The 239,057-nt window shown below is 38.8% G+C and overlaps 5 protein-coding genes and 1 pseudogene across 20 annotated transcripts; 2 read left to right on the forward strand and 4 right to left on the reverse strand.

The window, feature by feature from the left end:
* Window positions 1–634: 634 nt before the first annotated feature.
* On the reverse strand, window positions 635–4,920 carry LOC121953043 (oligodendrocyte-myelin glycoprotein-like). Of its 2 annotated transcripts, none has more exons than XM_088088832.1 (2): window positions 4,593–4,920; window positions 635–3,825 (listed from the first exon to the last, which is right to left on the reverse strand). In XM_088088832.1, the coding sequence occupies exons 1-2, from the start codon at window positions 4,598–4,600 to the stop codon at window positions 2,427–2,429; spliced, it is 1,407 nt and encodes a 468-aa protein (XP_087944958.1). In that variant the 5' UTR covers window positions 4,601–4,920; the 3' UTR covers window positions 635–2,426. The 2 variants fall into 2 exon arrangements, with proteins under 2 accessions (XP_087944958.1, XP_042355901.2); XM_042499967.2 differs by having other exon boundaries at window positions 635–3,828.
* A 2,413-nt stretch (window positions 4,921–7,333) lies between these two features.
* Window positions 7,334–9,916, reverse strand: LOC121952878 (uncharacterized). The gene is made up of 2 exons (XM_042499735.2): window positions 9,759–9,916; window positions 7,334–8,772 (listed from the first exon to the last, which is right to left on the reverse strand). Exon 2 carries the CDS (start codon window positions 8,762–8,764, stop codon window positions 7,958–7,960), a length of 807 nt encoding a protein of 268 aa, XP_042355669.2. The 5' UTR covers window positions 8,765–8,772; window positions 9,759–9,916; the 3' UTR covers window positions 7,334–7,957.
* Window positions 9,917–16,900: 6,984 nt separating this feature from the next.
* On the reverse strand, window positions 16,901–58,456 carry ksr1a (kinase suppressor of ras 1a). Of its 3 annotated transcripts, XM_042499010.2 has the most exons (21): window positions 57,891–58,456; window positions 43,462–43,602; window positions 33,857–34,004; window positions 33,283–33,772; window positions 31,242–31,423; window positions 30,875–30,944; window positions 30,638–30,721; window positions 29,987–30,048; window positions 29,794–29,903; window positions 29,136–29,304; window positions 28,793–28,834; window positions 28,425–28,473; window positions 27,920–27,983; window positions 25,989–26,276; window positions 25,712–25,908; window positions 25,517–25,613; window positions 24,081–24,214; window positions 23,527–23,658; window positions 23,256–23,391; window positions 21,784–21,917; window positions 16,901–18,565 (listed from the first exon to the last, which is right to left on the reverse strand). In XM_042499010.2, the coding sequence occupies exons 1-21, from the start codon at window positions 58,113–58,115 to the stop codon at window positions 18,559–18,561; spliced, it is 2,961 nt and encodes a 986-aa protein (XP_042354944.1). In that variant the 5' UTR covers window positions 58,116–58,456; the 3' UTR covers window positions 16,901–18,558. The 3 variants fall into 3 exon arrangements, with proteins under 3 accessions (XP_042354944.1, XP_042354945.1, XP_087944529.1); XM_042499011.2 differs by lacking the exon at window positions 28,793–28,834; XM_088088403.1 differs by lacking the exon at window positions 16,901–18,565 and having other exon boundaries at window positions 21,780–21,917.
* Window positions 58,457–69,459: 11,003 nt separating this feature from the next.
* Window positions 69,460–93,258, reverse strand: LOC121952704 (vascular endothelial zinc finger 1-like). The gene is made up of 5 exons (XM_042499512.2): window positions 93,120–93,258; window positions 78,023–78,774; window positions 74,568–74,637; window positions 74,301–74,463; window positions 69,460–71,891 (listed from the first exon to the last, which is right to left on the reverse strand). Exons 1-5 carry the CDS (start codon window positions 93,150–93,152, stop codon window positions 71,530–71,532), a joined length of 1,380 nt encoding a protein of 459 aa, XP_042355446.1. The 5' UTR covers window positions 93,153–93,258; the 3' UTR covers window positions 69,460–71,529.
* A 2,126-nt stretch (window positions 93,259–95,384) lies between these two features.
* Window positions 95,385–98,680, forward strand: LOC121952335 (gap junction delta-2 protein pseudogene; annotated as a pseudogene). Its single transcript, XR_015778897.1, has 2 exons — window positions 95,385–95,531; window positions 97,067–98,680. The product of XR_015778897.1 is annotated as a gap junction delta-2 protein pseudogene (transcript).
* A 1,594-nt stretch (window positions 98,681–100,274) lies between these two features.
* Window positions 100,275–200,964, forward strand: LOC121952334 (unconventional myosin-XVIIIa-like). Of its 12 annotated transcripts, XM_088088096.1 has the most exons (47): window positions 113,779–113,905; window positions 115,588–115,611; window positions 117,085–117,864; window positions 120,833–120,922; window positions 121,117–121,188; window positions 123,327–123,353; window positions 124,774–124,833; window positions 126,204–126,291; window positions 126,658–126,764; window positions 126,857–127,033; window positions 127,903–128,113; window positions 128,226–128,368; window positions 129,033–129,133; window positions 129,630–129,693; window positions 130,333–130,477; window positions 133,804–133,974; window positions 134,819–134,909; window positions 137,400–137,592; window positions 142,080–142,166; window positions 143,902–144,040; window positions 145,450–145,609; window positions 146,191–146,377; window positions 147,448–147,673; window positions 147,815–147,924; window positions 150,150–150,215; window positions 152,609–152,737; window positions 163,989–164,132; window positions 164,338–164,427; window positions 164,628–164,747; window positions 164,857–164,971; window positions 167,201–167,328; window positions 167,905–168,059; window positions 169,958–170,081; window positions 170,225–170,425; window positions 171,149–171,259; window positions 172,185–172,289; window positions 172,479–172,625; window positions 172,829–172,942; window positions 175,264–175,380; window positions 176,563–176,646; window positions 180,059–180,196; window positions 181,272–181,457; window positions 181,546–181,685; window positions 182,339–182,383; window positions 191,832–191,954; window positions 193,571–194,975; window positions 197,828–197,965. In XM_088088096.1, exons 3-46 carry the CDS (start codon window positions 117,196–117,198, stop codon window positions 194,958–194,960), a joined length of 7,290 nt encoding a protein of 2,429 aa, XP_087944222.1. In that variant the 5' UTR covers window positions 113,779–113,905; window positions 115,588–115,611; window positions 117,085–117,195; the 3' UTR covers window positions 194,961–194,975; window positions 197,828–197,965. The 12 variants fall into 12 exon arrangements, with proteins under 12 accessions (XP_087944216.1, XP_087944225.1, XP_087944217.1 ...); XM_088088090.1 differs by lacking the exons at window positions 113,779–113,905; window positions 115,588–115,611; window positions 117,085–117,864 and adding exons at window positions 100,275–100,364; window positions 101,856–102,921; XM_088088097.1 differs by lacking the exon at window positions 121,117–121,188.
* Window positions 200,965–239,057: the final 38,093 nt, after the last annotated feature.

The raw sequence follows: 239,057 nt of genomic DNA on the forward strand, positions 1-239,057 counted from the left end.
TGACACCTATGTCAAAGACCCATGGGAGATGCAGTTGTTGAATACTGTCCCAGGAGACGCTATCAGTGAAACAGCTTGAAATTAAAAATATCACTCTTGAGCGTAAAAAAACAATAGAGGCAAAACTCAAACACTCATCAAAAGGTGTAAATAACTCAGCAGTTTTATTTAACTTTACAGAAATCACCTTGGAGAAGTGATTCCCTGAAACTGTATTTTTCTCAAGTTTATCAAATGCAGCTTGCTGTGATGCACTTACTACTATTTGGGCACCTTTCGCTACCATATGCAAATGTATTTCTAAAATGTAAAGAGCCTTAGGCTGGCGCTGTTATCTACGCTTAATGCAATCGAGATCGGAATATCTTAACATTTCATATAAACAAGCTGAGAATGTCTGCGCTCTGTGGCAATATAGCGGTAGGTTAGCATTCCTGGAACGTTCAATCACCATGCAGATCATTTTCACGAGCGTCACTGAATCATGAAGGACACTTAAGTTTGAGATGTGATCAAAATACAGAAGCAGTACTCCAGCAGTCAGAGTTTGTTAAATATAGTGATGCAACACTGTGCGTTTGAGTCTTTGTTGTTCCCTGTTATGCGTGTGTCATAATGACCAGTTTCTGAGTGATATGTTTTGTTACTGTTTTATGAGGCAAGCAGGCAAGCATGAAGGACATCTATTAAAAAGGCAAAAGAGTCTAAATAAGCCAGTTTAAACTTTGAGTGTCATGCCTTTTTGAAAGCCATTACAATCAAATCAAATCAAAAGATATGACCACAATATCACCAAAGCAACATCAGCCAATATTTGTAGAAAAAGTGGGGAAAAAAGAATCACAATCATTTGTAGGTCATATGTGTACTGGACATCACTGAAAAGGGTAGACTGTACTTGCAGAGAGTACAGGCCACATTCAGTTACATAATAAACTGGTACCTGAATGTATAGTGCCATCGTGTGCATGGCTATATTCATTACAATGTTCTTTCTTCATTTGAGTGGAGGCTTGTAAAAAGTGTTATAAGAAAAGGTAATTTATTGTTGTTGTGTTCTGCCTAATTATTGTAAGAGTCCTACAAGAACAGCAGGAATTATGGGACTTGTCATAAAGCCTTTGTATTGTAATTGGCCATTTGCTGAGAAAGCTGGTAATATACCAACATGACAGTACTACAACAGTCAATAGTCTCGTGTGCTGTATTTGTTTGTGCTGTAATTTCATGTGCAGACTTAAAGGCATAGTACAGATCTTTTGAAATAGGGTTGCATGAGGTACTTATCCATAGTTAGTGTATTACATACGATAGATAGTGGTTGGCACCCTCCCAGGTTGGAGAAGCAGGCAGGAGTACTGCCACTGAAGTGAAGCAATGAACTGCTGTGGATGGGGGCCACAGCAAAACTTTGCTGAATCTAAACTAGCTCTTGAAAACACCTAAGTTACACAATAACTGAGGTCGCAGGTCAACTACAGCCGGACAATAAAAGCCACCTTTTGTCAATACGCTGCAGGGCAGCATCAGCTGAGAATGCAGCCAAACAGAATCAATTGCAGTTATGTTATCATTGTTTTCATATGCCTACAGGCAGCTGGACAGCACCTGCCATGGCAGCATGATACGTGAACCAGTGGCAACAGTTGATAACGACGCTGCATTATATGCCACTGGATGGTGCCAGGTTAAACAATACTGTCAACGACTTAATATAAGGAGCATGAAGGTCTCCATAGGACGGGTGGTTGATGGGTCTGACAAAGCCTGGACATTCACAAAGGAGGCTGGTGTTTGCTTCCCGTGCAAATGTGATGTTTTTGTTTATATATAACCATGTGCCTTTTTTGACATTTTTGGGGGGCATTTTTGCCTTTTTTGACAGGACAGAATGTAAGCCTGAAAGGGGGACATAGAGGAGATGACATGCAGCAAAGGGCCATGAGCTGGAAGCAAATTAAGGCCACTGCGGCAAGGACATTGCCTTTCTACATTAGTTGCCCTCTCTATCCACTGAGCAACTGGGCACCCCAAACATGTGCCCTTTTTACCTAAACCTAAGCATCCATGCCTTTGTATCCAAATCTTAACCATTTGTGCCAGCTAGTGCTATTGCTGACATCCTGCGATGGTCGCTATGTGCTTTTGTTGCCTAAACGTAACCAAGTGCTTTTGTCGTGCAGTCCCACCATGTGTTTTTATGGACATCACAGCATAGGCAGCAACACTCTGGAATGTCAACAGCAGACGCACAGGGATACCTACAGTGTAATATGTTGATGTGGAAGTCCATTAACTAATTGGAAATATGTGATGAATGGGATCAGAATGTGTTGGTACCTCATACAACCTCACTTCCAAAGATCCCAATTATCCCTTTAACACTGAGCACATATGTCAGTGTTTTTCATTTGTCTTTTTGTCTTTCATAGGACTTGTTGCAGAAAAAGAGACAGAAGTCCCAGATTGTGTAGGAAAGGGAACAAAGTGGAGGGAGCAAGAGTTGGACTGCTGTTGCCTATACCACCAGGAAGGGACTGATTCTTCCTCCTCACACTCCTGGTGCGAAGAGTGGTTGTTTTCTTTGTTTGGACGAAGGGGCTCTCTGTTGTAAAGAACCTATCTGTGGCCAGCGTCATGTCAGCCCTGATGGGTGTTTCGGTAATGAAGCTCGTTTCAGAAAAAGAGGAGGTGTCGGTGGTGCGGACTGAGTCTTCCTTTGTGCTGGAGATGACATGGAGATCAGTGTGAAGCATATGCTCTGTAGCATCTGGACTACCAGTCTCAGAGAGGTGTGTGCCTTTGCTTCTCTGTTGCGGGGTGGAGATGCTGATGGATGTGGTGGTGAAGAACTGATGCTCTGTGTTGAAGGTCTCTTTTGGGGTGCTTTGCAGAGCAGAAACAGACAAGTACCACCACCCAGTGACACTGGCCTCAGGAGGCATGGAGCTCAAGTCCTGGGCGCTCGCTGCCAAAGGGGGCAGGTTGTAGGAGGCAAAATGCCACCCTCCAGTCCTGCTGGGGCGCACCCCTCCACAGACAGGCTGGGTGTGGCAGGGGCAACCAAGGACACGTGCAGGTGTATTCTGACTCCAGGAGAGTAAGTAGGCGACGTCGTCATAAAGGTGACAGTCCCAAGGGTTGTCCCCAAGAGTGATGACTTTAAGAGATGTCATCTTGTCAAAAACTCCAAAGGGCAGTGTGGAGAAGCGATTTGCATGCAGATAGAGGTGTGTAAGTCGAAGGAGCCGGTCCAGAGATCCTGAAAGCACCTTCACAAGCAAATTGTGGGACAGGTCTATATGCTCCAGGTTGACTGGCAGGTTGGTAGGCAAAGTCCAGAAGTGATTGTGGCTCAGGTTGAGAGTGCACAGATTGATCAGCGTATTGTTGATAAAGATAGCCCGCTCCAGCTTGTTGTCGGAGAGGTCAAGCAGTCGCAGATTCCACTGGTGGATGGTGTCGTTCTTATCCAGCAGCTGGAGGCGGTTGGAGGCCGCGGAGAGCTGCCAGAGGGAACGAGGCAAGCCAGTGGGCAGGTGGCTCAGCCGGTTGTGGGACAAATCAAGGAAGCGGAGGTGGGTGTATGAGGTAAGCTGGCCGTCCAGGTTATGGAATCGGTTATGGGACAAATTGAGGGAGCGCATGTTGTGCTGCAGGCCATCGGGCAGCTGTCTCAGCCCCCTCCAGGAGCAGTCGACCTCCCTGTGGCTGCGGCTGCAGGAGCACATGGAGGGGCACACGGCTAGGACGTGCAACCCTAGCAACAACACGAGCAGGAGTTCCAGAAGGGCCTCATTAGGGGAGAGCTTCAGCGGCACATGCCTGCTGAAAGAAAAAAAATGGGAAGACAGGACAGGATAATGTTAGGGTTAGTCTCCAGCAGGAGCATTTGGATCTTGAATACAGGAAGCGCACTGTACATTTGCAGTCTGTAGAAGCATAACTGCAGAGGACTGAGCTGAATAAAACTTGTTTCATTTCTTTAAAGCTCCACCCTCTGCCAGAATCTCTTTCTCTCTCTCTCTCTCCCTCTCTCTCTCTCTCACACACACACACACATATATCTCTTAGGTGCATGCATACTGAACACTGCACATCACTGCATTGCTTGCAGATGCATTCACATCACATGCCAAACTGACTCTCCTAACTATGCAGATGGGATGCTGTAGCAGTGTCCTTTTAAGAAATGCTCATCTTGCATATATGCATTATCAGTAGCAGGTGGAAATGCATCCTTTTCTACAACTAACAAACATTTGATTTGATCTACAAGGGGATATTTCTACTCTATTCATCGCTAAGGATGAGAAATCCCCGTAGTCATTTTCCCTGGCATCGGTTTGCGTGTTCAGTCATCAGTAGTTGTCAGAGCAGTCAGTCCCATGCTCTCAGAGGAGGAGAACTAGCTCAATAGACGGGGTTGTATTAATGACTCCACAGAGAACTCATGCATCAGCTGGTGCAAAGGCAGGCAAAGACACAGCCGGGATCTCTACACTGCTGAAACTGCAGCACACTGTGTGTGAGCCGGGGTGTGGCAGAATGTGTGTATAAGAAAAGAGTCTATAAATGTGTACATAACTCACCTTCTCATCTTATCATTCCAGTCACTTTTCTCTGCTCCTCTTTGCCGTCCAGTTCCCTTCTTCCCCTCTCCTGCTTTCAAGCTCGGGACCAGCTGCTGCTCTGCTGATTTCTTTCTCCTCTCTCTCTGCCTGAATTCCCTTCACAGAATTTGACCCTTGCTCACTTGTCCGGTGCTGGGGTCTGTTTTTTTTCTTTTTTTTTTTTTGGGAGGTTGCCCTCACTTGGCTCGCAGCTTTGGTCCTTTTTGTTCTCTCTGAAGAGGCGAGAGTTTGATATTGCCTGTATGGATCTTTGGGGTAAGCGAGATCAGGCACTGCAGACTCTGGATTTACTCTGTGCAGTGGAAGTGAGCGAGGAGGGGTGGGGTGGTGATGATGGAGGGGGGGAAGTATTAGGAAGGGGGAGTAAGGAGGAGAAATGGAGCGCATAACGGAAAGGTCCCCTGCATACAAGGCTGCTACAAAGAAAACTCCTCAGTCCCTTATCTGGCGGCTTTCAGGATTTACCTCTGCATTTAAAGTGACAACTACTGTTGTTGTTAGATTAATTGGCTGATTCCACTGCTGTTTGTGCTCAAAATAAATTAGACTGTTATCAGTTATCACCCAAATCAATATTATCCCTCTCTAAAGCGTCCCTTTACAAAATAACACTGCGCTGTAATTGGTTGTTATTTTCCCTGTGTAAATTTAGACACTGTCACGAAAATCCTTCAAGATTTATTGCAGGGGACTCCAGTCCACTGCAGCTTCCCACCTGTCATCAGCAATACAGGCAACGCTCCATTCTGCACTGCATTGCTGTACTTCCACCACACATCATTACCTTGGGTTCTAAGGGACAGTGATACACATGGTGGTCCAGGTTTAAAGGTCCACTGTGTAGGATTTAAGGGGCTATATTGGCAGTGAAGGGATGTAGTATAATGTTGTCTTTAGTGTATAATCACTTGAAAATAAGAATAATCATGTTTTTATTACCTTAACTAATGAGCTGCTTATATCTACATAGGAAGAGAGCCCTAATCTATGGAGTATGCCATGTTGCACTGCCATGTTTCTACAGTAGCCCAGAACAGTCAAACCAAACACTGGCTCTAGATAGGGCCATTTATGTTTTCACATTGGCCATGGTGTTTGACAGACCCTTTGCAAGCCAAACAGCATTGCAAAAACGTACATTTTTTAACAAGAAGTTATCCAGTGTTTTGTTATATCAGTTTAAATCACCTGGTCCATTTATTTTGAAGAGGAAGAGACCTCTGTGAATAATTCAGCTCTTATTAAAAACCTCCTGAACATCTGGATCTCAAGTTATCAGAGAAAAAGGTGAACAGCAAGTGGTGGGCTTGTGACTGATCTCACTAGCTGAACAGCATCATAAAAATTTTTTATTAATCATGAAACTGCTCCATTAAGTGTTTTTACTGGTTTAAATTACTGCACCTTCTTGTTTTAGTGAGGAGGAGACCTCTGTGGATAATTCAGCTCCCAGTTAAAACCTCCTGAACAATAAACACTAAAGGAATTCTAACCAGGAGTAGTTTCAGTTAGTTGCAGTCTGCCATACTCACTGCTAGATGCCACTAAATCAGCTGAAACCATACACACCGTTCCTTTTAAATCGGAGAGGCCCAAGAACAGAGCTTTGGGGAACTCCACGTCACATCATTTTAGTACGTCAGATGTGTAATTATTTGACACAAAGTACCTGTAATTTAATGGGGTCCAAATCAGTTAAGCACTGTGTCAGAAACTCCAACCTAGTTTCCCAGTCTGTCTATTAATACATTGTGGCAGAACATGTTTAGATCTTAACTTAACTAACAAAAAACGTCCCACCTGCTCTGATTAGAGAGCGAGAGACAGATAATTAGACAGATAATTCTTTCACACTTGGCACATGGGAGAAGTTTTAGCTGATTGTAATCAGCAATTCTCACCGCTACATGCCACTAAATCTTTCTAACTGCGCCTTTATAATGTGACAAATTCAACAAAATAATGTTGCATCTGTAGATTCCTGATTTATGTAACCATAACAACTGAGAGTCATTGTTCTTTTGAATTCACTTGTCTTTGTTCAGTTGTCATAAACTAAACAAAGTACCTCTTTTGCAGGGTTTGTTGCTTCCTCACACCTCTACCCTATTTTCCTCTCTTGCCTGCCTGGTAGCTACCAGCTTGAGATTGAGTTTCCTGTCATTTCCCCCTGATGTGTGTTAACACATCACAGCACAGAAACAAAAATAAATAAATAAATAAATCTCTCTTTCTCCTGTTTTAATGTGTTATCAGGAAATATTCATGTTTTACTTCTACTGGCTTTTCTACATCCCATCTCTAAACTTGCACATCACCCAGAGCTACCACAGTGTTTCTCATTTACTTGCTATTAGAGTTGAAGCAGGGAGGGCTGTATTGAAAAGGGACAAACTATTCAGACTTTTAATGAAGGGTGCACATCCATCATGACGTCACGAGTAAGTAGATGAACAAATATCTGCACAAGACGACGGAAACAAGCGCATATTGGGGTTTTTGAAAAGGCTTTTTTGTTTGGCTTTGTCAGCTCTGGCTGAGGTGAAAGAGAGGGTTCTTTCGGAGTTGAGTGGCACTGCCCAGAGGAGGAGGCACATTCTGTGTTTGCTAATCAAGCAGACCTCTCTCTCTTGCACACACGCACACACACACAAACGCATAGTCACTAAATGAGAGATGCATAGTAATAACTTCAAAACTGAGGTTACAGGTGTTTTATTCCTCATTATAAATGTATGTACATCTCAAAAATTAAAAGTGTGTCAGACACAAATGGACATAAACAAATATGTATTATAATATTAATACATTTCAGTATTCAAAAAACACAAAAAATACAACATTTTCAACTGGAAATGCCCAGTTTGACAGATTTATGAACACATGCAGTTATTTAACTCTTTGAAACCTGGGCAATTTAACTTGATTTTTTTAAAACATAGAAAGAAGGCAATGAGCAAATTATGAAGAAATTACCCCTAAATTAGCAAGAAATTAGTAAAACGTACATGAAAAGTACCAAAAAATTAGCAAAAAAGAAAAAACTTTATATAATATGATAATGTAGTCTTCTGGAAATTGTTCCCCTGGCTTTTTTAAAAACAGTTTTCTTAATGTACTAAATTCTCTAAATTTTCTCAGGGTTTTAAGATTTAAATATTTGTCAATGGTGTCTGATGCAATGTTGTTCCAGGTTTCAACGGTTTAATTCACTGTAAAAATAAAAAGCTGCAGAAAAAATGTCCTTTATGTACCGCAAAGATTTGTAAAGCTATAGGGAAGTGGAGTCAGGTGCTCAGGAAACTCTGGTACACAACGAAACTCTATGCCACATCTTTTGGCTCCTCTGTGCCTGTAGAGGAGGAGGCTGCTTCAGCTTTAGCTGTCTGGGCATCTGCAGCCTCCTCTTGTGGCTTTGAGGAAGGTGCATTTCCTGTAACGGTCGCAGGTGTAGATGAAGCCTCCTCACTCCTTGCAGCATCTCCCTCCTCATTCTTGCCCCCCTCTATTGTTTGTTCGTCCTCGTTTACCTTCCCCCCTTCTTCCTTGTTGGTGCCGTTACCCACCTCCTCCACTGTTTGACTGATGTCTGCCATTAACACGGTGGTCTCTTTGGCTTCTGTCTCCGGCGTGCTTTTGTTCTTCTTGGCAGTTCCCATCCAGTAGTCGGGGTCGGCATCGCTGCTCAGCATCTTGATGCGTTTGTTCAACTGGCAAACCTTACACATCAGGAACAAACAACAAATCATCAGAATAACGCAGAGCAAGATCAGTCCACCGACCACCATGAACACCAGCAGATATTCCTTCTTGTAAAAGCTTAGCATGGTGATGGAAGTGGGGGTGGAAGTCGGGGTGGGCTGTGGGTGAGTTGGCGGTAAAATGCTTTGACTCTTGGAGGCTGTTGCAGGTGGCTGAGTGGTGGCTGCAGAAATGGCGTCGGCCACACTGGTGAGATCAGGTAGGGATGGTATTGGAGAAGAGTGAACAAAGGAGTCTGCATTTGAATCACTTTTGGGATTTGTAGTACTCAAAAAGACAGCAGCAGTCGATCCTGGGGCAGTTTGAGCTCCACACAAGAGTGCACCCAGTATTTCTATGCAGAACAACAGGAAGATGAGGCCATTCATGTTGGTATCTGAGCAGACAGAAGAGCAGTTTAGTGTAAAATAAGTTTTAGAATATGTATGTAATACAGGCAAGAGACTTAGGAAGAAGGCCAGACACAGTAGCACCTTAAGATAACCTTTTAGACAGCCATAATCAAACCAAAATGGTGTTTTAGCCTATTTCTAACGTATGTATAATATAATAATGATTAATACTACTACTACTACTACTACTACTACTACTACTACTACTACTACTACTACAAATAATAATAATAATATAATCAATAATATAATAATATAATCAACTCATAAATCAAGATACAATATTGTAGATTAAGCTACCCAGCAGTATTTGTGTTAAAATTAGCCACACATTTACCAACATTTAATTATGTGCTCACATATTATTGCATCCATAGTTTTGATCGATTGATATAATAAGATTCTTAAAACGGCCATTCTGCATAATGAATACTTTTACTTTCAGTAATTTAAGTAAAGTTTGATGCTTACACGTATGTACTTAGTAATAAAGTAGTAGTAACAGTAGTAGTAAAGTAATTTAAATGAGTTTTTCATTCTTCACACTTCATGCAACTTATCTTTTTACTTCCTAAATTTCTGATCCCGTTTTTAGCTTTGAATTTATTGGCTATGGTGCCTGCATTGTTTTGCTTGAAACATTTTTGACTGTAGGTGAATCATATTTCTCACATTGTGTGAGGACATATTTGTAAACATACAATAGTAATTGTACTGCAAGTTCCTGAAACTGATGTAAACTGATGCTCAACAGTTAGTTGTACTAAAGACTAAAGATGGACAAGGCTGGCTTTGAAATAATCAAAAATAGCAAAAATGTCACATTTTTCTCATTAAAATTTGGGACTTAACTATGCAATTACACTAACATTACATATAATATTTCTACTTCTTATAGTTTGCTCCAACTGTATCCTAAAAGTCAAAGGTTCCAAAATAAGACTCTGTATCAATCCAATCATACACTTACATTGATGGTGATCTTGATATAGTTCCAAGATGAATTAAGTTTTGTACAATTAAATATGTACACAAGTTAAAAAAAAAAGATGAGTTATGAGTACAGGAACGACTGATACTGTCAAATGGCAGTAATCCAAATAAGTGGCACACTCATCTGGCTGTCTTGTTCTTACTTCTCTATTTGGACTATAAAAAGGAAAGGAAGTGGTTTTGTGCTCTGTTCAGTGTTGTGTAGCTGGTCACGCAGAAATCTATGCGGTGGCGGACTTTAAAAAGTTGTAGGCAAGCTAAATGCTCACTGAGTAGCTCACTGCACTCAACGGTCAAATAGTCCTAACTCACTGACTGTGAACTATATATTTTTTCAGGTTATTGGTCACTTTTGGCTTAAGTTCTGAGCAGAAGTTATATTTCCAAACACAGCTCTCAATACAACCCACAATCTACAAGACACCAAAGTAAGAAACTGCATTTTTTAAACACAAGTAGTAAAGCTACAGTTTGCACTTTTTCTTTTTTTTTCTGCAGTGGTGACAGGTCCCTCTTTTTGGAAGCAGACATGCTGACAAGCCATTTCATTTCTTGCATAGTTAAAAATAATTTTGCCTTTTCACTTAGCCCCACATTCATTTACCCACCCCAGATTAAACTTTAAGTGACATAGCTAGAACAAATATGCATATGTCTGTGGTCTTCATCTACTTATTCTCATTCAAGCCACAATTTCTCAGAGATGAGTGTAATTATAGTTCATGTTTGATGTCATGTAGCAATATTACAAGGCCCTTTGACACCACAGCTTACACCAGATGTAGTGGAAAATGTTGCATGCACATAAAGGTCAGACCCAAACATGCCATGTTCAACATCTGCTCATGAAGCAAATGAAAATATATGATGAATTTGCATTGATTGAAAGTGTATTAAGTTCCCCTTCTTGTTTCCCTTTGGTACTGTAAATTTGTGTTTCCCGTGTGATTTGTGGTAATTTCTGCTGCAAGTTTGCACCTGCACATGTAACTCACACACAAGTGATATCCTTGATTCTGCAAGATGCCTCATCCCTGCAGATGACACTATAACAACACGCAAGAAAGGTGCGAACAAACTCAGAATATATCAGTCAACACACTCCATGCGCCAAAAGCATCTCTTGCAACAAGTTGAAATTCTGTTGCAATACACCACATTAATTCCTAATTTGCACCACAATGCCACTAAAAATCAACTCTCTGCATTGGAATTGGCCACATATGATCATGCAGTATATTGTTTTTATTTTTTTAAAGATTAAAATGTAGGTAAGTGGATGTTTTTAGTTGAAGGAGAAAACATTTTTTAATTTTTCCACTACTTGCTTCAAAATGAATCCACATAGATAATACAGAGTGTCAATTCAGCCTCTACCTGTGATGCTGGTTTAATGAGATTAAGCAGAAATCAGGCTAAATATGTTTGAGAGGAAATGAAAATGGAGGGGACGCAGGTGACTTCATCTTAAAAGCCCCACACATTCTTCCTCTGAGTAATGGAAAGTCCCATCTGTCAGTAACAACTATCACAGTATAGGCAAGTAGCATGGCGAGTATATTTGTAAAGCACTGTTTAAAAAGACGGCAATTTAAAGTGCTTTGCACACCAGGCGAAAAGATAATAAGCAAAGATGTAAAAACAATGTAAGGCAACACAAAAAGGCATGCATAAATGGGATTTCAAAAGGAGTAAAAAGACAAGACGGAAATAAGACAACATACAATAAGATAAATCAAACAGAAAAACAATTAGAGTGCAGTTCAAGATATTAACCCTTCTGAAACCTGAGGAATTTAGCTTGAGCCATAAGCTGACATTTTTCTAACTTTTTAAAAAAAATTATCTTCTAAAGTTACTCATTTCTCGCAATTTACGGATAATTAATTAATTAAATTGCTCATTGCTGATCTTTACTATCTCAAAAACACATGAACACAACGAAAATAGGACCTTCTGACATCACATGAATGCAGCACAAGACTGAAACTCTTCCACTGTCTGTGCTTCAGTGGATGTTATTAAAGATTTTAACAAGAGCTGTCTCGGTGCTGTGCTGTGGTTAAAATCCTGAATGGAAAAACAAGGATATTTGTTTATTGCCAAGAGGGTGTAAAGCTGCTGCTTAAAAAAATAAAAAAGCATTTCAATGATTTTGCTTAAAATTGTGAGGTCTGATATGGCCCATATTTGTTCAGTAGCAAGTTATCTAGATTATTCTTTTTTAAGAATAAGGTTTTACAGCTGATAGGGATCAAATTGTGTCAAGCCAACTGAACTGGGTTCCAGCAGGAACAAGGACATTACAGATCCTAGACTTCATATGGACGAACTGACAGCTTGTCTAATTTTCTGAATATTGTTGGTAAAGAATGAGGCAGATTCATACTTTGTAGAAAAAGTTTAGGACCAGTAATACAGGAGGGTTTGTCATCAATAGCAAATAAGGCAATTTTATTGCTTTGGCAATGATGCCAGTGAAGGACTGCCTCAGTTTAAAATGATACGTTTGAAGTCTCTATTTTTAGATGTCCTAATGCGCCTAGAGATTTGTTTTTCGCCACCTGTGTTCAGCTTTTCAACAGTCTCTTTTATCAACGTTACCAGTGTTTTATTTCTCCACGGTGCTATTTTTCTATCTGGAGATTACCTTTACCTTAGTGGGACAATGGCATCAATACCATTTGTGATTTTTAGAACTGAAGTCAAGAGCATGCCCCTTCTTGTGTATGGGATACATCACATTTTGTGTCAGTCCATAGTTATTCAGAATACAACAAAGCTCTTTAGTGCATTCCAGGAGGCTGTCACCTGAAATATTAAAATCATCAACAATATCTGTACAGTCACAGTCAATGCAGACAGCAGGTGAAGTTTGCATCAATTTCGGAGGCCTGAAGATGTGTTAGAATACAATTTACATGAGGAGCTCAACCAAGGAGCAGCATTAAAGAAGCTAACATCCATGTCAGCAAAGACAACTCTTAAGGCATTTGTGATATTGGGCTATATAAATAAAATGACCTTGGCTTGACATTTGCTTCTTGGCAGTCAAGAAAAAATTTCAAGACACAACAATCATAACTTAAAGCACATCAATAAAACAAAGACGCAGCAATAAAAGCAGAATAAAATTACACTTTAACAAAGCATAACAAAAAAAACAGTTAAAGAGCATCTTAAATAAAAGCTTCCGGAAAACAGTATCAGGATAATGTCAGGTTAACTGGACGAGAATAACCGTGAAGTGCATCGATTTTTCACGGAGCACCGTCCACTTTCCTCTGGGGCCCATGTTTAGCAATCTGACTGTTCACAATGGCATCGCAGTTGCCACGAGTCACAAAACTTTACAGGTGTGCATTTGAGATCCAATGGAAGGCCAAGTTTAGGGGGCCAGAAGAAGGAGGATGGGAAGTAGAGTAAAGGCCTGTCGATCCCCCACTTTACACTCCTGAATGACATTCTCTTTAAGGTGCAGATCGCTCTATCATGGCTGCAGTGATCTTATTGAAAGATGGTCTTTAGTTTTTTATTTGTTAGTAGTGAGGCTGGTGCAAATGATGTGGCAATGACTGGGAGGGGGTCAATTTAATGCTAGTGTTAACCAGCTCTTCCTTTTTATCCAGAGAATCCCAGAGTGAAGGACGAAGCAATTAGGAAAATGATCCATGAGCTGGTTGTCAGCATACTGACATTGAGGCTGTGATGTTTTGTCTTCGTCTCATGGAGGCTGCTGTGTGTCAGGGTGCATCGTCTCAGGTCTGGACTATGGGTGGAGGCCATCTGCCCCAAGAAGATGCCTGCGTCTCCAGAACAGATTGAAAGTTATCAATATAATTGATCTCTCTTAGGCCGCAGGTTTTGCTGAGCCATGGGTTGAGTCTGAGGAGTCTGCTGAACTTGTTGATCCTTCTGTTAACTATTGGCAGACACTCAATAATAAAAAAAAAAACTGGGCTTTCAGTTTCTCCAGACAATTAAACAGCCCAACAAAACCCTTTTTTAGCTGAAGACATAACTGCCCCCCCCCACACGAGTATTTCTTTGGATGAGTTCTTTCCCTGTTTGCTCCACGAACCTTTTTATTTGTCCATGTTTATCTGTAGTCATCTCCACTTGTGTCTCATCAAGACGGTTTAAACTTGTTTTCCAGTTCTGCCCACCTTTGGCTGTCCATCAGATGTCCAGGGTCGAAACTGGCTGAATAAATCTTGCCCTCTGTGGAAGTACGGTCTTGCATTCATCTTTAGGTTTTGCACCCAGCAGGTAGAAATCCCATTCACAGCTCATGGCTGATTAGATTTTAGTGAGTCTTCTTGGGAAAGTCAGGGTGTCATTTAGAAATCGCTGTCCATTTAAATCTTGTCAAGCTGAACCCTGATGAACTTAGTAGCCGTCAGAGGACGTTGGCAGAATTTCATGGAGTTTAGAGGACTTCTCCAGCTCGAAATATCCTCGTCTGGAGTGTTGCAATCTTCTGTAACAATTTATGACAGTCAGTGCACTTCATTGATTCTGATGAGCACAGAGAAAGAGTGCAGTCCAAGAGTGCAGGGCACAATTCTGTCAGACACTAAATTACTGTTTGGCTTGAGTTAACATTTGGGGTTGCAGAGCAGTTCAAAGGAGATCATCTCAACCCAGAGTTGTCATAAATCATCTTCTGAATGATTTATTTGCTAAAGGAGACCTCATTAAATGTGCTTAAGACATTGGTCCTGCCCGTCAGTTTTCCTCAGGTCCAAGATTCGGTAACAGCAAAAACAAACAAATCACGAATTGTCGTTTGCTTTGATTGCCATGCAGGGAAGAAAGGACATTCTGTGTCTCGTCTCCCAGTGAAGGAAACAGTCCCCCACCCCCCTCACCAAATACTGGCCATGTGATGCAGTACCAGTTGGAGTCAAAGAGCTTTTGCTTGCAGTGCATCATCAGCCAGGAAACAAGGTCCTTTCTTTTCTTTTGGATTTATACCAGCATACAGAAATCAATCCATCATTCCTATTAGTCAAAGCCACACATCAGATGCATCCGCACTCATAACAGGTTTCAAGGACCGAACGTAAGCAGTATTTATCATTTTACCGACAACTCCCAAGGCCTTATATTATAAACTTTTGATAGTCAAAAAGCTGCATAGGCACAATGTGGAAAAACAAGGCCTGCATTTTATTTATGAAGCTTACAAAAAAGCACTACCTTTGCCAACAGTCTATACTGCTCTGCTATAGATTGCAACTATAGATGAATGTGGATCAATAAAGTGTCCAAGCCAGATTTGGATTATGTTAATGCAAGCAGTCTTACTTAATGTTGTTTTTTTTATTTTTTTTTTTTAAAAACAGATAATACATTATTATACAGAGATGTCCTCTCTAAGTCACTTTTGTTCCATGAATTCTGGAGCAACTTCAGACATTTGAGCTGAAAAACTCACAGGTTCAAGTGGTTTCCAGGTTTAGCTCATCTTTAATAAGAGCTGATTCAGCTGTTCTAGTTAAAGAATGATTACCCTTTAACACCTGAACATTGCATAACACAAGCACAAAAGATCTGACAAAACTCAATGTAAAATGTGCACAGCTGTAATGAGAAGCAGCGGCACAGTTCACAACACAAAGACTGACGATGACTTTCTGTTGTCTCTTTATGCCACCTAGAGGCAAGATGAGATTTTGAACATTACACGGCTGCTACACGCTTATTCATGACCTTCAACTTAAATGAGATGCATTATCGACCTTGGAAAGTGTACTTTGATAAAACTTTCTTTCAGTTTTAATGTTTGCAGGACTATTAAGGACATGACACCCTAAGAGCCTGAAATGTGCACTCTTTTTCCGACGCGTTCCAGAGTGAAGCCTTTTCCCAAAACAACCATCAGTTTACTTTCAATCATCTACTCACACCACAAATGATTTTTTCTAACTGCACTGACGGATTTGTGAAATGTAGAGTAATCATTGTAAATAAATGTACATAATGTTCTATTTTTTTTCTTGCATGAAGCAAAATCAACTCATCAACACTGAATAAGCAAATAATTACAAACTGTTACGTTTGCATGTTTTTACGGTTTATGCTTGTTTATATTTTTAGAAAACTGAAATCTTAGGACTCACGATTCTTTTGTATAACTTGTTTTTGGGTGATTCTTGAACTATTTTCATTTTTGTTTACCTTTCATAAAAAGGAAAAAAACACATCCTACACATTTTTTTTGTTGGTCATGCTTTCTCATAGGAAATTAAATTCATTAAATGATTGATCAGTCATTTTTTTATTATGTAACAGTGGCCTTTTCTGTTTTTTTTTTTGTCCCAGAGCCAGAATTTGGACATTTAACCCTGCTTAATTGAAATATTTATCTTATATTTATTTCAAATACAAACAATACACAAATACCTATTTCAATGAAATGTATAATGTGTTGTAAGATATAGTATTTTATATTTTTTCTCATAAAAAGACAAGAGTTGGCATACTTGACCACAGTCAGTCATGTGAGAAGAGAGCACATGGCTGCAGCTAGCTCCATGGAGATAACTTAAAAAAAAGAAGAAACACAGGTAAATATTTTGTTAAATCAAGAATACGTTGATCAGCTGTTATTTCCAAACATCTCATATTTCCTTTGATGTGAAAATACTTAGAAAAACATTATTTATACATATATTTTAGATTTTGTGTATATTAAATGCTAAAATAAACATTATCAAGCTCACATAAAGACTTTTTGTTCCAAAAAAAAAATTGGAACAAAATGTCTTTTCAACAACAGTCATTTCTGTCACTTTGAATATGGTGATGCAAAAGACATGGTATTGGAAATGGTCTAAATTTTGCCTATACGAGAAAATAAAATGTTTCTCCAAATATGTGGTAAATTTTCTAAAAGTTTCCAAAACAAAATGGACCATAGTTGAAGAAAAAAGTTAATATACTGTATGCACCCAGTGCAGACAGTTAAAATCCAACAACTGTAGCCTGCATTTTCTATCTAGCAGTTATAAATCTCTTGGAAGTGAGACAGGAAAACTAAGTTATCTCAGGGTACATCAGTTATACTGCAGCCTCATACTGTCGGGAAGGCCATAAATAACTCTGTCCACTCTATTGTTACATGACAAGCCTCATTTTATTGTCTTTCATGGATGAAAACAGAAACTGCGTGTACAGAATGGTAGTCACATGCAATACAAAAATATGAATTTTTACAATAACATAAAAAAACATGTATTGGCCCGTTCTAAAAAATTGTACAGCTTTTATACAGGATTTTTTTTTTAATACATGAAAAAAATATAAATATATATACATCTGTAATAGCCATAGCAGTACCTATTCAAAAATGTTGTGATGTATTTTACATAGAAAAATGTTTGTACAAATATTAGAAGAATCATGTTCATTTGCTATACATTAAATAATGTATGTACAGTACATACCATTGGATTTGCAACACGACATTTACTTACGGTCAAAACCAACCCTACGTTTTCCAACACTCGCTCAGTCGCACGTGCACCCACACACGACACATAAATACAAGCACGCCAACTGAAGCCAGCAATCACAAACAGTATACACAAGCGCGCACGAGAGGTAATGTCTTAGGAAGATATAGGACACTTTTGCGCCAGGTTCCTGATTTTTATATATATATTTTTTTGCGCAGAGAATGAAATTTCTTGAAAGAAGGATCTTTCTAAATAACTCTTATAAGGTGCACTTTACAACTTCAATGGATGGATGTCATTAATAAAAAAGTCTTTTTTATCATAAATAGCCAGCATTATTCTATTCCCGTGTGGATTGTGAATGATGAAGGGAATAATTCACCTGTGTCTTTTCATTTTAGCTGCTGTTTAGCGTACGCAAGTCTTCATCAGTGCCCCAAATGCATCCAAATAACAGTGAAATTACCAGGTTATACTCCAAAAAAGACAACATACAAGTGAGCATATCACACTGTCCAAGCCTCTGAGACCCTCCTGCAGAAAATAAAACACTGCAAATATGACTATTCAAAACTAAATAACAACAAAATAAAAGTGATCATTTCTTTTCCTGTTGACAAAGTGCATAATTGTGTCTAGACATGAGCCGTCTCAGCACATGTCATCACACAACCGTTCAAAACTGAGAGAGAGGAGCAGAGAGGCAGTTGGTTTGAGAACATCACTCAGCCTGCAAATGTGTGTAAACCCCCTCAGGGGGGGAAAAACACAGATAAATGAAGTGGTCCATTTGGTAGTAGGGTCCATTTTATGTCCAGCAGTGTGTTTGTGTTTTAGAGAAAAAAAATAGCCATGTGGTCAGTCAGAGCCCCGGCGAGAACAACCACATCACAGCAGCACAAGAGAGCAGGGCCCGAGGACGGTGGCAGCCGTCAGCAGGGCACGGACCACACAGCACACCAGTCAGTCTCAGTACAGTTATTCACAAGCCTCAGAGTCCCGAAACGACATCACAGAACAAAACCAAAAGGAAGGCAAAGAGATACTGGGACGAAAAGGAGGGAAAGCATGAAGGACGACAGCTGTGTCCCCCTCCCCTCCCCTCCCACCACACCTCGCTCCACCGATCCTCTCTTCCCCCAGCAAGAAAACCCCAACGGTTAGACATGGAAGATCAGACTGTGGATTAGTGGAAGCAGTGTCTGTTTCAGGCAGAGGCAATGCTTTTGATCAATCCTGTAAGAGTTAAGGATACAGGAGCATGCAAGGCAGACCCAGGCTTTGTTTTGCATTGCTTAAGTCTCAGAGTGACTGCTACAACCTAGATTAGAAGAGAGGAAAAGGAAAAGAGAGAAAAGAGCAAAGGAAAACACAGACGTTAGACGGTTAGTGAAAGTTGGAACAGCTGTACAGTGAAGAAAGCTTAATTTGAAAAGCAGCAAGATATTACATAAACGTAGATTAGTTCAAGGTCCCATAATCTGCTCATATTCAGGTTCATACTTATATTTTGGGTTTTGACTACAACGTGTTTGCATGTTTTAAAGGGATAGTTCAGGATTTTCATTGTGGGGCTGTATGAAATACACATATCTATAGTCAGTGTATTACATACAGTAGCTGGCTGTTGGCACGCTCCCAGTTTGTAGAAACAAACAGGGTATGCACCCCACAGGTCAGTATTACCAAAGGAAAAAGGCAGAGACAGATGGGGCACACACTGTTCAGCAGTTGATATCAAAAAGTATTTTATCAATTTTAGTAGAGGCTATATTTAGAGTGTTTTCACTGCTTTATCTTGCCGTCACACAGCCTTTTCCTTTGGCACTACATTTCTCATCTGCCGCTGGTCAGCTGTTTGGGTCAGAAAGTGCTGTTAGCAGCTCCTACACAATCTGATGAAAACAACACTTAATATTGAAATCAATCTCAATACATCATCCACTGAGACTGATATTGTGTTGTTTAGCTAGCTTTTTAAAGAGGCTAAAACATGTTTGATATAAACCCCTCCATACAGCATGATAATGCTGAGTTGTGAGTTGTGAGTTGTGGGCCCCCCCCCGTCTATTTCTGCAAACCAGGAGTGCGCCAACCGCCAGCTACTCTATGTAATTCACTGACTATACGTAAGTATCTCATACAGCACCACTTCAAAAATCCCAAACTATCCCTTTAATGTTCAAAGACAAAAACAATTTATTTTTCTCATTCTGCCTGAATATAGCTGTATTCACTCTCTGTCTGAAATGGTTTGTTTTAGCGCCTGTCTCTTTAAGACCCCTCTCCCAAAAGAGCTCAGCTGGCTTTGATAGGTCAGTATTTCTGTGCCTTTTACATCTGAACTTTCCGTGTCTCTGCACCGTCACTGAAGCTGGGAAATGACTGTCACAGCACTGTAGCTGTATTTTCTAACATTATACCATAAAGTTGTGACATCACAACGTAACAGAAATCCTGACAGCTCATTTTAATACAGTTTCTGAACTACCGTCTGCATTTCTATGTGGACTGACTAAGAAATCAAACTTTTTACAATATGGGACTTTAAAGGACACTTGCCACATAAACACAGGTCAGGCTGTGTGAGTTTAATCAAAAAACCTTTTTAAGATTCATCATTTTATGACCAAGCAGACCTCTTATAGTCATTTCTGACATTTCCTTTAAAAAGGAAACTCACTTACATATCTCCCATCATCCTAAACAAAACTGGCATTAAACCAAGTCCTTCAAAATAAAAAGGTTGCTTGTCATATTGAATCAAACCGAAAAAGGGTTGTGAAAAGGCTAAATACGAATAAGAAGCCGAAACAAGCAGGAAACATGGTTTAAAAGCGAAGCTATAATCAAGTTGTGGAAATGTGTAGATGGCATGGCAGCACAAAGTGGAAAAGCTGGCTTGGGTAAAACCAGGATGAAATTCATAATGGTGCAGAAATGTACAGCATTACCACAAATATATGTAGATGACAACATGTGCAAAAAAAATACGTTTTAAAGGTCTTTTTTCTCAGATTTTTATGGTTGTGACTTTTTAGGCCCCAAAATTCTCCCATCTCTTGTTTTTCTATATATTAAACTCTGTTTTACTTGGTTGTTACAAAACCCTGGTTACTCTCATATTAAGATCATGATATGACACAAAATGTTTCATATTTTTGGCTTAATTTTCATGCACACTAATATTCCACTATTATTCCAAATTTGACAAGATTCTAAATTTGATATGGGTCATGTAAACAACATATTCCGTTCCAATAATCCCAAGTACACCCTTTTCTAATGTTGCATTTTGCTATGAAGACGTGGGATATGCTGATATTCTTTAGGTTTAATTGCACACTGCAGTAAAAACCCCAAATGAAACCCCAAAAACCCCAAATGAGATGCACGTAGCATCTTGCCTGCATTGGATGCTTTGTGCACAAACCAACTCGCCAACAGTTTGCAAGGCTGGGGTAGAACTGCATGCCCAAAAGAGAAGCCCACATTTCTGGGCGGAAGGATAAACACATCTACTTTTAAATATCATGAAAGACTGGATATCGACAGGTTTTTAGACATGCAGAAATATTGCAACACCAAACTTTTCAACAAGGTGGTTGAAGGAAGGAAAGACGGAGTTTGTGTTAGCATGGTTGAAAAAGTCCACAAGTGGTGGAAAACATAAAAAAAAAAAAAAAAAACAACTCTATATTTTTGTGTGAAAACAACATGTTGGGGCATGGCAAAATTAAAGTATGCATGGCTGCATGAAAACACGAATATTTGCCTCCATTAGCCAAGTAGACAGCTTGCCTTTTTCAGAATAAGAGCAAAGAAACTGAATATTTAGCATACGTAAACGCAGACAGAGGGACAAAATAAATGATTTAACTAACGATCATACAGTTAACCTCTTCCATCTGCTGTTTCTTACAAAATTACAGTTGTTTCACACACTCACACACACAGAACACACACACACACGCACACACACACACGAGGACAAAAATTAAAACAAATGCAATTCAACTTAATATCTGTTTGGATCCATCTTAGAAGTCTTTACTTCTGATCCTTTTTTCTTTTAAAAATGCGCCATTTCCATCATGGGAAAACTGTCAAGAGTTTTGACGATTAATAAATTAAACTTCACAATTTACATAAAACAAAAACCACAAACTTCATATTTCATTAGAGAGCAAGCTACAGCAGAGCTGAGAGGAACTGTGCTGTGGTGCAGAGACAGAGCAGATTTGGGTCATGTACGATGACGAACAGAAATGATAAAATACTTCAAACCCATTAATGTTATTTTAAAATATATTAAACAAATTTACATGTAGAAATCTTGCCTATAAACAAGACTATGTAACCCCAACCCTAACGCCTGAAGGCTGCAGGCTCAATTTGTGTTGTCAGAGACTAACAGGATCGTCACTGACAAGCCATTGTACCATAAGGAACCAGATGATGAGAACTTAAGGATTTTTTTTTTTGTTTGTTTTTACACTTCCAGTGTTTTGACATCGTCCTTCATTTCTGGATACCTACTCTGCAGACTTCCAGAAGTGTCCGGGGTGAGAGAGCCTGCGGTTGAGTTTGGGCAGCTTCTCCAGCATGTCGGCCAGCTGGGTGAAGGTCGGCCTCTCTCTCAGGTCGTACGCCCAGCAGGCGGACAGGATCTCCTGAGATGACAAACCACTCTGAGTCAAACTGCAAAGCTGAGACCTCACTGGCATTTGTACTACGAATGATGACTGAGCTAAAAAAGGTACAAATCATCTTCATATCTAGGGCATGGTTGAAGTGGGGGATATGGCCATAAAAATATATAACAATATTTCAGGGTATTTTGCAGTAACAATATTCTTAATAATATTAAAAAACACAAATATACGTGATATTATTAATTATAGGAACATAAAATCGCAACAACATAAGTATTATGGTTTTATTTGTCAATATAAAATGTTTGCCTTCAAATATTCTGTAAAAACAAAAAAATAGTATCTCATTTTTTTACTTTGTGAACAACAGTAACTCAGAGGGAGAGTCACATTGTCTATGAAATATAAATAATATGAAAAAAATAATCAACCACAAATTACACATCTAAAGACTTGCCAAATATGTGTAAGTACCCTTGAATCAATAATCACTTCATGGATAGTGTTTGTCAGTCAGTGCTGACCATCACACCCAGCCGCACACACACAGGCCTGGGTTTATTTTGACAGGCCGACTTTAATGACTAATGCAAAATTCATATATATGTAGTGTTTTTGCCAGGACACGACCATCAGCTACGTTTACATTACAACAGGCTAGTAACAAATTACCTGCCGTCCCCGATTCCCACATGCTCACAGAGGAAAGGAGAGGGAAAGAGACGTGCTGCTGGCAGAGGAGCTGCTGACTGAGTTTACTCAGAGGTGAAGGTGAACAATCACCTTCCAGAAATCCCTCATACATGGGAGCAGCCACATATAAGGGGCTTCCATTATTGCTCTCATAACACCCTTATGTTGCTTTCATTTGAAAATATTAATGATAGCTAGTGCAGTGGTTGCAATAGAAATAAACCTGCTAATGTTTTGATGTTGCATAACATCGCGAGAGAAGTCACATAACATCACTCAACGTAAACGCAGTCATCTTGCAATTGTGTTATAAAAATTTAAAAACTATCACTTAAGTTTTGCAAAAATTTGTAATCAAACCTGCTGACTGATTCTACACTACCAAATGCACTCAGAACGTAACTCTTCCACCGCAGAGCCAGTAGTAATTTCGCTTTCAGCCACGTTTTTTGTTGCTGTGTGACAGTCTGACGTTATTCCATCAACAAGTCAAAACTGCTGTCATCCCGATATGTATTTTACTTATTATATTAAAAATTACAGTGGTATTATTGTATGATATGATATAGAACACCCCTAGTGTACAGATGATAATTTGCCACTATTATAGAATCACAACAAACATGGATTTTTCTGACATATTGCGCCTGTTGTTCAACTCACAGTGACCTCCTTGCCGAGGCTGATCTCCGCCAACACCTTCTTGATGCCCTCTCCACTCCCCACCTGCCAGATGGTCGCTTCCACATGCTGGTTGGTGATTGGCCAGTCCCTTGCTTGAAGCTCATACCAAATAGTGCTTAAATGGGGAACGTATAAGTAGGATTATTCTGTCAATGTTAAACTTTCTTAGTAAAATGAGCTTTTCAGTCAGAAACACGTACAGAACATTAGGACTCTACAACTTCAGTTAATACAAAGATGCAGAACTTACCCGAAGGCGTACACATCAGCTGCAGTGGAAAAAGGAAGGCGGTCCTCATTGTTACCTGGACTCATCCTGCGCACAATCTCTGGTGCGAGATAACAAATCCAACCATGCGGAAGTTTTAGTTTGTTCTCACGCCTGGAAAAAAAACCCCAAAAAAAACAAAGGTACACGTTTGTCAGTAACAAATCAAATGGAGTGGAAAATCTGATGCATTAACTAGAGTGGAAAATGCATTAACTAAATGTAGTCCATCTCCAAACTCCTGTGCACACAAGCTACTCATGAAACCATACACAATGGGAGGACAAAATTATCAATCTGTGTGTGCAAAAAAAACAAAACAAGAGTATGCTGGAAAGTATTTTACAATCAGGAGACTTCACTCTTTGCAAAAAAATAAAAAACAATCCTGTCTGACAGGGGAGATGCCTGCAGGACTGGAGCCACTGTGGACTTTAGCAATTATTACAAATCACTGGCCCTCCCCAGGTAATAGCAGTGCGGTGTGCGAATAGCACTTTGGCTGTTTTCAAAGCCTCTCAAGTGGCGTCTCTTACCTCCCCTCCTGAACAACTCCAGAGATGCCAAACAGCCCAAAGTCTGTGATTATGACTTTATTGGTGTCATGGAAAACGTTCTTTGACTTCAAGTCTTTGTGAACAATGCCTTTAGCATGCAGATAGCCCATTCCCTGCATCGGAAGACAAAGTGACAGTTATGGACTATTGGGAGTCTTTTTGCTGTAGCACTGGCTGTTCATGCACATAAACACTTTGACAGAATGGAACATATTCCAAAATATAAAGATATTTAATAAACAATGCCATATTTAACAGCTTTGGTTTTTTTAAATACAGATTTCTTGTTTCTTATAATAAAGATATTTCTCGGCATGTAACTTCAGGGTTATCACTTCTAAGTGCTTATAGGGGATCGACAATATTTTTCATCTTAGACCTGATATTTCCATGTTTTTATGTCTAAATGACTCATGGGAACAACTATTTTCAATTTCAGTAAATCAAACTGGGTCAGCCACCCTCTTTAGAAATTAACAAATTGCCTAATGGGTAAATGCATGTGTATGTATTTATGTATGTGTGTTTATGTTTAGATGTATGTAAATGTATTTAATGTTCATAAATGTGCGCAGTATCCAACCTATCTGTCACATGCCAATATTTTTTTTTCTTCTGTTTTTTTTGCATTTTGTTCCTTTACTTTATATTTCTTCCAGTTTTTTAATTAATTTAGTTTTTTTAGGAATATGTATATCAAACTTATTTTTGTTATGAATTGGAAACTAAAGTGATTGTTTTTGCAACCAACAGGTTCCGATTGTTATGCGAGCCCTGCAAGATTATGGACAGAACCATACATTTTTCCTGCTCTTTTCGCTTGTTGAAGTTTGTTTTATGTTGGAGTCTCGCTGAGGCAGAAATCTCACTCTGAAATCTCAATGAGTTTTTAAAATTTTCAAAATGAGCTTAATATCTAGCCATGACAGATATTAGAGTAAGATATGGTTTCTGTGATCCAACACAACAAATTATTAGCTGTGCTGTGCTGAAGAATGTTTCCCTGTCATTATGTGTTTCCGCCTTCCTAAACCTTTGCCAAACCTTTAGCCCTAACCTGAACCTCCGAGGGGGGTGATATGCATTAACCAAGAGAAAACACAATTCAGCGGGACTACATTCGTTTGTCTAATATTGTCAGAAACTCATAATAGAAATCCAACGCTGTTAGTGACAAAAACAAGCACATGGATGTAAATTGACAGTAATTACACTTCAGCCTGTGTTGCTACCGCCGGCTGCAGCCCTTTCTTTTGCTACTGGATCGGTTTCAAAAAATTGTTAGTTATGAGTCACTTGGACGTGAAAACATGGGAAAATAGGATCCAGGATAAAAAAACAAAGAAACAAAAAAACAGTCTTCCTGTTCAAATCATTACAAATGCATAAATGAACAGATGTAAAAAGAAAATTACCTTTACAATCTCTTGAGCAATTTGTCTGGTCTTATTGATATCCAACGTGTTTTTAGTGTCTCGAACAACTGAGTACAGTGTCCTCCCTTTACAGAAACTGTGGGCAGAGAGAAGAAAAGATTGAATTAAAGATAAAAAAAAAACGTGTTTTGTTTAAAATCATTTCAGAGGTGGGTTTGATATGTCTGCTTTCACCTGGTGATGATGGCTAGGTGGGGTGGAGCCATGCAGGCCCCCATGAAGAGGACCACATTCTCATGTCTGGTCTGTCTGTAGTTCATCACCTCCTTTTTAAAGAGCTTCAGGTGGTCCTGATTGTTCCCGTCGATCTCGAGAAGTCGGATAGCGACCTCGCCGTGCCATCGACCCTTGTGCACTTTGCCCCAGCGGCCCTAAAAGAACAAACATCTTCAGCAGAGTGCTTTTGTGGAATATGCCACAAACTATTCATTTTTTAGATTCGATTCCTCACCTTTCCTATGAGTTCTCCGAGGTCCAGCTGCTCGAAAGGGATGTCCCACTCCTGCAGGTACACGCTGGTCTGACTGGCCTTGCGGGAGATGGGGCCCTTCCACTGGTTTCCTCGAGAGGTGGGCAGGTCGTCCAGCTCGTCGCACTCGCCATCTGAGCCCACGTTCATCCGGATTTCCTCCCCGTCATCCTCATCTTCCCCTTCATTCTCATCCTCATCCTCCTCTTCCTCATTATCATCCTCCACGTCAGGGTCTTCATCTTCAACCTCAATTTCCTCCTCTCCTTCCTGCAAGAGTGTGGTGACGGATTTACTAATCCACTCCGAAAAAAAGGAAAAGACATAAAATCTACACAAAGCAGTTAGATGTGCATGTCTGCATCTCCTTATTGCATGTTTATATATTTAGTCTAATGGAGGATGAGTCAATATATTTGGTAAATGTGAGCCAGTAGTGACTTGTGAGGACTGTTTTTCCTTTGTCTACAGCTTTGTGTTGCAGTCCCAGTTGAATAATAGTGATATTTCCATTTCAGTACAACTCTCCTGGTTTAATTAATAACACCACAGCATGGTCATCATCACAGCCAAACAAGTTCACCTGGTTCTCACAAATAAATGTCAAAAGAGCCACTGCTTTTTGTTAATGTCGGGGCCATTCATACTGAAATTATTTACAACAAACCTGCAATCTGGGTAATTTTATGAAATGAAAAATTGTTATCGTTATATCACTATTAAATTACCTGATGTGCCTGAATTAATATAAAAGATATATTGCTCCATGTCCGATACAGTCTGAGAAATAAGCTTGACACACGATATATTTATATATATGTGTGTGTGTGTGTGTGTGTGAAAATTAAAAGGCAAAACAAAACAAAAATAAAATAAAATAAAATAAAATAAAATACAAATAAAATAAAATAAAATAAAATAAAATAAAATAAAATAAAATAAAATAAAATAAAATAAAATAAAATAAAATAAAATAATTATACAGCACATGGTTAACTCTGGAAATAGGTTGCAGACAGGCCAGAGGTGGGAAAAAAATGACTGCAAAAACAGGCTGCATACTCACTGGAAATGCAGAGTGGACACTATTATCTGTATCTGTTTAACCAGCTACATTACATGTTGTATACAAGAGGTAAAGTTGAAACTGGAGGTGGGTGGGGCCTTACCAGAAGGTGTTATTGAAGAAGTTGCTTTATTTATTATTTATTCAGAATTATATTTACAGAACAATCTTAAGAACAATCTGTGATTGAACACAGCTATATAAAGGAGGATTTTCCCTTACCACGAGTGCGGATAATGAAACATTCTACACTTTCTATACTTGTACTCATCAAAAGTACATTATTTGTAATGTATTCATTTAATCTGAGTATTTGGCTCAACTCTAATACACACTAACCTAAAAAAAAGCAAAAGATCTTAAGAAAGCACTGGCATATTTCATATTGAAAGACATGATGCCAATTCAAATAGCTGAAATGTCTAGATTATCACAAATAAGAATATTTACTCAAAAAAGATGGCTGTCTTATCAATAGTGCAATATGTAAGGAGCAGTGATTCCAGTTTGTTTTAGTGCCATTTTAAGATTCTGAAGCAAATTTTAATGATTAACAGGAGTATATCACGAAGAGCAATCATTTTGGCGAGGATAACTGTGACATTAAATTTTCATATTGCACCATTCCCAGTCCGAGTCATCTCAGTCTTTTAATCCATATACTTATTTAATTTCTTTTGCCCTCCCTGCGCTGCTTTGGCTGGAAAACCATCCAATCAACCATCATCAATCGTCAAAAATAGAATAGAATTCAGAGATATGACTCTGGACAACATTATACTAACAGTTAAACCTGGACTAAAGTGTGTTTTTTCTTGACTGCATGTGCATCATGTTGCAACATTACCTCTTCATCTTCGTCTTCTACCAGCTCAGCATGGATGTCATCCGCTGACGGCTCGATCTCACTGCTACGATACAGAGAATACAAAATGGAAAGATTACTCAAAAAACCCTGTGAAAATATAAGATAATTCCTTCAAAATTAGACAAAACATGTAGAAAAAAAGTTAAAAAACAAAACACAAAAACCAAACAATAAAATGACCTGAAAAGTGCCCAAAATAGTAATTCTGCTAAAATATTTAAATACATAATTCCGATCATTTTAAATTTATAAATGTAAATGTATAAATATGTTGGGTTTATTTTACAGTTCCCTAGATTTCTTATTTTCATTTGTCAAATCTAGCCTACTAATTCCCTGCAGTTTGCAGAACATTTCTTGCCAAAATGCTCAATGCCTTTTTCCCCATATTTTCAAAAAAGGAAAAAAAAAAAAAAAAGGAAGGAAATCATTTTGCTCCAGGTTCAAAGGCTTAAAACAATGAACGGACATATAAATGTCTTACACAGAGTCTTGGAGGACATCAGGGTGTAAATGAGCAGGACTGGAGACATCTGTAGAGAAAAATAAGATGTTTTAGAAAGAAATACGAGGATAAAAAAAAATTCCTTCATGTTTCCCCTGCTTTTCCTTTAGGAAAGCTTCTTGGGCCACCACATACAGAACATGACTGCTCATGCAATCACCCACTACCACCAGCAGATGGTGTCAGAAGACCATTAGGAGTCAACATGCAAGCTAAAGACAATAACTGTTCCAACCATTGAAGAAAACATGCAGAGGATGGAGAGAACTACGGGGAATCTAAGGTTCAAAGAGTGGAGCGATGGGAGAACAGCAATGCAGCATGACACTCTGGGACCGTCAACTCACCGGGGAAGATAAACTGCTGTCTATGCTGAAAGTAACAGGCAGCTTTTGTAGAAAAAAAAAAGAGAGAGGGAAAGACCGACAAGCATGGCAGGGAGGGAGAAACCTGGTTAGAAAAGCTTTAATAATGACAGATATTGTAAAAAAATTTTAGTGTTAATGTAATTTAGGAGAGAGAAGGGAAGAAGAGAGCCCATTAAATAATGTTAAACTGGTCAGGGGAAAAAATCCAGTAACAAATCCAGTGGACAAATCCAATGCTAGCATGCACAGTAAGTACAGTTATGTGTTTCTGTTTATTATTTTTTTGCTGGTGTTTCTGCATCAAGGCACAAGTGAGGCTAACCTGGGAAGTTGAAGCGGCTGTCCCGGTGGCCTTTGGGCGAGGGATTGGGTGGTGGGGTGGCGCTGGGGGGGTTGCTCTGCTGGAAGGGTGCAGGCGAAGAAGGTGTGGATGAGGTGGTGGAGGACGGATTGCTGCTGGAATCCAGTTGGTTCAGCACTGGAGGATGATCCTGTTGGGGCAGAGACGGATGCAAACTAATCAGAGTCCATATTACAGCTTCCAAACTTAATTTGACTGGGATTTGACACTGTGCGATTCCAAGGAAAATCTGCTGGTTTTGCTCGGCGGAGAGAGCTTTATGAATCTTTACGGTGTTTTGAAAGGGCAGATGGCGAGAAGACTGAAAAGCAAATGGCAAAATCAGTTGCACAATCACATGTCTTTTCTCTCCAAAACAAACACAAGCAGAATTGGATCAGACAGAGATCATCTGTGCAACAGGAACCGATGGGGATTATGGCAAATGTGGTCTTAATTTTCATTTATAAAAATGCTTAAGTGCCAGAGACAAAACTCTGCATTCCAACACTGTGGCCTCACTGATTTACATACTTTCTGTCAGGGTGTCTTAATTTGTAATTTCACGATGATTCAGTACTGTTTTAAAGGTCTACATAAAGTGACACTGTGTTCTGTACTGCAGAACTCCTTATTTTACCTTTTTTGTAATGGCCTTTGGTAGTGTGCCAAACTGCGGTGCTTCTGGCGGCCGGTCCACAGGGTTGTTTATATCAGATGGAACAGACTCAGTCCTCCGGATTTTGGCGACTAGGAGAGAAATTGGAAATGTCAAAATGTATGTGCACAACATATAGTGTCCATCAACCCCCTGAGGATAAAAGAAAACTTACTTGGTAGAAAGGAGATTCTGCAGGATGGGGCTTCCTTTGTGCATTTGTTGTGGCACTTTAACCTGCACAGAAAGATGGCAGAATATCTGTACATGATTCCTCTTCAAGTCCAGCTCCACAAACTCCGAGAGCCCGACCGATATTGAATTTTTTAGGCCAATGCTGATAACGAGGTTGGGGAGTAAAAAATTTCGATATTGATATATTGGCTGATGTTATCTATGCATGCAATTATGCAATGCAATTATATGGTTATCAACTACTTGTGACAAAGTGATGTAATGAAGGCAGTAATGATTTGACAATAAACTTTCATTATAAAAAATGTTTCAGCGCACTGAAACAGTAAATTTCATTGGGAATTTGATCATTCTAAATCGCTCTAAGCATCTTTTCTGCGTCATATTCTGCTCAAGATAAACTTAACATACCTGCATGTTGGATAACATATAAGCCAATAACGATACATCTGTGATGGGCAAATATCGGCCAATAATATCAGCTGACTGATACATCTGTTGGGCTCTACCATGGACTGAATCCTGAAAGAGCTCCTGTGTTTCCTTCTAACATGCTGCTGTTCTACTGTCTCAGTCAGTAACAGAAAACAGTTGAGTGAATGACCCTTAAAACAGAAAGTGCTTAACTTACCGACAGTGTTTGCATTTCACCCCAAACATCATGTTCTTCTGGCACACCTGACACGTCTGGGACAGCCAGGATTTGGTTGAAAACCTACAGAAACACAAGAAATGCTGTTAAACCTACAGTGTTATATTACTGTTTTTTGTTTTTTTAGTTGATGAATAACAAATCTAGCCTGTTAGCTTTAATATGACATATGGACAGAATACATCGTATGTGAAGCTAGATGACATAAGGACGCACCTGTGTGTGACTGCGAGGCCGATGTCCCTCCTCACTGCTTGTGGGGAGCTACGATGCACTGCTACATTATCTATCCAGGCAGAGAAAGACGCAAAGACAGAAATACCAAGAGGAGGGTTAGGTTATGTAGAGAAAGAGTAGTATCCAATGTTTAGACCGCCGTCAGCAGACCTAAACATTAGATTTTAAAAAATGTGGGGTTTATCATTAAAACATCATCAAACCACAATTCAGCAAACTATGCTTATTTAGCCCAGACATCTTTTTTTGACAGGTCACATTGAATAAACAACTACTGTATTTCTGACATATCAAACGTGCGAATTCAGCAAAATAAAAAAATGCACACACAATGTGCATGACTCACTCTTAATGGTGCTGTGCTCCTCCATGAGGGTGGGCGTGCCGGGCAGGGTGTAAGATGCTGTGGTGGCAGCTGGGTGGACTCCGGGGGTGCGTGCAGACAGGACGGGGTAACGAGAAGGCGAGTCCTCACATCCATTCCCGTTAACTTGCATATTCAGTAACAACTTATTCTTTTTAACACACCTGGAGAGAAGGGAACAAAGAAATTGGAGCATCAGTGGGTTCGGTTTACCGTCAAAAACAAGACTGGATGCTACAGCAGGTTGTTCAGCAAAGCTGGGACAGCAGACTGTACGGGACAGGTTATGTAAGGGCTAGAGAGAAGCACGTTGGTGTACCTAAATAGCACTGGCACGGGATAGACAGGGTGACATCCTTAACACCCAGACCGAAGTCACAAGGACTGAAGCAGCCAGCACACACGAGCACGTGAGTAATCCCGGTTAAAAAAAAAATCTGTTTGTCTCATATTTTTTCTTTTCAATCAGCAATCAGACCTGATTGTTGTAATAAAGCGTACTGTGTACAAAGCCAGGATAAACTAGCAGGATTGTCTGTGTGTGCGTTAGATGCACTGGATCTATGTCAGCCGTATTTACTCCTGCATTTACGCTGTTTTTTTCCCACTAAAGCTTTCCATAAACAGACAGGATATTATGGATAAACATGTGGCCTGTTTGTGTATGTGCATCCAATCACAATAGAGAGAGAGATGAGTGGGGGAGAGAGAGCGAGAGAGAGAGAGAGAGAGAGAGAGAGAGAGAGAGAGAGAGAGAGAGAGAGATTGTGCTTCTTGCCACCTCTGAGCATTAGTCCTAGGAAATACTTCCTGTTTTGACATGAGTCATAATCTCTGGGAATCTGTGCAGGGATTAGCTCCACTCAAACAGCCAGAGCAAAGGAGCAACAGGCAGGATGTGGAGGGATGTAGAAGTGAGAGAAAGTGTGTGTGAGTGTGTCTGCTTCTGTCCTGACACAGTGTTAAGACTGAGGTGAGAACGAGACGCTGGGCTGATGTGTTCAGGACGACTGCAGCAGTAGCTGTTCTCATCAGTGGGTGATAAGAAGCACGAGGCTACACCAGTAACCCAATTACTGTAATACCACCATGATCACGCTTGTTTAAGTAGGCTACAGCACCCACTGCTGCTGACTTTTCAGCAAAACCTGTTCCCTCCATTTACCCACTGTGTTGACATTTTACTAGTTTTCAAAGTTTACAGTCCTCGAGGATTGTTTGGCTATACATATGAAGTCACCTCTGGATAACTTTTGTCATGTTTACAGTTTTGGCTTATAGGCTTGGGCAGTATCTATTTTTTCATACATTTCTGACAATTCACCAGGGTGTATCATATATGACAGTGTTTTCTATTAAAGAAAAAGAGGGAAGAATTACCCTCAACCACCAAATTCTAATCAGTTCATTCTTGAGTCCGAGTGAAGGTTTGTGCAGAATTTGAGTAATTTGTTTGAATACTTATGGTCCATAGAATAACAAAGAGACAGGAAATAGGATACTTACTATATGACACTTGTTGCCACTACAGGTGGCAGACTGGCACTTGAATAAAATTATGTGGCTAATCAACTGCTTCTGTAGTTTTAAGAGGTCATCTCAAAATAAAGTTAAATGTGGCATTTTTTTTTTAGGACTCCACATCTAATTATATTTGATTGATTAGCTTGGAGACCTATGAGGCATTTTCTTTTCACTAATCCTGTAATGTTGTCCCCGTCACTCACAGTTGCCATCTTTCTCAGCTCAGCTCTGTTCCACCAGCAGGAGACTGACCTCTGGTGGCATGAGCCCTGTACTACAATACATCGCCTTAATAATATTACAGCATCTCCGTATCAGTTCAGTAGAAAAAGAAGCGTCTGTGTTTTTGACGGTATTGATACTCATAACTTGAGCATTTCTAAATACCCCAGAATACCATTATGCCACCCAAGCCTACTGGCTAACATAGTGTATGAAGTCATTTTATCAAAAGTCAAGACAAATCAAAAGCATTCAATAAGGCTTTCTGAGCACCTACTTGTTGGTGGGTGGGTCCTCGATGCGGTTACCCAGCTGCGACTCGTGGCTTTTGCTGCGCGTCAGGGTGATGTTGGGAAGGAGGTGCAGCACTTTGCGGGACGGAGGCGGAGGGGTGCAGGGGGGCTTCAGCCGGTGACGCCTCTTTGAGGGTGGAGTTATGGGTGGGGTAGAGGTGTGTCCGTGGAGCCGAGCTGTGCGAGCTAAGGATATTGGGAATGGATCTGTGAGAGGGCTTTCAATGTGGCCATATGATGCTAGCGCCTCGGGCGTGGGCGCCGCTGACACTGAGCCTGAGCGGGGATGAGGGAAGGTAGCGCAGGGGGTGGATGGGGTGGACTGGATGGCGGATGGGCGGGCGAGAGGTGAAGGACTGTGAGGGCGGAGTGGATTCCCAAGGCTGGTTAGCTGGTCTGCAGTCAGTAGAGAGCCGCTGTCCCTTCTTGTGGGCTCGGACAGCCAGGGGCTGCTGTCTTCCCTTAGTTCACCTCCTAGATGAGCAAAGAAAACACCATCAGCAGAAAGACAAAAAAAAAGAACACAATGTGTGTCGCTCCTATGGAGTAAACACATACCTGATTCAGTGGCACTCTTCAGACAGGAGAGGGCAGCACTGAGCCTAGCACATTCTTCTGAACTGGAGCCTAGTCTTCGCATTGTGTCCCTCACCTGAGCACCTGTCATCTGCAGTAAGGCATCCAGGGACAACTTTGCTTCCACTGCCTGCAGACAAGCAATAACAAGGAAAAAAAACAGAGCATGATCAATAACTTTACAAGAATGAGCACAAACAAGCAAAATGCTGTAAATGAAGCTCTGCAACAAGAAAACAATCTGCTGGTGTACCACTGAGGGGAAAACAGTTATAGTGTATACATAATAATCAAGCTATTGGTGATTATTCGTCTTTTGCCGACTACTGCTGCCATTATTATTAGTCATAGCTCCACTATTATAATACACATTACTATTATTGCCTTCTATATAAACTACAATATTTGCATGCAATATACATGCTATCATAAACTACACTCAATATTTATGTCTTTTACTATTGTTATATGTGATGTTATTGTTACTGTTATTGTTGCTGTGCCCCCCCATCTGCCCATTGTGGAAGAGGGATTCCTCCTCAGTCACTCTTTCTGGGGTTCCTGACATTTTTTTTTTTCCAACATTTGAAGGGTTTTTTGAGGGGAGTCTTTCCATAGTTGCTGCCAGGGTACAAGGACAGAGGGATGTCATATGCTGTAAAGCCCTCTGAAGCAAAGTGTGATTTGTTATAACGGGCTGTATAAATAAAACTGAATTGAACTGAATTGAATCATTTGTTAAATCACAAGAAACAAGTTGCATATTAGCTTCCCCCATAGGGATGTGTGATATGATAAAATCTGTTGTCTGGTGAAAAAAAAATCTTTTCATATTGTGCTTTATCATTTATTTTGTTCACATCATCTGATAATACTTTGTGTCTGTCCAAATGGCTGAGGTCTACACAAAGCACTGCACCGAAACAAACAAACATGGAGGAGCTGGAAAGGGATACTGAACTTTATTGTAAAAGTACTTTGACTTTATACTTTAGTTTAACATTTTAACAGTATTTTTTTCATCTCTATTTTAACAGTGGTTAATAAAACTTTATTTTATGGCAGCAGCTACCTAATTTTGAACTCTAGTTTATTTAATAATTTTGTATTTTTTTGTAGTTTCCATAAGTTTAGAGGAGATTTCAAAATATCGAAATAAATATTATATATCTTATTATATATATATCTTGAAATAGCCTAAAGATATCGTGATATTATTCTAAAGCTATATCGCACAGCCGTATTCTCCTCTATCTGAAACTTAAAACGATTAATGTGGACATAATAAAACTGATGATATTTGTGTCTCAGAAAAAAAAGCAAAGATACTCTGCTTGTTTATATAATATCAGTAAAAACTGTTGTAAGTCTTCTAGCAGTGCAGTGGTCTCAACACCATGATGGCCGGCAGCAGGCTGAAAGTCAGCATTAAAAAGGGCAGCATGTTAGAGTATTAAATAGGTCACGCAACCTCTGACTTGCACTGTTCCTGGAAATCGGTGGTAATCCTGTATGTTTGGGGCATTTATCATTCTGCTTCTTTCACTTATCTGGTTGTGCAGATTATTCAGCACTACAGACGTGGTTTCGTGTCTGTATCAGCAGATAGGAGTCAAAACTTCAGACAGGACCTGCTTCCAAAATCTGCAGTGGTCAAGGCCAACTTGTTTGTGCTCAGTTTTGAACTTGCAGCTGAATTCAGACAAATTTGTGTCAGAGCTTCAAAGACATTTTAGTAAGTCTGTGCAATAGTTATTATACTGCTGTTATGAGTCTTAGTTAGTGATCACTGTACAGAGGTGAGGGAAACTTTGACAGCATCTGACAGGAAGACAACAGACATCAAACAACACAACATTGCGCAAGTAGAGGATTATATTAGTAAGGAAAATCAGAGTAGGAGGCAGACTGAGTAACACTGGCAGCCCACAAATTAAGAAAAGAACACTCAGACATAATACATAAAGTTGCTCAGACTGAGTGCACTGTAGCCTGGTTTGATCTGCAATCACATTTTCCTCCAAACTTAGAAAATACAGAAAAAATGTGACAACCTACAATAAACAACTTGTTATTTTTATACTAGACATTATACTGTGAATCAACTATTTTATCACACAGTGAAAAGACAGAAAAATGCAACACTACTGAGACAGAAACAGGGCAATGGATCAGTTTTTTTTTTTTAAACTAGCAGACAGCAAAACTGCTCAAAATCAACAATGAGATTAAATAAATAAAACAAGCCTTGGCTCTTGTTAACTAGACACCATATCAACAGATTCATGGTGGAAAATTACATTTAAAACAACTTAAACTTGTGTATCTGTACTTACACATAAAAGTTAATTTTCAGTGGCAGATTTTGAATATTACATTATGCATGCATGCTGCAGTAGTTAAATGAACAGTAATGTTAACTGTACCTTTAATTTTACATTGCTGGACCACCACTTCGTTAAACAGTAGTTTGAACACTTGCTAATATCCTGTGCATGTAAGAGCAGTTCTTAAAGGAGTACTTCAACCTCAAATGACCATTTGTTTATCAATTGCTTACCCAGTGTGAGTGATTTATGTACAAATGGTCATATGGGGAGTATAGTGCTCCATTAAGTTAGTTCCACATACTCCCATCTCTCTTTTGTCTCATTTTCATCGATTATGCAGCATAAATCACGAAAATAGTTGAACAGAATCTCTCTTTTGTCTCATTTCCATGGATTATACAGCATAAATCACTAAATAGTTGAACAGAATAGAAGGGAATAGCTGAGGACAAAGGGGTCAACGATAGAGACTAAAGCTGTATGGAGACAAACATTACTGATACTGAGAAAGTGGGCAATATGACAGCACAAACTGTTTGTGGATCACAGAAAGAAATGGGAGATAGTCCAGTAACTTTAGGATGTTTTTCTGTCATGGGAAGTACGCAATCGCTTATCAGTCAGGTTAAACCCTTGCTCTGAGAGGGCAAACACTGATCAAAAAACTAGGGCAACCTCCCACACTCATGTGTACACTGTAAGCAAAAAGGAAGCACACAGACACAGACACAGACATACACAAACACACACACACACACACACACACACACACACACACACACACACACACACACACACACACACACACACACACACACACACACACACACACACACACACACACACACACACACACACAGACGCACAAACACATAAGGGTGAGTGATGTGATATTCAGAAGTGGCTGTGGGCCCTCGGCTCCCCTCCCACCTACTCACTCATAATAACATTACAATTTTAGCACCATGAACAGCACAGCTTGCATACATGATTGCTGTACCGCAGCATCCTTGATACAGTATTACTGATCAGAATTGCCTGTATGTGTACACAGAAATTACCTTCACGTGGTTATTGAGTCTACACATTAAGTGGGTTTGAGTTTATACTGGCCGCTAACTGGTTGGCATTTTAGAATTCTATAATGGTCGTGCACATAGACATTAAACTGAAAATGAATGCACTTCTAAAAAATGTCATACAAACAGAGAAATGAACCAGGCTAAAATGTACATCAAAACCTTATTTTAGTCAAATTTGTCAATGTAAAGAGGACCTATCATGCTCATTTTTTTAGGTTCTTACTTGTATTTTGGGCTTACTGGAACATGTTCACATGTTTTAATGTAAAAAAAAAAAAAAAAATTATTTTCCTCACACTGTCTGTGCTGAAACACCTGTGTATACCCTCTGTCTGAATCACTTTGCTTTAGCACCTGTCTCTTTAAAACCACTCCTGAAAAAGCCCAGTCTTCTCCGATTGGTCAGTATTTCCTGGTCTTCCGAATCTGTACTCTTGATGTTAGTGGAGAAATGAACATTGGCAACTGAGAGTGTGTGTTGTCCTGATGTACATGTAGCGGTATACTGTATTTGCAGCTGGGGAATGACTATGACAGAGTAGGACGTACGGCAGCATTTTCTACTGTTTAAGAATCACCATTAAAAGCCTATAAACCAAAGTCTTTACAACTGGAAATGTTCCAGCAGGTACATGATGCAATACTGGAGAGAAATTAACAAAATCAGCAACCACGATTATATCTTTTACTGAAGTTAGCATGTAGCTACATGTAGCACTGTATTTGCAGCTGAGGACGGTCTAGAACAGAGAGTATAGGGGTAATTTCTACCTTTATGAAATCACCAACATAATGTCCAAAAATCCTCACAACTCCAGCAGGAATATAGTCCATAACTGAGAAGAAATTGGCTACATCAACCCATTGCTACATGTAGCAATGTACTTGCAAATGGGGAATAACTACAATAGAGTACACCAGCAGTTTCTACCATGAAAAAAATCCCACAAAAAATGTTTCAGACATGGTACAGAGGGAATATGATCTAACATTAGGGAGAAATTACCGGTAAGAATATGGGGAACTGAGATAAAATGTTTCCCTAACATGAGCATGGAATTACATGTAGCAGTATACTTGCCGCCAGGAATTTCTAAAAGAGTATCAAAGCACTTTCTACCTATGAATATCAGCAAGAAAATATCCTACACCAAAAATCTTCACAACTGGACATGTTCCAGCAGGAATGTGACCCAAAGTTGGAGAGAAATTAACAACATCGGCAACCCAGATTTCATGGTTCCCTTTTGGTAACATGTGGCTAAATACACAGCAGTGTAGGCTATGTAATGTTAACACTTGCAGTAGTGTGCCTGGAGCAGATGACCATATGCAGAAATCTGTCACAAACTTGCGTCAGCTCGTCTCAAAGGCAGATAAAAAGGTTGAAAATATAATTTTCAGAAAGGTCTGAAGCATTAGTTTTTTACTCACAGGGATTACTTTCACAGTTGTTTTCCTCAATATTTGACACTTTGACCACATTTAACATGAGCATCCAGGTTATCAGAGGGAATAGTAAAACCATACATATGACACAAAATGCAGAAAAGCCTAAAAGGTCCCCTTTAAGAACATTTCTTGGCAATGCTAAAAATGTTTTGGCAAACTTTTTTGTAGCCAGTTAATCAAGATACAGTAAGGCCGCTTAGCAAAGCCACAGACAACATTGATTAGTTCACAGAAAGACACACATGACCATTTAAGAAGCTTGCCAACATGGTATCCACATGCTTGTGCAAGATTATGTAATACCCCACTGCCAGTTGCATCATGGAGGCAAAGAGGCTGGATTCCAGTTTTTAAAAAAAAAACAAAAAAAAAACTACATTTAATTGTTGCAATGTTTTTGGACCATCCATAATATAATCCAGTATGGATTGAGGAGATGCACTGTAGAAATCTCAATCTAATAATGTTTGATCTAAATGGGTCATCAACACACCATGATGGCGCTACATCTTTTGGGAAATCCCACTTTGTATACAACACATACAAATGAGTGCTTTTATTACGCTATCATCAAATTCGTTGAGGGGAATGTGATGAGGTTTAAACTGCAAAGTAATCAGAGCACTGAGCACGACAGATATGACTAAACCCTAAACACAAGACAAATAATCAGATATGGAGCACGTCAGTGAAAGAAAACAAAAAAAAAGTGTTCACAAGCTTGGAAGATATTAAAGAATAACAAGTGCAGAAACATTTAAAATAAGCAGGTTGCAGTTGGGTCACAAAACAAAGACAAACAGACAAAAGCCATGCAAACATAAAGTAGATGAGGGAGATTAAAGGAGTTTGCAGCAGCGCAGGGAGGGAAGCTGGTAGAAGAAGAGGAAATTCGAGAAAAAAAAGAAAAGAAAAAACTAAACAAATTGTGGTGGAATGATGCAAAACTTGCAAAATCAGGAGTGCAGAAGCAGCTAGTTGGTGGTGCTAGTATACTGAGAGGTTGTGATCCAGCGGGCAAGGTCACTAAACAGTTAATAGCCCCTTAACTGCAGACACTGTAGCTTCCTGATCCAAAGCACGAGCACATTTAGTGCAATGCAGTTAATATCTTTATTAATGGATCTCAGACCAGCTGTTATTTCGTAAGTCAGAACAAGATAATAAAAACCACAGTAATAAGAGCCACTTCTCTTCTTAAAGCAACAGTAGCATGTGATTTAAAGTAATGCTTTTTCTTTTTGGCTGCAAATAGCAACAACTTTTTCAGTATGTTTATATTAAGAATAACATGTATTGATGAAAGTTTTTGTCTGCGGGAAATGTCTGTGTTAGGGCCCCTGTTCCTCCTCAAAGAGGTCAGAGGTCAGATTAGCTGGTGGGGAGTCTGTGTCCTGCTCAGAGACAAACACATGCGAAACATATGACTGAACTCAGGCTGCATGGGTATTTTTGAAGACAGTTTTTTCTATGCCTTTTTAGCCTTTCATCTACACGCAGTTAAAGTCACTGAAAAACGATCTTTGGTTAAACTCTGTCTAGGGTGAAGGTTTTAAAGAACACTGTTTTCAGCAAATTGAGCTTGTGGCTAATGACATCAGAGTGTGCGTCGTTATCTACACTGTGAGGCGCCACGAATAGTGCAGCCTCTAATCTTGCTAACAAGGTAAGATTTACACTTTTGACATGTTTACACATTGACATAAAGCTACTCTTCAACTACACTGTGAAAAAGTGGCATCAGAATGCACTAAATAAGACAGGTCACCTTCTGTTTTACAAAACAAAACATAGCCAGTATTCCCTCAGATATCGGGCTGTATGGATATGGAATGATAAAGTACACATTATCAAGAAATTATCATCTTTAAAAAAAAAAATAAAAGGAGATTATCATTTCATTTAATTCATGATGTTTAATTATTTCTGGATGTGTTTATATATATATATATATATATATATATATATATATATATATATATATATATATATATAAACAGATTTCCTACTTTCCTTTACACTTTGTACTGTGTTCTATGTACTTCTTGGTTTTTAGATGAATGTTTACTTGCTGGTTTCTTTTTCTGCTGTTTGTTGTCATTAATCTTTTGTTGTATTTTTCAGTGAAATATTAATTCAGGGGGTTTTATTTTTAAATGTTCTTTTTTTAAAGATTTTTTTTGTCTTTTTGCCTTTATAATAATAGGGCAGTTTAAGCGTGAAAGAGGGAGAGAGAGGGGGATGGCATATAGTGAAAGGCCACAGGTTGGAGTTGAACCCATGGGGCCCAAAATTTCCGAAGCACACTGTTTGGCAAAACAGTGTACATTACAATTTTGGGGTTTTGACTTATTGACAAAAGAAATAACACGTCTAATTTCTCCCGTCTTTTTTGATCATTTTTTGTCCTTGAATCCAAAGACCACCTGTTTTTGAAACCTTCACATGTGAAGTAGTACTCCTCAGCCAAACTTTTTTTTTTTTTTTAGAAATATTTGTTTATGATCATTTATTACAGACTTTTTTGATAGTGTGCCAGCTATTTAGCCTTTAAGCAACTGTTCAGATTTCACTGCGAATGTGTTGTAAGTTAATAGCTTATACTCATTATTTTTATATTTTTATATTACAATGATTTTCTGGACAGACTTTTTTAATGAAGAAGGGGAATATACCATAGTCAAAAATACCCCTGTGCATGTGGACCAGGCCTTAATCTGAAGGTCACCTCTTGTGAGGCCATCAAAGGGCACCACTGCCACCATGACACCCTTTGATGCTGCTTTTGGTTTCATTCATCGCATCATTTCCATGGACTCTGAACTGAGCTGTCTGGAAATACTGTACAACAATTTACAATACATGATGTTGCATTTATTGTTTGCTATGGTTTGCTTACAATTACTGTACAGCTGTGCTTCTCTCACCTGTAGAAAACCATTTTCATATTTACATGGGAAACATAAGAGGGCCATTAGAGCATAGGCAAAAAAGAGATTTTTTTTAGATTTTAATGGGCAGAGTAATGCATTTGGAATCTGCAGCTCGGGTTGGATAAAATGATGAAAAAAAAAGCCCCTTTATTTTCAGTGCAGATCCAAATTTCAACAAATCTTCCAAAGTAAAGACCTTACTTAACCCTTAGGGACTGTTTGGCGAATTTTATGCACTTTCTATTCTTAATTTCTTTGATAATTTTGGCTGTGTTCAAGCATATGGCATACATTTTTGCAAGATTGTATATTCTTGTTTATTCTTGGAACTTCCAGCCCAAATCCTACAATAAGTCTAAAATATACTGTGGAAACAAAATTGTTACACTCATACTGTTTAGTGCAAAAAATGCACTATTGAAACCCATTCAAACTGCAGTTTTTGACCCCACAGCCATTAAAGCATAAACACATGCATTGTATTATTTCTGGGTGTAATTCTGGGCTTTTGCCTTGGAACTTGTAGTTTTAACCATTGTCCAGCCGATGACGTCTTTTTTTTTTTTTTTTTAAACCATATTTGGCATATGGAGGAAATAAGTGCTATTTCCACTAGGTGCACTGTCATAATCAATGTTGCTACAAATCATTGACATATCCCAAGCTGTGATAATCAAAAACTAAATTAATAACTAATAAATTTTAAAAAATATACTTTGCATGCAGTATATTGAAAATAATTCATTTTCTGTGTTTTTTTTTTTAAATCTAAAAACATGGTGGCATCATGCCAAAAACCTGGTTAAAATTTTGAAAATAAATCAGTATTTTATATTTATGATTAGGACTGCTGCTGGTTAAAAAATAACCCAATTAAGTCAAAAATAATATTGACGTATAATATTTTTTGAAGCTTGATTTTGACAAGCACACTGTGCGCAGAGCAATACAAGTGTGTGTAATATTAATGTGGACCCTAAGGGGTTAATGATAAGTTATACTTCCACTAACATTTATTATGTCAAATTAAATGGCAGAAGGCTGGGAACCAGAATTATTTTAGGCTACCAAGACGAGTTTGTCTTAAGAAGGACAAGATCATGTTGTCCTCATTATGGTGAGCGGTCATTGTCCGTGCCATATAAGTCTCATGAAACATGCTGCTTTGAAAAATGTGGGAAAAAAGCTCTGTTTTTTTTAATATTAATCGGTTAACCCTTTGTAACCTGAGCAATCATGGGAAAAATGAGCAACCTAACAAGAAATGACCAAAAAATTTGCAAATAAAGGTAAAAAGTTACAAGAAAATTACCTGAAAATTACCAATAAAAGAAAATTTTAAAAACAACAATAAAAAAGTAAAGTACTTGATAAAAAGGTACCCCCCCCCAAAAAAAAACCCATACATGTTCTGTAGTATACTTTAAAACACTTTTTGTAATTTCCTACTAATTTTGTCTTTCTCTCTTTTCATTCCTATGTCATTTTCTTGTCCCGTTTTACCAATCGTTTTCAAAAGTACCACAGCACCACAAAACTGATGTCAGTCCAGGTTATCAGAGGGTTAACGTTCAAGTTGTGTGCAGCTGATTGTGATCATAAAAATGACGGCGCTTCTCTTTTAGAAAGACATTTTGACAGTCACTGGTCAAATATTCCTCATGCACATGCGAGCGGAGCCTGAGCACACATACTGAGTCCACATAAATATGACTGTCACCCAGACCTGCGAGCGAGAGAGAGGGAGAGACAGCAACACACTGATATTCACACAGATCAACGTGACCTACCTTGATGAGCTCCGGTCGCAGGTTGATGGTGCGTAGCCAGTCTCGTAAGTGTGGGTAGCTGTCCAGGGCCTCGGGCCTCTCTGTCTCTGGCACTTTCTGCTTGCACTGCAGCTGTTTACAGATGTATTTCATCAGCTTCACCTGCAGGGAGCAATAGAGAACACAGCAGAGACGGCGGGGCGGGTTAGAGGGGGAGACTGGCAGCATGCTTGGCTACAGCTAAAGGAGCAGGCCTTCACTGTCACACCTCTGTGTTGGCAGTGGAATTTTTTGGTGAGATGGCACAGAAATTATGCAGTATGTGTCACTTTTTTTGTCATTGCAACACCACACATAATAAGTAACAGATACTAATGCTGCTTCTACAAAAAATGACCTTAGATGGGGTTATTTTCATCTTACAATCATCACCTCAGCTATCAGATGCCTTTTTACTAAAATAAAAAGGTTAACCTGATGCACTGTTTTTCCAGTCTGAACCCAATGTACCTGCAGTAATGATCCCAGTGTTAGTTTAACCCAATTTCCCAGTGCTCCCGGTGCACAAGACAGTTAATTAGATATAAACAGCTATTATCATACAGAGGAACAATGAGCTGGTCATTTAATGAGAGCATCTGCGGTGCTGGCACAGCAAACAAGTGTACTTGGAACAAGGGAGCAGAACTGTGACATAACGACGGAAGAAAGTGCCATATGACCAGTCAATTCTCCAGTTAGTTTCAGAGCCACTCTGATCTCTTTTTTATCACCAGCTTTTAGAAAACATGACACATTGTTGCAGTGTTGTGATGTAACGAAGTAATATTAATCTGTTACAATTGTTCAGTACTTTTTTGGGAGTGTCAGTGCTTTACTCAAGTTTTTCTGTTTCCATCAACCTTCACTTTTACTTCGCTACGTTTCCCCAAACCGCTTTAGTTACTTATAACAAAAAAAGGGCAAGAAGGGAGGGGGGAAAGAGGGAGGAAAAAGAAAGAAATGGATGGACAGACACATGAAGGAATAGAAGGGAAGAAAAATTGGATTTTGTTCTTTATATCCTTTAATCCTTTGAAAACTGACTTGGACATGGCCCAAAAATTAGACAATTTAGTAAAAACTGACAAGAAACTTATCTGAAAATGAACAAAAAAAGGAGTTAAAAAACAGATTTTTTAATTTTAAAACATCAATGTATAAATGTTGAGATACATAATTTCAAATATATAGTTATAATAATTAAAATATAATGTTTTGGACATTTTGCCCTATTTTTATTTTTTTTCTCTCTAATAATCCTCCCCTGTTTTTTAAAACTAATTTTCAGGTAATTTCTTGTCATTTATTTGCAAAGTTAATCACTGCTTTTCTTCACCACGTTTTCAGAAGAAATAAAAAAAAATATGATCTCACGTTCCAGAGTGTTAATTAGCTTATGAAAGGCACATGAAGGCATAACAAGAAAACTGATGCTGATCCAGGTTTCGAAGGGTTAATTTGTAAGAAGACCTTGTTTTTCTTTCAGCATAATGTACACTCCATTTTTAAAGATGGTGCACATGTTGCAGAGAAATAAACTTGGCAAACTGATGAGTAATAAATAAGTATTTAACCCTTTGAACCCTGAGCACATTGGTTTTTGCTTTCAAAAACATGGGAAAATATGCAATGAGCAACTTGTACCAATGGCAAGAAAATTAGTAAATTTCAGAAATTATTTTTAAAAAAGCTAGGGAAAAGTGTCTAGGTAAAAACTTTGTGTAAAGTTATTATGATCATAGATTTAAAATTGTGTTACTGAATTTTTTTTAGCACTTTTTCCAGGTCATTTCCTGTTTGTCTGGGTTTTTTAACCTACTTTTCTTCTTTTTCTATTTTTTTTGTAAACTAATTTTCAGGTACTTTTCTGGTGCTTTTTTACTAATTTCTTGATCATTTTGGATCACTTCATCTTTCATTGTTCATTGTCCGATATGTTTTTAAAGAAACCAAGCTAATTTTACATGTTTTAAAGGGTTAATTTAATAAAAATTATTTTTGATATTTAAGTACAGTAAATATAAGACACTAGGACTTTTACTCAAATAATACTGGTGACTTTAACTTCTGCCAAAGTCATTTTCTGGTGATATATCTGTACTTTTTCTCAGGTATGACTTTCAGGTACTTCAGCAACCACTGCAGTGTTGCAACTTTTGTAACAATCAGACTTATATGTATTTATTTTGTCATAAAATGCATTAATATATGACTATTCCTGCATGAGCCAATTGAGGACAAAGCTACTAGGAATTATCGCTTTCCTTGTACTTGTGCCTCCTAATTCTCACCAGAGAACGTCCCTAATGTCTTCACATTCTGGTGGCGCTGCTGATGAAGCAGAGGAGTGAATGAAGAGGAGAGAAAGAGGAAGATGCTGGTGCACAATCCCCCTATGATCTTCCTCTCGGGGTTTGCATCTGCTAATCAGCACATTAATGACTAAAGCTCTACTTTTTCTGTCTCATGATGCATCAGAACATCCCAAACCCTGTCGTGCTGCAAAAACACTCATATTCACCAACACAATAACTCTGTGAGACTTTATCCCAAGCCAATGTCAAGTGCAGTGGTCCTGTGAGTAAGTATCACAATGAACACCATGGTATTAGTTTGCACAACCCGCGTTGTGCAGCCCGGCACGGCCGTATAGTGTGTCTCCTTATCTCGGCATCTATCTTTAAGAGTCCATTACAGCAGGCAGCACCTTCAGATGAGCTGCGCGACACCAGCTAGCTCTCGACCCCGCTGCGCACCTCTCGAGTGCCTGAGCAACAATGGGGGAGCGCGTCTCTTTCTCTGCTCATTCAGCTTTTCTCCCTGACACATCCACTTGCCAAGCAGAGAGAAACTCATACAGCAAAAAAATGCTGCTCTCAGAAAGTGCGGCCTTGGGATGTAAAAAGGCTGCTTCGTGGCAGCTAACAAAAGCATCTCCACTGAGGGCCAGAGAGATGAAAGAGGATGGAAAGGAAGTAAATGCTCTCCGTGTCAACTCCACTGCAGCTTTTCAGCTCCACAGTTACTCGTTTATTATCAGCTGTACTGAGAGCATTAGAAAATCATTAAATGTTATCGAAATCAAACCAATAAAAAAATTGCCGTTTTGTGAGTTTGTTACTAATCACTTTCCAGATCATTTTTATGCAAAAAATATATATCCGCAAAGCAAAGATAGACCACAGATCTAGCAAATCTAGTAATTTGCCATTTCTAGGATTGGTTGACAGTGGATAATAATATTAATTTTTTTTTAAAGTTAGTTGTTTAAAAAGCAGCCTTCTGAGTCCTTTGCATTGGTGCACGATCAGTGTGAAATCCACACAGAACAAGTCTATTTTCAGTCCAACTCAAAAAAATCACAAGGCTATACTGGCTGCCATATTGGCAATCTGTGGATTGTTTTGCTTCAAAATCAGTACTGGTTCCAAAAATCCTTCAGGCATTAATCACAGGCTGAGATTTTGGGGGTGACGATGCAGGGTACACGCCAACCCCTCAATATACTGTATAGAACATGGACATTTGTCAGCCAAAATACACAGCTACACTTATTTTGATGGAAGTAAATACATTTCCAACATAAGCTGATACAGAAAAGGCACAAATTTGTGCGTAAAATTTTACCAGATGCAGAAAAGTAAGCGTTTGGAGCTAAACATTTCCTGAGAAGGACCCCCAAAACTCACCATTTCATATCTATCCCCCATAAACAAAACTTCTGACCTTGCATTTAATAAAAACTACTGGTCCTGAAGAGAAAAAAACAAACAAACAAATAAAATAAAGGATCAATGCTAACTTTCCTATCTCACATGAAAATCTAAACAATCTTCAGAGGGTATTTAAATTTTTTTTAAAAAATTCTGATAAAAAGTTAGAAATTAAAGTGGTGTAATATTCCAAAGTATCTTTTTGGAACCTCCTTTTAGTAGCGTGACTTTGACCTTTGAGAAGGAATGGATTATAGAATGGACTTACAGGGCACAGGCCGTGAGTCCAAAGTGTCAGGGGCTCCCCTCGCCTACACTTACAAAATGTCAGTCAAATTAAGACGTACCGACTAGGAAGACACTCCAAATGACCACAAAGAGACACAAGAGGACCACAAACTGATGCAAATGAACTAAAAAGAGACACAAAAGTACTACATGTACCATGAAAAACAACCACAAAGGGACAACAAAATGACTACAAAGAGATGCAAACTGACTAATATTTCATCAAAGAGACACAAAATTACCTCAAAGAAACCCAAATGGCAACAAAATGTCACAAACAGCCACAAGGAGAAACAAAATGACTATGAGGAGACAAAACCCCCACAAAAAGACACATAACAACTACAAAGTAACAAAAAATCTCCATAAATTCTGTGTATCTAGTAGAGGCGGTGGGGCCCTCTGCATATCTGTGCCCAGGGGCCCATTGTCTCATAATCCATCAATGCCTTAGAGCCCAGCTAGTGACACTAGGCAGCTTGATCCCCCTTAAACACTCTTATTTATACACATTTGTAGCTGTAGACACATACAGTATATCCATGAGCACACACGCAAACACTGAAGACAAGCAAGCATACCAAGTAGATGGGTGACTGAACAATGTGAAGCTGTGACACATTTTATGTCCAATCTGCTACAAAGCCACATTCTGAATTACAGAGCCTCGCAGATTATTCAGATCTCTCATCAAGAGTCTGAATTTAGTGTTTCTGGAGAGCAGCATAGCCAGCAATGAAAGGCCTTCACTCAATGTGGCTAATGAGCTAGCCTCCCGCTTTACCCCCTTATACACTAGTGCAGTCCTGTGACGTCAGGTTACCTAGCAACCCCTCTTCTGAGTCGTCAGCAACATTTCAGTGGGATTTTCCCATACATGTGAAACACAGAGCTCAGACACAAAACATCTCAACATACAAAATGTCATCCAGGCGATAACCGTGGTAGGAACAAAACAGCATTTTTATCTGCCATCACACAGAGCTTTCACTTTACCTATCCTAAACAAATAATACAATTACACAGGTCCCCAAATCCCTCATTGATATCAGTAATGTGTATTTGTGCTGAGAGCACATTCAGGCACATCAACAAAAACCAGGAGATAATGACAGCCCCCACCACTGCATATTATTTTTGGTGCAGAGAGGAGAAAGCAGCATTTGACGTGTGGCCTGGAGGTGGGAGGAGGAGAACTGGCGTCAGAGCCCACCTGTCAGCACAGCTAAACAACACCATGGCAACGGCCTAATGCTGCGAGCAGATGAGTGACAGCCAGTGTGTCAGCCACCAGAGAGGGGAGAGGAGTCCCAGCAGCGGCCCTGCCTGACACAGCAGACTCGGGGAGCAGATCCCACTGCTCCAATTGTTTTCCAGAGGCTCTTGCTGACACAGCCACTTTGGCGCACCTGCCAAGGATAGCACGGCCTGTCTGAGAAGTGAGCCACGACGCTCTATCCCAGAAAATTATATTCGCACAGGAAGGTCAGGTTATTTCTCCCCGACTGAAAATGCTCACGTTTCTTGGAGTTAAAGCAGGCTCACTGAAGCGTTATGTCGCCTTGTGTAATAGCTAGCGAACATTAAAAGACAATGTAAAAATTCAAGTCCTTACAGTATAATCTATGAGACAAATGCAATCACGGAAAACCAAATCTGTACATAATATTATTACAATCAGCAACAAGGCGACGCAGGAGCCTGGCTGCCAGAGAAAAATGTCTACACTGTATGTTTCTGCAAACCACCAACATTTCCACGTCTCTAACAGATCAAAATAACATTTCCAAAGTGACGTAGTGTACGAGCTGATATTGTCATTGGGAGGTGGGGGGTGACTGGTGAGACTGGTGAGACACCTGCCAAGCTGCAGACCACTTTTTGAGACAAACAAATGACAAACAGTTGTGATTTAGTGAGTCACTGCTGTTTTTCCAGCTTTTTTTTTTTGGGCACAAAACGTGTGTGTTTTGTAGAGATCTGTCACTGTTTTTCAAGCAGGGATAGTACCACGAAAATCTGTTGGTTTTTTTTTGTTTTATTTCAAGACACTACATTTTCTGCCAGTGTAGTAGAACAAAAAGCGGTTGAACAACAAACAAAACTGGTTATGATTTTGTGAGTCATTGCTGTTTTTCCAGCAATGGCAAATGTGGGTGTTTTGTAGTGAGCTGTCACTGTTTTTCCAGCAGCTTTTTAGGCATCAAACATAGGCATTTTGTAGCAACCCATAAATGTTTTTTTCCAGTGGGAACAGTGGCATGAAACGCAATTTTCTTTTTGTTTTCTTTTTTCTGTTTTTCCAGCAGTGATTGTGCCACCATAAGCATGTATTTTAAGCCAAAAATTGCTTTTTGTGTGTAAGTCTAACCAAATATTAACCACAGTGTCACTGAAGCCTAAAATTGCAACAAACCGCTACATAATAATGTGCAAATGTAACATAAAGGCATAAAGGTACAATGCCAACATTTTTTTACTAGTGATTGGGTTGGACAGTAGCAACTGTAGCACTGGTGCTAGACAAAATTAAAGGCAAGTTTAACATTGGTTTCAAGGACATATTTTCTACCAGATTATGCAAGTAAGCCATGGCGAGTAGCTGTTTTATGAATGATGCACAGTTCTATCTACACAAATAAAAAAAATTAATTAAAATAAAATAAATATTTAAATAAATAAATAAATAAAAATAAAATTACAAATAAAATAACTAAAATAAATAAAATAGACAACAACACACTGGAGAAAGGCAGACCTAGTTATGGCTGACAGACCCAAACAATGGTGTGTTGCCCCTCCTCCATCATTGTTACCAGCAGTGCAAGTTGACCCCTATGTTTGGCTGGAGGAGGGGGTGAGGAGGTGATAGAGAAGCCTCTAACTCTCTGTGGTAAGGTTGTGCAAGGTTAGCGAATATCCCTGCCTACAACATGCATACATAAACAGACAGACCATTGGCTTTGTTTAGTATACTGTGACATGTCTGACAGAATAACATGTGCTCAGTTGAGTCATTTTATACATCTGAAAACCTAAAAGACAAAAGCACTAACAGCTGAAAGTAAAAAACAAGTTTTGTCAAAACTGTAAATTTGAAAATAAATGAAAACTTTGAATTGAAGGATAAACACTTTTCAAAAGGGATATAATTCCAGTTCACTGCTAATATATATAGCCTCAACATACATCAATTAACCATTTATACCACATAGCCATTTACAACTCCACACGCCATGCTGACTTCCTTATGGTTTGCAGCAAGTAAATCCCCCCCTCCTTTCTCCACAGAAGTACAGCAGACCTCAAAATTACAGGATGTAATGCAACTCATCCTGAGTCAGTTTAAGAATAGATGAAGGCCTGCCTACACTGTTCAACCATGCTGATTTCCACATCCACTCCATATCGACAGCACCGCAAAAAAGGAAACGGAGACTGGGTCGGCGTTGCTACATTCACTAGAGTTGTGTTTCCTCTACAGCCTCATGTGAGCGACATTCTCCATTGTCTTCTCCTAGGCCTCCGACACACACACACACACACACACACACACACACACACACACACACACACACACACACACACAGAGCAGTTGTCATGTCATAAGAAGCAGCCCAGCGGATTGGCTTTGATTCTCCCCTCCCCTTTCCTCCCTGCTCTCCCCTCTTGCACAGGCTCTTTGCGCGTCATTTGATTTTCTTATTTAACAACCAACCCTGAAAATGCGTAGGAAGAAAGATGTCTAAATATAGATGCAGCCACAACAGCTCGCACCACGAGCGCACTGCAAAAACTCACTCCAACACCGTGAGGAGACAAAACAGAGTGACGTTTTGCTGTTTGCTATTCATTACTGAGAGCAGTGATTAATAACAAAACAGATAAGTCGGTGAATTGCTTTTGTGTGAAGATTTACAGCAGTGAATAAATATCTGGCATGCTTGTTTTGGGGGTTATGTAAAATACCACATGTAGGCAAAACACTTAACTGTTTACAAGATGTTTTGAGGTCATGTTTCTTGTGTTTGGATCATGTTTTTGGGGCCTAAACACAAATGTAGATGTGATAGAGCAAAAGTCAGGGATACATCAAGAGCTACAGTAAAAGTAACACAGAGGCAGCATGAGAGGCAGGCTGAGTGGGATTAACATGTGAAAAGTGAAGTACCAGTTAGCACTCCATTTGAGAGGCCAGTATCATTATCCTCTCACTGGCAAGGCAGAAAAAACACACAGTTCAAGTGGAATTATAAAGCTCTCTCAACGAGAGTATAAAGTGAGTTCAAGCCTCTCTTCACGGCCCTCCAGTGCAGTATGGGAGCGATGCCCATTTGCACCTCGAGTGTGAAAACTACTTTGACCTCCAGTTCACTTAAAAATCATCACATGAATTAAAAGTCCTTAAATTTTCAGCAGTGACGGCATCTATCATCTCTGGCTGCTGCAGAATGGTTTTACATGTGATCACCTAGACGCTGATGTGGGAGAGCGCTGGCAAGAATTTCAAGATCATGGCCATTGCACACCTCCCACATCAACTGGTCGAAGTTCAGACACAACGGAGATGAGTTTTTCTGGAATGTCTTGTGCACGTCTGAACCACAGCACCTGACACATTGGCTGAAATTTGGAATGATAGCGGTGTCGGGGTCTAGAGGGTCGGACAAAATCGATGATTAACTCAAGAATCTGCTGACTGTTTGAGGCAGCTGGCAAATGAAATCTTAAGGAAGGCGAATCCGAAGCAAGAAGTGAAAGTGCACACTTATGGCAAGATGTGGTTTCAAGATGGTATGCCAGTAAAGACATAGGAAGTAAGATTGCTGAACAAGACTGCGCCCCATGGCCTGCCAGCTCCACTTAAAAGATTGTTAAAGACAACCAGACATTTGACTGTGTTTGAATTAGATGTCGAGCTGGAATAACAATCACAAGCTTTTTAGTCAGTTCACACTCTTATGAATGAATTTAAACAATATAAGACAAGCTGGAAGACAGGCTAAAAGAGCTATCACGGTATTGTTTAAATAGAGGTTAGGTGCTTGACAAATTCAGCAACTCTGAAGCTGGTAGACTCGAACACATTTCTAAAACTTCTGTTTAAAACAGTGAATAGGATTTATAAGGGGAGAAGGTATTTGACAACAGCGACTGTATTGTCACTTAAAGGGACTCTTTGCAAAATTTGCAAAATTTCAATCAGCTTTGTATCATAACTCACTCCACTCATTTAAAAATCAACTCAAAACCCACCTTTTCAAAAAGAGCCTACAACACGTCTTCCCCTACCTCCCCAAATCTTAACTTTCATATCCTCTACATTTTGTATTTGTATTCTTTTCTTTGTATTTGTATCTTCTTCTGATTCATGTAAGTGTCTTTCAGGATCTTGTATTTTTTATTTTGTACTTGTATTTGTTTTCTTTTTGCATCTCATGTAAAGCGTCTTTGAGTACTTAGAAAAGCGCTATATAAGTCCTATTGTTATTTTTACAACATCGGTAGCATGCAAAAATGAACTGTGTTTAACTTAACTCCAATTTGCTAGCGCCCACTTCTCCCTGCTTATCTCCCAGCTCAAACCTTCCTAATGACATGATTGTCTCCGGCTCTGAGGCTGTTGCTTAAAACTACAGATTGTAACTCCGCATCACAAACACAAGTAGAGAGGAGAGAGACGCCTCTCCTTCTCTCTCTTAAACTGAGACCAAACTCCAATCGAAAACAGTAAAAATAGGCAGTGCTGATGAAATATGAAGCCATATTCTGTTGATGTATCTCCTATTTCTTTTCAGAAACATATTTTAGTGCACTGTTTCCTTATACTATGTGTACAGACAGTGGGTGCCATACTGTTCCCTATATTTCTTTTAAAAAAGTCTGGAAAAAAATGAGGTCAGCGGCCGGCTATTGCGATAATTGGTCCGGTGTAGCACAGTGCATTATGGTAGTTGTAGGTTTTCTACCTCTTGAGCAAAACTCTGCAGCTCTTTTCTGTTTTTAATAATTTCCCCTTTAACTGCACAGACAGCCAATTTTTCACTGGACCATCTTTAAAGTGGTGAAATAGCTCTTTAATTTGAAAATTTGAATATATTTCAGTTGTCACTTTCATGACTGTGTTCTCCTCTGCTTTCTTTGCATCCAGTTGTCGGTTTGTGACTTCATCCTATATTTATATAACATGAAGGCAGTTTCCAAGAATCTACTTGATTTGATGTAGATAAGTTAGAGGAATTACTCATTCATCCACTGCTGCTATGTCTACAACATACAAGACAGAAGGATAAGCAAAAAAACATGACATTAAAAGCGAAACTAACAGTAAATCATATCATTCGAAATTAGTAAGAAAAAGTTAAAAGGGAGATGATTTTGGAAAACCTGCAGCTGCAACGAAGGGAAGATTTTAAGCTTGCATCACTGAGTCGAGATACCACAAGAATAACAAACCATGATATTCTTTACACATCACCCTAAAAACCAAGACTAGAACTGATAAAGTTCTGCCAGACTAAGTCTCAAAAGTCATTTTGGACGTTTTCAAATGAATCAACATTCCTGCTTTTGCATAATGAGACCAAAAGCAAAATGATCAGATCAAGGGAAGTTTCTAAACTTTTGACTCGAGCTGTGACCGAAGACATGCTCTCATACAAGATGATCACATTTTTAGTCAAAACATCCCTTAGTACAGGTTATATGCTCTGTACTGTAAGGCAAGGCTTTAGAGCAGGAGCAGTTTGACCACCGTGACAAAAGTACAGTTATAATCAGTGAAAATAAAATGTATATTAATATACCAATGAGACCTGCAATGAGTTGTGCTGTAAACCAGAAAGCATCTAACATACCTGTTTCCAGCGAGCAGTGCGTGGATCTTATCATCTCCACTGCAGGAAATGGTCGATTTCAAATCAAAAGGCGCCTAGTTGTTCTCAAGCTCAAAATGCTATAAGGATACTGAACCCTGCTAACCCACAAACCAGCTAAGCTAACTTAAAGCAACCAGATCCACTATTTGCATTTCTGGCTTTCGGGGATACCCCCTCTCAACGGCCTCTAATGACAGGAAAGAGACCTCAGAGCAGTTTTAATAGCCTTCAAGAAACATGTGAGAGCTGCATGGTGTGCCCATTGTCATGAAGAACAATGCCGGTTCAAAATGCACCTAAAAGACAGTGTAGCACAGGAAGCACTCTGCCAGATCACGTCCTGTTCCACACAGTGACGACAAGGTACACATGACAGCGGATGAAGAAGAGCTGAAGCACGACAGGCTGTGAACTTCACATTTCTTTGTACAAACTATTCTAACAGTTCTTTCAAGCAAACATGTTTTCTCACTCACTCATTGTACAAAAGCAGTGGGGGGACTAAAATGGACAACTGATCTGGTCTGGTTTCTATTTCAGTTTAATACTTTGAATGTTTCATGTAATGCTGGGCTTCTTTGCTTGAGCCTGTGAAAATTTGTTCCCACACAGTGGCCTGCCAACTTGCACCTCATGCCTGCCAGCCAGCTAAGGATGAACCAAATTATTTTCAAGACATTATGAAAACGATTAAAAAGCTGTGCCTAAAAACATAGGACTGCTTTGTCATCTTTTTCTTCTTCCTGCAGACTTTGATACAACCATCGCAAATACATCTTTTGTGTATCTGGCCAAACAATGTGACAAGATTACAAATATAACTGTGATCCTTTTTGACCATTCTGAAGGTCACTTGAAAACCAGTTCAACCAGGCGATTGCCTCTCTTGTGTGGCTGAAACTAAACGCTCGGAGCTTTCTGGAACATTAGTTTTTAGGGGCGACGGCACAATTGTTCACAGGGTGTTCAGTTATACAGAAATAAAACAAGACATGGATAATTGATAGCCTGGAGCCAATCAGGAGTGGATATTCCTTTTATCCAAGGTATAGCCCTTAAATAAACCATGAGCAAGAAAACCCATTTACCATCTATCGTGTCTCTAGAATGTCAGTATGTCTGGAGCCCATACCACAGATACATCGATCTACTTGTGGGCATTAATCCACAGATTTTCCACAATTCATCAAAATGTACTGTATCAGCCTTTTATACCCTCTTACACCACTTCGCCATCCTCCTCCTCAGCAGAAGCAGGGCCTGTTGCCCCCTCATGGCATTGTTACTGACAACATGAAGCTGGACTTTCCATGACATGATTCTTTCAGTCATGTTGCAGCTGAGAATATCACAAAAACAATATGTGACTGTGAACATCCCACGGGTGGAAACATGCAGGCCCAAGATAAAGGTGACCCTTACAATATCGACATTATTGTAAGATTCACATAATATGAGAAGCATGGTCATTTTTTAAAGTTAAATAAGGCCTGCTTTGCATTAAAGGTCTCACATTGTGTAAAAGTCAGATTTCCATTTCTTATGTATTATAAAGCAGGTAAAGGCGTGAAATAAATACCGTTTAAGACTCCACTGAGAAAAACACAAAGCCTGTAGTCAGAAGCTGTGCCTTAAAACAAGCCGCCTGGATTTCTGTGAGTTTGTGATGTCACAACTATGGGCTTCCCATGGATGATGTTTTTATGTAGGCCAAATTGGAAGTTAGCTTCGCCCTGGTTCCCTCATCAAAAACCTGAGGGATTTACCCACTGGATATTGGATAACTGTAGAAAAATAAGCTCTGTGGCAAACAAATTTTTTATGATATTTACATGTTTTATTCAGCAAAATATTTGGCAAATGAAATTAAATGAAAGCCATTTTTTTTTTGGTTTTTTGAAGTCTAAATGCAATCACCAGAAGAAAAAATGTTAGGCTATAGGAACAACCCCACAGTTGCATGTTTTAATGTCTGCGTGATGATGTTCAGTGGATTAATTTAGCCACTTTGTTGCAACAGCCTTTTTTTATTGACGCTTTCTAGCAGCATGTTAGGAGCAGAACCACACCTCAGTTGTGTCACTTCCTGCATAAATACCCACCTAACCCACACCTCCTGTTCCACTCATAATCTTCTCCCCTCCCTCATCCCGTTCTTTGCTTTCTCTTTCTCCCTCTACTCTACATGGGGCACTGCTACGGCAGATCCTCTTTCGTTGCTCCCACACAACATATTTGACAATACGGAAGAGCTACAAACAGTCAAACCATTGGACATTATTAATTGTTTTCTTCAAGAAAACCATTAAACACATTTTGTTAATGGTGTGTTCATTGCTAGTGAAAGACACATAAATAGTTAGTGAGTGGGGTATTTACTGATGTATTTTATATCGTGGAACAAAACATGTTATTATCTTGAGCTTGTGTACCACAGACTTTATTTCAGGCATCTACCAAAAAACCTGTTCAAAAAACCTGACTTTGAGATGAGACATCTAAAGGTTTCTAAAATCCTAGCGAATTTACGGGTTTTAGGACTCGTTCGTGGGGTTCTCTGTAAACCAGTTCAAGTTTAGATAAAACAATTTAAATGGGTCCCTTTGTATTTCCTGCTGGGATATTGTGGAGCTTATGTGAAAAACAAAGCATTTCAGACAGACGGTAAATACAGGTATATCCAAGCAAACAGATGAGGAAAAACAAGTTGTTGTTTTTTTTTTTACATTAAAGCATGCAATCATGTTCTAGTAGCAACCTAGAATACAACTGTCAACGTGAAAATGGGCATAATACGGGACCTTTAAAAAGCATTCTGAATCTGAACTTTAAGAGCATTTTTTAAATATGCAAAGTGGTGGTTGCACCAGAGACATAGAACACTGAGTGCATCCTTTGTATGCTATACCAGACATGGCTTCTCTGCTATAGTAGGATATGCTGAGGCCCTACAAAGCCGTGGCTCTTGCGCAAAGCAATGTCAAGTCATCCCAACACGACTGGACTAAATCTGCATCCACACGCATAGAAAGCAGCGCGTACATCAACCCTGCCTGCTTTGTAGGGGCAAACAAATAAACACATGGTACACGTCGTACATTTTGCGAGCCCATTGTACGCTACACACACGAAATCCTTGTGCAGGGGAATAAATGATATCAGATTATTGAATGTGTGCCATTAGGCCAGGCTGGATTCAGCTGCACAGCACGGTGCAGGGAACTATCCGAGAGGCTCCTGACAAATATTTCCAACCTAGAGAAAGAGGTCACACAAATAGCTGGAGCATACATCACTGACATTTTGACTATTTAGTTTGTGCATTTATTATGTAGAAAAAAAAACATTTGAGTAATGCATTGACCCCTTGGTGTGTTGAAACGACAAAATGTGCCTCACACACACTCGCTTGTAGCCAATAATCAGCCTATATGAGGCGGACATGGTGTTAAAGGCTTCATGACTCCGCAATTTGACTACACTGCTGTATCGCAGGATAGGGCTGTGACATGTCTGAAAGGCTCGTTACCTCTAAAGTGCGGATTTCTTGCTGTGTGAGGTCGTTGGACGCGGCGCATTTGGTCCGTAGCCCCTGTAAACTGGAGATGGAGATTTCAATCATATTCTGGATGAGTTCGCATTGATGTAGTGCGGCCATCGCTGCGCCACCGCCGCCGCCGCCGCCGCCGCTATCCCTCTCCGGCTGCTCATCACTCTCGACCATCTTCCCACCTTTAGCAGACACACTATCCATTCCTCAGCATTGGGCACGGCTGGAAGGGCTGGAGTCAAAAACTGTTAGGCTACAATAAAACACATGCAGCAGTCCAGCGACGCAGCGACCTATTGTGGAAGTTAGCTGACAGCGAATGTCCCCCAGCAGCTCCCAATGTGGAAAAGTCAGGATGCAAAACGAGATTTCTTCGTGTCAAAGCGAGATGCTCGACGGTAGAGCCACGGAGTGAAGCGAGTCACGGAGTCCAGCAGGACTCGACTTGTATTTTAGAGTCCGTGTAGGCTACCGACGACAGGCTACTCTCTTCCACCGACAGCACTGGCAGAGGCTCTCACCGTCTGTCAGCTGTTGGGAACATCATGGGGCGCGGTGCAGTCTGGGAAATGAAGTCATAGCCCGCAGGTCACAAAGACGGCGCTCCACGCGCCACATCCTCCCCCACCCTCTCGTGCGCGCGTGCTCACGCGCAGAAGAGGGAACAGCCAGTTGTGTACAGTTAACTATATCTACTTATTAAAGGAAATACAGTTTCAATTATTACAGCAAAGTGTAGGCCTATTATAGCCTAACATTATTCAAAAAGCAATAACGGGAAGAGCACAGGTGCAATTAACCCTTTGAGACCTGAGCACATTGGCTCGATTTATTTCAAAGACATTGGAAGAAGGCAATGAGCAACTAACAAGAAATTACCAAAAAATGAACAAGAAATTAGTAAAAACAGTAAAAGAAAATCACCTCCAATAAGCAAAAGCAAAAAAAAAAAAAAAAAAGTCAGAAGAAATGATCCTAAGAAAGAGGTAAAAATACATAAATACATAAATAAATAATATTTTCTCTGTAACATAACTTCTAATTATCATCTAATTATAAGAATGACAGTTTTCTACACTTGTATTTTAATAATATCTAATGATTCCCGTACCTGTAGGCTGGCAGTGCAGGAGTGGCTTTAGGCCTGAGGAATACTCACTACCTTTCACCTCACTTACAGTACCATTCGCTACCAGTACATGCCACCTGTGTTGAGCAAAAGAGATGCACCATCAGGCTTAAAAAGAGAAAAAGAGACTTTAGCACTATGAATAATAGACCAAAAGATCTATATGTCTTTTATCAAAGGTACAATCTGTGATCAGTGCACAGCCCCCTCCCCAACCTGCCAGTCCAAGTCCACATAGTTGACATTCCACATGCATGTAGTTGAGTGTACATGGTCTGCATTGAAATGCAGACTGTGCACTTTTCACAATGATGTCATGTTTGGAGTGGAAAGGGGGCTGTACACCTTTTGAGTATTGGGCCTTTAACCCTTTCACAACTGAGCACATAACTTGATTTTGTTTCTTAAAAAACATTGGAATAAGGCAATGAGCAACTGGACAAGATATGACCAGAAATTAGAAAAAAAAATAAATAAATAAAAAGTTAAAGTATAAAGTTCATTTTAAAAAAAATCTTGATTTCTGGGGATTATAATTTTCTTTTAAATTGTTTGGTGATTTTTAAAATTTTTTGGCAATTTTGTTTTACACGGGGAAAAAATGGCAGTAGTGATTGGTGATCTTTAAAGAAAATATGCCTTCCAAATCACTGGCCTGCTAAAAAAATGCCACAATGATGCCATGTATCATAGCCAGAAACTTTAAAATCACAAATGATCTTAGGCTTTTGAATTTCACATTTCTGATGGCCCTTTAACACATCATCTGGGATGAACACTTCATGCATAAAAAATTTTTTTTCAATTTGCAATTTGCAGGACATTTCTCATCAAATTGCGTGTTGCCTTTATCCCCGTGTTTCCAAAGAAATCAAACAAATTTACTCAAGTTTCAAAGGTTTAACTATTTGTGAAAGTCTTCTTGACGCACTACAACAAAATAAATTAAAACCAATCACTAATCCCCCCTCATGCTCCTCTTATTTCCACACAAGCAATGCAGCCAGAGCAAAAAACATGCAGCCAAAAATGTGAACATGTTTTAAATCTCAGTGTATGGAACTTAATGCAACTTCAAGAGCAATGCACAATGTTTGTCCTGATATGAGGACAGCGCATATGATATGTATGGGGGTGGGAGGAGTGTGCAGGTTTTAAAGACCATGAAGCAACAGTACACATGGCTCATTGCTGCAATGAGGGTGTGATGTTCCTTCCTTTAATATACCCTGATTATACAATGGAATGTGAGTCACTTCTCATGGAGCCCTGTGTTCCTCCTCTCCATCTGTCTATCTGTCTCCTCTCGTCTTCTGATTTCAGGGTACTTCATCTTACTCTGGCCACACATGCACTTCCATGTCCATTCAATGGCCTTGCATGCTAACATATAGGGATCAGAGTCAAACATGGGAAGCTGGATCCTCACTTGGAGTGTTTTGCTACACCGCTGACTCAACCTCCGAATCAGCTGAAACCAGCAATGTAAACTCTGTAATACCACTGAAATCTGACACTGATTCAACATGAATCATTGAATCATTGTAAATCCGTCTAACAGCATCACAACAGCGGATTGAATCAGACACAAAGCCAAGTTTCAATGCTAAACTATTTGTTGTTGTTGGTCCAGTACTTGTAAATTCAGTCCTGCTGTATTAACAGCACAGATTTGATCGTGACATGCCAACAAACACCCTGCCAATTTCTGCTCTTCTTTGCCTTTAAAATCAACTCACTAAGTGGAAACAGTGGGATAGGACTAAAGGAAGGCTTTAAAGAGAAAATTAATATTGCACATGTTCACCCTTTAGCGTGCCGACAAAGTAACGAGCACATATACCCAAACTAAAGGGTGACTTAGATCAGTTGTGTCATTTTTCATAACTGTTGCTAAATTCTGTAAGCATTATACAATATGCCTGGCCTTTTTCTGTTGCATAACAGCACCGTGAGAAAGGAATTATCTATGTGTTAAAAAAATAAAGTAAATAGTGCTAAAAAAAAAAGGTCATTTTTTAAAAGGATTTTCTATGTATATTTTTCTCTCTCTGTTTTTAACTATTTGAAACCTGGGCAAATTGGCTTGAGTTCTCTCTAAATCATGGGAAGGAGGCAAAGAACAACTTAAGAAAAAATGACCCAAGAAAACTGCAAGAAATTAGTAAAAAAAAAAAAAGTACAAGAACATTACCTAACAATACGCACAAAAACAAAAAAAGCCAAACCAAAAAGAAGTGAAACTAAAAAGAAATAATGAGAAAAAAACAAACAAGGAACTGACCTGAAAAAATGTGCTTAAAATTATATTTATTCTATGAAATAATTTCAAATGTGTTATTGTGTTTACCAGAAGTACAGTTTTCCAGACATTTCTTCCCTGGCTTTCTTTTTTAAATTCTTAAATCCACTAATTTCTTGCAATATACAAGACTTTTTTTCACATTTTACATAACTGTTGCTAAGTTCTGTAAGCACTATACTATATGCCTGGCCTTTTTTCAATTCCAGCAGCACCATAATGAAGTAATAATGCATGTGTTTAAAAGTTAAGGTAAAACATGCTTAAAAAAATCTATTTAAAAAGAAAATTCTCTATAATTTTTCCCTCTCTCTTTCCATATTTAACCCTTTTAACTGCAGCACCATAAGCAAGTATCAATCTATGTGTTCACCAGACAGTTGACAGTTCACAAAAATATGAGCACAACAGCAGCATCCCTGATGAAAAACACTTCAGTGCCTCACCGTTTGTTCCTTCCCCATCACTGACCTTTGTTCAGTAATAAATAGTGTGCACCACGCAGGGAGATCCAAAAAGTACCTGCAATATAGTCCAAAAATAATTTGCATGTGAAATGTGGAGATAGGCACTTGACAGCTTGCTGACAGTTCTCACTCAGCTGAGGATAACGTGATCCTTTCCCTGCCTGACCGTCCCTTAAGCCGTTTAAACTGTTGTACTATTGGACGGCCACGCGTAGCACGGAGCTCACAGCTTCAGATTAAATTAGATTGTGTACTGTCTGATTCCATCTTCTTTGCAGGCCAGGATGTCCACGGGCAAACCCCTTCAGGTCTGGAGCCTTTGCCCTGCGGTCTGCAGAAACAGCTGACTTGGCTCACTGGACCATTTGGATACATTATTTTAATGTGGGTCTACTCACTGGATTATTCAATTAAATACAATGATTAGAAATTTGTGTACGTTGGTCTGTATGTGAATGTGAAATGACATATCTAGGGGTGGTATTGGGTATCTTGAAGGAAAACCTCTGTGACTTGTAATCACTGAAAAATGTTGTACCTGTCCTTCACAAATAAAAACAGATGATAAAAAAAAATCAAATCCATTTTCTCCAGTTTGGAGGTTTAAAAGTTTGCAAAAGGTGTCTGAATGCAGCACAAGAAAACTGATGTTGCTCTAAGGGTTTAAGGGCTAAGTTCCAAAATACTGCAAAATTATTGATACTTGGAGATACAGTAGATCAGGGCAAGATATTTTATCAATATAAAAAAGCAAGCCCTGAAGAAATTGTATATATGTGACTATTTTTGATGGAAAGTATCTTTAAAAATGTCTTTTTTTCCCATTAGTGCCTCTTTTCTGAATTAACTAATTATTGCTGCCTTGACAGACAAATGGGGAAAAGGAAAAAAAATGTTTGGAAGAAAAAAACTGAGGCAAGGCTTGTCCCACAGGTGTGGTCTGGAGTCACATGACTTGGACTTGAGTCACAAATTGGATGATTTGCAACTCAAATTTTCCTCACATACCAGTGACACATCATTTCTAAATGTGGAAGTCAAAAAAAAAGACAGATTACAGTATACAAAATGTGGAAGTCAACAAAAAAGACAGATTACAGTATGGAAAATGTTGGAGTCAAAAACTGCAGATGGAAACTCACCAACTTCAAATTTGGTAGAACAGTAAGTTGATGCTGACAGGCTTTTAAACTAGCAAGCTAATGCTTAATTAATGTTAGATGAACAGCTAAGACACTTTTTCAAGAAACCTGTTTTAACAAACAAATACAAATTTTTAAAAAGCATTTATGATTTTTGTAAATTTAATGTAGTTTTACTCTGTTAGAAAGACATTACATTGGGTGAAGGGTGCATTATTAGTACTAAGAGTATCAAAACCCAAAGTTTAGGACTTGGGACCTGCCTGTCTTGACTTCAGACTGAAGAATTGAGACTTGTGACTTGCAAAATAATAACTTTGTCCCACCTTTGGCATGTCCTATTTTCTTGTCTTGGTATGATTCTTCCTAATCCTCATATTAAATAGATCTGTTCATTATAAAATATGCAATATATTATATTAGCAGAGCTGTAAAAAATATGAACTCTGGTGGATTTGAAGGACAGTGAATAAATCAAACATAGAAATTACAAATCAAAATTATTTTAAATATGTAAAATTATGTAAAAACATATCAGTTTTACCTTGATATGTGCATACGTGTTGAAAAAACAACGCTTGTGCGATGGAAGTAGCCTTTCAAATGATCTTGACATCTTGACTGCATTCTCTGCTTTGGTAAAAAAATCAAAACAATTAATCTGAAATCTAAAGACATTTTACAGGACCTCTACAGATGAGCTTCACTCAAAATGCAAACAATGAATTAACGTTAGTTGTTTAAAAGGTACAATTTTATGTCCTATTTCTAACATTTTCTTTCCTCGTGAGTCAAAGTTTATAACCACCGCTAAGACAATTTTTGGCGTACTTCTCACACCCCCCAACTAAATGTAGTTCGAAGAAAATTCTGTATCAACATTCCCATATCCCATATGTCATGAGGGCATATGTCATGCAGTCACTCCTCAGTGGAGAGCAGTTCAAGGCCATACAGGCCTTTAGCTGTTTGAACACAAGTTTGACATGTTTGCTTACAGCTTTGGTTATGACTGGAGAAGAAATTAGGCTTTAAATGTCAACTGCTGTTTTGGTACAGAGCCAAATGTGTGTGTTTTTATTTAATCATAGCACTCGCAAGAGCACCACCATACTGGTATCAGTATACTGGTAACACAACATGAGCATACTTATTTATTTGTTATATTACTTGTCTGCATGGCTTAAATCACAAGTCTTTGCCCATTTGGTCAATATGAGTGTTTATATATACATATATAAAAATGTTAAGTTTATAGTCAGCTTGTATCTTTATAGATCTTTATATATATATATATATCTTTATTTTATTCTATTTTTAAGTACTTTTGAACATACTAGACCACAGAAGTATGTCCATTGCCAATTTGATATTATTGCATTAATCTGAAAACAGGACGTAAGACAGAGCAGGCGTCCTGTGAACTTCAGCTGAACTCTCCACCCTACAGGGACGCCAAGTGAGTTTTGTTTTGTTTTTGTTTTTTTTCTTTAAGGGACAGGGCATTCTGCTAACCTTTACTATTTTTACTGTATACATACAGCAGGATAACAGCCATGGAGATATTATACAATAGATACAGCGCAGGAGAGAAAGTACATAAGCATAAGCAATGCTTCAGCCTGAATTCCATTAAATTATATTTTGAAGCCAAAAAAAAAATAAAACATTGCTGAAGACAGTCAAATGAATGGAACTTCTTCATTCTGTGTCTGCTCTTAGTGACCTTATGAATGTAAAGAGGTAGGAAGTAACATTGTCACACTTTGTGATGAAATCTGAGAGAAACACTTCCTTTTGCACATTTAATGTAAAGTGAAATTATTCCACTGCAGACAGATAGGTAGTCAACACTATAACATGTCCACCTCCAGATACTCTTCTCTGGAGTGTCCTTTTCTTAGTTGATTGCACCATTCCCTGTAAAATAGAATAAATGTGATCGAGACAGGATGAAATTCAAACTTTGCAACTGAGTAAGTAAACTGGCTGCTATCATATGTAAATCAATATGTTCAGCTGGATTATTCCTTATAGGTGGAATACTGTGAAGATAAAACTAGAGAGGATGCAAACAGCACCTCACAGTGAAGTATGCATAGACACCGCCATCTGCTGGACAACTGGGTATTGCAAAAACAGTAAGTCTTAAATTCAGCTCTCAAGATTCTCTTGAGCAATGGTTCCCAACTGGTCCAGCCACTGGGTCACTAGTTCAAGGTTTGCACATAACAGAAATGACCACATATTCAATTTCATTTGACAAAATGTAAATAACATGTGGGCTTAAAACACCATGAAATAAAACATATTGCAAGAATAAAGTGCAATTAGTTAAAACCAGTGCCATTATTAGCATTTGAGGATATTAGGAGCTGTAGAGACAAAACTTTTCCTTTACCTTAAATATTCAAATGAATCACCTTATATTTACCAAATACATTCACCTGAATCACCTTATATTAACTTTTGATTTGGTCTGAAGTTAACATATGATCTTGTGCTGATCATCTGACCAGCTGTCCTTGGAAGTTTCATTTCTGTGTGAGGAAACTGTTGCTGGGAAAAGGAAGCAAACATTCCTGGTTCCATTACACCTTATCTCAGCGTGGGTAACCTACCTTCTTTTCTGAAATAGATTGACTCTGTTAAATCCTTTTCTTTTTTTGTTCTCTTTACTTCATTAAAATATACAAAAGACAGTTGCTTTTGTTTTATCATTTATTTGTTCACTTTGCTGAATGGAAATACTGTAATTTCCACCATAGGTGCTTAGCCCAGAACTTTGCAGGATTTTTTTTATTTTATTTAAAATTTTTATTTTTTTCCTCTAAAGTTTTGGGTAATTTTGAAAAACTGTTGGTGATTGTTTTTTTTTTCCTTTAAAAAAATTTTGGCAGTTTTTTTTCTCTAAAATTTCTTGGTCAATTCTTATTTTCTCTAAAGATTTTTGGCAATTTTTAAAGAAAAACTTTTACAATCTGAAATTATCATTATGATTTTCAAGTTTCTGATGGCCCTTGAACACATCTTATGGGACAAACGCTTTATGTAATGTCTTCTAGTCACTCAGAGATGCTTAAGGAAAATGTATTTGCAGCTATAGGGTTAGTAAAAAATAAAAAGCCATTTTTTTTTTTTTTTACAAACTTGACACAGTCACGAGTTGAAGACCATTCAGAATGGACCTGTGACCCACTTTTGGGTTGTGACCCACCAGTTGGGAACCACTTCTCTAGTGTGCAGGGAGATATTTCCTTTTTTTCTCTGAAATTCTCAACAGATGAGAATCTAAAATCTAACAAAATTTTTTTGGATTCTATGAAACTCTTCAAACAAGTTGATCTGAATCAGAAACAAAGAACGCAATCTCTTAACATTAAACATATTCAATGTAAAAAAGAACATCTTTGTTTGACATTTATGTCCAGCAGACTTAAGGTACTTTAGCAGTGCATATATACGGCTGATGGTTTCTGGCTGCAGTTCAGTGAATATGCAGGCAGCTCGAGACTGACTCCTATAGTTTGACCAAGCAGCAGGAAGCTGCATGACCGAAGTGACTCTGAATGTGGTACGATAGTTTGTCAGTTGTGGTCATCTCGTCATCTCAGAAGCAGGCGCCCTCAGGGGACTTTCATGTGCTTGAATATTTTGAATTCACAATTGACAAAGGACGGTTCTGTGGCTGAAAGCAAACTTATCCAAGCTAACAGTGGGTATAAATGGGTGTAGTTCCTCTTTCAGAACCGAACTTGATATCTTTCTAAGTTTATTTTAAACCCATAACAGATTAAGACTTGCCCTGAGACTCACTGGTGCCATTCAACCCTTTAAAAGGTGCCAGGAAGTACTACAGTGCAGTCCTATTGGGTACTGCTAGGGTTCGATAAAATATTCAGTTCCTTCAGTTAAATAAAAGTATAAAGCAATGTAAACATATGCCATTACAAGTTAATTTCTGCATTCTTACTTAAGTAAATGTACACAAGTATTACCTGCAAAAAATGAAAAAAATATGTAGTTTTATGCATCATTTGATTATTAATATTAATCAATCAATGAGTAAGTAGCATTTTGCTGTTGTAGCTGCTCAAGGTGGAGCTAGTTTAAACTGCTTTATACGCAGTTACGTTTAGTCCAGTGACTCCAAACATGAAGAGTCGGGCCCCCTTCCTAAAGGAGCACAAGATGAATCTAGGTCACATGATGATCAGTGGAGTAGAAGAGAAGAAAAAGTTCTGCCATACAAATGTTTATATCTTTTTTTAAGATATTCCAGAATCATTTTTCTGCGTGTGGAATATTGGATAATTCTACCTCTTTTGGCTTTGAATGACTATTTAAGTTTAACCATCTGACAATTTAAGCGGATCTTGGATTGAGCTGCTAACAACATGAAACATGACAAGGGGCCCCAATTAGACATTTGCAAAGATTATGAGACAATGGACTGCGCTCCCTGGGTGGGACCAGTAACATCACTTGGTCAGCCAACCTCTAAGGACATGTCTCTGGAATACACTGTCTGACTGCGTCATGGTCTCCTTCTTGGCGCTTGGTGAAGGCTGTGGGACCACGCAGGTCATCAGTGCAAACTGCAGCTAAATTAAAGGTCCCGTGTGAGGGATTTTAGGGGGGCTTATATATCAGCAAAAATGAAACATGGAAATATGCATAACTATGTTTTCATTACTTTATAATCAGCTGAGACAAAGAAACACATCTTTATCTTAAAATTTACTTTTTATATCTACATACGGATCCAAGTACATAGGGCTACATTTGTTTCTATGAGAGCTGCTCATTCATGCATGAAGCAAAAAATAAAGTTCCTTTTCCAGGTATAAAATACAACAAAACACATGGATTTACTGACTTATAATACATGTGCACTGTTGACTTACGGCTACCGAGTGTGCCCAAGCAGGTAACTTCTGCCTGCGGAGTGACTGACTACCAGTTTAGTGCTTTGCTAGCTTGCATGGCAGTATAAAATTTATTTTTGCAGCTCTTTTAGATTTTCCAAATGTTATCAAACTGGCCAGCTTAATTTTAGCAAAATCAGTTATCAAAAATCAGTTGTTTTGTGGGGGCTTTGGCACTCACAAAAAATTATTTACTGATTTACAGGCATCTCTCTACTGATGAAAGTCAATGGGGAAAAGCCTTCCTCGGCCTTTGGGTATCCCGCTTCAAAGTATAAACTTAAAATCCTATATTTTAATAAAAGAGAGACAGTTAAGGTAAGAGTAAGGGTAATGTGAAGGCTGCAGCTCGTTACATATGCTATGGCTAAGGTATCACGGTGGGTTTTCTTGTACTAGTGGTAGGCACGGTTTGTTGAAATGCGTCTGCAGCTATACATCTCTGCGGAGTGGGTCATCTTCCACAGAGTCCGCCATGTTCTTTCTAAAGTAGCCTAGAGTGAAAAAACCAAACACTGGCTCTAGATAGCGCCATTAGCATTTTGGCATCAGTCACTGTAGTTCTCCAGCACACTTGACATGCGGGAGAGTCTGCACAAGGATATACAATCTGCAAACTCACCGCTAGATGCCACGGAATCTACAAACTACACCTCTGAATACACACTGTTGGTGAATTCAAGCAGTTAAACATCTGAGCTTTAAAAATCAGCTGTAAAAGCTTTAAGGCAGGAAATCCCCAAATTTAACAGACAATAAGTTCTCATATGTAAGTGTCCTGAATGCATCTTATTATACAAAAGAGATTCGCTAAGGGTTGATTTTCATATTATCATATGCTGCACTGAAGTCAAAACTTGCGATTTGTTTTGAAAAATGGTTGGGAATATGTTAAGTTAATGCAACGTGCGAATAACTGGCAAAACCTCTTCTCTGATACCACTCAACAGGCTATGAAATCTAAAGTGGTACAATATTTAAGTTGGCATTGAGTCAGTGTTCATTTTAATAATGAATAGTTTTGAATTTGGTTTTTAAAAACATTAACCCTTTAAAACCTGAGAAAACTGGCTTGATTTCTTTCAAAGTCACAAGAGAAAGAAAGCAATGAGCAACTTACCAAAAAAATTGCAAAAAAAAAAATAGCAGGACATTTACTAAAAATCACAAGAACATGAGAATGACCGTAAAAAAACAAAAAATAAATAAAAATAAAAAATGATTTATTTTGTAGAATAACTCTCATGATTAGATCAATAAAAGAAAAGTTCTGGATATTTTTCCCTAGTTTTTGTTAATATTGTATAATCCCCCCTAGCTAATTTTCAAATGATTTCATCACCACCTTATACCTTTTTTTTCAATTTAGGAGACAATTCTTTCCAAATTGCTTATTCTATTGCTTTTCCAAAGTTTTCCCAAGCATTAAACAGACCATGTGACCGTACCGTGTTTCCAGCTATGGATTGGCATTCGTAAAAATTGAAAATAACCTGAAGAAGAGATTAACAGTAATAAACTCCTGCATATTTAAAACTGTGATGCTTTCTTAATACTGAACATTTCTTAATACATATAAACACATTTGATAGTTTTCTTTTATTTAGACAACCCAAATAAAAGGCACATAACATTGCGCATGTTTATGTAATAATTTGACAAACATACATTTAAAAAAAATGTAGGAATGTTTGACCTTTCTGCTAATCAGAAAGCCTAGCCTCTCATATATACAAAATTACCATTGTTAATGTTCTAATACAAAAGATTTATAAAAAAGGTTATCTTATTTTTCACATCTATTGTAACTACCATGTCCTTGGAACTAAAATAGTTTTGTACAAAGATATACATTCAACTGCTTTCACAAGGGTCCTGGAATTTCCAATTATTTGTTTTTCTTTCTAAAAAATAAAGAGATGTTCAATTCCACCAGAAACTTTCAGTTTTTATCACATTATTATTGTATCAAATTTGGCAAACAGGCTATCATAGTGTCTCTACGTAAATGCATAAGAACAAAGAAAAAAAGCTACACTAATATTTTTTTTGTTTCAAACAAAACTTGGGAAAAATGACACACATGCATATTGCATTTTTCAGTATCAACTGAATCAGCTCAAAAGAGCTGCAACACTGTTGAGATAACATGGCATTCATTAAAAAAAGACTTAATGTTCAACAGCTACAGTGTTCGGGGTCATGCAACATCAATCTTGTCCCATTATTTCAATGGACACAAACTTGCATTTTCATCAAACTCAGCCACATAAACGTGCAGCCTGAGCTGAACTTCAAAAAAGGTACAGCGTGTATGCCATTGCACAGGAAATGATTATTTAAATGGACGGCTGTTTAAAATCAATAATTCTCGCACCTCTTGATGGAAATCTTTTAACACCACAATGCCAAATGATATAGGAAATCTAAAAAAAAGCAACATGGAGAGATTCAAAATCATGGTACTCAATTTAAAAATGTGTAATGGGCTTTTATGTGTGTTTCCTGAGTGAAGGGTCCTTAGTATCATCTTGGGGCAATCACAGATAAATGATTTTTAAAAAATTAATAATAATAACAGTGTATAGAAGAGTCAGACAAAACTAATAAGTCACCATTATGATGACGGTAACAGCCTGAAAAAGCTTCACTACAAGGCCAGGCCTTTCTGTGTTCAGCCACTAGATGGCCCTCAAGTGCAGGCTGGCTAACCAAAACACTTAAGACTCCAATTTGATCTTAGATAATACTGCTGCTCACCTGTATGTAGGATATGCTTTCAGTGCAAGACTCATTCCACTCTGACTTCATGGAAAATAATAACACTACAAATAGGCAAATAAAAACAAAACCTTTGTGTTTCCATACCGACAGAAAACAAAGTATTTCATTGTCAAGCTGACGGCGCCGAGACGCCAGCTTGAGTGATGAAAGCAAAAAAAAAAAAAAATTTAAATGCTGACATGAAAATACATTACTATGTCAACTGTACAAGTTAGTCACTGTACCTCAAGAGCATATCTACTATTTGAAAAGAAAGCTATGTGAAAAAATATTCTTCCATGCAAATGGAAGCTGCTGTCCCTTTTACTAGACTCATTTCCTATAACATTAAATAGTGATTAGCAGGCTATAATTATAAAAAAAACAAAAAACATACAAAGTAACACCCAGAGGCTTTGGGAGAGAACTTGTAAAACATCAAAAACAGCAATTTATTGTTATTGCTTCAGTCCATTCCTCGTCTCCCTTTAACAAAAGCACAGGTGTGTTTTTTTTCTACCGAGTCCTCAAGGGGTGCTTGAGAAATCCTCTCCTCTCGTTATACAAATCACAGTTTCATCATTCTAACTGACTACACTAAGTCTTATCGGCTGTCCTGATTTCAAGGTACACCCTACTCGATTTCTACTCAAGTGTTCTGCATCTCAGTCACTTATTAGTCGGGACGCAGCTGTGACTTGGGCAGCTCCTACCGGCCGCACAGCTCATGTAAATATTCACTTCGGGGTAAGTAAACATGGTTCCGGAGGGGAGAAAGAGCAGGGCTCGAGGTGCAAATAACGAGGACAGGAGTCTCTTGTTTCACTTCATTTTCCCTTTCTTTCTGGCCAGTTCACTGCTCCCTCTCTCCGTTGTTTTTCTTTTTCTTACCAAGGTGGGGAAGAAGGCAAGACTTGGGACAGAAAAGGCATGCTATCCACTGGCCTCATGGCGATGTTGAGCGGCCCGGCCATATTCATAGGCATGGGGGTCGTTATTGCGACTGGGTGGGCGATATTCATGGGCGCCGTGGCGGGGATGTTGACGGAGGCGATGTTGACGGGCCCGGTGATGGTGACTGGGTGCTGGAGGCTGATGGGAGATGTGATGTTGACCGTGTTGGTGCTAATGTTCATTTGTGCGGCTATAGTGACGGGGTTGTTGGAGTGGCCTCGGTTCATCGCTGTGGTGATAGGGGCGGAAATGGTCACAGGTGTGGCTGAGGAAGAATTGCAGACTCCGTTACCCTCTGGGGAAACACAAGAAGGGGGGTTTTTAATTTTTGGTTGGCAGCTACTCAAAATTATTGTGATGATAGGAGATAAAAAATGAGCTATACAGGCAAAATCCTCATGACTTCTACTGCGATCTAATGTATTACAAGACTTTAACAGTACCAGTACATTATACATTGTAATGCAACAACCATGATTAGAACAGGGCTCCCGCACGTTTTTAAACTTTTCTATAATAGTTTACCCATTTCCAATTTAAGTAGTTAAATTAATATACCGTATTGTTAAAGGATGCACTCCCTAAGTGTTTGCAGATTAGTAAAAAGCTATTGCTTGCTAATATTACTTGTTCCTTAGATATTTCAGCCGCCAACTAGCTGCATGTGCCAACAGACTGGCTAATACGAGTACTTTATCAAGCGTCAAGGCCTCGCCCCTTTCTAGGGCATAGAAAACAACAATTGGTCTTTGTCAGTCACGTGTCTGTACTAGGTGACAAACCCACAGGTGCCATTTTGGGTGTAACATGGATGCAAACAACAGAAGGACCAGGAGGAGCAGTTCGGCACAGTTTTGGTAAGTACGGAAAGTTCAATAACTGTTATCTGAATCGCCATGCTGGAGAAGCATTTACATGAAACATTTACACTTGCCTGCTTAACCCCGTCCAGTGTGTGACCAGGACCAGGGGAACCCACAGGCTGTCTTTTCCTCTATTTTTGTCATGCACATATTTTGCATTTAATTGTATTGTTATTTTATCTTTATTTTTCTATTATTCTTGTTTTTCTCTAAGTATAATGTTGACCATTGTGCTGCCTTTCTTCAGCAGCACAGTGATACAGATTGGGGTGTCAGCTGATACAGACACATCACTTGACTGAGACCTATTTGATGTGTTTGGATTACAATTTTGACAAATTTCTTTGCATTTAATTGTAGTTAAACAAATATTAGTTTTATGAACCTGCCTAATGGTTGTTTTGCGACCTTTCCTGAACCTGTTTGTGGCACCTCAAAAGTATGTAACGCAGGATTGTCAGTTTCTGTTTGTTAACACGTACGCCCACAGAAGTGAAAGCAAAAGCCAAGATTCACTCTTGTTTGGGGATTCACCTCACTCTATTTTTTGGCACTGTGTCTGGTAAAGGCCGGCCGCTCACGGTCCGGCATCTGCTCGCTACCATTTCTAAAGTACCCAGCTCATTTGAGTGCTGCCGGGGGACACGCCCATAAACAGACCAGATCACAGAAAAAAGGGAGGAAATAGGAAAATACAGGCAGTGGGCAGAATAACTGCAGCAAAATACACCACCACACACTTGCAGAGGGTCATGAGTGTTAATAAAGAGGGATCACTTCTGTATTAGTATCTATTTTGTGCTTTTTTAAAATAGTTTTTTCTTTTTAAGAAAAAACCTGAATACTATATCATTAATAAATGAAGGCTGATTGTCATCAAGTCATCCAGGTGGATTGATGACCAATCCACAATCCCTGGTGATTCACTTAAACATCTATACTGGATTAAAATCAACAGGTTAATATAGCAAACTGTTTGATCAGGTTCATCTGAGACTTTAGTTGGAGATAACAGCCTGATGCTGCTGTACAGTGTGCTTGTACAGCAGCAGCCTCCCACTCAAAGCCAGTGTTAGCTATCCATCAGTAATAACTGACTTTTAGAGATTAACCACACTGACGGTGAATAATCACTAATATTATGTGCCCGAAATCTCAACCAGCTACACAACAGCTTTAATATATTCTACTGTTTTCTCTCCTTATGTGACAGCATGTTTATTTTCTTCCAAAAGGGGACATGACCTTAGCAATGCCAATCTGGTGTACGTTTATCACGTGAAGCGATACTAGTGACACTGAACGGTCACGCAGCAGAGCATTAGATTTTATATAAGTAACACAGGAGGAGCATATTTTGCACAATGTCTTTTGAGATTTTTATAAATGTTTTAAACAATAGCCAAAACAAAGTGTATTTAAAACTTTTTTCATTCCAAACCTGAAAAAAAGTTTTATAGCTCTTCCAAGAATGCCAGGATCGTGGGAACCCTGAATAGTGTTGGGTGATGGGATTGAACATGTGAGGCTTGACTAACATCCTGTTTTTATGACTACAACAGCAGTAATGTAACTCACAAAGGCTCTTTGCCAAGTAAAGAGATACTAAATGATGTCAGAGCAAAATTAACACAAAGGAAAAAAGCTTCCGCACTGGCAAAACTTCAAAAGTGTAGAGGAAAGTTGTAAAAACAAAAGAAGTTAATAGAGCGTGTGATTTACGGACCGGTTTAGACAAGACACAAGTAGTTTGTGATTTCTGATTTTTCAGGAATTGTCTTTTAGCTGCTGAACACTGTTGTGACGCTGGTGGGTGTGTGTCTGTGATGTGTGTGACAAACCTTTGTTACAGGAGTTAAAGTTGGTCTGTCCGTGAGTCTTCAGGTGGCTGGTGATGTAGGCTGCGCTGAGCATCTTCCCGCAGATGCTACAGGTGACCTTGCCTTCGTGCCTGATCATGTGGGAACGCAGTCTGTCTTTGGTGGCGAAAGCAGAGGTACAGGCCTGCAGCCGCAGAGCAGACGGGGTCAAAGGTCAGTGGAGTACAATAACAATAACAACACTATACAAAACAACAACAATAATGTGGAGGCATTCACGACTCTTACCGTTACTTGACATTTAAACGGTCTTTCTGAAGAATGCACATGCTTCACATGGCAGCTCAAGTGGTCTGGCCTAGATGTAAAAAACAAAAACAACACATTTAATTTTTGGACAGTGATGCTCAGAGCGCCATGAGTTGTAGATGAGTAATACAGCATGTTGTTTTGATTCCATAGTCTCTTTAGAGCACAGAGTGTCCAACCCTTCATTTTAAAACAGTACTGTGTCGTCTGCTAAAGATTTGTAATTATTGTAAACAAAAACAATGCAGGTCATTTTCCAATCACAAAAGAAATTGTAAGCAGTAGTTTTTTTTTGTTCAAAAATACATATTTATGTGCATTATTTACTGTCAAGAAGCCACATACTATGAGGAGCCTCACAAAGTAAAAAAACCTGATGTACATCTTTTTCATATATTGCAAGTGCAGAAGCACATGCATTGTGCAGTCATAATTAGGGGATGGGCACAAAAACATCCCTAAAATTTCAGTCAGTGGCGGTTAATTCTCCATGATCGATCGTGCATGAATCAGTTTGACCTAGTTTCAAAAGCGTACAAAACAGAGATGGTAAAAAATGTTCACTTTCCACTTGTTTTCTGTGTAAATTGACAATGTGGCATTATATCACTCTTCTTCTGTTTATTTTCTTGCAGCCTTGACATTACTTATAAAAATATGAAAAGAATGTTATTGACAATTTCCAGGAATTTGGTTGTTGTTTCCTAAAATCCTGGACTGAATTGCACAATATCTCTGTCTGAGGATTCAGACTACAGAGTGTAGGCCACAAAGTTAATTCAACTTCATTAATACAATGTGTGTGATTTAACTTGCTACAACACGTGTTCACTTCTTTCCACAATTTGTCATCAACATGTAACATGTAGCTTAATCACAGTTAGATGACAAATAGCTGAAAACAAACTCTGACAACAGGTGATGTTTACTTGCAACAGATGGCATTTGGGGAAATATATTTTTAGATTCATAACTGTTAAAAAAAAAAAAGATTCATACAAATGTGTTATTAACCTGAAGGTTAAAAATAAAAACCTCAGTGTTCTATTGTATAATTTACCGTTCGCTGCGTAACAGCCATTTTAAGAATACAGCTCTTTGCCTCTTGACCTTTACAGTGAAACTCCAGCATTCACAAATTCTTCTTGGCACTGATCCTGCTCTGTCAGCTTGTTAGTTCTACTGACGCTGTGAGCTGAATCATGCTAGAAGTGCCATAATGGAGTGAGTAAGGGCTACAGCATTGGCAGCTGCTCCCAAACCCAAAAGTTACATGCTACTGTTTTTTTTCAATACAAATGAGAGGAATCTTACAATGAACCAGAATTAGGTTTTTGTTTCCCTTTCTCTTATTTTTTTTGTCCCACTGATGAAGGGAGCAGACTCCAGACAGTGCCTGCCTACATATCTGGCTGAGTGGCAGTGACTCAGTGCCCTGTTATTCAGTCCCCATTCTCACTTTCCAGTATGCTGATGAATCCCTGCCCTACGTCACCGTGTTGGAGGCATGCCTGAAACTGCCCTACACGGCACAGTGCTAATGTTACAGCTTGGCTTGGGGTACACAGCTGATGTTTTTGTTGAAATCGTGTTGCAGCAATATCCTCTGCTCACTCCATTTACACACACAAACAGATATTTTCAGCTTGTTAAAAGACAGTGAAACCTTTTTTTGTTTTTTATTTTGACAAATCCAAATCTGAAGGCAACATGAGACCATCTTAAACAAAATATTTATTCCCTACATAGTAAATGTGTTGACCTGAACATTACTGCATGGTTCACTGAATTCCCAGGGGAAAGAGAGTCTGTGACATGCTGGCGGGAACCGCAAAGTGACAAGTGACGCCTCCCCCTCCCTTGATACTCTACCGCTGGTGCTCTCCCATGTGCGACTGTTTAAACATGTGGTTGAAATGGCATGGGGGTCAATACAAGTACAAATCTCAACTGCTTCGCACAGTTATAAATATGAAAACACAGCCACTGGGAGGCCACACAGACAGTAGATGGGCATACAATCATCCCTTTATATGAAATCATGGTGCGAGCGAATAATCCAAACACCACTAGCTGAATCACTCACATACAAGTCATGGGCTGCTACAAGCAATAGGGTCACTGTTTAGTGAACTTTAGCCAGAGCAAAAAATTATAATTATGCAGCACCTAGTGATTGCATTCTTTGTTTAAATAAATCCCTTTTTTGCCATTTTTGCCAGCGCAATAGTAACAGTTAAGTTTTACTTTCACTGTGTCTGGTGGATTGCTACTCCATTTATGACCAGAATACACCCTGCGCTCTGACATTGTGGTGCAATTTCAATAGCACTCCCAATGAACTGTCCAGTGTCAAAAATATAATGTCAATACATGGCAGCAGATGTTTTGACTGTGGTGGTCTGCCAAAAATAAATGAATGAGTGGGAAACCTTGGAAGTGCAAGCAATAATTTGAGTTATCCTGGGTTTAGTTGGGTGGCATTCAGGGTTTAAATTTATAGATTTTGTCCACTTGCCAAATGTCAAGTAAATGTTCAAACTTTAGAAGCTACTAAATAGATTATCACTGTTTTTCTGGCTGATGAGGGAAGCAAATCTACAAACCACTTGCCTATTTTACAAGCATCTGGCTCGTGGATGGTGCTAATTTTGGTATTCTGGTGTCATTTGGGAATGTGATTCCAACTACGTAATGCACAGTTTGCCGCATGTTTGAGAGAAAGGCTGATAAAATAGGGCTGTTTTTCATAGGCATGTTTCCGAAAATTGTTGCCAGAGTTCCATACAAACAGCTGACAGCAGCTCTCTTAAATACAGATTAAATGTGACTATTATATTTGGTTTCTGTTCGTTTTTGATAACCACTAATAAAACAATTTGTATCAGGGCAAGTAAAAACTGACTTTGGGCAAGTAGATTTCTGACCCACTTGCAATACAACCAACAAAACATTAACGTTGAATCTTGATGTTATTGTTAAATTCCAAGAAGAGAAGTCAAGACTTAATTCTTTGACCCTGGGATGCATCCATCAGAGTGAAATCACTGTTTCCACTACCATAACAATAAATTACATCCCATACTTCCTGTTTGCAATAGCCTTGTAACATGTTGATTGAAAGCAAAGAAATAAACTAGAGCAGTCATAAAGCGATCTTTTTTGCATTTGACCCCATTTTCTCACCAATTTAGAATTTGCTATTGTCACTGTGTACTGCCCCCGTTTCTGCTGATCTAATTGCCTACCAAACACCTCAGATACACATAGAATGGAGCTTCACTGAGAGCATAATATGCAGAGATTCATAGGCCCAGATACTTGCATTGTAGACACATCACTAACAAACCAGTGGCTTAACTTGAAAAAAGTCACAATTTCATAAGAACAACATTTAAACCACCTAACAAAAGGCCAGAAAATGCGGTCCTTACCTTGAAAAGCCTTTCCCACATACAGAACATACATAGGGCTTGTGGACTCCCCCATCATGAGAGCGAACATGGTAGGTCATTCGGTCCTTCCTTTTAAAGCGTTGCTGACAAATGGGGCACTCGAACGGCTTCTCGTCTGAATGAGACAACTTGTGGCGATTCAGGTGGTAGACATCACGAAATGCCTTGCCACACATCTCACAGCCGTGGTTTTTCTTGACGGGTTTGGCGGGTTTCTTGGGGACGTTTTGCTGCGGCACATTGCCCATTGCGGATGATGTCATGATACTTGTGCCTGAGGAAACTGAGGTTGTCGCTGTGGAGAGGATGCCTGCTACCGTGGAGATGTAGGAAGGGTTGCCGTTGTTCTCTCGTGGCATGGTGGAGATCATGGGTACCATGGTGGGAGCTGTCTGGGCAGTCTTCTTTGGCCGCGACACCATCTTAATACCGGTGTGGCTGGACTCATGGCGTCGCAGGTGGTAGCTGTCACGGAAGGCCTTGTTGCAGTAGCCGCAGACAAACGGCGTTTTGCCTTTGTGTTCTTTCTTTATCACAGGCACTGGTGGCCGTGCACCTCCTCCGCTGGCCACATTGTCTTTGAGTAGCTCAGCGGCACTGGAAGGGGGCTTCTGGTCTATTTGGATAGGCAGGATAGGCTTCTGGTCGATTTGTTCAGTTCCTGCATTCAGCAGTGGCAGCAGGCTGTTCTGGGCCACATGGTGCTGGTGGTGGAGGGCTTCATTGGCCTGCTGATGGAACAAAAACACATATTCAAAGGTAAATATTTCGTTGAGGCAGTGTTTTCCACACATTCATTTATTTGTGGCAGCCCACCACGTACTGATGTTATATTTTTAAAGCGGGTCCGTTCAATTGGGTGCACTATTGGAACAAATATACTGCTCATGCTTCACACTCTCGGAGCGCAGAGCATACTCTGGGGACAGACGGACTAACACAACATCAGATGCAGTGAAAATTAAACCTGTTCATTGTGCTAGGTCTAAATGTTGCTTTCAGCTGCTCCTCTCTCTATCAATCTGATCTGGTCAGCTTTGATCAGATTGACAGAGCAATTACTGATGTTGGTACTCAAAGTACTTAAACTGCAGCTGAAGGAAAAAAGAACTCAGGGAAGTGTGCCGCCTGTGCTGTGTTCACGCCATGGACCTAAAAAAAATGTCTGAATTCAGAGAGGACACGGAATGATTAAAAAAGGGGGACAAAAAAACAGGAAGTGTGCCCCCCCTCCAGTATTGGGGATTGTAGTTTCAAAACCATTGAAATACCCTTGTGTCTCATTACTTCTGCACAAGAATAACCATAGCAAACCAAAAGCATTACTGACAGCTGTACCACTCCCGTCAGGAATCAGCTTTGACAGGTCCATGAAAACAACAGGGGTTAGTAAGATGTAACAGAATACAAAGTGGGCACTGGATCTGTCATTAATGAGGTGGATGCAGCATGCCACTAGTGCAAAAGAATCCAAATATACTGGATGAAAAATGATCCCATCATGACGGTGCTGATTCATCATGTGACTGCAAAGCAAGCATACCAAATTAGAGGCAAAGCAGAGCCCAGTGCTCTGGAGAGCAGGCCATTAGCTCAGCTAAGGAGCTCAGTTAGAGGACATGGTGAAGCAAGGGAGTACAGTGCACACACTACAGAAAAACACAGCACACTAAACTAGACAGAACAATGGGGATCATGTTGGTACAACTGCTTTTCTTGGGGTTTGTCAGCTCAGGTCAGTTACTGTTTTAACCAAGATCAGATTAGTTAAAAATCTATATTTTGACAAGTGCACACTTTTCAGATCAGTTTATAAGGAGTTTGTGATTTACCCCCCTTAAAGGAATAGCTACTTCACACCTCAAATGATCGTTTGTGTATGAATTACTCACCCAGTGTTATGTTCGATTCAGGGAGAAAAGTGGAACGAAGAATTCAAAATTTTTCATAACAGGAATACTTCATCAAAAACATCTGTTTACAAAACTCTCACAACTTGTACAGTATAATCCAACACTTAAAATACATCTCTCTTAAAATGTTTCCACATTACCAGTCTGAGGCACAGACCAGTAGTGCACTTACGCTGAATGCAAAAGGGTTTTGAATAATAAAGTTTTGGTGAAAATTCATGTTTGGAAAGTATTGAGCGCATGACTGGATAAATGAGACCTGCATTACACTGCAGGAGTTGTCTGAGAGTTTGCAAAAACATGTTTTGATTTAGTTTTGCTAAACGTGGACACCTCTTAAAGAATTTCCTCAGTTTTTGGATTCTCCGTTCCTTGGGGAGGCATGCAAGAAAACTTACGTTTTTTTCTCAAATTAAATGAGTGAGTAATTGACATACAAATGATCATTTGGGGGGTGAGGTATTCCTTTAAGAAATGCCTTAGATTCCTGTAGACCTAAGCACTGCCCCACCAACACCCAGCGCAATTAACAGAGAAGCAGGCAGAGTTGCAAACACATTATCAGCAGGGACAGATGTCAGTGGGTCCTGCTAAACTTTAACGTAAGCATTTTTACAACAACACTGAATATTATATCACAGTTGACACTGTTACTTTGCTAAACGGACACAGTCAAGACAACTGTGTTGTGAAACACCAGCAAGAAAGGGCAAGGTGAAATGCTTGACCTTTCCCTTTGAGGTTCAATCATCCATCGCAGAAGGCCAGCCAAGAAAGGAGTTGCAAAAGAGGAGGCAGGGGATAGAAAAGAAAAATGAACCACACAGTGTCCTCCTTATGTCATCCAGCCTATTGTGAGAGACACAAATCTGAGCAGTGATGCCTCAGCAGGGGATCTTTGTATGCTCATCTTCATTGATTTGGCTCATCTATTCATGAGACAGGGACATTGTTTATCCACACACTACTCAACCAAACTAGCCGTCATTCCCTCATACGCAAGGGGACCTGGGAACTCGTGGAGAATGCCACCAAGCCCACCCATCCATTTGTCTAAGCACCTGCTCACACTTGCCACCTTCTAGGATTAGTCATCATCATGCCAATGCTAACCCGTCCGCTGGCACACCAGGGGTGGGGCGGGGGGGGGCTTTATGTTTGGGTGGGGGGATACCAGCCGGGAACCCTCTTTGTGAAGCTTGTGAACAGCAGACATAGCCGCTGCAGACAGCCTGCGTCTATACAGAGGTGCAGGGCCTGTAAGCTGCTGTGCCTTCATGCAGCTCTGACCATTTTGACACAAATGCGCTCTGACAACTGGGGCTGCTCCCTCATAAATAACATCAAAATGGAGGGAGTGTCCTGATGGCTCCATGGGCCACTGTAGACTTGAATTGAGTCTGAGTCAGATTATGCGCTGTCTTTCTTCAATCTTTTGTGCCACACTCTACAGCTGCTTGCCAAAAATCCCACTTTTTTTTCAAAACAAAACAAAAACTATGAGTAATAAAATAAAATGGAAAGCAATCTCTTCAAGTTTATGGGTTTGTTCTAGCCTGCTCTTCACTTGTTTACAAGTTCAGACATTTTTGGCTGCTACCCTGTCTGCTGAGTTGACAAGTTCTCACAAAACATCTCTTTTGTATTGTTTGTAATCCTTCTGGATTTTTTCATAGCCTGTAAAGCTGCATGAATACCGCAGTCTTGCTTGCTGATATTGTAGATTGCAAGCAGTGGTATTTCAGCAGTGAGCAAAATGTTTTAGAGGAGGTTGATTTATTAATTCTTTCACCTGGGCTGTGGACCGCATCATGTAAAAGGATGATGTAGGCCACCTCTAAGCAACTCACCATGCCATCCTTCTCCCAAAAATACTGAAATCAATGATCCAAAACCTCCAAAAGTGGTGGCATTTAATACAGCATCTGATAGCAAACAGTCCTGTCAGGAGCAAGGAAACAGCTGTGAGATGTAATGTGGTTTAAAATATATTGAACACATATTGCCTGGGAGCACAAAGAACTCTCTTGATTCAGGAAAACTGCAAATATTTCTTAAATGTGGCCACAGCTGGGATTTCATAAAGAAGGACTGTATCTGATGGAAGCCTCGGGTGGTAGAGTGAGATAACATTTAAAATAGTAACTCTACAAGCTGATTTACAGTACATCTCTGTTGCATGTGTATGGCACAGACTGATCCGCTATTTTTTGGCTTCACAGCTATGATGAAATGGCTCGGTTACCTGAAAAGTTCAGCACTTGCTGGCAAAATGACTGTGGTTACAAGCACAGTGATGAGAAAAGCTAGCACGTGGTCTTTGTAACAGTACTGTAAAACACCAAAGTCGCCCTTAATTTAAATAATCACTGTATTTTGATCGTTCTCTGCTTTTGTTTGGCCAAAGTTAATACGATTCTCAAAAGGTAATAGACATTTTTCAAAGCAGATATCTTGGCTTGCCATAGCAGTAAGAGCACAGGTGTCGTCACTGATTAAAAAACAACTGCATTCCATTTAGGTGAACTGTACTGCTAACTCTCTGGGACACTTATTTTAGATCATGTTAAAAATATCTAACCCTGAGGGAGTCACGTGGGGATACCTGGGAAATGGCAGCGCTCTAGATCCGCTCCCGGTCCCTGACCATAATTAAAGGCAATTAAACCATGACAACTCTCCGCAACTAATTCTAACTACGCTAGGTAAGTTGTGGCTTTATCTACTTACGCAGAAGTTCTGGATTTTGAGATGAATCAACCCAAACGAAGTGTGCAGACTCGTCTGAAAACTACTGTCCCCGTGGATGCTAGCTCGGCTAGCCCCGGAACTAACCCGAAAAATAGCATGGAAGATCTTTTCTCGGAGATCACGAAGCTCGGGGAAACTTTAAATCAAGTGGCGACTGATGTGACCGTAATACGGGCAGACTCCACCGAACTCAAGAACTCGTATGTGCGCCAAACAAGAATGGATGAAGCTGAAACCCGCATTTCCAATGTGGAGGATAGCGCAGCTAACATGGCCAATGATAACATGCGGCTAACAGAGCGAGTGGACAAACTTTGGCAGAGAATTGAGAACTATGAGAACCAAAGCAGACGAAATAATGTCAGGCTGGTTGGACTGAAGGAAGGCAAGGAGGCTGGAAGTAATATGAATGATTATGTCAGGAGGATACTACGAGATGGTTTTAAACTGGATGGAGAAGAATTTGAAATCGAAAGGAGCCATAGAAACGGAGGACCACGGCCGGATGATAATGCAGCCCACGTGATTACTGGTGAAGTTTTTACGGTATGCTGACCCGAGAAAGCTCATTTTGCTGCTAAGAAAATAAAAAGGGCTGAAATGGGAGGGATGCACCATCTCGATGTTTGAGGATTTGACCATGAGGCGCTCTGACCGGCGGAGGCTGTCTCTCCCATCATGAAGATCCTGTGGCAGCACCAGGTTAAACACGCCGACACCCAGCAACCTTTGAGATTTACGTGGAAGGGAAGAGATGGAGCTTACTGACCCGGAGAAAGCTGAATGCTTTATACGGGATAGCATTACTACCGTGGAACAAGAGGATCTAAGTGATATACGCAGCACGGAGAGTTGAACTTTATTCTGAAGAAGGAGGCGTCGGGACGGGACCAGCTGGAGCTGTCATGACCAGGGGCGAGGAGGAGAATGACGGTGCCACCAGAGGATCAACACGGACCGAATCAGCAGAGAAGATGCTTACACCTGTCAGGTTCTGTTTTTGAGACAGTGTTTTTGAGTTGAAAACGTTTTCTTTTTGTTTACTGTTTTTGCTGATGTGGCAGGACTTGATTATGGTTAAGTCTAAATGTTTGTTATTGCAAAGGCAAGGCATGGATCTATTACACTGAAATTTGGAATAGTATGGTCGTACTTTTGAAGAGAGGAAAATATTGTTTTTATAAGCTTTATGGGTAGTCAGTATATCAACATTGTTTCATGGAACATTAATGGTTGCAGCACTCCTACCAAAAGGAAAAAGATACTTACATATCTAAAATCGAAAAACACAGATATTGCTCTTATACAAGAAACTCATTTTAAAAAGGAGAAGAAGCCTGAAAATGAAACGGATTGGGTGGGAAAAGTATTTCACAATTCTGTATCTAGTAAAAGCTTTGAGTTGCCATTTTGTAAACAAAAGCTTAATTTCATATTTTCAAAGAATTTAAGGACTCTGATGGACGATCCTGTGTGTAGAAGCTAAAATTAATGGAGTAATGGTTATATTATGTAATATTTACGCCCCAATAAGGAGAGCCCAAATTTTATTTCTAAAGTCTCTAAGATGTTGGGAGGCCTGGATGGTCCACTTATATTAGGGGAGATTTTAATCAAGTAATAGATGACCATTTAGATCGCAGTAAAATTAGACCTTCTCTATACTGAAGAAAGAAATGCCATACACAGTCTACAGGAAGATCTGAGTTTAATTGATATCTGGAGGCTTGTTAACCCAGCGGAGAGGGAGTATTCTTTTACTCTCATTCCCACAAAACTTATTCACTAATAGATTTTTTTTTCTAATTTCACACTCTCTCATAGATAAGGTTATAGACTGTAATATAGGAGTTATAGCAATAACGGATCATGCTCTGGTGGAGCTACATTTAGATCTAAATGTTGATAAAATCAAAGTTGGAAGATGGAGAATGAACACAAGTTTATTACAGGATGAAGAATTTTGCTAAAAAACTTAGGGGAAGATATCTGTAAATTTCTAGAGTTAAATATTGGTTCAACAGCGAGACTAGCTACAGTATGGGACGCTCTCAAAGCATTTGTAAGAGGAAAAATTTATTTCTCAGAGTTCCTTCAAGAAAAAGGAAAGTCGTAATAAGTTACAATCATTAGAAAAGGAAATAATTGATTTAGAAAAACTGTTAGCGGAATTGTTCAAGAGGGAAAAAAATTTCATAAAATCTGTCAATTGAAATATGATTTACATGAAATTTATAATAAAAACAGAATACGCATTGTTTAGGCTTAAAACTAATTTTATGAAAAACGGAGAGAAGACTGGACGATTATTAGCGAGACAGTTAAAGTCACAGGACGCAAATAACACAATTATGACAATTAGAGAAAATAATGAACTAATCACATCCACAACTGGCATTAACAAGATCTTTAAGAGTTTTATGAGGATTATATACATCTTCAAATATAACAAAGGAGGATGATTTGGCCACTTTTTTGAAAACATCATGCACGCTGCCACAGGTTCCTCAGATGGAAAGAGATCATTTAGAAACCCCCATATCAAACACAGAGGTAAAAACTGCTATTATGGCTATGAAATCTGGAAGTCACCAGGTGTGGATGGCTTCCCAGCTGAATTTTATAAGAAATATCTGGATGTGCTATGCCCATTTCACAAGGTTCTGCAGGAAGCATTTGAGTGTGGATCATTACCCCGACAGCTTTAATGAAGCTATTATAACCCTACTACCAAAAAAGATAAAGATTTAACAGACCCTGCAAATTATAGACCTATAAGCTTAATTAATGTTGATTGCAAAATATTATCAAAAGTATTAGCTCTGAGATTAGACAAAGTTTTACCAAAAATAATACATAAGGATCAAGTAGGCTTCATAAAAAAAATAGAACATCAACTGATAACATGAGAAGACTCTTGCATCTACTTTGGTTGAATAAATCTAACCTGCAACCTGTTGTTGCCTTATCCCTTGATGCCCAGAAAGCTTTTTGATCGGGTGGAGTGGGCCTTTCTTTTGAAACACTATCAAGATTTGGGTTTGGCTTTAATTTCTGCCGATGGGTGCGGATCCTATATTCAAATCCGAAGCTGCTGTTTTTACAAATGGCATGATATCTCAGTTCTTTAAAATATCTAGATCAACACGCCAGGGGTGTAGTCTTAGTCCATTATTGTTTACAATATTTCTTTAACCTTTAGCTGTAATGATAAAAGAGGAACCAAGAATTGAGGAGTTACTGCGGGGCAAGGGAACACAAACTTTTTCTCTGGATGATATTCTGGCACTGTGTCGATCCAGCTAGTTCTGTCGCACAATTACTAGAAACTATTAAAACATATTCTAAAATTTCAGGGTACTGTATTAATTGGCATAAGTCAGAGGCCATGCCAGTTTCCCTGGTATGCTCCCCCTACCCTACTTAATTCATTTAATTTCAAATGGCTCCCAAAAAAGACATGGAGTACTTAGGAATAAAACTAAATTCAGATATAAAAGAAATTATTACAACCAATTTAGAAAAAACTATTAAACAAAATTAAGACTAATCTGGAGAAATGGGATAGGTTGAATTTAACACTATGGGGGAAAGTAAATACTATTAAAATGGTCATTGCTCCCCAAATTAACTATCTTACAGGTATGCTTCCTGTATGTATTCCCCCACAGCTATTACTCAAATATAACAACATGATAAAATGCTTCCTTTGGGGTATGTAAGAAACCTAGAATCAATTTAGATAAATTATACCAGCCAAAGAAAGATGGGGGCTATCCCTACCAAATATATCCTATTATAGCTATTCTTTGAAATGGCAAAACTTTGCAAAACACTGGAATGTAAAAATGCAGACCTAGACTGGATCTTGATTGAGCAGGAGCTCACGTTCCCTTTCAAACCCACAGAATCTCTCTCAAACAATTAAGCAAAAGGATGACAATATGATGAACCCAATTTTAACTCATTCAAGGAAAAATTTGGCGGGACATGCATAAAAATTGTAAATCTCTCATAACACCCAAAAATATGCATCTATTTGGCACAATGCTAAATAAAATAGGTAAACAAACCATTTACTGGGCCCAATGGTTGAAAAATGGCATTAGAACATTAGATGATATTTTGAGGAGGGTAATTTTGTGTCCTATCAAACATTATTAGAAAAATTTAAACTTAAAGGAAGAGCCCATTTTTGGAAATATTTACAACTCAGACACTGCATTAAAGATAAGATACTTCTACATGATGATGCTAATATTATTGATCAGTTCTTAAAATTACCATCAAGACTTCAAACAGCCTCCAAGTGGTACGAGATATGTCCCTGGAAGACCAGCAAAGGGTGGTGTGATTATTTTACGAAGCTATGGGAGAAAGATTTGGATTGTCTTTTGGATGAAGGAGTGTGGAAGGGGATTCTTTCCGACACTGAAAAATATGTCAGAGAAGCAAGGAGCAAATATATTCAATATAAAATAATACATAGATATTACTATATACCCCTACTAGACTGAATAAAATGAAATTAATAAATGATGACTTATGCTGGAAATGTAAAACACAACGTGGTACATATCTACACGCAATGTGGGAATGTACTCAAGTTTTCCCATTGTGGGAAAACGTTTTGAAGGTAATAGGGAATTGGCTAGGATGTATTCTTCCAATCTCACCAAGGCTCTGTCTCCTTGGGGACAGAACAAAAGTACCAAATTTAAACAAATTTAAATATCGAATATTAAAATCTGCTCTATTAACTTGTGCTCGTCTGATTTTGAGGTGTTGGAAAGAACCCCAAACCCCAACTATGGAAATGTGGAAAGTTCAAATGATGGAAACGGCTGCATGTGAAGAAATGTTGATGAGACTGAACGGTGGGAATGAATCTGCTAATGAACAATGGGAAAGGTTTAGAAATTTTGTATGTACAGGAAACTGAAAAGTAAATATTTATCTGTCAATGTGACTTGATATGATAGTATTCAGGGTGGTTCCAGGTCTCGAAGAGTAAAATTTAAGATTTTTGATGCCTTGGGGCTTGGCAAGCCAATAATTAATTAGTACTTTGAGAACCTGCAACTACCTTATACCACACCTACTGAACACCCATTATTCAAACCTTATTGTTGAACCTCTCAGTTTTTATTTTAGATAATTGGTGATAGACATTGCCTGCTGGAACCTGCCAATTTGTTCTGTTTTATTGTATTTGTTGTTGTAAAAATTAAAATTCAATAAAATGTGAATTACAAAAAAAAAAAAAATATCTAACCCTCGAAACAGATGTATTGTTAAAAACAAACATGCAGAACACCAACGAACCGTACACTAAATGTGAAACTGTGAAATCGAGGCTTAAAAGTGCCAGTGCTGACACTTACTTTAAGTTTTCCAAGTCTGTTTTTTAAAGTTACTTGTGCTAGGTTTATCACAGACTACCAACTATGGGTGTAATCACAAGTTGTATTCTGATACAATATATTTGTTTATTTGTAAATAAACTTGGGATAGTTATTTATTTATTTATCTGGGTGGTAAGTTAATTGGGGGTGGTTATTTGTTGAAATAATGTCGTAGTTAAAAGAAAAATAATGAAAAGTTTTACTTCTACATACTGTACATTTGTTTTATTTGTTTGATTTTAATATGTTTCAATATGTGGTTCGAAATAAAGACATGAATTCATTCATTCATTTTCATTTCTTTTGCTTGACATTATCTGTCTAGCGCTAAGCTGCTAGCACTATTTTAACTTGTTGCGTGATCATTAAATCTTTATATTGACCGAGATCAATGTATCATTTCACCCTTACTACTGACCAGCCAAATGCAGAGCCTGCATGAAGCCTCTCCCTTTTACATCAGCAAATTTAAGAACTTTGTTTTATTTCAAAGGGGTTGTTTGTTGGAATGGACCATGCCAAATGAACCCTTATAAAAAATATAGCAGCAACTTCCAGGGCGGAAAAATGAAGCCCATGTGGCAGTGCCAAAATCTGCAGTTCCATGAATGGCCACTTGAGGCTGGCCTCGAGAGCATGTCAATCGCTCTAGACCCCCAAAACAAACTTCATAACAGAAATAAATATGTGTGTAGCCTGGTACGAAAAAACGGTATTGGTCTATACGGCCAATTTCAACATTCATGACAACTGTACGGGGGTGAATTTTTTACATTCTTACCCGTTCGGCCGACATGTTACTACGACTTAAAGTTATGCATAATTAAGGCCATGACCCTCTTTGACTGACAGGTGGGTGACATCCGTTGACAAGTTGTAATCAACAACGATCTGGTTAGGGTAACGTAACCAGATTGACAGAGTATAGGCGTAGCCGCATAGCAGTTTCTGACATTTTTTTGATGTTTTTGTCGACCAAAAGAAAAAGTTCTGTTCACCTCTAAGTGGTCAGATGTTTTTCTAGCAAGTAGATTTGTTTTAATGATTTTGAGCCTGATTTTTGCAAAAAATACCATTACCTTAACACAGTTAACTATAGCTGCCAATGCATCATGCTAATTAAACTAGCGGCTAGTATAGGGTTATCTTGACCCTCTTGTGTACTTCTAGCTCCACAAATCCAATTTGGCAACAGCCGACGCTCCATTTGCTTTGTCCATTATTTCATACAGCCAATAAAAACTCCACCAGCTGGAGTTAATGTCAACTAATAAACAAAGTTAAACTTAGCGAGCTAGACCCAGATACGTTTTCAGGATTAAGTGGAGAACAAACCAGAGCTAAAATACTGGCCTTGCATTCTGCAGGTGACCAGAGCCATGGTTACAAATTATTGATATTATCACGTCATGTTTTCTGAGTATTTCAGTGGGTAATAATATGCTTTCATGTTAACCAAAACAACTTTCTGGTTATCTGTCATCTTAACCTAATATACTGAATGCAATTTCCAATGCTATCGGAACACTTTGTTATATCTAAATAAAGTTTCACTGCACTGATTGTGAGTATATAAAATGTAATTTTGTATACCTTTCGATGGTTATTTAACATAATAAGAAACAAATCTATGTCAAAAAAATATAAACAAAATGGCCTCCACATGCAAAATGCATCACCAACTGCTATTTTTTAAACTATATTTACATGTCCTGAAGCGTCCTGTACGAGTATTAGTTTAAGATGAGCCAATCATTTACCATTTTCAGTATAGTGTCTTCACCTGTTGAACGTCATTTTCTTTTAGACATTTGGGAACTTGTCAGCCAAATGCTTTGAAAAAAATGTACCGATGTACTGAGGGAATTCATGAATGAGTATCACTTTTATACATTTATCTGTTATTATTATGCAGTTTATACAATGTTTTTCTCTAAGATTTAGTAAAGGGGAGAAAAAGTGACCCAAAGTGATCACTTTGGGGCACCCTTTACCATTTTCCTGTTACTTTGCAGCATTACTGATGTATCACTGCACAGCCAGAGTCAAACTGGTCCCAACAACATATTTCACTGGGGGTTTTCACTGAACTATAGCCTGACAAATACTGTTTTTTAATACATTGCACATTTAGCAAAAACTAGGAGGAGATGCAGCTGTACTTATGGTAATATTCAAGCTCATTTACACAACAATGTGGCTAATTTAAAATGCCTGACAAAGTATTTAAACAAGACTCACCATCGTTTAATTTACACCTCCTAGTAAATAATATCTTTCTACGAAAGGTAACCCTTAGGAGTACTTTCAAACTAAAAATGCAAAGCATGTGTCAATGGATGGTAAAGCTGAATGAAATATTTGCCCTCTTACATCGAGCGCCCAAGTGATAACTGCTCACAGATTTACATGAGATTGACAGAGTAACAGTGTGCGGTACATAATACATGCAGAGCTTCTGGCTAGATGCCAGATTCTCCACAACAAGCCACACCGCCCATCTGCCTTTTTCATCAAGAAGACATAGTGCTCCAAAATGTGAGTAAGTGATCAGCCTATGACAGCACAGCAAAATGTTACTAATACTACAAAAAAGGTGACGTATCCTAAAGGCTGTGATACCCAACGTAATTTTATTATAAAAGCAGTCCAAAGTGCATTCATACTTTGCTTAATACTAAAAGAGACAAGCGTTAACAACAAAATTTGGATAACTTTGGATTTTGACCTTTTAAAAGCATCAAATGAGAAACTTAAAAGTTCTCCAAAGTACCGATAAAAATACAAGCTTCCCTGTGGCACTTCTATCAACTCTTGACTGCTATTGCTGTGATATCAACTCCATTAGCCTGGTAATGATAGCACACGAGCCCTTTGAGTTATTTAACTTTTATATATGCTTCACAGGGTATCTACAGGTATCAAATGTAATACTTTTTGAGACCTCCTCGACATACTTTTAAACAAAATTTAATACAGATTTTTGGACAAATCATCTTTTTCCTATTCATGCATTTCAGTTGACTGTGAGTAGTATAAATGTGGTCCCACGCAGGGATAGGTAAATATGTGATACAAAGTGAGCAAGTTTTCTCTATATAGGTTGTACACTCGTCACAAAATATTAAATAAATATTATTGAAGATTGTAAAGGGTCATAACACTCATGATATATCTGATCCTGCTCTCAATTAGTCACTCACATGAAGCTACAGTAAAGTAAAAACCTTAACAGCCAGCAACTCCGTTGTGGTGATTTGAGGGTGTAGATTTGATAGTTTTCTTTAAAAAAGAACAGAAAAAAAGTATGCTTAAACATCCCATATTGTGCTCATTTTTATCTGAAATACTCGTTTTTTACACACACTACAAAACATTCCAACAAGAAATACAAAGGACCCCATTCAGAACATTTTATTTGAGTTTGAAACTGAATTTCATTTAGTAGCCTACGGTTGTGACATCACAAATCGATGGAAATCCTCACGGCTCGTTTAAAGGCACAGTTTCTGTATACAGGTTGTGTGCATTTCTCTGTGGATTCAGCGCTTTCATACTTTCACAGTATTTATGGAGCACATATACCTGTTTTATATTAAATTCAACATGGAAATTCTACTTTTTATTATATGGGACCTTTAAAGTATTTTTATGAATGATACTGAACTACTGCAAAGTTCATTGAGGAGGTTCTTCCCACGAGGAGTTTGTCACACCCACTAAAACACACGGGGGCATAACTCCTTAAGTAATACACCAAGATATCCCTCTAAAGACTAAAAACTACAACCGAGACAGCAGCATGGCGATATACTTAAAATATGGGATATATTTTATACCATACTATATTGATTAACAACGAACAAAATGACAGCATTCAAATAAAACAATGGGACGCGGAGCAAAACATTTAATCGTTTAAAATTGACCCTCTTCTTTATAAAACATGTTTCATGTCCTCACTTAGGCTTAAATCTTTTGGGCTAAGTAAGGCCATGGGAAGAAACCATTTCATTAATTTTATTTACAAAAACCTTCCTTCTACAGCGAAAACCACTTAACCGAGGCAGACATATCACTCTCGACAGCAGCACTCACTTTCTGGCAGAAAAAGGATTTCTAAATTGCGTAATGTCGTTGCTAATTTCAAATCTTCGTTGCTAGTGTTAGCTGATGTGTGTCTGTGCATAGTTTGAATTCCTTTCCACCACGGTCCTCCAGAATAAATAGCTAGTTAATAAACAAGAAAGCCGTGCAGCGCTGCTTATAAAGACGTGTAACACTAGTTTTGTAAGCTCATTACGACAGCCTCGCCCAAATTAAGCTAAATTAGCCAGCGAGTTTGATGAAGGCAGCCTAAACATCGTTAGCTAACTTGGCTAGTTACTGACGAGCCGGCTGAGGCAAGCGGAAAGTTCACCGCGGACTTACGGGTCGTCGTTGGTAAATCTCAGCAGCAGATAACTAAAGTATTCACTTATTCAACGTTTGCAAATATCCACTGCTTTGGATTGAAATGATATGTGGTATTAACAGCGTTATAATGAACATCTTCACCCGCATTACATCTCATTATCCTACGGCGTCCGATCAAAGCTCTCAGTCACAGGGAAAAAAACAGGTCTGTCTCGATTGTAACGGTGCAGTGGCGTCTCCAGCCTTACTTCAAATTATCCCGCATGTTTGCTGGCTTCCACTTGGCAAACAAACTTAAAACCCCCTAAACGCTGTCGAGTTATTCCAACAATATTCATCTAACTATTCGTAAAATACAAAAACAAGCCACATTTTCCACACGCACGTTGAGGAGAATTGATTTTTTGTTCTAGCGTCATTCCCAAGCCTCACAGCTGGACGCCTGGATTCATATACCATTGTTTTGCTTGGTTACTTGATCTTGGCATTACTCGCTCAAAAACTGATTTTACCGCTAAGATACCTAATGCTTTCGTTTTCTAAGGTTGTTTCGCGAGCTATCCCAGTTTCCCTCCCAAAGAGTCAACTTACTTGGAAAAGAAACGTACTCCAGCTCGGCTCCATTTCCACACTTACTAATTCTGTAGGAAACCTTGTAGAAGCCTACAACAAAGCAACCAAACATGGCAGCTGAAACAACTTCCGGTAACCTCGAGGGCTGAACCACTTCACGTAATATTTAGGGGGAGGATGTTAAAATTAGTATGTTCAGAAGAATTAATGTAGTTGTTTACGCAGCCTATAAAGCACACATAAACAACCAAAGACTACCCACTTAAAATGTATCCTGAAATATATTTGTAAGACATTATTTGAAACGTCATTCTCCCGTAACAGAACTATTTTGATGTAGTTTGATTTTTTTGAACACCCCTCTGAATGGTTTGCCGCTGATTCTGCGAGGGGCATTTGTTATAGTCGACTACTGTCGCATGTGGTTGGGATATGAATGTGTTTCAGTAACACTACGATCGTATTTATAAGAAAATGATCTGGAAAGCGGTTTGATTCACATTATTAACATTTGGCCGTACTTATTAACGAAAATTAGAGGGGTTTCCGTTTAAACGGAGCAATACATAAATCGCCCGCGCAGCAGTTTGTTTTCATTCATAGGATGGGGATGAATGAAAACGACAGAACCCATAAATTGGACGAATTGCCTGCAGTGGACCAAAACAGCACACATCCATTCTACTTCTTGACTGTGAATACACCACATGTATTGAAAAAAAAAACTATGACTAAAAAATGTTCTTCGTATTTATGCAGAATCGGATACATATGGAATAACGATTACATTAAACCTGGGTGAATAAGTTGTTTCTAATATGGTTTTTATTAAGATTGTTGACACACAACATTTTTGGTTTGCATGTTAAGGCTGTTGACTGATTTAAAGCGAAGGCTGAGTGTGTAAAAAAAAAAAAAGGAAATGATACTTTCTGTGTGGTTAACCAAATCTTGTCAGCATTCTTTCTACAAATTACCGCGTTTATTTTCTTTGAACGAAATGCAGATTTGTTCTTCACTGTGTTATATATCATCAAACATGTAAAACGAATGATTATTAAAACCTCACAAAGAGAGGAAACTGACATGAGCACAACGAAAATGAATCATAGCTGCATTGTCTCACTGATGTTTTTACACCTGTCGTAAAGAAATTTCACACATTTGATTTCAGTTAAGTTGTTTGATAGAACGGAATAAGGGATATGTTACTGTTAAATAACAATATAGTTCTATGACTGATATCTCTAGATGCAGGCAGAGGACATTAGAAATACAGGATGGCTGCCTGTGGTCAAATGACACCTTCAAACCTTCTAGACAGCCAAGAAATAAAGCACAGTACATCTGAAGTAATGCCAGATGACCTTCATAGGCACCAACGGCTGTCCTATAGAGGCTCAGATCACTGAGACACGTGATTGTGTGTCTTTCCAATATCTTTTATTCAAATCAGGCTAGGCATATAATAAGATATAATATCCCCATTATCCTTTTCTTATTCCATATTTGTTGTAAAATATGTTAATTAACTAAAAATAAACATGTCAGTTCAGCTAATAACTATGTCATGCAGATACAATAATCAGCTTCAAGGTTGCAAAAGAGTGCTGTTTAAAGTACCTGGGTGTCACCAAAGCAACAGGGCTCAGATTACTAAGCAGCAAAACAGGATGTACATCATACACACTTAGGGCAAGTATTCCAAACAATATTAAATTGTCATTATGACAGTTTTAAAAGAAAATAACCATTACATTTAATTCATGATGCTTAATATATATATATATATACCACTTTTAATGTGTTTTTTTTTCTTCCAAAGAGGAATATTCTGCTATTTTGCTTTATTATTTCACACTATTCTGTAGAGAGTGAGAAAAGCATTGTTAAAGCTGCCATAAGTGAATGAGTTGAGGTATTCTTTGCTCCACAACAACCTAAAGTCGAAAAAAGTTTTTAAAAAATTATGAAAAACATCATCACAAGTGTCATGCAAATTAATGAAGTGATTCCTCACACTCCCACTATAACCAAAGTAATAAAATCTTCTGGGAAACGAGACTTGTGTCCCAGCTCTAAAAAGAAAGTGGACACAGATCCGTGCTTGAATCAGTATTGTGCACTCTCTTTCCAGTACGTTCTTTGAACTCTCTGCTCGTGCCTGAATGGGCTGTTCAGTAAAGGTGCCCCCATTGTACATTTTCAATCTTTGTCCCACTGTACATTGAAAGCCTTTATTCACATACAGTGCAACAAATGTTTCAGTTAGGAGTTGGGGAATATGTGTGGTCAGCCCATTCTGCCCTCATCCAGCTCAAAAGACACGATAACGTCCAGCAACGGGCTCCACTTGAAAATACAGTTATGCAGATTGCTTCCTCTGATATTTTTCCAGCTTTGGATAAGGAAAACTCAGATTCTCCAAAGGTAAGCTCCTCAGGGACAGGAGAACAGACTGAATATTTCAGAAGCTGATTACCTTTTAGCCCATTTTCCCATTTTAGATTCAAAGATTGTATATCTCGTTAAATTAAAAAAAAAAAACCAACCCAAAACAAAACACAAATTTCTGTTGGGAAATTGTGTCTCATTAATTTCAGCCAAAGTCTCCTGTAAATATAAGAGACTGCTGGTAATTTAAAGCTTAATGCAATATCTGATCTCATGTAATTTCTTATAAAATACACATCTAAAAATGATTATTGATTTTAACTCAAACAGTTTGTCCTTTTGAAGAAATCCGTAGTGAAAAATTACACTGAAGAATGTGAAATTTGAGGCGATGACACACCATGAAAGCTATTTTATATTTACTCTACAGTTAAAGGGGATGTTTAGGTCAATATTTGAGCCTAGATAATATTTGAAAGCAATAATGTGCAAATATGTGTTCTTCTGCACCTGCTTCCACGGTAAGGCTATTGAGTCACATTTAGGGCATTTTTTTCCTCCCAAACCATTTAAGTTATTTCAGTTATCAATAAAAAATTCTACCTAAAAAAGTCATGTAATGAAAAGTTTGGTGAAGTTTGCTTTTTTTTTAAAAAAAAAAAAAAAGTGCCATAAATACATTGAAATTGGATAAATAATGAATGAACTTTGCATAAAGCATATCCTTGTGTGTCTGTTGTTGATGTTGCAGGAGGATGTGTCAATTTCCACCTGCTCAATGCATTATGCATTGCATATGTTTTCAAATATACTGTTTCTGCATGTTAGATAATCTTTTAAAACATACACTTAGAATGTTGATACAACATTTTGCATTGACTTCTAATTCCATGTGCAACACAAGCATGTAGTTAAAGGTATAAAAAAAACATCATGGTTTGGCCCAACATTCATATGGGAAGTAGGCAGCAGGCCTTCAGGTGAAAGTCTGGGGTTTTTTGGACCACTGCACCTCCTGCAAACTCTATAGGGACTTTCCATTTCATTATGTTTCTTAGTTTCTGGCAAAATTTCAAACTGACGCCATCAGCTGGTGTAGCATACTGACACAACAGGTACCGTCTGACTTTTGCTGTCCGGTGGCATATTACACCACAACGACAGATGTTGCCCGGCCAACCAGAGGCATATCATACTGTAGTGAAAAGTGGCTTTTTGTGATGTCTGATGCCGAAATCAAGTGGTACTCGACAAGCTGGGAACAGGCTGCTTAAAGGCACAAAATGGTATAGTCTACCCCTGCCCGAGGATTCATCTCTAAACTCAGCTAGAGTCGAGTGAGTGACTGCTCATACTTCTTATACATTTCCCCAAGAAATGGAAATTGAAGTTCCAAAAAAAAACAAGAAAAAAATGAAAGTAAGAGAGAAAACTGACTTAAAGAAAAAGGTGCCCACAGGGGGCCCACTGAGGTTTCTTGAGTACAGGTCCCAGAATTTGGTGCTACGCTCGTTCTGACAACTGTTAGTAGTAATGCTGTTGTAGTGTTTTAACTATTGTGTGTTCCACAGAAATGGGAGACTGGTCCATTCTTGGCCGCTTCCTAACCGAGGTTCAGAACCACTCCACAGTCATTGGCAAGATCTGGCTGACCATGCTGCTCATCTTCCGCATCCTGCTCGTGGCCCTGGTGGGGGATGCTGTCTACAGTGACGAACAGTCCAAGTTCACCTGCAACACCCTACAGCCCGGCTGCAACAACGTCTGCTATGACACTTTTGCTCCTGTCTCGCATTTACGCTTTTGGGTCTTTCAGATTGTTCTTGTCTCCACACCTTCTATCTTCTACATCGTCTACGTCTTGCAGAAAATCACCAAGAATGAAAAGATAGAGGATAAGAAGGTTGAACCCAGGTCGTCAACTTCACTTGACAAGGACATACACATAGGAGCAGATAAAGAGGTGACGCTGGAAGCCGGCGGTCCTTACAACACGATCTATAACACTGAGGACTGGAGCTCACAGGAAGGTGAGTGTAAGGAGAGGAGTGAGCTGGAGGAGGACACCAGAGAGGTCGGAGAGGACCCAACTCAGCTCTCCAGCCAAGTGCTACTCATCTACATCATCCATGTGTTGCTGCGCTCCATCATGGAGATCATTTTCCTCATTGGGCAGTACTACCTATTTGGATTTGAAGTTCCCCACCTTTTCCGCTGTGAGACCTACCCCTGTCCGAACAGGACTGACTGCTTCGTGTCTCGAGCAACAGAAAAGACCATCTTTCTCAACTTCATGTTCAGTGTCAGTCTTGGCTGCTTTATCCTGAACATTGTGGAGCTGCATTACCTCGGCTGGATTTATATTTTCAGGGTCTTATTCTCTGCATGCTGTATATGCTGTGATAGAAACCCCAGGCAGCAGGTGGATTTATACTCCGATAACAACCCACTGTTGCTGGAGCTCAAACACTCTCTGCGCGGCAGGGTCGTCCTTCAGACCACCTCTACCGTGTCCCGGGACAAGAGCAGCGGCATCCCAAACCAGGGCCCGGCCATCTCGTTTGAGACGGACTCCACACTGGAGTGCACTTCCAAGAGAAATCCAGATGAAAAGGAACGCGGCAAGACCAGACTGCACAATATGGCAAAAATCGGACGGGGCAAAAAGTCATGGCTGTGATTGATTTCAAACTATATTTTTCTTTTGTGTTCAATTTTATTTATGAATGTGCTTGCATATCTCTAAATTGAATTGAAATCTTTTCAGGGTAGATCAGTTAAAGTACGTAAGAGATTATTCAAATGATTCAGTTTCAGGGAGAGACTGTGGCAGATTCAGTGTATTTGCTTCTAATCACAGGGATTTAAAACGGTGCAAGTGTAGCTAACATTGGTAAGCTGGGGTTTTGGAATGATTTGGAGATGTTGCAATTTGTTTCTTGGCTTATTAGTTGTATTGTAGAGGGAAGCATTGATATGAACGTGGTGGTTTATGAAAATGTTTCTGTAAATATAGTCAAATTAACGTCTTTGCAGTGGTTAATTCATACCTACACTCACTCTTAACTCACACTTCCATTGCTGAAGAAAAGGGTCCATAAGGGACCATTTGTGAATATACAGATGATGCATTTAAACATCACCAACTTAAGTTGGCATGTGATCACAGGGGCTCTGGTTTGGTGAAGAAGACTTTATATTGGTCATATTGTCAGTGTTTTATTCAGAAGCCAAATTTCAGCACCTACAGCAATGTGTAACCTACAGCTTGCTGTGCCATAGAGTGAGACTTGATTTTTCTAAACATGACCAGATATAATTCTGAAAAAATATTTTTTGCTGTCCTGCATGGCAAAAATATAATATATGCAGAGATGTGGACTGGATTCACATGACTTGGACTCGAGTGAACTTGATAAAATCAAAAAAATATTTGCAACTTGACTTAGATTTCAACATTTCAACAAGTGACTTGTGACTTAATTTCAACCAGAAAGTACTTGATAGCTTCCCCGATTCATAGACTAAAAAGTATGTTATTAAGATAATTTTGATTCACGTTGCTAACATCTGCAGTGGTCCAAAAAAACAAAAAAAAACCCCAAAATGCAGTATGCAAAACCTATGGGTAAAAAATTACAGAGATGCAACAACTTGCAAAATTTTAAAAAGTATTCATAATTGTTGAAACTGTGATATAATATTACTATGTTGTTAAAAATGTCATTACATATGATGAGGAGCACTTTATGATTGTTTAGAACTCAAAGTTTACAAATTGCAGTATGCAAAACCTGTCGGAAAAAATAACAGATGCAACAACTTTTGACTGATAAATACACAAGTATTTCTAATTTTTCAAAATTTAATATGATAATACTGTGTTGTTAAATGTCATCAAATTTGATGAGGAGCACATTATGACTTGTTTAGGACTCAAAACTCAACACTTGACTTAGGACTTGTCAGTCTAGACTTGGGACTTGACTAGGGACTTGAGTGCCAAGTCTTTAGACTTACTTTTGAGTTGCAAAACAATGACATGGTCTCACCTCTGAATATAGGCTATACATAATATATTAAATCTCCAAGAGCTTACATTTGAAAGTTATAATGAAGCTTAAATGCAGTCATTATAGGCACAGCTAAAGTTTTAAAGATTCAAGTGAACATTTCATATTTTATCAAATTTGAATTCAACACATATTAGGCTACATTATCCTACCAAGCCTGTGTTGTGGGTGTTAAGTTCTAAGATGAGTAAAAATGGACTACCTGGAAGTATAATTTTTGCCTTCACCATGAACTTCATTTAATTAGGCCTGTGGTTTACCTGCTCACTTAGTGTTTCAGTGAGCAAAAAGACCAGGAGGGGTCACTGCTGTCCGGTCTACAATGATGCTGCCTTCAAATACCATTCGAATTACTAGACTTTTAGAGCAGTTTAAACACTGACGACCAAAAATGATCATTGTAGAATACTAAACGTGACACAGTTTTTCTAAAAGTAACACATAAAGATGAAGTTCATAAAATAAACATAACTAAAAGGTGGTTGAAATAAAGTTTTCAATCATTTTGTGTTTTTTTTCTCCATGCACAGAATTCAGGTCCCGATTTCATATTTTTTCCCGTCTTTAAATATACATAGACTATTCTATACACGATGACGAACTGCCAAATTAAAACTGCGAACATGACACTGGTTTTAGGCTACTCCCAGGTCGTTTTTAACCGACCACGCTGTTGTGAAAACGGAGTTTACGGGGAGCATTTGAAGGCAGCACAAACATTTCTCGCACCTACTGTCAATCCAAACGAGGAAAATGCTGCAAACTTCAAGCAAGACATCAACGCGGGAAATTACAGGTAGGTCGGTGACACATCTGATAATAGCTCTAACTCTTAGTTATTTTACACGAATGACACTGTTATATTCTCTACTGAAAGTGTTCCCTAAAGGCCACCGGTGCTAGAGAATGAGGGCAAAGCAGCTTAAAGGGAGAGCATTACAGCCAAGCTCTGGACGAGTCGAAGCGACAACATAGCTATAGCATGTGTACACTACAGTAAGTTTACGAAAGCTATAACCCAATATTTTCTTATTATTGTCTGTTAACTGTCATGTTGAGAATATTCGCAGTTGTATTACAAAGTGCCTTAAGGTGATTGTATTGTTTTTTCACTGCCTGTCTGACCTCAGGAGACGTGATTAAGTGTGGATTAAGTGCGAATTTAACCGTTTATGGCCTCACAAACATCATGTATGTTTGTGCAAGGCGTACAGAGCCTCGTGCGCACATGTTCAAATGTTCTCCATCACTTTAATGGTGATGCTGATCATTTGACAGCAAGACAAGATGAGGTCAAGCAAACCATGTCTCTATGTAGGGCAGCTTCAAATGTACTGTGGTATGTGTGTAGGACTGAGAGAATACATCCCATATCTTTAATATATTAATGTTTGTAGGTCATTTACTTTGTTGAGACTAATGCATCAACATCCAGATGTAGGTGATGTGAGTTTGCTTTCAAACAGTTGATAGTGTACTTCAGATCTAAGTTATTTTAATGTTTGGGTGGGAAAATGTCTGATTAAAACCATACAAAAAGTGCAAGATGAGAAGTGTTATGGCATGCAGTACTGTAGCCTATTTGATCAAATTAGTTGCAACAATAAGATGTAGGAAGAATGCAGACAGGACTGTGGACCTTGGACTGTTAGCTTTGGCAATTGTGTGTGGGAATGGATTTATAGTATTGTCACAAGAACGCAACAAATAATTGTTTGAGAAACTTGGTAAAAAGTGTTGGAGAAATTGCAAGAAATTAGTAGATGTATAAAATTATAAACAAAAAAGAAAAGAAAAAAGGCTAGAGAAAACTGTATTTATAGCTAATTATCATAATTACAAATGTATTATGATTTATTATATAATTTATTATAAATTATTATAAATGTAAGTATTTTCCCAGGTTGTTCTCTTTTTTTTATTTTTTTTTTAAAACTATTTTTTTCCAGGTAATTTTCTGGTACTCTTTTTTCTTGACCAATTTCTTGCTATTTTTGTGTCATTTCTTCTAATGTTGCTCATTGCCTTATTCCCATGTTTTTAAAAGAAATCAAGGCAATTCGCTCAGGTTTCAAAGGGTTAAAAACGTTTTTAAAAAAGCCAGAATTTACTGAATCTACTGCAATTTTCTTTTGCACATCTGTCACTACACTGCATGTGCAGTTACAGATGAGCATGTGTTAACAATGCTGGCAAATAATTGGCATGCCAAAACTAAATTAGCCGATACAATTAAGCTCTCATCTAATATTTTCTGATTTTTCTTCTCTTTCTCTCTTCCTTACAGATGACATGACGGGTCCATAGCTACTGTGGATGCTCTTATCTTTCATCATTTAAACCAAACAGCTCTTTTGTCACTGTAAACAATTCAAACTGGTATAAAGAATAATTGGAGCATGTTTCACCTAATTAAGAAAGACAAGGAAAAGGAGAAGGACTTGGGCAAGAAGGAGAAGAAAGAGAAGAAAGAGCGTATGTCCCAGGCAGAGTTAAGGAGCCTGGAAGAGATGAGCATCCGTCGAGGATTCTTCCACCTCAGTCGAGGGAGTTCTAAGAGGGACTCTAGGAGCAAGCTGGAGATCTCCAGTCCTATCCCAATTAAGGTGGCTACCAACATGGAGCTCAGTCTGACAGACCTGGAGGCAGAGCGCCTTCACAGCACCCTGGGGCAGGATATGAGGCAAATAAGCGCAAGTACCTCTGGAGAAGACATGAGGGTAAATGAACTGGTTCATCATCGCAGCTCTGTAAAGGAGAGAGCAGCTAAGTTTGGGGAATTGGCCAGGGTGAATTCTTTAGGAGGCCAGAGGCATGTGTCTTTTTCCTTGAAGAGCAAAGGGGAGGCTTCAAATCTTTCTGGGCAGAACTGGACTCCATCTTCTTGGAGGTCCCACCTCAACCTAAAAGGCATCAACACGGTTCACATTCCTGAGCTGGTGGAGAAGACGTTCCCTGGTGCAGACCTACAGTTGCCTGTGCTTGTCACTCCGCCGATACCAGATCCCAGAGAGTTGGAGCTACAGCGACGCAACACCGGGGATTTTGGCTTCTCTTTGCGGAGGACCACCATGCTCGACAGGCAGCCTGATGGAGGAGTGTGTCGGCGGGTGGTGCACTTTGCCGAACCAGGTGCTGGGACCAAGGACCGAGCTCTTGGACTGGTTCCAGGAGACAGGCTGGTGGAGATCAATGGGATCAATGTGGAGAACAAGAGCAGGGATGAGATTGTGGAGATGATCCGTCAGTCTGGAGAGTGGGTGCGGCTGAAGGTTCAGCCAATTTTGGAACTGAGCGAGCTGAACCGCAGTTGGCTGAGAAACGCTGAAGGCCTGCACAAAGACGTCTTTGAAGTAAGTAATTTTTTGATGTTTTTTAGTTCTCTGAGTGATGAGATTCTTGCTTGCAGACAAATTCCACATTTACACTGTTTCCTATGCTATTATATTTTTTTCAAACCTACAAGTGCTTCCGCCTCAAAAGGCTGCTTTTTTCTTGTTAGCTGGGATTTCACTTTGGATCTTATGATAATTTCACACTTTCGGAAATTAGTCTTCATTGCACTGAGAGAAATAGTGTTTTCTGGTGATTGTGCAGCTGTTATTTGGGTTTTTGAATGCATGTGTACACGTGGTAACATTTCTTACTGTTTGCCAGCCTTTTTCCACTCTGACAACAGCTGTGGCCGGCGTCATTATGTTTTCGGTTTGTTCATCCATATGTCAGTCTGACCAGCTTGTGAACGGCAAATCTCAAGAATACCTTAAGGGAATTTTTTCAACTTTGGCACAAATGTCCACTTGAACTCAGTGATGAACTGATTAGAATGTGGTTCTCAAAGGTGAATGTGACCTTGTCCATCTCACTCTATTAAATGCAATATTTCACAAAGGCCTTAAGGGAATTTCCTCAAATTTGGCACAAACGCTCACTTAAGGATGAACTGATTAGAATTTGGTGATCAAAGACTGAAGGTCACAGTGACATCGTCCATCTTATTCCTGTAAATGTGACATCTCAAGAAGGCCTTAAGCAAATTTCCTCAAATTTGGCACAAACATCCAATTGGACTTAAGGATGAACTGATTAGAATTTGGTTGTTGAAGGTCAATGTGACCTCACAATACATGTTTTTGACCATTACTCAAAAATTCATACACTGGTTATGACAAAATGCCACAAAAATGTCTCATAGGATAAAATCACGACATTTTATATCCAAAAGGTCAAAGGTCAACTTCACTGTGACATCATAATAATAATAATAATTAATTCTGCTAAAACATAATTCAACATCATAACTCAGGAGCAGAAGACATTTAGTCAGATATTCTTCTGTGCTGCCGGGCTGATGATGTGTGAAGCATCCATGTTTTAGAATATGTAGCATCTTTGCAGAAACATCCATATTTGAGGTATTGTCAACTGTCCTGGCTGCATAAGAGTCTAGACATGGATGTAAATTGTAACTGCATTTTGACTAATTTGCATACGACAGCAAGCCGGTATTTTAAATTTTCTTATTTGGGTATTTCTTTTGTTCTAAATATGCAGTCTTGCAACTGCATAGCATATTGGATTAAAGTTGTCGGGATCATGGACGGAACTGTAATGACACTAGTAATGTGCTTTTGTGCTTGTACGTATGGGGGAGTGTGTGTTTTGAAAGAGAGAATGTGTTCTGTGTATAGATATAATCCCCCCTCTCGCTCCCCCTAGTCCTTTGACACCAAACAATAGGACGCTGAAGGAAACAACGGCCCAAACGCCGCCACAGACCATGGCCATATGGTCTTGTAAGACTTGGCTGGCTGCCCATTCAGTTCTTTTTGCACGGATAATCATGTGCAACAAGTAGAGGAGCATCAAGTTAAACTCTTTATTAGCTGCCACAACAAATACCTAATTCTTAGATGTCTGAAGACTTTGGATGAGATAAATTGTGGTTAAGGTTAGGGCTGTGCAGTGTACTGGTATTTTAGGTATATCAGTAATGTTTTCATAGTGCTTTTGCATTTTTTTTTTCAAACGAAAAATGCCCTTTTATGTAGGTTTTATTTTTTAATCATAAAAACTAGCACATTAATTAGATAATAAGGATGGGAGTAGAACATTACAGTTGTCAGTTGTCAGTTGCATATTTATTCAGATTAAATGATTATAGACTGACATTGAGAGAGGTAAAGAACCCAGGAAATATTCACATTTAGGAAGCTGGAATCAGAGAATTTTGACTTATTTTCTTAAAAAATTACTGAAATCGATGAATCAACTATCAAATCAGTTCAGGCGATTAATTTAACAGTTGAAAACAAAGCCATTAATTGGTTAATCACGAGAGGAGGTGCTGTTGTACTGTATATCAGCATGGCTTTGACGTGGTAGAAGGCTGAACTTATGGATTGCCTCTTGTCCAGTCGAATTGCTTTGTTAGAACAATCTGTCTACTTTACAAAATGTTTGTGTGATGGAGATTATTTCTATTCTTTCTGGGACCTGGGTCAGGGGTCAGATTGCTCAGTTTAGTGTGAAAGTTCAGTATTTAACCCATATTGTGAGGCCATACTTGGTTTGTTTTTCTGGCATATAAATTAGATGTAAAAGGTGCACTGTACAAGGTGGTACAGTGAAGACAATACAGCAGAGTCAGCAGAAATGCTAACAAGGGGTCGACAGATTATTGGCCTGACCGATTATTGCCAATTATCTGTGTCAGTGTTTTATTGCCAATAAAATTAATGAATTGATTAAAATGTGCAATGAATGTGTCAGCATGTGAGGAACTTTTACTTTTTATTTATTAATTTTTTATTAAAATTTTATTGGTCTCATTTACTACTAATAATCAGTATCGGCCCTGAAAAACCAATATCGTTTGAGGCCTAATACTAACAAAACCAGTGACTTGTGTAGAGAGCCGTGTGTGTCGTGGGCCACTATGGTTAACAGAAAATCACACGTATGCTTCTGATGATAATAGGTACCCACCCGCCATTAGTGAGTCATTTTTAAGTAAAGCAGAAATAGTGTATCACAGTTGGTGTAATATACACTAGGTGTGAACTTGAGTTGAACTTATCTGTCACGGTTCACAGACGAAAAACCCAAGAGCACGACTGCGAAGGCAGATGAAGACAGCAACAAGTCTTTGCTGAGCAAAAATACATGGATACAAAAAAGATCCACACAATCAGCAAGGTGACAAGGGGTCGGACTGAGGCTGTATCCAAAAAGCACAGGAAGGGTTGAAATCTAGATCAGAATCACAAAGTAGATATGGAAAACTTTATGGAAAAGTTACGGGGCACATGGATAGTCTGGCAGAGAGCTAGTGAAAGTGGACCAGTAGATATACTGGGGAGCTAATTTGGGACAGGTGAGAGATGATCAGCAGGTGGAGTGAATCTAGTGACGAGAGGGCATGCTGTGGCAGGGTCTGAAATGAAAGCAGAATTAGAGCACAGTGTACAAAAAAAACCGAGTGAATAAAAAAAAAAAGATAAGTAAACAAAGTGTAATTCACAACCATGACGCTTATCTGTTTGTGTGTATCACATTGTCTCGCTTTCCATTCAGCGCTTTTACCCATGTTATCATCATTTTGAATTACATGGGATTGCACCTTTGTGGGAATGAGCCACAGGCACAATTCATTTACTTTGCTTTGTCCTACATTCAAGGAATCTTGATGATCATCGTAATACAGGCCATTTTCAACAGTAAAAAAAATGTGCATGTGAGTGTGACCTAGAACCAACAGCACTATTTATAGGTGCTTATAATAAGATGTGGATTCTGGATCTAGAGCTCTGCAACACATTTTGAACCATATGTGATGCATGACCATGTTTGCATGTCGGCTGAATTTATTTAAAGGTTAGTAAAATTGTTTGAAAATGTTTCGGAAAATATACTTTTTTGCGTTCTTGCAGTGTGCTAAATGAAAGGTTTGATATCACTTTCAGATTTTTCTGCTGAAAATGAAGCACAGCCAGAAGACTGTAAGCTTAATTCTTTGAAACCTGAGCAAACTTGCCTAATTTTGGTCAAAAATATGGAAAGAAGGCAATGGACAACTAAAGGAGAAATGACCCAAAAATTAGAAAATTAACAGAAATTTATTTTTTTTAAAAAGTGAAAAAAACCCACATAGAAATAGCCTTAAAAAAGTGCTTAAAATGTATTTAAAAAATTCAAATATGAAATTATGATAATTGCAAGTTTTTCCCTATTTTAAAAAAATTCCACACAATTTTCCCTAGATTTTTTCCCAATGAGCTCCAAAAGATAAAATGGCCCAATAATGAGTAAAAAACAAACAAACAAACAAACACACAAAAAATTGTGAAAAGTACAAGAAAATTACCTGAAAGTTAGTAAAAAAATGAAAAAAAGAAGAGAAAAAGGAAAAAACCCAAACAAACAAGTAAATGCCTTGGAAAAAGTGCTTAAAATTAGAATAATTTTGTAACATTATTTTAAATATGTCTTATGTGTTATCATTATAAATATAGTGACTTCCTGGAGTTGTGTCATTACTATCAGGTTACCAGGCAACCAGCAGTGATCTGTGCAACTGTGAGACTGCAGTGGGAGTACAGTAATGAGGAGCTTGTTATTGAACAAAACTAACCGTTCAGGTTTGGTATCAGTTGAACACCTGTTCTCCCTCTGTCTGCTGTCTCTGACTGTTTTATCATTATACGGTTTCTGATTACTGTAACGTCAGACGGTTTGCTCTAGGCTGCATGACACACTCGTCACTTTTACACACACAAAAAAGGAATTTCTTCACCAATATAATTGAGTCTGGCATTAAATAAATGTAATATGCTCATTCGCTGCTCAAAAGGTCAGCAGGACACCATTTGTCAAGAGAGAGAATTTTAATTGCACCCTGACATTATTTTGGGCTAAATTCAATTATTTTATGCCGAGGCCAGTATGTGCAGCTGAGCACATGAGGCCTTTGTCCATTGGGTGGCAGCCATCGTCCACACTGCATGAGGCCAGAGCAACTATGCTTCCGTTTTGTCCCTTCTGTTTTATATCCAAAGCTTTCTGTGTCTTTCCTGATTCGCTTCATCATAGACAGTGAGTTATAGAGCACTCAGGCCAGCAGACATCTCATTACTGAGATGACACCATGGACTCAGTACACTGTTATTCAAAGTCACATCCACAGTTAATAAAAATGACAGGAAAAGGGGATTTGAAACATTAAAACAAATATGTTAATGTGTTTAATATGCAAACTATTAAAGCTGTTGTCCATAACTTTAATGAAATATTCTCATATCTGATGAAGTTGTCACTGTTTCCTCCTGACAGTAGTAAATGAGACAGCATTCTCCGAGTGCTGCTAATGGCATTTGCAAGAATCCACCACTCCTGAATGAAAACAATCAGAGCAGCTCAGTCATGTAAATAGTGCTTGAAACTGTCAAATTTGGCAGCGCTCAACATTTATGAATCAAGATTCTGTTACTTCATTTCCTGCTTCTGGCCTCAAACTTTTTCCCAAACATTTAAATGAAAGTTTGCTCCAGAACATAATGTTGAAAACAGTTAAGCAAAACTAAGAGGCTTTTATCGTTTTACTGCTACAACAGGTAACTAAAATATTTTTCTGAGAAAAAAAAAGTGGCACAAAATTGATGAGCAGACAGCTGCGTTAAAGACTCCTTGGCTCTGATTGTTTGTTTTTGTTCAGTTGTGATGGATTGTTGCAAATGCCATTAGGAGCAGTAGGAGGAGGACGACGACATGTTTTTTTTTCTTCACAGATTACTTGTCTTATGTACTATTGTGTGGATATAGTGACTGTGTCAGTAAATATTACTATGTATATATATTAAAATGACCAACTGTAGCTTTAAGGTACGCAATGTTACACACATTTGACCTCAGATTCATATCTGCTCTCTTAGCTTTTCTTTTTGAAGAATAAAAACAAAAGCTTAAAATAACCAATACACCAGTCTAGGTGGGAACTATTGAAGATTTATTACTCGTTTGTGTCTAAACAAGGTTGAAAATGAATGCTCACAGCTGTTCAGTGTGTGTTAGGGCATCTTGCTGTACTGTATATGTGCAGGTGTGCAGGATGTGAGCGGGGCTGTGATACACTCTGTCTTTTATTTGTCGTCTCACAGACGTTAGGAGGGGAGGGGTGCTGTTGGACAGTTTTCAATTTTCCACCTGGTTGAGGTAAATCAATTGGTCAGAGGCATTATGAAACCAAGTTGAGATGTCAGTTTTGCAGGGAACTCTCAAGGAGTCTGTGGTGCCAAAAAGGGCTGTCCCTTGGACTGGTTAGTGTCGTCATGCACGCCTCATGCAGCTTTGTTATTATTTTACACCTGAACCTGTTTATCAGAGCTGGCTTGACATTTATTTCATATCTTGTACTCCCATATTTAATAATTATTTGTGCATTGACTTTATATCTCCTTCAACATTGGCTGCATTACTTTTTTAATTTCAGAAACACATAAATATGGCAGCATAACAACAAATGGTAAAGAGCTGATCCATTTAATAAAACTTTTTTAATTTTTATTTTTTAACTAGATTTTTTGTATCACTATTACCATTTTTTCTATATTTAATTTTTATTTCCATTAGTTTAGAAATTGTTTTTAAAAATATTTAATTGCTTATCTATTCAATATTATTTATTTTTAATTAAGTCCTTTGTACCTATTTTTTTTTTATTATTGCTACTCTATGTATCCAGATGTTAACTTTACTTGTCTGGAAATGAGCAATTTTTTTTTTTTCAAAAAATTGAACCACTGACTGTCCAGAAAATGTCAACAAACAAATTTCTGTAAAAGACAAAAAAACAACAACAAAAAACAAACCAACCAACAAAACAAACAAACAAACAAAAACCTGGACAAAACAAAACCAGAAATAAAACAAACTGGCAAAAACAACACGTGAAAGGCTGAATCCCCGGGTGGCTCAGGGCTGACCTGATGTTCCCATGTTGTCATCTAATATCCCTGCATCACTTATTTCTCATCCCACACATTTCCTGTCTTTCTGCAGTCCAGACACAGTTTGATCATTAGGAAATTAGCAAATGGTGTAATCTCCTTGCCAAGCTGCCCATTTAAATCACATCATCCCCCTTTCCAGCGGGGTGATGCTACAGCAGCACAGAGTATTAGCACAGGCGTGGATTAGAGAGAGGTGGGGCTTCCAAGAATAAAGCTGTTTGCTTCATGATGACAGAGGTTGCATTTAGGATTCCCTCTATTCTTTAACATGTTTTTTAATATTTCATAATTTAATATTTTTTGTGTCCTGGTTTCAGATCTTGATCTCTCGTGTAATTTTGTCAGCTGAAATAAGTCCGCGTGACTGTTTCTGACTGTGGTTTGACATATTAAGACAGACATAGTTTACATTCTTGGGTGTGTGAGTGATACCATGTCTGTCAAGTTTAATGAGTAAAGTCAATTCAGTGTATGCATTCCTGTTTTATTGAAAATTATGAATCAAATATGCGAAAATGATCTGACCTGGCTGTTACACGAGTCCATTTTGTACTTTCTGCTCCCCAGACACTGCGACCACAGGTAAAATTTCACCTGAGTTGAATTTTTACAGCACCCTAAATCATGTCCATGTGGCCTACTTTCAGAGAGAAGTTCTGATGTTCAGGCCTATTTACTATTATTGAGCAAAATCTGGGTCACATCCTGGAATTTTCAGAGGACTGCAGACTGTGATGTCCCATGATTCATTTCTGTTCCTCGCTCCCAAAGCATGGACACTGGTCAGATGTCATGATTTCTGCCTGCTTGTATTGGATTACAGTGTATGAAGATTTTAATCTGAAATGATCGGCTTCCAGCAATACATGTAATACTTTTATTTGAGAGATTTTGTCATTTCGTCTTTATATTTCCGTGACTTTATTATATATATATATATAGTCTTGGCAGCTCTGTATTTTCTAACAGGGACTACAACCCAAATTAATGTAGGTTTGGAATGTAAAGAAATAACAGATATTGTTGTATACAAACCAAGAGTCTTGTGTTGCATTTATTTCCAATATGATAGTTTAAATGGGTCAGAATCAGCAGTATTATGAAGTATGGAGTCCTTAATCTTAAGTCTGCGCTCACCGTGTGTCAACAAACATCCGACATGATGCTGTGTCCCAGTAACTGACTCTGGGGATTAGCAAACTGTGCTAGATACACCAGCTAGGCTGTCTGTTTGGCTGGGTGTTGCTGGGTGCTAATATGTGAGCTTCTAATTTCACCATGGTGAAGAATTTTTCGTTTGTAAGGAGGCTTGATTTTTGCAGATTACAATTAAAATAAGTTTTGCTTCTCATGATTATAAAAGAATGGCGCCTAAGCCTAACCTTAAATGGCCATATATATGTATGACTTTTAGAAAATGTATTTATTACTTTTTATCATTGCTATTTATTTATGTATTCACATATTTAACTTGGTTTTCAATTCTATTTGATCAAAGATTGTCATATTTCACTGTGTCAAAATTAAACAATGCCCAGGGCTGAGACCAGTGACTGGGCCTGTGGTCCTTCCCCCCTTGTTTTTGAACCTCTCATCACAAATTTTCTATTTTATTTTACTTTTTTTTCTTTTCTTTTCTTTTCTTTTATGTATTTAATTATTTTTGGGGGGATTTTTGAAATCTATCATATTTTATTCCATTACATTTCAGCTGAACCTGTAAGGGACTTTAACCTGTTAAGGAGATTTCTTTTAAGAAGGGATTCTCAAAGTTTTACACCTACAGTCTTCTCGTGTCTGTGCCCTTCATAGCGTTCTTTAGAGTACTGTGCCTAAACCCAAACCTAACTGTAACACCCAACTGTTACTTTGTACATAAGGTTGGTTATTTGCTAAATTAAACTTAATGAGTTTATGAAGAGGAAAAGAGCATGTGGAAATTGGATTAGCCCATCACTGGTATTCCTTGTGAAGCGACACTCTATATGGCACCAGTGAGCTTCACGTTTTCCCCCAACTGGTTTTGCAGCAATGCAGTATTGACAGAGCTTTCACTTGAAGCCATGTCGACAAAAATTTAATGTTGACTGGAAGAGGAGTGTAGTTTAAAAAATCATATCTGTGCCTCACTCTAAAATGTGTAAACTGATTGATACTTAAGCACGGATAAGTATGAAATGGGTGTTATTTGTCAAAAATCTGGGCTGCTTTTTGCGTTGTTCTTATTCATGTTTGTCGCCAAACAATACCACATCTGAAATTTAGGTCAGTAGTGTGCCAAAACAGAACCCTCTATGAAATAAAGAAATGAATGCATAAGTTAATAGCTCCCTCTTGTGGTGTAAATGGCACAGTGAGGAACACAAATATTCAAGCCATGCTGTGGCCTGAGATGATAGATCTATGCTTTGGTTCTTTGTGCAAGCTTGCATGTTCATCTTTCTTGAGATGTGCATTACCATTACTGCAAAAAAAGTTTCTCACCTTACAGTCAATAAGGAGGATACAGATAGCAGTGCATTTTCCTCACACTGAGACTAATGTCTTACTCAACCTGTTACTGTGGAAGGGAACGAAAGATTGAGTGAGCTTTCATTCAATTCTGAGGTTGTCTGGAGAAGGAAATTGTTGCACTTGGTATTACTGCGGCTTGGTATCGTTAAAGAAATTGCAGTACCAGTACCAGCACTCATCTGCTGATACCAATTTCTGTTTCTTTCGATTCCCATCAATAGAAGCATTCAGTTGCCATTATAGCCATACTTTCATACGTTTTGGTGACATCCTTGGATGTTGAATTGACTTCACCACACTACGACTGTATGGGTTGTTGTTGCTGATGTAGTGGTCCATCATGTGTTGCATTAACACACAGTGCTTGCAGTAATTTGGCTTTGAACAAAACTATACAAATAGTATTTTTTTTCCTACATCAGGGTAGAAAAAGAACCAATTGTGGGTATCATTTGACTGGAGAAGTGTTGATACCACTTGGTACTGGGTTATACCTTAAAGGTTTTCAGTACCAATACCCAGCCCAAACTATTGCCATACATCTTTGTATCATCTCTCAATCTCTTCAGGGTTTCCCACAACTTCATTTATCTGTAGCAAGCCACCACAATTAAAAGATCTGTTGCCAGAAATAGGTTTTCTACTGCTTTTGTAATAAATGTGGTTATTCATTGCACGACACTCTCGAAGCGCAAGTCGTACTGTTGTCACAGATGAAGCAGGTGCAGTCAAAGTTGAACTAAACAGTTCATTATGCATGGTGTAAAAGTTATCATTCACTCACTTTGCACTCTGCTTCCCCTCTTATCCATTGATTTTATCAGCTATGACGGCATCAACTGATCAATTATCCACGCAGCCACACAAACTGCTACTGAGGGATAAAAATAACTCATGATGAATAGGGATGCATGATATACGATGTATAACAACTAATTTGGCCAATCACAGATACCGATATCGATATATATCCACTTTTTTACCCCACCTAATTCGAGTGATCAAGTATCTTCTGTATTGGAATTGACATCATATTACGCAGACTCTTAGTGTGATGGTCCACCAGCAGATGGAGATATTGAATACAATGCTTTTCAATATATATAATAGTGATTTATTGTTATTGTTCATTGTAAGAAAAAGCATGTTGGCCGATTCTGTCAATATTAGCCAATAACAATGTTGTGTGGATATTATCGCGCATTCTTAAAGATGAGTCTTGCTTGCACAGCATTCACGGACCAAGAAAAACATTTGAATTTTGAGAGGGGGAACAGAGTGATTTAAAAAAGAGACATACTCATAAGATTTAAAAGAAAAAGAGAGGAAGTTCACCACTATCCTCCACCAACCATAGTTAGCTACCGTCACACATAGACTAAGATTTCATTGGAAACGCTGCACTTCATTGCATTAATGTACTTTGTGTTCCCTGTAAGTGAAAGTTATATATAGAGTTTGTCTATCACTTGATTAGGGAAACTCCCTCACTAATTCTCTGTCACCAGGAGAAGAGATTGGGAGTGAAAAGTATTAATTGACGTTCCTCTGCAAATCCTATTTATAGCCCCTCTGTATTTTCAGCAGCTGTCCCTCTTCGATATCCCTGCCTAGCTCCTCTCACATTACACCCCCTCCGCTCCCCCAGCTTTACTGTGCTGTGCCGTCTGTGACCCCGCCCTCCACGTTGCCCTCCCTCTCTCAACTAGTGAGTGTGAGCTCTTTGCAGACCCAGGTCCCACTCTTGCCTTGGCCCTGACTGCGCTGCTCCAGTGACGGAGCGGAGATTGGAAGGTTAACCAGGCCTAAAGAGAAGGTAATGGGCGCAGGGCCTCTGGTGGACTGTGTGTGTGTGTGTGTGTGTGTGTGTGTGGGTGAGCAGGGTATGATCGGCTCTGGGTGTACATACTCTGCTTAGCACTTCCATTTGGGCTCTGGTGGTGTGTCAGAATGGCCTCCTTTTGCTGCTGAAACTATTTATAGGAGTGGACTCTGATGAAAGCAGGGCCGGAGATGGTGAAACATGTTGCTGCATGTTTGCTGTGGCTCCTCAATGAGTAGAAAGCCAGTCTGAACTGTTAATGAAAGTCAAGTTTGGCTTGTTTGCCAGGTCATTAAGGATAGATTGGGGTCGACTGATATTGTTTTCTCAGGGCAGACACTGATACCAATTATTAGTAGTTAATGAGACTCATAATCAATATTTGGAACCAATATGCATTTCCAATAAAAATGAAAATCTTTCTGTCAAAATTTAGAATGTGGAATATAACAAACTCCAACACAAAACTTCAAGTGTTTAATCAAAACTGAAAAGTCTAGTCATCTAGTTCCCAGCGTTTTTTTTTTCTGCATAAAAGTCAATTGAAAATTTAAATTGAATTAAATTATATATAGCTCCCTGAGGTTTTACAAAGTAAAAGTTCCTCCCATTCTGACACTTTTTTGCACTTTTTATCAATCAATTTCAGTGGCGATCATTAAAATAAAATGCCATAAAAGATATTTGGCAAAAATGCCAAATATCGGCCCCAATAATCTGCCAGGCCAATTATCTGTCGACCCCTATATAGATATGGAAGTTTGAAAAACACAAGTGTTGGATTTCTTTGTCAATTGGCTATTAATATTGCTGCCTGTAAAGTGTTTTGCTGTCGGCAACATACTCCTGTTGTGTGCAACAGTCGTATGTTTTCTGATTGATTTTGTGTCATCACCACAAATGAGACAAATGACTAACATGTGTAATCATCTCAGTGTGCCGACGGAGGTGAAGGGTAGTTCTTCATACATAGTTATAGTAATTGATTGCGACTGAGGCCCAAGTTTAATAAATAACACCACTGCAGATCCTGTTTGCAGTGTGTAAGTCTTGTTAGATGTCTATGTCTCCCACTCGTCCTTTTTAGTGTGCCAAAGCAAACTGTCCATGTTATTGTTGTTCATGTGTTCTGTCCTCAGGGCTGCATGGTCCCACTGCCCTGTTGTATGCAGAAAACAAGTTCACTGTAGCACTAAATTCCCATTCTTCATTGCTACACTCAGTACATCCTCTCCTCTCCTCTCCTCTCCTCTCCTCTCCTCTCCTCTCCTCTCCTTTCCTCTCCTCTCCTCTCCTCTCCTCTCCTCTCCTCTCCTCTCCTCTCCTCTCTCTCCTCTCCCCTCTCTCCTCTCTCTCCTTTCCTCTCCTCTCCACTCCTCTCCTCTCCTCTCCTCTCCTCTCCTCTCCTCTCCTTTTTTTCTTTCTCATCATTCCATTCATTTATTCTCCACGTCGCCCAGTTTGTTCCATGACTTCTGGCCTCTCTCCATGGCGTACAAATCGCGCTTTTCATTCTGGGAGCAAAAGGGAAGTCTCATTTTTATGTGGATTTTTTGTCTTTCTATGTGCCTCCCGTTTGCTTATAGAATTTGTGAAATGCTTCTTTATGTTGATGGAGAAACACTCTAGTCTGAATGTGTGGTTTGACATTTTTGGTATTTCTTCCTCCTGTGTAGGTTAAAGTTGAGAACAAGCCAGATGTAAGTGTTTTTTTTTTTTTTTTTTGCCAGCATGCTGTCGGGCACTAATGCACATGATGAAAAGTGTTGTGTGCTGTGGTTCAAGATAAAAGGAAATCATTTGCAAACTAATTACAACCTTCTGTAAACTAGTCATTTTACTACAGCATGGTCATGGGAAGTTAGCTCGCAATATGTAGAGTTTTGGAATAGGTGATGACAAGTACACTTTTAAATGATGAACTAATTAACAGGCTAGGGCTGGAGGTAGTGCAATCTAGCAGCCGGGGTCACTAGTGTGGAGTGGGGACTTGGCGCCAGGAAGCCCCCTTTTTCTGAAATCTCTCCTTACAGAATGCATGCGTATAGGTTCTATTTGTGCATGTGTGAGTGAACAAACTTGAATTTTCCTTCCCCAATAAAGTATACCTTTGTTCCTAATAAAAGACATTTTACTTACAGTTTAGTCTCTTGAATGTCAATACTAAGTATGTCTTGGCCCACAGTCTGAAACACAGTGTCCGCTTGTCTGCACCAGCTAATTGAACAATAAGATTGGAATTAGACTTCTGTGGAGCTACATTTAACAACACCAAAAACTACGGTTGAGCTTTAAGAAATATTTCTCCTACAAAGGGACCATTTCTAAATCAATTACTCGCCTTGAATTCGTGGAAAAGACCTTGTTTTCCTTGCATGCCTCAGTGTTGAACGGAAGATCCAAAAAGGATGAACATTCTTCATGAATTGAAGAAATAGGGGATGACAAAACTATATCAAAACATCTGTTTAGTACAGTATAATCCATGTCTCATTTATCCAGTCTTATGCTCAGTATTCCCAAACAACATTAACATTAGGATATAAGAACATATTCTAAAACATTTGTTTTAGGATATAAACAGCAAACCTAAACTCTGCTCAAGTGAAAATGGGAAGTACTGAGCATATGACTGGATAAATGAGACATGTAATAATACACAAGTTGTGTGTTGAGTGTGTAAAAGGAGTTATTGGTATAGTTTTGCTGTTGTTAAACTTTGCTCCAGATGACTTAATTTCATAGAGATTGTTTGCCCTTTTTGGAGTGGAACATATTTTTCCTGAATTCAAAGCAACACATGGTGAGTCATTGATATACAAATGGCCATTTTGCTTGGCCTGTAATATCATGTTTACAGTTGTGTTTATATATATTGTTTTCTCATTTTAATGCATGGCTTACATCTCTGAAGTCTCACAACATTTCCAGCAGCTTTCAAATAAACTCCAAACTTAGAGTGAAAAATGTTGAATCAGATTGCCTGATCGCACGCTCTAACTCGAGTGGTTGCATAGCTTGAGTGAGTTTTAAGATACCCAAATAAAATACACTAGCTGATATAAATCCTTTACACAGAGTTTCTGAGACCAGGTTGAAATCTTTGACAGTTTATCAGTGTCAGCCATGGGAGTAATCAGCACTACTGTCTGCCTTGCTCTGTTTGTATCCAGTCTGATGTAGATAGTAGTCAGCCTCAGGCAGACTCTAAACCCGGGCTAGACACAGGAAGTGGTCCACAGCCAACTGCATCATCAGCTGAGGAGTCCAGCAGTGACGTTGCCATGGGCGACCCAGACAATCCGGGGGAGGAGCAGAGTTCTGGCGGTAAAAGGGTGGTGAGGGTTGTGCGAAGAGTCGTTAGGCGAGTGGTTCCTGCTGGGACGGTAGAGCAGAACCAGTCTGCTGTTTCTGAGGCTGCCAGGGCCGCCTCTGCTGCAGACAGAAGCACCAGAGCTGCTGGGCAGGATGATATTTCCATGGGTCTGACCAGCCTAATGGGCAGAAGTAGAACCAAGGAACACCGGCTTCGCGTACGCACTCTGGACCGCAAAGAGGACACGAAAGAAGAGGTGAAGCAGGAGGAGGAGAAAGAAGAGGTGGAGGAAAAAGCAGAAAAACCTAACGTGGAAAAAACAGAGGAGGCGATATCTGTGCCCACAGCAAACCCTGCACTGCCAAAGTCTAACCCCCTCAGCCCTCCTGTTGGGTTCATCCCCCCTCCCAAACCCGACCCTTTGGCCCCGCCTGCTGGGTTCATCCCGCTCCCCAAACAGAATCTGTTGACCCCTCCGCCTGGTTTCATCCCTGCCAGAAAGTCCAGTCCGGTGCCCCCAAAACAGAATGCCCTGGCAAGACCTCCAGGATTCATTCCTGTCTCAAAGACAGACCCCCTGGCTCCTCCTGCAGGGTTCATCCCGAAACCTCGTCCAGTCCCTGTAAAGAAACCAGAGGTACTGAGTGAAAACAAGGTGCATGTTTGCTACTTAACCTCTGGGTGGAGCATGCTGTGTGATAACAACACAGCCATTACTGTTCACATCTGTGCAACGTCTTCATAGTATTTACCTCGAAAAACATCATCAGCACTGTAAAATCAAAGCTGATTTTACTTAAAGAAATTAGGACACAGAATGCATTGAAAAATGTCAATAAATACAATTATTAGTCCTGATTTACTTTATAATATATAGTTGTGAAGTGTATTGAACATTTAGTTTTATTTTCTTGATTTTGTGAAGTTGCAACACTGTAAAATCTGACAAGTTGATTATACTTAAAAATGTAAAGTAAACCAATTACCAAGGAAAATTTAAGTAAATGTAACTTTGTCATAATTTGTAATGTACTTAGTATCTAAATGTTAAGTTTACTTTTTGTTACATAAAATTAAAAATCACAAGTTTAATTAAATCATTTTTTTCTAAGTTTTAGCAACTTCATTACACCAAGTTTGCTGTGCTATCTGTATTATGCTGGTTGCAAACTAGTCAGTCATTTTTGTATTTTTTATTTTCTTGCAGATCTTCTAACTTCATCATTGGCCAAATCCTCTTTGACATGATCAAGTTAAGTCAGATTAATTTAGTTTACTGAAGTTGCTAACACTTAGAACAAGGTATTTGTACTCGTCATTGTTAAGTTGCAACAACTTCACAAAATTAAGTAAATACAGCTAGATTTCAAGCAAAATTAACACTTTGATACAAAGTAAACATAAATTAAGATTAATAGTTATATTTACTTTCCTTTTTCAAGGCAATCGGTTTCCAAGATTATTTTAAGCAAGATTATCTTGTCAGATTTTACGGTCAACTTAAAAATGAAGAGTAATTAAATCAATCTTTCTGAATTATAGCAACTTCAGTAAGTGAAGTTTACTCTGCTATATATATGTATTCTGCTGGTTGCAAAACCAGACAATCATATTTGTATTTTCTTTAACACGTTAACAAAACAGAACTCGCAGATCTCCTCACTTCAACATTGTCAAAATCCTCTTTCTCATGACCAGGTTAAATCAGACTAACTTAGTTTACTGAAGTTGCAAACACTTCGTAAGAACAAAGTAATTTAAATAGTCATTTTTAAGTTGCAAAAACTTCACAAAATTAAGTAAATGTAACAATTAGATATAAAATAACATACAATGAGATTAATAGTGATATTTACTTTGGTTTTTCAAAGCAATCATTTTTTAAGTTTGTTTTAAGTAAGATCAACTTTTACAGTGAAATTGACACCATTTTGGCTATGGATCATCATTTCTTACAACTATCATTTTAATACTACATCTCATTCTCTTGACTTGCTCTTGATTTTGGACAAAAAAGATTCTTCATATAATGAAGCCACCCTGAATAAGTGAAGGGAAGCGGGGTGCATGTACGAACTCATGATCAGACTTCATCAGTGGGTGTAAGGGTGCACTCATGGCCTGCACTGCGGTGGTCCGGTCAGCTGGACTGGTCTATGATTACTGAGCTGAGACTCATTACTGTCACTTTCTGCAGGCGAAGCACTGAAGTCGTGCTGACCACTGAGGCGTCTGCTTTAAGGATCTTTTAGGATGCTTTGTAAAGAAACAGGAGAAAAATGTAACTAATATTCTCATTCAGTAAACTACTCACTAGTTCCTGCCAATTAAACAGTCCTCTCTCCCAAAAAAACAGTTGACCAGAAAACCAGCTGGTCATGCATCACCATGTGCAGCCTGGAGCTGGGAAATGGATAATTAAATTCAGCTCAAACTTTTAATATTTCTGTCTGGACTTGCTAAATGAATTATTTTTATTTTGTCACTGTACTTTCAGTTTCATACTTTATCTTCCCTCAGACAAGGTTAGATTTTGTCCTGTTATTCAGCATCTTTGGAATTTTGTCTGCCAGCAGGCCATCTGAAAAATTTGATCAACAGATGTCCCTGAAATCTGGCGAACAGTTGGGTATTTGGCTGTGGAGTGAGGGATTTGATTTTGGAGATATGCACCTGGTGTTTTTGCTCAGGGATATTGTGTTTTTGACTGCTCTGGGGAGAATTTTTCATTTTTCTAATATTAAGGGAAGGATCAAGATGTAAACGTAGAACCGTACATTTGTTTGTGGCTTAGCCATCTTGGAGGTTTGTGCTGTGTCGTGATTTTGCTTTTCTGCTGAGCTATATATCAACATGACATGTTGTTGGTCAGCCATTACTGTTAGATACACCTAAACTATCCCTGAAGAAGGTGATATTTGAATGGAAGTGAATTTGCAGCAAATGAGATTACAGAGAAAAATTATAATTGAAACCAAAATTATATTGGCTCTATGTAGCCTTATTGCCATCCAAAGATATGAATCAATAAGAATTAATGATTTTTTATCATGATTAAAAAAGTTTTTTGTAGTGCAACTTTAATTTTGAGATGCACCTTCAAATGCGAACAGCAGGAGATATGGGACAAAACTTAATTTACCGATCCACAGCATGCAATTACAGAGTGAGTTCATGAAACTTGATGATTTCATCTCAGCTGCCTCTCCCAGATTTCCTGTAAGTTGGTGCAGTTGTATGAAAATTCAACTGAGACAATGCAAAACTATTTAATTACTTTAAAGAAGAGCAGATTGTTGCTTAAGTAACCATTGACAAAAGCCTTGAACCATTATTCTTTTGCCGCAGCACTTAATGATCCGATTTTCTGTAATAGTCATTTTCTCTGCTCATTTCCTGATTGAATTAACTGGAAAATTAAATTAGCGGGAACAAACATCCCTTGAAGTTGGTTCTGAGTGTGCTGAATTGAAAACAAAGTTTAAAAAAAGGAGCGAAATGTCATCCTCATCCTCATCTTTCCGTCTCATTTCCATCTGTGTGTGTGTGTGCATGTTTGTCTGGCAAACTGTGTGTGTGTGTGGATATTTGCATATATTGTAAAGGTTAAGGAGACATCTTGTCCCCCTGTGGTCCCCGAGGGTAAGCCGTCCCCTGGTGCACTTTCCCAGGCTCAGTCTTCACCCAAAGAACAGGTGTGTGTGCTTGTCTTGCTGCAAAGATACACCTAACAGTGTGTGTTTCTCACATTCAAAAGACACTTTTTGTTGGTTTACATGGAATGCTTCAGTTTTTAGTAAAGTGGACAATCATTGCAATTTTCTCTGCATCATTGATTTGACTCTCTGGCTTCCTGATTGCAATGGCTGGTCCTGCTATCAAACTGTAGGTCCCAGAGCTGATTCCCTCTGAGGAGGATTACAAGCGCGTGAGGAGGATCTTCGGCGTCAATGGCGATGATGTAACTTCTTTTTTTTTGCAATTTTGTTTGGTTTGCACCTGCAATGCCTTATGGAGGCTTTACCATGTGACTTCCGCGAGCCAACTGCTTGCCAGATTTTTGCATCCAAAAATGACCCCGGTCCACTGCTGTCCCAAGCTGTCTGCTGACAGGGTTTCAGTTACAGGGTTCCCCTGTGTTGTTGACCACTTGGTGTGAAATCCGAAACTTTGAGACCATATTTTCTCTGTCTCACATGTTACGGAGATGAGTTAGTTCAGGAGAAAATAATCAAAAGAAACATATTATATGGATACTTTAACCATTTAAAACCAGAGAAAAATGGCTTGATTTGAGGCAGCGGGCAACTGAACAAGGAATGACCCAAAAGTAAGTAAATTTTACTAATTAGGAATTCATAAAAAAAGGTAAAAAAAAAAGTTTCAAGGAAATTACCCAAAAATAAGCCAACAAAAAGTAAAAAACAAACACAAATAAAAAAAGGAATTGACCTAACAAAATCCTATTAAGTATTAAGGTATTTATTCTATTTTATTTTTCTGTGACATAATTTTAAATAAAAAATTATATTATAGTTTATTATATAGTTTTCTGGACATTTTTTTGCTATTCTTGGGGATAATTTTCTCATTATCCTCCCATCTTTTTTTAGGCAATTTTCTCATCACCTTTTACTATTATTGAAAAAATTGAAAGAAATCAAACCAATTTGCTTAGATTTGGGAGGTTGAGGTACTTGTTAAGGGGCCTGAACGCAGCACAAAAAAAGACGTCTATTCAGGTTTCCAAGGGTTAAAGGAACAGTGTGTAGGATTAAGTGACATCTGGTGGTTAGGATTGCAGATTGAATCCCGCTGAAAATTCTCCCTGTGCCAAATGTAAACTCACGGTTAGAATTCTCTCAGTGTTCATTGTTCAGGAGGGTTTCACCGGGAGCTGAATAATCCGCAGAGGTCTCTTCCTCTCCAAAACAAAGGGACCATGTAATATAAACCGGTAAAATCGCTGATCAAAGCAGTTTCATGTTACAAATCTGTGTTTTTTCGGTATTGCTTGTCATAGACAGGCTGCTAGCTATTAGTTGCCTCTGTGAAAACGAGAAAGTATCAAATGCAGGTCACAAATGCATGCATTTGATACTTTTTGTACCCAGATCTAGAAGAAAATGACAATTTGTTGACAATTTTTGGTTTTGTCAGCTACAAATAACTGCAGGCATTCTGCATTTTAATGCCACGAACTCTGTGGTGTTGTGAAGTTGGTAATTCAAGATGCAAAGATGCCACCAAAACATTCAAAAGTAAGGCTATACTACTTCACCTGTACCATCTAGAAGCATTTTGTGCGATTGAAAGTGCTGTGAAAACACAAAAACGTGAAAACATGTAAACATGAATGGGATCATCTAGAACCAGTGTTTGGTTTGTCCGTTCTGGATACTGTAGAATAATGGCAGTGCCTCAAGGTGATCTCTGTGGACGAGGACCCGCTCGCTATGTAGATATAAACAGCTCATTCTAAGGTAACCAAAACACAGTGATTCATATTTTGAGGTGATTATACACTGAAGAATAATCACCTCATATATATATATATATATATATATATATATATACATACATATATATATATACATATGTATATATACATATGTGTATATATATATACATATATATATATATATATATATATATATCCCCGTAAATCCTACACACTGGACCCTTTTACAAAACTGAGTATTATTTCCAATTTTGGATTCATAAATGCTATTTCAAGTGGTGCTGTGTGATTTGCAACACTTTTGTTTCAGAAAACACAACAGTCTGAACCTCTGATTATGTATTTAATAGCTGTAGCTCTGTGTTTCTCTTGCTCAGTGCCTTCCTCTTATTTGTTCAGTAGTATTATTTGCTTTGTTATCAGGTCCAGAGGAGCACCTGTGTACTGTGTGACTTTGCCCATTGTGATTATTTTGTTGTGGCTGTGTCTGGTTATTTCCTGTCTCAGAGTCTAGAGCACCAAAAGGCTTTTTATTCCTTCTCCTGTTCTCAAATTGTGTCTCATGTCTCTGTTTTTGCTTCTCTGCGGGTCATCGGATCCTGACATGCCGCTTTCCTCTTTGCTGTTTGCATGGCTAGCGTTCCAGCCGCCGCAAATCCTCTCAGGTACGGCCTGCTTGATGGCGGGCTCGCTGCTCTCCCTCGCCCATAGACTGCTGGAGTCTAAAGCTTGTTCTCCTCTACTGACCCTTCTCGCCGCCCTCCTTTGTCTGTGCTCGCCTGCTCTTCTTTGTCCCTACATCGCTCTCCTCGGTTCATTCAGGGTTCACGTGAGGGCCCGGAATGCAGCAGTGAGACAAAAACCAGTGGTTACCATAGTTTGGACAGGGATTCTTTACCAGGTTTTAGACGTCTCAAAAATACAATAATAGCTTTATATTATCAATGCTGAATTTATGTAGCTGTGTATTATTCTTGCTGCTTTTGCGCTTTATGCCCACCTGGAGATTCAGGAGTTGTGTACTTATATTCAGCAGGAAACACTTTCTCAACTACCTTACATTGTAAACTTCTTATGACACTAGTGTGTTTAAGAACGCCCTAAATTTGCAGACAGTGATACAATATAATTTTTTATAATATCCTTATGTTTAGGCATTTCCATACTATAGCTATAGCTAAAGCTAAGTTTATTTGCCTCTATGACATTGTTTTTCAATTGACTGCATGATGCTCTGCACTTACACTTTACGGTGTACAACTGATCTTAACTGTGACTGTTAATATGACAGAACATTAGTTTTGTGCACCACAGACCCAATTCACTTTTTAATCTACCCCCATTAACCCTTTGATGCATGAGTAAATTGGTTTAATTTCTGTCAAAAACACAAGGAGGGGGCAACAAGCAACCCAAGTTGACATGGCCCCAAAAAATCACAAAAAAATAGTCAAAAGGTTAACTGAAAATTACTTGAAAATAGGAAAAAAAAAGCAAAACACAAAAACAAAAAAAGGAAATGACCAAAAAAGTGCTGGAAAAAATCTTTAGATTTTATTATATTTTTCTGTAATATTATTTAAAATATAAAGTTATTATAAATATAGTTTTCTGGACATTTCGCCCTTTATTTTCACCTCACCTTTTACTAATTCATGGCAATTTGTGGGACATTTCTTGCCATGTTGGTCATTGCTTTGTTCCCTCCATGTTTATGAAAGAAATTAAACCAGTTTTTACCAAAGGGTCAAATAGCAAGTGAAAGGTGTCTGAACGCAGCACAAGAAAACTGATTACCATCCAGGTTTTGAAGAGTTAATGCATTAGTATTGTAATTTTTTATGGTGAATGATTTTGACCACACTTTATTCTGCTACAATGCTGAGTTTTTTTGCAGTGGTTTATGTTATGTTTTTTTACTCTAATAATAATAATTTGTGACCAACTCTAACAAGTTTCCAGTGTGCCATATTTTGCATTGTTTTGATTGTGTACTTGGAAGTTCAAATCCTGTGCTATGTTCAGATGGTGAATTCAGTCGCTAAAAATACTTCTCTGTTGACTTCTTTTCCCTCCCTTCTCCAGTCCAAGCCTGTTGAGGATCCCGTGGCCATCCTTCAGGCAGCACACTCAGCTGCAGCTAAGGTCTGACCACGGCTACAACTGATTGTAGTCCTGGTTGCATCCCCCCCCCTTGTGTTTCACAGTGATGTGTGTTTGTGGTATTTGTGTGTGATGAACTAGTAAAGGGATGTGGGAGGAAAGCTCTTTAGAAAGTGGAGCAGTCCCACCTGGAAAGCCCAGGTTTCATCTTCCCTACAGCCCTAGCTGTTGAAATATCACTCTGCATTTCACTACCTGCTGTCCCAAACCAGAGGGAGAAATACAAATTATATGCAGTCTTGGTGCAGCTATCTGACGTTTATTATGTTAGCTGGACTGCATGTCTAAGTATGTCTCTTTCCATGCATGACTCACTCAAAACACTCGAATAATTTGTTTTTGTTAGTTGAAATTATTAAGGTGTTTTTTGCCTGTGCACCCCCCCCCCCGAATGCACTTTCACTGAATCCAGTGCACACTCTCTAAACTCTTGTCATATTTGCTGTAATGTCACTACATCCTGACAGTAGTACATGAGACAGAATCACTCTGCCCCCTCATATTGTTTCTAATGGCATTTGCAAGAGTCTGCAGCCTAACGAAAGCAACCAATCAGAGCGGAGAAGTCTCTTAAAGCAGCTGTCAATCATGTCAATCACTAGCTCTCCTTACACAGATAATGTGATATAGAGACAGTGCGAAGTCCCCACTGTACACCGCTTTTGCTTTGTTACACAGAACCAAAAGACAGTGGCATCATGCCACAGCGTCAGCCCTTACTATTACATATGTTATACGTGTCAGCAACACTTTATAATAAGCAATGATATAGACTGGCATTAACAATCTTTTACTGTCTGTTATGTGGCGGCTGAATTTGTCTTCAGTGAAGACGGTAGGCGCTCTTGAATCGGGCGGGGCTTTGTTTCGGCTCGACTGTTTTCAATGGTGGCCAGGTCTTGCAAATGCCATTTGAAGCACCAGGAGGAGGCAGAGGAGCATGATTCTTTTCACATATCTTTTTCATGAACTACTGTCAGGATATAGTAACTTCTTTAACGTGACAAAAACTTATTTTTTAATAAAAGTTACCAATTACAGCTTTAAAGGGTGGATTATGGGAACTGCAGTTGTGCTGTGGAGGGCTGATATATATTGGACATGAATGCCAGAGATGAAAAATAAAAACAAATACAAACTCATACAGGTTTTAACACAGAAAGAAGCCCTCCTCTTAATAAATGCAGTTCTTCATATATGTCTCGTGAATGTGAACATCTTAGTCCATGCTTGTGAAAGTGTCCTTTGTGGGATCTTTGTGGGATTCTTATCATTCAACAACTGTTTTTGTTTTATTTGTTCAATTATTGATAATACAAGTGTTTCTAATGCTGATTGTTTGTGTCTAACAGGGAAAGACTGAGGAACAGATAACAGCAGAGAAAGTCTGGTATAACACAGAGAAAGTATGGCTTGTCCACAAGGATGGATTTTCAATGGGTAAGTAACAACTTTGGTATTTCTGTATCAGTATGCATGTGTAATTTTTAAGCAAATTCTCAAATGACTATCCTCTAAGTGCTTCTCTGTCTGTTTCTGGAGAACATTTGTTTGTCGAACTATCAGAGGTTGGTTTTTTAAGCTTAGAAAATGCTTTTGATATTTAAATGTAAAAAGAGAGCACCTGAATAGACTCAGACCTCAGGCTGTATGCAATTAGACTAAGCATGTTGTTCGTTTAGTTTTAATGAAGCTTATGCATTATTAAACGAGATACAACTGCCTCACATTATCAGATATGTAAGATAAGATGCACTGGAGATCATATGTCGTGATGAATTAACGCCGTGCTTTGTGGTGATACAGCAACTCTCTTGAAGACGGAGGCAGGCAGCCTGCCAGAGGGGAAGGTGAAAATCCGCCTGGAGAGTGATGGATCTTTATTGGATGTGGATGAAGATGATGTAGAGAAGGTATTTTATCACCAAATCAACTCTGATCCGCATCAGTTACGGACGACATCGGGTGAGTGCCTGACTGCTCTGACTTTGAATTTGAACTCCAGGCAAACCCTCCGACATTTGACCGAGTGGAGGACCTGGCCTCTCTGCAGTATTTGAATGAGTCCAGCGTGATGCACTCCCTGCGGCAGCGGTACGGTGGTAACCTGGTGCACAGCCATGCTGGGCCCAACATGGTGGTGGTTAACCCCATTAGTGCCCCCTCGATGTACTCTGAGAAGGTAGGCTGCAGCTTGTGCATTTAACCCTTATGTTGTCTTAACTGTCTGTATACACCACTTGTTCTAAGGGTTATAATGACCCGCCTTCACTAAAACCCTAAAATAAAGCAGCTTGACTGAATTTTACACCCCAAATCTATTTTGCATAAAGACACAACCTGCCATTCATCACAAACATTGTGAATATCTAGGTATTCCCTCTTCATGGCGCAAAAAGACTGCATTTAATCAGTGGAATCTACTCGTTTTTGTTGTAACACACCTGTCATAATTGCTTTCTTTACTCAAGTTTTTTTTAATTATCATTATGATTATTGCTAAAGGTACTCCACAGGTGTAAACAGATAGATGTATCATTTGTGTGGCCCAAGAAAGTCGAAATGTGTGAAGTGTGCAAAAAGTAGTTTTGAATGCATTTATTATAGGAAATAAATTACAGCAACATGGTAGCAACATAGTATAATACTGTACAATGAGGACAGTATGCAAGATTGTGTGCATGGACTTTGAAAGTGTTTTTTTTTTTTGGTGTGTGTGTGTGTTTTTTTTATGGTATGAAAATGATTTTATAACTGCCAGGTCAAAAATTAACCCTAAGACAAGATTTATACCCTGTTGTTGTACAGCCTTCATTGAAAATTGAACAAAGACAATGTTTCACTTTTTCTCATGTTGGGGTCATTCTAGTAAAAGTTATCAAATTTCAAGTTGAAAAAAAGATCATTTTTGGGCTTTTCTATGCTGTTAAACATAGTGCCGGGTCATTTTTGACCCCTAAGACAACAGGTTCATGACACATCTTTCATGAGATATGTGTAACCAGAATTAAATAAACTCACAAGCTTCACTGTCACTTATCTGCTTTTCAGGTGATGCAAATGTTTAAGGGCTGCAGGAGGGAAGACACTGCCCCTCACATTTACAGCATGGCCCAGGCTGCCTACAGGAACCTCCTGACCACTCGACAGGATCAGTCCATTGTTCTGCTCGGCAAGAGTGGCAGTGGCAAGACCACCAACTGTCAACACATCATCCAGTACCTGGTCACCATCGCTGGCAGCACTAACAAAACATTCTCCAGTAAGATGGAAAGGAACTCTAGATAAAAAGATTTTGATATTTTTGCATGTTCATGCTTATTTATTTGACCCCCCGAAATTACTGTTTAAATATATTTTTGTTTTGTCTACAGCTGAGAAATGGCAGGCGGTCTACACAGTTTTGGAGGCATTTGGGAATGCCTCCACCTGTATGAATGGGAATGCGAGTCGCTTCTCCCACATTGTTTCCTTGGACTTTGACCAATCAGGCCTGGTGACATCAGCCTCCATCCAGGTACTAATAAACATACACAAGGTTCCTACAGTCATGGAAAAACCGAAAAATTTATGGAATTTTCATTCATCTCATTTTCCAGGTCTGGAAAAGTCATGGCATTAGTAACATCGTAGAATGGTTTGAAAAAGAAATGGAATTTTGTTTTTTTGTGGAATGAAATTGTTACAGTAATCCTCTGTGGATAACCCTCCACATTAGGTGGCAAAAGTATTTTCTTAGCTGATGATGAAATGTAGATCTTATATATGTTGGTGTGTGTGAAAGGTTTTGTTTACCATCACATACATTTCTTTATTTTCTCCCAATGTTCTCTCTCCCTTTATGCATGCCAACTTGCTGAAATTATGTTTGAATAGAGTTTGAATCTGATATTTTTGAAAAAAGACAGACACATTTGGCAAAAAAAAAAAATTATAGGTCTTCGAAAAGTAATGGAAGTGCTTTTAAATTTTGTCCATGAAAATATGTGGGAACCTTTCATATGTCTGTGTATTTATTCAAGTATTCAACTACGATTTTATGATTTCAGACAATGTGAGACAAACAGCTAGTTTTTTTTTTTTTTTTACCAAACTCCAGCATGCTTCATTGTTTTGCATACATGCACTACTTGTAATAAAATTATATCAAACTAATATCCTGTTGTGCTGTTGCCTTGCAGACCATGCTTCTAGAGAAGATGAGGGTGACAAGAAGACCGGGAGGAGAGTCCACTTTTAATGTCTTTTACTACCTGATGGCTGGAGTGGACACCTCTCTTAGGTCAGAATTAATGTCATTAAAGGTCCAGTGTGCAGGATTCAAGGGGTATACTGGAAGAAATGGAATATAATTCAATAAATATGTTGTCTTTAGTGTGTATTCACCTGAAAAAAAAGAGTTTTTTGCATTTTTGTGATCTTAAAATGAGCTGTTTATGTCTGCACATGGAGTGGGGTTCTATTCCATTTAGTTCGCCATTTGTTGTTTCTACAGTAGCCCAGAATGGACAGACCAAACACTGGCTATAGATAAGGCCATTCACATTTTTGCGTCAGCCTGTGTAGCACTTTGCACATGAAAGAGTTTTCAGTTTTTTCCAAGTTTCAGTCCACTAAATCCTTCACACTAGACCTTTAAACACAGCAACAGTTCTGCACTGGATTTCTATGCGTTGATGTGTTGAGATGATGTATAACTGCTTCTTTAACACTTAGTATGTTCCATTAGTAAAAAGGGAGATGTTGATGTTTTGTTTGCTCTGTTTTTGCTTTATCAGGACTGAGCTGCACCTAAACCACTTTGCTGAGAACAATGCATTTGGAATCATGCCTCAGACTAAGGTAAATTGCATTTTCGCAATAGAAAGGAATGGATCAGAAAGTGTGTTTTGAAAGTCTCGACAATTATGTATCACCTTTGCAGATACAATCAGATTTGATAATCCTATTTTAACCCCTTGAAACCAACCAAACTGACTTAATTTCTTTAAGAAAACATGGGAAGAACAATGAGCAATAAAAGACAGAATGACATAAAAATTTGCAAGAAATAAGTAAAAAGTAACTAAATTAAAAAAATTACTAAAACAAACAAACAACCAGAAATAACAAAGAATATATATGTTATGATGATAACTATAAATATAGTTTTTCCGTACATTTTTATTTTTCCCAACCTTTCCCCAAAAAATTCAAAATCTGCTAAATTTGTGTAACATTTCTGACAAAGTTGATCATTACCTTCATCCCATGTCTTTTTTTTGAGAAATCATCAGTTTGCTCAGTGTTCAAATGTTTGAATACTTGTGAAAGGCATCTGAAAGCAGCACAAGAAAAGTTACGTAGCCCCTGGTTTGAAAGGATTAATTTATGATTTGACAAGTACTTCCTAGTATTACTTTAAGAAATTTTGTAAAATATTTTTTTCATCGCTTATATTACATAAAGGAATTTCTTTTGACTAAATGTGCTTACTGCCAGGCTGAAGATAAGCAACGGGCCTCCCAGCAGTTTTCTAAGCTGCAAGCAGCCATGAAGGTTCTGGGGATCAGCGGTGATGAGCAGAGGGCCTTCTGGCTCGTCCTCGGGGCCATCTACCATCTGGGGTCTGCAGGAGCTACTAAGGGTAAGATAGCTCTCTAAATTGTTTTCTATTCTTTAGCTGCATCACTTATTCATATAGATTATGTTAATCAGAATAAAATGCATACTAACAGAGATGCAGAGGATCGTTCTTGAAATTGCGCACACAGCAGTGCGCGATGAGAAAACTGAAATGTCCCCAAATTAACCTTTGTTAGCCCAAATCGTTTTAATATCACTTCATGTAATCCAAAAGATGTCCACCCTGCATTATCTCACTGTAGGTAACTCCCTCGGAGTGATGCAAGACAGCTGTAATCCAGATAACTGAATTATGCATTTTGCACTTAAAGAGATGTTGCTCAGCCCACAGGTGTCAGACTACTCTACTGCACTGATCTTAAAAAAATATTAAAAATTAAGGTAGGAAAAATGCATGTGACTGGTCATTTTCCAGATCATTTCAGAACCGTTCCTGCTTTGAACTGATAGCACATCCACATGAAAACTGACTGAAATCATCTGAGGCTCCTCGCTGCAGATTTGAAACCACTGGCAAACTGCCAGAGTCTAATTGTCAGGAAATACTGTTGCAGCTGAAGGACAGAAACACATCAGTCTGATTCTGGCCTCTAGTCTTGACAAACATGTTATCTTATCATAAGAATGCCTCAGAGGACTAATGAGAGCAGCAGTCTTCTCAGACAGGAGGATTTGTTCTCGTCTTTGAAGCTATTTGTATGATGAAATCTAACGTAAGAGAGTGTAATTGTTTTTTTTTCTTCTTTTTGTTGTTATTGCTCTAATAGATCTGCCTCCCACTGCATTTGACTTTCATTTCAAAATGAGAGATATCTGCCATATGAACAGTCTGATGCACTTAAATAAATTTTTGTTATTGGTGAGTGGAGCATATTTTTTCTCCAGTATGAAAGGCAATTACAATAGGCTTTTTGAAGGATGGAATTATACTACATTTTGCAATGCAAACCAATCAACTTGATGTCTGACTTTCTGTGTTTAGAAAGCAGTTCACAAACAAAGTATATCAGAACAATATGCAATATACAAATCACAAGGAATGTATAGTAGCATTCAGTCTATATTTTATGCTTTCGACATGTTTGTTCAATCTCTGTCTTCTCTGTAATTGCCAGTCACTTATGAAGAATTACTTGCCAAATTATTTTCAGTGATCCCCTCCAGCTGGCTGCCAATCTTTTTGATGGCAGTTTAACAACATCCAGGAACAGTTTTAAAAATGTTGAGCAATGAATATCGTCCCATAACACCGACATTGAACAACTTTGTTCTGATCTGCAAATTACTGGGTGATTTATGGACTTAAGATTGCTGTCATCTTGTTAAACACATGGTAATTCTCATGAAAAAAGAACACATGATGGGATAAAAGTTATGTGCAAAGGTCCACACAATGATAGTGATTAGATGTTCTCTCCCTGTGTGAGGTAATTAATAACAATAGGGGAGACCGGGGTTGGTTGGCACACTTTTCACTCTTTTACATATTTCTCTGGCATTATTTTAGTTTGAATATTCCAATCAGCAACAAATGAAAAGCCAAGTTGGTACTTGTTTTGAGGTTGGTTGGCAAACTGTTCAAATGCTGCAGTTACAAAAAATGAAACAACTAATAAAAACATTTTAATTAAATATTTAATTAAAAAACAAACCAGATAAGTTGAACATTTAATTTGTTTATCTGTCCATTTTTTAATGCAAACAACATTAGTAATTAGTAATTTTTTTTCAAAAAAATTAGTCTCTCAAAATACAATTATAGTCACAACTTTAATTTTACAATTGTTGTCACATATGCCAACCAACCCCACTCACATTTGACCCAACTTTGAGATGAAATTATGATTGCCAGCAACCATCACTCATCACACTTTTAAATCTTATATCAAAATATAGCTGATTCCTTTGTCTATAAACTAGAAGTAACACATTTTATTATCCCTATCTAACAAAGTTTTGTAATAGTGACAGTTATAGGCACAACTCTTAATTTTACAATTGGTTGTCACATGTGCCAACCAATCTCGCTGGCATTTCACCCAACTTTGGGATAAATTTATGTTAGCAGCAACCATCATCACAGACTTTTAAATCGTTTGTCTATTTACTAGAACTAACACATTTTAATATCTCTGTCTAACAGAGCTTTGTAATGCATTTATTCCACAGACCATTTTTTTCTTTTGATGCTATGGAACTGAAACATTACCCTCATCAAAAAAACATAGTGACATTCCAACGTTTTAACAAAGTAGATGAGTGCAGGTCAAAAACAAGCAAATATCTTTAGGAACAACAAAATAGGTGTGTGCCAACCAACCCTGATCTCCCCTAGTCTAATCATACTCTGGATCATTATAAAAAAGCCATTGCTGCTAGTAATAGTTTGACCATCACACACAATGTAAAATGTTCATTGGCAATGCAGCTTCATAGTGTGACACAAGAGGGCAGCACTGGTCTCTAATTTCAACACACCAATTAAAGGGAACACCTGAAATGAACTTGCTTTTCTTTCATACCATACTGTCAACACTTCTGTCTAATGAGTGCAGACAGAAAAAAAGGCTTATCATACTTTGAGTCAGGATGCTTTTTAAGAGCAAATATCACATGTACGTATTTTTTTTTTTTATCTTTAAGAGACATCCACTCCTTAATGTTTGATTCAGTAATATCCAGATATATCTACAAACACCCTTTTTTTCATGTTTTAACAGAGTTTAATAATTATGGTGGCGACTGTCTTTCAAAGCAAACATTTAAATGTCGTTACTTGTTTCACACCCATCCTGCTTATCATCATGAAAGTATGCAGGGCTTCTGCGGCGCTGATGAAACAGATAGAGCCTACTGCTCTCTGTGTGAAATCCCCCAGTTCCTCTCTCAAGCCTTAGAAGATACCACTTCATGGTGGATTAAAACACAAGTTGCACTCATATCTGCATGTTTCCATCACTCTGCCACTAGATTAAAAGGGAAACTTGTGTTTCCCAACAGAGGTCTTTATGTAAATAAGTTAATTGTGTCCCCTAATGATAAGTTTTGCTTTCATTCTGCAGACGATAAAAGAGGCAATTATCACTGCGACTTTATAGCTTTTTGAGCATGAAACAGCTGAAGTGAGCGGATGCGTCTTTTTGTCAGCTGTAGTTATTCAAGCCACTAACATTTTGAGCATGCTTTTAGTGGATGTTCTCAGCAGCTGTGTCAGTGTCAGCTTGACCAGAGACGTAATCCTACCCTGTCACAAAGCTTACGAAGCTAGCCATGTGCCCGGGGTGGTTGGCAGAAGGGCTAATGGAGGTTTTCATGCACGTGTCTCAGCTGGCAGGAAACAATTTGCACGTCATGAGTGGGCCCAGAAGGCTGCCTACCTGCTGGGCTGCACCCTGGAGGAGCTCTCCTCCTCCATCTTCAAGCACCAGGCCAAGGGCACCCTGCCCAGAGCCAGCACCATCCGCCAGGCTTCTGACGAAAATGGCACAGCAGATGCAGGTACTCCACAGACCACATTTACCAACAGCCTTTTTCCTCTTCATTCACAGACCCCCCTCCCTTCCTCCCTTTCTCTTTGTCACTCTGTTTCCACACCCATACACATACACACATGCACACGCCTGTGCTCATCACTGGAGGGAAATTGCATGCTCTGGAGAAAGTAAAGCTTATCTTAGTAATGAATACCACAGCTTTACAATGGCTATTGACAGATAAGTACACACGCTGTGTCCGGACAAGCAATTTTGGATCTACTGTTCCTTCATTGTCCTTGAAATCATAATTGTCTCACATTGATTTTTCACATGTGCGGGTGCTCCGGCTTCCATCAAGACTGCGGCACACTTTGAAGGGCACGGGTATACAGTTAAAAGTCTTGTTGTAAAAAGAGGATGGACAAAATTGACCTCTGTTTCACCTTCCCTCCATACCCCCTCCCACACGAACATACAGTCATAGATGTGTGTGCACCATTAAGTCACTATTTTGTGTGAAAATGGAGCGAATTAGAGTTTAACAGGTGGCTGTTGCTGCGAGGCACAGACACGAGTGTGCGCTCTTTGATCTCAGCAATTCAGCAACACCTGAGTCCTAAATGACACTGCTTTACAGAGGCTATTTCAGGCCCAATTTGAATACTTCATGCCTGCCTCTGAGCGTAATTTGCCCAAATATGATGCTACTGTACATCCTTTAGAAACAAATGCTTTGACCTTAGCTTTTACAGCTCAAAATATAGAAACTGCAACCTCTAATTCAAGCTGTTCTTATATTTGTTGATGTTGTTGCTGTGAACTTGCTATTTCTGATATTTTCTGTGTCTGGCTGCTTCTCATAATAGGATCCAAGGCTACGGCCATGGAGTGTTTAGAGGCCATGGCATCTGGACTCTACTCGGAGCTCTTCACTATCCTCATTTCTTTAATAAACCGGTCAGTATTTTTTGATCCAGACATTTTCTGAAGCTGTATCAAATTGAATATAACATGCTTTGGCTGCAGCATTATATAATGGAAACCTGCAGATCACTTAGGGATCAGTTAGGGATGCACCGATTTATCATGCACACATCCGTACCGGCTGATATTTGCTTTGTTGACAGCCCCTGGTCTCTTGGCAAATAAAGGCCCGGACTGTTATGTTGCAGTTCAAAATTAGGATCCAAATGCAGAAAAACATTGCAGGCAGGTGGTTTAAACTGGATCACTTTTCTTGTGCTGCTTTTGGAAGCCTTTGACAAGTAATTAAATCTTTGAAACAACAAAAAAACTCAAAAGCACAATAGAACTGAGATTCAAAACTAAGCTGAAAACCAAACAGCGTGACACTATGCACACAGGGATAAGCACAGGACACCTGAGAAGAGGAAAGACACAGGTATATATACACAGAAAACAAATCACAAGAACAAGACACAGCTGGAGCAGGTGAGCTGGCAAAAGAAAGGGTAATACAGTGATTGGCTGACATTGGCTGAGGGTGTGGCAGGGAACACTCAGGTGGAGTATACAAGACTAACACAGGTCAGGTGTGTAGGGAAGACTCTGGGAATAGGGAAAGATAATGAGACTGATGTAAGACAGGTGTGGCAGAAAACACGCAGGAAACAGACAAAGGTAGGAAGTAACACAAGACATGAGGCATAACCTGCAAAATAAATCGGGTAACTGACTAACATGAATAAATACATGAAAAAAGCAAAAAATACCAATATGAAAACCTAAAATAAAGTCCAAAAGATGACGGACTACAAAGAAAAGCCTAAAGTTATGACAAACCCACCAAATCAACATTAGCAGCGCCAAATGCCCCCTGCTGTGTTGCCTCTTGTCTCGGTCAAAAACGTCGTGCATGGACACAAAGACTAAAGCCAATGGAAAACAAGCACAAATGTTCTGCACTCTGCAAAAGGCGGTACTCTGTAAATGTCATTTGAAAAGGAAAATGGGAAGACGGTCTTTATGGTAGTTAGCAAGATGGCACATTAACAACACAATCCAATGTTTAAGGAACAAAGCACATGTACTGCACAGTGATGAATAACAGCAGAAATGTGTTCTCATACGCTGAGCTGAACTGCCACTCAAAGTGATTCAATTCACTGAATGGCTCCTCCATTACTGAGGCCAATAGAACATGCTAAAAACATGAGCCCAAGATTGCAGACACACCATAGTGACGAAGGTGAAAACACTAATAATGGCTCAATGGCTCTGTCAGCTTGGTGTGTCAGGGCCTCAAGATGATGCTCACTGTTGGCAGTGGCCGATGTTTTTCCGTTTTGTCACATTGATTTTGCTCAGGCTAAAGAAACGGCTTGAGACTTATGGCCTCCTGTTGAAAATTTAGAAGGTATTTGGGATGAACAGTGATCTATGCCGGGAGGCCATCACACACAACAAAACACACAAAAAACTCACTAACGACACGTCGGGGGACACACCCAGTTGTTTCTCTCCTAATACGACATTTTTAACAAACCCCTGAGAGCTAGTTAAAGTTGGTTGGAGGCAGCCGGTGGCCAGAACTAACAGCTAACAGAGGATGCATTAGGTGACATTATGATGCATTCAAGCTCTGTTCAGTGTAAATTAGTATTTGGCGAAGATAAGTTCTGACGTTCTCATGATGTATTTAAATGTAATCTTGTAAAATGTAGATTTTGAGAAAGAAAGAGAGAAAGAAACTTGAATAAGGATGGTTGTTTGAAGGAGAAATTTGTTGATGTTTTCACAGCAACATAAAATAAATATTATAGTGGAAATTACATTATATTGTATACAGTAAAATGCTTTTGAAATAATAATAATAACAACAACAACAACAAAAATAATAATATTTTTGACATTTTTTATGTTAAAGAAGGTTATTTTAAAGATTCTTTGATCAATGTGTATTTAAGTATCGGCTGTCAGCTGTTGGATAACGGCCAAGTTGTTATTTTAAACATTGGTATTTGTACACACCATTGGACAAAAATCGGCATCGGCATCTGTATCTGTATGTGTATCTGTATCTGTATTGCCTCAGAATTTCACAATTGGTGCATCCCTAGTATCATTTCAAAAGAGCCTTTAAGTCTGCTAGAAACATATTTCATATGTTTCTAAATCTTGACATCTTGAATGAAATGTTACTGTAGATTTTTCGGGGGGTTAGGCAATGCATGTCCAGACAATGTTGGGTTTTAATTGTTGCTTTAAGAGTATAAAAAGCTATTTTGAATTTAAGGCTTTTGGTTTAGGTAAGTACAGAGCTAGGATTATGTTTAGTAAGGGTTAATGTTAGGGATGTGGTGAAGAGAGCTAAGGTTAAAGCTAGGGGTTATATGCAGTAAAAGCAATCAATAAAATGTGGTCTCAAGTATCACACTGTGTGTGTGAATGTGAATGTATGTTTGTGTTTTGCCCTGTGTGCTTCAGGGCCTTGAAATCCAGCCAGCACTCTTTGTGCTCTTTGCTCATTGTGGACACACCGGGCTTTCAAAACCCCAGGCTGGCCAAGCGCGAGTGCGGTGCAACCTTTGAGGACCTGTGCCACAACTACACTCAAGAACGTCTGCATTCGCTCTTCTATCAGCGCACCTTTGTTCAGGAGTTGGAGAGATACAAAGAGGTACGGACATGTGAAGTGTTATGCACGGCGCGTTACATGCAGCCTCATTCTCGCTGCCTCTTGATTCCTCCCACCTCTTTCTCTCTCTCCCTCATCTCTCCCTTTTGTCTGTTGCTTTCTCTCAGACACATCAACTCCAATAGTGTTTGTGTTCACACATCAGACACACTATCCCTCCCACCTGCCACAAGCTGTGACAAGCCAAAGTAGTTCATGTGTTAGACCTTCTCATTAGCGATGCCAGTCTTCACCTCTTCTGCCGAGATCAAAGAAAAGTCACTCACAACTGCCTTTGGGAGACACGCCCAGCTTCACAGAGCCGCTGTTGCTCTCTGATCAAGGAACTATTCTTTCTGTCTTCCTTTGAGTTCTGTTCAACAGCGCTGGACCATTACAACCGGGCACAGTTGGCCCAAAGAAATTAAGATATTTAAGAATATATTTAAAAGATTCTTTTTTTCTTTTTCTCATCACTACCTTTAACCCTTTAAAAACTCCTGCAGACGGCCACACGAAATTGCTGTTTGCAAAATCCTGAACATGTATCAATCTAAAATAAACACCATAGCTAACGTATACTTTCATTTTGCTGTAGAAAACTAAGGCTTCTGTCTGTCTAGTTACGCGTCATTACCTAATGTATCCTGACGTGTGGTGCAAACATATAATTCACTATGATTTCCCCATAATGACTGCAATATCCTGGAAATACAGATCTAAAATAAAAACCATAACAGCCAAAACTTACATGCTTGTAATGATGTCACCACACTATGTTCCTTGCGGTGCAAAAATTTGCACTCTGCTCATAAAAAATGAGCATATAATAGTAACAATAAACTTTTTTTGTATCGTACTTTTCGATGTGACAGCAAAAAACTGCATGGAACTAGCATAAGTGGGCGTGTCTGTAAAGGGGAGAGTGATGGGTGCCCACAGAACACTTTTCTTCATTCAGATATCGTGAGGTCAGATGTCAAGGGACCTCTGTGAAATAGCCATGTCGTGATTCCATCGCCAAAATTTAACCTAACTTTGAGAGTTATTCAACCCCCTTCCTGAGAGGCTAGCATGACAAAGTTGATACCTGGATTCCTCAGGTCCTCTAGTTTTAGATATTATCAGTATCATCTCTCTAGCTTCAAAACTCAGCCCAGTACAGCCTCTTAAAGATGGGAAATTTGTCCAGCAAATAACGCAATTAAAAAAAGAACACGTTGTGTATGGACCAAAATCACATCGTGATTAACATGTTAATGCTGACAGCCCTAATACATATACAACTAAATAATGTAGATAGTACAACTATCAACAACAACAACTATCCTTGTCCGCTATTGGCCAGAGGCGAGATACTTATTTTAAACATTGGTATTGGTATTGGTACTGGTATCTCCTCAAAATTTCACAGTTGGTGCATCCCTAGTATCATTTCAAAATAAATAATAATTATAAATAATCATTATTATCATTATAAAAAATTAATAAGAAATAATCTATTAAAAATTGATTTTTATTGATATGCTTAGATTTCCACATTTAATATATTTTGGATCAGTTTCGTTTGCACTTTTATTTTGAAAATCTGATAAAAAATAATCAATTTTTGTATTATTTTTTCAAAAGACACAATTTAAATACTTTTGTCAAATATTATGGTTTATTGACTTGAATAGGATTTAGCAGATTTCAGGGATATGAAGCATTTAAAAATACTCCAAGAAATGAGATCAAAATAAGCAAAAGTAGCAATCAAGCACAGGCAGACAGTTTCTGTCGCAGAGTTGAAAAGGTTCAATATATCAATCTATTACTGCTGTTCCACCTTAGCTCATCTCAGATAAATCCTCATTTAAAAACTCAGCAGATATCACGCTGAAGTTAAGCAGAATCATATTACTTTTAATACTGTGAACAAGGATCCTGGGATTTCCCACCCACATTCCCACCTACATCCTCTGCCTGGGAGGAAGGGAAGTGGAGCGAAATGAAGAAGTATTGCATAAATCTGTAGAGTGCAATTCTCACATGTCAGTGCATCTTGAAAAATATAAGGAGCTGTGAAGCTGTCATTGAAAACTGGGTCGAACGCATTTAACGTGGCACACAGTATCAACAATAGAGGTGACAGGCAGGTTAAACTCTGATACAACACAACGCGCGCATGCTTTGTACTGTCACATTAAATGCTGCTGCGACTGTGTGGATAGTTTTTTCGTATATCCTCCGCGCATTGACTCCCCACAGCAGAGAACAACAAATCATTTAGGCTACTTCACATACACTGTCAACTGGAACAGTGGCATCTGTCACGGCCACACTATTAGCACTGCCAACATTTCTCCACACTCCCTGCGCCGCCTGCACTTTGTCACTTGTGAGCTGCTGCACGCCTGTTTTGCTCCGGTGGAGGTAATTTACTGTGTTTATTTCCACTTTTATTGCCGAAATGTTATTATCTGCAACAGTAATGAAATCTTTTAGAGTTTCCATTTACCTATAGGAAAAAAGACAGTCTCAATGCCAAACGTTGTTGTTATTGTAATAGATTTGCTCCGGCTTTTAGTTTTCTTACATCTAACGTGCCAATGTTTTTCATTTCAATATCCGTAAAAAAAAACTTTGGGAAATATTACAGCTGCCTGCACCCTCTCTAGGTGCACAGACACAGCGACCTCCTTGTGATGAAAGAAGGGGAATCAGCATTTTAAGTGGATGACTGGCACCTGTGTGCAGAGTTGTGGGACCAGCACTTGCCTCTTTTGTCTCATATAGAGACAAGTCAGGACGGGGGGCTGGGCTGCAACTAACCATTGCTTTTATCATCAATTAATCAGACAATTATTTTGTCATTTGATTGTTTGGTCTATTTAACAGTAAGAAAATAGTAAAAATGCCCATTTTAATTACCTACTGCCCAGGGTGATGTGTTCATGACTTGTTTTGTCTAACCAATGGTCCAAAACACAAAGATATTCAGCTCATACACCACCAGTGTTGTACTGTTATTGAAAATTAGTGGTTACTTTTCTCAGACGCAAGAGAATTACTTAACCAACTGCTGCATTTAAATGTAATAAGTTACTAGAAAAAGTAATTTTTGTGTTACTTTTTAGATCTGCGTCAATTCTGCTATTAAAGCTCAAATAGCTTTATTATTTTACTGTTGCTGTGGCACAGTGTGAAACAAGGCAATGGCAAATTGTATCTATGATAACATCCATTGTCACCATGATGAAAAGAAAGTAGCCTAGAACAATAAACACAATAAATATGTTTTGATAGGGATATTTATTGTGGCCTCAACGGGTCTTCTAGTTAAGCAACATAAGTCAGTTTTGACTATTTTGGCAGATTAAAATTCAATAATAAGTGTTCCATTTGACAGTAATTTCTTATGGTGACTGACCTAATGAAATAAAATAATAAAGATTATTTACAAAAACATAAACACACTGAGGTTTACCCTTTGTAACAGTTATTCAAATCCTGCACATAAGACTACAGCTCACCACCAAATTGTGTTTAATTGTACCTGATCTTGAGAAAAGAAAAAGTAATGTTTGTATTTCCAGGAAAAGCAAGCTTTAATTGAACTGTTGGCAGCTGTGTGCGCTGACGGTCTAATGCTGAGTGATTGGATAATTTCCAGAATTTATATTGCTGCAGAAAGGTCGGGTAACTGGTGATGCGCTGGTCGACAAAACCAAAATAAAATCAGATTTAAAAAAAATTTCTGACGGTCTATGCTCAACAAAGGAAACATGAACAGGAAACAGGGAACAGGAAACATCACCAAATCTAAGCTTAAAATAGTAACATTTCATCAAAATCACCGTAATCTAAAAAATTTTGCCAAACATGAAGCGTTTGCAATAAACATGTCCTGTATGAGACATTAAATGCGAAAACTGAGGCTTTTTTCAGCTCCAGGATTTCATTTTCAACTTTTAACTTTAGAAAATCAAAGGGCAAGTTTTTAAAATCTAACAACATTCTCCGTGCCAAGTTACTGATATTATTCTGGGCAGCTGCTGCTGCTTGTGTACAGTTTATTTGGGAAAAAAGTCATTTGGGAAGGATCAAAATAAAAAAATATATCACCTTTTTTCACAGTTTCCGGATGAGCAGAATGAGTATTGCAGAGTAATCGATATTAAAATGACTAATGACTAACTAATGTTGTCAGACAAGTTTAATTTTACATTAAAATAACAAACTTATTACTTAATCAAGACATTCTTACTTTCTTTGACACATCTCATGAATATCATCCTCCACTTGATAAAACATTATTGTGTCCACAGAAAGATATTAACCCAGGGCTAGAAACTATCATGAAAATAACATAAGCAGATTTATTTGATCAGTCTCCTTTTTTTTTCTGATCTCCAAAAACCGACACTATTGACATCTACAGTTTCTTGTGTTATTTGGCATCATCACAAGTCATTAAAGAGTCTGTCAATCTTCCCGTCTTCCTTCAGGAGAACATAGAGCTCGCTTTGGATGACACAGAGCCCAGCACATCCCTGTCTGTATCCGTGGTAGACCAAGCCTCAAGCCAAGCACTGGTAAGTTCAACATTTTCATGCTTCTGTTGTCTTCATTTCTGGCTCAATTTTTTTCTGCTTATTTCCATGCATAAATTCAGCGTTGCCTCTGAAAGCTTCTCCGAAACACCTAAGAGACTTGCATCCCTTTTCATGATCTATTTCCACATAGTAATCTCCCGGCACTCTGTTTTATTCAACATTAATTATAGTCTTTTAGCATCAGAAGTTTTCTTTCTGTGTGTTTTTTTGTTATATTGAAAGGTGTTTGGCTGAGGCTCAAAAGAGAGGGTTAGAAAGCAGGGAGAGAAAAAGGTTATGGAATTGACTTCAAGAAAGAAAATCGATGTTTGGCCTCTGCAGCCTGTGATCTGCACCATGGAAACAGAAATGGCAGAGTTTACAGAGTCATAGATCACTTTTGGTATAATTCCAATGCATTTGCTTTGAGTGCTTAACTTTTTAAAGGGTCCGCACTCTAATGGGAATGTCATCAGAAGCGGTGAACTGTGGTGCATCACACAAAAAATCCAAAGGGAGGGAAAAAAAAGCACTGATTCTTCAAAGTCATTTCTAAAGTTGGCTCTAAAGAACAGCTGCTTAAGACATTTTGAACCTTGATTTTTTTTTCACAAGCATGTTTTTTTTTTCCTCTCTTGTTGTAGCTTAGATGACTGTTATCGCAAACAGCCTTAATGCTCATTCATTGCCAGCCTCGTCGTTGTCATATGTCTCTTCCAAACTGATACTCTGTTGTATTTGAAGGCGGCGTGGTGTGCTCTGCTGATAAGGGTGTCTCCAGTGGAACTTCGTGATAGCTGCAGTTTTTGGTTTTGTGATTTTAGACCCCCTGCCTCCCCAGATGCTCCCAGGGTGGATCAGCCATGCCAAACAAAGCTTGCTACCTCACTGTGGGGCTCATTGTCATCTGCAGAACAATAGTTGCTCATCTAAATGGACAAAAACTGCATCATTTAGACTCTGACAAAAGTTTAAAAGCAAAAAAAAGTGTGCTTTTTTTATTTATTTAAATATACAAACAAAAACCTTCCCTGTGCACTTATTCCGAGATCATCAATGCTGGAGTGGGTTTTATTTTCTTTCTGTGTTCACTCTAATTGTTCTACTAATTGTATTACTTTTTAATCCCTTTCCCCCCGCCACTCTTCGTATTCATGAGCTCTTTTTTTTTTTTTTTTTTTTTAGTTTCCATTTCGATTAGAAGGAAAAGCTAAATTGATGATGCCATTATCGCGGCGACTGCTGGAGGGTGCAGAGACCACAAATGCTTTTGAAAGTTTAATTTCTGATGCTGGTATTACTATCGTGCCCACCATAACCAGCTCTTGCTGGGAAAACACATACAGTGCAGAGAAGTACTTTTACTGACATTGGGTGAAACACAATATATCAGATAACTAAGGAGACTGTGGAGGCCAGCACTCAGCGTTTTGAAGGATAATTTTCAGAATCTTTCATAAGTAGCGATATTTATATATATATTTATTTTTTTAATGTCCTCGCATTAAATAGCAAAAGCAGGCTAAATGGCCTTGTGGCAAGGTGGATTGTTGCTCCTGTATGATGGAGAGATGGGAAAACATAATTGCTTTTGAAGCAAATCTGTAAAATGCAAAGGAAGTAAGAGGTACAGTGATCGTGGCAGAACATTTTGTGTCCATGCTGGGATTACACAAAGCACTCATGACCTTTGCGCGTGTGCTTCTGTGTGTGTGTGCACGTGTTTATTTGGTAGGTACGGATGGTACGAACGGATGAGGCGCGGGGCCTGCTGTGGCTGATGGAGGAGGAGGCGCTGCAGCCCGGGGGGTCGGAGGAAACCCTGTTGGGACGTCTCTTTAGCTACTACGGACCTGCCGAGGGCGAGAGTAAAGGTGAGGAGAAGACACACACACACACACACACACACACACACACACGTATAAACTCAGACTTGAAGCTAATACAGTGCATGGCAAACATTCCACTTGACCATTTTAAAAGAAATTGACTGAAAATTCTTACTTGCAATTGCTTTTAAAAACATGGGAAGAAGTCAATGAGCAACTTAGGAATGAATGACCCACAAATTAGGAAGAAATTAGTAAAAAGTACAGGAAATACCTGGAAATTAGCAAAAAAAAATCTACTAACTTCTTGCACTTTGTGGGACATTTATTTGCCCCTTTCCCATGTTTTTTTTTAAACTTTGTTTTAAAAAAAAAACCAGAAAAAATGACTACTGAATCTACCTTCTTCTGCCTGCTATTTTTGGGCACATGAGGCATGCACTCTCGCGACTTAGGGTAGCTGAGCGCGGCCGAATGTGCGAGAATGGGTAACTTCCGCCGGCGGAGCAACTGACTTCCAGTTTAACACTTCGCTAGCTTGAATGGTAATCTCAAAAATGTAATCTTGTGGCTCTTTTAGACTTTCCAAATGCTATGACACTAGTGTAATTCCTCTTTTGGCCAGTACGTAAGATTTACCTCAGAGCCTGAAGCACCTCCTGGGGGTTTGCTTTTGGGGAGCTGCCATGCCGTCAGTCTTGTTTATACACTCTATGGTGTGAATTAACATGTTTGGTGTGAACTTCCATCTCTGTTTTTTGGCATGGAATAAGTGTTAAATTTGTGATCATTTGTGAGAGCAGAATCATCTCTGACTCTGTCTTTCAGAGTGTTTGCCAACTCCTGTTACAGGTTTAATTTCAGATAAAGACATTTTACTGTGTATTTTTTACAGTGTTTGGGACTATAGTCTTTTGCATCACAATAAACTGTACAGTATCATTGAGAATATGCTTCTCATATCTCTATGACAGACTGTACACAAAGAGCTCTGACAGATTTACTGTAGATGAGTCAGAGAAATCCTCTCTGTTCATATTGTTGGCAACCCTGACAACTGTTTCTTGCCAAGGTTACAGCTTATAGAAATGATCCTAATAAAACTCAATGGAATTATGGAAACGTGCCTTCCAAAACAACAGCTGAGAGCCTCTCATTCATACTCTTTATATTGGTTGATTTGAGCTTTTTCTCTCTGGTTTATCACCCATATCTCTTTGATAGTCTACCGCATGAACAAGTAGGTTGGGAACAGATTGTCTTTTATTATGACTGTCAGTAAACTTTATCCAGGTTTGTGACAGCCTGTGCATACCAGAGTAATCAGATGAATCTTTGATAAACCCTTCATGCAGCACATTCCCAAACTCCTGAAGGAGCCTGTTAATTTCTTTCATTCTCTCTGCGTATGTACAATGAGCTGAATCTCACACCACCTCCTGCATCTACATCAGGTCACACTTTTCTCCTGAAGAGTGAGAAGGAGAATCATTTCCTGCTGGGCCACAGTCACGGGACTGACTGGGTGGAGTACGATGCCTGCGGGTGGCTGAACTACGCCAAGCAGAATCCTGCATCTACTAATGCGACAAGCCTCCTGCAGGACTCCCAGAAGTAAGTATCACACCAGCAAGAGAAGCCTATCTTTCAGGTGTCAACCCGGTTTAAACCTGGTTTGACATCAGTTTCCTTGTGCTGCATTCAAATGCCTTTTATACACTATTTGACCTTTTAAAACCTGAGCAAATTTGTTTGACTTCTTTTGAAAAACATGGGGAAAAAAAATCCATGACCAACGAGGCATGAAATGTCCCATAAATTGTAAGAATTAGTAAAGGGTGACAAGAAAATTACTTAAAAATTAGTTTTAAAAAGAGGGGCTATAACTATTATATATATATATATATATATATATATATATATATATATATATATATATATATATATATATGTGTGTGTGTGTATAGTCACTTTTAGGTAATTTTCTGGTTTTATTTTTGCTTATTTTCACATAATTTTCTTATAACCTTTTTTTGCAAATTCTTGGGACATGTCCTGTTAGGATGCTGGCTGTATTCCATTACCGTGTTTTTGGCAGAAACCCAACCAATTTTCTCAAGTTTTAAAGGGTGAAGTATTTCTTAAAGTGGAATTTTACAAAACTTTTCAGGCTGAAATAGTGTGTCTTTCTGTAGGAAGATCATCAGCTCGTTGTTCATGAGCCGAGCAGCCGGAGCCACCGTGCTCTCTGGTTCCATTGCGGGCCTGGAAGGGGTTTCCCAGCTGTCCTTGCGAAGGGCCACCAGCATGAGGAAGACCTTCACCACAGGGGTGGCTGCCATCAAGAAGAAGTCCTTGTGTATCCAGATAAAGCTTCAAGTGGTGAGAGGAGAGGATGGAACTAATCAGTCGGTTGAACTTTGTTTTAATGTCAACTCCAAGGACACTGAGAATCAGCACTCTAGTGTACATCTTTTTTAATTAAATGGTTCAGGTTTGGTAAAAGGCGGGACATTGACAGGTTGATGTGAGTAGCATAGTTTAAAAGAACATGGATGAGAGTAATGCCAGTAATTGGGTTGCACCCAGGAGCAGTTTCAGACCTAGCAAGTCTAAGTGTAATGTGGAATTATGGATTATTTGTAGACTCATTATAAAGCCAACATTTAAATATGGATCATAATGATACTACTACTACTACTACTACTACTACTACTAATAATAATAATAATAATAATAATAATTATCATAATAATTATGACTTTATTTGTATAGCACCTTTAAAAACAGAGTTCACAAAGTGCTTTGACAAACAAGACAAAGCAGAGGCAAGAAGGGTTTCCTGTAGAGGAACCATAACAATAAGAGCCAAAAAAAAATGCTGAATTAGGGCCAGACAAAAGAGAGAAAAAATCAGAAATTTTTTTTTACCATGACAACCCATACTAATAAGAGTAAATACAATTCAAAGAATATAAGCAGTAAACACAGAAATAATAGCACTAATAATCGAATTCAACATGATGAAGACAGCGTTAAAGACAAACTAAAATAGATAAATTGAAAAACATCACATAAAAGCAAATCTTTAAAAAAAGACTTTCAGGAAGTGATTAAAGTCATTGACTCTGCCAGCCTTGTAAGATTTTATTAAATAAAAAAACCAAAAATACAACAACTTTTTTTGGACCGTGTATTGTACAATGTGCTTAATTATCCATGTCTGCAGCAGGGAACAGAAGTTTGGAGAAATAAGGACATCATGGATAATGAAACACAAATTTGCTTTATTGCAAAATGTAATATTGTAAGGTGTGCATGTCAAGGCCAGTATGCATATCATTTGGTTTTTTGAAGTAAAGAATGTAAGCTACTGATTACATATAGCTAAGTCACAGGAGGATAATGCATGGGCCCCTCCAGAGTCCCTAACCCCGCTGTGTATTTTCCAGGATGCTCTCCTTGACATGGTGCGGAGGTCCAGGATTCACTTTGTTCACTGTATATTGCCTAAGGCGGATGCCCTCAAGGCTTTGAGTGGATCCCTGTTCAAAGCAGGGGAATGCGAGGCTCAGGGGGAGTCTGGAGATCCCGGCTTAATGCAGCTGGATGTAGCCTTGCTCCGTGCTCAGCTGCGCGGCTCCAAGCTGCTGGATGCTCTCCGGATCTACAGGCAAGGTGAGGAGGCTGCCCTCACTCACATACTAAGGACAGGATAGCCATACAGACTTCTCCTTTTCTTTTCTTACATAGTGTTCCTCCTCAAAGTATGTGTTACAACACTTTCCAGAAGTCAGTGTCGTTTTTTGACCTTCACAGGTTACCCCGATCACATGGTGTTCTCCGAGTTTCGCAGACGCTTTGATGTCCTGGCGCCGCACCTCACCAAGAAGCACGGGAGGAATTATATTGTGAAGGACGAGAAGAGAGTAAGTCAATCAGCCAGAGAGGAAAAAGTACAGCTCCGCCAGTGGCCAAACACGGCATGATTAATGTTGTGAAGAGGCAGCTTCATTACATCTGCCCCTGAATTGTCAGCAGCCAACTGACGGGAGAAATAAACCCTCATTCATCAGACCCATTGTAATGATCTAATCAACTTAACCTTATCAGTATCGTGCCTGTTAAAGAGGCAGATTGCTAGTGTGGCGTAGAAAGTGCTTTGCTGCATTCAAAGAAACAAAATACCATTCAAGCACCTGTACTTATCATCTATTGCAATCTGGGCATTGGAAACAAGCTGCCAAGGTTTCTCCCTGTTGTTCTGACAGCAGTGGCGATTTACCTCTTTTATGCTTTTGTTTTTAAGTTATGAATTAGGATTGTAAAAAAAAATGTTGCTGTGAGATTTACACAAACGTTAAATGGATACTATTTAAGTTCCTGGATGCTGCTACCATGATGTCAACTCTCTCATGGTGGGATTACGTTCAGCCAATAAAAGCACATGGCAACCAGCGCTGGGAAGTCAACAACCACACATGCTGGCAAGGATGGTTAGGATTAGGGAAAAGAGGCACATGGTAAGGTTTAAAAAAAAAAATAACATCACACGCCGAGGGGAAGCAAACACCAGACTCCAGCATGAAAGTCCAGGGTTGTTGGATCCATCCACTGCTTCTCTAGCCTGCCCTATAAGCGCCCTCGCGCTCTTCATATTACGTTGTTTCCAGTAACCAACCTTTCAATCTGATGCTGTTCTGTGGGTTATCATGCGGAAGTCCGGCCACATTTCTAAGTGATGCCGCCTATCAGACTGCCACTGTCCGACCTCGCATAACAACTATTCGTCTCCGTTTTCAGTTGATGCAGTCCAGCAGCAAATCAGGCAGACACAAAAGGTGGCGCTGGAATCTTACGTGGAAAGCACTGTAAAAGCGGTGGTATTTGATGACTATTTGATGAAAACGGGAGAGAAAAACAGTCAAATAATAAAACAAGGCCAATCGAATATAAATCAAGACAGTGTCACTGCATTGCCTATTTCTCGCCTAAAACATTTTAGAGAATTATTTTATTGCCTTGTTTAGCTATAATAGTGACAGTTTGTTAACAGGAAGTGGGCGCAATCCTGCTTCCCTGCATAGTAAAATCAGAGGCTGAAAGAAATTGAGATCAAACGGTGAAACTAAGCAGTGCTGATCAAATATATATCAAGAGTCCATTTAACTGTTATATGAGATTGTTTGGTAACAGCTAGCTGCCATTGTGTGGAATGGACAAAGTCACCTACTAGCTGGAGTGTTCATTGGTCTGGTATGGTGCAGTGCATTCTGGTACTTGTAGGTTTTCTACCTTTTGCGCAAAAGCGAATGCCATAGCCCTTTTTTCTCTGTTTTCTACGGTCATGTAGCACCAATTCTAAAAGTATTTGCATCTCTCTGCTGCACTCATAGCCTAGTTTTCCGTAATGACCCTTTTTATATAGCTGAAATACTTTAATTATCGATGAGGGCTGTGCATCAATGCATTGGTCCTCTGCATGAGAAGTCTTGCTTGAAGTGCAGTGGAGAGAAAACACAAAAGTTTGTTTTTAGAGAGAAATGAGAGAGAAAGAGAAGATGAAAGAATGGGGTTAAGGGAGAGAAAAGCTCTTTTTCCCTTGTGTTTTGTGGCTGAGTTTCTGTGGAAACACTGGCAAACAAAAGCCCCTCAGTGCTCGTGGTGAACCTCTCCTGGTGTAATCTAGACGCCTTCTTTCAGGCTTTAGGCTCAAGTAAAGAGGAGACAACAATACAGCTACAGTATACATGCTTGTGGATGGACAGGGAGAGGCTCCAGGCTGGCTGATGGCGCGCCTCTGCAGAAGCTGCAACAGACCACCATGTGGAATATGCCAGGTGGATTTTGGGGGAGGAGGGGACAAGTTGTAATTGGTTTGTGGTTGGGAGGTTCTTAGGAGTCAAACTTTTCCCGTGCTCGCTGACTTACTTTTAAAACAAAATCCAACCGGGACTGGTGTGAGAAGAGAGGGGAGGAAGCTGCACTGTACCATTAGTTCAGCATGGCAACTTAGGGGAACTGCGGACTACTGAAGTGTTGCAGTGTCAGTAGAAGTTCCCACCGGATCCAGCAGTTGAAAGACTAAGTGTGTGTGTGTGTGTGTGTGTGTGTGTGTGTGTGTGTGTGTGTGTACATGTGTGCCTTTACCCAGGCTGTGGAGGAGCTACTGGAGTCCTTGGATTTGGAGAAAAGCAGCTACCACATGGGTCTCAGTAGGGTAAGTAACGCCACCGCATCTCAAACAAATAAACAGCTTTAAAATGATTGAATAAACCTCTGCCAGTTTCCCTCCTCTTAAAGCTCCGAGCACAGAGCTGTAGCTTCTTTCATCCTTGTGTGTTTTTTTTCCTTAAAAAGACACTTGCTGTCTGGGGGGAAGTGTATCTTTCATTACACCTGTCCCTCTTTGAGGTTTGTTTGTCATCCTTGTTTTGGAGACTTGCCAAGCCTGGCCCCCTTTCTTCTCAGTCTTACAGCCAGTGGCTACCCGAGAGGCATGTCTCTACCCTGCCCGGCGATGTGACCGTAATTCTCCCTTTCTTTGCAGGTCATTAGAGCAAATTCTCGCAACTGATGGCCCTCTTTGTTTTTCCCCATGACCGTTGTCAAGTAATCACAGTAAACACTGGCTGGCACACCGAGGTCTAATCCTATCAGCCGGAAAATGGCCATCAGCCAACGACAAAATCAAAGGAAACAATAATGTAGAAAAGAGTGGAACTTGTGCTCCCAGATATGTGCGCTGTACAGGGTCCCCTCTTTTTATAAAAAAAAAAACAACACATGACACGTGAATGGTTTGGAGGCAGTGGCTTCGCATGGTGCCACACTTTGGAGTGTGAAATGGGCTCAGAAGTAGACAAGCACAGTTGGCCATTTACAAAGCATTCCAGTGGCATCCTAGCAACCTGTCTCACTTGCATGCCAATTACAGCAGCCCCAAATAACCTTGCGGCTGTGGAACCGCAGCTTTTGACAGGATCTGCTATTAGAGGTAGCCACGTGTCTGAAAAAAACAGCAGATACATGACAAAGTACTACATGAAGGTGATGATAACCTCTGCTCAGCTCCATAAAGCAATGTAAAGAGTATTGTCCGGTTAATGTCCTGCTCATCTGTTTGATAGAACACATTTTGAGTCACTATATCTTTATAAAAAAATGTGCTGAATTTAACTCAACCTGGTTGAGCTATCTCTAGCATTCAGTTTAGGTATGTTAGGCTAAGAAATTCCACTAGATGTTGCTTTGTCTTTAAATAGTCTGTCCTTTCAGTTTGCCTCCCACAGGAGGTTAATAACAAGACAAATCTCACCAGACATGAGGGCTCTGTGTGGTGGGATTTTCAAAGGTAGGCATATTTTTCAACATTTTATAGTTTGGCCTTCGGTGATAAAGGTAGTGAAGCTAAGCTAATTTCAATAAAAAATGATGAAAAAAAATATTTATCTGAACCTCTGATCATTTATGGTCGTTAAATGATGCATTTGAATTCATCCATTTCATATGCAGTAAAAACATTTTTATAGGTATGATTTTATTTTTAATGTTCTGCCAAATGGTTGAATTGGCCTTTTATGGCAAAGCTAGTAATGCTAAAATAATATTTTTTTTAATGAAATAGAACATAATAAATGTTCACTGTTGCTAATATCATAGATTAAATGCTGTCAATTATGTATTTGTTGAAATAAATTGAAAGAAATTACATCAGTATTATTATTTACGATACATTTTTAAAGTACTGTAAAGGTAAATATGGGTAAAAAAAAAAATACTAGGATTAGTATTACTACAATACCATGGTCAAAAAAAAAAGATATATATTGGTATACTAGCATATTATGAGCATTAAAACAGTAAATGATTGTAATTTTGTTTTTTTCATCATGTTTTACCATGACCATAAACAACTATCTCAATCATTTGATAGATACCTTTATTTAAAAAAAATATAGGGCCTCTTAAAAAAGAAAATAAACATTGATTTTTGATATGATAGCCCAAAAGAAATAAAAATGTTAATAAAACATCTTTCCATTGCTTTTTCCTTAGAGAGGATATTAAAGGAATATTCTCGATCGTTTCCAGCTTCTGCTTGGTAAACAAATCAGATATGGAACTTGTATTTTATAAAGCATGGAGACTTGCGTAGAGAGACCTTGGATAGAGAAAGTCATGATTCGTCTATTTTAATAGCTCACCGCCTTTACATCAAGAATGCATTGGCAGTGCCTAATCCCTCTGAGGTACATAGACAGGCCATGACGTGATCTGCTTTATATTGGCTGTTTACCTGTTTTACCTTTGGCCCAGATTAGAAACAGACAAGGCTGATTGTCCGAGATAATAACTTAATCACAGCTCTCTCACTTAGATAAGACTCAGCTGTCCGTGGATTACACTGCCTCTTATTGATTTACTGCTTCAGCGCACTTATTTACTTTTAAACTCTGTTCTGTTTATGTTTTTTTTTTTTTGGCTCTTTTGGTTCACACAAAACGGGGTCTCCAAATCCAATTTCCCCCTGGCTAAAAAGAGCATTACATAATCTCTCAATTATTTATCCTTTGCTAATAAGTTAATTTGTTTGTTTGTGTTTTGCTCTAGTTGTTCTTCAGAGCTGGCACCTTGGCTAAACTGGAGGATCAAAGGGATGAGCAGACCAAGCGTAATCTCACCCTGTTTGAGGCTGCCTGTAGAGGCTACCTGGCGCGCCAAGCCTTCAAGAAGAGGAAGGTAAGCAAGAGGTCACGCTGAGAAGAACGGCTTATACCTAAATTAAAGTTAGTCTAAGCCAGAGGTAGGCAACCTGCTGCTCAGGAGCCACATTTGGCTCTTTAGCGCCTCTCCAGTGGCTCCTTGTGGCTTAAAAAATTATATGGAAATGAATATTATTATTTATAAGAATTTTATAAATACATCTTCCTGTAGACCCAAAATGATTCTTACATCTGGGCCACACTGCATGTGTGAGCAGGCTACCTTGCTGGACTGCTGGGTCTTGCATGCCTGTGGTGTTCACACATTTTTGCTGCAGTGCTGCTGCAGAGCTGCTTGTTGCCATAACAACTATATTTACACGATTAAAAGCAGATATTCCTCTCATTTATGAAGTCATGCAACCCACTGCATTGTCAACAACACGGTCCTGCAAATATTTTACAATAATGCATGGCTGGGAAGCATGCTTACCCAATGCAGTTGCTGGCCACCCCTGATAAAATTGTTGCATGATAATAATTGGAGGTGGACTTTAAGAGGCTGTAGTGCATATTTTTAAACTAATGTGAAGGTAGTGGTATGTTGTGAAAGCAGACAACCTAATGCATCAATTATTACCAACCACATTGGCATAGTATTATGTTTTAGCGTATAATGAGGAGCGAAACACAGAGCAGTAGGCAAGCAGCTGTTAAAAAAAAAAAAAAAGAGCTTTAATGCTGGTAAAAATCCTCCCAAGAAACCAGGGAACAAAACAAAACAAAAGAAAAAAGAAACAAAAGTAAACTAAAAACCAACAAGAATGAAACGATGGACACAAGGATAAACTCAGGGACGAAAAACAAAACATAACATGACAGACTGAGCAGGGAACAACACCATGGCAATGAAAACAGAAAAACTGACAAGGAACAAAGGGAGCCACACAGGTATATATATACATGGAGCTAATCACAAGAACAAGAAACAGCTGGGGGAGGTGGACATGGGCTAATGGAGGGAAACACAGAGATTGGCTGGCAACGAAGGAGTGGCAGGGAACACTTGGATGGCGCAAACAAGACTAACACATATCAGGTGTGCAGGGAAGACTCTGGGAACAGGGAGGGACTAACAAGGCTGATAGAGGGCAGATGTGTCAGAAAACAGGCGGGAAACAGACAAAGGCACGAAGTAGGACAAGACACGACACATGGGGAAATGAGTTTCACAATGAATCAGCATATAAATGTAATGGATGAATACATGAAACATTTAAAAACCGGTCACTATAAACAAAAACCCAGGATCATAATGCAAATCTTGTTGGTAAGTGGGTTTCATAACGCTCCAAAATGAGGCTAAATTTTGGGGAAGGAATAACTGGCATGGTCATTTTCAAAGGAGTTCCTTGAACTCCTACCTCAAAATATCTGAATGGAAATGAAATCTTTAGGTAAAAATTAGTCCTCCTTACACTCAAAAAGGCTTTCCCAGTATTTTTTTTTGTTTATTACAATCAATGCTCCCCTTCAAATCAAAGTTGTATCTATGTCTTTTTAAGAAAAAGAACCAAAGAACAATTAACCCTTTGAAACCCAAGCAAATTGTTTTTTCTCAAAAACAACAGTGCAACAAGACGTGGCCCGGAAATAAGCAAGTTAATAAAAAGTTACAAGAGTTACACAAATTTAAAGAAAAATCTAAACAAAAACTAAAACACAAAACCAGAAAAATGACCCTAAAACGGTGAAAAAAATAAAAATAAATAAAAATCAGTACAAAAAGATATAATTATAAAGATTATAATATAATTTTCAGGACATTTCTCCTTTTTATTTTGTAAATTTCCACCTTTTTATAAAACTAATTTTCAGATCAATTTCCTAATATCAAAACCATTTTCTTTTCACCTTTTACAAATTTCTTGCAATTTGTGGTGCATTTAAAGTTGCCAATTGCCTTTTGCCCCCATGTGTTCGAAATAAATCAAACCAATTTGCTCAGGTTTCAAAGGTTTTTACAGCTTGTGGAAGGCGTCTGACACAGCACAAGAAAACTGATGTCGATCCCAGGTTTCAAAGGGTTAATGGCCTAACATATGTATATACAGAAACATAAGACATTAACACTGGATTGTCATGGAACTCAAAATGTTAACTGTTATGGTATTAGTCTCGGCACATCAGATAATAAGTAACATTATCTACAATAAGAAGAATACTGTATATCAGAATGGAATTTCTTTTCTCTCTTCGTTGACATATTTTCCAACTAGCCTCTATACTACAGCGACATGAGAGAATTCCTGAAATTCAGTTTTCAAAACACCAAAGGTATATTCATCCAAACTGAACTATCGATCACACATTTCATGCAGATTATCTAAATGATAGAAAATGAAGTGGATTCTCTAATGCAAGACACAAGTTACACTGACAAAAATGTAATAGCAGGCAAACAAAGTGAGTACCAAGGTCCATTCGGCTGCTTAGGTCTGTTTTTCAAATAAAGTAGGTGAGGAATGTGAGCTCCAGAGGCCGTGTTGCCTTGGAGTCCACCAGGAGTTGAGCGTTCCTTGTTCCGGGCTAATTTTAGTGCCTGTTTGCTCTGCTCTTTGGGTAGATCCAACCTGCTCTGCTGTAAATCTTCAACTAATTATAAATGTCTTCTCTAAATCAATTGCCCTTACACCCTCCCTCCCGTTCTGTAATCCATCCAGGCAGCTCTCCCACGGGGATATTTGATAGCGTCACATCCATTTCTGTTGCATTTCATCAAACAGCTCCTGTTAAATGCAGCCCTATCAAACATACTGCTGACTCACACACGCATCTGCTCCACCCATCTTCCATTTTTCTCCCACAATGTGATGGGTCCATCTCTCCGGACCTCATACATGTCCTCTTGTGATATATGGAGCCCTGCAGTCCTTCTCCCTCTCTGTGATTACTATTTAAGTGAATGTGCCGCCTCAGCTGGCTACTGATGAACCAGCAGAAACAGAATCAACATTGCTGCTCTCCATCCAGTGTGACATGCGGTTACTGAGTAGATATCTTGTATATGATGCCAGTAAAACTATTAAATTGTCATCTTTGCAATAAGGTAAATCAATATGACCTTTTATATTACTGGACTTCCAGCTCTCTTCTGATATTTTACCACGAGAGTCTGAGTAATGGATGTTAGTTGAAAATGGGGAACCAAGGAAGGCCAGTGCATTTTCTTTATTATGTTCAAAGGTCATTATTCACACAGTGAAGCAGGCTAAAGGCCTGGTGCTTCATAATCTGCTAGAACGTGGAGTAAATCAACAGTGAGGAACCATTCAAAATTGCTAGGCAACTGTGCAATTACAAAAGTCATTAGCCAAGAGACGTTCTTCCCTTTGCCTCCATGTGCCCCCTTTCTCATCTCTTTCAAATGTAGCTATAATAGAAAAATAAGACTTCTTTTTCACTTTAATGTGTGATTTTGCTCTTAAACTCAAGTTAGCGAGGTAAGATGTAACACGCAATTATGAGTGACACTGAATGCCACCACAGATTCTATCAAGTCAGGGCTATAGGATGCTCTGTGTACAGGCTTATGTAAACTGTGCACATGATTATGCACCTTACTTTCATACTCACTTTTAATTGATAATACTGTGCCCCTTCTAAATTTTGATGTTTTTGCATGTCCCTGAATGCAGCGTAGGCAGAACTTGTCATTAGTTCTTTTTTTTCCAGCAGCAGTTTTAGGAGTTGGAGTCTCGGGGTGGATTATTGATCTGTCGATCCCATCAGAGCAGATTAGATCGTTGGATGAGAGGAGGAGCTGCTACAGTGGCGAGTGAAAGCAAGTGTGGCGCAACAAATAACAGAATGGTATATAGATATATATCAATAATGCTCCTAAAAAACAGATCCAAGGTGCACAAATAAAAATACATGGAGGCAGACGTTTTAAGCGTGGCAGGCCGACACAAACCCTTATGCAGCAGAGCACAAAATAACACAAACATCTCAAATGCATTTGGAGATTCAGATGAAGACTGATGCGACTGTCATGTTTTTGGTAAATCTGATGCTACTACCAGCAGCTGGTTATGTAATATAAACTAAAACAAGGAACAAGGGGAAACAACTACCCTGGTACTGTCCAAAGGTAACAAAGTCCAGCTATAGTAACACCACAGGGCCCGTAAATGGTCTGGCACATAACTCCCCATGAGTCCATGATGTATTGATTTCACACGTATGCTTTTGTATGGCTTAAACAAGTGAGACATAACATGTTAACATGTGAGCTTCAGAAGTACTGAACATTACAGTTTGTTTCCCTTGGATAGTGTTGTGCTTGTTATTGAATCTTAGTAATTACTTACAGTGGCTAGTTAATTTACCAATTACTACATTTCAAAGTAGTTACTTACAGGGAACTTCCAAGGTACTTTGAAATATCTGGTTCAATTGTCTTTTTAATGTGGCACAGTTTGGAACAAGACAACTGTCAAATTTTATCCACGATAATACCTATTATCAGTATGATGAAAAGAAAGTAGCCTTGTAGAACAATAAAACACAAAGATGTGCTTTGATAGACCTATTATTGTAGCCTTGACAGTCCTTTAAATCAACCCGCACAAGAAAGTTTTTTATACTCTTGGCAGAGTGAAAAAAACAAAATTTTCTGAGATATTTGATAGTGATTTTCTATCATAGGTCTAATGAAGTTATTTACAAAAACATAAACTCACTGAGGTTTAACAGTAATTCAGATATTGCACATAGACTACAACTTACAACTAAAGGCCTAATTTGTACTTGATCTCAAGGAGGTTAAATTAGCAAGTTCAAATTGCTTGAAATTTTGCCCATTGTGTGCTGTGACTAATGCCTGTTATGGCATTCTAAATAATGTTAATTTAGTAATTTACAGAAACATTGCATGCAATAGTCCACCTTCCACCTTCTTTTCACTGATGGTTTCCCACACGGCCCACCATGATTAAAACATCTGCTGCCATGCAGTGATTTTTATATTTTTGGAGCTGGACCATTCATTAGGGGCTCGATTGGAATATAAATACCATTCAGTTATTCATTGCACCACACTCTCAGAGCGCAGAGTGTGCTCTAAACACAGATGGAGCAGCAGAACACCAGCTGCAGTGAAAGTGAAACTTTCACTCGCCTCTGCAGTGGCTTCTACTCTCATCCATTGACCTGATACAAGCAGTTGTGATTGGATGAACCGTTAAATCATCCACTCTGCAACTCAAACTCATCAAACTTATGCTAAGGGGAAAAAACAAAACAAATGACGAGTCTGCCTGTGCTGCGTTCATGGACCCGCAAAAAAATTTTAATTTAAAGAGGGATCACAGAATTATAAGATCAAAAACAGCAAGTTTGTTTGTTCAATTTAAATTTCAATCATTTATTTGCATTATTTATTTTAAAAAGTAATTGGTTACATTTCTAGTTACCACCAAAATTAGTGGAATTACAGTAATGCTTTACTTCCAACACTGCCCGTGATAGCATTTATAACTGACAATACAAGTTTGCTCAAAAAAAACACCACACAGTTTTTTATTCGAACTCCAGTTAAAATAATTTTTCATAACATCAAAGGATAACAGATCACACAGGATAACTGTATAAAAAAGCAATTCAGGCTGAGCTATGTCTCATGATGCAGTACAATATACAGTGCATGGCTTACTCTGGGTCAATGATGGAGTAGCTTGGTGCAGGTATTCACTGCATTGAATAGTCCAGTCATGCATTATCAACCTCTAGTCTTTTCAGTAATGGAATGATTTGACAAGTTCATGTGCAGCCTTTTGAAAATAAATCCAAGCTTTTCAAATTACGAGCTTAGTACCTGCAGTCAGGAGTCATATCGAAATGGTAAATGCGCACAATAGAGAAATCAGAAGCAAGAAGCAGTGCCTGGTTTGCTTCCCGTTTTTTTACCATTTTTTTCCACCAAGCATTGACTGTATGCTACATTTATCACCATTCATCTGTTACATGTGCACTATACAGTCTTGAAATTATTACCGAAAAGGCATTTTTTCTCTCTGAAACTCATTCTGTTTATATTATTCCTGATTCAATTAGTCGACACTAGAGTAATGGAACCGAAGCAGAGCTGTGGAGTGATTTCCATCTTCACTTCTCTCCATGATTTACAGACTGCGGTCAGTCTTAGAGTAATCATTGTGTAATAACATTCACTTGCGCCTTCGCTGTTGCCCTGTTATCCCTTGAAGTATTTAGTCTTTGCAGGTACAGAAGGTGATAGTTTGTCTCTGGAGCAGTGCAGATGAGTTCTGGTAAAACCTCTCAGACACTGGTTGATGTATATGGATGTGACAGAAAGTCACAAGTTGCCTTTGATTGATATTCCCTGGCATGTTAACCTTGTGAAGCTGTGCCAGGCCCATGTGACATTAAATGACAAAGCCATAATTTTTCTTGTTTTTTTCCCCCCTCTTTCAACTGTCTCCTCAAGGGGACAACCTGACATTTTAAAAGTCTGTTATTTTGCCTCAGCAGGCACTTACCGCATTGGGTGGTTTGTCCTTCAGGTACCCTACACAGTTTTTTTTTTTTTTGTTGTTGTTTTTTGGAGGGGATTTAGTTATTTACATTGAAATGAGTAAAGCAGTGTAAAGCTGCCAGTATAAGCTAACTTTAGCCTAGTAATACCATGCCTATGAATTTTAACCATATACCCTCATCGCAAAAGCGCTCACTGCATTTTATGATATGCCTTTATCAGACAGGTATATGGAATATCTAACACACACAGTTACATATTTCCATATTGAAGAATCATGAATGCCTGGCACTGTAAAGGCATGGATAAGCACCATATCAGGCACATTTCTTTGTAGTATGTGCATGGATTACATTTGTGAAGGCCATTCTAAGTAACAGCTAGGATTATAGTTCTTTTAAATGTATATTTCAGGATTTAAATGTAATTTGATGATATTATGACAATGACATTAGCCAGGCAAATAACAGGCCATTGATGAAGCCCATAGGATGTATAAAATAATGGATATAGCCACAGTGACATTACCCATTGGTTTGTTGACTATAGTTTTGAAGCCTCAAGTTCGGCATTTTGGCTGTGGACATGTTTTTTTTTCCCTTTTCTTTTAAACTTTTGTTCCCCTCTTTTTTCCCTTCTGAATTTTCAGGGTTTTTTGTAATTTTTACTTTTTTAAAAAATTTTTTTATTTTTGCGTCATTTCTTCCCAAGTTGCTCATTACCTTTTCCCCATGTTTTTGAAAGAAATCAAACTAATTTTCTCAGGCTTCATAGGATTAAATGGATGAGTTATATAAAAACTCACCCCTCTCTATAGCAATAGAAAACCCCTTTTGTACCAGGCTATGAACAATGTAATTTTTGCTTTAAATTTGAGCATTTTAACGTGGGGATCTATGAAGACTGACTTGCTTTTGGAGCCAGCCTCCAGTGGCCATTAGAAGAACTGCAGTTTTTGCTGTTAGATCAGTTTTTTTTTACCCATGGAGGTTGCTGTTTAATTAGGCCACCCATGTGATCAGAGCCGCAATCCTTGAGCAAGGCATTATTTCATGATGTAGAAATACTTAGAGCTTAAGTGTTTGCTTCAGAAGCGGGATCGAATTGACATTAGGCGGTGCAGCAGTCACATATCACAGCACTCAAGTGCCTCACATATACACACATGCCTGCACACATATCCTGTGCGTGCACACACTGAAACACATTTTTAACTCTGAGGGAAATGTAGAACATTGCGGAAGAGAATGAAAACACGCTTTTGTCTTAATCTTGGCTCACAAACCTAATTCACATCACACTGTCTTACAGCTGTCACACCCTCTTAATGTGACATGAATACCAAAATGTTTATCCACGGTGTTCAAGCGGCATAATTGTTTGTTTGTTTTCTATTCATTTTCGACTAAATATGACAAGTGAGACCTGTTTAAATCTTCTGTCAGAGATTTGCTGCTTTTTGCTCCATGTTAAGGCTTTCACTGTGTGACAAATCCTAATTGGTCATAGAGAGTACCTTCAGGGCAAAATGTACCTGATGCTGAGAATTGCGTCGCTTTAATTGGGTTTGCCCCTAATCTGCTGCTGCTGGAGAGCCTCATGCATAAGCAGCATGGAAATCGTGTAATACTTGGAATTAGCTGCCAACATGTTTGATTTAATTAATCAAAAATTAGCTTGCAGCCTTGGAACACAGTCTGCAGACACTCTCTGGAGGAGGCTGCAAAGTCCTGGGTTAGCTGCGAGCCCATACAAAGGCAATTTAAACAAGAATGAGAGAGGAGTGGGTTTTCTTCAAATATTGTTCATGATATGGTAACAGTAGACGAGTTCTGTCAAGCATTTATTCCAGTGAGTAATTAAGATTTTTATGCCTCTGTGCCTAAGACAGCCGTGGCTTGAGGCATTCTGTTTTCTCCCATTCTTGAAAATGCTATCATTTTAAATAATATGTCAAAACACTTTGATGAAATTTTTCCTAATATGGCACAAACATCCACTTGAACTCAACAATGAATTGATTAGATTTTATTAGTCATAGGTCACTGTGACATTGCATCTGTGTCATTCTAATGAACGCAGTATCTTAAGAGGACCTTGAGGGATTTTTAAAAAAATTTGGCACAAACGTCTTTTTCGAGTCAAGGATGAACTGATTAGAATGTGGTGATCAAAGGTCAAAGTTAATTTGACCCAGTCTGTCACATCCTCTTGAAAGCAATATCTCCAAAACAGCTTTAGGGCATTACTTCAAATTTGCCACAATAGCCTGAAGCCTCCTGCAGACTGTGAGATTTTTGCAATCTTATATGTTTAGTGCAGCTAAACTGTGCAACACAGATTTTGATGAACTTAGGTACGACATCAAGTTTGATGTATGCAGACTGTGCGATGACCAATGACGTCATATGTAAGAACGAAACGTCAGTGTGAGTCATTCATCTGCATCACTGTAGTGGTAAGTGAAAAATGTAAACAAACAAATTGAGCCCTCGCCATAGTGGCATTTATATTTGTTGAAAGAAAATCTGAGGAGGAGGACAATGTGGCCACTGAGGAAAAGAGGCCAACTTGGCATGCCAGTTTTGAAACAATAGCTCAAAGTAAGTATTTGCAGCAGTGTCACACTGATCGGTGCGTCATTTCATACTGCATTTCTATTGGTCGGTTAGTAGATGTAGGTCGTAACAGCAGTCACACAGTGAAATGATCAACCCAAATTTTCTGACACTGTCATAATTTTATTCCAGGCTGTCTTTGGTTGAAAGACCAACAGCCATGTTTGAACCTCTTTCACTGCGCAATGTTGAATTGCCGTTTTTGAGCCACAACTAAAGTTATCACCACATTTCTTTAACGATGTTCATTTTTCATCTGGGACAGCCCAAACTTGCACATTGTATACTGGGCTTAATTGGACTCAAGGATGAACTAATTTGAATTTGCTGGTGGAAGACCAAAGGTCAGGGACATTCTGACCTCATGTTACATTCCTTGATTAGCCTCAGGGGATGAGGGAGGTAACATTGAATAAATAAAAGGGAAAAAGGGAAATGGAAGTGAATGCACAAACAAAAGTAGTGATTTAAAAGCAGGTTTTAAAAAAACTGAGCAAAAGGCTACTGTCTTTAAAAGCAAAGAAAGTAAAATTCAAATTTTGATCGCCGCTTACAGGGCACTATAGCTGTTGTCCTCAGTCTTCAGTCCAACTCACAGCACTCACACTGCCACACTGGTCTCACAATCACTGACATTTGCCTTCTTCAGTCCTTATGAACTGCATGCTGCATGAGCAGATTAAGTAAAGGTGTGCTCAAACACTCTGCACAGTGAGGATGAGAGGAGGGTGGCACCTGGAGAGGCACACACAAAAAAAGAACACACACGAGAAAATGGGCACAACCACCTCCTCACCTGTAACACCTTACAAAACATGTTTTTGGCTGTAACTCAGGAGGTCATATGCTAATTATGACAGAATTTCACACAAATGCCTAATTGGATACAGTGGTAAAGGGATGACATTTTATATCCAAAAGGTCAAAGGTCCACTCCACAGTGACATCATAATACTCTGCAAAAACACTCCTGGCCATGTGTTATCTCAGGAACATAAGGGGTTTAATTGTGCTGATTGTATTGTTTTACAGACATTTTTATTTCAAGAAGTTTATTTATTTATTTTGCCATTTGTACATGCACAGACAGGCAATACGGCTACCTAGGACTTCCTTATGTGCAAGCTCTAAGAGGTGAAAAAGACAACAGAGATAAAAACAAATGAGAATCAATGAAAGATACTAATAAATATTTAAAAAGAAAGAAAGCTACAGTACAATTTAAAAACACACTATAAAATACAATAAGTTAAAATATTTTATTTATATTGCAGCTCTCAAGCTTCCCAGATAAAAAGGTTTATAGAATAAAATCAGATATCAGAAACCCATGAAGCTCCTCCCCCACCTCCCTTATATGACATAACCAAAATGAAGAACATTAAAAAATATTAGAGCACAAATAATAAACAACATGGCGTACAAGAACATATGAGGGTGCATGTTCAAAAATACCATTTAGTAAATAAATAATTAAAATGTAGATAAGAGAATTAAGCTTATATAAGCAGATAAGAATTAAGAGTAAAAGAAATAATCATATGTATAAGCAGATATGACGCTAATAAAGGAGATGATGTCATATTAAACAGGTAGAATGCCAATAAAACAAACTATTGAATTTAAATAGGTATAAGTGCAAAGTATGTGGAAGTGCATGAAATCACATCGGAAAACTAAAACAAGACCACTCTGAAATCTAATGATAAGTCAAAAATGCAACACAATGCAAACCATATGTGCTATTTTTGAGTTGGTGTGCAGAGTCATACAACCAAGAGGTGATAATTCTAGTTTTTTATGTTTGTCTCATTTTTTTTCTGGACCTCTGGACACTGCCACCCTGTAATGTCTGTGCATTCCCACTCACAGCCATCTGTTTCCACATAGTGCATTTTACACCATGTTATTGGACATATTGCTGCAGTGGAGTTTTTATTATTTATGCTGTCTTAATTATGAAGCACTTATTGAAGCACTTATATATTAATATTGCACTACAATTGACTCAAACTGCAGATTCCTGTTTGTTTACACTGTAATAAATGTCCACATTCTTGTTTGGTGACTGCTCGTGTGTGTGTGTGTGTGTGTGTGTGTGTGTGTTTCAGCTTCAGGATCTAGCAATCCGCTGCATCCAGAAGAACATCAAGAAGAACCGTGGCGTGAAGGACTGGCCGTGGTGGAAGCTCCTCACCACAGTGCAGCCGCTTATTAAAGTCCAGCTCACTGAGGAACAGATGCGAGGCAAAGACGTAAGGAGGCCTTTCTGTGTGATACAGCCCTAACCGACAGATTCCTCTAAGTTAGACTCTAATCCTCTTTAAAGATGCAATACCTACCACGGCAGCATAGAACTTCCTTTTATTAATTTTTAATTTTGCTCTTGTAATCCTTAATATTTCACAGTTGCACCTGTAACATTACAAATAACCAATATAGCTGCATTCTGTGCTCCAGGAGGAGATCCAGCAGCAGAAATCGAAGCTGGAGAGGGTGGAGAAAGAGCGCAATGAGCTGAGGCTGAACACGGATCGATTGGAGAGCAGGGTGGGTCCCCTTGCCTGTGGCAGTGCATGCTGTGGGGACTGTATTTGAGTTAAATTCTTTCATTCCAGTTAAAGATCTGATTACTTGTACAAGAACGGTGGCAAGTATTTTGTCATTTTTTTTGTTTTGACACCCTGTGTGTGTGTGTGTGTGTGTGTGTGTGTGTGTGTGTGTGTGTGTGTGTGTGTGTGTGTGTCCAGATCTCAGACTTGTTGGCAGAACTGGCGGATGAGAGAAGCACCAGTGAGTCAGCGTCGCAGTTGCTGGAGACTGAGACTTCAGAGAGACTCCGCCTGGAGAAGGACATGAAGGAGCTACAGGCACTTACACAAACTGATATAAACACATCATAATATTTTAAAAAATTCAGATTTTAATGTGACCAACGAGCTCTTTTTTGTGATTTGTGTTTGAATCTGTACATTACAGGCTAAATATGATGCCGTAAAGAAACAATTAGAATCACAGGAGATGGAGGTGATGGAGGCTCGGCTCATGAAAACATCAGAGCTCAATGGGGAGATGGACGATGATGAAGATGCCGGTTAGTCATGCGAGAAACTGCTAGTTGTCATTTGCACATGCAGAGATCCTTATTTAGGAAAATGAACATAAGACCAAAAACTGGGCGTACAGCCATTTCAGCGCAAACCCTGGCAGTTATCAATGTGAACGGGAGCAGAGGCTACAGTCAAATCTTACATCAGGTCTCATCTCATGTAAGTTTGAGTAAGTGTGAACTTGTGGTGCAAATTGGCATTAGACCACTTTCTGACTGACCCCCCATTTCATAAGATAAGATAAGATAAAACTTTATTGATCCCAAATTCACTTGTCACAGCAGCTCAAGCAGTACAGATAGGAAGGAGAAAGTGACAGTAGGACACTTATAAAATTAAGCTAAAAATATAAAATGTGTTTATACCTATGAGAATTTAGAAATATACAAATATAACAAAATAATATAAAGTACTAAATGGGCAGGGCTATACACACAAAACTATTTACAGGATATACACTTTTCACTTGTACATATATATGAGAGTTATATGGATAAATGGGCATATACATACTGATCGCTGCGCAGGATAATTGTGCACAGAGTTGTAAAATACACACATGGTGTGTAGCATTAAAAATACTTAGCAATATAAATACTAAGCCATGTAAGCAGAGATACAAAAAAAGTGTAAATGAGGTAGGGAAGTAATGAGTAATACAGCAGACATAACAGTGCTACATTAAGTCGTGCTGTTAAAGAATCTGACAGCTGATGGGATGAAGGACCTGCGGTAGCGTTCCCCCTTGCACTGTGGGTGCAGCAGTCTGCTGCTAAACGAGCTGCTCAGTGCACGCACAGTCTCATGAAGGGGATGAGAGGTGTTGTCCATGATAGATGTCAGCTTGGTTAACGTCTTCCTTTCACCCACCTCCTCGGTGGTCTCTAGGGGACAGTCCAGGACTAAGCTTGTTCAGTCTTTTGCTGTCCCTCTCAGTGCTTCCACAGCACCAGCAGATGACTGCGTAGAGGATGCCAGATGCTACCACAGTGTCATGTGTCCCTCCACCCCAACCCCCTATAATGCGTAAACAAAATCCACACTCAGAGACTAATTTTAAATTCTACACACAAAATTACAGAAGATAAAACACTTAGAGGACTTTTCTCTCTTTTTGTAATCACAATCTTTGTCATCAGTGTTTTTAAATATTTGTTTTCTCCTCCCCAATTAACTGGCCTCCGTGACATTTGCAGCGGCTTGCAGAGACCTGCCTAATCGGCATGTCAGCTCAGGTCAGCAGCATCATTTACTGAACTGCTCATACCAACATTATGTGCACAGTTTGAAAAATCTTCCTTACACCAACTGTGGCTGCAGGAATTAGTGCCGTTGTTTGACTGTTTCAGCGGGAGACATGGCAGCTAGACTTGGTCACATAATGCTATTAAGTATATTTTCCAAGTTTGGGATTTACCGCCAGGGGATTAAGATGTTCGCTCCCAGGCGTACAACTAATGCCTGATGCTGATTGGTCCCCACCTGCTGGGAGAGAGAGCTCCAGCAGAGAGCACATTGTCCGTGAGACTTTTTTTTTTTTTTACTTTTTTCTGCATTCCCACACCCCCCTTCAACCCACCTCAGCAGACAAGCCATTACGGAGCATATCAGAATTCTTAGATGAATGAGAAAATAATCGTTGGGATCAGAGCCGGTGGCCCTGCAAGTTGTCATTATGCTATATATATGCTAATGAGCAGTACTGATGGAGGAGCTGGTGTTGGTATGTGAAGGAGAAATGGACAGCCTCTAAAATGATAAGGCTTGGAAATGAACCTGAACCTGAATATCTGCCCGGCCGCTGTTATACTTCTGATAGCCTCTGACAGCTCCAGAATTAGGGTCGGCTAGAGAACTGTGGAAAGTGCCACTTAGACATGTCCTTCTTTAACTACTATTGTGGTGTGCTCAGAATTCTTACCTCAGGTTTATCCAAGATTAGAGCTGAAATGCAGAGTCTGCTTTGTAGCTTCCTGTCCAATTTTTTGACCTCATACGGCCGGGATTTGATGAAAGGCGTTTTATTTCCTGAAAGATTATATTATTTCAGTGCTTGAATATGATAGCCATCGCAGTAAGTACAGCACACCCTGTAATCCACAGCATCCATCATTTCTGAGCTTTTTTTCCATCTGTGGTAGACCCGCATTAAAGGCAGGAGACACCCAAAATGTCACACAGACATTTTCTGAATTGTGTGTCTTTTCTTGCAGGAGGCGAGTGGCGGATAAAATACAACCGAGCCATTCGTGAAATGGACTTCACCAAAAAGAAACTCCAGCAAGAGTTTGATGAGAAGCTGGAGACGGAGCAGCAGAGCAAACGACATGTTGAAAGAAGGGCAAGGAACTTTTTATAATATTGAATTACCAAGCCATTCAAGATTATTTGAACAATGTAAAACCTGAGTAAACTGGCTTGGTTTCTTTCAAAAAACATGGGAAGAAGGCAATGAGTTAAATAACAAGAAATGATCCAAAAATTACCAAAAAAATAGTAAGAAGTTACAAGAAAACCATCTGAAAATAAACAAAAACAAAAAAGAAAAAAGCTAAGTAAAAAAAAACAAACAAACAAAAAACAAGGAAATTTCCTGAAAAAAGTGCTGAAAAAATATAATAATTCTGTAACATAATTTCTAAATATAATTAGGATAATTATAAATATGGCTTTCAGGACATTTTTCCTTTTTCCCTTAAAAATAAAAAAATAAAAATGAAATCTTGCAATATGCGAAACATTTTCTCCAAAGTTGCTCATTGCCCTTTTCCCACATGTTTTCAAAAGAAATCAAAGGGTTAATGTTTGGCTGCTGCACACTTGTGGCCAGCTAGTTCTGTAAATATAATAATGATATATATTGAACCTCATGGCTGAATAATAAAAACGTGTGTGTTTGTTTGTGTGCACACTGCAGCTGGCTGATTTGCAGACAGATAATGAGGATGTGCAGCGCTCTGTGCAGCAGTTGAAGAAGAAATGCCAGAAACTGACGGCAGAGCTGCAGGACACCAAGCTTCACCTGGAGGGCCTGCAGAGCCGCAACCATGATCTGGAGAAGAAACAGCGGAAGTCAGTTTCATTCGCCGGCTATCTATCCGTCTATTTCTCTGTCTTTCTGTCTTTCAGAGACACTAAATAACAGAGAACATATTGCTCTTTTCTCCTTGAAAGGCCGGGTGCAGACACTCTGACCCGCCCCGGCAGAACACTAACGTTTTCTTTAATTTGAATAGTGACTGAGATGTTCTGTAATCTGTGGAATTGCATTAGCTGAGAAAATGACTCAGACTTTAAGCACTTGAGAAGCTATCGCTGTGGCAGAATGTGATCTCTCCCCTGTGGCTAATTGAAGATGCTCTGTGGGTGAAATTATTTTCAGCTGCGCTTCAGAGAGAAAAACAGGGAATTACAACGAGCTGACAGCATGAAACACTTAGCTGTTAAGTTCACTAACCATAAGTGCTTCTGCCCCAGACAATTGAAGAAAACATTTTGCACATTATTACAACCCAAAAGGAAATTGATGGCTAATAGAAGGGGATAGCAGTCGGGGCTAAAATAAGAGGTGGTGCCTGAGCTGTTGCCGGGCTCTGTGTCCACGATGTCCTCAGATATTGAGTTAGCAAGGCTTAATATTTTAAAATGTTAATACACAAATAATTTGCATCACTTCACAAAACCATGGCAATATATGATGACAAATGATTTAATGTAGTTTTTTTCTCTTGCATTTCCTGTCGCCCTCAGCCTTTCGCAAATTGGCACATTTTGGCACTTTGTGTAATTACAGATACACGGCAGATTACTATGATGCTGTTGCCATCTGGGCAACAATAATGCCCTCCCCCCTGGTCTATTCACTAAAAATAGACCCACGTTTTCATTTTTTCCACAAGCCATTGAAGGGATAGTTTTTATATCTTTAGGAGAGTTGGATGAAAATACATGTTAGCCTCCTAAATAAAGTCCCACCTCAAAAACTCAATATCGATTTAAATGTAGCCTATATTTATAATATTTTCACTGCATTAACTCGCTGTAGGCAGCTCTTTCTGGGGAATCTGTTAATGACTTTAGTTCTCCATCTGTGCTCTTGTCAAAACCACCAGACTCCATTGACAAAAACATTTTATTTATTCATTTTAGTTCCCTGAACACTTGAAGTGCTAGTCTACTGCTGCTTCGAAACACTAGTTTGTTTCAATTATTGTGTGATGTGGAAAGAAAAAACATTGGACTCTTGGTCAACCTTTATTTGGATGAATAATAAAATAAACTTGAAGAGCCACAGTTGATTTATGAATATATGAGTCAAATGACAACACAAATTAGTGTACAGCACGTACATGGACAAAGACATCCAAAAAAATAATATTATATTTATATTAATAGGTGACAAACAAATTTCAGACACTTATATTTATAATTTTAAAAATGTTAAAGAAAAAAAGTATATTAAATATTATTAATAATTTTTATTTTCTTTTAGCACTTTTTGTTAGATAACTTTCAGCTTTTCTTTTTTTATTTCAATTTTCTTTTTTGCACTTACTCTCATTTGGGGGACTTTTTACTAACATCTTTATAAAAGCAGTACATATTTTTAGCTTACGTCATGGTACTCCTGCCTGCTTCTCCAAACTGGGCGTGTGCTGCCTGACACCTAATGTTATACACTGACAATGTATAAGTACACTTCAAAACATTCAAATTATCCCTCTAAGTTTTTAAACCTGTAATGCACTAGCAGCTTATCCCCTATGCACTGTGGCCTATTAGTGACTTCTGTGTTTAACATGTCAATATTTGACTTTGTGATATTGTGATGAAATGCCTTTGTGATTATGCTGCAAACCAATTTCCCCACGGAGGCAAATAAAAAAAAAGTATCTGCTTAGCCTCATGGAACTCTAGTCTTTTGTACAATCGACATTTTGCTGAGCAGTGTATCTGTGTGTGTGTTCCAGGTTTGACCTGGAGCAGAACCAGGCTCAGGCTGAGGTACAAAGAGAAAGGAGCCAGAGGGAGAAGCTGGCTCGAGAGAAAGACATAATGACTGGTGAGATATTTAACCTCCGCCAGCAGCTGCAGGTAAGCTACTTTACACTACAGTGCCTACTTCAAATGTACTCTGATGTCCTCTCTCTGGGACTGCATGTCTGTTCTCTCTGCTTTTATTTGACATAACTGGGCTGGTCCAGATGTGCGCTTCACTGTGTCTCTTCCGCCTGCAGGACAAGGAGAGTGAATTGTGCACGGCGAATATGAAGGTGCAGCAGCTGGAGGCGGAGCTGCAGGATCTGTCCTCCCAGGAGTCGAAGGATGAGGCCTCGCTGGCCAAGGTCAAGAAGCAGCTCCGTGACCTTGAGGCCAAGGCGAAAGACCAGGAGGAGGAGCTGGACGAGCAGGCTGGAACCATCCAGATGCTGGAGCAGGTACAGGGCGGTACAGATGTGCTATTTCATACCAGTATGGTAAAATATTTGAGTTTTTACGACTAAAAGCTGCTTTTTATGTGATTCAGTTAGGTATGTTTAACCCTTTGAAACTTGAGTATATTGGGTGGATTTCTTTCAGAAACATGGGAAAAAGGCAATGAGCAAATTAACAAGTAATGACCCAGACTCAGCAAGATACTTATCACATGAAATAAGCAAAAAAAAAAAAAAAAAAAACAAAAAACAGAAGAAAATTATGTTGGAAAGAAAAAGAGGAAAAAAATGATTTTTAATTTTTTTTCTGTAACATAATTTTACATTTATAATAACTAGAATTATAATTTTATAACTTTTTTTTCCTTTAAAAAATATCTAAACGTCCTGCCTTCCTCATCACCTAATGTATTTTTTATAATAATATATATTTTTTCAATTTGTGGGAGTTACTCATCGCTTGTTTTTAAAAGAAATCAAAACAATTTTCTCAGGTTTCAAATGCTTTGTGACAGGTGTCTGAATGCAGCTCAACAAAAGAAAGTGATGCCAGTCCAAGTGTTAAAGGGTTAACAAATCATTTTATTAGAAGCTTCCTTTTATTTTTTGACAGATGGCAGAATTCTCGTTCTGGAACAAAACGAAAGATTTTTGCTCCTTTTTATTTTTTGTGTCTGCGTTTACTTGATGTGCTGTTTCATGTGTGCGTCCTTGTCTTGTACTTAGGCTAAGCTGCGGCTTGAGATGGAGATGGAGAGGCAGAGGCAGACCCACTCGAAAGAAATCGAGAGTAAGGACGAGGAGGTAGACGAGATCAGGCATTCCTGCAGTAAGAAGGTGGGTGCTGCTCATTCTCACTCATACAGTATGTGTACAATTGTCCTGTAAATAATATAGTTCTGTATCCTGAACTAGTAATTAATAAGATCAAAGGCCTGAGCCAAGAAACAAGTAAAAGCAAATATGGCCACTTTTGGCTCCAAAAGACAATTTTGCTTTACAACGCTATTCCGAAAGCCAATGGCGTGACGTCACTGTAGCTACATCCATTATTTTTGCATTCTATGGATGCGATTGGATCCTCTAAAGTTAACTTGATGTGAAGCAGTTTAGTTGCTCAGTGTAACTGGTGATTTATCCCGGTAATGAGTGAATCAGCTTTATACTTATATCAAAGGGTTAACCCTGCTAACCCCAAATCTTGCTGTGAAGCGCCGTCCTCTGTTCAAGGCAGAAGTGAGAAAAAAACATCCAAACGTATGTTGAAATTCATTGTCCTTAGAGATTTATGCATAGCCCAACTTAATAAGTTCTTGAACTGTTTATTCCAAGTTCATATCAGACTGTGTCCCATGTGGTATACAAATATGCTGCATTCATCAGAAGGAAAAAAAAAAAAAATTTTATCATATGGATGGATTATACACTGCAGAGGCTGCCTCATATATTATATATCCAGCACAACGTGGGCTAAAAATCTAAACATCCACTCAACACAGTACATGCATATTAATAACAAAAAAAAATACTGTTTAGAATACAGATCGTATTTTCATTTGTGTCTGTATTAAATTGAGAAATAAAATATTCAGTTCTGGTGATGGATTTACAGGCAAGCTGATCCGCTCAGAGGGGGACCCATTTGTCTTTGACGTGCGAGAGCAGCCATGTCTAACAGGACGGTGGATGCTGTTATGTCTGACTTTGTTTATCACTGATCGTCTGTTTGTGCATCCTGACACTCTGCTCATGTGTCCTGCAGCTGAAACAGATGGAGGTGCAGCTGGAGGAGGAGTATGAAGACAAGCAGAAAGTGCTGCGTGAGAGGCGAGAGCTGGAGTCCAAACTGCTCAACGCCCAGGACCAGGTACTTCCATCACTCTGCCTCTGGTGTCTGTCAGTGCAGTTAAGTGTGTGCGATTTAGTGCGCACCATTTCTTTTCATTGCAAAGAAACTGCTCTGGAGTCTGGAGAGGTGCTGTGGGTTTTCAAGGAGGACAGAAATATAGAGTGTGTGTAACAATACTGTCTAGAAAAGGTGGGTTTTGTTATTTAGGTGAGTCAGAGGGATGTGGAGACAGAGAAGAGGCTGAAGAAAGACCTGAAGAGAACCAAAGTCCTGCTGGCTGATGCACAGATTATGCTGGACCACCTGAAGAGTAACGCCCCCAGCAAGAGGGAGATCGCTCAACTCAAAAATCAAGTAAAGCACCCCATCAAACACTCTACTGTGTCTCATACTGATACAAAAAAGTACACTTTTGAACCTGGTCTACTCTCAGAGTATGCACATGTTAATAAATCCCCCTTCTTCTTCATATTCAGTTTGGATCCTTGATCTTGGCCTACTAATGCTTGTCCCTCACCTCCTCCCCGCTGCCTTTTCCTTCCTCCTGTTTCTCACAGCTGGAGGAGTCAGAGTTCACTTCCGCAGCAGCAGTCAAGGCTCGGAAGAGCATGGAGATTGAAATAGAGGACTTGCATATTCAAATGGAGGATGTGGTCAAAACTAAGCTGTCGGTGAGTTTGTACGCTATTTGTGTCCTCAGAGTGAAACATATAACGTTTACTGGAATTTTACTAATCCTGTTCCAATTATTCACTTGAGTAAGCTTGAATGCCAATCAGCTCTGCATATGTTTCTAACACGGTATGCATGATATAGATTTTTTTCAGCTGATACCGATAATATAACAAATTATTTCACATTTTCGTATTTTAGAAAGGAGTTTGCAACCTATAGATTATGTACATCTAAGCAGCATTTCCCATGTAATAAGAATCTCCTCTTAAACAGTGCTACAACATTATTCCAAGTCTGCTGCACCAAGTTTGACAGAGAGACTGAATAAGTAAGAGATATATAAAGAGAAGAAACCACTGAAAAGTTTTCAGAGACCTCTTTTGCTGTTGCTGTCCACTGTTTACCTATTTTTCGATCTGTCTGTAATGTTGCAAGGACACACCAACTAAACAACCTCCACATGCACACACAAAAGCTAACAGAAAGGCAGACTGCAGTGTGTGCTGCACTGGTGTGTTCCGAGGCAGTGGGAATGCAGTCGATTGCCTATATTTAGCGGTATTAGCGGTGTTTGGAAAAACCTTCGTGCACGGGTTAATTTTGTTTTGAAAGGGGTAAATGTGTGGCTGCAGGTGACGACGGGGGATGTCAGCACACATCATTCTGTGTCCCCTCTCTCTAAATTTGGACGTTTTTGCGGGTCCATGAATGCGGCACCAGTGGAACTCTTTTTAAGTTCCTCTTTCCTTTTTTTAAGTTTACCACATTGTGGATAATTGATCAGTCAATCGGGTCAGAGCTGATCAGATCAGATCAGATTGACTAATAAAAGAGAAGCAGCTGCTACATAGTTGAGAGCGCAAACTTTTAGACCCAGCACAATCAGTGATTAAGTTTCACTTTCACTGCAGCTGGTCTTCCACTGCTCCATCTGTGCCCGGAGCACGCATTGCATTCCGAGAGTCTTGTAGCCTACTAAAAAGTTTAATTTGGTTTTGCAGTAGTAATAATTTAAACAAACAAAAAAAATACTTGTTACGATATGATATTCTCATGCAAAAATATTGTGATTACAATTTTTTCCTCACAGCAACTGTTAGGAAGCCGTGGCGCAATTGTGTTGTGGTCCTCTAAAACTCAAACATGTCGTTTCCATCCATGTCTAAAACGACATGTTTTGCTTGCTTGTCAGTGTGCTGCATTTGTTCTTCTTCTTCTTCTCTTTATTTATTAGTGGCTTGCAAATCAGCTTTAATGGTGTAGAGCTACCCGCTGTATCTGGGTGCATAGATGCTGCCCCAAGACAATAAAAGATATTTGCCTTTGTGTTATTGGCTCTATTTATTGGCTATAATTTTATTATTGGAATAAAAATAATAGTCCTTTTTTTTTTTTTTAAATTTCCCATCATTGGTTATTTATCAGCCCGGCATATATTATGCATACCTCTTTCTAAAACAAAAAGCTTTGTATGCTCATTATGAATAGTTAGCATAGTATCACACACATTTATAGATAATATAATACCTTTTTTTCCTCTCGTAATGCAGAAAAAGTTTTTTGATTAAAAAAAAAACTTTATGTAAATGATTTTCACATCCCTCTATTTGCGAGCAAATGAAACCCAAAACAACAAACAATGTTTAATTAATGGTGGGGGGGGGGGTGGCTTTGCCTATCAAATTCACACTCTAAAAATGCAGCGGGGCTCTAACATTAATATGCATGCATTACCAAGCCATGGTGGGATATTAAAGTTAAATGCCCTTTGGCATATATCTGATTTCAACATTTTCCACTAATGGATAAATAAGCTTTGTCGACTGTTTTTTTTTCTCTCCATCTGCTCATTAATGGCTGTCTCATGAGAGCACCGCCTGCATGTCAGTCTCGTAGACTGAGGATGTTTGTGTCTCTGGGGACGGCACACACAGTGCCGTGCGCCTGTGCTTTGCCTGTTAATTGCTGCATTTATGGCAAGGGAAGGTCTTGTAAATGTCTCAGATTAGAGAATGCATATTGAGGGCCCCAAGTCTCTCTCCTCCCTGAACACAGGATGAACTCTAAATAGGACATCACCAGTATGCTGCACTGGCTGCACTTTTCCCTGCCTAAATGAGCCAATTGATTATCTCCAATTGGTCTCATCCTGCAGCCAGAAACTCTGTCCAGATTGTGTTTCATTGCCATCAGATGAGATTCCAGGACGGCCACGGCCTGGCCAGCTAATGACCGTTTATCATATTCAACAGCTCATGAATAAATCCTGTCGTTCTATACTCAATTGTGTGTGTTTTCTGCTAATTTTGCCCTTCAGTTAGAGGAGCAGGTCAGCCGTCTGCAGAGAGAGAAGAATGACCTGCAGTCTCGTATGGAGGAGGATCAGGAGGACATGAATGAGCTGATGAAGAAACACAAAGCTGCTGTTGCCCAGGTAACCCAACATGCCTTGGTGAGCAGTTCGGATCCCTGGGAAATAAGGTTTTTGAATTCCTCTCTTGAATTGATTGATTCTCACAAATAGATCAGACAAAATTGTTGTAATTCCTTTAATTATTTGGACTTTTTAATTGTATTTAGTTTGAGAAGTTGTCGGCATTAACATTCTGTTCTTGTCCACATTTTTAAGAAGAGTGGCTTTGAGGTTTGGAGGACATATTCCCCTCTAAACACAGTGTGTGTTCTGCAGTTGGGGGGATGCAATCTGTTCTGCAGCAGATCACATGACAAATGGTTTGGCACGGACATATTATGTTCATTAGCCACTGACATTAAACTAGATTCTTTCAAAAACACTGGAAGAAGGCAGTAAGCAACAAAAGAACAAAGCACCCCAAAATTAGCAAAATATTAGTAAAAAGTACAAGAAAATTATGTGAAAATTAAAAAAAAGACAAAACAAGTTTAAAGAGAAAGGAAAAGAAAAGAAAGGAAAAAAAACAGCAACAACAAAAAAGGCAAATAAGACTTGTAAAAAAATAGTTAAAAAATAGTAAATAATTTAAATAAAAAATAAAAACATAACTTCAATGACTTAATCATGATCATTGTAAATCTAGTTTTTCCATAGCTTTAAAAAAAATTCTAAATCTACTAATTTCTTGCAATTTACGGAACATTTCTTGCCAAGCTGCTTATTGCCTCTACGCACCTGTTTCTGAAAAAAAAACAAAAACAAGAAAGAGTAAAAATCAACAAACAAGGCAAACAAGACTTGGTAAAAGAGCTTAAAAATGTATATAAATTCCGTAACATAATTTTAAATATATAATTCTAATAATTATAAATATAGTTTTTCCTTTTTAAAAAAATTAAAAAATAAAATATACAAATTTCCTGCAATTTGCAGAACACTTCTTGTCCATCTGCTCATTGCTTTTCCCCCCATTTCTGAAAGAAGTTGCACCAATTTTCTCAGGGTTCAAAAGGTTTAAATACTCTTGAAAGGTGCCTGAAAGCATCAAAAGAAAAGTGATGTCACTCCAGGTTTCAAAGGGTTAAAAAGGATGTGTTTTTATACAGGTAATTGAAGCATACATTGCCACACTTTCTCCCTCTCTCACATACATACACACCCAAATTTTTCTGACATTGCATTTTTTTGTGTGTACTCCAGTCTGCCAGGGACCTGAGCCAGATCAGTGACCTGCAGGCCCAGCTGGAGGAAGCCACAAAGGAGAAGCAGGAGATCCAAGAAAAGGTACAAGGAAGTATTCATAAAGCACCATATAGCTGCCTGCCAGTACCCTGCCCGCTCCCTGCCCGAGCCTCAACACTTCTCTCTGATTAGACCTTGGCTTTTTGCTGAGTTTCTCTGATTATTGTGACCAAAAAAACCCAACCCTGCTTCGTTTCTGTGACAGCTTTCTTCTCAAAATCACAATGCAATTTGCATTTAAATAGTAGGAATCAAGTTTTAGAGTCAAGCAGAGGAATTGTTCTTTTACCTCTCATATTTAAAGCAAGGGTCATGTACACAAACTCAGCGGCTTGTTTCTGTGGTTTAACCAATTAGATAAAATGAAAGCACTCATTCCGGTCCTTTCAACGATTATCTCTCCACTTGGAGCAGCAGCGTCTGTCTCAGCAGTTTATCTCATTTGTGGTCTTGTTTGTCATCCAAATGCCAATGCGTCATTTTATTTTTAACAGAAGAGTCTCTGAAATGAAAAAGGTTGGAAATTGGAAACAAATATGATTAGAAATACTCTGAACAAAGGTGTCTTTTTGTTTTCACACATGAACAAAGGGCCTCACAACAGAAGGCAACAGCAAAATCATATTTGAAATGTCACTCCTGCTCTATGTGACTCTAGTATTTGCTAGTTGCCTTGCACACTCGCACACATCCACCATGCAGAGACAAGTGGCCTTGAAACATGTACTTGTGTGCCTTCGGTGTGTTGTTCCAACTGCAATACTCTACATGAGCATTTTATACACATATAGATTTATAAATACACCCTTTGCCCATATGGAGTTTGTGCTGTGTTCATGCAGAGTTTGTAAAAAGTCCATTGCTTATATTTTCAAAATGCTGTGCTGGCACTTTAGCTCCGGCATGAGTAATGGCAGTAGCTATGTGCTTTTAATATGTATTAAAGGTCCAGTGTATATTATTAGGGACATATATTTGCAGAAATTGAGTATAATATAAATAACTGTGTATAATCACCTGAAACTGAGAATCGTTATGTTCCCAACACCTTAGAGTGAGTCATTATATCTCACCATGTTTTTACAGTAACTCAGAAACACTTGCTTCAGGCTACTGTAGTTTTCTAACACGCTTGGCACACGAGAGACGTTTAATTTCTTCTCGCTAACAATTAGATGCCACTAAAGTCACAAACATTGTGAAGATTAATGTTTGTTTTGGTTGAGCCTTTGTGCATATAGAGATCTAATAAGAGCATGTGGGGCACCTTTTGCAGGCTTGCCAGTCAATGCATGTCCCTCTAAATTGACATTTATCACCAATAACTCATGGCTGACTGGGACACTCATGTTCCCCTTCTGGATGAACTGCAATGAATAGGTTTGCACAATCAATTGAAACACTATGAAAATTGCAACATGACAAAGTGCAAGAGAGAGGTAATCTGACAACATGCTGTGCCTTTATAAATGAGGCATTGTGGTGCTGCAGAGATGCCCTGACCTTCAAATCACATTCCAGATGTTAGGGAACATACCAGTTTGGTACAGACCAGAGCAAAAATCACATCATCATTTTAATTTATTATTTTATTCATTTATTTTGTGAAAATGAAATGCAAAAATTAACATTGTCACTTTAATCACAACATAAATCTCAATTCCATTGTGTGTCAGAATAATCCAAAATATGTTTCTGTTATCTTTTTGCATTGCATATCTTGTGGCTTTAACAACATCTCAAATTTTCCAACCCTTTTTCACCATCATCAGATCAAAATTGAATTGATTTGTGAACAAAAAGTGTATCTGTAAAATTCCTATCTGCTTCAGCTGGACTCCTACTTTACTTAATTATTCATTTTCACAGTTTAACACTAATTTCCTAATGGTAGGATGCTAACACTAAATTGGGATGGTAATCATTATACCTTCTAAACATCAGCATGCAGTGTTTCCCACAGAATTAGAACCTACGTGTGGCGATCAGAGCTGATCAGAGTACACTATGCTCCGGGAGTGTGATGCAATTCATAACCAAGCGGTATATATATTCCGATAGCGCTTCTAATGAACAATCCAGCTCCAAAGATAGGAAATCAATTCGTGGTGGCACAAAAAAATCAATGTAGGAAACCCAGGCATGCTAACATTATCCTTGTAAACATGTTCACATTGCACAGCTACATCACAACTCTCTAACAGCTTTGGATTTGAATGATATGAATAATTTCGCCTATTTCTGCACTGACTGGTTTACTGGCTGTATACTGTGCTATACTGAGTTTTCAGCTTAATAATTGAGGCTTGGCATAAATGTGGATTCACAAGGTAAAAAGGTTAATGCATTCAGGTCTATGTTGATAACAGTGCTTTTATAATGATAGCGTTTTTATAATAATAGTGTATTCTGATGGAGCACTATTTGTTCAGAGGATAACCTCTAACATGTCACGTGTGCCAATTTTCCATGCATGCCAATTTTCTTTGCTGATAAATGTCCTCGTGGTTCAATTCAGCTCGTTTATTTAGTGCATAGCTTGCATGTGCATCACACATGCTCCGGCTCAGAGTAACCGGACTTGCTGTCTCCCTCTTTAAGTGTTGATATGCAGTCGACTAAACAAATAAAACCATCTGCCTTGAACAGAATGTGATTCAAATGTAATTCCACTAAAGGACAGACTTGAGCTCTTGCCACCCCCTAACAGCAGACCCTGTTTCTATTAGATTAAGCTATACGCATGCCAAAACTTTGGTCCACTCAGTTTTATGCAAGGCCCACCCATCAGAATATTTCTGGCTCCGCTAGAGACAAGCAGCAGGCTGTAAGGCATTGTTAAAACCTGCCAGAGAAAGCAGTGATAGCCATCTAAAGCGTCTGACCTTGAAGTGGTTATCTCATCCCCAGTAGGAGGGAAATCTAGCTTCTTTAGTAATATCAAAGGAGAGCTCCAAATCCTCCTTGTCTCAGATGCAAAGTCCCCCATTAGGTGCCATGCTGCCTCTCGGGCCGGGTTTTTGTTGTGACGTATCTTTCTTTTCCTTTTATCAGTCATGAGAAAACGATTCAGATGGAACAAACGTGCTTTGCATGAAGCGACGCTCTTTCCAAAAGCCTGTGAAATTACTGTGACTGGGTGTTACTCAGCCTGAACCACAAGCTCTTCTTTTGACCATTTGTGGTAGATTGGGGGGCTTATCTGGAGCTCATTATTCAGCCTGGATGCACAATATTTACATGTACCAAGGCGGATTCAATTTACACAAGAAGGGTGAAAAAGTGAACATTAATTTTAGTTTTAATACACACACATAACATCAGTATTCCGTTATCCTTGCTTAAGAGGAAGTGGGAAAGCGCAGGTCAAGGAGGTTGTGTGCAGTCAGCGCCGCTCCTCTGGGAGCGATTGTGTGTTTACATGTATGTATGTGTGTGTATGTCCCTCCTCCAGCTTCATTCGCTTCAGAGTCAGCTAGAGTTCCAGGAACAGTCCATGGTGGAAAAGTCTCTTGTGTGCCGTCAAGAGGCCAAGATCCGGGAGCTGGAGACCAAGCTGGAGTACGAGAGGACACAGATCAAACGCTTGGAGGTGAGACGATCCTCGTGTGTGTCATAAATGTAATGCTTTGTGGCACTATAAATGCAAATTGGACATTTTATATTCTATTTAACAAGAAGTAGGGATGATTGTATGGCGCCCCTTGCTTAGCTCCATGTTTTTGAATCGCTGGTTAAGAAAAGCATCTGGCAAGAAATTAAAATATTTTTTATTTGTAGCTTATAAAAGTGTAATGCTCAAACAATCTGCAATTTTACATGCTTCAAAGAGACCAACTGTGATGGGCTAGTATGGGTAATACAGAAAAAATAAAATATCACAATGTTTTTGCACAAATACCTCATTATAAATATTGCAACAATATCTTAGGGTTGACTAGTGTTGCTTTTGCAATATACTTAAACAGTAAAAGTTTTGATAAATAATCATAAGTTAGGTCGATATAATTACTACATGGGTAAAGGCAAATAATACAGATCTGTCACCAAAATAAGATGTTGGCATTATATGTTTCTGCAAACCACAACTATTTTACATTTGCACATTGCATATGTATCATTTCAACATTTCTAAAGTGACACAGTATATATATATATATATATATATATATATATATATATATATATGGCAAGTCATAGCTTTGTTTCCAGTTGCTATGAGACACTAAATGTAGATATTTTGTAGTGACCTTTTTAGGCACACATAATTTTTTGCCTAAACCGAACCACAGTGTTGTTGAAATGTAAAGATTCAGTGTATCTGCTAAGTAATACTGTGTATATAACACTACTACTACTACTACTACTACTAATAATAATAATAATAATATTAATAAAAATAAATTTAGGCTAAGACCAGATAAAACAGTTTGTGTAATAAAAATAAAATAAAGTATAATTTATGAAAGAGGGATGGAAACTGGAAAAACAACAGATTTACTGTAAAAAGCATCATCACTTTATTGTAATACCGTCTTTAAATCAGGAAAAGACAACAGTCAGGATATTCAGAATTGAAGTTGATATCTAGACTCATGTTTGTTTGCTTGTCCAAATTTGATGTTTGTATGAATAAGTTCACTCAGTTCCCCTCGAATCCTCCCCAGAGCCTGGTGGGTCGTCTGAAGGAGAATCTCGAAAAGTTAACAGAGGAGAGAAACCAACGCATCGCTGCAGAAAACAGGGAGAAGGAGCAGAATAAGCGCATGCAGAGGCAGATAAGGGACATGAAAGAAGAAATGGGAGAGCTGTCGAAGAAGGAGTCCGAGGCGAGCCGGAAGAAGCACGAACTGGTAAGGCCTCTCGAGGTGCTTGGAGGCTTGATACGATTCACTGGAGTTCGCACTAGAGGAGGTAACGGTGCTGTGATCCATTCACCAGGAAATGGACATCGAGAGCTTAGAGGCGGCAAATCAGAGCTTACAAGTGGACCTTAAGCTGGCCTTCAAGAGGATAGGTGACCTGCAGGCTGCCATAGAGGACGAGATGGAGAGTGATGACAATGATGACTTAATCAACAGGTACAGTGCCTCTCTAACCTTCTCTAAAACATGATACGATTGCTTCAGTAGATGTGTAGTGTGCTTGAGGGGATACTGCAGAGGCATGCGTACCGGCACAAGTTATCTTGCTGCAAGAAACTTAGAAAATGAGTACAGATTTTTTTTTTTTGGTTTCCTGTCAGTCACAACTCGTATCTTTTCATTTTCCATCTCCCACGCCTTCCTACATCAATTTCTCTCTAACTTCTTTTGTACTCTGTGAGTCACACTACACTTTGTCTTTTCTGCAAATACTTCTGATCTTTTGTCTCAGCGCGTTTTTTTTTTTTTTTCCCTGTTTGGTTACCTCTTCCCTCTTCGCAGAGGGGTTGGGGGTTATGCTAGCTCCGAGCCCACTGAGGTAAACACCGACTGCAGTAATGCAGACTTCTAAAAAAGAAGACATTACACACAGGATCTGTTTGAGGCCGACAACAGCAGGAGTTGATTTACCGAGTCACTGCTTTACAATGGATAGTTATTTTATGTGTGCGTGTAAGTGTAAAAGTATTTATTTGCTGTTATCTCATTTTGACCTCTTTTTCGCACTGTTGTTTGTGTATCTCACCTTCTCTGTTTTTCCCCTTGCCCACCCCCCCCACCCCCTTTTTTGTTTTCCACACTTCTGGCAGTCTGCAAGACATGGTGACAAAATATCAGAAAAGAAAGAACAAAACGTGAGAATAGAAAATGCATCCTTTGTTTCTGTCATTATGTTTGTTTGCACGTTTTTCTCACCCATTTCAACCAGGACAGAGAGAATAATGCAGTATTCCTTATCCTCTGCATTTGTGTTGTTAACAATAACACTGTGAGGAGAAGTAATTTTAAACAGAATGGAAAGCTGCGTCTGTGTAGCATACATCTCTGATAAAAGCTGCGCTTAAAGGATGGCCCCGGCGTTTCATTTTGTTTCATTTTGTTTTGTGCGAAAGTGTCCGGAGGTGTCTGCACACAGTCGGCCTCGTCTGAGATTTCAGGGCTTGTTTTTCCACCTTCAGAGCAGAAAGAACTTATTTGAAATATCTGATGACAAACAGACTAGAATCATAAACAGACGACCTCTCTAAATGACGCCTGCTTTTTCCTTTAAGCCAGTCTCACTGCTGTAGAAAATATGACCCAAATGAAAAACTGCTAAGTGTTGCAGACCTGCGGTAATACTGCATCATTGTCTCCAATGAATATTTTCATCATACACCTTCATCATACATTCATATGGATCTCGGGCTAAAGCTGTTTTGCACTCAGCACGACTGATTTTCATCTGTCTTCTGCTCCTTTGCTGTTTTTTTTCAGAGCACATGCAACACGTCTGTAACTCATCGAGTTTGTATGACAAAACTTGCTGCAGATTAACATGTCGTTCATGTGAAATCAAAAATACTAATATTTAAGCAGATTTCCAGTATGAGTTGTTTTAGAGTTTGGATGACATCACTTAAATAAGAATTGTTGTACTGATTGTTTTCACCAGCCTTACTTCAAAGAGATTATCAAGCAATTTTAATGTTGCAGACAAATTTCAGAAGTTGGAGTAAAATCATTAGAGATGTACATCATTCATCATTCTGCGTCCCTCCTTGATATTGATCCTTTGGTGTAAAATGGTGCTAAAACTCAGTCCGAGTTGCCCTACGTCTTTTTCTTGTCTTGACATTTCAACAAAATCAAGCATTTTTAATATTATTGTAAGTTTTTATTCTTGGCTCATGCAAATACTGAAGTTCAAAGATGTAAACACTGTCAACAACCAATAGGTGTGCTCTCTCCAGCACCAAATGGGATACAGCAAACCAGGTCGACAGTAAACAGAGAGGGAATTCAGACAGAGAACTGCTGACACATGAAACCTTTTATCTTATGTTTTTAGAGTTTTGTATTTGTGCTGACAAGGAATTCTTAATATTTCATATTTCTTAAAGGGAGTTTGGTTTAATATTTTCCACCAGGAGCTGGATGGGAAATAAAGAGTGTTTGGTAGGCGTTAGGGGTGAGGGAAAAAATAGATACAGCATAATATCACAATATTTTGTGTGGCAATATTGCATTGATACACAGGTGCCAAGTTTCAAATTTTATTATGATATAAATTATTAATAATGCAAATAAGAGTTAGTGTTTGGGTGGCCTGCTGGAAGAAAAAAAAACATTTGGTTATTCAGTCCACTAGATATATTTAGCAGTAAGAATAGCTTAAGTGATACAATTTTATCTTTAGAACTTCCTGTGGCTAAATTATTTAAATGTTTAAAAAATATTATGTGCAATATATAATAATATATGTTAGCCCAAAACTCATCATATCACTAAACATTTCAAATCGCTTCAAAGTATCGTGACAGTATTGTTTCGTATCGTGTTGCATCATATTGTATCGTTTCATATCTAGTGATTCCTTCTTCAATTAGTGGTATTATTATAATGTAATTATTTGCTAAGTTCTTTCCTTTTGGTTTACATATGACAAGAAATAAGACAAATGAGGACTGAGATTTCTCTGTTGAAATTGCTATAGTGCAACCTTAAAACAAACTAAGGAATTGCCAGCTCTCCAGCCACTAGTCTAAAAAATGTGAGATCCCCCACAAACTGAGCTACCACTTTAAAAATTTAAATTTTAAAAGTATGGCATAAAGAGATGATGTGTCCTTTATGCAAACTTAGCATGGTGGGAGTAACATGTGCTCTGGAGGACCTGGTGCGTAACTGTGTGAGCGATGCTAGTGACTGTGAAATGATTGCAGCACTCTGTCAGTCCACAGCTGCACAGTCAGCAAGTGTTGCAAGACAGTGATGGCACCATATTTTTTTCTTTTTTTTTACCCAGAGCTCAGCTGTTGATTTACACGCATGCAAATACTCCACTAATTCAATCTCATTTCATAGTGTTGTGAAACATTTAACTAAAAACACAAATGTTCACCTTGTCTTGCTTGTAAAATGTGTAGCCATTGATTGTGAATGTTAATTATGTTCTTTTGACTGACTGAATCCCATTTTCTCGCAGCTTTTATACAGTGAAAGGAATCTGTGTGGCATGTTAAATAATTTAAACCTTCAACAGAGCATAGTAAAGGAATGTAGTCTTCAGTTTTGTAGCAGATATTACCCGTCCATAATTTCTAGCTTTAACCTCTGATTGCTTCTTCAGAGAGACATAGCATCATGCTCTTTATATGCTTATAAAGAGCATGATGCCCCTTTTTAATCAGACAAACCGTGTGTATCGCTGCTCTGCTCTTCTTTTTGTGAGGACAAGAGAAATGTGCTTCCTTGTTTATTTAATTGCATTTTTTTCCCCTCCTTCGACATCATTGCATTAGCAGCATGGATGAACAGTAATGGAGGAGATGATTTTTCTTCTAATTATGAAGTGGATTTTCCAGATGATTTACATTACTATTCAATATTTTTGTGCTCAATGCTTCAAAACAGAGGTTACAATAGCTTGGATTATTATTATTGTATGGGGGAGATAATATAAGTGGAATTAGTGTATCTCAAGCTGGGCTTCCCCTTATAGATTTTAGCAGGTTATATTAAAGTATGGGATTTGCACATAGGGGAGAAAGGGCTTGTTACATTTATTAGATTTCCCCACTTGAGCCGGGTATACACTGTGTGATTTTGGGCTGTCCCAGATGAAAGATGACCATCATGAAAGAAACATAGCGATATCTTTGGTCATGGCTCTAAAAAATAGTGATCCTATGTGGCATAGTAAGAGGGTAAGAGATGTTCAAGTATGGCTATTTTCACATTATGCAATCAAAGGCAACCTGGGATAAAATTCTGATAATGTCAGAAATTTATGACTATCTTACTGTGTGATTGCTGTTATGACTTAACCAACCAATAGAAATTCAGCGTGAAATGACGTGCTGATCAGCACGACACTGCTAATTTCTTAATGCCAGTAGATGCTTATAAATCCTTCACACTTTCATTGAAAAATTGTCAAAATGTATGAAACACTTTAGTGTTTCTCTTCTAGGCTTTTACAAAATAAAATAAAAACAGCTATTACCATTAAAAAAGTAGGAAGGGAGAGCTATAGTTTCAGTTTGTTTTGCAAGGCTCTGTGCAACAATTAAGTGCAAAGTCTGTTGCAGAGAAAAGCACCAAATACCAAAAAGTAGTTTGTCAGATCCACATTTTTATGTAGGAGATCAGGGGTTATACATGTGAAGGCAGTCAGCAAGGTCAGAAAAATATGTGAAATCACACAAGAAGCAAAGCCGATAAATCGAAGTAATTTGAAAAATCTGAAAATAAAACGTTTGGGGGAAAGGCTGGAGAGCATGAACACACAGTGGCCACAATGACAGTCTGGCAACTGGATGAAGGGAACACTGGGCTTTAAAAGCACAAGGGCTGATTACTAACAACACACATGTGAGTGACACAGGTGAAACACATGAGGTAATAAACAAGGGCAAGAAAACGCAGGAAGTAAAAGCAACACTAAACTCAAGGAGAATCAATTTCAAAATAAAACAGGAAGTGGACACAAACACACCAACATAAACTTGACGGAACGTCACACGCACACTGTCACATTGGCTTCGTGGTTGGTTGTCACATGTATTGCTTTGTTTTTTAGTTTACAATGTCATATAAGGATGAAAACTGCACATATAGGAATGATTTTTTCTGCTTCTCCTGATGCACGAGTGTGTTAAGTTGCATTTTGATGATAAAATTTCAATGACATTTAAAGTTTTAAAACATTTTTTTAAGGTTGTCTCCATTTTATTTCTCCTCATTAAAATATCATAGGGACAATTAACCCCATTGTTTGTGACAACCAATTCCACAAAAGGGGTGGATGTCACAAGTACACAGGAAATATTTGACAGTCCATATAGTGTTATAAAATCTAAAAATAATTTGTAACATCTATTTTTTGTAACATAATTTAATAAATTCCTTTCCTTAAACTCATCATAATGGGAATCCAAGCAGTTTTCAGATTTCAAATTCCAGACATTTTCACTTCTGTTGGTGAACCAAATAGATACTTTTATAAGAATATCATATGTTCATTGCTTTGTGTTCCACTCTATTTATTTATTTTGTATTTTTTCAACATTTGACATCGATAATGAAACTTTTTCATTGGACAAAAGGAAATCATGTTTTATGAAACAATCAACTTATTGGCAAAATAAAATAGTCCTTCAGTTTTGGTTATTAGTAATTTGGTCTTAAACTTAAAATTAAGTCTTAAGTCTGCCTTAAGCTGCAGGAACCCTGAACATACATGCAGTTGTTTTCAAAATAAACTTACAATGTTGCTAAAACTTCTCATTTTGGATTTATTTCCTCAAATTAGGTTAAGGCAACAAAAATATGTGGTTAAGTAAAAAAAAAATTAAAAAATTGGCTGGTTTGACGATTGTTAATAACGTTTAGTCACGTCACTTGACATAAGTCATATGACATACAGTAGGTGATTAGTGTAGCATGCTACTCACACTAGCACACCATGTTGTTATTAATTTAACTTCATTGACTTTGACGGTGGGTTCACGGGTGAAAGTCCTGAGCTTGTTTGACCCCTCAACCTCCTTGCCACCCGCCTAACATTAACTTTCTCACACTTACAAATACAGTAGTTGCAGGCAGTTTCACAAACTACTACCAGCTGGTTTGAATCACACCATCACAAAGGGGGCCTCTGTCGTTGGTGTCTGACACTGAGGTCCACTTACAAAGCGGCGGTATTTGATGAGTTTGGAGTGAGAACGGGCTGAGGATGCAGTTTTTTAGGGGTTTGATTTAAATTGCAATGCGTGACAACCAACCCCATTCTCCCCTAATGTAGGACTGTGCAGTGCAAATTGTGTAAATGCTTCCATCAGGATAGAGAACAGAATAGCTGCTTTTTTTTTTTTTTTTTTACCTCACAGAGCGTGCAGTTTACAGTTTTATTGACAGAAAATTGATGCGTCAAGCGCTTTCTCTGTCAATATATAATTAGCTAATGTTAAATAGACACTCTTAAAATAGGGTGCTAGTAGCATAAGTGCTAAACTGATAGAACCAAGCCATATGAGATTTGATGCTGATTCTAAGCATTTGTGACAAAGATTTACAACCAGTGCAGGCCAATTGTCAGAAGCTATTAATGTTCACTTCTACATTCTCGGGGCTTGTTTGTATCTACGAGCCTCAGGACTGGTTAACTGGTAGTGTGGGGCCAAGGACAAATCGTTTGTGACACCATTTGCACAGCACTCAATTGCAAGCCACCTTTTTATTTTGTGTGTGTGCTAGAGAGAGGAAGGGAACAGGGAGATTATTTTTGCTGTGGGCTGGTTTCACTATTTTGTTGTGTGATATATCATGTTAAAAAGTCACAGTATCACAGAGATGACAAATGGGCAGCATGTGTAATCAGCTTTCTAGTATTAATGAACCTATTATCTAGTTTCGGTGGGCGTTTATCACTTGTATTTAGCATGCAGCGGAGAAGAGAGGCAGCGGAAAATAAAGGGATGATATAAAAGCTGAACTTGGACTCACAATTTTAGCTTTCTGCCTAATGAAGCACCTCGCAGAATCTGAAACGAGCAGGTTTTCCTGTATAAAATAGTATAATCAGGCCATTTAGTCTCTCTGGGATCATCATTACCTTCCCCCCGGAAAGCCTGGCCGTAAGGTCGATGATGAGAAAGTTAAATGTGTTAATGCTCTTAGAAATCTTGAAAGCCTTAATACCATTCAGTCCAAGAATCTGAAGTCTTTTTTCATTCTTTGCTCACAGCACTCACACACCACTAGCACCACCTCTCTTGTGTTAAAAAAAAGCTTTAAGGCAGACCACCAGAAAAATAGGAGCGAGCGGAGAGGACACTTTGTTCTCTGAGGAAACATGACTGAATGTGTGACACAAAGCTTGGTGACAAAGAAAATAGTACTGTTCACCGGGAGACCTACATGGATGGATGTGTGGTATGTGGACAAATGATAGAGCTCAGCAGTCTGGCTGTCATCTCACACCTCTTTGAATTTTGTGCCTGCTCCTTATAAGCATTTTTCCCAAACCATTTCGCAACATGTTCCGAGGCTCAGATAGATAAGCTAGTCCAAGAATGACGATCTGGTAGTGAAAATTGCAGCTTCGCTACAAAAACCCAGTCATCATTGCCACTGTTTGCTCTGCTACAGTGTGTTTAATATACAGCACACTATCTTGCTCTGAAACCAAAAACTATGTGATGGAAAATGTAATTTCCTGTGACAAATCTCACCACCTCACCAAGACCAGTTAAATCAAGGCAAAGCTTTATTTGTATTGCACATTTCATACAAAAGGGTAATGCAAAGTGCTTTACAGAGCAATAAAATAAATAACATATTAAAGATTTAAAATGAAAGAGTAAACACAAAAGATTAAAAAGATCATATTAATAACTAAATGATTTACAGTTTTAAAAAACAACATTGAAAATAGCAAAAGGGCAGACAAGAGGGGAAAAGATAAACAGATTATTCAAAATGATTTAAAATCAAGTTTAAAAACAAGCTTGCAAATCTAATTTGGGCCTTCTGAACATAGGCATGTCTGTGTAGCTTTATAGTTCTAGTATGTATTTATGGGGATATATTGGCAGAATATGTTTACAGAGTATGTTTTATGTAGTTTATAATCCGTCCCTCCAGGATTAGGCTCAATTTCATTGTAGTTCTACAAAAAAAACCCCCAAAAAAACAATGTTTTAAAAATTTAAAAAGTGCAATTTGCGATGTTTATGGGCATTTTTTTTTTCATGAAATTGCAGGTTCAAGTGAAAATTACAAAAGTAGTTGTGATGATGCCTCACTTTCGGGGCTTAACATCTGAAACAGTTGGACTCTATTGTTAAACCTGTGGCTGTTGAGTAACATTAGCCATGCTAGCATTCTAGTTGTGTATGTGTGTGTGTGTGTGTGTATGTGTGTGTGTGTGTGTGTGTGTTTGTGAGAGTCTGTCCCAGACACAGAGCTGCCGTCCCACAGCAGTAGTGTCATGATAAATAGAGAGACTCATGAAATCAATATGCTACATGCACCTCTACAGTGAAATAAGATTTTTCTTGTTTTAACCCTCCTGTTGTGTTCCGGTCAAATTTGACCGATTTAAAAGTTTTATCTCTAAAAAATGTAGTTAATTTTATCAGACTGAGCTAAGATTCAATGACTTTGTCTGCAAAGAGGATTTCCACACACAAAATAATTTGTATTTGGAATATTGTGAAATTGTCAAGTGTAGTTTTGGGATAACTTCCTTTGTAAACAAACAAAATCTTACCGGTCACTTTTGACCGTGAACACAACAGGTGTTACTGTATGTGACTGTATAAAAATTTTAAATGGTTTCAAAACAAATGTCCTTGGTAACTTTGACCCAAAGTAGTCTGTGTTAAAAAGTATACTATGTTTTATCTGATTATGTCTTATAGTCAAAATAATCCAGAAATTATGTTTTTTAAAACTCGAATTCAAGATGTATTCTAATCGGGAGGCAGTGTGTCTTCACATAAATTAAGAATTCTTCATCTCCTAAACGTATTTCAGCCATGATGGCAGTATTGGCTTTGAGGTAACGCACTGCTCTGTTTTCCTATTCCTCACCATTTCCTGTCACATTAACCTTCTAAAACAACAGGATGCATAATTTTCAAAAAGTCACCATGGACTTGAAATGAATCAGGATTGACCTTATCGAGGCAGGAATCTACTGAGCTTTTTCATCGGTATCCACAGGTCTCTGTATATTGATTGTTATGTCAAGCGCAGGGGCCACGAGGCTGTCTCATGGCTCCACTCCAATAACAATCACCGGGAGCAGGTGACATGCCACACAGATGCTAGCAGCCCAGAACCAGCCAAACAAGTTAATTATGCCTCCAACAGCTTCATCTCTGCCTAGATCGCTCATCTACGTCTGCTCAAACTTCTGTCGAAAACATCTTGATTAAGTTGTTTTTCAAATAATCATGCTCGCCCCTGGCAGGTCTGGTTTGTCTTGCATCATACTAACCTTTATTATAATAAGAGAAGAATTACAGCTTTAACTTTACTAACTAAAAGCTTGTCATATGTGAAAACTAACCATTATTTTTGCCTGTGTGATTCTTGTAATGGTTCACTGCAAAGAATATTCATGTAACAAGCCATTCATTTCTCGTCAGAAAATCCTCTAAAAGTGATTCTGAGATGTTGCACAAACCAGATTATAGCAGTTTGTTGTATTCAAGGTTCCCACAGTCATGAAATTCTTGGAAAAGTATAGTATAACTATTTTTCAAGCCTGGAAGGTTTGGAATAAACAGAATATTTTGGCGAAGTTTTGTAATTACATTTTTTGTCTATTGCATAAAAAATATGTTAATAAAAATCCCAAGGACTGTTGAAATGTCACTAGTATGACATGATAAATGTAGACCAGAGTGGCATTGCATCATCCCCAAAGCCACAACCTCTTTTGGGGGAAGACAACACGCTGTCACAGTAGGATAAATATGGGGAAAATGCTAAAAAGCTGCTGTGTAGCATTTCAACCAAGGTTTTCACACTGAGAACACTCAGGCTCAGAGCTCAAAGCTACAAACCAAATATGTCTATTCAACAAATATTTAAATAAATAAAATATATATATAATGCAAACACACATCAAATTGCAGTTACATCTAAAACATATTTCTAACCTCAAAAAGGGGTGTGGCTTTGACGGTTTGTGAAGTACCCATATGTGCCGGTCTGGTCTTAATGCACATGCAGCAAGTTGGCTGCAGCAGTGTCTAACAAGCAGGTAAAATTAGCAAACACTAGCAGTTTGCTTATCCACCAATGCCTTGGAAGGTGTAATAACGTATGGCTGTATTGTTTTTATGTACTTGAATGAAGGCCTGGAAAACTGGTAAAATATCATGTATAAGTAAGTCTTGAAAAATCTTGAAATTCATTGGTTAAAAATGTGTGGGAACCCTGCATATTTCTAAACCAGGGGAATTATCTCACTTATTTGCAAGATTTTTGCACCTGCATATGTAAAAATGACTTGTTAAAATGAATATTTTTGCCGTTTTGTGTTGGAGTCTTGGATGCTGCTCACAAATTCTTTCTTCTTCACAGCGGGGATGAGACAGAAACAGATTCCGAGGTGGAGGACCGCGTGGATGGCGTTAAGTCTTGGCTCTCGAAGAACAAAGGCTCCACCAAGACCCTGTCAGATGAGGGGAGCCTGAAGAGCACCAGGTTAGTGCCCACATCCTCGTGCATCATGACAGATAACCATTTACATCCCTGCGGTTTCAGGGTGATAAAACTACCCACATTCCCAGCCTTAAAAAGGGTCTCAGGATTACCTGGGGCAGTTTGCAACAGAAGGATGGGTATTTCATGTGATTAGGTGTCATCTCTCTCTCCTGGTAATCTGTCTAATGACAGGAGGCGGAACGGGGAAGCGGCTGCTGTCAAATTTATTGAAGTGGCCCGTGGCCAGTTGGCACGCCTGCCTAATGACGCCTCTGCCACAGTTAGATAGATCTCCTCGATGCTTGATTGCCTCACTTTCTACAGTGTATACTGTACATAACAGCCATAGACTCTTGACTGGTCCCAAGGACAAAATGAAAATGACAAATGTAATATTCTGTCAAGGTACCAAAAGGCTCAGCTAACACAAAAAGCAGGTTGCATACAACCAAGGATGGCAACAAATTATAACATAACATTGTGGGCAGCATGTTTAGATGAACTGTGGTAAATTTCTTTCCATCTAACCAGTGCCTAGATATCCCCCCTTTGCCTCTGCAAACACCACCAAATGACATGATTTACGTCATTTGGCAGTTGCTCAAACTACAGGCTGTACTACTGCATTTTCGTATTTCCTGCCACAAGGACACAAAAGTACTAGCTAGATCAATCCTCATTTTGTCTCTCAAAATCGAACCGAAATCTGATCAAATGGTAAAACTAGGCAGTGCTGATTGAATGCACATTAAGATTATGTCACTGTGCTGCTTATTGCCAGGGTCACCTGTCACCGGTCACAAATTTCACAATCACATTTTCCAGACCTGGAAAAGTCATGAATTGAGAAAAAAATGTAGTTTGACGTAGCTCTAATGTGCACTTATGTGTGACAGAATTTCGTTTACCATAACGTACATTTCTTTTCTTTTTTTTTTTTTACCGTGTTCTGTCTCTCCCCTCGTATATGCTAGCTAATTGAAATAATGTTTGAATAGAGTTTGACTCAACTCTTGGTATTTTAGAAAAGAAAAAAAAATAGGTCTTTGAAAAGCCAAGGAAATGTTTTGAAACTTTATCTATGACGATGTTTAGAAACGCTGTCTGCTAATATAATTGAGGAGGAAGTTGGTGCCATACTGTTTCCTGCACAGTGAAAGTGGAAGCTGAAAAAACAAAGATTAAATAATAAAAGTAAGCAGCACTGATCAAATATAAACCAAGATTCTATTACTAAGTCGCATATTTCTTGCCCCATATGGTTTCAGAAACATAATTTAGGTTACTGTTTAACTGTAGTATGAGATTGTTTCATACATTTTCTTAGGTCACCCACCAGCGAGAGCGTTCATTGGTCTGAAAAGGTGCCTAGTATTCCCGTAGTTGTAGGTTTTCTACCTCTTGAGTAAAATTAACCTTTTTCTCCATTTCCTCTGGTTATGTAGCACCATTTTCTAAAGTATTTGCATCTGTCTGCTGCATAGGTGGCCTGGTTTTCTGCAAGGGCCTTATTTATGTCGGTGAAATACTTCTTTAAGTATAAGGAGTGAACTGATTTTCTCTTTCTGTCTTCTGTTGGTTGTCTCTGGTGTCATTTTTATTGCATAACCCTTTAGATATGCAGCAAATGCAGATCCCAAGGAGGTTAAAGAGGGTAAGGAGAAGATGAATGATGGAAGTAAAGATGGGAAAGAGGTAGAGCAGAACCGATCGGTGTCTGTCATGAGTTCCCTAAGCTACAGGAAGCGCTCCAACCTGAAAGACTCCATAGGAGGGACAGGCGATGAGAGCTCCTTATTCAGCACTCTCAAAGAACAGCCCGACACACCAGACCAAGCCTCTATTCGCAAAGCCAAGTCAAAGTCTGGAGCGCTCCAGGAGGATTGGAAGAAGAGCCAGTCACAGGAAGACTTGGATGACAAAGGCTCCGTCATCTCTCTGGCCTACTCTGAAGCCACCAGCAGAGCCAGGAAGGGCCTCGATTCCCGCTGGAGCTCCCGCAGCAGCCCTGAAATTGATAAGGACTCCGTGGTTTCCTCTGTGGCTCCAAGCAGGATGTCAACCAGAAGGGGCATGTTGGACATGGATGATGACAATAAGTCGACAATCAGCAGCGTGAGCCGCTCCAGCCCCAGGTCACTGCGTCGCAGCAGCTCCTGGAAAGACGAAAAACGCAGTAGCTCGCGCCTGTCTGTTGCCCGTAGCTGTGGCCTCAGTGAATACGGCCTGCATGATGACGACGATGATGATGATGGCCGTAGCGTGGCTTTCAGTGAAGGAGGACTTTCATCTTATAGTCCCCGCTCCCTGAGTCGCAGCTTTTCTAACCCGGCTGAACCGCGCTCCTCAGACGGCAATCTGCCAGATTCATCCGACATTAAAACAGTCAGCCACCGCAACTACTTGGACCCTGACTTGGAGGCAGCCATCAATGAGGTGCTAAGCTTCAAACCTATTAAATTCAAACGCAGCAAACTTGATGAGTCAAGTGATGAGGAAGAGGAAGAGAAGAAGGGACCAGGAAGTGAGGAGAGCAGGAAGAGAGGAGAAGACGAGGGGCTCGGCTGCAGCTCGTCCAGCGTGCTCCGCTCTTCATCTGGCTCCGCTCTGGACTACAATCGGCCATCCAGCACCCTGAGCACCAGCAGCTCCCGCAGTCGCAAAGATAAAAAGAGCAAAGTCTCTCTGTCTGACGACTCCTCTTCGGATGAGCGTCACAGCAAAAAGAGCTCAAGAGGGAAGAAGGGCAAGAAGTCCAAGAAGAGATCTAAAAAGAAGCAAAGTGAATCAGAATCTTCCTCCTCAGACTCATCCTCCTCAGAGTCCTCTTCATCAGACTCAACCATCTCCTACCGCAGCTCCAGCAGTGTTAAAAGGGCCCCGAAACAACCGTCTGATGATGACGAAAAGGAGTCTACAGGGCGTGGAAAGAGGGAAACCAAGAAGAAGCAGAAGAAGGTGGACAGCTTGGTGATGAAGTATCTCTACAAGCCTGACAGCGACTGAGACTGACAGTGGAAGGTGATGCTTGGTGTGATCGTAACCAGGAGCCTGGCATTGGCACTGATCTTGGATCTCTAACTGAATGGACTAACTTTGATTGCTGTGTGTGAATGTATTGTACCTGTAGTAGCTAAACTTTTCAAAAGTCACATTGGCCAATTAGTGAATGCTGCCGTTTTTTGTTTGCTGTGTGTGAATGTATTTTACTGACCCTATAGTAGCTAAATTTTTCAAAAGTCACATCGTCAAAGTCACCAATTAGTGCATGCTGCTGATTTTTCTTCCTGTGCTCCTGCCAACATTTGTCCTCATTTAAAAAGCCTGCCCATTCACAGTAGTATAATATAGTTATACCTCTAGTTTACATTATTTCAAAATGTCTTTTTAACCCTTTGAAACCTGAGCAAATTGGCTTGATTTCTTTTAAAAACACAGACAGAAGGAAATGACTAACTTAACAAGAAATGAACAAAAGGTTACAAGAAAATGACCAGAAATGAGAACAAAAAAAAACCTTTAAATTATGTAAAAAGTGCTAAAATAATAATAATTTCTTTTCATATTTCTCTCATGATTCTGTCTCTTTTTAATTTTCAGGTCATTTTCTTGTCACCTTTTACACATTTTATTCCAAATTGCTGATTGCCTTTTTTCCTATGTTTTTTTTTTCTTTTACAGAAATCAAACCAATTCGCTAACATTTAAAAGATTTAAACTCATGCAAAAGGCCTTTAAAGGCAGCAGAAGAAAACTGATATTAGTGCAAGTTTCATATTAAACCGCTGCAGAAACATACTGTTATCCGTCATTGCAATTCATTGACGATTACTTTTCTCTTTGTTTCTTTGATGTTTATGCATCCGTCAGAAGCAGTACACTGAAATGCTTGTCATCAGACATACTGCTGTTGTAAAGCAGCATTTCTTCCTTGTTTCCGTCTTGCAAAGACAGATTGCAGTGTGTCTCCAACGTTGTGTTTGATGATGTTAGGAGCACAGTATTGAGAGAGGGTAGTCTGGCTGTGGCTGGTCTTCAAGCACAAGCAGATGTTGGCAGTAAGGCAAAAAACTAAATTACACTAATTTTTGCCTTAAAACTGCGAAGAGTTTAAATGGAAGTGACACGACTGTTGATATAACTTGATGTGAACACTTTGCATCATAATTAAAACACTAAGTTTAGCTCCAAGCTTCAAAAGCCTATCTATTTAGAGAGTAATTTTACTGACAGTGTGAGCATCTCTGGCTCCTGTGTGAGTTTAAATAACGCAAGACAGTGAGCCCCCCCCCCCGTAATGTTTGCCTCTGTAGTTAACACTGGCTCTTTAACCACTATTAAGTGAACTCGTTACTGAAGATAGCTAGTGCTAACACGTACAGGGCCATGTCAACAACATAACAGTTTTCATAGAAATGACAGTTTACAACTCAAAAGCATTGTTCTAGTTTGGAGTCACTGTTTCTTTTCTGTTTAAAATTTATTCTGTAACACCACCAGATCTTCCACGCCACTAGCTTGCCAAGAGCGCTGCTGTCTAGTTCACAACAACAGCTCAACCCCCCAAAAAATGACTAAAACACCTCTTTTAAACAAAGTGTCACTCTCACTGAAGATTAACACGCCTGTGAGTAATTTCAGTTCTTATTCATAGCACTCATTTTAACTAACTCACACATCTTGCAACACTGTCATGCTGTCTGTACTGCAGAGCTGGAACATTGAGTACTTTTCCAAATATCTAATACTGCAGGGATAATTAACTTGCCTTGGGGCCACTTTTGCAAACTGACAGATGGCCAGGGGCAAGACGCAGCAGCCCCATACATGTTTCTAGGATTATAGGACATTTCTAGGATTTTAGGGTGTTTCTGCAATTTTAGGACATTTCTTGGATTTTTTTAGGACATTATTAGGTCTTTACAACATTTCCTGGATTTTTGGACTTTTCTCAGATTTTAGGACATTTCTAAGAGTATTGGATGTTGTAGGATTTTAAGGAAATTTCTCGGACCTCAGAGCATATTTCCTGGATTTTAGGACTTTTTAGGATTTTAGGACATTTCTCAGATTTTTGGACATTTCTAAGATTTTTTGATGTTAGAGGATAATTGCTAATAGCGTAAAAACTGTTCTGATTGCTCTGTGTGGGCGTTAGTGCGGTGAATGGACATACTGAGGTTGTTTTGTGCTTGCAGTCCTCTGCGTGTGTATTAGTGTAAAGAGCAGTGCTCATGGTGGTGTGGATGTATGTCTCTACAGTTGGTATTGGAGTAATGCATTGATTGTCATCCCATGTGTTGTCATGACAACATAATTTAAGGATGTAGGACCGCTATTTTAAATGACCTTTAATGAGTACAGTAGGTAGACCTAACATCAAGTACACAACATTGAATTTTTTCTTAGCTGTGCTCTTGAATACCATGCTGACAACTGACATTTACTGTATGAACCACACATACATTTACGAATATGAACATGTCAGGTTGCTCATGCATGACTTTTCTGTTCATGCTGTTGAAAGAATTTCTTGTGATTGTTTGTGTGTTCATCCTGGTAACAGTGTTGTATCTACGACCATGGACCAAGACTGTTTGTGATGCATTGAGGACGTTTTGATCCTAATTAAAATTTAAAAAAGCTTCCATGATAACAATATGCACATATGCTATGCACACCTCAGGGGATGTGTTGTTTACTGCCTGGGGAAGAGTGTAATTTCGCAGCCTAAATTGCTTTGCGGTTTCCCATACCATATTTTTAAGACAAGCTTTATTTTTCTCCTGTACATCTTTCAGTTTTGTTTCAACTGTAAGCAGAGTAGAGATAAAAACATAATGGTGTGTCTGCGTGTGTGTTGACCCCTGCAGCCCTCCTGTGTGCCGCGGACACCTGAGTCTTGGCAGATCTGATGAAGAGGATGAAGTGGACAGAGACTCCAGCAGGCAGTCGCTGAGGCAGAGCGACAGCGAAGGCGCACTGGCAGAGAGCGCATCATAACCCAAACTCAGGTCACCTAGTCCCATCAGTGACATCGAACACATGGGAGGGACACGGTCCTTTCCTCACAGCTTCACCACCACTTCTCAGCCAGCAAGAGAGGCCAGCTGCTTCCAGAGGAACACTGTTTTCAGGGTGTGTGGCTTTGGCTTTTTTTGAAATCATATTTCATTTATAATGGTGCACTCATTTATATTATAATATTGCTTTTAAGGTTAATATATACTTTTTCTGCATTATTTCATACAACATATTGAATGGGCTACCCATTGCCAGAAAAATTGTACATTTCTGCAAACCACTGATAAATGATACATTTCATTTGTATGCTATGATGTAGTGGATATGTTGAGCTTTAGGTTTCCGCAGTGATTTGTCACGTGGCTAGGTTTATGCACAAAGACCACTTTGTTATGGTTAAAAATAGAGCACTTTCTGGCTCAAAATACTCAGATTTAGGGGAACAAACCCTGCTAAAAAAGCAGCAGTCTCAGTAAAAAAAAGAAACTTTCATGCCACTGTCCTGGCAGTAAACACAGTGATGTCTTAGTAAAGATTTACTACTTTCATCGCACTGTCCCCAATGGAAAAAACAGTCACAAGTCACTTGAAAACACATCTGTTTTTCATGGCACAATCCCGCTAGAACACAGCAATGACTCAGTGAAAAACAATCATTTTTCATTGGAAAAATAGCCACAGGTCGCTAAACAACAGAATTGCTTTTCATAGCATCTTGGCAGGGAAAACAGTTATGTCTCCGTGTAAAAGAACCACTTTTCACTGTTCCATCCCTGTTGAAAAAACAGCCACTGGTCATTGAAAACCACAACTGCTTTTCATGGCACTATCCTGGTGGAAAAACAGCCATGGGTCTCGAAAAAATACCCATGTTTAGTAGCTAAAAAGCTGCTGCACAAACACAGCAATGACTCATTTTTGGGGTTTTTTGGGGTCTTGAACAGTGGTCTGCAGCTTGGCAGGCGTTTTGTCATGGTGTCACACATCCACCTTCCACTTCACTCAATGACAAAGCCAGCTTTAAACTAGAAATGTTTATATGACGCACATGAAACACATAAATTCGAGATATTTGTGGTTTGCAGAAACCTACAATGCAAACATTTTCTGCTGGTGACTTGGCTGAGAATAAGTTAGTTAATACAGAGCAGTAAAGTTCAGAAGAACTTTCTGCCGCTGCTTTATTCATAAGAGCTGCTTTTCAGGCAAATTTAAGCTCCCCTCTGCACTCTCCTCTGACTATTCAGATAGCTCTGCCAAGAGGATTTAGATAAGCCCGCTCTGGCTACACTTCTCCAAGAAGGTCTGACCAGCCATTAAGACTGTTCTTATCTCCTCCCCATTAATGTGGACGAGCACGTCGGGACGAATTAACCCATTTTCAATTAATTATCTCTCTGTAAGTTTACATGTGGCTCTTGTTCCGAGTTGCGATATCCATCATTTGAACAAAGTGATGCTAGGTCATCATGGCTGACATTAAAGTAAAAATCATTTTTGGAAAAAAAAAACCTATTTAAACTAAGCTTTTGGATATGATACATGTGTTTGAAATGCTGGATTTAAAGCAAAGTCTGATATAAGAGTGTATATATAGTATGCATAGATATATAATATATGTGGAATCAAAGCCTTTACATAAAGATGATATTCAAATGAATCAAGATTTCTTTTTAGTGAGAGAAGTATTTTATTAAGATAAGGTTTATGTCATATTCCCGATGTACTCTTATCTTTTCATGCCATGACACTGTTGGCTTGGCTCTTTTGAGGCTCAGTCAGGCTTTTGTCCAGTTGTGATGCATTTCTTAAGGTTCAAAGGGAATGTATTTGTTTGCTAATATAAAGGAGCTTTCTGTAGAGCTTTTCAGACCTTGGAGATGCAGAGATACATGGTGTTTTTTGAGCTGCACAAACTCTTTATTTCTACTGTATATCATAAATGTAACCTTCTTTTAATATTGAATCATACAGAATAATATTCCAGCAGAAAGAAATCCATTTTGATGTTTGAATTGCATATTTCGGTTTCATGTTACACGGTGCAGACTGACTTGAACTGAGGGATTTTTTTGGGGGGCTAAATCAGTGGTTTAAGCAGTAAAATATTTTCCTTCAGTACAACATGGTCCTTCCATTTTAAGGTGCCAAAGACTATGCTCATTAAATCGGTGATATTTTGTATGTGAGAAAATTTAGGAATGAGACTTTTTAGAGGTCATTTGTTCACAGCTACCAATGTGCAAATTCACATTATGATATTGAGTTATTCCCAGGCTGTGTGCATTTTAATATCGAAAAGGGTTCCGATGTTGAAGTTTTGGGAGAATTTTCCATGTTCCATTAGCCTCCTGTGCGCTCTGTATTACCTCATAGAATACTGCCAAAATACCTTTAAACTAAAAGCAGTCTGTTTTTATATTTCAACACCTTCATTTGATTCATTGCTGTCCAGACACACATGAAGCTGGCTGGTTATTTTTATTTTTGGCCTTATATCATTATAATAATACCCTTAGATGATTGTGACCGTATGAATTTTGAACTCTATTTAAATTATGTGTAGGTAGATTTGAATATAAAAGCATATAGAGTATATGTGGACCGTCTGCTCGTGTGCAAAAAAAAAGCTTCAAGTGTCTGGCTCACTATTTGCATATCTTCTCAGAAGAGGCTAATCTGCATTTCATGTCTTATTTTCTCTGTTTTTTTTTCTTTGCTTCACACATGAATATTAATGAGGAACACAGGAAACTTTGATGTCAGTGATTCAGAATAGACTTGTTAAATGAAAAAAAAGAAAAATTTTAAGTTTAATTGACTCTTGAGTTCCTGGCATTACACATAATGTTTAAAAAAATTTGTACACTCCATCGTCTCTTTTGAAAAGGCTCGTCTATTTTCATTATTGAACAGATCATTTGTGATATGAATGATTTTGGAGTTTTGTTCTTTTTTGGTAAATAAAATTCAGCTGTTTACAGAACCAATGTCGGGCTTGCTGTAATTGCACAGAGGTTTAAATTGGATGCAGTTTTGCTTCAGATTCACCACTGTCAGAAAAGAGTTGGAGAAAAGGAGGTTAGAAAGGAGGCAGGATGGGTTTTTTTTAGCAAAAACAAGCCATTGATGTGTTTGATTAATTTTAGCTCATCCACCCCAGAGTAACTTCTCATCATACCCATCCACTTTTCCCAAGAGACTACGGAGGAAACAAACAATTCGTTGAAATGATTAATTCTGAGCCGTTTGCAAGACTGGATTTCTCGCTGTACCTTGCAACACATGGGTCGTTAAAATGAGCGCAGCACAGCTACACGGTTCAAAACCAAGCTCGGGGCAAATTCAGGAAAGATCAAAAAACCGAGAGCAAGCGCAGTCTTCCTCCCCACATCAATCTCTATTCTACATAGGTGCAGCTTACCTAGATTTCAAAGGGATTGATGGTTTTAGATTACCACCTTGGTTGACATTCACACTCAGCGTGTTTTGCTTTAAAGAATCCCCTATTTATCCAACCGATCTGTAGTCCTCATTCCTATACACAACCTGTTCCAGCGCTTCACTCTGTGCCAGGCAGCTTTTGCTGTAATTTCACTTCACTTGCGTGCACCCTCTGGGTGGCTGCATGTTTCTGCTTAAAGGCTTTCCATTGAGTGACAGATTAAATTCTGCTCCCGATTTTACTTATTTTGGCTCTAACACTGTTTCACAAGCCACTGGAGCAGGAAGTCATTAGCTCGACAAAGCCAAGCAAGTCTGTGTTTACCGTGCCACCCTCCCTGTTATTTAGACAGAATGCTTTGGCCACAGACATTTGCTGCACTGGAAGTGAAAAGCTGCACCTCAGAGGATAGAGATGCCCTATACAATAATGTAGAATGCCATTAGTCTTGCACATTAACTATGCAGGATTTAGGAAACAAAAAAAACAACAATGTGTAGATTCATACAGAAGTAATCCACTTCAATCATCATTTATGACCCCTCAGAAGTGTTTGGCAGTATGTTTTTCTTTTGTTTTCTTTTCCTTTGCGTATGTAATAGTAGTAGCATTATATTTCTGGCCTGTCCATCTGTCCATCTCATTCTCATGAACGCGATGAGAATGCCTTTAAGGAATTTCTTCATATTTGGCACAAACATCCGCTTTGAGTTAAGGATTAACTAATTAGATTTATGTGGTCAAAGTTCAGGGTCACATTGGCCTTGTATCCATTTTATTCTTGTAAGCATGATATCTCAAGAACACCTTGAGGGAATCTCTTCGAATTTAGCACAAACATCCACTTTGAGTCATGAATTAACCGATTAGATTTAGGTGGTTAAAGGTGAAAGGTCAATGTCACAGTGACCTTGTCCATTGTATTCTTGTAAATGCAGAATCCCAAGAACACCTTGAAGAAATTTGTCCAAATTTGGCACAAACATCCACCCGGACTCAACAGACTAGAATTTGGTAGTCAAACATCAAGGCCACTGTGACCTTGTGTTTTCTTTTTTTTTTTTTTAAATTCTGGTTAATACAATATCTTAAGACGGCCCTGAGGAAATTTCTTCAAATTTGGCACGAACATCTACATTGAGTGAAGGATGGACTGATTCGATTTTCCTGGAAAAAAGTGAAAGGTCAAGGTCACTGTAACTTTGTCTGTTACATTCTTGTGAACGTGGTATCCCAAGAACAACTTAAGGAAGTTTCTCCAAATTTGGCACAGACATCTACTAGGACTCATGGGTGAACTGATCAGAATTTGGTGGCAAGGCCACCATGTCACCATGACCTCACAAAACAAAAAATACTCAAGAATCCATACGCTAATTTTGGCAGAATTTGACACAAATGACTAATAAAAGCTAATGAAAAAGTGACGACATGATTTCAGTTCTCTTATTTATTTTGTGTGTTTGGGACGTTCATGGGCTTGTAACCCCACAGTGCTCAGATGAGGATGGGGCTTAATAAAAAAAAGGTAGTCACCAGGTACCAGACCGTAACCAGAGGGCATTCAAGAAACACAACGCTGACAAAAACGCCGAAATATAGTGAGGCAAAACGCCAAATGAGACTGGTTTTGGGATGGCTTTACCATCAATTTCACTAGCTAGCATGTTTGGAAACAATAGATGACAATCCTGCATGGCATACCGTTAACATTACCACATACAGTATATGGTTCATTTGTTTATTCAGTAGAACATCTGAACATGTTGTTTCCTCACATCCTTTACATTCCATCTGGAGTTTGTCTGAAATCATCTACTTTTCTTGATATATTCATGCAAACCACTTGTCTCCTCCAACATGATTCTGTGCCAGTACGGACAAAGATGAACCTTTTAAAATTACAAAGCAGATGGAGAACAGCCAAACTGAGTCAGAACTGACTCTTAAATAAAATTGTGCTCCATTTTTTCTGGCATGAGCAGCTCCATTCACCGAGCATCTCCACATTTTGACCTTGGTTGGAGGCCACCCTGCCAGGCAGTAAAATATGTGGGGGGTGAGCAGTTAGAGGGGAGAGCATGTTTATCAGGCATCATCTACTATTAACGCTCACAGTTTTCTGCTGGATGCCTGCTGTCAATAAAGCACTGATTGGAGGCACTGGGACACTGCCTGCAGGGACCAGGTGAGGAGGCTGCATTCATTTGCAATTCTGAGATGAAAAGACGCAGCAGAGTGTGCTACTTGGGAGCCTCTCTTTGTTTGCACATATCATTTCCACTCTAATGAACATTGCACAGTAGTTGGCCCTTGTAACAAGGCTCAAAGGTAGGCTCAAACATTGTTTACATTTTGCATAGGTCTTCGCCGGGCCTGGGGAACAATAAAAGCTATTTTTTTTCTCCTCCTGTGCCATAAAAGTGAATCAGTTTTAGCACCCACAGCAATGGGAAGTCTTTGATTTATTTTGTTTTATGCCACTGCTCATACCTAAGCACAGTTTAAACCTTGAAAACAAATTGCTGGAATCCTTGGAGTGGAAAAAAGGAAATGTTGTAGTGACTATCACCAATTTCAGTCTTGGATTTGTCTCTCTATCTCCACTCCACAGGAAGCAGGTGGCCAGAGTCTCCTGCTGTGCTCAGAGCTGTTCAGTGCTTAGTATCCCTGCCAAAGGAGAGTTGCTGCCCCTGTCGCTGGTGTGTGCATGTGTGTGTGTGTGTGTGTGTGTGTGTGGCCAAGTGGTGGAAATGAAGACTCATACTCTACAGCAGTCCACTAGATCTGAGGGATTTGAAAGGAGCGCAAATGGTCCTTCCTCCCAGCCTCTCTCAGTGGGAAAGTGTTGGAAAGATCATTTACCTGTTTCAGAAATGCCTCGAGCACTTGCTCCTGCACTGTGGCGCGATTTCATTATTGTTGTCTTTCACCTTCCATTGCTATTATGTTTTTAGCCCTGCAAACTCAGAAAAACCTGTTAAAATGTAGACAAGAGATAGAGGGTTTGTCCTGGAAGCCCAGTGATTTTAGAGTGCTGTGCATAGACTTTTCAGTAATACACAGAGCATTTTAAGACATTTTATTGTCTTTTTTTAAACTGATTGTGCTGATTATTTGCTTTAACATTGTTTTGTGTTATTGCCTGCTTTTTACATGCCTACTTTGCATGATGATTCCTTTTTTTCAAAGCTTTTTATCCCATTTAGCTGTTCATGTTTTGCTTTCTCCGGTTCTAATTTTATTGCTGTGTTTTTTTTTTTTTTGTTTATTTTAATGGCCAATTTAACATCAGGCCAAAAGACAACAGCTGGAAACTAGAAAAGTACACCGGATAGAGGGCAGATCTCCACCAGGCAGCCAAGTGGCAACCCAAACTAATCCTGACCACTCTAGACAATTCTTGTAATTCCAGCAGAAGCTCCCAGAAGCTAAGAAAAGTATATGCCTTGTTTATTTCTGATGGAGGCACGACATAAGGGCTCATTCATGCTCACCGTTAGACACATATACAAATCTGAGCAAAGCCCTCTGTCCATAGTCTGCATTCAGATTTTCTGTATTTTCTAAAAGTTTATAGATATGGATGAAATAGAGCAGTACAACTGGAGATTGTGAAAGCAATGTAGTGTAGTGCAAGTGAGATACAACTGTAGGAAGACAACAAAGACATTTTAAAAATGGTGTATTGGAACAAATCAAAAATAAAGAGAAAGGAATTCTTTGTCCATGTGTCACAATATGACTAATAACCTCACGGATCACAGCCATCTACAACTCCATCAAAGGGTACTTTATTACGATATTTTCCATTGTTGCCATTTTTTATTGTCTTAAACTGCTGACACAGCCCTCCAATGTCATCTGTATTTATGTCAACATAAAGGAATCATGGAGGTATGGGGGCAATGATGTGAACAACGTTTGAAACAGAAACATCTATTTTTCTATGTAAGGGAAGTAAAAATAAGCCTTAACTGGATTTTGAACAGTATTTACTTTGTTTTTGGGCAACAGCACAACAAAATAGAAAATATCAACAATAAACACAACTAAAATTGACCAAAAAAGAAACAAAGAAACTCCAGCTTGTTTACTTATTTACTGTTGAAACACACATATCAAGGAATAGAACAAAGTCTCGCTGCAACCGGACTGCAGAGAGCTGCAGGCGGTGAAACTGATGCCCCCCTGGCGTTCTTACAGTCAAGATGGGGCTGAAGAAAATAAAAATGGGGACTTCTTCATCTCAAATCACACTTATCATCACGTGGATCATTATGTGCCAAGTATGGACTAGATCTGCAAAAGCTCCGTTTCAAAACATGACCAAACTTTTCTATGGACGTCAGTTTTTGAGCAAGACGACAAGGCCAAAATATGTCTTATAATGGACCAGGTAAGTTTAATTGTTTTTAGCAAAATCAATTTTAGGTTAAGAGAAATATGGAGTCATCAGTCAATTATGGTAAAAAACATGAAAACTATTGCAAAAACAGTTTTGTCAATAATTGTGAATCACTGCAACAAGGAGAGATACTTATACATGTGCAAACACAATATCAGGCTGACTGATCCAGTAGTATTCGAGATTAGCTGCAGACCGATACACACACACACACACACACACACACACACACACACACACACACACACACACACACACACACACATGTGCACGCACACACACGCCTGCACACTCAGTACCAAACGTATGATTGCAGATAATTAGCCTTTAAGCTAACAATAGAACATTTACAATGATGCTGATCAATGCACACTGGCCTTAAATATAAAAAAATAAAGAGAAAATACATTTTCACTGCACATAATATACATTCATTTTGTGCTATGATTGATGATCATTAGAGACTGCTTCACCATCTTTGGCTTTTAATCAAATCTGACTACTCTCAGATTTGAAACAACACCTACCCACCTGTTAGAATTTCAAAATCCTCCTACTGTTCAGCCTACTTTTGTCTTCAGCTGCTGAGTGATGGAGAACACTGCTAAGAGAGAGAATATGTGTCAAATTTCTGGTGCTCGAAAGCTTTATTTTCAAGGCCAAATGGCCCGTGACAAAGCAGTTTTTCCGTTACAATATTTTGCATCTCTTGGATCTCTTTTCTTGTTACCTCGTCGCTGGTGAAAATGTGACTTTATTGTCCACGTTAATTTGTGGAACAGATGGGAGGATTGGGACGGGTAGGGGTGGTGATGGAGTGCAGGAGGCTGCTGGTGAAGTTGTTTTTACCTCCTGAGCTGATCAGTGGAGTGATAGGTAATTAAATTACCCTTTAAGTTCCCACAAGAGGTAGTACGTGGAAGGAGGCGTGGAAATACTAGGAAACAAATTTCTATTTACAGCATTTTTTTTGTATAGACTGAGTTGCTCTTAAATTATTTCACTGTTTCCCATTTCCTCTGCAGCTAAATTCATGTTTTAAGGTCTTTTTCTAATGATACTTGAATCTCAATATCCCACTTCCGAACACGAGGTCATGTTGCTTCCTGAGCGACTGCCAAGCTGTCCAGTTTCACTCCATGGTCATCACATTCTGCGCAGGAGCTGTCCCTGTCCCAAAGCTACCTCATGTGGCTGTCACTAATTATTTTTGACAATCTCTTGGCAATCTCATGCACTGTAAGTAAATTTTCCGTGATTAAACATCAAATTAATTCATCCTTAAAAGTGCTGAGGTTTTTAATCACAAAGAAAATGAGTGAAGTTTGCGACCAAGTGTGCGGCACAGTGACTCAACCACACACTTAATAAATTCTTCAGCTCTGTCAGTGTACGAGTCATCGCGCTGAGAGATAAAATGTTCTCGACTTGGTGCCAGCGCTTGACAGCTTGGTGGTCTTTGCCACCAAACTCGCGAGCTATAAAGGGATAGATAGCAGGAATTAACTATGCATCTAATTGCAAAATTTACAAGCATAACTCACTGAGCAGATGGAAGTCATTGGTGTGTTTGGAGTCACTTTATTCAAACCTCCAGGATATTGCACTGCATCAAAGTCCATAAGAACATATTCCCCTCCAAAGAGGGATTTATTTAAACTAACACAAAAGCCTAGTGGCCATTTGGCTCTGCACTGGTTTCGTGTCACTGAGTTTTGGCATGTGCAGAGTGAAAATGACACAGTTCTGCTGCAATCTATACCAGATCTGGATGGCTCTGATGGACCATACACATATCAGTGCTGTCAGGTGGTGGAGACACCTAAATGCATGGCGGGCTCTACAGTATAATCCTGCATGACTAAATTTTAAAACAGAAAACAACATTTGGTGGTAGAAATGGCTCAATTCAAGAGAAAGCACAAATGTTCCCAATAATTATCACATTCTGCACAACAAAATTAAATGTGTCAGATATTTTTAATTCAGTGAACGGCTACTTCACCGGATCATCAGACTGAAGCATTAATATCAATGGCATGATTCATTGTGACAAATATTCACAGAATGAAATTCACAAAGTGAAACTGTATGGAGTTTTAGTTTTAAAATGTAGCTTCTTTATCTTAGGCAGGCACTTTTAAACTTTGTATTGAAAAAATGGAATTAGCAAACTTTTTTTCTTTTGGATTAAAACACAAAAATACATGTTATTCCCTCTTGCCATTCCAACAGACAAAGAATCTAAGTGCAAGTAATCACCTAATAAAAAATGCTTCATTCATTTTCTGCATTCTGGTGAATTTTTATGCACCAACATACGGTGGAAATGTCTGGATTTATGTAGAGGAGAACAAAAAATTTGAGGGAAAAAATCAAATTGACTATAAGAAGGCTTAGACATCCTCTATTGCTTTCAAATGTTAAGTTTTTGTAGATAAAATTTTCTCATTTCATGTTTTCTCTGCTGAGTCAGCACATAGGCATGATTTACTCCCCATTCCTCTTTTGATTGGGGGAAGTAACCCCTAAAAAGTACATGTAGCACTTTTTCAATGATATTTAAATTTATTTTTAATAAACCCCTGGACTTTAAAAGCTCTTATGTGTTGTCATATTCACTGAGACGGAATTGGAAACTTGGAAAAGAAGGAATTGTGTCAAGATTTTCTTTTTCTGGGGTCATTTTAGAATCAGCAGGCTGGAGAGTTTTTTCATTTATTAAGCATTTTCTTTTTTTGCTTATTGTTTGTCAAGTGGCGTGGAGCTGGTGGACCTAAATGCAGGAGAATGCAGGTAACAGGAACTCAAAAAGAGCACACTCTATTGCAGGTAGACAGCGACTGAAAATCACTCAGCCAGGTCAAGGATCAAATTCACTGAGGTGAAAACCAGGACCTAAATACAAACTAGACTGACGAGGGGATGAGGTGCAGGTGGAGGAAAAGGGTGGAGATGCTCAGGTGAGGGGAATAAGGTGATGAGATGGAAGAACAGGCAGGGAGCTGAGAGAAACTCAGGAGCAGGGAAGGACTAACAAGGCTGATGCAGGGCAGGCGTGTTGCTGGGTAAACAAGGAAAAGGCAGCACAGGAACACAGTAAACACAAACAAAAACACAATATTAATTGAATGAAAACAAAGAAACTAACAAATACAAGTAATGTAAAGAAGTCTATTAAACTTAATTCAGTTTTTCAAAAAGATAAACAGGACACTGATTTTGACAATGTTACTTTTTTTGAGCAATTTCTCTTGTATTTTTTGAAAAACTGAATTCCTATTAAAGTCCCCACTAATAATAATAATAAAAAAAAAAGTGGAAAAGAAATATATCATTTGTTTCCCCTTGAGGCAATAATAACAAATATCTATTTATTTTTTTTAACATACCCCATAGTTTTTTAAATATAGGCCTCTGCCAGGTACCTGTGCCAATATTTTTTACACATATGTTATCTAGATATTTACCGTTACACTACTTTGAAAATATCTCAGAAATTGAGAAAAAAATATAAAAAATACATAAAATATTAAATATATAGGTCATTAACAACATTGAATACTTATTTTTCATTTCATGAAAATTCTAAATTTCTTAGCATGACTTATTTTACCATAAAAGACCAATTCAACTGTTTGGTAAAACATGACTTTGGACAGTAAAAAATATTTGTTTTACAAAATTATGTCACCATACATAGCATATATACAGGGTAATGGATAAAATTAAATGCATCATATAACGACAATGAATAATCAGAAATTCATTAATTTTTTTAGCGATCACATTAGCTTAATTTCACTACCTTTACCAAGGACAAATTCACCATTTGGTAGAGCATGTTTTTGAAAAAGTTTTGACCCCTGCTAGATTTTAATTGTTGTATAAAAATACATAAATCTGTTTATTAAGGGTGAATATGCCTGTCTTTGAAAATCTTATAACACAGAGCTCTCATGTCAGGTGGGGTTTTTCTTGTTTCTTACTTCCTGTTGGAGGTAAACTGAAGAGGTGGACTATTTAAAGATACGGTGACATCTAGTGGATTTATTTTAGCATAACAAACCTAAACTGAAAGGTAGAGATAGCTCAGTCAATACAACACATTTTTCATTGAGATATAGTGATTAAAATGTGCTGTAGGAGGACAGCAAAGGGTTATGGTGTAAATAAAGCTTTCTCAAAGCATAGTTGACATTTCTGAGTGCAGTTTTTTTCAGACCATTTAAACAAATTATGCATTTAAAAAGTGATCAAGATAAAATCAGCCGCTTGAAAGTGTTGGGGAAAATCCCCAGTGTAAATGACACCTATGATCTTGGGGTGTCTGATAATTGTATTTTCCAAAAGGTTTAAGGTTTTCATTTCTGTAGTGATTGGAAGAAAGACAAATTCACTCACATTTGATCCCTGAAATCTAAGACCCCCGTTTTCTTTCCATTTCGCCTTAACCCCGCTGCAACTGGTGGAAAGCAATTTGAAGCCACAACCAATTGGAACACCTTCAAAAAGACTTCTTCAAGGGGGGAGAACCAATCAACATCCAGTGGTGAGCTATTGAATGGGGGGTAATCAGGCACTGAATAGAAATTTGGAAATGCATAAAGTGGTAAAGTAGCGCTGCGAAACACATCCAGAGATTGACAGTCGGACACTGAGTGAGTCAGACAGGATACTAATGTCTGTCCTGTCGTTCGCTCTTTCCTTTTTAACGGGCTCCATCTCGCTGCCCATGTGGGACTGAGTCTGAGTGACAAGCCACTGACATTTACAATCTCTCAGACTCAAAGTGTGGGTGAGCGTGCCTGTATCAAAATGCGACAGTGGACCGTCTGAGTCATCAGTAGAGAATTTTTTATATATTACAGACATACATCATTATATCATTGCTTCTTCGTCATTCTCAGTTAATAGTGTGTGCACTCTATTTGGCCTGTTTCGGCAGCGCAGAATATTTCTCTATTTGGCCGTTTCACTGCAGGGTCCTCATTCCTGTCACATATTTGAAGTTATTTCAAGTGTCTGACCCTGCAAGCACAGAACTGGAAGACGGTTCCTCTATATGTGAGCTATAAAAAGTTCTAACAGTGAGTTATTCTTAGAATATCGGTCCATTGATGCCCAGATGACAGAGGCATATAAGGTAATGTGCTCAAATTATATGTTAATGTTCAATGTTCTACCCACAGTCGGAGGTGCTTCCATGACAAACACCTACCTGAGGTCTGCCAATGTTGCTAGGAGACTTTATGTCCAGGCAAATGGTAGACTAATAGGCACTGAATTATTCAGTACCAGCACTAGAGGTGATGCTTTTAAGAAAGGTTATATCAGCATGGAGGGAATTTCTCTTCCCGAGACCTTTGCGAGTGTAAAAAAAAATAAATAAAAAATGGGGCAGCATCACTGGGGTTCAGGTGGATCCATTTACGTATAATATTTTCTCACATTAATCCTTTTGCGGTGCTCATTGGAGGTGCTCATGGAGTCAGAGAGGCCTTCTGTGTTTTTCCCGCTCTCTTTCTCTTTTCCAGACCGCTGCTTGAGCTACGTATTGTATGTGCGCAGAACCTTGCCACACTGGTGGCACAAATTAATCTACACCGCCTGTCCTCCTGCAGCATACCTCATACAGTACAAGGGCACATGCGTTTATTTCACTTCTTCCTATGGGGCCAAACACACAGAGACATAGTTTAGAGCTGTCGTCTCGTGCTATATGCTATTTTTCTCTGGCTAAACAATGCAGAATTTCAATGAGAGGTAAGAGCTTGCCTATGCTATTTACATCCTACCAGGAACAAAAGACTGGCCTTGTAAAGACAGGAGAAATGTAACGATAAATCTCCAACATTACAAATAAATGATTGAAAACCTCCAACTAATCTCTGCGTCATGTACTGTATGAAATGCTTTAGACCATAATTCCTGGAGCTAATCATTGTACAGTATTGGTTGAAAGGCAGCACTTTGCTGTTTCTATAACTGGGAAATAAAAGGGCATTGCTTGTAACATTTTTTTTTCTCAATGAAATAACAGATTGAAAACATGTTGAGAAATACAGCTTAAGGGCTTCTTTGAGGTTCTGTCTGGAAATCATTATGTTCAGTCAGCTACTGCATGTACATAATAATAGGTGGTGAAGGTGAAAGTACTGTGTATTCGTTGGAGATGTGGAGCAATATGACATGCTACTAACACAGCAAAAACAGGATTGCCTCCCCCACCACTATCACTATAAGAGTGACATACATGCATATAGCATGTCAGCAGCTCAGTTCAACAGCACTATTTATCAATTCCAAAATTCACACGGAAAAATATAATTAAATGATCAATTCCTGGACAAATTTGACTTATTTTATTTTTGTAGACTCTAACTTTAAGCCTTAATGAAATGTAATGTCAACCCCATACAGTTGTCATGAATGTTTAAATCAGCTATTAGGACCAAAACTATTTTTTGTACCAGGCTGTAAATATGTATATTTCTGTTGTAAATTCAGGTATTTTTAACATGGGGGTCTGTGAGGATTGACTTGCTCTTGGAGCCAGCCTCAAGTGGTCATTTTCAGAACTACAGCTTTTGGCATATCTGTGTTGGTTTTTGGTTTACAGGTCCATTTTGTAGGATTTAGTGGTGATAAGGAACTGAAACTCTCAAGTGTTCTAAGCATTTAGGAAAATGTGAATGACCCTATCTAAAGCCCTATCTTGATTTGTCTGTTCTGGCTACTGTAGAACAACATGGCAGACTCCATGGAGGAAGACCACTCCTTATGTAGGTATGAGCAGTTTCCCAGAAATTCCCAGGCTGTGAAGCCAGTTTTCATCGTGGCCAAACACTGGAATTATATTCAACTTGTAATGCCACTGGACCCAAAATCTGCTTCCAATGTAGACTTATAAGGCAATAGAGATGTCTGTAAATTAGCACATAAATGTATGTGAGTGTCATAACCCCTGAAAAATTACTTGTTTTACTATTGTTAATTGATCCATTTGGTTCAATAACATTTAGAGAGCCTAGAATAGTTGCACCATTGACTCATTTTATCCCCAATGAAGTTAGCAGAGTGCTAAACCAGAAGTAGCTAGCTAAGCAGATGGAAATCTCTAGTGCACTTGCTCTATAAGCAGTGAAAGCAGTGCATCATCTGTGTTAATTTTATATGCGTCAGTTGGACTTTTTTGGCTTTATGTGCCATTGAGCAACTTTTATTGGAATGAAGAATGCCACCTTCAACGTTTTATCCAGTTCTCATCATACACCCCGCTTATATAAACAGCTCATTCTGAGATAACAAAAAAAAGGTGCTTTTAAAGAAACGAAAACACACTTATGAATAACATATACCATTTATGTCTATAGATGCCCCAAAATCCTACACAATGCACATTAAAAACATAGAATTAGAAAGGTATACTGGACCATGGTGGACCACAATATGCATTTCAGCCCAGGCACATTACAAGCCGTCACTCAGGATGATAAATGATTAACATTAGTGTTGGGTTACAATAAGGTAAATTTCATTTTAGCAAAATATAAGAATACCAGCCGGCTTATAAAACAGATTGAGATCTGTGTTTGTTGATGCATTGTAACCTATATTAGATCCTTTTCTGGGAAAGGTGGTGAAAAGATTGTGTGCTGAGTAAATTGAATATTTTATTGTGTTTTTTGAGTTGTTTAAAATGGTCTGTTACGGTAGACTGCATGTTGAATAAATCATCATATGAAACTTTTTTTCTGAGATAAAATGACACCAAGCAAATTGACATCACTGCCGAGGCTGTTGGCAGAATTTGAAATTGTGTGGCATTTTGTTGGATTTTGCAGGAAATCTGCAGCCTTGTTTTGCAACACAAGATGGGAAAAAAATGGTTTCTGTTGAACCAACACAAACATGAAGCATTCAAAATGTCTGGCTTTGGGAAAATCCTCTCTGTGGCAGGAAAGGAAACAGTAGCACTACCAATATGGTTGCAACAAAACAAAACTGAGAAATCAGTACCAAAGTCATTAAAAATAAACATTGATTTACTGATGTTTAAAATACACTAGCACCTTCGATGTTGGCTTGAGAATGACCTCTGGCTTTCAGCACAATTCTTCTCGGGAACCTCAGAAACTGCTTTCACTCATGAATTCATTTCCATTCATCTAAGAATACCCCAGTTATCGTCGAACTTGACTACACTTCTGTAAACCACTGCCAGATTCTCCTGATTGCACCATAAAAAAGAGGATTTGCTATGCTGGGCTCAGTCTGCATACAGCATGACTGAATCATTGCTGCAGACTCTATTTAGACATGGTTTTGTCGCAAACACAAATATCAACATCTACCCATCTGTTAAAAGACAACACATAACCTTTTTTATGTCTGTTAGTTAAATGGAAAAGTTTCTACAAAAATACCCAATGAGAACCAAAGTCATCTTCATCGTATGTGTGTGTTGACTGTTTACTTCCTGACACTTCCGAGCAGTGTATATAGTGTCCAGCTTGTGAGAGGTGTAGAGTGTATTTGTAGCAGAGTCTGTCACCAGCTCGTCCCCCAAGGACTGGCGGCTATGGCAAATCTCAAAGTGGCTGCCTCAAATCGAACGGCCTGGGTGACGGATTGCCTCTCCGCCATGATGTATGGCTGCTGCTTTCTTCCCACTGGCCTGCATGTGCTGTGTTTGGTCAAGTGACCTCCACTTCCTGTGCATCCTATCAAGTCCCTGCAGCCCCGATTTGCTGTCTAGGTGTAAATATGATCCATGGCGCTACATGGCAGATGCTGAGTGATGGGAGCTCATTGTCCGTAGGATGGAAATCAGATTCTCCTGGTTTGTTCCAGCAGCCTTGCACTGAGGTACACTGCTCTTTGTAGTTTAGATTTACTCTCTTTACATTTGTTGACTGAAAAAAAACAGAATGCAGTGTGAGGACACCTGGGCAAGACACCCGCCAAGTTGCAGACCACTGCAAACCACTGTTCAAGCCCAAGAAACTGTTTGTGATTAGTTTTCCTAGCAGATTTTAGGCACCAAATGCGGGTGTTTTGTGGTGATCTGTCAGTGTGTTTTCCAGCTGCTTTTTGGGTACAAAACACGGCTGCTTTGTAGCAACCTGTCACTGTGTTTGCATCAACGTTTTGGGCACCAAAAATGGATGCTTTGTAACGATCCGTCACTGTGTTTCCACTAGTTTTTTGGGCACCAAGCATGGTTTTTTTCCAGCAACCTGTCACTGTGTTTTCAGCAGCTTTTGATAGTGATCCATCACTGTCTTTCCAGCAGATTTTTAGACCCCAAACATGTTTTATAAGCAACCATCACTGTGTTTTAGCTGTTTTTTAGGCTCCCAACATGTGTGTTTTATAGTGCCCCGTCACTTTCCAGGGGGGTTTTAGGCCCCAAATGTGGTATTTTAAATGAAAACCATAACCATAACCAAGTGACTCCTGTCCCTAAATCTGACCATATATGCATTTGAAATATACTATATCTCTGAAAGACTGTTTACCGGCTTTTCTTTCTCCAAATTTTTGAATATTGGTACATCTTCGAGATATATGGCTGAACAACCTGCATCTAAAAAGTCTCCATACAAATTAGTTACTTAGTTACTAGTTAGTATCCCATTCCTTGAATTTCTACTGTTCTCCATACTTTTATTTAAAGACATCATCTAAATTTTAAACAGGTCACAATGTAATCACACTTTTTCTGTCCATTTTTTGACTGACTACAATTTCATCATACTTCCAGTTGTAACCATTTAAATGTCAAATGTGAAGCTCTTTAAGAACATTTATCCTTGTTTTGAACATGTTTCTACCTTTTATGCTTTTTAAAGTACAAAGAATTTCTTCTTTCAGCTTTTTCTGTTAATGAAATTCAACTTCCACCCTATTACTATAGAGCTTTTAACTTTTCGGGTAATGTATTTCAGCTCTTAGCTTCTTTAGTTAAGGCAGTTCAGCTTTCAGCTCTGCCAGGTGTACATTTCAACCTCTGATTTTAGCAGTGTGTGTAATGAAGTTCGACTTTTCAGGCAATTCATTTCACATTCCTGCATTTTCAGCAATGCTTTGTGATTCAGCTATCAGCATTCACATGCAATTTCTGCAGTAAAGGCTGGGTTTAATATTTTTTGCTGTGGGACAATTCTATGTTTTTTTTCTGCACTAGAAGCAATAAGAATGTTCAGGTCTATTATAAAACAGACAGAGACATTTGCCTTTACATCCAGCTAGAATCCTTACACAGCATGACCTTTTATTGTGTCCAAACCTTTAATCAGCCCGCCTGTGCAAATACTAAAGTCAAATATGTAATTTCTCAGTGAACCATCAAGCAATTTTAGGATTCTTACTTCTGCTGCCATGCTCTGCAGTGCACACCACACCACTAAATAATGGGTCACTGAACTTCCATAACAGAGAGAAGTGCCAGGCGCTGACACAATACATTTTCCCCCGCAATAGCTACTCTGGTAAATACACACACTGAGAAATTAGATTTGGCAGGTCATTCAACTCTCCCCCTGGGGATCTGCAACTTTGCAACTGCAATGTTTTTTTATTTTTTATTATTTTTTTCCAGCTCAAAATAAACATTTCACCTCAAATGCTCCAAGTGTTTTGTAGATTTGACCGTTTCCTTTAACCTCTCGAAATCTTTTCTGGCAATGACAGAAACTGAAAATATGAAAAAGAATATATATCTCACCCATTAATCAAATGGCAGTAAAGTGTGGGATTACAATTTCATCCTTGACTTTTGACCATTTTAAAACTCTTACTGCAAGTAAACAGAGAGAATGAATTGGCTTGCCAAATGAAAAAAAAAAAAAAACCCAAGGATGAATTTTAAATCATGATGATCATTTTTTTTTTAATCAGATTTTTATCACATCACTCTGGCAGAGCACTGAAGAAAAAAAAAAAGATGAAAAAGGCGAGTGAAGGTATTAAAGCTGAAGTTTGCTTCCTCTAACTTAATGATGGAGATGCTGCTGCCTCTTTTGCTCCACTGCTTTTAAGCGGCATTCGCTTCACCTCTAACTTTGCCCAGAGCTGGTGGCAGTTTTGGAGGATAAAGTCCTGCTCACAGATCTTCCAGAGTATTCATGTATGTCCATTGCAGCTCCCTTGACAACAGTGAAGCAAAAGGAGCCCGGTTATTCAACACATGCTGAGGTGATGCTCTTAGATGAGGGAGAATGAGACATCATTCCATTTAAAAATCGAATGCAACTTTTGGTCCATTAATCATCAATCAAGACTCAGATTCATTAATGTTACTACTTTGATATTGTTGTGATGAAAAAGCACAAAGGGAAGCTTTGCCATCTGATATTCTCTGATTCAAAAAATTGCACCTCCATGGTTAGTTTATCCTGTGTAGCAAAAGGCTGACATAACAGCATCTGGATTGTCTGTCTAATTAAAAAACACTATTTAATGAATGTTTTTTCAACATAAAACAGAATTTTATTTTTCTATCTATGAATTAATCGATTCCTCTACAACTTTTTATTTCTTGTTGACATAAGCTGCATGCAACTGTTGACATTTTTGTTGCCTTTAGGCTAACAAAAACCTGATAGAGAAAATCCACTGAACCTGAAAATGTAAGTATGACATTTAGATACACACATATTGACATCATAACCTACAAATCATTAGCACAATTGTCATGTTTAACAATGTCACGGTTATCATCTTCATCACCAGTTTCACTGTTGAGTTGTTTAAAGAGCCACTTCAACAATGTTACACAAGAAAGATTATATGTGGCTTCTGTGGCTCTGGAGAGGGCTTTGAAAAAATAACCTGGTGATGTAATCTGAAATCTTCGTTTTCTATTTTTAGCCATGTAAGCTAACATGGCTCTAAGGACTACAACCTTGGTCAGTCCAGTACTTTAGTTCTAGAGATACAATGTTGGACAGACATTCAAGGCCCCCAGAGGATTAATCTGTATAAAACAGATATCTATGTATGCATTCAGAATATAATGGCGGCAGCCAACAGAATTTTAATATCAGAAAGAATTTTGTTTTGTAGCCTGAGAAGCATTGACCAGACACGTTGGAAAGGCACGTAAACCGTCTGTGTGAACAGGCATGGGCTGAAATGCAATTTCCAAACCCACTAGCTATCATCTGACTTTTTTCATTCATATGCTGATATCTGTTTATAGAGATGACCAGCGCATGGAAGAGGAAGTCTTTTTTTCTTAACTCCTCGACCAAAGTGCATTGGTTTCCTAAATTTAAGACAAGCTTCTTTGTTTTTGTATATATTTTTTAAAAACAAATATAAATCATGAAATCACAATCTTTCCCTTATCATAACTAGAGACCTTTTGCTGCTTAAACCTAAGACAAGAATATGTGTGTAAACCCAAAATTCTGGTGCCAAAGTCCTGAGTCACCTTCTCCTGAAGCCTATGTAGCAATTTAATGTAGTGTTTTGGCACCTGAAAGTAACGTCACGGCCAAATCCAGAATGTGATTACATTGCAACAACAACAAATTCAGGGAAGCAACATACAAATTTTTAGGAAACAGGATTGCTTAAAATATTTGCCGTTGTCCTCTGGACCTATAGTTGTCAGACAGGTGAGGGGTTCAGACATGGTCAGAGGATAGATCCTATTCTTTGGCGATCCGCTGACTTTTTCTCTAGTAGTACCAGATAACATGTTAGGCTTTTATTGAAATATCTCAATAATAATTGGATGAGGCAATTTCGTACAGTCATGCATAGTTCCCAGAAGATGCATCCTAATGACAATGGTGATCCCCTGACTTGTGAATCATTTCAAAATGAATGAAACTTGCAATTACCGTGAAAGTCCAGCAACAGTAAAACTAAATATATTCTCTTTCCGTTAACATAACACTCCAGTCCTGTTTCATCTGCAGTGATTCTGTCTGCCTACACTCTCACTCTGTGTTCAAAGGTCTCCATTTATACAAATGAACCCGACTAAGAGACGACCTCCTGCGACTTTTGTGAGTAATAGAAGAAGGCAGATGTAAATGATATAAAGTGGTTGGTAATCATTTTGTCTTAACTCCACAAAGTGAAACTCATAGTGTAAGTTCAGTGTCAGTGTTATGCACATGGGAACAATTAAAAGTAAGAAAGTGAGAGTGGATGGAGGTTATGAACATCTCACCATCCAACCACTTCATATCTTTAAAATAGTGCAGATTCTCATGTTTCACAACTATGAGTGAATACACTCCAGGGCCATTTCTCACTTATTTGATCTCTCCATCTACAAAAGTTGACCAGACTTCAAATAAATGACATTATCTAGATCAAACTAAAATAACATGCAATTCTATCAATCTTTTATTTGATGCCATAATATTCATTTTATGGAAAAACTGCAGTTTCAAGCTAAACTGGCACAAGTAGGATGTTTTCTTTGTTTATGGGAGTAAAGGGAGTGCAACGTCTCTCTACCATTCGCACTTGCACACACACACACACCCACACACACCTGCCCAGACACAAAGCCAGTGTGATTTGTGTATAAAGTGGAAGGCATCCTGCTGCTCCTCCAAAATTACATTCTGGCAGGTGTAAAAATTTGCTCTGCGAGAATACTCCACACAGGTTGATTGTACACCTGCTTGGCTATTTTACAGGTGCTATTCATGCTAGCAAAGACGACGGCTTCCTCCGAGGATCGCTCCCCAGTCTCAAACCAACGAGTTCTGTGCCTGCCAGCATGATTCAAAAGCTCACTGAATCAGCCGTAGAATTGTATTTCTACCCGTAAGGTGAGCTTCATTAACTTTTTTTTTTTTTTTTTTTTCCCAGCTCTGTTGCACTGGCAGGATTCTCACTATCATTTTGCTCTCCCTGAAATGCAGTGAATAATTAAACTGGCTGGGTAAAATATTGGGTTTGGACTTTTCAGAGACATATAAATATTTCTGTAACATCTACAAGAACACAAATAACTGCAGCAGCAAATATCATCTCAAATTTATCTGCTGATTTATCATCTCACTAAGACCGCTTCATGTGTGTGTCACAGGGCTGACCATAGAAATAATAAATGCAAAAAGGGGGCATTGGCCAAGAAGTTTTAGACATAATTCAATAGAATCCCTGAACTGACTGAGAACACTCCTCATCCTGCATCCCTCATGAAATAAAATAATGATGCCATCAAACAGCATTTAACCGCCCACTGCATCAGCACCAACAGAGGATGATGTTTATCTAATTAAGGCTGCAAAACATAGATTTTTTGTGTTCCATTGATTAAAAAAACCTACTTGCTTATACATGTATAAAGCATTAAAAGATACAAGTTTCAAAACCAGTCACCAGAAAAAAAGTAAAGTTTATATTGCACGCAAATAATGTATATGTTACAATTATATTTACATTGTTACATGTTATTATTTGAAACTCTTCCTTTCAGCAACAATGTGGTTATGTCTGGGCACAAAACCCACTTGTTATGGTTATGGTTAGACAAAGATGCTGGTTGATGTTGTTTTGGCTTAAGATACCCCATTTTGGGGGGTACAATCCTCAATGGAAAAGCAGTAATGTCTTGGTAAAAAAACAACCACTTTTCATGGCTCTATCCTAGCTGGAAATAGAGTGATGGGTTGCTTAAAAATAACCATGTTTGGAGGTTAAAAAACTGCTGGAACTGCTTGTTAAATCATAACCAGTTTTGTTGTTTGTTGGTCTTAAACAGTAGTGTGGAGTGGTCTGCAGACTGGCAGGCATTGTGCCTTACTTTGTCAATTTAACAAAGAATAAAGTTGCCAGGAATGCAAAATACACAATACACACAAAACAGTAATAATACGTTGCCACAAGATAATGACCGCCAGTCTTTAAAATATAGAGCATGCATTTCAGGTCAACTTTGGGCGCTGCGCAAAATGTTTCTGAGGGGCCATCACTGGCCCACACTTTAAGCAGCAATACTCTTCAGACATAAGAGTTCAAAGTAAAATGAAATACTTTGAACTGCTTTTGTCATCTGTCTCTACACAATATATTCAGTATATAATATTATCCCCATAACTGAAACATGCTCTTTGTATTCACAGATGACTGGATGGACCCCAAATGGTTTTAATTTGCAATATTGGCAAAAAAATTCAAACAAAGATGCAAATTCATCACATTTGTGATCACGTGTAGCTGCAGGACCACACACTTAAATTACCAGTCACCCACTATATGAGTCACATGTGTATTTTTGGACCTGTTCAAACAGCTATCTGCTGAATATTAATGGTGCTCTCTGGGTTGCGCATAGGTTAATACGCGTCCTTTCTGATGAATAACTAAGGGATAATGTATAATGCATAAGACTGGCTGTTCCCTGCTCGCGGCTTTGCCGTTCTCAGGTGTCCATGTTGGAGGATGTTGGAAGTCACCATCAGGAGGAATTGTTTCTGAATCTCTAATACACTGTAATTAAGGAAATACTCAGCTGGCAGTGGTTATAATTAATCTTGTTTTACAATAGTTCTGTTGCTTTTTTTCAGTTGGCTGCTTTGAATTATGGAAACCTCCACAGCCAGAATTTAGTGCTATAAATTGTGTATATAGCATCTGTCATTCAAGCTCCATGTGTATGTGCTAGACACTACTTGCACTACACACTACGTGCTGCAGGCATTTAATGTGAAGCCTACATATACAATAATACTCCCACTATCTTGGATATATTCAAAGTGCATTTCTCAACTGTTTCAGGGTGCTCTAAACTAGCACATGCCTCACCATGGTATGACAGTCTCATCTCCAGACACTGTTTTGTAAAAAGAGATGGTGGCTTGAGAGGCAGAAGCTGGTGAAATAATGGAGGGAATATATGAGAATGGCCAGAGGCACTGGATTGTTAGCTGGCTGAGTGAAGCTGCTTTGCTGTACTAGTTTGCAGACCCCTGGGCACCCAGTCCATGTAAACAGAATATTTATTTAATCGTCTTCTTGGCATGTGGGACTGTTCCAACTCAAGTAAAATGCTGCACATGGATTTATTTTACTCTCTCCACACTCTGAGCTAGTCTTCCCATAGCGTAAACCTTTCCCTGCCTATTGATTAGTTGCTCCATCGATTCGAGGGAGCATGTCGGTGGAAGATTCTGTTGTTAGCTTGTTGATAAAAACATCTTGCTATTCAGGTATTCAACATGAATGAGCAATTTGAAACGCGCTCTTTCTGAGGATGGGAAATTGCATTGTTTATGTGTGTGTGTTTGTGCTCGGTGCTATCTTGTGATGGCACATGTCTTGCCCCATGTTGTGAGTGCTCCCACTGAGCTGTAATAACACACCTCGCTGCTGTCTGAAATATTCATGGCCAGGTAAGCCCATCACTCTGAGTCAGTCACATGGATTCCTTATTATCGCCCCCCACCTCTCCTCCAGCCCCCAGGTCACTTTATTCCACCTGCCTTTTGCTGCATCCCGCTCACCTCGCAGCTTCTGTCTGCACCTCGCTCAGCCGGTGTTGAGTGATGGGCTTATGCCACTGTCCCACTCTCCATTGATTTCTTTGTATTGGTTTCCATGTAGGGTTAGTGGGTTCAGAAAATTTGTTTTTATTTAATATGCTTTTATTTTATTATCAGTTTGTGAGAACCTTATTGTGTTTAATGTGTGTGGCTGTGCACTCCATTTCTGAAAAGATTAAATATTGAAGTTACCAGCAAAGATGACTGCAGCATCAAAGTCTGTAGATTAAGATTTCAACCATAAATCAAACACCATTTGTGACATTATTTATGATTTTTTTAAACATTTTTTCTGCAAAAGCCTTTCACTCGATATGAATTCTGTATGTACAGTCTATGGTCATTCTTGTTCAGTCAGCTGCACTTGTTGTATGTATGCAAAATGTTGAATGGCCTCAGGGTAGTGTATAAGTTTAATGTAGATATATGTTGTTTATTAATGAAGCTTCATGCTGTCTTCCACTTTTGCACCACTTTCTTCATAATAGCTACATGTATGTGTATGCACATATGTGCAGATTAGATTATACTTGGAGGTTGTCGGAAGGCCACATTTTCATGCTTCCAGGCCACCCACAGCCATGTCCTGAGGCATAATGTTTTCAGGTTGGCCAGTCATCCGTTGATCGCCATTCTTGTGAACGTGATATCTCAAAACCACCTTGGGGAAATTCCTTCAAGTTTGGCACAAACATCCACTTTTACTAATTGGTAATGAGCTTGGTGTTCAAAAGTCATTGTGATCTTGCATCCATCTCATTCTCATGAATGCAATATCTCAAGAAGACCTTGAAAGAATTTCTTAAAATTTTGGCACTAACCTCCAATTGGACTCAGTGATGAACGCAATAGAATTTGATAGTCAAAGATCACTGTGACCATGCGTCTGTCACTTTCACGTGAATGTGATATTTCAAAGACATCTTGAGGAAATTCCTACAAATTGAATTTGAGTCAATGATAAACAATTTTGGTGGTTAAAGGTCATTGTGACCTTGCATGTGTCTCATTCTTATGAATCCAATATTTTAAGAAGATCTTGAGGAAATTTTGCTAAACTTTGGCACAAACATCAATTTGCACTCAATGATTAACATAAGAATGAATTAATTAGAATTTGGTCAAAGTCAAAGTCTGTGACCCCAAAAACATGTTTTTGGCAATAACTCAAGAATTCATAAACTAATTATGACAAAATTTCACAAAATGTCCAATATGATAAAATCATGAAGGGATGACTTTTCATATCCTGAGGGTCAAAGGTCAATTTAATTATGACATCCTATCTTTTGCAAAAACATTTTTTCTGAACATTACCCATTGTCAGGAACAAGATGGGAGACATTTGGTCAGTTACTATAAATTGGTGGCACAAATCTTGAAGCTGTACTGTTTTTAGAAAGACAGATTATTAAACACCTTTATTCCATAACTTTCAGAACAAAAAAACGCTTTTTAGTCATAATTACAATCCGGATGATAACTTGAATGCTATTTAAAATCCGTAAAAGCTGTAATAACATTAACTCTAATATGAAATGAACGCATCATTTGAGCCATTTTTAGAAAAAAAACACAGGTCCCCTATGAACCCTGAGGGAAATGTCAAAAGTATGAGTTAAATTTTGACAAAATGTGACTCTGATTTTCAGAATTCCAAAATTGATCTTAGGAGTGTAGTTTTTTTCACTTTGTAATACTTTATTTCGTGGTGTTGTGGGGCTGAAATGTGTGTAAAGCATCCGTCTTATTATAAAATGAAGGAAACTGTCTGTCTGTCAGTCTGCATCCATTTTTCTCCTCAAATGGTTGCCCAATCTATCTGAAATTGCACATGGGCATTGAAAATTGCCATAGGTACAGACTGACGAAGCCCATTGTCAAATTTACCCACTGACCGTGACCCATTGTAGAAAAAATATTTAAAAAAGAACAATGACTTGCTGCTTCTTCTGCCCCTGGAGTCAGTGACTCAAAACACAGACAGCGCCACTCTGCCATTGCAAAATCACATTGTGGTCAAAGATGGAATTGAAGCTTGAATGACACAAAGCACAATTTTTTCATTCTTTCACAGCAGTTAAAAACTTATGTTGTTACAATGCATATGTTTTTAGTCTGTTTATTTGTATTTCTGGCAAAGTCTACACCAATATATAGGTCTTTGGTCTGCACAGGGTTGTAGCAAGCACATCTCCTTAAGTCTGTCTGTAGTTGTGGTGCACATATCTCCAGGTATGGACTAGTATTTAAGAATATGTAGCTTTTTTGCAGCAACATCCATATTTGAAGTACTGTCTTCTTTCATGGCTACATATGAGTTTGGACAGACAAGGATGTGCACTGCAACTTTTAACTAATTTTGCAGATACAGTGTTGTGAAGCACAAACAGAGCTGTGTGAAGGGTTCTTCAATAGCAGCCAAGAACTCAGTGGCAACCTATGGCATGACAAAGCATTTTACTCAATAATGATAATTATTAATTTTAAAGCTTAGTGTTCTTTAGGACCCAAAAATAGATTCAAACACCAAAGGGTGGATGATGATGGTGGATTTATTTGAAAGGATGGCTGAGGGAATGTGGGAAGCTGGAGATGGTAAGGGCAGGCAGGTTTGAGAGGAAGGCGAGCAGCTGGGACCAGCTGGGAAAGCTGGTGGATGAGTGGAAGGGCTTGCCTGGCAGGCTGTAGTGGTATGAATGGATGTGGTGAGTTGGCGTGGAAGCTGACATTGGTGATCGGAGGTACAGGTGATAGTAATCAATAAACAACTCAAAACAGCACACAGAAAAACTCTAGTAGGAAAATCCTGAGCAACTGAGAAGTTAAGACCACTGACTCTGGCAGAACAATGAGTGAAGGACGCCTCTGGGTTCTTAATACTGCATGGTGATGAGCTGATTGAAGACAGGAGCGGAGGCCGAATCAGCAGCCAGGTGTGACAAAGCCACACCCACAACACACACAGACACACAGGTAAACAGACAGGGGAGGTGGAACCATGAGGGAGACTTGTTAAGAAATCCAAGGAAAACCTGGACCCAGCTGTTTAAAAGTAATCTGACTGGATTTCAGCTATCGGATCAAATCTTGAAAATGGGGTTTTCAAAAGGAAAAAGCAAGTATTCAAAAAATCGGATTAGATCACATAATCCAATTCTGGGTCTGATCTGGATCAAACCTTAAGTTTGAGACAAATCCCCCACCATTACATATATATCAAAGGTTTTTCAGTACAAGTGACTATAAATACATAGATCACTATTTTCCAGTGATAAAAAATTTGATCAGCTACCCTGAAATGGTTCAGTGGACAGTATTTGTTTAAAAGTGTTATTGTCTTGGGGAAGATTTACTGACCCATGCTTTTTTATTTATTTATATATATTTTTTAACAACACCAAGATTCATAAACAATCAAACCTGGGAGCTTCTTCCAACAACAGCCCTCTCCACGGCTTTGCTGAAGGGGCTGGGAGTGAAGCGGTTTGCTCAAGGGCACATAGATACTGGCTGCTGAGGGTGAACTGGGGCTTCAAACCTAGACCATTGTGTCTCCTATGAACCCAGACAATAATCACTTACAAGCGAACTATGTAATGTCATATATCCAGCAATGACACACAGACCTCTGAGGAAATCAACAAGGCAGAACTAAAAATAAATCAATCACTGGAAATGGCATGCCTCCAGGTCAAAATAGTGGTTTTTTTTGTTATATATGTTATTGTTGCAATTATTGTTGTTGTTTATACAACTTGCAGTTTACTCAGGATGATCGCAGATACTAAAACAGAAAAATTGTGTTTATTTTTCATCTCTTAGGGTGAGGAGAAAGTGCATGAGATACATCAAGTAAAATGTGATATTTTCATCCTGGCATGGTGCATATGAAATCTAATCTGTGTGTTGACATGTGGAACATACTTCAGCTGCTTTATGTTAATTACATCCCAAAGCAACAGGATCATGTACACTGTGACATGCAGGCTTTAAAGCAGCAGAAACTCCTTGTCTCAATAATTCATCACCTGCAACTTTGTCAAGTTCCTTTTTTCTTTTCATTTTTCTTGTTTTTTGACTTGTTTTTTAAATTTATTCTGTGCAATTGGAAGTAAGGCTTTCTTTAATGATGTTTACCCAGTTGTGTTATGAAACTTAGCATCGTGTCACTGTCAGGAGTACAGTACAAGGAGCCCAATGGAGGCCGACTCAGCGGTTCTTTATGTTTTAAATAAGGAGTGGAGAAAAAAAGATGACACAAAAATAAATATAAACAGGTCCAGATCGCGCTCCTGTTGACTGCTACATAGAGCCTAACACAAGGCGGCCATTAAGAATCCGAGTCCTCACACTGAGGAGCAAACATTAAAGAAAACAGTGAAGCATGAAACAGATAAATACAGCTGGCAATGTCAAGTGCAAAACCCCACTGTAGAGCATGAGATACTTTCTGCCGAGATGTCACAAAGTGAACTTACCACAGGGCTCAGATTGTGAAGTATATGGCATTATAAAACTGAAAGTATATGATGATGTTAAAGCTGGAAATATAAAGAAGACACCGCAATGGTCACTAACCTTGAGATACTGCTGTGGAGCTCTTGAGAGGTTTTGTAGTCTTTGATTCAGCAGACGGTTCACATGCAGCAGGACTGACAAAGGTGAGAGTTAAGCAAAGAGATAGGATCTGGAATACTGAACAACCTTGTGAGAAAAATCTATGACTAGAAAGCAGTCTGTGAAAATAAAGGAGGTGCGGTGTGGCAAACGTGAACTCACAAGGCAATCACAAGAAAAGACGTTGACATTGTACGTTTCTGTAAGCCACCATGTGTTATATTGTAACATGTGTTATATTTGTACATTATTATTATAAATATTATATTATGTAGCGGATAAATTGAAGTTTTATGTTTCAATAATGCAGTTTTGTATGGTTAGGTTTAGACACAAAAACTACTGGGTTAGGGTTAGGAAAGGTTGAAAAAAGGGTAGTTATACGCACATCACGTAGGTGCAAAGCTATCAAAAAACAACCTTCATGAGGGAAAAGAGGTAACTTCTGCACACTTACTCCATGTTTATTGAGGACAACATCTCAATCCTGCCTGGATCTTCGTCATGCCAAAGAAACAAACAAAAAAATAAATGATGCATTTCTAAAAATACTCATGTTTTGTCCGGTGTAGTTGCATGTTGGTCTCAAACAGTTGTGAACCGCTTGGCAGGTGTCTGGCCAAGGTGTCATGCCATCCATCATCTCCCGATGACAAAGTCAGGTTATATACTAGCTCACTTCAGAAACTTGGATATGATATCTATGAAACACACAAATGTAATGTGTTTGTGGTTTGCAGAAACACACAATGCCAACATTTTTTTCATTCATATTCGACTGGGCTGCAGATTTGTGGAGAATAAAATAAAAAGTAAGAGAATGTATGGTTATATTATTTGATATTTGACCTTAACTGGACATATATAATAATTATTATTTTCTTTAAGAGACCATAGGGCTCCTCTGTCTTTTGACAGGTCTGATCCAGTGGACACATCATAAGTCAAGTATTTGCAGAGTTGATAAAGCCTTTTTCAACAACATACAATCGAGATTGAACAGATTGAAGATTGAAAAACAATTTAATGGAGGTGTGCAATTATCACAAAAAAAGACCAAGTGGACAGTCTTCTTAGAGAAATTATTTTTGATTACCTGAACAATACTTTCATGATTAGAAGTCATCCAGACAAAAAAAAACAGAAAAAAGAAAAGCTTAAGAAGTCTCAAACACCAATCGAACTTACACACAGGCTCCCTGTTTTAAAATCCGCCTTCATGCTTTGAAAAGATAACTGTAATGTGTAAAATACAGCAATCAGTCAAACAGCAGCACTTTTTTAAAATGCTTTGTTAACCTGGCAGCTCCAGGAGAAGATGAAAAATGTAATAGAATGACCATCCATCCTCCTTCTTGACATTTGGTATTTCAGAAACACTTCAAAGAGGTCCTCTATCACCTGTGTGTGTCCACCATCACACCCTTCAGCAGCAAGACATGTGGAAGACAGAGCCATCTCAGAACTCGCTATATCTCAAGCAATTCCATTTTTTTTCTTTTTTTTTACAGCACTTTCTGTAGATAGTTGTAATTATGGCATTTTAGGGTGGTTCTTGAGAGCAACATCAGTGCTCTCTTCTTTTGCCAAAAATATCCTACAATTCACTTCATATTAATTTGAAAATAGAACCAATGCTTCACTAATATTTATTGCATAAAAGACATTTCCTCCACTTAGAACTTCTTTTTTTTGGCACACTACATGTAAACAAAACACTATGCTGAATCTTAGATGTCAGTCAGTCCACCCTTAACATAAATATAAATATTGCATTGTACTTGCAATATCACAGTTGGTTTGCATTGTCGCAGATGTAAAAGGTATGTTATTTTTTGTTTTGTTTGATTTAAAAATATTTAATATTTATTGTATTTTTTTTTTTACAAACAAGAACAGGATCAAATGAGATATCAACTGAAATAAACAAACTACTTAGCAAAAAAACCCAATAATAATATTTATATATGACCCAGTCTGCCACCACCCTAGGTGGCTGCCTATTTCACCAAAGACAGTATAAATAATGGATGTAGCTACTGTGACGGCACCCATTGGTTTGTGGACTGCTGTTTTGAACACTCACATTCGTCTGTTGCCATCTTTCTGTTATTTTGTTTGTTTTTCTGTGTCAGAGGTGATTATATTTTGGAAGAGAGGGTAGCAATGTGGAGGGGCGGGGGGTGGATTTGACTCACAGACTTTTGTGATGCCTCACAGACAGCTTTCACTCAAGTGGCCCCGCCCTTAAATATAATAACTTAAAGCCTTTATAAAATGGAAAAAAATATAAAGTTATAAAAGAGTTATAAAATAATAATCCCCCATACAGTTACACAGTTGTCATGAATGTAACATCTAAATAATAGTAATACTGGAGACATTTTTTTTTCTTTACCAGGCTTTCTGCTGTAAGGTTGGACATTTAAACTTGAAGCTCTTGGAGCCAGCCTCAAGTGGCAATTTAATGAACTGCCATTTTTGGCACTTCTCTCATTTCTCAGCCCTGGTGGTTGCCCCCTATTCGTTGATTCCTCGTCTATAAGGATATTGGTCCAAAAGATGCAACAAATGTCAATGTACAGCACAACAATGTTGATAAACTAATAGGCTTATTATACACAATAATTCCCATTGGGGTGGCTGTGGCTCTGGGGGTAGAGCGGATTGCCCTCTAATCTGGATGTTGGGAGTTTGATCCCTGATTCCTCCTGCATGTTGAAGTATCTTTGAGGAAGATACTGAACCCCAAATTACTCCTGATGGCTATTCCATAGATGTGTGAATGTTTATGAATGTTTAAAAATTGAGTAGCAGGTGACACCTTGATGTCACCAGTGAATATGTGTGAATGGGTGAATGTGATCCTAGTGTGAAAAACGCTTTGAGTGGCTAAATGACTTGAAAAACGCTACACACATGCAGGCCAATGTATTATTTTCATACTGACAGAATCAAGTCAAACTGTCAGTTAAATGCTATTTGTATATTTGTGTGTATGTGTTTGTGTGTGTGTAAAAAAAGCCAGGAGAAAGAAATGCAGAGCAAGAAGCACATTTTTGCTGGAAGGAACAAAAGAAATCAAACTCTGTGGCAATAAAGTAAAATTGCCTTTTTGAGCCTTTTCATTAAAAACGACTCTCCGTGAACAATGTACTTTTTATTTTTAATTGAACATGTGTTTTAATTGAAAAAAAAAGACGTCCAAATGTAATTTAACGGTGACTAGAAAGGAGTAGCGAGAAAAAAAAAAGCACAAAAAACATTGTCAAATTCGTCTACTGCCTCCCATTAGAGCAATTGCTAAAACCTTTTGAAGAGAATAACTTAACATAACTTCCCTGTCATCCTCAGTTGTCAGTTTGAGAGCTGAGTGGTGATTGCTGGCTGGAGTCCCCCCCACCCCTCGCTCCCCTTCGAGCAGACAGCACCTTTGTGGCTGAGAGTGGAAAACAGCTATTGAATTGTAGGAAAGTGAGCAGAGCGGTAGGCAAGGATGAAAGCTGGAGTTAAAAGTGGCAAGACTTGCATTGGTGTGACTTGGGGCCTGCATGGTTTAACAGGATGTCGCCGAACTCCAGACACACAGCTCTGTGGACGTCTATGTGCTGTGAGGGAAAGTGTGTGTGTGTGCATGGCGTAGGCGGGGGGGCAGATCTGTTGTCTTGTGCAGTCACCCACCTTCATCTGCACTTAACTTCTCATTAGGGGCTCGTGTGACATAAGGCAACAACCTGTGACCGACTAGGCATGGTATACAGCTGAGGAGAGCCGAGGCAGGGGAAAGGAGGGAGGGTGGGATATCGGGAGGTGGAGCTGTTTGTGTGACTTGTTGTCACTTGTCAGGTACCGTGGCCACTAGCCTTGAGATACTTGGCTGTTGTCTGAGAGTGCTTTATCATCTTGATAAATGCAGCCTTGGAGCAGTGCACTATCAGCATGCTCAGGGGCATGAGACACACTCTGACTAATGAAAAGAGAAGGTCAAGGAGAGGGAGGGGTGCGTGGAAGAGGAGAAATCGTGAACAGAGATGTGATTCCGGGACAACATGTCACACACTGCATGAAAGGTTTGTTGTGAAAAAAATGCTAATTTTTCTGTGTTCCTGCCATAACATTTTGCATGGTGGCAGTGTGTTGCTGAATGCTTGAATGCAAGGTAGTACATAAACTCTTCTACCTGAGTTCTCTATTATACTTTCGGACAGAAAACTACATCTTACTGCATAGGGAAAAAGGGATACTAATATAAGGGTGAAACTGCAGCAATAATTCCCCTCAAAACATTTATTGCTCCACATCTTCGCCACTACGTTTCTAATTACGTTTGACAAGAGGGGTTACATTAATTTTCTTGTACCTGTTTTACAGATGACATATTCCTTCTATCTTGAATGTTATTACAGCAGGTGCTGAGAATTTCGAGCGCCCGTGTTAATTTCGGAGTCGTCAAAATGACAGCGTAGAGCTTGGGAATCCTTTCGGGCTCATTACCATAGTCTGCTGAATCTATTGGCAGGGGCCCCGCATGACTGGGCAGACGCTGCTCGAGCCCTAGCCGTCAGATAGAAGCAATGATCAGGGGGTTAACAGATGCTGCTCAGTCTTCAGGGTCACATCCACTCTATTCCCACTGTTGGGACCAAGCAGAGCAAGCACAACAAGCATACGCACAGTTTGGAAAACAAGAAAATGGCCAGCTAAGAGAGATGTTTTCCACTCTCAGACCCAACAAGTTGCAAATCTGCGGAGCAGTTTGTGAAATTCATAATTTGAGGTCAAAGGTCAGGCGGAGCCCCTCCCTTCCCCCCCGCTTTCGTTTTTCTCCTCTAGAGAATGAATGTGTGTACAGAAAGCTTTGAAAAACTGTCTACTGCGCAGTTGACTTGCTCAGAGGGAGCTCTTTTCCAATACATGGTAATGAGGAGTGTGCAATTAACTGGGCTCCACCAGGAGGAAGTGCACAACAAAGGGGGAGGGGGAAGATGAAGAAGAAGAAGAAGAAGAAGAAGAAGAAGAAGAAGAAGGAAGACAGCACAATGCTACAAACTGCACTGAACTATTTCTGTTACACAGGCATATGGGCAAGAGAAAGACACTCAATGTTTATAGGGAAATTGGGTCATTGTTGCAGCAAGAACCTGGACACAGAGTGGATGAGACAGCGAGAAAAACAATAAATTACAGATAACACACAAATTCAATATAAGTGCAGCTCTTCACAGTGGCTGTTAGATTCACATCAGTAAACATAAAATTGTCCATTATTTCCTGCAACAGATCTATTACAGATATTTTTCTGTAATAGAATTTTTTCCCCAATTGCATTTACTGTGTTGCTGACTCACCAACAAGGGTAGTGTATGAATACAGGTAACACATATAAAGCAATGTAGTGTCAGTTTGAGTATTATCATAGACTGTGAAGTAAAGGAAGTAGCTGCCGTGAGGTTAACCACGGGTTTGTGGAGTCCTGTTTTGAAGCCTGGACTTTGGCAATTTTACAGACACCAAATCTCAGAATTTTGGAGACAGAAGTTACCATATTTGGTCGTGAGGGTGGAGACAACCCTAAAGCCTCCTGCAGACGGTGAGATTTTCACTCTGTGAATCTGGGCTTGTGCCATGGTTACATTAACTTAACAAACATTTTTACTGTGGTAGTGTCTTGTCCATGGATAGCACCAAACATTTACTCAAAGCGGCTATGCCCTTAACTATGCATAACATAACATAGAAACAGGTCAGTTATATAAAAATGCACCTGCCATACAGTTGCCATGAACATGGAAATTAAGTATTTTAGTGTTTTTGAATAAGAGGGTTTTTTTTTAATCAGGCTGAAATTCTAACATGGGGGTCTATGGGGATTGACTCCCTCTTGGAGCCAGCCTCAAGTGACCATTAGAGGACCTGCAGATTTGGGCATTGTCATGTTTGCTTATTTTTTTTTTTTAGCCTCAGAGGTTGCCACTTGAGCAAAACCAGAAATAAGATAAAATTACTAATTTGGCCAGATATGGATCATTCAAACTAATACAGCATTGTTTTTCACATGCAACAATTCCGGTGATTGTTTATTTACTATTCATTTATTTATCTTTTTTGAAACCTTTACATAAATGTAAGAATGCACTTCATTTAGCCATTGGTTCTATTGGGGTGACTATGTGTCAAAACCAGCAACAGCATCTTAGGGGTCCAAGCATAAGTAATTTGGCTACTTTCCTTATTGGGCATCATCATTATTTTGCCAATCTTGCCTGTTAAATATGTAAAAGCAATGAAGAAAAATGTTGTGACCTTGAAATGTCATTTCCAGTGGAGGTGAGAAGCCTAACAGTGAACTGAATGAGTCAACCTTGTTTTGGTCTTGCCTCTCCTCATCAGGGATCGAGATTATGCGCCTCAACCTGTTTATCCCTCTCTGTCTGTTTACACATTCTGAGGTAAACTTTTACAGATTGTAATAAAAGAGTGTTTCAATTACAATTATAATATATTTTTTTGTTTTTGTTTTTGACAGATAACACTGAGGTCTAAACCAGCTAAACCACATAAAACAGTCACAGCAAATGGTTACATTATGTACAGGATAAGCATATTCAATAGAATTTGCCCACAAGTGGGAGACAAATAAAGAGAAAGGAACAGAAAAAAGGTTTTTAGCCTTCTCTTATCTGTACAATTGGACAGGTTTCTCTACATTATTCTGTGAAATGAAGCCTTGTGCTTGTGGTTAAATTGAAAGAAGCAAATCTAGTGACAACGTTGACGTGTACTTCAAAACACTCACTGTTGTGTTTGAATAATATCAAAAGTTTTAGAAGAAAAAAAATCCATCATCAGCTTGTGTGTATGTGGAAATATATGAAAACAATCATTTTTACTATTGTGCGATTTTGAATGGTGTTTTGGTGTGGAAAATTGCTCTTAAAAAAACATCCAAAATACACATTCCAGCAATCATAAAAAGAAACACTTGGGGGAAATCAATACTGTTTGAGATTCACGTCTCTGACAGTCTTGTGCAGACAAAATGCACAATAACACTAGCTGTTTAGTTTTCTGTGATCAGACTTCTCTGAATATTTACTATAATTAAACAATTAAAACTGTTTCTATAGTACTCATACATATTAAAAAAAGAAAGAAGAAAACACACTAAAACTTTTGAAAATACTAAGCCAATGAACAGATCAAGACTTTTCAGGAAATAAGCATTCAGTAACTGTACGTGCTTAAGGTAGGGTTTTTTCTGGTGTTTTCTTTTTTGCGCTTGCCTATAGCTGCTAAATCATCATCGGTTTTATCATGGCTAGGTGCATTATACAATGATGCATGTATACAGAGGACAGCCAGTGATAGGATCATGGGTGGCATCGGTGTGACATTTGGGAAAATGTTATTTTTTCAAACAGCTAGTAGCAGTTAGCAACTAACTCAAAGAGGAGCAGCAGCTGTAAATGCCCACAAATTGGGGAAAACATGAGATATGGGAGCTCCTTAACCTCCAAGCAGAGGACGAGATCAGCAGCCATATAACAGGGAAGGTAAATGACTGTTGTTCCCATCTTATGCCATTGTTATTGTTTATAAAATGCTGCAAATGTGTATGTCACACCAGGAACTGCACAAGGATCCATGGTTAACAGTTGGCCATAATATTGTGTACTGTAGATCAAATTAGTTTTATGAATAGGCCAATCTATCTTCACTAATCAAAAAAAAAAAAACTAAATAAAAACTGAAATCAAACTATCAAGCAGTAATTTTGTGACCCCCTGCAGTTGTTTTGATGACCCTCTAAAGGTCATGAATCTCTGTTCAAGACCCAGGAATTTAGATATGTATTATTTCCTACTTCAAGTTCTATTATCCATCAGTTTTTCTTTCACATTTTCCTCCTCTAGCTGCTGAACTCTGATTGGCATAGCCTAATGCAAGACAAATAGCAGTAAATAACAGTGAGCAGATTTTGGGACACTGCTCTAATTGCGATTGTTGGCTGAGAGGGGTCACGGTTGTGCACTGTGAATGTAATGCACGATGATTAGCCCGGCATGCATTTGCGAGTCCTGTGACTGTGATATTGTTGCCATCAGTGACTGTAATACGGGCTGTAATTTGTAGGTTGTAATGCTACGTGGGCAGAGACTCATTGATAGCATTTGGCACACAGCCTGGCTTTGATGAAGCACTTAGCCAAGCCAGTCAATCCGAATATCACAGACAGTGCTCTGAGTCAGTGGGAGCGTGTTTGTTAGCTGAACATGCCGTGTAATAATCAGCCACTCCTTAGCTATCTAATGAACAGTCATCACAAGATGTTTTTTTTTTTTTTATAATCCTGCCATCTAAGATTACCTTAATGCATGTAAAGGCTTGCTGCCGATGTGTGCCTCATTACCTTGGTACATTGGTCATTTCATTTCAAGGGTCTGATTTTCATTAACTGCTCTGCCCCCCTACCCATTAGCAGAATGAAAGCTCGGCTGAAACCATCTGGCTGCCAACTAGACCTCAGGGCTGCTTTATGGCTCCACCGAGCTTCACTAAAGGGAAAGTTGCACTATTAGAGCCTTTTCTGAGTCAGGCCGGAGGGAGTACGGCGAGTGATGCAAGGAGTGTCCCATGCTAGGGGATGTGGGGGGGGGCAGAGATAAATTTAGAAGAAAAAGAGAGAGACATTGGTGCAGTGATAGAGGAGACAGAAGGAGGCAAAGTGAGGCAAAGTCAAATAAAACCTGAGAGAAAAGTCAACATGAAAAACCAAAAAAGGGAGACAGAGAGAAGAAAGGGGAGTACAAAGTAAGTGTGTGTGTGCAATGACAATGATATTTCTGAAATAAATTTCTCAGAGGATGTGGAGTCTTATGTGCCAGAGGTGTGACAGAAAGGTGGGAGAATCATCCATCAGCTGATGAAAACACATCACACTTATGGCTTATGGTGGGACCTCAGAGAACAGATGTACATACATACATACATACATAGCTCCACCGCACACCTTTTATATTTAGAAAGACTGGTCTTGTCCTGAAATAGCATCTGATTACATATACTATTTTGACTCTGCTTCTCTTGCGATGCTTTTGCTCTCTGTCCCATCTCTCCCCCTGCCTTTTAATTGCTTTTATTTTGATTCTGTTTTTGCTCTGTCTCGCACAGCAACCTGCCTGTGAAAGCATGTCATCCTGCTGTATCTTCGTCTGTTCAGGTGACAGAGTGCAACACAACAGCTTAGAAAAACGCCATGAAAAGTGATATGTTTTGTTGCTCATTTCTTCCTGTAAACTATGAACCATCTCTGAATTTCACTGCTACGAAGAAGTTAACAGAACACAGGCTCATAGTAATTACATTACTGGCTTTATTAAGCTTTTGATATAACAGGCTAATATGACCTAGATAAGGGGCCGTGATGATCACAAACTAGATATTATCTACTAATACTTTGTGATTGTTTTGATGTCATAAGAGGAGTGCATGTTTCACTAGACTTATCTGACTACTTATTTCTAAGTAATCGTTTTTGTCAGCAGTGCTGGACCAAGCAATTTGGTGCCCTGGGCAATACATTTTATGTTAAATATTTTAAATTCCTTAAAATAAATGAAAGAATCAAATTTCTTAACTCTTTGTAGTTCATTTTGTAGCTCATCCCATGGAAGGATGATTAGACAATAGGGCCCTGGGCACAGATATGCCCCCCCCCACACACACACACACACACACAAAAAAAGGGAAAAAAAAGGAAATATAATTTTCTTGAGAACAAAACTCAAAAACTTTCCCCATACACTCCATTCCACCATTTCACTGATGTTTGATTTTTTTAATGGAATGTCAGCAACAAAATAAAACAAAATTTTGGCTCCTTCCCTTGTTCTGATGAAACACTGCGTTCACCATTTTGGCTGTTGCCATCTTTATTCTTTGGAGCCAGAACTGACCACAATTGGGCGAGAGGCTGGCATTACGTAAGCGTGAGGGGTGGATCTGACTGAGAAGCCCAAGACACTTTCAGCAGACAGCTTGTCATTTTAGTGGTCCCGCCCTTGCATGTGCATAACTTTGAGCCTAAATAAAATGTAAACAGATGAGGTCTATAGGGATTTACTCTATTTTGGAGCCAGCCTCAACTGGCCATTTGATGAATTGCATTTTTTGGCACTTCCACGTTAGTTTCCTTTGTTAGCATCAGAGGTTGCTGCTTTGGGGCCCCCATGTTGCCTGCAGAAAGATTTGCCATCATTTTTAATACTCAGAGTATAAAATGTGATTATTAATGAAAGAAAAAAACTTGTACTAACTACTTTGCTTGCTAAGAGTGCCTTTTATGGCTTACCTGACTGTACAAAAATGATGATATAATACTTAATTGATCTTTTCACTTGCTCCGACTCCACAGGGAGGTCAAAGGTCAACCACACAACCTTTAGAGCATTTGGGAGTTCAGTTTCTTGCTCATGCATCAGTTTGGTAACTCAAATTTTACACAAGAGACTAAAGCTGGGTCTTCCTGGAGGATTTGTTTCATCGTACGCTTCATCTTTGTCACAGTTTTGGCTCTTGCTGCAACAGTGACCAAATACTGTATTTACTGAGTATGCTTTGCCAGCAGTAACCAATATAGGAACCTCACTTTATTCATTAAGTTCTCCAACAAGCACCAGACAGACACACACCACTTGCGAATAGAAACAGCCTTGAGACACAAACTGAGCCCAGAAAAGGGACCAAAAAAAGTGACCTACTGTAAGAGACTCAGAGCATGGCATGATTATTTCCAGCACCTGAGGACCGTCTCACCTCAGGGTTCGTCATGCACAGCAGGGTCTGAGCTTTACTGGGCATTTCTGGAAAACAGAATCCATTCAGCTGCTGCCCTGACGTATGTGGCTTAAAACTGGTCAGATGGTGTAAATTTAGCATCACAAAATAAAAGAAAGGCAGCCTAATGAGGGTATAGACATGGCTAGACAGCACGCTCACTTGTCAGATCAATGTTGGACAATGTGACTGGCAAAAAGAAATTTCTCCATACAACAAATATTTTTGTTCTGCTATTTCAAAGATTATAGTTCAATCTGCCATTCAGTCTCTTATGGTGATATTGTATACAAGCAGGCCTCTACCTCCACCTCAAAGCCTATTGTATCACAGTGCACAACACTTTATCACAGATGATGAATTCCTCACTCAGCACTGTGTCTTATACGAAAAGATGGGCTGCTCTTCTTGACAGAGGGGAGATACAGTGTTTATTTATCTTAAAAGCTCTGCTTTAAAACCTGCCAAATAATCTCTGCTGTCTCATCACATCAAAATGCATTTATTTTAATGTTAGATCAAAGGATATGTTATATTTATTTATACTCCATGTGTACCCAAAACTAGGCAAAACAGATTTTAAATACTATGATGCTCATAACCAGAATGTGTCTACAAAGACACACAAAAGGATGCAAAATATCTTCGAGGAGATACAAAACAACAACAAAGAAAAGGGCAAAACCACCACAAAGTCTGTGTTTCTTTCTCTTATGTACTGTAGGAGAGGTGGTGGAGCCTTTGCATATCTGTACCCAGGGCCCCATTGTCGCATAATCTGGCCATGGAATGAGCTATAATAACTTCTGAAACTAATTTTTTTTGTTTTTTTTTGTTTTTGTTTAGGATTCCAAGTAACACTTTAGAGCATTTTGTGTGTTACTTGTAACTGGTTTTGTTAATGTGTAACAACTGTGTCTGCGTATGGTCATACTGATGGCGCTTCCTTGTGCACCAAGTGCTTCACATCAAGACATAGAAGACATAAAAACATAATAAAACCCACAAGTAAAAATAAAAAATGAGATCAGAACAGAATACATAGAGTTCATCTTTACATGGGCTAAACCCACTTGATAATACTAGTACAAGTGAGATAAAATAAGGATAAAAAATATAATGCACAGAATGCATGACATAAGATGGAAAATAAACCCCAATGAGATAATATTAACAAAAAATAAAGCAAAAAATAGAGTGTGGAAAATGCATAAAACTGAAGAAAATACAACATTTTAAAGAGGTGC

The sequence above is a fragment of the Plectropomus leopardus genome, chromosome 15 (genome assembly GCF_026936395.1).
Source record: "Plectropomus leopardus strain MGB_pleo_1.0 chromosome 15, ASM2693639v1, whole genome shotgun sequence".
Taxonomy (NCBI): Eukaryota; Metazoa; Chordata; class Actinopteri; order Perciformes; family Serranidae; genus Plectropomus; species Plectropomus leopardus.

What these genes read in the sequence shown, in the direction of transcription:
- LOC121952878 (XM_042499735.2), bottom strand. Translation starts at nt 8,764, where the DNA reads ATGAATGGCCTCATCTTCCTGTTGTTCTGCATAGAAATACTGGGTGCA.
- ksr1a (XM_042499010.2), bottom strand. Translation starts at nt 58,115, where the DNA reads ATGGATAGTGTGTCTGCTAAAGGTGGGAAGATGGTCGAGAGTGATGAG. An exon ending in GGCCTCGCAGTCACACACAG is followed by an intron (nt 30,722 to 30,874) that starts GTGCGTCCTTAT and finishes GTGTTTCTGTAG; the next exon opens with GTTTTCAACCAAATCCTGGC. An exon ending in GCCTCGGCAAGGAGGTCACT is followed by an intron (nt 21,918 to 23,255) that starts GTGAGTTGAACA and finishes TTGTCATCTCAG; the next exon opens with GAGATCCTGTCCGCCTGCTG.
- LOC121952704 (XM_042499512.2), bottom strand. Translation starts at nt 93,152, where the DNA reads ATGGAGCCGAGCTGGAGTACGTTTCTTTTCCAA. An exon ending in GGAGTACGTTTCTTTTCCAA is followed by an intron (nt 78,775 to 93,119) that starts GTAAGTTGACTC and finishes TTGTTCCATCAG; the next exon opens with CAGGCCAATGAAGCCCTCCA. An exon ending in CTTTAACTCCTGTAACAAAG is followed by an intron (nt 71,892 to 74,300) that starts GTTTGTCACACA and finishes GTGTTTCCCCAG; the next exon opens with AGGGTAACGGAGTCTGCAAT.
- LOC121952334 (XM_088088090.1), top strand. Translation starts at nt 101,968, where the DNA reads ATGTTTCACCTAATTAAGAAAGACAAGGAAAAGGAGAAGGACTTGGGC. An exon ending in GGAGTGGACACCTCTCTTAG is followed by an intron (nt 129,134 to 129,629) that starts GTCAGAATTAAT and finishes TTGCTTTATCAG; the next exon opens with GACTGAGCTGCACCTAAACC. An exon ending in AGCAGGAGATCCAAGAAAAG is followed by an intron (nt 176,647 to 180,058) that starts GTACAAGGAAGT and finishes TCCCTCCTCCAG; the next exon opens with CTTCATTCGCTTCAGAGTCA.